Source organism: Passer montanus, unplaced genomic scaffold, assembly GCF_014805655.1.
Source record: "Passer montanus isolate IOZ18808 unplaced genomic scaffold, ASM1480565v1 scaffold21, whole genome shotgun sequence".
In the NCBI taxonomy this organism is placed as follows: domain Eukaryota; kingdom Metazoa; phylum Chordata; class Aves; order Passeriformes; family Passeridae; genus Passer; species Passer montanus.
In genome coordinates this window covers 6,317,249-6,603,756 of record NW_024366703.1, presented here as the reverse complement: position 1 = coordinate 6,603,756, position 286,508 = coordinate 6,317,249, and the positions used below count along the sequence as shown (strand labels likewise).

At 45.3% G+C, this 286,508-nt stretch overlaps 5 protein-coding genes across 21 annotated transcripts; 3 read left to right on the top strand and 2 right to left on the bottom strand.

Moving 5' to 3' along the window:
• The first annotated feature begins 49,069 nt into the window (after positions 1-49,069).
• BTRC (beta-transducin repeat containing E3 ubiquitin protein ligase) lies at positions 49,070-169,058 on the top strand. 13 transcript variants are annotated; one of them, XM_039708787.1, is made up of 17 exons: positions 49,070-49,215; positions 61,618-61,704; positions 65,660-65,728; positions 76,344-76,451; positions 97,486-97,563; positions 109,976-110,065; positions 140,569-140,800; positions 145,353-145,539; positions 149,187-149,283; positions 150,161-150,298; positions 150,775-150,893; positions 153,246-153,495; positions 154,174-154,292; positions 158,427-158,537; positions 159,141-159,219; positions 162,517-162,710; positions 163,724-169,058. In XM_039708787.1, exons 1-16 carry the CDS (start codon positions 49,168-49,170, stop codon positions 162,676-162,678), a joined length of 1,974 nt encoding a protein of 657 aa, XP_039564721.1. In that variant the 5' UTR covers positions 49,070-49,167; the 3' UTR covers positions 162,679-162,710; positions 163,724-169,058. The 13 variants fall into 13 exon arrangements, with proteins under 13 accessions (XP_039564721.1, XP_039564722.1, XP_039564725.1 ...); XM_039708788.1 differs by lacking the exon at positions 163,724-169,058 and adding an exon at positions 162,894-163,686; XM_039708791.1 differs by lacking the exon at positions 61,618-61,704.
• Positions 169,059-174,487: 5,429 nt separating this feature from the next.
• On the top strand, positions 174,488-183,549 carry LOC120502046 (solute carrier family 2, facilitated glucose transporter member 9-like). The gene is made up of 12 exons (XM_039709063.1): positions 174,488-174,965; positions 175,878-175,976; positions 176,403-176,563; positions 176,649-176,773; positions 177,221-177,366; positions 177,447-177,579; positions 177,924-178,111; positions 178,225-178,335; positions 179,500-179,601; positions 180,145-180,220; positions 181,723-181,850; positions 182,066-183,549. Exons 1-12 carry the CDS (start codon positions 174,501-174,503, stop codon positions 182,303-182,305), a joined length of 1,974 nt encoding a protein of 657 aa, XP_039564997.1. The 5' UTR covers positions 174,488-174,500; the 3' UTR covers positions 182,306-183,549.
• A 14,089-nt stretch (positions 183,550-197,638) lies between these two features.
• POLL (DNA polymerase lambda) lies at positions 197,639-209,182 on the bottom strand. Of its 3 annotated transcripts, none has more exons than XM_039709038.1 (9): positions 208,773-209,182; positions 207,710-207,853; positions 207,173-207,470; positions 206,407-206,572; positions 203,534-203,857; positions 202,853-203,026; positions 201,823-201,951; positions 199,725-199,893; positions 197,639-199,425 (listed from the first exon to the last, which is right to left on the bottom strand). In XM_039709038.1, exons 2-9 carry the CDS (start codon positions 207,822-207,824, stop codon positions 199,061-199,063), a joined length of 1,740 nt encoding a protein of 579 aa, XP_039564972.1. In that variant the 5' UTR covers positions 207,825-207,853; positions 208,773-209,182; the 3' UTR covers positions 197,639-199,060. The 3 variants fall into 3 exon arrangements, with proteins under 3 accessions (XP_039564972.1, XP_039564975.1, XP_039564973.1); XM_039709041.1 differs by having other exon boundaries at positions 207,173-207,467; XM_039709039.1 differs by having other exon boundaries at positions 208,990-209,182.
• A 4-nt stretch (positions 209,183-209,186) lies between these two features.
• DPCD (deleted in primary ciliary dyskinesia homolog (mouse)) lies at positions 209,187-216,288 on the top strand. Its single transcript, XM_039709042.1, has 6 exons — positions 209,187-209,302; positions 209,547-209,627; positions 210,232-210,356; positions 211,161-211,294; positions 214,868-214,970; positions 216,089-216,288. The coding sequence occupies exons 1-6, from the start codon at positions 209,239-209,241 to the stop codon at positions 216,191-216,193; spliced, it is 612 nt and encodes a 203-aa protein (XP_039564976.1). The 5' UTR covers positions 209,187-209,238; the 3' UTR covers positions 216,194-216,288.
• A 1,618-nt stretch (positions 216,289-217,906) lies between these two features.
• On the bottom strand, positions 217,907-280,942 carry FBXW4 (F-box and WD repeat domain containing 4). 3 transcript variants are annotated; one of them, XM_039709264.1, is made up of 10 exons: positions 279,203-280,942; positions 266,021-266,116; positions 263,107-263,292; positions 261,807-261,939; positions 259,411-259,505; positions 234,451-234,570; positions 231,740-231,805; positions 219,207-219,347; positions 218,914-219,055; positions 217,907-218,662 (listed from the first exon to the last, which is right to left on the bottom strand). In XM_039709264.1, exons 1-10 carry the CDS (start codon positions 279,451-279,453, stop codon positions 218,546-218,548), a joined length of 1,347 nt encoding a protein of 448 aa, XP_039565198.1. In that variant the 5' UTR covers positions 279,454-280,942; the 3' UTR covers positions 217,907-218,545. The 3 variants fall into 3 exon arrangements, with proteins under 3 accessions (XP_039565198.1, XP_039565199.1, XP_039565200.1); XM_039709265.1 differs by lacking the exon at positions 234,451-234,570 and having other exon boundaries at positions 279,203-280,930; XM_039709266.1 differs by lacking the exons at positions 231,740-231,805; positions 234,451-234,570 and having other exon boundaries at positions 279,203-280,929.
• Positions 280,943-286,508: the final 5,566 nt, after the last annotated feature.

Sequence of the window (286,508 nt, the reverse complement as noted above, 5' to 3'; positions counted from 1 at the left end):
GGCTTCTCTTTCTGACAGGTGCTGATGACTTGCAGCCCAGGTGGACAGGACTGAGAAGGGTAGAAGGACTGGATTGTGTGATGGAGCTGTGGGTTTCATTGATTTCTAAATAAAACTTTCATCAAGACACAGAGCCCCACTTCCCTTCCAATTTTATAAAGCTCTTGTCAATCTCTGACAGCGCTGCCAGGGCAGAAAAACACAGCTGCTGGCATCATTGTGAAGGTGTGTACACAAGCAGAGCAATGGGTGGGGAGTTGGATGTCTTCCCTTGTGGAGAGGAACCATAGCCCAAGCCCAGTACCCTGCAGTGTACCCACTTCCTGGCTTTCCCTCAGGGCCAAGTCACCCCACCACGCTGAGTGTGCTCTGCTTTCTCTGGGCCTGCTCTTGCCCAGAGGGGATTTGTGTTTGCAATTAACTTTGTGGTGACTGTGTGGGTTACAAATGGCACTTTACAAACTCACAGTGGAGGTGGCAAGGAAGAGTGTGATGTTCACCAAGGCTGGGGGTACATGGGCAGAGCTCTGTATTGGCCCAGTTATTCAATGAAGTCCCTGAGGTCTCCTTATGATGGTAGAATGTTACCATCCTCTCCCAGACTTACTTTCTGAAAGCTGACAGGACTGACTCTAGGGAGCCACCAGGACAACCTTTTACTGCAAACTGTGTCTTCAATGGAGTCTTCCCCATCACTGGGAGGTGGTAAACTCACTCCTCCAGGGCTAGTGGAGGACACACAATCTCCTTGCCCAGAAAATGCCATGTTCTGGAGCAGGAGGATGGAGAAATCAAGCCAAAAGCAATGATCCAAGTATTATTTGCCTCTTGCACAAAATTTTATGAAAACAGATGGAACATTTGCAGGTTTTTATTTAAAAAAAATCAAAGCCCAAAAATTTGAAAGCAATCTTGTATTTGCTATTAGTCTTTTCAAGCTTTGCTTTTCCCTCTTGGCAAAAAATAATTGACGACATTTTCCATCACCAAAAAAATTCCCCCATTGAGAATTAGGTATAAAGTCTTCTGTGTTGAGCAGAGATGAGAGGAAGGAGAAACACTTCACATTCTCTTGGCTTAGTCCAAGAGGGACTGGAGATTTGCTGAGAGTCTGTCTGTCTGTCCATCCAGCATCCAGAGGGAGCAGAGACTCTCCAGAGCACTCAAAGTTGTTCCTGTGCCTTGCTAAGGTGGCAAAGTTTTCCTTTGTGAGCATGAGGAGTATCAGCCATTTTCAACAGTGCCTGGGAGTCCAGAATGGGCAGCTTTTGCTGGCTGGCAGAGGGACCACTGGAGTTTTCAGGGAGGACCATCTGTGCTGGAGAGAGGGAGACATCATAGCGGGGGTGTATGGGGCAGTGGACCACAGGGTGTCCTGGGGACATCCCCAAGAGAACAACCAACACTGCAGTGGCCAGATTATCTTGTCCTTTACCTCTTTACCTGCAAGAGTCAAGAGACTGGAGCCAAATGCCTTCACTTTTATCCGTCAGCAGGGATGGAGGAGCCCATGGCCTCCCTCCTCCTTCTTCCACTGGCATTTGATTCAGACATACACTAAAAAAGGAGCTGTCGGTTAAAGCAAGAGCTGCTTTTCCAGCTCCCAGAGGATCCCCCTGGTGTGACCTGCAAGGTGTTGCAATCCCTCTCTGCCACTGGCCTGCCTGGTTTTTGTCACACATGCACACACCTTCCTCCCCCTTCAACAGTGCTTATCACAAGCGTTTTGGTAGAACTGCCCTTGTCATATAAATCTAAACATAATTCTCTCTTTCCTGTTAAGCTAAAGAAAATAAACGTGTAGGGCTGTTACTGGAAGCCAGGCTGTAGGACTGCCCTAAATTCTCTTCTTATTGAGTCTGGGCTGAAAATCACTCAATTCTGCTGAGGACACACATCTATGCTTGCACACACAGGGAGGGAAGGTGGGAGGGGGAGGGAGAGAAAGAGAGAGAGAGAGAGAAAGAGAGAGAGAGAGAGGACACGGTGTGTATAAATATCTCCAGCTCTCTAGATAGTCGGCAGATTTATTCCGCTGCCAAGCCTGCAGAAAATTGACTTGTTTCATGGAGGCAGGCTATTGACACATTACCGCAAGGAGGGTTAGGAGAGAAAGCGGTGCGGCTGGCGCCCCTCTATTATACGATAATGTAATCAGCATTGTGGGAAATGACTGTGGGTAAAATGGCATCGCTGACATTTATATTAGAGGATATTGATGGCAGGAACTGTGACCACATCTATCGTACCTCCCGTTTGCCAGGATTGACACAGACGGCTCTTGTTGGCTGGATTTCCTCTCTCTCTTTCTCTCTCTCTCCTTCCTCTTAGCTCCGTTGCTCGCTGCTGTCACTGCAGATAGATAATTGAAAAATGGATCTCACCTTTCCAGCAAACAGGAGTGGTTCAGGCAATTACTGCAGAGGTTATCTACTCAATCTCAAGGCCTCTTCTCAGAGAGAGATTCAGAGGAAATTGGATTTTACATGGATGTTTTATTCTACAAGGGCTTTAGTATAAACAGAGGCAAGGAGACACCAGCAGACTGTATGGGTGAGAATCACATGCAGAGGGGTAGAGTGAGGTTTTGACAGGGGGGCTTGGCTGTAGATGTGGTGGTAATACCATTTGGTGGCCCTCTGCAGAATTTCTGATCTCAATTTTTTTGGAGGTTGCTATTGGTTTTTCTTTTAATGTTTTGCAGAGGGTTTTTTTAAAGTGGGGGCTAAGAGAGGCTATGCCCACCTGCAGCCATTTGGCTACATTTTGCCCCTGGAATTTTAAAATTAAAGGGAGTTGTTGCCAAAGGAGAGAAAGGCAAAAAGAGATCCAAATGCTCTGAAGATGAGAGGGCAGAGGAGATCAAGATGTATTAAAACAGCTCTGGAAATTGTCTGGCTCTGAAAAGAGAGAAAATTCTCCCAGGCAGGGAATATTGCCCACAGGCCTATTCTCCATCAGCATCCCTGAACAGCATTACACCTTGAGGTGTGTGGTTATACGAGAGGCAAAAATATACCCATGGTCCTTTCGTACACACGGCAATGCCAGGCTTTGGGCTGAGCTTGGTGGCAATCCAGCCCTTCAAAGCAATTTGCAGCTGGTCCCCTTGTCCTCAGAAACTGCTGAGCCAGGGAGGCCAGAGAAGGGAGTTGAGGGTCTTGGTGACCTTGACAGTACAGTGAGCACACAGCAAGGCTGTGGGGCAACCCTCAGAAAGGCTCCTCATGTGTCTGATCAGGGACCGCTTTCCCAAGAACAGCAGCCTAAAGTAGGGTCTGCCAGGGACTTCTTGGAAGAAAGTCATTTCCCATTTAGGGAAATTCACCCATCTTTTCATGTTTTATGTTACCTTTTCATAGTAATATATAACACTAGGGTGTTTGCACATGTGGGTGCAAACTCATGCATGTGGGTAAGAGCAAAGGTCCTTGTACCATCCAATTGTTTTTAGTCCCAGCCAGTGCAGGATGTGTGGGAGCACAGCTTTGCACCAACAGCTCTTACACTGTTATCCCAGATGGAAGCAGCAGGGATGGTTCTGCAGGAGAAGAAATTCAGCCCAGCATTAGACAGTCTCATCAGCCCCTTGCTGTCCCCAGCAGAGATTCGTGCCATCCATGGGTGCTGCTGTGCAGCCCTGGGTCTCTGCACCCTGCCATGTGCTGCAGTCCTGCTGTCCGTCACCAGCTTTTTCGCACTCTCCTCTGTCTGTCCCCTGATGTCAGTGCTAGAGGTGCTCATCTCTCTGGCTGATCAAATCATTCCTGACGTGCACAGTGGCAGACCCTTCCTTGCTGAAAGTCTGTCTCCAGGGTCCCAGGTGAGGTCCTGCTCTCTCTTCCCCAGACAGCGAGAAGGCAGAGTGGGGGGAGGGCAGTGAGGAGGGGGCAGGATGGGCGCCCCCAGCCCTCACACCTCTTCTCTCCATGATGCTGGAAGCCAGAGGGCCCCCACAGCCTATTGCCTATTCTGGCAGTAACTGCGGAGCTGGAGATGAAGCCAAATGGCTTTGAATGAGCAACAAAATCCCCATTTTCAAGTGAAAGAAGAGATGAGCTGCTGGAACTCAAGCCTAAGGCAGTGATGGCTGTTATGTTCCTCAAGATCCCTGAGTCTGGGAGGGATGTTTTTTGGGAAGCTGAGCACAAGTGATGTGACTGATCCTAATGCAAAATCTCCCAGCATTAACTGGCAGGCTGGCATGGGGAGAAGCGGGCCAGGACAAGTAAGGCTTTGTGTTTGCCCTCATCCTGCATCAGTCCTGGGCTTCCAGTGGTGGCCATGAGAAAAGGTCTGGCCTCCTGAAACAGGACCCCAAAGCAGTCATCTAGGTTCTGTAGAAAGAGGTGGCCAAGCTCCCTGAAACTGGCTCACTAAAAAAAAAAAAAGATGCACCGGGACAAGCCTGTGGAGTTCAAATAATTTTCATCTTGATTTTTGCACGTCTTTTTTAAGTAAAGGAAATACTGAGTGATGTGACCCTAACCTGCATCTTTGGATGATGAAAGAATGATGAAAATCTGCTTTGTGAGCTGCAAATGATAGACCAAAAGAGGGTGAGAAGAGGAAGAAATTTTAAAAATCAGCAGCAAAAAATTTCAAATCACAGTGAAATAACACATCGGTTTCATTTTCCTCTGAATTTTTTCATTTAAAGAAAAAGGCAATGAAATGCTGCTGAAATGACATTTTTGACAAAGTGCCATTTTTCAGCATGACCTCTTGGACCCACTTACACCAGTGCTGCTAACTAGTTCTGCATTCATCAAAGCCTGCAGGAGCAGGGGGCAGAGCAGCGTGTGCTGATGAGCACAAGTGCCTTGGATTTTCAGCACGTGCCTTGGATTTTGTTCCACCAGCAACCTCCTGGTCTAAGTCCCAGAGCAGTTTTTGCTGGAGATGTTCAGGCTGGGCTATTGGTGTCTGTGACATCAAGGCCACAGAAGAAAAAGAGGTGGCTCAAAGACTCTTCTTGGTTATTAAGAACCTTCTCTTGTGGATGTGATTAACTCCTGGGGTTGCTGGTTCCTGACAGGCTTGTGCCCATACAGCTCTGGAAGGGAACATGGCTTGCAGAAGACAGTGAGCTTTCCATCTCCAAGGTGTTGGTCCCAGTGGGCAACCTCAGGTTAGCACATAAAGAAATGCAGAGTGCCAGAGTGAGGCTGTGCTGAGTCACACAGAGGAGACAGCAAGGCTTTTCCTGCTTTTCCTGCTTTCAAAATCAGGAGCACACAGTACCCAGGGCAGAATGAGGGACTGCACTACTGCTGAAGGTCTCAGTGATTGACCACTGTAGGTCCTGAACACCACAAAAAGTCCCCTAATACATCTAAAATCCTAGTGGCTGAGGTGGGTGTCCTGGTACTGTGTCTCCTCTATAACCCCTGTAATTGTCCTGAATATGGCATTTGCTTTCATTACTTTGCCTAGATTGCTGTGGACTGTTATTACCTACCCAGAAATAGCTGCTGTGTTCCACCTTGGAGGAGACTGCATGCCACAGGAGTGGTGAGAAGGTTTTGCTGCTAAATAAGCTTTCTAGAAGTGGGATGGATATCATGAGACTTAGCTTCCTTTAAAAGCTTAGAACTCCTTGGGTGGAGGAGCCCAACATTATTTTATTAGCATTACCACAATTGTTAGTGGTATTACTAATATCAATCTTATTATAGACATAATATCTGCTCAGGATGAGAAATTATGAAGCTGGACTAGCTGAGTGAAATGCTGTGTCTCAAGCCACATTTCCCTGGGCACATAGTGATTATTCACCAATGATCCCAGCCCCACCATAGGAGATGATATAAGCCCTGGAGATCTTGTAAAATGCAAGACACAAATATGTTGTTACTTTAGTTAATTTTCCTTGGTATTACCCTACCATGGTGAGATATGCACCTTGTATCAGTGTCCTGCCCGTCTCTCCAGTCCCAGAACAAAAAGAACAGTCTTCAAATTGCTCCCAGTTCTGATTTAGAATGTTTAAAAGGTCCTGTGCTTTGCTCAGCTGGTGTTTAACCTTTCCTATGTCCTTGCCCTGGCCATGCTGGCCTTTACTCCCAAAGAGCATCTTTTGAGCTTTGCTCTCCTCACTTCTCTTGGTATGCACCCGTGGGCAGGAGGAAGGTGGGAAGGATCCATGGCATTGATCAATAACTTTTTCCTGTCCAGCCAGGAACCCAACCCGCCCAACTTTATTGCTGCAACCAGATCCTGGCTCGAGGGATGTTACGGCAACCAGCCTGGGCCGTGGGGGCCAGAAGAACAAATACCTCCCTAACAGGCATGACTTCAGCCAGCACATGCCCCACTGCCCGGATAGCTCCTCTGACAGAGGAAGCCCCTGTGAGGATTTACAAGTCCCAACCACTTCCTGAAATCACCACTCCTGCTTGTTATCTCACCCTCCCATCACCTGCAGGGTCCGGATACTGTTTGAAGGGAAAGGAGAGCCCTGAGAAGGAAGAGGAGGAGGTGTGTGAGTCCTGCTGATCTGCCCATTAGGCTGGGGGGTGGCAATGGACCCCAACAATGAAATATCTGAGCACTCTGGCTCAGTCTTTTTATTACCTGCAATGGAAAATGAGTGCCAGCTGCAAATCAGGGATTTCAACAGCCTCTCTGAAGGCATGTCAAGCATTTTATGGCTGGAAATACATTTAGGGTTTATTATGGGCTGCCCACTGATCTTTCCTGCATGCATGGAGTGGCTGGACCCTGTTCCCACCCTGCCTTTGGATGGGAAGGGGTCCCCACAAATTGATCGGTTTTCGGATGGCAAATTGATTGGTTCCATTTGCTGCTTCTCTACTTTCTTTATCCTGAGCAAGGATTTAACCTCACATTGAGACAGGCTGGAAGCTGATTTGGAGGACAGCCTCAGCCTGCAGTGGGATGCAGCATATGTTGCAGACCTGTCAAATGTCACACAGAGCAGCACTTGCCCCATGGGTCCCTCCACAGAAGAAACAGGCTCTCCCCTTCCCAGCACTGTGCCCTCACTTCCTCAAACTTCAGCACTCAACATTTGTAAACTCCACACCTTCATGGAGGAGCACCCCAATCATCCAGTCCCATGCTGGGGTCTTGGAAAAGTGAGCCAACTAATGGGAACTGGACCACTTGGAAGTGGGAAACTGGCAAGATAGGATGTAGCAACACAGCTTTGCAAACTCTACAGGAGCTCTACAGGAGCCATGGCACAGCCTGAGCTGTTGGAGAAACCATCTCTTGGCTTCATTTCTAGACATGCTACAGACATGCCTTCATTGCACCGTGCACACCTCAACCATCCAAATCCCTCTGTTAGACCAAGTGCTTTATAGCTGCTTTCAATTTCTTATTGACTGGACTCTGCTCTTCTCGTTACACAAATATCACATTTTGAAACTTCCTCTACCAAAAACATGAACAGGAATTTCCCTATAGTGTCCTGGTTTTAAGAATTTGGATCTTGAAGGCCTGCAGAAAGTCATCACCACTGGTGATAAAACAGGAGAGGAGGGATAAAAAAGGGATGCATGTGGGGGAAGGACAAAGAACATGGGAAGGAAACAGGGAGGGACTCTGGAGTAAATCTGAGGAGCTGTGGGCAAGGTCAAGCTCTGCTATCTTGTCCCCTCTGAGAGAACAGGGTTGCAAGGTCTCCAGCAGAAGAACCACAGTCCAAAAGCAAGGTGGGAAACATGGGGCTGTAAATCAGCTCCTGCCCAGTGCTGTGACAGCTCTTTTGGCCTGAGCCATGGCTGACATCTTGCCCGAAGCCATGGCAACCATTCTGGCCTGTGCCACGGCTGTCACCTTGGCTAACCCATCCCAACTGGCCACTGAGTCTACAAACACACCCCCTTACCATTCCGTGTCTGAATTCACTGTAGGAATGGGGAGTCCTTCATTAAACTCACGGTGTCCATGGCCTTGTCAATAAGGAAGGGCCGCAGCAGCCCTTGGTGCCTTGGCTCTGGGTGCTGCTTTCTCAGCAGCCATTCTCTCTGGACATGAGGAGCAACACTGCGGGGTCCAGCCGGGGATCCCAGTGAGGATGCCCAGCCCCTTGTTTACTCCTGCTACCATCTGCTGGAAGGAATCAGCCTGTGCACTTGCCTGCCGCATGGAAACTGTTGGGAGCCATACCCGGAGAGAACAAGGACGAGAGCAGCACTGGGGTGAATCTGCTCATGGACACAACACGGATGAGGGTCCTGCTGGGGGGAATCTCTCTGCTCTCTGCCTTCCCACCCTGTGTTCAGAGGGACCAGAACACCCATGTATCTCTCCTAGGGCTGTTTAAAGACAGGAATTTTGGAGGCTTCCTTGACTCTGCTCCAGAGCCTGGCACAAGGCATTGGTTTGGTCTGAACCTCAGTTTCCCTGTTGCTGCTTAAAACACTAACCTTTCGTGTGGCTCAGCCCCCACCATTTGACTTACTGTGAGTGTAAACATTGTCCCTTCCTAGATAGGTGCCATCACTTTCACCATGTTCCCATCCCTGCTGCTTCCCACCATTCCCAAAACAATTCCCATTGAGCAGCGCTCCCCTGCCACAGAAACACAACCACGCCTTGAATGAGGCATGAGGGCTGCTCATCTGTGACCATCTGGGGAAAAAAAACAGTGCTGAAAGCCAAAATATCTGCTCAACACACTCTCCTGTGCAAGCTGGGCCTGGGACCAAAGAGAGTCAGTACCAGGCTGGAAGCTTCTGTATTTTTGTTATGGGTTGTTGAACAAACCACACAGTTTTACCCCACAGGGTATCATAAATAAGCAATGAAAAAGCAGAGAAGTGAAAAGGAAAAGTATTTGCCTGCAAAAATATGTTACTAAGCAAATGAGTCAGAAGGATGTGGACTGAACTGTGCAGGGCCTGCTATGTCTAAAAGCAAAGCTTTTATAAGGTAGGGAAAGTGATTTAAGAGTCTGCAGGTAAACATGGGCTGCCACGTATTGTTCTGGGGAAAAGTGGCAGAATAAATATGCAAATCCTTCTTATGTGACAGCCAGAATGGTGGAAATGATTATGAAATAGACCTGAAGAAGCCTGATTAATAATTTATCCTCAAATGGAAGTTGATTCTTGGCTGAACAGCAAGGATAATAAGGCTGAGGAATCAATAAGAGCATTTACAACTCTGTAAAATGCGTTTACAAGTACAAAAAGATGGGTTGCTTTGTGGCCATGCCTTGCATGAGCTAGGAGAGAGAGAAGGGAGAGCACACAACAGTGACTGTGCAGGCCACACAGACAAATCTGGAGAGGGAGCTGAGCATTGTCTCTGGATGTTACTGCTACCTGAATGATTCTCCACCATTAACACATGTCCTGACAGCCCATGGAGGACACATTAATTAAGCTCAGTCACTTAAGAAGGTTTGCATAATTAATGCAGTGTTGACAGAGCAGTTCAGTGGTATCTTCAGCCAGAATGTGACAGTCCTCAGGGATGCAGTGTGGAAGTGACTGCCCGGACACCATGCCCTTGGGTGGCCTGTGCACATCTGGCCTAGCTAATCCCCCTCTTCACCACACCTTATCACAGCACACATTGGTAGGCAACTCACCCTCTCAGAGAAACAAGTGATCATCAGCAGCCTCCTTTGATGTAAACTCTTAAAACTTTGTGCCTCAGATTTCTAAAAATATCCTTGTTGAGATCCACTGGGCAACTGGAGGTTCATTGCTTGCCCACCCCACCTTCCTTGGGCAGTTGAGGAATGGGTGCCTTAAGAGCAGCCCAGCTCTGTGATGTGACAAAACTGGAGGCATTTTTACATGGCCTGATTCAGAGCTGTGAGCAGGTACCTCTGCCTCGAGGCAGATGAGAAGGATGGGGTCTCTCAGCTTGGCTCGAGACTCTGTCACCCTGGAAGGGACATGAACCCATGACATGTAATTGTCACAAACATCTTCCAGTCTGTTGTCCATGGGCTCACAAAATGTCCCTGAAAAATGAGAAAGAAAAGCCAGTGGGGCTGCGAATGACCAAAATCCAAACTGCCCCTGGCAAGTTTTTCTTTGTGATGTCTTCTGTAATGAGAGCAGTGACATTTTGGGGTAGCAGAGGGAGGTGGGAAGGCAGCTCCCACTGGGGATGTGCCTGATACTGAGACCCTCCCCGCCTTGGGCAGAGAGTACAGATAATGGATTTGCACAGATTTCCTCTTAGTGCTGCTCCTCCCCGAGGGCCTTTGGCAGAGCGTCTCCAGCGCCCGGCTGGCACGGTCTGTCCCAGCCGAATGTTCCACAGCACAACACCAAGGGACAAATGTAGGGACCCTGACAGACAGCCTTGCAAGACAGCTCTCCCCAAACCCTCCCAACAGATGGGTGTCCAACCTGCTGGTAAATACTGCCAGTGAAAGAGGCTCCATCCCTTCCTGACAGCTTGTTCCAGGGTTTGTGTGTGCTCAGAGCTGGAGGAGTTTCCTAACGTCAGACCTAAATCATGCTTGCTGAAAATGGAGTCTTGCCCTCCTTATCTTGTCCCCATGCTGTATATGGAGAGCAATTCATCCTTATCCATGCATAAAAACCTTATATACAGAAATACATTTTACTTGCTGCCTTCTGGACCTTTTGTTTTCCAGACAAAACAAGCCCAGTTCCTTCAGTTTTCCTTCCAAGGTCAGATTTTCAGCATTTATCTTTGTTACTGGTGCCAAGGAGTGGCACGAAGCACTCTGATGTCCCACCTGCTGTGAGCAAAGAGGAATAATCAGCTCTAGGGTGGATCCTGGTCTTCCCCTCACAGGGCATCAGCAGGACCTCATGGAAATGGAGAAGAACTGCAAGGATGATCTGAGGATTGATACTACCAAGTGTGAGCTGAGACCCTTCAGCTGGTGAAAGACTAGAGGAAGGACAGCTGATAGAGATGAATGTTATTGAACAGGTAAATAAGGAATGACTGTCCACTGTTTCTTTCAATGTAAGAACCAAGGCTGTCAAGTGAAAGCAGCAGGAGAACAAATAGAAAGATAAACTGTGCTGTGTGCAGCTAACCTGAGAGACTCCTTGCCTTGGGATACATGGAGATTACCTGTTTAAGAAATTAAAAAAGGAACTAAAAAAAAAATTATTGGCTAGAAATCCACAACAGCTGCTATTAAACACAAAGCCACAATGTTTGACTGAGGAAGATCCCCACTGAAGACTGGGAAACTACTCTGAAGAAACCTCATAGCACATGGACCCCCTCCTTACACATTAGGTCTCCTCTCAGACCTAATGGTGCAGGATTGCATGGACCTTAGATTTGACCTGATCGGTTTTTTCCTGTTCTGGTTCACACCATGCCTTTGTAGAGCATCCCAGAACACTGGATATTCTAGTGAACAACAGGCTTTGCTAAAAAATGAGTTCAGCATCAGCTGTCAGAATGACACCTTGGCTGTCTCAGTCATCTAGAGTCTCTCAATAGCTAAAGAGAGGAGACCTGAGGAACATGAAGAAAGAGAGAAAAAAAAGGCATCAGTGAGTCTTGCAGAAACCCACATGAAAACAGATCAAACTATTTAGGTCCTGTTTAGGAGTTTGTCCTGTAGCATGAAACACTGTGATCCTGAGAACAGTGCCCAGCTAAAAGTGCCTGCTGGGACACTGAGGTGGGGGATGCTGACCTGCCTCGCAGCCTTGTGTAGCCACAGCTTCCTTTAAGTCTCTGCCCCTGGACTCCAGGCAGTTTACAGTAAGATCTCACACATCCCATCCCAGCCAGGTGTGAGATCAATTTACTGTCTGGAGCAAAGGTTAAGCGTCCTGAAGGGTGAGGCCCAATGCAGAGCAGTGTCTTGGCCCATCTAGGCTGAAGCTGTCGGCAGCCATGGCTTTTGTGTCTGTAATTTAAGCCTTAACAAACAGAAAGACCAAACTTTGTGAGAGAACTGTCATCTTATTTCACTTCTACCAAGTTTGGGACTGGAGTACTAAAGAGTACGGGATCTCTCTTGATATTAAAGTCCTTTTGGCACGGGTTGAAAGATAACTTTTGCAGGTAGAGGACATTCAAAGCTTTAGAGGCCCCTGGTTTGTAAATGGTTTACTTCTACAGCAGCTCCTTCCAGGGAACAATACAGACTAATCTATCACACAGCTCAGATGGTGTGAGCAGCAGCTGGTCAGGCCCAGAGAAGGGCAGCTGAGGAGAACATGAGTTTTTGCTCTGCCCTCACACCCAGCATGTGCCTGATGGTCTCTCTGTTTCCTTCCATAATAAAGATCATGGATGACTTTGTCCAGTGCTGAGACATGGCACAGGCTATCTCCTGGTCTTCCATCTACACATCTTTCCACCTCCAGGGTGCTCAAAAACATTGAAGATGGTATTTCCTGTGGGAGACACTGTGTAGCTGCTCTTAGAGAGGCTGATGGCATTAGTAGGAAGGAGAGGGCAATCACTTAGATTAATGAGGCCCCAACACATTGACTGAGAGGAAGGGTGGGCACATTCGTGGGTTTTCAACACTATATTTATTTTTATAATCCTCCTGTTTCCCACCTCCCCCTCCATGGTGTCTTGGAAGTCAAGACTGACACCTGCCAGGATATGAGAAGTCCAGACAAAATCAGAATGATCCTCTCCAAAGCTGGAGTGGAAGGGAACTTTTTTCAGCCCCCACAGAGATCAAAGAGCCAGCTGGGTCTGGGGTTGCAGGGCTGGGCAATTCCCAGGTGCAGGAGACTGGCAAGGTGTCAGTCATGTCCCCCTGCACATGCTCCTGCAGACGCTCAGCATATGACTGAGGGGCAGCTGGTGGCAGCTAAGCCTTGGCCCGCACACCCCCTTCCTTGAGAAGCATGACGGAAGGGATTAAGTGGCTTGTAAGGTGACACGGGGTTGATCAGCTCTCAGTGGCGTGGTGGGAGGGAAGATGCTGAAGTGGCTTTCCACCTCTGCTCCCAGTCTTCTCTCCAGTCTCTACCCAAGCCCAGAAGTCTGTTGTCCTGCTGGAGGAACAGCAGCTCCTGTTCCTGTCACCCACTTTCAGACCTTACCTCTATGCCCTTTTCTCTCTAGGGGTGAAGGATTTGTCCCTCCAATCTCTTCTTTATGTCCTAAGCAGTGACATTCCCAGGGGAGTGTCTCCAGGAGCTGGAGGGGCAGAGGATGAAAGAGAGCAAGTAGATGCTGTTCAAGCACAGATGTGACAACTAGATGGGATGGACTCTGCAAATCTCTCTCTCCTCCTTGTCCTTGCAGACCTGTGGCAAGGCTTCAGCGCTGCTCAGAAGATGAGGATGATTTGCAGCACAAAACTGCTCCTGCATTCATCCATGTGTCTGCTCCACCACAAGGACACAGGAGCCAGGCATATCCAACCAGCTCAGCTCCCACAGGCAGATAAACCAACACACACCCCAGCACAGGGAGCTTCCCAGGGGCTTGAGGATAGATGTTGCCCAGGCATTAGGGAGGGAAATCTCTGAATGTAGCCCTGTGCTGAAAGTGTGAGGTTCTCTTATTTTGATCACCTCTTACTCACCATTATGTCAGTTCTACCATGGTGATTTTTCCTGCAAAAGGCACACAGAAACATCGTGGGACCCTATCACCATCATCAGATACCAAAGAAAGAGTCTGCTGCATGAAGAGCTCTTTCTCCAAGCAGACGTGGCTCCAGCGTCTCCCTGCAATCCCCTTACTCTGCTCTCTCCTTCTTCCTGCCCTCAGGCAGCCCCTGGGCAGGCATTTCTGGATGACTCATGTGCTCCAAGCTGGACCAGCTCTTGTAATCCCCACTGCCACTGCCAGACAATAGGATGCCAGCACACGGGTCCTGCTGGCAGGGTCCTAGCAGCCACAGGGAGCAGGATCAGCAGCTCCTGTGGTATTCCTGTATTGCCAACGTGCTGTCAGCTTCGTTATTCCTCTGCAGCCTTCCCACCCTCCAGTGACACCCAGACTTTCTGTAACACAGATTCCTCTCATAGGGAGGCACCAGAGAGCAGGGAATAAATTTATAAAATTAGTTCACGTGGTCAGGGCTGAAGCTGAACAGATTTTTTCCATCTGATTAGTTCATATCCCTGCAGCACCTCTGGACCCCACTGAGGTCAGGCACTCTGCACTTAATCAGTGGATCTTCGGCAGAACTGCTGAGTTTCACAGGAAGAAGAAACACTTTTGATTGTCCAGTCTTCTCTGCTGTCTCAGGGGCAGTTACTGAGCTTTCCTTTCCTATGGCAGGTGATGTCAGATCAGGTGTTGGAGCACAGACCGAGGCACGAGGATACTGCTGGCATGAAGATTATCTCTCATGGTCCTACTGAGCTTTGTTTCCCTGCTGTATCCCTCCAGTCTCCTTCCTGGTCCATGTATGTCAGGCATGGCTGTGTCAGTAGTAGGGGTCAAAAAGCAGGGGAGATACTTGGTGCTGTGCACAAGTGATACCCAGACTGGCTGCAGGGCAGGAGACAAGGCTGTACACTTAATCCTCGAAGCATGACAGCGTGGCACTGCCCTGTAACAGGGATTCCCCTTCGTTGTGAGAGTGCTGGTGACAGCTCAATCCAAGGGAGGTGAAAAGGCTCATGACTGGCATCGGCTGTGGAAAAAAACCCATCCTTATGTGGCATCTCTTGTGGAAAACATTGCATCTCTAGAGTGGAAAAAATCCAGGCCAGTTCCTCTGGAGAACAAATCTCAGAGAGTACGGCTCTGTCTAAATATAAATCTCTCTCCGTGAAGGTCCCACAGCAGTCTCAACGCTGTCCTGAGGCGATGGAAGAGCCAGAGGCACAGGGTGCAATGCAGACCTGGCAACATTAGAGGGAGCTTTGGGAAGGGGTCTGGGAAGAGTAGGAAACAATAACTAGATGTAAATTACATTTTGTGAGTTCGTTTAAATAAGGGATCCAGTTTAATCCCATCGAGTGTTTGCTTAGTGTACAGCTGAAAATTAGCATCAACAATTTTATGCACACTAATAAATTCAAGCCATTACTCTCTCCATCTGCATCTTCATTCATATAGTTTAAGAATCAAAGTGATTTCCCTGTAAATTTCTAAGCCTCAGTAATTTACTCCAAAGAATGTAAATAGAAAGAGCCTGAAGGCCCAGAGACACAGTCTTACAAGCCCTCCCTCCCCTCCCTCCCCTTCTCACTTTTCTCAGGTGAAGATGATGGGAGATGTCCAGTTTGGTGAGCCAACACGGACATCACACTCTGGTCTCTGGCTGCCCACTGGGGTTACCCTGCATGTGGACACAGAACACATCAGCTGGGGAAAGGGAGCCCTGCAGATTGGGATGCTTGGTGTGGGTATAGCACCATGCTCCGAGGCGGCTGCGAGGAAATCAATCATCTTTTATTGTTCTTTGCTCCTCCGGTCGGGGTGGAACATTCCTCCTAAAGAGAAACTTGTTATCCTCCCCGGCAGCGTCCCTGCCGAATTCCTGGCATCAGCGGCTATAAATAACCCCCTGTAGATGAGAACAGCATGTGGGCAAGGCTCCCAGGGAGCGCAGGCAGCAGGATCCATCCTGCACACACACGGGGCCCTGCCACCAAACCCCCAGGAGAGCTTTCCAGCCGGCTGGGGAGGTTGTTCCCCCATTCTTAGCTTAAAAGCCAGGGCAAAAGAGGCAAAGGAGTGCAAGGAAACCAGCTGGCTGGGAATTCTCACTCTGCGTTTTAGGCTAGGCCGGTCCAGCTGGAACAAAGTTAGGATAAAATTCTATATTTTTTATGAGTTTTACAGTCTGAGGCCTTGAAATGTGGAACTAAGATTAAAAAGTCTTGCTGGTTTTTTGGGGGGTTTTTTTTGGTTTGTTTTTTTTTTTTTCCCCCTGAGAATCGCAGAAATATTCCATCCCCAAGTCAGAAGAACTCCCACCAACAGTCACAGTAGCCCCTTTCCCATCCCCTGAACTGTATGGTCAGAAACCTGGCTGAATATTTTTGTATGTGCCACTTTGAACCACTGGCTTTCAGCTTCCAACATTTCACCAAACTATTTTATGGTGCAAATGTAAAAGTTCCTTTTAGGCAGAAAACATCTATTTTTTCATTGTAAAGCCTGTCAACTGTTTAAAAAATGTTTCCACTTTTTTATTTTCTTTTATAAAATAGAAGACATATCTAAAGCAGCCCATTAAACAGTTTAGCTTCAGCAAATTAAAAGATAAAAATTAATAAGCCACTGTTCTACTTAGGCAAGGTGTTTATATTTTACAGCCAAGGAGCTGGTGGATTATACATGAGGTCTAGGACAGAACAAGGGCATATTTGGAGGAAACGAAGGGTGTTAGACTAAAGTGCAATGGATGCTGCACAAAGATATGGCAAGGAACAGCTTTGGAGGAGAAAATCCATGCTTCTAAATGAAAACCATTTGGCTACATAAGAACTGAAGCTCTGGGATTTGAGCTGACATTGAGGCTACCATTTTTAAATGCTTCTACTGCATCGAGCACAATAAAGAGCTGGACGAAGCTCTGCGAAGTGCAGAAGTTTGCAAAATCCAGAGGGGAGAAAGAATGCTGAGAGTTCCAGATGTTCAACACTTAATTAGAAATGTCCATCTTTTTCCCTCTCTCCTTTCACTGATCTCAAAATTATCTGCAAAGGAAGGTCCTCAAGGAGCACTCCTTTCAGATCAGATTAATTAATTTAATTTTAATGTCAAGGTTTAAAAGCATCATACTGCTAAAATGTTAAAACAAAAAAGCTGTGTCTAAACATAGTAGTTTTTGAAAATACAGAAATGAGGTCTTTAAACATTGACCAAACATTTCCTTTGTATTTTCTTTCAAATGAATAGCCTGGTAAAATTAGGCACCACTCTGTCCTTTTCCTTAAAGTTCAGGGGACCAAAGTGTCAGGAGGAAGAAGCCTTCTTTCAATAGGCATAGAAATTACATGTTTAAAAACATTATTTTATTACTCTTGTGAAGCTTTACTGACAAGTCTAAAAAATGATCTTATGAAGGTGGAAAACAATCTTATTTCTAAGGAAAAATAAACCATCACAGACAGATAGTTGTCCCAAATAATTAACCAAGAAGTCTTTCAGTAATGGAAAACACCAAAAAAACTTAACATTTGAGATGAACCACATTGATTGACTCATTTGACCTCAATCAGGGTGTTGCCTGGGTCTTTCAAAAAACCCAAGGGGAGAAGCAGGGAAAATATAAAAGTCAAGCACGACAAGAAGCCCCTCCATAAATCTAAGGGATCCTCCTCACACCTCTTGAGTGGAAAGAGTCCAGCTTACCCAGTTTTTTACCTATTTTCCTACTAATATTTCCCAGAAGTAAACAAGGCTTCAGACTGTCCCTACAGAAGACCTTGGAAGTGCCTGTCTTGTTTAGGGTGACTGCTGGACATCCATCTCTCTTCTGGAGGGGACAGGCAAGGAGGCACGGCACCTGTCCCCACTCCTGGCAAGGCGATGGCAGCAGGCCAGGCGCAGGGGCTGGGGGGGTATGAATCCAACCCAGATGTGCTCCCACCTGGCTGCAGAAGCAAAGCAGCTGCAGTGCTTCAGTGCAGGATGTCCTTATCACTCCTGGAAAGGGGAGGCTGAGAGAGCTCGGCTTGTTTAGCCCAGCATGACACCCGCTGAGAGGGGATCTGATTGCTGTCCATAAATACGTCAACAGGCCTAACAGCAGGGAAGAGCCACTGGAGCTAAAAGAGGACACTGGCACTGGAGCAAACAGGGCTAAAGCACAAGGAAAGAAAATGTAGGCTGGAAATTAGCAGCAGATTTGTAGCCAGCAAAGAGAGGCTGGAATAGGCATCCCACAGGGCCAGAGTGGGCCAAAGTCAATGTTTGTGTAAGACAGAGCCTGCTCAGTCCATGAAGGAGCTGCAGTACTGGATGTTCTCAAAGCATTATTCCCCAGCTCCAGCAATGTTTTATATGCAAGTCAGGTATGGCTGGTGAGAAGCACCTTTCTCTGGCTTGTCTGTCTCTCTCAGTGGAGATGATGGCACTGAAGTCCCCCTTTCTTAACCAGGTGTACCAGCTTCTCTACTGGGATCCATTCCATCTCCAAGCCCCAAAAGGCAGATATATGAATGTTTGGTTTTCCACACAGGGTACAACCCATCCAAACCACAACTTAAGCTGTGCCCACTCTCTCTGCTAGCAGGGCCACACTGAGGTCATTTAGCACAGTTAAACTTGGGTTGAGTGAGCCACAGCAACCTTATCCCTGCCTCCCTCCCTGCCTCTGCTGGAGAGGCCAGCCCTGGGTGGTCAGCATAACCCCCTGCTGAAGATGAATTTGCAGCTTCATGATTGGGAGTGTAGCAGTGAAGGCCATGTTCTCTTCTGCCCTTTCTGCTCCAAGAATAGCAGCATCTAGCAGAAGGGCAGGGCAGCCATCAAGGGAGAGCAAGGGATAACCCAGGTGCTGTAGGACAAGGTCAGATGTCATAACACTCACGCCCTGACTGGCCCCAGACCCAACACTGCCCCTTTGCAGCACAGCAGCTGAGTGGCTGTGTATTTGTTCCCAAAGTGCCACAGCCTAAACCCTGCCTGCAGATGTCCCTCTGTGCTGATGCAGCGGTGTCTAAATGCTTTTGGTGGCTCGGGATGGCTCTGGGCTGGATCCATGATGTGTTCAGCTGTCTCAGGTTTCGGAGGGCAGCAACATCTGTGAGAGCATGAGGGAATGGCTGCAAATTGATGTATCACACATGCCTCCCATTCGTGTTGGGAGCTCGAATGCACCATGCTGACAGAGCCTGATGTGTTCGGGCTGCAGCCAGCCAGCTGGAGCTCAGGGACAACAAACTGACAGGTTTCAGCCATCAGCTGGGCACAAGGAACCTGGATTTGGTCCAGTTTCTGTCCAGTCCCAGAGCAGGGATAACCGACAACTCTGCTGGAGGCCCTGTGACGTCAGGGGCTCAGGCGGTGTTTGGGTCTCAGGGGGATTTGAAGTGGGCAGTGCAAGCTCAGCAGGTTTGCACTGGGTGACCTACTTTGCCCCAGGCTAGATGTGAACTGTGTGACTGGCCATGGAGCTCCTCCAGTCCCTGCTATCTGCCTGGGCCAGACTTCCCTCTTCTCCTCTACACCCAGTGCAGCTCATGTTTTATGACAAATTGAATTTAGTTATGTGGTTCATTGATTCTGTGCCCTGGAATTCCCTCACCCCAAGTACCTCCTCTCTCCAGCATGTGCTGGGAATCTGCTCTGAAGCAAATCCCCTCTGATACTGGCTAATCCTTTTTGTCTCACTCCACACCACCATGACCTGAGCCGATACCGCTCTCTCCTCAGGGAAGCAGACCCTTCCCCAGTGACCTGCTTAACAGAAACTGCTGCAGCCTTTTGCAGTCAAATACATGCTCAGCCATTTGCTGTCGTCTCTTATCTGGGCAGTGACACTGATTTTGGCTGATGGCAGCTGGAACTGTAATTGGCATCCATAGCACTCCTTTCCAAACAACAAGTTCCCTGGCAGCAGCAAACCTCAGAAGCTGAGAGCAGTGCTTCCCCTGAGCTCAATGACTGCCATGAAGCTTAGATCCTTGTGCAAACATCTCTTGAAGTGAAAGCCACCCCTACACCTGCAGCAGCAGCATCACCTTCCCAGGCACCCTGCCTGATGACAAATAGCTGTTTCATGCAGGCACATGACTAAGAGAAGATGCCCAGTAGTTGTCTTTTCCCCAGCAAACATTGTGACAGTGGCTCTGAGGCAGGTACGGGAGGGACACAGCCCCAGTCCCTCTCCTGGTCTGCTCTCCTGACGACAGTGTTGTGTAAATGTTGAAATATGGCTCTTTTGTACTTCCAGTTATGAGAGGTGGGTATCCTGCTTCGATGTGTCTCTCTCATACACATTCATAACATTCAAATTTATAATGTAATCTTACTTGCCGTTCCATATTTATGAGAAGTTTTGATGGGTGTTTCTTTATGTGATAATATCAAGCAGAATGCTAACCCATTGCCTCAAACCACTGTAAAGTCGTTTTCTTACATAATTGACACCAGCATATTCTTTCATTATACAAGATTTAGCATGCATCTGCTCCACCATTGCACGGCAATAGATGACTTTTTCCAGAGTCTCCTATTATCAATTCAAATTAGCCCCATTTCCCGAAGCTACTGTATGGATTTTACAGTTGACAGTAAGGGAAAAACACAGGAGCATAATGACTCTATTAAATTATTCAGGCCTAGTTAAACCCAGTTCGGTCTGTACTGGAGAGCAAGGAAACAGGGAAGAGGGGGAAGACAGGCAAAAAAAGCCCTTAACTCCACGCAACTCATTGGTTATAAAATGCAGCCATCTTTACAATGAGTTATAGAGTGCATCACCTGCAAGAAGCCTGGAAGTCCTTAATCAAAGAGAAAAGTCTGTCATATGACAGAACATTCATTTTAGTTAGTGTAATTGGGTTCAGCAAGAGGCTAAGAAGAAAAGTTTGGTGAAGAGATGGACATTTTTCACCTTTTATCTTCCCCAAATTTTGGTCTTGTTTGCTTTTCTTTCCAAATTGTCTCATGGGGCTTCCTGCCCCATCCCAATCTTGCCCTTCTGTAAGAACAGGCAGCTGGACAAGGTGACATTGGGTTTGCCATCTGATTCCACCCTAACCAAACTCGCTGCCCTTTGTTCCCTTATCAGACAGACAGACGGGTAGACAAGGATGGACCTGTGACTTTGGAGAGGGAGATACTGCGAAGGAATGGACAGGAAAAGGGGTGACAACTGGCTGCTCATGAAGGGATTACTGGTAAGAGAAAAATGGGAGTAGGTGTTTTAACCAAACCACATTTAAAAATGGAGGACAGATATATCAGGCTACCTGAAACATGGAAAAATAAGGCTCAGAGACCAGTCAGATAGATGGTAAGTAGATGGTAGATGCCAAATTTCCAAATAGTTTTCTGGGGTCTCACACTAAAATGAATATATTGGATGTGATCAGCTGTAAATGTTAGACAAACAAGCCCTTTAAAATTCAGTGTGGCCAGTCAGCCACCTTCCCCTCTCTTGGCAGCCCAGTACCTGGTCTTCTCAGCCAGTTGCACCTCCAGGTTTGGCTTTGTGCTGCAGAAACTTTGAGCTCAGTGCAGACAAATGGAAAACAATGGCTTCAGGTGTAGTGATGTTCCTGCCACTATGCCTGGACTATCAACAAGCCCCAGTGTTTATCTATATTGTGTAGAGCCTGCACAGTGAGATGATAACAGTGTGTAGGTTGCCCAGCTATGCCTTATAACAAACAGCATTAAGCCTACAGCACTCTATTCCCAACCAGACCCTGCCACAGCATCAAGACTTTCATCTCTGTGAGCAAAGAAAACTTTGTTCTAACCCATGGTTGTGAAAGAATGCATGAGCAGTGGAGCAAAATCCTCCTGCTGCACACTTTTTTGCAGGAGGAGCAGGAATGAGTCAAGGATTGTTGGGGTTTGTTTTTAGGAGGGATGAAGACAGAAGTAGAAAAGCAGCAGGGAAAAAGACAAAGGCCAGAAGGAGCTTTCTGGGAGGCATTCTGCATCCCTGGACTGAGGTTGCAAAAGGCACAAATAACCTTCTCTCAGCTGCCCTCTCCTGCTTGGCCATATTTGCCCAGGTTGAAAGCAGTGAGTCCAGTACACTGGACTCACCAACCACTGGGCTTGGTCCAGCAGCTGTGCTCTGTCAGCCCCCCCAGTGCCTTGGTGATGGTTGAGGCACAGTGTATGGACTCCAGGCTTGCAGTGCCCTGAAATATCTGTTGTGGGTAGAAACAAGATGGGACCTGGCATCACCTTGAGAATCCTGGCCACCCCAAACTGTCCTCCATTAGCAGGAAGGAGCCTTTGGGATCAGGATGGAGAGCAGCACTAGCCCTTATGCCCAAGGTGGGTTCTGAGGAGCCCAGACTCGTCTCATTTGGAGTTTCCCCTCAAACTGAGTCTTTGTCCTCTTTTCTTCTTTCTGTTCAGGCTGTACTCAGGCTTTTCTCATTCTGCATTTTTCATCCATTGCTACTTGCTTCAGAAGCTGTTTCTTGCTGTCTCTACAACAGTGTGTCCCTGGGGTCTCACTGACTGCTGGGGGTTTCTTTCACTTTTGCTTCATAGCTGCAGGTGATAAAGCCCAAAGAGAACACACCCTGGGGAACTGTGCCCAGAAAATTGCTGGTTGAATTGGAGAGGATCATTTAGCAAAGCAGGGAATTGAGTGAACGGCTGAAATCACAGGATCTGAGGAGCAGCCAGTGGAGCCAGACTGAGGACCCATGCCCCAAATTCCTGCAGTCCTCACGCTTGGCAGACCCCAAAATGTTTTAGTGCCAATTCTGAGGATGCTGCCTGGTTTAACAGAGTGGCACAGTGTTTAGCCCAGCTGGCTGGGTGCATGGGTCCACAGGTCCTGCTCTCCAGCTGCTATTTAGTCTGTGGGTCTGCAGGGTCTGGCTACAGGGTGTGCAGGAGCCCAGCTTCAAATTCCCCTGCCCAGATCATGGCTGATCTTTCCAGAGAATTTGCGTCGAAGGGCAAAGTCTCTGCATAGTTTAGTAGCAGCTGTTTTGCCTGATTTATTGGCTGTTGCAAAGGCCTGTGTAAATGTAGCAAAGTGGTCTGTTATCGCAAGATATATCCAGTGCCCCCTGCCTTGCTGATGACTGACGCCCTGATCCAGCAGCTTATTTAACACCTGTTCAGTTCTAAGCACGTTGGCCCAACCCTTTGAAGTCCTCTGGGAGCAGAGGCAGAGCTCATGTGGTCATGGTTTGAGTGTGTGCTTCAGTATCTTCATGAGTTGGGATCCCACTGGGGCTCAGCTTTGAAAACAGCAAGGGGCAGGACATAAACCAATCTCTGTGAAGACTTTTGCCCACTAACAGGGTGCAGAGGGTTGGGTAGGATTAGGGTACACATGAACAGAGGCCCATCTCTTCGTGTCAGTGGGGACAGGGACCTGGCTGCTCTCCCAGACTGCAAACTCCCTCAAAATGGGGTATGAAAATCCACAAAGCATGGAGCAGAGAAGGTGAAGCATTCAGGTAAAACCCAAAATATCTTGCACAGGTGCTTGTCAACAGTTTTTGTTCCTAGTAAATGAAAGTGAAGCAAAACCAAGAGTTCCCACAGATTTTTCTCACCTCCCTTTTCTAGAGGGAATTTTCTGGATGTAGGGTTACTCTGAGAAAGTGCTTTTGGAACCCAAATAGCCTCAGACAAGAACAAAGCCTGCTTTGAGCCCTTTTTTTATGAAACATATGGAACTTTCTGGCTTGGCTGTGCCTGATATTTCTGTCTGCATAACATCTAAATCCAAGGAAGTTTTTTTGTGGGTATTAGGAAACTGCTTCATCCCTTCCCCAACCTGCTAATGAGAATATTACTTTAAAACCACAAAATACCTCACCATGGTAAATACTCCAGAGGAGATAGTGATGGGACAGAAACAACCTGCAATATTTTGTTTCATCAGTCCTGCATTCTTCATTTCAAAGGGGCATTTTCAATTTTAAAAACTGGTCAAAGCTTTAACACGGGCAGAAAAGGTTACAGGAGGTACAAGTTGTTAAAATGAGTTGGAGCCACAATGAGTCCTGGAGTCAGTGACAAAAAAAGCATGTTCTTGATGGGAAAATGAGAACAGGGTGACCCTGTCACCCATCTGGAAAGTGGACTACCCTTTTCCAGCAATGATGCCTGGTGTTATGACAGCTTTTAATTAAGCTCCCTGTTAATGATCTGGGAAGAGGCTGCTTCATTCCTGAAGCCTGTAGGTGGTAGTAAAGACAGAAACAGACAGTGAAATGACACCAAAATATTTAGCACCCGGTTTCATTCCCAGTGGGAGCTGGATGAAGCCCATGGGAACTGTGACCTGGGGTTTGAAATAGCAGATGAAGGTCAGCTTGGGAAAACACAGCTGATCTGCAAAGGGAAAAGTAACAGATGGGCCCCATCAGGTTCATTCCAGACCCAAACCTCAAATACCCACTTGTGGCTTGGTTTCTCACTGGGGGAGAGAATCCTGATCCATTTTCACCTGCTCCAGTTTTCATGTGAGTTGCCACCTCCTCCTTTATGAGATTAAAAGAAATCAGTTTGGCTTTCTTCCAAATGGAATGAGCAGAATGGTATGTTACTATCTTTTTTTTCCAGTCTACATTGGTACAGCTGGTACTGGAACACAGGCACAGCCATAAGTAGCCAGTAAAGATGAGATTGCTGTGGGAAAGGTGCTGATATGATTTGGGACTAAGGACATAGGGAAAGATCAGCCTAGAAAACCCCTTAGCAACTTTGCCTTTGGCCCAAGTAGAGTTCCAAGGGTCATTTCCTGGCCTGTGGCATGAAAGCCATTGGCATGATTGGAAGACATTCAGAAAAAGCTATGAAAACAAGCAGAGGTGTAAAGGCAAAGATTTACAAGCAACTTTTGAAGGAGCTAACTGCAAGAGCTTAACCTAATGATGACACAGTGAGGACACGATGATAGCTTGCAAATATCTGAGGGGTATTAGCACTAGGAGCCAGTCATGGGGGACTGAAAGGGTATAATTTAGAGGGACAGGCATCAGGGAAGGGAGGCAAAGAAGGAGCTTCAAGGCAGCTTCCAGAGAACCAGGAGCATTAAGAAATGGGATACACCTTTCAGGCAATGGTTGGGAGCAACCTGGCACCTATGAACAGCCTGAACAAGGAGCTGAAATGTGTGCAGGGGAGCACACCTGGCATGAGGGGCAAGAGGGGCAAGCTCATGGGCTTTTCACGTTGCTAGCCCATGTGATTATTGGTGTGACAGGCTGGTGCATTGCTGGGGAGTAACAAAGCACTGGGCACTAGAGGCAAGCATTTCTGGGAGTTCTGGGAGCCAGTGCCAGCTGGCCATGGCTGGAAGCCAGTTGAATCCATGCCTTAGTCACACTCACACATCAGCTGGGGTACACAGGCCAGGCCTTTGATGTCCAACCCTGTCCCCTTTGCTGGTGCCCTCCATGCCTTCTGCATCTCTCCCAAAGCTCCCCAGTGCCAGCTCTGCCACTGCTGCTCAGGCACCCTTTTCTCTCACTGCATCCTTGGGTCTCCCTGCACCCTTGGGCTCAGCCTGCATCCCTCCTTTCCTCCTTGTCCCTTCTCAGGGACCTTTGTACATCCTCCATATTATGGCATGCCTGACCCTTCCCACCTCTGTTATTTCAGCCCTCTGTCTTTCCAAGGCAAGGATTCCCAACCATCCTAAGTAGCACATCGAGGGAACTTTCAGGGTTTTTTTGGTACGGAATATCCACTGGCAGCAGGCTCTGGAGACCATGAGCACACTGAGCCACCTCCCCATGTGTCCCAGCAGTGTCACATACAAGGTCACCTCTGGAGATGGGGTTGCCATGTGGCACAGAGATGTGCCAGCCCTGTCAGCTGATGCAAACACTGCTCCTGCTCCAAGGGAGCAGCGCCAGCCACAGGGAAGGGAGGGGATGGAAGAACAGGGGAAGACTGATTGCAGGGCCTGACCTTACATTTGAACCTCCCAGAACCTCGGCCAAGGTTGCCCCCATGTGCATTCCCAATGAGCCCTGTCTCTCCCCTCTGCATCCCTTCCTGGCGGGATGAGGCCTCGGAGACAGGAGCCCCTCAATCACACCCACCTAAGGCTGGGCTGACAGGTCCTGCTTCTTGCAAAAACCCCTCAGCATGTCTGTGAGCAGAGAGACTCTTCCTCTGGAGCAGGAACCCTTGGAGATGGGGATAGGGTGGGCCATTCCCAGGGGAGCAGCGCTGCAAAGGGCGTGTCACAGAGGTGGCACGGGAGCCTGACGGATCACCCGGTGCCTCCGCTGCTGGACAATCAAAGAATTCCTCCAACTGGCTGGATTTGTCCAGAAGTGACATGCATCTGGGCTGGGGGTGGGGAGAGGGGGCTGGCAAGGGACTCTCCTTATGGTAACAGCTGGGACCAGGCCTAAATATGATTAATTAACATCATAAAAAAAAAAAGAAAGATCAAGACTGAAAGAGAGCAAGAGAAGGGGAAATGAAAACCCAAGTCACAGACAAAATTAAGATTTATGGACCCAGAAGGATGAGGAGACTGGGGATGGAGAAGAACAAGAAAGGAAGGAGAAAGAGTGCCAAGGTAGATTACAATTTAATGTTTCTTCATGCTCAAAAATTACAAGAAGGGGCTGAGTGCTGTTCCCTGGGATGGGGACTGCTGCAGCTTGGTTGGGCAGGAGTGGGGAGGTGGCGGGGGTGCAAGCTTGCAGTACTTTTTGAGGAGGGGAACGTGTCCTGAGCAAAATGCCACTGAAGGAATGTGCAGGCATGATTTACAGCCCACAGGACAGCCTGCCCAGCTGCATCATGCCAGTGCTTTTTTGGCGCACAGGGACTCAATGCCAAGGGATCCTGAATGATGTGGGACAAGGGGGGTGACTGACTCCATTCCCCCAGCTCTACCCACCCCACAAATGTCTCTTCAGAAAGGCAAGGGGGCGAGATCAAAGGGCCACAGCAAGGTGCCCACCACAACCCAAAGGTTTTGCTAGATGATGCCAGGTCTGAAATCGAGAGGGAACAGGAGGAGGGGCAGGTGACCCACTTTGGATGAAATAGGAACCATCTGGGACCTCTTCCCAAAACCGCTGACCAGTCCAGCATTGCTCTACCCCCGTCAACTCAGCTGTAATTTATGGAATGGAGGGTACATGATCCCAAACAGCCCTTTCACATCTCTGTTTAAGAGCTGTCTTGTACCAGCTAGAGTAGTGACATAGCATTGACATTTTCCTTCTGCCTTTCCAAGTTTGTGTGCAACTGCCAATGACTTCACTTTTTCTCCTTTTTTTTTTTCCTATCAATGAGTAAATACTCCAGAGGAGTATTGGCTGGAAGCAACCTATCCTCCCTCTCTTCCAAAATCAGCTTTCAAAGCCAGAATTTGTAAAATGTGCTTGGCTTTCCAAAAATTAGAGGAAATCTCTGGTTGTCATTTTTTTATTTTGCCTTGCTAAGACCCAAATCAGACTCAAGGATTTTGCAGAATTATAAACAAAACAATAACGAGAGGAGTTCTACTGAAGTGAAAAGTTTCTGTGAAGGGTTTGGTTTGCTTTAATAAACATTTAGTCCAAAAATATTTTGTCACCCAGCTCCATCAGCATTTGCTGCAGATGAGCATAGCTCATGACCAGGGTTATCCTTTGCCCTTCCCTGCTAAGACATCAGCATCACCAGTTCTGTTGTCTCTCATCTCACAAGGAAAATAAGGCTATGAGTCCACTGACTCCATCCAAGTAACACCTTTCTGCTTTTCCCAAAACTACTTGTAGAATGCAAAGCACCACCCTCCCAGATCTCTGCGTGCCCTCTGGCCAGCTGGCTCCTGCAGCAGGCAGCAGATGGGAGCTGGGGCGAGCCAAGGGGTGGAAATCTAGTAAAGAGGGAGATTGCTGCTGTCCTGTGCCCCTGAACTGTGTCCCTGGGTAACTCCAGCCATGCTGCTGACCAGTGAAGGAAAATTTCCTCCACAACACAGAGGTCTACAGACTTTTCTGATGCTTTGCAAATCACACGGTATTTAGGGGAGACAGGGACTAGCAACCTTTTTTGTTTCCCAAAGTTCTGCAATGTTCATTCCTGTTTCATAGAACCATGGAGTTGTTTGGGTTGGAAGAGACCTTAAACTTCATCTAGTCCCAACTCCTGTGCCAAGGGCAGGGATGCCATCAACTAGAGCAGGATGCTCAAAGCCTCATCCAATCTGTCCTTGAACAGAGAGACTCTGTGGGTGCAGAAGATCAGTGCAGAGGTCTTGGTGGCTGATCAGACTACACAGTGTCACAGGTAGGACAGGGGAAAAGACACACTCAGGAGTATCCAGTACCTGGCCCTGAGGGAACAATGCTCTTGTGGGAAGGATGTTAATCCTCTCTACTTCTCTGCAGTGCTTCATGTTGTGCAGAAAGGGATTGGCAAGCAAAGCACCAACAGAATGGCGTCAAATTGATGTCAGAAAGTGGGAATAAGGAAAAGTTGGGGGTGTTTGGTTTCACTACAGCAGATGGGGAAAGTAAATTAATATAAGGAATTTAAGAATTTAGACCGGAACCTTGACTGGACTTAGCACCCATCTGGGCTGTCCTTCATCCATCCATCCATCCATCCATCCAGGGACCTTCCATGAACCACCCATTCATCCGTTTATCTTCCTCTTCCTGCCTGCAGTAATTGTTGGCACAAGGCATTGCACAGAGGAAACCAGCTGCAGAGCACAATGTCAATTTTCGTGGTACTAATTCCCAAGGAATGATGCTCCATGGTCCTACAGGCTTCTGAGTTGCTCTCTACACATTAACCCTTTGTGTGTAGCAGAACAGCCACCTCAGCATTCCCAGGGCCTGCTCTGAGAACAGCATTGCACCCAATCTGCTCCCCATTATATCAGGATGCAAGGAGGCTGGTGGTGAGGCCAGCAGGACCTGGAGCAAGCAGAGAGGAGATGGAAGCAGAGAGGAAGGGTTTGGATGCTGGCTGATAGGAGATACCCACTGAGAAGTGAGGAAAGGAAAAGTAAGGGGTGTGTGCAGGAAAATAAGCAAGACACAGAGGAGCAAAGAGCCAGCAGCTGCAGTGCTGGGAGCAGATGGAATTGTGCTGGGCACGGGTGTCTTGAAGGGGTCCTCCAGGGAAAGACAGGCTTAGAGAGGTAATAAGAGAGACATGGTGCCCATGTCCCTGTCATGGGCAGTGCTAGCTCCACAGCCTGGCAGGCTGCTCTGTCCCAAGCTGCTCCTCAGCCTCACTAGCATTTTCCCAGCTGTGTCCTCTCTCCAAGGAAAGCCCTGATTTCAGCAGGAAAATGGCAAGAGAGCACACTCCAAAATGGGATGTTCATAGTAATCCACCCTTCACACCCCTGGACCTGCTGTGGTCAGCAGTGGTTGGCATGCTGAATGTGAGCCACACGTCACTCCCATGAGGAATGAGGCAGCATCCTGACCCTGCTGGTTATCCCATTCCTGTGGCACTGGGAGGCTGCCCTGATGCTGTGTCCACTTAGGAAAGGAAGGAGAGGAGCTGGGTAGGGTCTGTTGGCCAGGACCACGGCAGGGAGCAGTGAGAACACAGTGGGTCAGTCCTGTGCTCTGAGAGGATTTTTACTGCATTATTCAAGTGTGCCCCTGTGTTTCTGCAGGTTGGACTAGACTTGCAAGAAAGCTGAATTGTTATTTATTTGAGGCAAATGTGAAACATCTCCGTCCCTTTTCTCTGAGATCTATCCTCAGATGGCTCTTGATGCATCTTAAATCTGACCCAAAATGCTTCCCACTGATGAGCTTGGAAAAGGGACCAGGTGCTCTGAACTCATGATATGCTCTGCTTGGGCAAGGCACCAACAAAGGTTTTTCTAGTGTGTTGGATCAAGGCAGCTTTCTCTTCACTCCTCTCCCCTGCAGCACAAATCACATTGGGGTCAGTCTCACTGTTTCTGGTTAACAGGCTACATAAACCAGGGGAGTCCTCTGGAAACCAAGCCCCCGGGATCTAGGGAACACATACTGAGAGAAGCTAGAGGGTGGTCTGTGTGCTGGAGCCTGTGAAGCAAAGTTTCTCCTTTGGAAACATATATGGTGGTATATTCTTCTCTGGTCTCAGCATTGTCATGGTATTAAGGTACAAACTCCTTGTGTCACCCCCATGTTCTCTGCTGTTTGGTTCCCCTGGAAGCCCCTTTATTTTTGAGTGACAAGGCTGGAGAAGACACAGCAGTTGCTTTTGCTGTTCTGCACAGCTTTCTCCAGACCCTTACATTGTTCTTCACATTCACTACTTCCCTGTTCTCTCCAGCTTTTCTACAAAGGAAAGTCTTCCCAGTCTCCCTGTCAGAGACTCAGCCACACATACCTAGGCAGGAAAAGCTGCAGTTTTCCGAATCCTTGTAGGGAAAAGAAATGGCTTAATGCTTAAATACCCTCCCTGCCATGTCGACACCTTCCTCCCCCCGACCTGGTGCGTGTTGAGCGAGCAGCAGGGTACCCCAGGGAGCTCTGCTCCAGCTGCACGCTCATCAGCCATACGGGGAGCGCGCAGCAGTGCCTCGCCACTAACGCTCGCCGGGTTTAATCACACATCTGTGGGCTCAAACAGACTTAGCCAGCACGGGAAGGGATGCACCAGGTAGCAGCAGGTGACAGAGTTGCTGATTCTGGTTAAACTGTGAAAAACTGATAAGCTAGGGATAGGAAGGAGGCAGTGCCATGGGAAGCAGGGAGCTAGGGGGCATTCTGGCCTGGGCAGCTCAGGTGAAAACGCCTCTGTGTGTGTGTGCACCCATGTTCATGTGGGAATAGATGCTTGTACCACTTTGGTTACTGTAGGCTGTGCAGCCTAGGTCTGCCATGTTCCCACTACCTGGCTCACACATGGGTTGGCAGTGCCTGGGCATGTGGGTGATGTCTCCACACACAGAAAAAACCCCACCTAGGCTTGGGCTGAGGAGTTTGTGAAGCAGTCGGTGCTGGCTGCAATGATCCCACGTGGGTGTGTTGGGACAACAGTGTATTGCTGTGTGTGACAGAGCTCTGTGTGGGCGTTTGGCAGGAGGAGACCTTCAGTTTTGTGTAGGTGTTTGCTGTGGTCTGTGTCTGTAAGATGTCATTTTCTTTATTTGTCTGCATGCACTAGCAAAAAAAAAAAAAAAAAAAAAAAAAAAAAGAGCAGGGGTGCCATGTCTGAAATGTCTGAAGCAGTGGGAAATGATGAAATGAAGGTTCTGGAGTTTGGGCTCCTTCTTGTTGCATGCATGAGTATGTGCTTTTTCTCCCTAATGACACATGCATGTGTGCAGGGACTGTGGGTGTGTCCCACACATGTTCAACCAAATGCCTGCATGCAGGCGCCTGAGGAAGGAGCTAAGTAGGCTGTGGTCTCCAGCTGCTGGCCATGGTAGAGCCCGCGTGGCACAAAGGCAGCTCAGAGCAGCTCCTCTCTCCTTGTGTCCCTGGCACAGCCTCTCCTGCAGCTGAGGAGAGGGGGAGATGTCAGCCTGGTGCCAGAGCCAGGCACAGCTGGTACTGCCATGCCCAGGGATGAGGAGCTGGGCATGGGGACCTGATGCTGCTGCTCATGAGCAGCTATTTAGGCAGTTCCCACTAGCCATCAGCACAGGCAGCCGTGAGGTACCCCAGGCTGTATTTTACCCCAGGGATGTACCCCAGCTCCCTGTGTGCATGGCCTGACCTTCACTCTGCCTCTGCTGTCCCTGTCCCCTGTTCCACAGTGCCCTGAAGCCTCCTTTCCTTCTGCTTTCCAGCCCTCTGGCAGCCTTCATGCTCTCCTGCTCCTCCAGCCAGCTCCTTGCTGCCTGCTGCCCATCCCAGCTCGCTGTCCTTCGGTCCCAGCCTAGCCGTGTGTGATGCACGGGGTGTCCTGGCTGGCAGCCACACTGTATGGCTGCAGGAGGGGACAGCTGGGGTCACAGGCAGTCTCTGCTCTGCAGCATGGCACATTTTGGAGCTGCATTTGACTCCCTCAGTGGGAGGGAGGCGGGCGAGGTAATGGCTGCTCTTTCGGGAACACGAGCATCCATCTGCTGCGCTGAGGCCACGGGGGGTTTGGCACCCAGGAGCTGGCTCTGCCACCACGTGTCATGGATGGGCCAGGTCTGAGCTCTGCCTGGAATGGAAAACTTGTCCTTCCCTCTGACCTTGGTGCTGAGCAGTCCCTGTGGAGCAACTGCATCCCTCGGCCCCTCTGCCCTGCAGCAGCTCTCCACATAGGCCAGGCACAATCCAGACTTTTCCTGTCTTCTCCCAGGCTGGGGCATGCCCTGAACTGTGAGAGAAAATCTGGGGGACACTGCTCTGGTAGCTGCACCTTGTGCCATTTGCATCAGTGCCAAATGTGAGTGGAAGAGCATTTCATACACGAGGTGTGTTTGCAAAGACTGCATAGCAAACCAAAGGGTGAGGAGTCTGGAGAGGCACAGGAAATTCCCACCACAGTGCTGCAGGTCCTCATGGGGGGTTGAAAGGGAAAAGCAACAGCAAGAGGGGAGGCACACAGCTGAGCTGACTAAGAAGGATCTCCAGTGGGAGTAGAGCACATTTAGGCTTGCTATAACCCCCACTGAAAGAAAGAAGAGGATGTAGCATATTTCTCTGCTCTTCCCACTTCTCCCATATCTACCTCACTTCACCTCTGCAACACTCATTATATTTATTTTCCTCTTTTGTTGTTTAATAACTCACCCTCTGTTTCCCTCAAACTTTGATTTTTGCTATTCTCTCAAACTGTGCCCAAAACCACAAGGAAAATGCACCCCTTGGATGCCAACACATCTCTGCAGAGGCAGGAGCCTGCTGGAAGGTGTGTCCTTGGGAGGAGAACTCAGGGGCACTGGGGTGCCAGTACAACCTCAGTGTTACTGCTGACAGATGCACAGTTCATAGTCTGTCTTTTTAGTGTGTGTCCCTTTGGGATCTAAAACCTGGTGAGTGGAATTTGCCTTGCGCTGCAGTATCAGGGCGCTTGCTTGAGTTCCAGGCAGAGCAGTTACTTTCCACCCCTGGATCTCCTCTCTGTGACTGCCTGGGGGAAGCTGGTGATCATGACTTGTCCTCGTCCCACAGGAGGTTTCCCAAGTGCTGCTGTATGACAGATAGCAGCTCCTGGTCTGGAACTTGTTCTTGGACTTACAGGCTCTCCAGGATGCCAGGGGCAGGATGGGACCAGGATCTACAGCAGTCAGACATGAGCGACAGGGCTGGCAGAAGAGAAGTGAGATTGGAGGGTTTTGAGCATCGTCCTCTTCTTTGCATGGATTTATTCCGAAAAGACTCACCGACATCCCTACTACCTTCTGCTGCTTCACAGAGACCCAGCACCGTCCCAGCTGTAGAGCTGAAGCTGGAGTTTGAAGTGGGAAAGTCGAAGGTTGCTCCTTCACCCAGGAAGTCTTTGGGGGACGAGGGGGAAAGCTGGCTAATGGATGGGACATGCAGAGTCCACAGGATGTGACACTGACTCTTCATCTCGCAGAAACACCAGAGGCATCAATAATTCACATCCCCAAAGCCCTCGCAGTCCTGTGCAGCCTGCAAACAGCACCACGACATTTACATTGATCCCCTCCCCTCCCCTCGCTGCTCTGCACCCTCCATCACCCCGGATCCTCAGAACTGAAACCGCGGCTCAGTTTCCCCGGCATCACCAACAACCAGGGCTGTGAGAATCGCTCCCAGGCAAGGGCACCCGGGTGCTCACCCTGTGCCCCCAGCCCCGCTCGGCAGCGCCGGGAGCGCCCTGGGCAGCGCAGCCCATCCCTGCCCGCGGCCCCGCACGGCGGGAGCCCCACGCCTGCTCAGCAGCCCCGGCTGCTCCCAGCTTCTCCCTACTGAAGAATTATGTAGCATGAAGAAGCAGGCTCCACCATCTTGAACTGGCAGTGAACTTTGCTTTCTACATATAAATACAGATAGCAATCACACCCCAATCAGCACACAAGCTTCAGGGCATCATCACGGCAACTCTAACTTTCCCATTACGATAATGTGATTTTCACTCAGTCTATAATATCACCAGCCATGAATAAAACAACTGGCTTTTTCTCTCTTTCTCTCTCCCTTCCCTCTCTCCCCCCACCCTCCCTCTCCCTTTCTCTCTCCCCCTCTCTCGGATCACACTCTTTGCATACTAATGATGGCTGAATAAGGCTTCCAGGGTGCGATCTCTGATGGATAGGGAGGTCAGGCTCTGTGTGGATCCTCGGTGCTCTCCAGTCCTCACACACACGGCTTCATGTCTCTTTGACCTCCTGGGTATGTGGAACCGGACCGGACTGACAGACCTGGCTGGACAGACAGGCAGTCACTGCTTTCTTGTCCCATCTGCATCATGCCCCTAGAGTGGGGCAGGGACATGCTGCAGTTTGTGGGGCTGAGCAGAGGGAACGTCCCGGTCCCCGAAGCCTACCAGCCCCTGCCCGGCTCCCTGGAGCATCTCCATCTCAGCTCCAATGCTCTGGTGTGTGGGAAATGTGTCAAGCCGGGATTAATCCTGCCCCAGGGCACCCTCACCCCTGCTGCTCAGCCAAGCTGTTTGTCTAACCCCGTTCAGGTCTGCTGTCCCTGAGGATGTATGGAGGCTAGATCAGGGAAGCAATGCGACTGAAAGCAACCTTACCACCAAAAAAAAAAAAAAAAAAAAAAAAAAAAAAAAAGAAAAAAAAAAGTATTTCCCATAGGGATCAGGTACCTGATCCAACCCACTACACAGAGCAGAGCAGTTGCAGGGCATTGACTGGATTTTCCCACTGAGAGGCAACTTGCTGGATCCATCCTCCTCTGGTTCCCAACATGATTAACAGCTGCTGCAGAGAAACCCCCTTTGCAGGCTTCTCAGGAACAGCTCTGACAAGGAGTTCCTGCTCATTTCAGCAACTCCAAAAATTGCAGCCTGATGAGTTTAAACTGGCCAGAAAGGGTTCATGGCTGATTTTGGTGGTTTCTGGCAGACTGAGCATCACCGAGCATGTTCTGGTGCTCTGCATTCAGCCCCAGCAAACATCCCGTGCCTGCTCTGCATGCCTCTAGCTGAAACTGGCACCCAGCTGTCACAGGAATGGCATGGTAGGGAGCACTCCCATATGGAGAGACTCAAGATATGTCAGTTTGATTTTGTTTCCTATTCTCACTCCAGAAACTATTATGCCAAGCCACAGAAACCCAGGAACAATTTTGCACTTTCCAGACTGTACTGATCCGACATGCAAAGCCAAAGTTTAATTCCCTTGCATCCTTCCCACACTTGTTGTCTGCTTTCAAAGTTTTCAGAAGTCTCTTGTTTGGGAACACTGGTGGAGCACTGTGAGGTTTTCTAACCCCAGAGTCTATCTCAGAGACAAAAGCACTGTTCCTTTAACTCCTCTCCCCCCAGTGCTTTGTTTAGGATTATTATCTCATGTGGATAATTAATTCTCTTGAACATCAGCATCTGGCCCTGGGTGGGAGCTGTGCTGGAGAGAGCAGCAGAGCACAGGATTGGGTTATAAGGTGCTAGAACACCTGTTTGTGCCTTTTGTGATCTTCCTCAAGTCTGTAAAGCAGGAGAGGGAAGGAGATAGGGTCCCTACTCTGCCCCAGAAAGGTGCCTGTGGGTAAGCTGCATTGTGGAAAGGACTAGTTCTCCTTTTTGCAAGATAAAGGGATGTATTGAGTACTAATTACTCAAGTGGCTGTTGAAATGTCAGTGTTCCTCATGAGCAGTCCTTGCTGTGTCAGGAGAGTTGCAGGGTGAGTGTTGAGTTACTGGGGCCCTCCAAAGGCTGAAGCAGCAATAAAAGGCATTAGGAGCAGAAATGGGATAGGATGGCACCTAGACTTTGCAGTGGCTGAAATTGTGGATGTTAAGTGTGTGCTTGCAAGTTTTGCGTGGTGAAAGGGGAAAAACAGGCAGGAAAACACAAAGGAGCAGCAACAGCCTGCATGGGGCAGACTCAGATGCTGTTGACCTGCCAATTCCTCGGTGGGGTGTGGCTGACCTGGCAGGACAGTGCATGCAAAACCAGCCCTGCATGCCCTGAGCCTGACAGCACATGGCCAGGGGCTGCCATGATCATGGCACTGCTGTGCAGCACTGCCACTGCTCCTGACTGCTTTGCTGATAGCCACACTGGGAGATGGAAGACTCGGTCCCTGCAGCTTGTCTCTGAGATAGGATAAGCAGGGAAGGTGCACATTACAGACACTTGAATCCTAGTTAATATGTGCCATGGGGTAGCAGACAGGGCATCTCTCAAAATGAAAGACTGAGACAGGCTACCTGTTCTCTCCTGCCTGCAAGCACTCATGACTTGTAAGTGTCCTTATATAAATCAAGCTCCTTTCCCAGCTGATGGCTGTCCTTGCAGTATAAGTGGCTTTGGGGATGGCTCTGTCTCTGCCATCTCTCAGATGTGATATAGGCTGATTCAGAAACTGTAATGGGTCCTGCTGGAAGCAGCCTGGAAGGTGCCCTCTGCAGATGAAAAAGTGTGCTGGAGTGGTGTAGTGCAGAAACCTGTGCTGGCATCTATTGCATGTCCCTTCCCCACCCCCAGCAGCAGTCTGGGGTATGGGTTGCTTTGGAGTTACAGAGACAGGGAGGGATGAGTCCTCAGCTTTGCAGCTGCTTTTGCTTCTTCTCTAGCTGGAAAAGGCTTCCTTGCCTTCCCTGACATAAGGAGAAGAGCAGAGGCACTCCAAAAACGAGAAGGCACCTGTGCCAGCTGATCCCGGCACAGGGCTCACCCCACACAGCAGCTACGAGTCCCCTGGTGGGTGACAGAGCTGGCTGAAATGGATGGGGCTGTAATGGAGGTACCTGCCGGCAGGGCTACCTGGGAGACGCTCTTATCTGTCATCTGATTTATCCAGGTTAAAAGGCTGCAATCAGTCACCAAGGTAGATTCATTCCCCAGTAAATAGTGCCCGAGGGCTTCCAGGACCTATTTTACTGCTAAGCACTCTCTTTCCAATGCTTGAATACCTTTGCTCCCGATGGAGCTGTTGCTGGCTGATATATATATGATATGGGGAGTCCCGGTGACTTTTTTATTTTTGCTCTGTACAGCTCCTGGCCTTGTCTCGGCTGCGTCGGGCTGCACGATGAATTATCTGTCCGAGGTTTTCTCGCGTCTGGGGGCAAATCCAGCCGAGACTGCTCTCGGCTGCCGGGAGAGCTGTGTCTGTGAATCAGCCCTGCCTGAAGCCCGGCACAGCAAGACAGCAAGGGGGGAGCCTTGGAGGGGAGGGAAGTGATGCTCGGAGTGGGCTGGCCCAGGTTTTGGGCTGGGGGCTGGGAGGGACCAGCCTCTCCTGCCCTTGCTTCTGTCACTGGGGTGCTTGTGGCAGGGTGACAGAGCTGGCTGAGGGACAGTCATATGCTGTGGTGCCCAAACAGTTGCTTTCTCCAGTTTTCCTGCTGGATCTGCCTAGAGCCTGTCCCCTACCACAGGGGAGTCCTTTCCAGGTTTGGATACCTCCAGGGTCAGGGAGGTTTCTTGAGCTGTGCAGAGCAGCGACTGACATTACTCAGACAGTGGCACCTGGACCCCAGTGATCCCCAGAAAAAGGACACTCTCTGCCCCCGGGGTTCAACTGTCACCTCTCATGACATGTCACAAAGCCAGTCTGATTTCTTCTGAGCACTGAGGTCCTCTGCCCTGGCCCTGCTCTCTGGGGGCATGTTTGCATTAAACTTGGTGGTGGAGAAGAGGAAATCTCTATCAAGAAGGCTGTGGACACAACAGTAGATTATATCTTCATTTTAATTTTTTACTTCTTTTTTTCATCCTGGTTGAAGTCAACAACAGATCCACCAAACTGCTGGCAAGGGGCTGCCATCCCCATCCAAGCTCCAGGTGCTTCCTGCTCCCCATCCCAAAGGACAGAGGAAAGGCTGCATCCTGCCCCCTCCTTTGGGGAGAGCTCTTGTCTACTACACCTTGTTCTTTAGTACCTTCAAGTGCTTGTCCTGCAAATATTTGAGATTTGACTGCTTTTATTCCTTTTCCTGTCTTTGACAAACCTCTTATGTAGTTTATCAACCCAAATCGGTTGTTAACTTCCTCCTGCTCTTCCCATCCCCTCCCACTCCTCCTCCCACTAATTGGAGTGAAGGACTAATGGAGTATTACTGTGAGGGACTAGGCAAGCTTCCCAAAGTGCTTACCTAAGAGGAGAGCACTTTGACTAATAGATGAGCATTAAGGCTGTGCATCCTCTTGTCCTGAGAGTGGGAGGAGGGGTCCAAGAGTACTGAGCAGAGCTCCAGACACTGGTATTACTGGCTCTCTCCAGATATCCAGACTCTGCAGTTAGAGCATCTCTGCTCTCAGATTCACCCTTAGGGATAGTTTTCAGATCTAACTTGCCCTTTGGCAACACCCAGCCAGGTGGATTTGATTCCCAGTAAATGAAATATGGTCCTTTTCCAGTTACAGATATCAGTTTTCCTGCTTGGGCAAAAGAGGACTTTTCCCTCGTGCTGTTTTTGTACAACACCCAGCACAGAAGGGCTCCTTCAGTCCCCCAGGGGATGTTTTGAAGTGCCTGCACCAGTACTTTGAGTATGGGGTCACCCAAAGCTGCCCTGGGACAAGGCACTGGGATGGTCAGAAGGAGAGCAGGATGGGTCTGTCTGGAGGCACAGAGCATTTCAGGAGCTGCTGTAGATCTCGACCTTCCAGCCATGAATGTCATAAGAGATTTTTTTTTCTGCTAGTCATCTGGCTTTGAAGCCTCCTATGCATTTTCCAGGGGCCATATCCAGCACTGGAGGAGGCTTTGAAGTTGCAACTATGCAGAACCACAAAACCTGAACTTTGGAGATGCACTGGGATGATAGGTTGTGATGATCAATATCATCCTTGCTCCTGAAATTTGGTTTCTGAACCTATGCTAGGGTGTAGAACCAATTAGAGCAGCCTGATGAGCATCACCAACGTCATCTGCAACCTTCAAGTGTTTTGTAGCTCGATCCTCGGACACCTGGAGGGCATTGCACTGACATTTAAACATTGTAAATGGCAGCAGTGCTCAAAAGCACCAGGAGAAAGGTCAAGTGCTTCAGTAAGAGGTGGGCAGGTGTGGGCCTGCCATGGGCCTTCACAGGCAGAAGGAATTTCCAGAAGCTAGGTTTGGAGAACTGAAGCCATGATGTTTATGAAATGTGGGTGCTGAGGTTCAGCAGACTCCCAATGGCTGGGTGTGGAGACAGCATCAGGGGACAGCTTACAGCATGTTTCTGAGACCCCTTGTTTCACCAGGGAACGTGCAGCTTGCTAAGTGGGTACAGGATGTGCATGTGGCCAACCCTGCCTTTGTTTCGCTTGGGCTCTCCAGGTGTCCCAGATTTCTCTCTCCACTTCTTACTGGGAGCCACTCTTAGGGTGTCTGACCTCTCAGCAATCTCACCTAGGTAAGTGCTGGCCCTTTGGAAAGCTCCTGTGTGTTCCTGGCCTTGCACCCTGATTAGCAGTAGCACTATAACAGGAGAATGGAGTGATAAACAAGATGGAGTGATAAACACAGGATGGGTTCAACTTGTCCAGCCTCACTCCCTATGGTCAGCACCTGCTGAGTCACCCAGACTTATGACATTCTTTATCAGGGTGCTTCAGGAGGAAACTTGGCCAAACTGAGCCTGAGTGATAGGAAATGGCTCTGTGCATCTCATTCATCTCCTCTTGTGCTGGGCAAGGGCATGAAACTCACAAGTGCAGACACTGATATGAGGAGTGAGTTTGGCCCAGCTGCAGCACGGATTGCAGTTTGTGTCCCTGGCTCTCAGGCTCCAGGCTTCCCAGCACTGGTACCTGAACGGTGTGTGCTGGGGGAATGAGGAATCCATCACAGCAAAGGAGAGTGTTCTCAGGACAGCTGCCTATGTGATGAGGGGCAGGATAAAACACTCTCCTGATACAGGGAAGTGGGTTGTCATCATCCTGGCCGCACCCATGCCAGGGGATCCTTCAATCTATGTGAGCACTGGGGAGGAGGAATATCAGAGCTCCCCATGAGCTGGACACCACTCCCTCCCTGCCCCAGGGAAGGCACAATGAGCGGCCACAGAGCGGGGTCACTCGGCAGTGCTCCCATCAGGGAGGAATCCTTCCTGTGCCCCGGCAAACCCCTAGTGAAAGACAATCAGGCTCGCTGTCACCGAGCTAATTCCGATGGCATAAAAGCAGTAATGAAATTCACGGCAGGATTAGCCTCTCCATCCAATGGGCCGGCGCCACAGTGACATATCGTGCTTCTTGCCCGAATGTAACACACCATCTAATTTACGTCGTGTAGCGAGCGGGAATGAAATGTTCATAAAGAATTGCTGAATCTTGTCACCTTAACTGCGGCCCCGGGCTCTGAGGCATCTGTCAGGGAGAGGAGAGAGGAGAAGGAGGCTCCTGCCTCGCAAAGCTGCGACCAGGGCTTTGGGAAAGGGGAGATGGCTGCATTAATCTTCTGGGTCTGTGCAATGGAGATGTAGCACGTGGGGATGAGGACTCTAGGCTGGAGGAGGGGAGCTGTAGATCTTCCTTACATGTGCATGCTGTAGACTGGTGTTAGCAACAAGAAAGGGGCTTTTAGAGCTTCCCCACCCAGAGAACTGCATGCCTGGGATGCATGAAAATGGACCTGTGGTGGCATGGAAATAAGGGGCAGCATCCTTGGAGATATACATGCTCACAAGTTCCCAAATTCCATATCGGGTCCCATGTGCAGGTACACATTATTTAGCAACTACAGGTGTTCACCTCTCTGGGGAAGCACGTGCACAGCCTTTTTGCTGTGGCCTGGCAGCCCCGTTCCCCCTCCCCTCCCCAATGTTTATTTGCAGTTAATTTTCATGGATTCTAATGGCTGAGATCCTGCTAGGGGGGATTGTGCTTGCCTCTTCAGTCAGAAAGTTCACAGAAAAAAATAGCCCTTTCCTGTTGTGTTTGGAGTAATAGCGTCTTGGTGTCCAGAGGGGAGTTGGCAAGGAAACAGGGAAGTTTATTAAGAGTAAGAGATTGAATTCCACTGGGTTTAATTGGAAGTGCTTGAGCAAACAGCAGAGGGAATTGTCCAGTCCAGCTCTCTGGAAACAGCAGTACAAGCCCCAGGCTTCATGCCCATGGAGCTGACTAGTCCCAGGGCCACCTTACCCTTCTTACTGTTGGGGAAGCTGCAGGGTCTGGCTTGTTTACTTCCTTGGAGTCATCTGTGCACCTCAGCCTTGGCTTTCTATCCCATCAGCTGCTAGGCTCCTACATGGGATCTGGAAATGCATAAGATGCAGTAATGGATCTGTATTTTACTTTGGAAGCTGGTTGAGGGCACAAAGTGTTCAAGTGAGGCATAGGTCTCCTGCCCTTCCTGTCCTCTCCCAGTCCTCCCCCATGAAAATCTGGCTTTTCTCCCTTGATAGGGACAGCACAGCTCCAGGCTGGGGCTCAGCAGCAGCTGGCTGGGCTGCAGGTATTGGGTATGCAATTTGCAACTGTGATATATTTTGGAAAAGTAACCTAAACTTAAGATGCCTGCTCTGCTTTCCCATTTTAAAGCCGAAATGGAGAAAATCCACTTTTGGATCCTAATCCCCACACCATCCTTCAGGGCACAGAAAAGTCTCCAAGTCAGATTCCCATGGATGAAACCATCTGCCTGCCTTGGGCTGGTCTGAATGCTGCCTGCAGAATGAGCTGCAGCACCACCCTGTTTATCAGTGCCTCCCCTGCACTGATAATCACAGGTATGCAAAGCAGTATGGAAATGTGTCTTTGTGGTAGCAAAAGGAGCTGAGTGCCAAAAGTCTGATTCCCTCCTAGAAAAGCCTCTCCTTCAAGACCTTCTCCCACACCATGCTGAGTTGAAAGAGGGACCAAGTATTCTCCTTTCAGATGAAGGTAAATGGGGGTTCAGACATTTGTTTTGCCTTGAATTCAGCTGATCACTCTCCTGCAAAATTCAAAATTAAAGAACAATAAATAATTTATTACTTTATTTACTTTAATTCAATAAATTGCTTCCCCACAAATTAAGATATATTGCTTCAAATTAAATGTTTCATTAAATCTGAGATTAAACTTTTGGGGGCTGGGGAAAGTAAGACTTTTTAATTTGGCTGGAAACATGAAAACTGCTGTTTCCCATAGCTTTAATTGCAAACTCTAGAACCAAAGTGACACACACTTTACAAAGTGTGGTTGTGCTGGTATGGTCTCTGCTCCCACTCCTCTGGGAGACCAGTGGGTTTCTCTTTCTGACTCTCTCACACAGCTGCAGGCTTTCAGCTGCAAATCAAATGGAGCATCTCTCTGATCCCAACCAAACCTCACACAAATGTCCTCTAATTGAAGTACTTTGTGTCTTCTAGACTTTGCAGGGTCTTGTTTCTCCATAATCTTGTTTTATGGGTGAAATTGCCATAGTGGCTGGCTGTGCTCTAGCCACACTCTATGCTCTTTGTTTCAAATATATATAAGTTAAATATATATTTATAAGTTGATTATTATTGTTATTATTATTATTATTATTATTATTATTATTATTATTATTATTAATTTAATTTTCTTTTGGTTGATGTCCTGTGCTGGGACTCTTGAAGGTGGGATTTCAGCCATATGCTATTTCCCAGTCTCCAAATATGTTCACCTCTAATGAACACAAGATAAAACCTCACGTCTCTGTTTTCTACTGGTTTTATTCATGCAGAGCTCTTCTGCAGATTTTCACCAGTATGATGGCCTAGGCATAGGGATGAATGGGACAGGCAGACTTACAAATGTGGAAATCTACATAGGCTGAAATGAAGGAGTTTGCTAGTTTCCTGGGCAGCGATCCTCTGGTAGTGCACCTAGCATGACTGAGTCTGCTGCAGAGTGGGATCTCTGGGGCCTGCCTGGCTGCTGGATGTTAGTACCAGCTTTTGTAATTTATTAGGGACTGCTGGAGGGACTTCCAGCCAGTTCAGCACATGCCTCCATAGGAACTCATGCACCTCTGCACCAATGCAGTCACTGCAGAGCACCTCAGAGCTCTGTGACAAAGTCTGTGCTGCTCAATACAGGAACAACCTGCACAAACACATTTGCAGGAGCAAACAATGGCTAAAGGGCTTAAATTCTTTTCCCCCAGACTCTGCAGGCAGATGAAGTGTAGGTGCTGTGAAACAGTGTTGGAGGAATTCTCCCTTGATAGCATAACCCCTGGTTGGAAGGCTTCAAATGACAGAAGTGCTCAAAGCAGCTGCTTGTGACTCTTCGGTGCCCTCTTTGCCCATGGCTACAGGCTCATATCTCTGGGTTCTTCATGGTCATGGTATCTGCTGCAGGTTTGCAAAGCAGGTACCATGGTTGTCTTTCACAGGAAGGTTAGAGCAGCAAAAGGAGTGTCTGAGATATTGGGTGATGGAGGGAGAAGGCCTTGTGATGTCCACTTTGCTCTGAATGGGATCGGTAGGAACCAGGGCAGAGACAAGGCTGTGTGAGTCATTTCCTAGAGGGAAGCTTTCCTGTGAGGGCCTTTTTGATTTCAAGAGATGTGTCCCTCTTGGGAGTATTTTCAAGGCTGGGAAAATCTCCTTTTCTGAGCTCTCCTTCAGACACCAAATGACAAAGGAAAATGCCCCATGAGGAAAGGGGTGCTCATGAATGAGTGGGTTAACTCTGCAGGCAGGATTCCAAACTCCTCTGCTGAGCAGTGAATGATGCTGGAGAAGCAACCTCTAGGAAGTGCATGTCTGTCAGCTCCTGGAACCCAGGTCACCCTTGGGCTCTTTTGGTCCATGGCAGAGGGCAATTGCTTTTGGATCTATGCATTGTAATGTGTTTCTGTGATATGGAGAAAGGCACAGTCACTGCAGCAAGTGGGCTTTTGCCAGGAACACTCTCTTATGTACTTACTATGTAAGTCAAAAGTATTTACAGGAGATCTTGCTGCCTGTAACTTAAAGCTTTAGCGAAACAAATTGGAATTGCCTTCTGGAGGCCATTGTTATAAATTACAGCCCCAACATCTGTCCACAACTGCAATGTCTAGACAACCCGTCTCGGCTAGAAGAGCGAGCGTGGGGGGTGCTGTGATCACAGTGGGGAGGGGAAGCAAAGGGTTTATGCTGGGGCTTGTGCCAAGCACCCTGGCTCAGGCTGCCCCTCTGCTTTTGAGCATGATGCCTAAAGCAGGGTCCATCCCCGGCCAGGAGGGACTTCAGGGCCATTCAAGGCAGGAGGAGAAACATCTGCCTTCCCCCATTGCAGATTGATGCCAGCAACAAATTTGGCCCTTGGAAGTCTTGACGGCTGTTGCCTCATTTATTGCATGTTGAAGGATGTGAGAGGAGGCAATGCCTTCAGCCAGGCTTGTTCCTTGTTTCCTTGGCCCCTGTGCAGCACTTTCGATAAAGAGGCCAGGCCCGTCAGCTGAACGATTGTATTTTTTTACAGTTCCTAGCGAAAACCTTCTCATTTATATGTAAAGTAGCCATTAGTCATAGCTCTGTTCCCTCACACTGCCTGATGTACAATCACATTTTGCAGTGGATGAATCTTTCCACACAGCTGCTCTGCTATGAATAATCCGTTGCTGGGCCCATAAATCAGAAAAAAATCATGCACCTCCTTTGCCTGATCCTTACACAAAGTCATATATTTTACATGAGGACAAACTAAATATTCATGAGGCTTTAAAAGGCTGTTCTGACTACAAGGTACTTGTTGGGGTTGTTTTTGTTCTGTCGGGTCAGGTTTGGTGGTTTGGGTTTGTTTTTTGTCCTCGTAAGAAGAAATCTTTCTTTCTCCTTTGCCACCCTTCAGGCAGCAGCACTGAGCTCCCAGCAATGCTCCTCTGGACTCGTGTTTGCCGAAGGTCTGATGAATTTGTCATTGCTGCTGTGTCAAGGACAGGCTGATGGAAGGTGCTGCAAACACCAAAGGACACATTCTGGGGAGGTAGCAAGGCCTCAGAGAGTGAAGGAGCAGCTTTAAGGGTAAAGAGGCACTTCCAGATCTGTGCTGGGGGCACCTGGCTGGCTGGGAATTGGGGTGCATGTGTGCCTCAGCCTGGTGCTCCTCACTGTGGCCTCTGGCAAGACCATGGAGACTGGGAATGCTGCTGAACAGTTGGTGTGGTCCCTGTGCAAGAATGTTGTCACCCTGATTTATTTATTTTAATCCATATTTTAGACAAAGCACCTACAGAGTCTATGGAAAGGACTGGGACCAGGGCTTCAGCCATCTTCTGCTTCCCAGTGGCTAAGTGAGTCTGGTGGGGGAGCAGCACCATGCAGCCACCATGGTAGGACGGGAAACTGGGAAGTGAGCTCAGGTTTAATCAGCTCAGGATCCCTGTAAGGGTTTAAAACTTTCAGGATCTGCCCTGTCCAAGACACTCTGCCTTGGCCATCCAGAGCCAGTGATGATGATATTAGTGCAGGGAGGGCTCTCAACCCCCAGGAGAATCCGGAGATCCTGACAAGTGGGAAGACAAGAGGTTTTCCACCTTCTATTTGCTGAATTAGCAGCTCCCAATAACTGAGAGGGACCAATCTCATCCTTCTCTGCCCTCGTCCTTGCCCTTACTGTTGTTTTGCCATCTGTGTGATCACAAGAAAAAGCTAGTTCGACTTGCCAGCAAAGTGTTCAGTTAATATTTCCTGAGTACAAGTTTCCTGCCACTGTAGTCAACTAAACCTGCCCACTGTGCTAGCAAACAGGTTTTGGAGCCAGCTGAAGGTGAGAAGAAACACGTGGCTGTCAGAGACAGGAGAGAGGATGCAGCCTCCCCTTTTCAGCAGCACAAGGGATACAATCAGCTCAACCTGTAAATGTTAATCTGCAGCCTACACTACTGTGGCTTCTCTGCAGACAAGCCTTTCTCTTTGGTCATCCCCTCCATACGTGCAGCCTCGCACATCTTCTTACACCAGGTAATGAGTACTGTCCTGCTCAGAGAACATAATTCATACTGTGTGGTCTTGGACTCCCTCCCTTTGCTCTTGCATGACTGAGTGTCCCTTTGTCCTAAAAAAGACCCTTTGCCCACAGGCCACAGGGAGCCATTCTGCCCTCAGTTTCCCTAGGCCAGCACACACCAAGTGCCTCTAGCTGAGGTGCCAGAGCCCTGGGTGAGACATGCCACCATCAGGGATCAGCCAGGCTGGAGAGGCTGAGCCGAACCACTGGGATGTTTCTGGTTGCAGGGGTCCCTGTCACCTTCTCACAAGCTCCTGTGCTATCAGAGATTGCTGTGTGTTCAGCACTGTGAAACACAGCCCCAGCAGCAGCTGCTGCCACTGCTGCTGCCAAGTTCTTGCAGGACAAAGGGAGCAACAAAAGATTCTTCCACCAGTGAACTCCCTTCTTTTCACTTCCCTTCCTTTTTGCTCCAACTTGGAAAGAACGAAGCCAAGGCACTGCCAAAGTAGAGGAAAACAAGGCCAAGCCCACACAGATGGCGACTCCACAAATTTAATTTAAAATCATCCTTTATTATTCAAAATTTGAAAATTCAGGCAATAATGCCCAAAGGAACTGCACTGATTAAAGTTCCCTAATGTTTCATGGCCAAACCTTGCTGCTTCCACCACGGGTCACTGGGACAAGAAGTGAATCCCCTCTGGAGTGCAGAGAAAGGTGGGGCTATACCTGCTGTAGATCTCTTAACCACTTACTTACTGACCCAATCAGCTTCACTTGAAGCAAAGCACCAGCTGTTCCTTACCCAATTAATGACTGCCACAGCAAATTAACACGGCGTTACACCAGGCGTGGATGTGGTCCGCAGAGTCCGGAATGCACAGAGCAATATGCTATTGCAAAAATAATCACAGTAATATCTTTACTGTTAGGTAGCATCCTTCATCTGGAAGGATGGTGAGGCCCCTGAGCACTATATGGGCTCGTTTCAGTGCTCTCAGTGAGGGGGTGGAGGGCAGGGAGGGGGGGTATGGTTGCTGTTTCAAGGAAAAGTGAAGAGGAGCTGGTCAGGGCGGCTCTACTCTGGCAGAGATAGCACTGACTACACATGTCCAGGTCCTGCAATTCAAACAAATAATTGTTTGTTTGGTTGTAAATCTGAAATGTGCTTTCTCCCTGCCTTATGAACCACAGACCTCTCCAATTGCTCTCCTTGCCTGCTGTGTGATGTGACACCTTGATGGTGCCACAGCTTGGTGTGCTGACCATTCTCTGCTCTGGCCACAGAGGATCAGCAAGCTGGTGGGGGCAGAGCTGTCCCTTCAGCTGCAGGGAGCATCCCACAGTGGGAAGGGGTCACCAGGTCAGGCTGCAGATGCAGAGATCCAGCTGAGGTTCCCACAGCAAGGTGTTACTCCATGCTCAGCGCTGCTGGGCCAAGTGTTGTTTCTCTGAATCCTTCCTCAGTCACTCTGTGCTGTGGTTGAGGCTCCTGCCCTGTCCCTGTGCAGTGCTTCTGCATTGTGGGGTCCTGGCAGTGTGGCAGAATAACCAAGCCATGACCTTCTACCACCAAGTTTAAGTCCAGCACCTAAACACTCATTAGTTTTGGCTCCACAGAGTTCAGGGACATTAATCCCCTGTAAGTTACAGTCCAGACAGATCAATCAGCCTGGAGGGCTTTGGGGCACTGCTGTCTAATGCTGAAGCATTACACTTTCCAATTTTCCAACAATTAGGCCGGCATCAGATATTATTGACAAATAAACCATGCAATCAAAGCCCTGAGCTGCTACCAGGAGGATCCATTTACAACCCAAGCCAGCTGCAGGATGCCTGGAGGAAGAGACATGGGAGAGCCCTGCCTCAAGAACCAGCAGCCCCTGCTTGCCTTCAGTGCTGTTACAGGAGCCCTCCCTTTGTAATTATAGGATTCCCTCATTATAATTACTGTTATTTATATAATCGTGGTGAGTGTTTTCAGTGCTGTCAGCAGTCTGGAAAGTGCCCAGCCCCACTAGAGCCAAGCATTTCAGGCATTTCACTGCTAAGAGTCTGGGCTTAAAGCATGACGGCCAAGAGCATGGCTGGGTCAGCCCAAGAATGGCAGCCCCTCGTCCTGGTGACAGGGGAGCTCTGTTTGGGAGACTTCTGTGCCCTGGGATTGCAGAGGGAGAGCACCAGGTTCTCTCTTCCTCCTTCTGTTAGGCCACTGCTCTGGGAGCGTGGATCATGCCAGCATCACACCTGCAAAGGCTGGCATCCCCTGTCACCTCTGCTGGGACACTGCTGCCACTGGATCCTCAGGCACCACCGAGTCACACGGCCCCGGGAGGAATCCTGCAATGGGCACCTTCCCTGCATCCTCTGCTTTCCCTCTAATCATCCTGCCTGAAAATCTGGAGGAGATGGAGTGTTTGGAGAAGATGAGGGAAGGGACTGGGACTCAGGAGATACAGGTTTTGTACCTGCCTGAAGCTTCGCTTTGGTCCCTGTGTCAAACACGGGAATGAAAACAATGGGTTTGATCTGCATATGGGCAAGCAAGTGCTGATGTTCCTGGCTGGCTTCTTTGCATTTAAATAGGAACAAATTCAGAGTATCTCACTTAAAATGCAGAGCCAAATATATAAATGCAGCAAGGAAAAGAACCTGAGTGTTTTGCTAGATGACAAACTGGCTAGAAATCAGTGTTGTGTTTGCTATAGAGAAATAAGAACTTATCAGGGTCTTATAGTTGGTATTAAAACTACAGGAAGCAATTCCTCTCTGCTGCTCCATACCAGGCAGCTTCAGTTTTTGGGCACTGTGAAAAATGTAGAAAAACTGGAAAGAGATTAGACAAATTTAATACAGAAGAGGATTAGAAACAATGGTTGCCACATGAGCTGGTCTTGTAGAGTGTGCAACAGAGAAACAGAGGAGATATGCTAAATATTCCCCTGTCTATATTCAGCTGCCAGTCAAGGAATGCTGATCAATTCTTTTTTTCTCTTTGCTGCTTCGTACAGCAAAGAAAACTTGGTCCAGTTTTCAGGGAAAATTGATCTAGAAACATATTAGAAAAAGGGCACGGAAGCACCACGGGAGGCTTTTCACGCACAGGATGGCTTGGAGCAAGCACCTCAGGAATGATGTCAGCCTACTCGAGCCATTCCAGAGACGCAAATCGCCGTTTCACATCCCCTGCCGACCTCACGGTAACTCTTCCCCAGACATTTCTGGGGAAATGCACCCAGTGCAGGGGCTCAGTTTAGGTTCACCGGCAACAACCGACTGCAGCCCGGAGCAGAGCGCGGCCGAGCCCTCCTGAGGGCATTCCAGAGCGCGGGGCCGTCACGCAGGAGCCAGCCGCACCTTCCACCCCAGGGAAGCTCTGGAGCTGGAAACTGCCCACACGGCACCCGCAGGACGCGCCTCCTCCCCTCCCTCCTCTCTCTCCCTCGCCCGCCCGCAGCGGCCGCGTCCATCCTGCCCCGCACCTCACCCCGCACCCTTGATACTACAACCCCCGTCGGCCCCTGCACCGCACACAACGCATGCGCCAGCCGGCTCCCAGCGTACCCCCAACTCCGGACTCTGCCGGGATTTGTAGTTTTATCCGGCAGGTCGGACCTTTGCCAGGAACGCGGCCGGGGACTCCATTTCCCGTGGGCCTGCGGAGCGGCGCATGCGCCGTGCGGGCGGCGGGGCGCGGTGGGGGGGCGCGGGGCAGCGCAGGTTCCCGTCGGCGCTGGCTGCGGCCTGCACTGAGCGGGGGGGCGGCCCCGGCCCGGCGCCGCGGGACGATGGACCCGGCCGAGGCCGTCCTGCAGGAAAAGGCGCTCAAGTTCATGGTGAGGGGCCGCGGGGGCTGCCGCGGGCGGCGGGGAGGGGGGCAGCCCTGCCTGCGGAGGGCTGCGGCGGGGGCAGCGGGGAAGGGGAGCCGGGCCTGGGGCCGCGCCGGGCTGGCGGGCGGGGAGGGGGCGAGCGGGGCCCGGGGAGGGGCGGCCTGCCGCGGGCAGGGCTGTGAGCGGGGTCCCCGGGGCCGGGCAGGGCGAGGCGGCTGCAGGTGCCACCTGGGAGCGGGAGAAGTTGAACGGGAGGGAGGCAGGACATGGCACGGGGGCCCAGAGGCACCGGCAGGCTCCGCGCATGTAATTCTTGGTTTTTTGTTTTTTTTTTCTTTATTTGTGCACCTTAGACTATCCTGCTGTGCTGCTCGCCATCCCTCTGTAATTTTGTTTTTCCTCCCATTCTATGCGAGATCTCTAAATAGTGGCATTTGAGTGTTTCACTCGGTGCTGCAGCAGCATATCACTGATAGGGACCACGGACATTGTTTGGGCTTTGACTTGGCCTTTGGTACGGAAAGCAGTACATGCATCCAAGATGCTCTTCAAATCCGGCTAATTTCCATGGATTTGAGGCATTGTGCACTCAAACTGTAGCTTCATTCTCTTTTTCTTCATTTGTTGATATTTCTAAGCATTTTGGCCAGAAATGTAAAATTTAGAAATGAAAACAAAGTCTTGCCAACTAAATTGAATGTAAATTTCAGGTGCCCCAGACTGTTCTTTCCCTAAGGATGTAATTTAAATGACTGGCAACACTTGCTAAAAGTTTGTTTTGGGTTAGTGCTTCTAGTGGCACAGAATTAAACTTGAGTTCATCAGGAGGAAGCAATTCTATTAAATTTTCAGAACATATGCCCAAAATGAAATTGAGGAAACACTACCTGCAAATTTTAATTTCTGTTGGAGCTTTGATACACTTGTTTGGCTTTTGGATTTTAATCTGGAAGAACTTGTTTTTCTCCCGAGACTTTTTGATCTCTTTGCTGGTAGTCTCCAAGTTTGGCACATTTATAGAGTCTCAGCGAGGTGAAGTGGAAGAATGCTGTGGACACCTAAATCAGCAAGATAGCAATTAGCAATAATGAATGGCCATCTTTGGTGTGGGGTTGGCCAAAGGAGTGTCCCAGATCCTGCTGCACTTGTGTTTGGCCAAGCTTGGTAATTACAGCCTGCCTCTAGATAGTGAGTTTCACATCCCAAAAAGTTTCTGCTGAAACATTCTTGCCTGCTGCCAGGCAGCATTGTGAGCATGCTGTGCTGACTTCTCATGCATTACTGTTTTCACCCCCTGTGCTGAGATTCTCCTTCAAGGGCTTGGTCCAGGTGGTTTGGGATCATCTGTAAGATTGGGCCTGGAGGCTGAGGGAAGGAATCCCTGCTCATCCTGCAGCTGGCAGGATGATGATGGACTCCAACAATAGCTGGTAGAGGTGAACAACAACAGATATTGATGGACTCCAGCAGCAGAGCTCCCTGACTCTGGGGAGAGGCCCGTGAGAGGAAGCTGCTCTTCTGGGATATGCATCTGTTAAGAGCACCAGACAAAGGGAAGAATTATCAGCCCAGGCTGCACTGAGAGCTAAAAGCTAGCCCCTGTTCTTTCATGTTTTATTCAAGTGCCTCTTCTATGCAAAATGCTTGTAAACATGCAGTGAAAGTTGTGGCTTCCCTCTGTCCACTCTGAACTTTTTAGGGTTTTTTCCTTACAGGTTGAGAGTAGAGTAAGCAAAGGTTTTGTTAAGCACATGCCAGGCTTTTGCTTTAGTGTGCATCAGTCCAGAACGTGGCTTTTCCTTTAATTCTGCTGATGAAGTGAGGTGTTTGTCACACTTGGTGGGGTCTTCTGCTGCTCCTGGAAGGGTGGCATAGATGGATACATCAGGATACCAGAGGAAAGTTGCAAGCATCATCTTGGCCCTCCCTGGAGGTGTCTTTTCTGGGCCTTGCAGCACTCAGGGAGTGCTCAGGCACTGCAGTGGTGGCACTGGTACAGTTATCCTCACAGAGGTAGCAGTTCAGCTCGTGCATCCTCCCAGCTAATGCTGAATCATTCCAAGTGGATTGCCGTGTCCATCAGAGTGTGTGATGTGCTTCATTTGCATTTTCTTATTAGGTGGTTCAGAGTTTGGCTAGAGGTGGGCTTTGCTATTAATTATTGATTTTCCTGAGAGCTTTCCAAGGAGCATTGTAGGTAAACATTCAAATACATTTTGGAGGCATGAGGCCTATTATCAAAGGCAGGAGAGAGAATTTTGGTTTTGATACATGTTTGGGGTAGGTTTCATTTCATATTGAAAAGCAGCCCTCTAGGTGGTAGTTTGTTTATGCTTCTCTAGAAAATAATACCTTTTTTCCACTTAAAAATGTCGGGACTTAATTTTTGACATTGACTTTGAGCAGCCCTTTTGAATCACAAGGTACCAGGCAAGATGGACCTGGTGATTTGATTTTCATTTTATTGTCCAACTCGAACAGAAAAATATCATGGGAAAGCTTCATCCAGTGCTAATATTATGAATGAAATTATTTTGCTTTAAAGCATCTGTATTTGATGCTTTGAAAGACAAACAGTACTCTGTTGTTTTTCTGTTTGCTCATGTTTGTGCAACTTTTTGATGGGAGTAGAAGGCAGCTGCCTCCTCACTGGCTGGTGTTGGCTGGATTACTTGCCAATGAAGCAGTATTGCATTTAACTGATATCTGCTTCAGTTTCCTGGTTATCTGTGCTCAGGTACAATATCTATAATCTAATGCTTTAAGGTTTAAGTAATTTATTTCATTCCATTTGCTTACTCGGTTTATCTCTGTGTCTTAATAAGACCTAATTTATTCCAGATATTAAATTGCTGTGTATTAACACTGCACAATACTAAGCAACTGCTCACAAGGGAGGGCTGTTTTTGCTGGTGAATGAGTGTCTTGTATCATGTGTTCTGCACATCATCTTTCAAAAGTTTTGTTGGTGTGTTTGGTTTGGTGTTTTTTTTTTTTTTTGAATGAAAGATGGTTCATAGATTTAAAGATGATCTTTAAAATGAAATAGTCCAGTGTTCTGCAGCTGCAGCAAGGATTTTACCAGAGTGGAACCTGTCTTAGTTCACTTCAGCCTGTTTTCTTTGGTGTACAGTTCTGCTGATGAAAGTACACCCTTTGTAAAGTACAATGTGTAAGAAACTGATGCACAAGCTAAATAAAGAGGGGAACGTGCCCATTAACCTAAAAAAATACACACAAAAGTCCCACCCAAAACCCCTGCCATAGAGAGCTCTGCCTTTATGCATTCAGGAATGTGGCATTTCCATAGTCATTTACAAAAGAACAAGAAATCGAGGTGCTCAATAAGTAACTTTCAAGTTTGAATAAGTGTGTGAAACAGTAGCTACAGTATTGAAAGTATGAGTGTGATAGGCTCAACTGAGACTTTGATTAAATGTCATATAAAGTAAACTACATAAGCCTGCATAGAATAGTAGATATTTTTTCAAAGTAGCTTCAAATGGTTCTGTTAAGTATACGAATGTTCTGATGATTATCTTTTTAATTAAAATGAGAAATCTTTGTTTAAAGTGGCATTCTTTTTTACGGCCTGTTACAGTCTCTGTAACAATCATTTCTTAAGTCTGAACGTTTTTAATTCCAGGAATCCATTTATATAAAACTATGTTTAGACTTAATTAAGGAACGATTCTTACAAAGCTTGTAAATAGCCAGGAAAAAAGGGACAGAAAATAAAACTGACATTCACACTTAACAGAATGATTGTTACAAGGTATGTAATATGCTATAAAAATACAATAAAGCCCTTTTTACAAGAGTTCATATTTTTTGTTCCTCATTTTGAAAGGTATTTAAGAAAAATATCAAAGCTCTATGAAGCAACATCTGTTTTCTTGAATGGACTAGTGACAACTTCAGTTGTGTTTAATTAGCAGTGCTTGGAACAGTACCTGACCAATTTGGGGTCCCATGTAGGACAATTTGAAAGGCAAAAGCTCAATACTTAAAAGAGTTTCACTTTCTCAGTTTTTATTAATTAATTAATTTGCAATAATTCACCAAATTTCCTGGCTTAGGAAATAGGAAGAAGTCAGTCTGAGTGTTCTTTGTGGATTTTTTCTGTTTCACCCCAAAAATACCATTTTCCTTTTGGTTTTGAAGGGTCAGATTCTAGGAGCTGCTGATGGGCTTTCCAGTTTCAGAGGAGATCCAGAGCTTTCTGGTTGTGTTTTAAGATTCATCTGTGGGTTGTTTTTTGTTTATTTGGGTTTTTGTTTGGTTTTTTTGGTTGTTTTTTTTTTTGGTAGTTGGGTTTTTTTGGTTGTGAGTTGTTTTATTTTTTAATGAGGGAAAACTCTGAAGTTCATTGGTTTTGATGTTTGCATGTTTGTAGGACCTCCCACATAACTGGCAGGTAATATAGCAGAGAATAGTCAGTGTAATGGAAGGCTGAAAGGTAATAAAGTTAGAATTGTTTTTCCTGCTGTGTGCATGTGTATATATGGAACAGATGGACAAAGGCTTATACTTTAAAAGAGGCTCTGCTTGCACTGAATCTATGTCATTCATGGTGCCAATAGGACCAGAATTTTTAAGACCTGTTATTTGTTAGCTATTTAAAAAAAAATCTTTTGAGAACCTTGCAGTCTTCCCAGTAACATATTTGTGTCAGGGACATTGTGGCAGAGAACCCTGGGTATCCAAAGCAAGGAAGTCATGAAACAGTGAGAATAATTCTGTAAGCTGGGATAGCAGAGCGTTGCCTCCTAAATGTGGGGCTGCAAATCCTCCTTGAATATTACACATGCACTTACCAGTTTTTCCAATGGTACTGACATAGCATCCTGGTTTTTTTGGATGTTTGTTGGCACTAGTATATTGTATGGAAAACATTGATTAATTTTCTTCTACCCCAAACTTCATGCTGTAGATTTTTCTGCACTTGATGCAGGCCTTTGGTACTTCAGTAACTTCACCCTCACTTCTCTGGTAATGTTTCATTTCAGCCACTTTGCTCCATTAAATGTATGCAATTAGAAAAGCAAATGGCAAATTTGCTATCGCATCACTGAAGTATTTAGTTTCATAGACTTAAAAAGCCAAATTTGTTGCACCATGCTCTCCTCACTGTAATATGTACTATAAACATCAGAGAGAATAGGCTGACCTTAATATTTGCTTCTCAGACTAAATCGCCGCCTTGCAGCAGTTATTTCCCACTGAATAAAAAGTTTAATTTCACGCCCTGATTAGTGCTAGTATGTGCAGGTGGATATTTATTTTATGCAGCTAAACTAATCTGCCTTGGCAAATTATTTGCCAGTCAGCAGAGCTATAATTCCTCTTGAGTATTTGGTACTAAATTATCGTTCTCATTAGTGAGATAAAGCAGACTGTTCTAACCATGAAGTTTGGTTAGGCAAAGGGCTTCCTAAATAGTCTTTGGAAGATACAAGATGTGTGGTGGCCTCAACATTCTCAGTATCCTAAAATGGTTTGTGATATAGAAAAAGATAATGAGGATTTTAGAGGAAAAAAAAAAAATTATTCCATAGTTGTGTATCATATTTAGAGGTAAGGTGGGAGTGTTCAGGGATCACCTCTTTAAGAGGTGCCTAATGAAGAAAAAAATCAAATGGTCATCTTTGGTTGGCTATAGAAATACTCCAAGCTCTGATGTCTGGGCCATAAATGATATTAAATATAAAGTTATGTTGTTTTCTTCTCAATTTTCAGTCCCAGCAGCTACTGAGGTAGCAGAAATAATGACTTGAGACAAAAAGTTAAATGGTTGAGGAAGCTTCCTGGTCTGGTCTCATTTAAAATTCACTTCACACTCTAAAATAATTTTAAGTGGGGATCAGAAAGTATTTCCTGACATACCAATGTTGAGTGGATGTGTTTGTCAAGTAAATGTCTTCATCCATTATTTTGTTTTCCATGGATTTTACTGTGCTGGTAGTTTGTATTATAAAACTTGTTAATGAAAGATACTTATTTTCTGTTACAAGAAAAGTAATTTATACCTGGAAGTTAGGAATTTTCACTAAGTATTATGTGAAGGGATCCACTAACTTCTTCTCATCTGTATGGGTTGTCATATATTCTTGTCATATTCATTTTCTCAGTCATCAACAGTATTTAGGGTCACATTGGGGTCACAGTTAAGACCAGCAAGCTGAGCGAGCTGAGCACCTCGATTTTTTGTATAAAAATGTCCATGCTAAATTCATCAATGCAGAGGGAATGGGCTGTTTTCTCACTTCCTTGTCTGCTTGTATTGCATCATCTTCAGCTCCATGCATTTGTGTAATATTTAACTGTCCTCAGTGGCAAGCTTGACTGGTATTTCCAGTACTGAGTGTTTTCTTCAGTCTTCCTCATTTCTTCCTACAATTCAGGAGATGCTCAGCAAGGCATATTCTTTATACATTTTAAGTGATTTTGCACAGAAGGGCTGAATCCACTGTGTGTTCAGCTGTGGAAGCTGAAAATTAATTGTAGCATAGCAGCGTCCAGTGGCTGCAGCTAAAGAGTAAGTGCTCAAAATACAATTAATAAGCAATCAAACATGAAGCTGTTTCCCTGACAGGATACTGATTAGTGCTGTGAAAAACTTCTTGATACCACAGAAATGGTTGAAAATAAACATCCTGGGAGTTGCATTAAATATTTCCTGCTTATTAAACAACAGAGCTTTCTAATGCCAGTTTTTCTGAGGGGCTGGGGAACTCTGGTGTTGGACAAATGCTACCCCTGCTTGCAGAAAGAGAAAGCTGAAGCTCAGAAATTTGCCGGGGGTCATGGGCTGGAGGAATTTGTGTGGGGTGATATGGTACACTGATAATAGAAGGCAGAATACAAAGAAAACAGTTCTTCTAATAGCCACCCTTGTGCTTCTGACCATGTTTTGGTTAATTTTACAATTGGCTAGCCACCTGTTAAGATAACCCATTTTATCATTAAACAAAATTAATTTTAAAAATGGCTTGAAACTGTCTGATTTTAATGGGATCTGAATATTCTTAGTTTTAATCTGCCTCATGAGGCTTGTCTTTCTTCTGGGAAGTACATTGTTACATCATTAAAATATCATCCCCTACTGAGAGAGAAATCGGTCCCATTCACTAAATGGCAATGCTGAAACAATGACAAGTATTTCTAAAAACTGCATTAAAATTCATTTTTTTCTCTTCCATGTGCAAGTTCCGTGGTCCCATTAAGCAATGGGTGCTAAGCCTATTTGCTGCTGTGCATGCACAGCCAGATTTGTTAGCTGGGGTGGCAGAAGGGTTCAGAAGCAGACATGATGACTTATAGTTTTAAATTATTTCACTTTTCCACAATGATTTTGCTTGGAAACAAATTGATCATAATTTTGTTCACTCTAGCTACTTCTAGTCCTCCTCTGTACTAAAAATTGAGAATCATCTGATTTAATTTTCCTCCCCCCACTGCTAAAACAGGGTGTTGTGCAGTCATTTTGATGAGAGCAACGGAAAGGAGAGAATGAGGAAGAATGGGAAAGCTCAGCAAGGGGTCTTCCTGGTCTTCTTGAGGGAAGGACAGAAGTGTTTCCAGTCTGTGGGCAGGAGCCACACAGCCTCTTGGCAGAATCCATTGGAGTAACCAGTTTGGACTAGAAGCAGCAGAAAGGCCTAATGCTGGTTTAATTTGCTTCATCCCATGGTGAGAAGGGAAAGGTTGCAGGGGCATACTGCAAAGGAATGAAGAAGTTCTTAAGTGCAGTTGTATGTTAGCAGAATAATAATAAGTGTGTTCTTTTAACAGTGGTCTAGATGGACCTGTCTTCTTCAGAAGCACCTGGAGATGGTAGGGAGAGAATTTGGATGACAGCAGCCAATGCAGAACTCTGGTGTGAATTTTGTCAGCTGGCTTTGTGCCCTGGATGGGATTTTTCCATTTGTAGGAATACTTGCTCATGATATTTCCATCTTAGAACATAGTTATTCTTACAGAATTGTAAGAATTTTTCCCAAATATAGTGGGATGGATGAAACACTGTAGAGAAAGGTGATGGCAGTCTTTGCTTGGATACTAATCAGGGCTGAACTGTATGCTGGCTAGAAAAGAGTCTGAACGTTTCCATGCTTGCCCATACAGCAACCAGAACAGTCTCTAGTTGTTTCAGAGAAAAATGGTCTACCATGAAAGTCTGTCATACAATGTAGTCAGTCTCCCTCTCCACACACATCATCTGTAATTTATTGTGAGAGCAGTACAGAATGGAGCAGTGTTTATGTGGGAGTTGCTTTTAGTTTATGGATAGTTGGCCCTGAATTCTGTCTATTAGGAAGATGTTGGCGATTCTCCAGGGGGGTTGTTCATTGGGACTGCTCAATGCCCTTCCTTCTTTTTTGCCAAAACTGTCAGCGTGATTGAGAAATGCAGCCAGCTATCATTCATCTCCTGCAAATTAGAACAATGAGAAGGGGGTGTAGTCTCAAGAAATGATGGATTGATCTTGTTTTAGAAGATGAGTCTTAGAGGCATCTCAACAGAAAGAAATCCAAATAATGTTAACAGCCTCTTCAAACGTGACAGAAGATGTTCCCTGTTGCTAATATTTTCAAAAGGAGAAAAATCTGCATTCCTATTATTTTTGTAACTTTTTCCTTTTTATTTTTCCTTCTCTTGACAATGACTCCAATGAAGTGTATTGCTCTAGAACTTTGTTACAGCTGTTGTTATAACAAACCCTAAAAGTTTTTTTACTGACAAGAAAATATTCCTGTAATGTCCTGACCTTAACATAAGCATTTAAGTAGACACAATGAAGGGCCCATCAGTGAGAAGGCATGTGTTGGTGTTGGACTGGAATAGGTCTTGTGGAGCATGGGTTCAAGTCTGATATTGGCAACCAAAGTACTCTCTAAAGCTTTCACAAACTACTGAAAGCAGTTGCTAAGTGGAATTCTCTTTGCCATGCCATTGTAGAGCTATTCCAAATTTGGCTACTTTGAAAGTCAGAATCCTAGTTCTTATTTTCCTGCTGAACTCCATTCATGGCTAATTCATTCTCATTAGTTCATATGCCAGTGTCCTTGAGCTTAAACAGCTCTCCTTGTTCCCGTGTTCATCTGCAGATACTTGTGGAGAGCAATCATATTCTGAGCTGGATCTGGTCAGGCTAAACTGGCATTCTTTGATTTATTTTTCCTTCTGTTGTAAGGCATTTCCTGGAACTTTGATCATCTCAGTAGACCTTTTTAAACAGCTGCAAAATTTGATTAGTCTCCCTGAAACACGAATGACCGCAGCTATACAGAACATTCCAGGAAATATTTTATGGATTCCTTGCACTAAAGCAGTGATCCTAATTCCTCTCTTCTGAGCACTTTTTACTTTATATAATATCCTGTAGTAGTATTTGCCATTTCTGTGGCCACATCTTATGGGGGAGCCATTGTTATCTAATGAGTAACATATCCCAGGGCCTATTTCCCTCTTCTCAGTTACCGAGTTCCTAATTTATAATGGAAATAATGTAACTTTTTGATTTATATGCATCATGTGTCAGTTCTGTTACCAAATCTTCAAGATGCTTTGTCCTATATATATATGATGTCTCTTTAATTTCATTAGCACATTGGTAATTCTTGAGTATTTTAGCCATTAGTGAGACTATTTAACATTAATTTCAAGAATAATAATAGATTTCAACAAGGATCATTCTCTGTACAGCTTAATGTTTCCTTTTTCAAAATTGCCTGTGATGGTCTACAGTTTCTAGTTTCTTAGCCTCCTTATAACTCTTGTATTAATCCTAATCCTCTTCATTTTAACCAGTAACTTCCTACATGTCATCTATCAAATGCTTAACTACTTCTAATTTGTCTGGACTTCAGTGATCTTCTTAAAGAAGAAGATTGGGTTAGTCTAGCACTAATTCTCATTTGTTCTAAATTGGGAGTAGATTTACTTAGCTTCCCATGGTGGCTGTTTCATTTTGGTGATAGTTATGAGTACTCAGTCTCAGTAGATGTCCTTTCTTGGGAGACTGGATATACTGTTTGTCTGTGCTTTGGCTTTTTCTTTTTTGGCCAGCCATTTCTGCGACACTTTAGATTCACTCTGGTTAGAATTACAGATGGTTGTTCTGTGTGAGGATGCTACCAGGGGCTGCCCATTAGGTGTCTTCAGCTGCTGCTGCTGCCCCTGGTTCATTCTGGCATTGTTGTCCTGCAAGACAGCAGGTGATGCTTTGGTGTTTCTTGGTTGAAGGAGGACTTTGGTCTAGTTAAGCAAAGGGACATTTGCATCCTGTGCCAGGAATTGAGAACTGTCATAGAGCTGAACTTGGCACAGGGTATTTACATAAGGAAAAGAAATTTAATGTATTTTGGTAAGATTTTGAGGTAATTAGTTACAGATTTCAAGTTATTGGTGATGGGTGAAAAGGTCCTGCATTGTAATTGTAGCAGAGTGCTTTGTAAGGGAAATGTATTTGGACAGAATGGCCATTCCTGCAAAGAGGAAGTGTTTTGGTTACTTTATTGAACAGGAAAATGTTTGGCTAGTGCTGGAGCCTGCTCAGAAGACGAGCTTAGCTAAGCAGAAAATGTGGTGGAGTGCTGAACTGTGCTTTTCAAAGTGTCTTGTTCTCTTAGAAAAAAAATGGTATTGGCTTTACAAATTTGTCTGCTTAATATGTGAATTGCAGATTTCCTTCCTGTATAGTTGGTACAGACCTGTAACCCATCTCTCCTGCACCCTTTTTTGTCTGTTACCTAAAATTCAGCAGGAGATGAGGAAGGTGAAAGTTAATACTGTAGGTTCTTGGGCTGATTATGGAGATTGTAGTTTTCCAAACTGAATTTGGTTTACCTTGGCTGTATTTTTTTATTTAAAGTACAGGACTTTCTATTCCTCCTGCTCTGAATTTCAGTGAAAAATCAGAATCCAGGTCAGCTCCTCTGACTTTTCTAGGGACTTACAAAAAAGAGACAGAATACTTGGAAGGCAGCAGCTTCATTTTGTTGATCTCTAGACTAGCTTCCAGCTGCTGTTTTATATATGAATTCTTGTGCTATAAATGTCACTGTTCTTGTTGGATACTTACCTGGCACAAATTCAGGAGGTAGCATGAGAAATTGTCTTCACCACAGATCTTGCAGGCTGGATATAGCACTTGATTTTCATACTTAAAGTGTCAAATGGTTGTGAAACCAAGCATGGGCACAAAGAGAATCTCCACACTGCTAGAGTAAGCATGTTTGTGGATCTTGCTGTTACTTTGTTCAGAGATTAATGGAGCGCTGTCTTGGGTCTCCATTTGGTTTTCAATACTGTACCTTAGTATTCTTGTGAGCCCTAAAGAAGGTATCCAGGTGTTTCATGTTACAGAAGTAGTTTACCTGGTTGCTGCTGCTCTTGAAGGGTATAAAAAAGCCTTGCATCTATTTATCTGTCAAGTTGTATAAATAGACACTCTCCAGTGGGAGTTGGTTTTGAGCAGATTTCAGTCGAGGACCTCAGGCAGATTCATTAAAGAGCTGGAGTAGCCATGTTCACCACGTGTGCTGAGCTCATTAAGTTCACAGGCAGTCAGAACCTACTGTTCAAGAGTGCTGTGTCCTTCTGAAGGAGCTTGTATCAAACTGTGAGACCTGACAGTCAGCTGACTCAGTGTTTGTTCATTCTTTCTACAGAATCTCACAAAGGACGCACTTAAATATTGGCAACTTAAGCTTTTAGGATCAGACAGCTCATGGGTTTTTTTCCTAATAACAATTAAAGATTTTGAAATCGTGTGTTTGGTTTTGTTGACATCCACTGATGTAACTGTGCCTTATGTTGAGTATTGCTTTGGGCAGTAGAGTCAGGGATCTGTTTGGGCCATGAAGTTGTATATTCAGTAATAGAATTCAGTTTATTGCTGTAATGGATGCAAACTCATTACAAGTTCTAAGCCACAGGGGATACTTTCCTTTGCTGTGGAAGTCATCTCAACTGGACAATCTTCAGTGCAACTGGCCATGCCCTTCCATGTCAGTGACTGACAGATCTAATTCTGCTTTTGTAGCCGACAGCCTCTTAGTTAATGGAGTCATGAATATTGTTACTCAGAGGCAACCTTCAGAGTATTAAAATGCATTATTCTTGTTCTTCACTTGATATTTATCAATCAAGGTGTTATATCTAATGAATTCAATGCGATTGTCAAATAAATACTCTGTGTAGATCATGACTTAAAAGAAATGGTAATATAAGTAGCTTCATTATTGCTTTGCAGTGATGGAGAGAGATGGGTGTAGTTTGCTTGTTTAAATCCTGTGTGATGGAAATCCAGAGTGAATGTCTTCTCTGAGGGAACAGCAAGCATTATGGGTGATATGATCAGATTAATAAGATCCTTAGTATATATATATATATTTCATGCAGGTCTCAACTTCCTCCCCTCCCCTCATTTCTTCTTACATGGAAGCAGATGAAATGCAGAAGCAGCAGTACTGCCTTGGAAGTACCATAGTAGGTTTCCTTTTATAATTATCATTCTTGACATATTTATCCTTTCTTATGGAAGTGAAGATGCAGATATTTAAGAACCCTTCTTGCACAGAAAAGCCCAATTTCCGCTCAGTACTTAATTAGCACTTGTTTATGACACAGCATCTGATTTGATTTTCGAAACAAATTGCACAGTAAAGAGGCTGATATTTAAACTGTATAGTAACCACAGCTCCAGCTGTGACTCAAATCTTGTAAGCCTTCAGGGGTTGTGTTTAGGCTTAGAAAATAGGAACTCAGGCCTGTAATTAAATGTCCTCTGAAAATCAGCCTTGGTAGAGAGTGGAGAGGGTACTACTGAATTTTAAATTACTGACTTGTTCTCAAGAATCATTCTGTTGTTCTGGGCCTTGCTAGGGACTGCAGAAATCAAATGGATTAAAAATGGAAGAATAGATTACTAAAGGAAAAACCTCAGGGGTTGCAGACAAAGAGATGAGCACAGTAAGCTATTTTGGCTCCTCAGTTTATAGACAGATGCAATATATATAATTTTAATATATGGCTAACGTATAGAAAACAAGTTCTGTGGACACCAGAAAGACTAGAGAGAGAGTTAAGATTTCATACACAGTGAAATTGCATTTCAGAACTGTGAGTAAGGTGCTGATGGTTGTGGAATAAGCCATCTGGGATAATGGAAGGCTCATTTTTAAAGCAAGGCCTCAATAATAAACATGAATGTCTTGGAAAAGGAAGTAGATTAGGTTATATTACAAATTAGTCACTCACCTAAATCAAAATGTGAAATATTCACAAAATAGCATGATATAAATTGGCAGTTAGAGCGCTTTCAGAGTTACTTTTTGAGGAAAGCAATCACTGTTGATGCTATTGAAAAAGAGAGCAAAATTCCCCTAGCAGCCTGACTTTAGTCAAGGAAAATGCTGGAGCAGATGCTAAGAGAAAATACTGTGCTTATGAATGGTATTGAACCATGAGCATAAACGATGTGTGCTCATGAAAATACAAAAATGAGTAGGTCTTGCTGGGCAATTAATTGTACTGCTGGTGGAATTGCTTTGAATGGATCATAATCATGGAAGATTTTAATGTTGATTTATAAATTAATACAGCTTCCAAACAAGACCTTTTTCTGGATCCCACATATTTTTAAGGCTGGGGGAAACGGAGACAATTTTGTTATTTTTTAAAATTGACACTCCTGTCTGTTGTCATTGGGATACTGCAATTCAGAATATTTTAACCAGATGTATTACTTTAATTGCCTCTCTCTGCTGAAGAATGCATTCCTAGGGGTCATTTACAGTGTGTTTTGAAAAACCACAGAAATTCAGAATTTAGGAGATTGGCTAAACTTTTAAAACCAGTCATCAATCTGAGAAATTGTAATTAAATTATGCTTTTCTGTTGTGCTTATTTTGATGTAAATGGGGGCTCACTTGTGCAAATATCCCACTTTAATGGCATGAGCAGCAGTATGTGGGTGATGACATACATACCCTGTAAATACTGGTAAAATTTGCTTCTCTTCTGTGTAGTCTCTCATTTCTTCTTAAATAAGAGCAGGTTTATTAAATGCAGAGGAGACATACCTCTGACAAATACAGTATTGAGGATGAGTGATGAGTCTTAGTTTCTCCTATTTTTATGTTTCACTTGTCAGCATTGAAAAATAAATTGAGTTTACAGTAGCTGCTAACCCGCCAAAAGTCCTGATTGCTTTTATTACAATACTCAAGCAACTTTACTTTTGGGTCACAAAAATTGTGTCGGTAAGAGCTGTCCAAATAGAAATACACTGTTATCTTTACTACTGTAAATGCTTCTGCTGAAGAGGAATCCTGTTGCTGGCAACAGATCTGTTACTACACTTACATATTTGCAGGACCAGGGTCTTCAAATTAAATGGTTCAAGTCAGTGTCTTTAAGTCAATTATTCAGACTGCTCTGGACTGATGGGCTAGCAAATGTTAAGCGGTCTGCTGGTCTGAAGTGCTTGACTGTTATCTTTTAATTTGTAGGTTAGGTGACAGAACCACAAACAAATGAAGTAATTTTTCACAATTCATTGTGAATGCAATTTGATTCTAACACGACAGCAATTTGTTGTGTGAACTTGGGCACATCTGTGATTGGTATTCAGGTCTCCCTACTTGTGACACTGATTTCAAATGATTGTTGTTTCTGCTTATGAGGACTTTTATTTTTTTTTTTCCTGGATAGATACATATTGGGCTGTGTTACTTTGAAAAAAAAAACCAAAACTGAAGCACTTGAGCCAGAAGTAAAATATTTATTTCTGTAGTGTTCTTGCTAGATATGCAGGACTTCATATAGTTTCTTCCATTTCCAAAACACATAGAAATGTCAAGAGCCCCTCTCAGCAAACCTGTGAGGTGGGTTAAATGAGTGTTGTCCCCATTTTACAGTTGTAGAGAGACTAACCACCCATGATGTTAGTGCTGAAGGAAGGCTTAGGTCTTGAAGGATGCAGCTTCTAGCTGTGTGAGAAGTCTCCTAAAACATACTTTGTTAATGTGTTAAGCTTTGCAGGTCCAAACACAGCCGGTGAATGCAGTAACCAGACATACTTGACTTCAATTTATCAGCACAACAATGGTTATTAAAATTCATGTTCAACTGAGATCATTGGCTAGGATACCAGGACATAATCTTACCACTACTTTGAAAGATTTAGGAGGATTTAAATTCAAACCGGAGAGGAGCAAAAATAACAAGTGATTAAAGTATACTGTAAAGTCCTGAGTGCGTACTTCTCTTTAGAGGCAAGATTTTAGTCTGTTCTAGTTCTTATTTTATTTTAAAATTCCAAGGCTGTCCACCATAGGTGTGAAGGTTTGTCATTCAGCCATAACACTTTTTCCTCCAACAAATTGTATTTATTGGTGTTACAAGTACCAAAGTGGATGCAGTTTGTATAAATGAAATATTGTGTTGACTCAAGGACAAGTGAGAGTAAGCTTATCTTCAGCAGAGTAATTCTGTAGATGAGTAAGCTTTTTCCAGCCTTCCAGGAGGAGTGAGTGGTAGGGGCACACATCTGATTTGGAGGGGAAGTACTGTGAGTTAAGAAAGGGATTGTGAAGTAGTTTCAAGGAGTAAGAAAAATCTCTGAACTAGGTGTTTACTGGTATTCTGTCCGGTCCTGTTGCTTAGATGTGATTTTAATTTCTAAGCATGCCCTTTTTTGGAGGGGAGGGGGAGCGCTTGAATCCGCTTGAATGAGGGAGTATCTTTGAACTAGAAATAAATGTCATGCCAGACAGTGATCTGGGATTGTTGCATACTTTTTCCTAGCTGTAAGTTATGCTATATATGTTTTGTGCTTCTAGAGCAATTTGGTGTCTTGCCTTTTCTTCAATCCAGTAAGTAAATGGGGGGAGATCATATTTGTCTGTCGATTTGAGGCATAATTTAAGGCTGTGTGTAAGTATAATAACCTGTTACCCTGGTATTAAGGCTGCACCTCTTCAGGAATTTTCTGTCATCTCTTCATGTTGTCCAGTGTCTGGTCTGATCATGTTGGGGATGGTAACTGTGAAAATACTCATAGCTTGACTACTGCTGTTTTGACACCATTTGCTTTTTATGTAGAGTCAAAAATATTAATTACCATTAGTCTTTGCTGTTGCACCCACCACAGAGGCTGTGCTTATCCAAGTGCATTTTTGTGGAAATTAAAAAAAAAAAACCAACCTATATATACTGAACTGAAATGTAAAATGGTGGAAAACATAAAAATGGTGGCTTTATTAAAAAAGTTTTCTTGAAGCAGCTGATATCAGAGCAGTAAACAAGAACTAATCTGGGGACTAAACCTTCATATGCCGCTTAAAAAATCTGCATTGTTTAAAGTGCTCCAGAATTTAGACTTAGGTTAGCTAGGTCCCAGTGTAAAAGGAGGTCTCTCTTTATGTCTATTCTCTCCTAGCCCCGAATACACATGCCAAAAGATGGATTTCAGCTTATATCTTCTGGATACCAAGCATGGCTAAAGCAGGTTGGACTGTATTATTGTTATTCATCTCATGTGAGGGACCGTGTTAGACACCTGTGCTTGTCTCATTAGTGAAGTACATAAATGAGGGTGTAATGAAGTTACAGTGCCATGTTAGCTGATACCCCTCATAGCCATCACTGTTTTGTGTTTATGCATGCTGTGTTTGTATAACATTTTCTCACCAGTCTGATGAATGTGCACTTCCTGTAAATAAAAGTTCAAAATGCAGTCACCTGGAAGCGAAGAGGGTCAGAGTCTGAAAACAGATCTACAACAACAGCTTGAATTACAGAATTAAAATGGGCCTTCAAACACAAAGCTTTGTGGTGGTGATGCTGGTAATAATGGGGAGGGCATTGGGTTAAAACTCAGGAGAATTGCATCTAGCATCTAATTCAGATCTGCCTGGGTGAATCAAGTATGGACACTTACTCACATCACATAACAATTGTGCAGTTTGACACAGTCTGACACTGTGGGGAGTCCCCACTCGGAAGTGGCCTAGTGCTATATTACTCTGGCTATTATTAAAGGCCAGGCTTTAGATGTCTCAGCAGTCTGCCTCTAGCAACTGCTGTCAGCTTTTCACTTTTGTGAGTGAAAAATCCCCCTTCAGAAAAAACAGCTTAATTTACAAATGGCCTGTACAGATCTCTTCTCTGATCAACATATATGATGAATCCTGTGTCCTTGAGAATACATGGCTTAAAGTTGCTGTTTCTGTAGAAAGCCAGAATGTGTTGTTATGGCAACAAAAACTGGAAATATGAAAACAGCACAGATAAGCTGCATCCTGTTGTCATGGCAACTGCAGTTGTGAAATGACAAAACGTGGTGGTGAAGGGATCTTCAAGGTGGTACTGTGAGCCCAACATAAACAAAGAGCCAAGTCACTTGAGCAGAGTGTGAGAATGAAAAGCTGCATCAGAAAATCCCCTTCAAATGTGAGAGTTTCACTGAAGGTGCTAACAGGATGGTTTTGATGGTCTCCAGTCTTGTTCAGTATCTTAGAAGCAGTAGGTAGTAACTTGCTTGTGCAGACTACTTACTGCTGTCAACTTACTGACTTCTGTGAAACTGAGCAGAGCTTGATCACCTATTAGAAGATGGGTATCAAATCTTATATTTGCAAGCCATTTCTTTGAATGAGTGATGTGCTGCAGGGGTGAAGTGTGCTTTGGAGCTTCTTTCCAAGAGACCGCTTCTCTCTCTCTCCTCAAGTCCACTCCAGTGAAGGTCAGTTGGGACACTGAAGCTTATGTTTTCTTGATTTAAACTTTGCTGAGCCGGAGGCAAGGTGTCTCAGAGGAATCTCAACTCTGCAATTATTGTCTCACAGAGCTCAAGTTTGTTGACCTACGGGGCATGGCATCAGTTTCTGTTTCTTATGTGGGTTGGGAGAACAATAGGAAGAGGATTGTGTGGCTGTTCTGTTTTCCTTTTACTTCTGAGGCAAACAGAGCAGCCTTCTATTACCATTGCCGTGATGCAGGGGGATATAAGCTTTTTGGACTCTGAAAAGTACCAAGGGGGTAAAAAACCTAAAATGCACAGTAAAATTTCCAAGGAGGCTTTACACTAGGCAGACTCAAATAATAGAAGAACTTGCACTTTTTGAAAGATATATTTTTTGTAAGCATGCTTTCCCTTTGATTTTTAGTTTATTGATATTAGTTCTAATGTCTATCTTAATCTTCATACTCCTTGATCCAAGGAAAAGTTAAAAACCTGTGCTTGTCATCAGCAGATACTGTTGTGGAAATAGCTTTGCTATGCCAATTTTGTGCTGTGATTTCACCACAGGAAGTGTAACGGTAAGGCAGTTGATTTAAAGGCTGGGAAGAGCTTTCATGAGAAGCAGAGAGGTTAAATTTTTTTAAGGTGAGTTTGGTTTGGTATAGGATATCTATCAAAGGTACTACCTGTAGGATTCCTTACAACTATATCTTGAAAAGAAAGCCACTTTTGATATATGTAAAAGCATAATCTAAATATGCATCCAGATGGAATGGGGGCTGTGCATCAGATTTATTCTCCTGTTGTCTGTATTTTTTACAGGGTCCTAACTTAATGATTTTTTTTTTTCCTCAGCATGGCTGAGTATTGATCTGTTGCCTGACTTACACAGGATGTGAGAAGTATCCCAGTAACACATTGTATTAACGTGGACTAAAAGCAGTTTATATTACAGATGAGGTGGAGGAAGATGGAGTTCTGCAAGACTGGACACATACTATAAATATCCATAAAACTGACAATTTTATCTAAAACCAGTGCTGGCTGCATTTGCATATTTTCAGCCTTCTTAAACTGGAGATAATAGTTGAACACTACCTGAGTATGGGTTGCCCACACTGAAGTCATTACCCTCTGCCCTTTAATGGCAGGTTTTATATTTAATGTTGCTGTGCTGTAATGCAGAGTTGTATTGTGTTCTTATGTGGGCTAGAGGAAATACAATACCAATGGCCAGAAATACATGTTGCTTTTAAGACTGGCATTATAAGTAACCTGCATTGTTCTCTTTACTATAGCTCTTTCCTGTTTAGATGTTTGTCTTTTTGTAGAAAATACAGTTGGTTTATTCAGCCTTGATCTTTGTTGAAGCTTTTGACTTGCTAGCAGTCTGTAACATCCCATCACCTAGATGCTGCCCCTTTGGAGACAAGTCACAATTGACTTCTGAAGGGAGAAAGGGAGGGAATGTTTGTGTATAAATACAGACAATAGACATGACATTTTAATTCCTATTTTATATGGACACTTGGTATAATTTAAGCCAAACTATGAAACCGGGCAAGTTAAGCTAATTAGGTAAAACACTTACAAAACCTTATTTTGATTACATAAATGGGGAAGTAAAAGTATCATTTTTAGGTGGCTTCTGAAACATGGAAATTCAGAGTTAAAGCTAATGCCTCCCTTTTTCATAGCATTGTGAGCAAGTATGCATCACGTAGGATATGTAATGTAATGCACTCATCTGAGCCTTTCTGCCTCCCACTGTCTTTTTGTAGTAGAATTTTTAAAGCCAAGTTATAAACCTGTAAATGTGTTTTATGCTGGAAATTCTTGGTGATACCTTAACTAGACTGGTACCAGCAAAGGCCAGCATAATCAAAACAAGGCACTTCAGATATTAATGGTCTGCACTTCAGTCAAGTCAGCTGGAAAAGAGAGTGTAAAAACCAGGACTGTGGTGAAACCAAGATTCTTCTGCTAGAATTGCACTTTGCTGAGAGAAAAATGAAATTATTCTGGATATATTTTGGTTTTGTAATTTTGTCATTTAGCATCCTTTCCTTAACTTCTAAAACATCTATTTTCAGTGGATCCATATGCTTTTTAACATTCAGATAGTAACTCCTTGGGTGGAAAGTTGAAATAAGATTTCTTTCTGCAGTTCATTTATTAATACTTGGCACTCATATAGTACATTATGTCCTCAAAGTGCTATGCAGGCATATCAGTTATCCTTGAAACACTTTTGTGTGGTAGGTGCATAACAATAACTCTGAGAGATTTTATGGAATTAAATAAAGCTAGAGATGAGAGAAAAATCTAATGAAACTTCCGTTTCATATCTCCACCAATGTAGGTTTTTTCTCTGCAGTTTGTGTCATGAAAATAGAGAGAAATTCTATAAATGTTCCAAGATGAAGAGGTTTCAACACATTCCTTAGTGTGCTGTGTTACTCGGGCCAAACTCATGAGGAATTGTTTGTGATCAGGCTTTAGACACAATTAATGAATCATTGAGTTTGGAAGATATTTCTAATATAATCAGACATAATGGAGCTTAGTAGCAACTGTGTTTTCTTGCTTACCAAAGAGCCAAGTGCACTTGGTCTTGTAAAATCTCCATTTTGAGCCTTCACATAGTTTCATGCTTTAGACCTTGGTGAGATTGCTCTTTGTAAGTTTGGTGTTGTTTAAAGAATCACGCACGAGTCTCTTTTACTCCTTAAAGAAGGGTATGGCACCTAAATCTTAAAGCACTGCAGCTGCACTGGTTTAGATTTATCAGTTTCATGCACTGAAGAGCTATAAGGATGAAAACATTAGTACTGTCGAGTTCAGGTGTGATCCATACAAGTTCCCTCAAGCCCTTGGCAAATGAGGATCTTGTACACCTTATAGATGGAAGTTGGCCCCTTGCTGGGACATGTCATTTCTGTGGACTTGAAATCACAGAGGTTGAACTCCAGTAACCACTCTTGGGGAAAACATTTCTTCACAAACATTTACCTAAAAGCTGTGATTTGATCCTCCCAGATCCCACTCAGGTAAGTTATTATTCGGATAACCTGAATACGTAAATCCTTTTTCATGTGTCTTATCTTTGATATTTAAAAGCAGCTAGTGAACTGGAATATCTTGTAAAAAGTTACTGTTAGCTAGGGAGTTACCAGAAGATTAGAGAAGAGTTTGCATAATACGTATGTTAAGGAAAATTTACTGAGCAATTACACGCAAAGTGGGTGGCTGAAGGAAAAAGAAGTTTACAGCAGTTGGAGTTCTGTGTGCACAGCAAAGCTGGCAGGATGTGGTAACACCCTGAGGGTGAAGGGGAGAACTGCACTGAAGTCAGTGATCTGTACCAGGGTAAGAAGTCCAGTATTACCTACATTTGGAATCTAGGAAGAGTGTTGTAATTGAATCTAGTAGCATGTTTCAGCCTCTGATTTGTGAGACCTAATTGTTTGGAAATCAGACCCTGGTTGTGCCAGAAAAATACGCTCAGCTTTCCCAAAGCGAAATGTTGGTTTGCTTGATTTGCAGATAGTGAAAAATGGTCCAAGGGTCTTTAATGAGGTAGCTGAGCTTTGTTATAGCAAAGCAGAGCACAAACCACTTTGAATCATACCCATACATGCTCGTGGAAATGTGACCAAGGTGTCTGAACAAAGTAGAAGGTGAGGAATTGTGCAAAGCACTGGTTGTTACAGCAACTGCGTCTTGGCCCTTCACGATTCGGGTGCAGTATGTGCAGTTAGAACTGTTGGTGGGCTGGCTGAGCCCTGAGAGATCCTTCTCATGGTCACACTCCAAGCATTACTACAGCTGCCTCTTTATTTTTGTAAATTAATTTCCTTACTGTGGAAAGACTTTCAAGAAAAACTGCCAGTGACAAAGTCAGAATTACCTAGTTACAAGTGTGGAAAACTGGTCTGGGATGCAAGGAGGTACACATTTTAACTGTATGGCTTTTCACTTTTGTTTTTTTTGTCTTAATTAAGACTTACAGCTTTTAATGTTTTTCTTATTTTCAAATGAAAACAGGCAAAAAACTTTCTCCAAAAGTTATGAAAGTATTAATTTGCTCTGAGACATGCTGGTCTCTTTGGTAAGTTCATAATTGGGCAGAATTTTTTTTAAATGCATATTCTTGTCTCTCAGGTATATAACTACTTCATAACTGGTAAATCTGTATTCATATGTTAGGGTTTTTAAAGGCATATTATTTACACAATTCACTTGAATGGCTTCTCTGAAAGCTGTGTGGCTCTCTCATGTAATTATGTATTTAGAATGCCTTGCATCCATTTTTGGGATGGGGGAAAAGAAAAAAAAAAACAAGCCCCACAAAATCAACTGAAATAAATAATGAAAGAATATTCTCATTCTGTTTTGACAGCTCTTTAGAAGTTCTGTTATATACTATTTTTTTCAGATAAGAAGAGCTACCAAAGGTAAAAAATGAAATATATATGGCAGGTTTTTTAATTGCAAAATTATAGAGGATGCACTGGGAGTATTTTTTTAATACTTATATATATTTAATCAGAAAATACCTCTCAGAACAGTAGAGGGAAAAATAAGAGATACCTTTTCATTTTTATGTGTATGTGAGATGTTAAAAGAATGAAAAGTGGACCAGGAAAAGGATCCAACATAATTTTTTAGCCAGAAGTAAATTTCTGGAATTGTTGTTAAGTTTCATGAGACCAACATTTGTAATGTAAATAGCAGCTGCCTTATCTGATATGTTTCATGCAATGTGTTGCATTCTGTGGTGACAAGAATAGTGCAGACCGAACACAATGTGAAAGTGATGTATGTTATATTTTTGGCATTGGCTTAGTTAAGTATGTGGCCAAAAAAAGTATAAGAGGAACTGAGTGAGATTGAAAGGTATTGAGGTTTGTTCTCCCATTTTTTGTGGTGTATGATAAAAATAATTCTGAATATTAGGAATCCCAGTAGGATCTGAGCATGTGTTTGATAAAGGATTAAAATTCCTTAGGCACGCTTCCTGAGAATTAAGTTTTATAGAGCATGCAGGAAACAGTAGTGTGAAAGAGACTTTCAGGGAGAATTGTTCTTGCCAGCCATCCCATTTTGCTTTCTGAAGTGGTGATCTGTCTCCTCATATCAGGCTCACATCTGGTTTACATACTTCTAATACCCTTCAGAGCATCCTGTGTGTTTTATCTGCTCCACTTTGGCTGGTAGAATTTCAATGGCCTCTTTTCCCCTCATGTCTTGGTTTTTGTAAGAGTTAGAAATTGTTACTGGTTTATCTTTACGGTTCACCTGTATAAGATGCTGAATTTTGTACTAGAAGGGAAACAATTCTGAACTAGGGAAAGTCTGCAATAGATGTGGTTAGCATCTGAAATTAATCTTATGTACAGCACACCAAACACCAGCCCTTGGGGAGAAAATTTGGTTTCCTCTTTGGCTTTGTCACTAACTTGTGAAGATGTACAAATGTATGTTAGGCTGCCTGTAAATCAAAGGTGTTTTAAATGCACAGGTTATCACAAAGTTCAGTACAGGGTGCATACAGGGTTAGTAGGTAATGCCTCACTGTTTTAAAATGTGCCACAGTTTGAGACAGTAATTCTGTACTACTATTAATTCTGTCTAATTAATTTCTCTGAAGTTTCTGTGAAGAAAATATCCTTCAACTATTGTTTGATTTTCTTTTGGTCATTCTTGTTTTACAGTGAGCTCAGCATAGGCAGTTTATGCTTTCATACCTGTGCACTGTAGTAGTTCAAGAACTTTATTTTTCCCTGTGTAGAGCCACTTAGTTTTACAGGACAAGGTGATATATTTCTGACCTGTAACACAATTTACTAAAACTGTGTTAGTTACCCCTAGTATATTGTATTTGCTGAAGGACTAGAAGAGAACAAATTTGATAAGAAAAACCCAGTCTGAAATGGTAATGTATAATCTTGTAATGCAGTAGCAAATAAAGTAAATAACCAATTTTTAGCACTGGCAAAAATTTAGCCATTGAGTGTGTATTGAAATTTGTCTTTAGGACATCAGATAATTGGAAGAGAGGGTAGACTATTAGAGGCAGAACATCTGATGTAGTCAAAAAATGTTCTTGCAATATAATTACAAGAATAATTGAATAGGTTAAAATACATCTTCCCTTCAGCTAATGGTTACTGTCCACTCAGCTCAGGCAGAGGCTGTCAATGCTTCTAGCCTGTTTTAATTCAAAGTAAGGCAAACCCATTTTAATCACCAGTGGAGCAGCTGGAACCAGCCTCTGTCACAAGGAGGATGCTGTTTCAAACTGTGCTCCCTGTGTTTATTTAGTGGGAAAATACATTTCAGAGTTCAGGGAGTGGGATTTTAAAATCAATTGGAAAAAGAAATTGGGTTTTTCATCAAATAATTCCCTATTTTATGCCACTCAATGTGTATTAAAGATGCTTAGCTTTTCTAAATAAAAAGCTTTGCGTCTCTGGGTCTGAAAGTTGTGCAGACGTACGAGGTATGAATGCAGTTGGGAGTTAGGAAAGCAAAGAGATTGCTGCATCCTGGCCCAGTACTTAGCAAGCAGTACCAGCATTCCCATTTGGCTCTAGTCCAAGCACTGTGCTTCTGTATCCTTGTTTTGATGAATCGATGTAGATTGACTTGAGTTCAGGAGAGGATTTTTTCAGTCAGCTTTCAAGTCATGAACATTGAGGCCAGTCCCTTGTTTGTGGAGCTGACAGTACAAAAGTGAGTGTTTGACACGTGGCTTGCTCAGTGCATGGGGATAGAGGCTGTTGAGATTCTTCAGAGATCAGGCTCTAAATGAAGTTGTTCTGGTGGGTCACTCATCTGATTTACACACAAGCTGTTTCCATTGAAGCACCTGGGGCCTTTTGTTCAGGCTTGTGAGTAAGCCTCTTTCAGTCACCAACAGTAATTTAGCGTCTCTGTTTCCTTCAGTAGGTAAAAGGCAAGAATGGGAATGACATTTCCTTCCACACTGTGCAGCTTCACGCTTATATTTTTAAGATAGTAACAAACTGTACCACTAGATTTTGTTATATACTGAAACAAATTCAGAAGTCATCTAAGGTATTGGTAGTTTTTTATGTCCTAACTCCGGAACAATACTAAGTGGCAGGAGTGCATGGGTGAGGAATGATATCCTCTGTTGGACAGAGAGCTCTGCAGAATAGCCCTTCAGTGTTTTCCTTTGTTATTGTGGCAATTTTAGAGGAAGATATTTCATTGCCCTGTAAGTTCCCTGGCACAATAGAGTGCCCTGCCTGCAGATTGTAATGACTGACTTGAGCTGTAATCTCACGTAAACCTTGAGTCAACTTAAGCTTGCCTTTCCACTGACAGAGTGCTCCTCATTTTTCCTGCCTCTGTACCTTTCCATGCTTCAGTCAGTACAAATATTTAAAGTAACTTCTTTTTTTATATTGTCAGTCAGTTTTAATGGCAACCAGTTCTTTGAGTTCATTGTCACAGTACGAAAACTTGAGGCAGCCCAAGGGATGGGAAAGCTTGAGAATATGGAATAAATGGTAGCTGCAAGTCTTGGATAACTCTGTATGAAAAAAAAATCATCCCATATTTATTTTGTATTATGTTATGAATCCTGGGATGGATAATGATAAGCTGCTGATCCTCACCTAGTGAATTTGCTCTGCATCATCAGAGCCGCCATGTAGTGAATCTCCTGTTACTGTGACGTTCTTGGAGAATAATAAGCAACTTTGATTTAAATAAATAAAATTGGTGAAATGCTTAACCATGGATGTCCACTTAATGTATTTTTTTTTAAAAAAAAAGTTATTGTCGCAACAGCTCTCAGTAGCTGTAGTGATACATATTACATTGCAAAGAAAAGATTGCTGGCATTTGGAAGGTTTTTATATGTGGGAGTGTTTGGGAGATTAGAATGGTGGACAAGGAAGTATGGCTCACTTTTGTAGCTTGTTACAATACTATGGCTGTAATTTTTTTGGCTTCAGGAGGGGCATTACATACAAGTAGCAAGTTCATGTGATATGTAGTACTATGATGTACTCAAATTCTTGAGTTTCAATATCTTTGTAAAGGGAAGAGTTGTTTGGGTTTTTTTTAATGAAAATGAAGTGAGGAATGTATTTTAAGGTATCATAAATTTCTGTTGAGCATGTTTCTATAGGTTATATTCCCCAGAAGTCTTTAAATACTATTTCTGGAACAGCAGTGTAAATTGCAACAAAGTACAGGGAAGAATGTGGTGACAGACAAGGTTAATCTCTGTGTCTGTCTGCACAGGACCAGATTATGGATGTTGGTGATCACCTTTCTCGTCATTCAGAGATGGGTTATGTTGCTCTTACATACTCATTTAGTGCAAGATTGCGCAAGGTTTTCTAGCCCTCTCAAGAGCAGGAAGAAACGGAGGCTCAGAAGGCAGCTGTCATTTCATACCCATTCCAGCTGCCCTTTCTACTCAAATTTCTCCCATCCCCTCCCCCTCTATTTAAAAAAAAAAAAAAAAAAAGCAGGGACAGGATTGCAAAAAAGAAGAGTATGAGGATTTAAAATCTCTAGCAGCTAATCTATCACATCCTTCAGTTTTCATGGCTATCTGCCAATTTAAAATGCATTTGTTTTTTCCTGCCTTGCCAGTAATTAGACAAATGCAGTAGTGCTTATTTCATCAAAAACTCTGTGTCTGGTAAAAGCAATTGCAGTCATAATGCATCCCTAAATTTAATAGTAGTGGTGTAAAATGAATAAGCAGCTCTCTATTTCAAGGGGTAGTGGCTTTAACTATCAAAATGGCTAGTATTTTCCTTGATTGGCTGCTTTGGCTCCTTTTTTGTATTTCTGTTTGTAGGAACTGAATCAATTTATTATAAAAATTATATTTTATTTAACAAATAAGGCAAGCAGAAACATGCAACTCTTATAAAGTGTCACAAACTTCCTGTTCACCTTGGATCATAGGTTTTGCCTTTTATCCCATTTACAGACAAAACACAAACCTTTTCTTTCCCTGCAAGTATTACACTTAAAATTGTCATTTACTTTTCTGCTTTCCTTGCAATATTACTTGCTTGTGTTCTGCCTGGAGCATTGCTGTGGATGGAGAAGAGGTCTGATTAATTGGAAAGAAACTTTCTATTACTGGGAAAACTCAACACACTGTTGTGCAATATTAATCAAAATTTACTTTCTTGATCCATAGTGCCTTTTTTTTTTTGCTACTATGCCATCTGTAAAGCTTCTCTCAAGGAAAAGATGCAGTTAGTGCTCTCTTAAAGGGCAGTTGTGTTGATGCCATTTGGCTAAGCCTTAAAAGTTCCTGTAATCTGTGCCATCCTGTCTCATACAGCCCCATCTCATAGTTGTCCTTTCTCTGCAGTGCTCTATGCCCAGATCTCTGTGGCTGGGCTGCTCCAGCCTGGCGGACAGCATGCCCTCGCTGCGATGCCTGTATAACCCAGGGACTGGCGCACTCCCAGCTTTCCAGGTACTTTCTGTCTCTCCCCGCTCCTTTTCTCTCCATCTGTGTGCGTGTGCATCTCCTTTACTTGCCTGCTTGACCTCTGTTTATTCTGGTTCATACTCTATGCCTCTCTTCTGTCATTCTGATCTCTGGTATTTTAACCCATCTTCTGCAGATTCAGGGCAGCTGAGACATTTCCATTTACCTTGATATAATTATTTTATCTAAGTTGGCTTGATACCATCATCTTTTTCATTGGTTTTAAATTGTGCCAAAAAGATACCACTTAATTATATCTGGCAAACAGCATCCATCACACCGTCTCCAATCTGGCTATTCTGGCTATTTGCTGTTCCCCTCCTATCTAAATTTTCTGTGTGCCACTTAAAGGACTGAGAGGGTGAGTTCATTGCCATGATGATAATTGATGCCAGAAATTCTTTACCTCAGCTTTGTTAATAGGAGTCTGGACATTTTGACTACAGAAAATTATTGTCCAAGTAAGCTGTCAGTCAAAAGGCAAATAAAGGAAACCTTTTTTTTCCCTTTGATCTCTGAATTTGTTAGATTCAGGCTTTTCTCTGTCATGAGTCAGTTTTTTGCCAAATCAGTTTGTTCAGACCCTTTGGGTGACCAGTGAATTTTTAAAAATGCAGACATTCTCCCATGGGTAGAGAGTAAGACAGGCGCTGGGTGAGCATCCAGAAACCTAGACAAGGCTCTCCTGATCATTGCAGGCATTTTTGATGACATGTGGACATAACAGCAGAGACTGTGCTCCAGAGATGTTATATTCACATTGGAAACTCCGAGGTGTTTTATAAACTGCAGTGACTGAGGGACTTAAGGAGTATCTCTGCAGAGAACATGTTTATTTGAGCTTATTGTAGCATGAACATTTACTTTGAGGTTTATGCTGCTAGATTATGCTTCTGCTGGCCTAACCTGTGGCAGAGAGTTTTATTTACCAGCATCGTTCAAAACCAGACAGAAGGAATAGGCCAGAATTCTTCTGAAATTTTCACTTGTTTTGGGGTAAGTTAATTATGCGACTCTAAAGGAAAGCATGCTAAGATTATTTTAAGTTTTACTTCTTGCTCCCAGAGTTAGGACAGTGCTGTGGAAATAATCCTCTTGGTCCCAGAGGAGGCTTAAGTGTCTTGCATCGTTTTGGTGCAATTCTTTTTGCTGACACAGCAGTAGCACTGATGGACTCTGGAAGGTGTCCTGCCAGGCCTCCTTTGCTGAACCAAGCATTTAGTGGAGCTTTCTGTGGGGGAGGGGGAAACACGACTTTTTGTTAGTCTAAGAGGACTCTAGAGACAACAGACAGAGTTTAAACTCCTAATCCTGATTTGCATAATTTGACTGAATCATATGGGCTTAATTTCTGAGTTTTTGGCTGTTGAATGTATCTCAAATCTCCTTAAGCTTAGCAGTATAAGGAAAGTAATTTATAGACTCAAATTAAGACTTGTTCCTTTCTACTTGAATTATTTTTGATTACTTAAAATAGGCATATATTAAAAAGGGAAAGAGAAATTAATTTATTGCAGCTTAAGAAGGTGTCCTTACTAATGGTAGATATGAACAATCACTGTTCTGCTAATGCAGTGCATTGATATTTAGGGTCAAATGAGTCAGCTGCACAACCAATTGTTCTGTTGGGATACTGGTAGGACTGACATTCGCATTTCTGCAGATTTTGAGAGACATTTCTATGTATATTTAGTGAGTATGGGAATTGGGGAGGTATGTCCTACTTGCCATCTGAAATGGTAAACTGGTACTCTTCACTGAACTCTGACTGCTCTGTTGAGGAACACATTTACTGCCAGTTGAGGGAGAAACCACATTGCCAGCAACAGCTTCTGCAGCACTGAGTCATCCACATTTCAGTCCATTTTTTCAATGGGCTCTGATTGATCCTCATTAACTTGCATGGTTTGAAGAAAACTCCCCTCTGAGGCATGGCTTCTGCATTTTCCAGTGCAGAATGGAGTGGTTTGGAACCTGCTTGAAGCAGTGATGTTGCAGTATTTCATCATTCTTTAATGCTTTTTTTTTTTTTGTATCAAATCTTCAGGAAAGCATTAAAGACTTTCTTGTAGCCCAGTGAATTTTCTCATATTAAGTTACTTTCTTTATTCCGTAGCAAGCTTGAAGTAACTGGAGAAGCATATCAATGTTCTTTGCTTGTGGCAAAAGAGAAGATGCCATCTGGAAGGCTACTTAGTCACTGCTGAATTTGTCTAGTTATTTACATGCCTGCCTTCAGATGCTGAGACAGATATGTGGAAAGATGCTCTTTTTGAATAGCTCAGTTAAAGTCTTGCTGACTCCTCATGGGAAGCATTGGCAGGTAGTTGATTTAGAGATTATTCTGTTAATATGTCAAGTAAATTCATTTTTCTTCTTTGTGTTTTTATTATTGGAGACAGGTGGAAACAGGATCTTCTGGTTCCTCAGCCCTGTTTTTAGGCAATCATCCTGCAGTGGGAAAGGCTTTCAGACTAAACCCATGAGTAGGGGAATAAGGAGCTAGAAACAGTTTTTTAAAAATCTTTTATCTCAAAGATCTTTTATCTCTTATTTTTGCAACTGATAGCCTACTGTGTAACAATTCCATAGCAGTTGTGATAGAAGATGGCAGCAAATTGGAACATGAACTCCTGTAAGGCACCGGAAGTGGTCAAGTCAAAGAGGGTATTTTAACAGGAGAAAAAGGCCAGCTATTCCATTTTCAGTGTCTCAGATGCCAGATTTTACGGTACTGTTAATCTGCAAAGCAACTGAAAATTAGGTTGCATGTAGATTATCCTAATAATAAAAAATAAATTATGCAGAATATACTCTTTTTTCCTAGAAATTTATGCTTTGGAAGTTTCCAGATGTGCCAACAGGTGTCTGTCTTCATTACATTTTCCATGTGAAGATAATTACTTTCCCTGTTAAAATATTTTTCCATGCATGCTCACAAGGCTATATTTATGTTGCTTTTCATAATTGAAGCTCTTTGAAAATTCAAATTTACAATTACACCTATTAAGTATGCCAAGGGAATGATTGTATTAATCCTTCCAGGTTTGCAGAAGACCGACATATTTTCTTGAATTAATTTCTGTAGGCTGTTGTTTAAATGAGGAGGCTTGAAGAGGAATTTGAAACTCTTGCCAAAGACATTATGTATCACCATAATCTCAGAGAGCAGTCCTCCTCTTCCTTTTTACCTAATTCACAGCCAACACAAATACCAGCTCCTGTTTAGATTGTAAACTTCCTGGGACAAGAGTCAGGCTTTTACTAGCTTTGTCTGGAGCTGAGGCACGGGTGGAAAAGAAGAGAGTTGTCTTCTCAGCTTTATTTTGCCAAATCTGAAACTTTTATTTCTGTAACAGGCTCTAGTAATCGAAGAGGGGGATTAACTTTTATGGTGGTAGTAGCAGCATCTTGTTGAATACACAAGTGTCTCTCTGTAGAATGTCAGAAATCTGCATTTTGTTTCACCTGAAGATCTTGGCCATGAAGAACTACACCTCAGGGTTTGTCAGGTGAAGGGGACGAGCTTCTGCTTGGTTTTGCAGAAGTGAGCATGTGTGTGAGACTTCCTCGGTCTGGTCTGACATCTCTGTCCTGGGGAGGAAGGTGTGAGTGTACTGTGCTAGGCAAATTGAAGCAAAAGAGTTTGAGGCTGTGCAATATGGATGTGACCTCTGTGGACTGAAATTATTTTTGCAGAAAGGCAAAAATGCAAAAGATGTTAAAGGTATGCAGTGATTGAAGTTTCTTGTCCCTGTGAGACAGGCATGAACTTATTCTTCAAATTATTTTTACATTATTTTTTCCTAATGTTTATATTTTTTGTGTTACAAAGCAGAATATTTGTCAAAGAAGCATTGTCAGTGTATTTGTAGAAACAGTTGTGTCTCTAAATTTCCTTCAGCCTGTTCATGCACTTTTGTGTTAGAAGTTGACGTTTTATTGCTGGAAATACAGTGTAAATGTGAGCAGTAGTACATCATTTCTGGTTATACAGGAGGTTAGAGCTAGAGTCTTGGGGTGGGCAAACTGCATGCTCAGAAATGTGTTTGTGAGAAATACATTTGAAGGAAATTGTTTGGCTTTGGAGTCAGTGTTTGCTGGTGTGCCTAGTTCTGTCTCTAATTGGGAAAGATATGGGGTGTCCAGTCATAGCCTCCATCAGCATGGAGACAGTAAGGCTGCTTTGTATTCACCCCTCTCGCTCTGCCAGTGGCTGTGTGAAGCCTGCCCGGGGGCTGTTTACAGTGCACCTCTGAAGCAGAATCCTAATTTTGGTGACTAATAGCCAGAGCATGTGGCTGCAGCACCCCCCTGGCTGGCAGCAGGCTCTGCCCTGCTTGTGAATGTAGTTAGGTGGCCCCCAACTGTTTACAAGACAGCAGAGGTGAGATCTTTGATTGACAAGTCAGAAATGCATTAGATCATTCCTCTGCCAGTCTCTGGTTCATGCTGTTAAAAATGTCAGCCTCTCCAAGTTTGAATGGCAGCCCGAGGGCCTCAGAAGCTTTTTGTTTTCTGAGATGGAAACACAAATTGGATGTGTGCCTGAGCGCTTCATCCTGGGCTGTAATTTCATCTTTTAGCTAAGAACCACAAGGTACATGAGCAAAGCACCCTGTAAACAATAATACTGGGGAAAAAAATAAACAAGGTCGTGTTTCTGGTACGTTGATCCACTGGTGTCCTGACCTCTATCACGTTGAACATCTCCACTCTGATTGCTGTTCCCTTTGGCATTACAATGAGAGGAGATAGACTGACACAGGAGGCAAAGATTTAAAGTTGCAGTGCTGTTGCACATTCCTTGTATTGGCTATGAAATATTGAACTGCCACAATGTGACACCTGGTTTTTTCAGCAAAGTTTCTTGTTGGAGGTGTTCAGCAGCAGTCTTTTCTGTTTTTTCTCTTTTACCACCTGGCAGGAGCAATTATAAAGGCATGAGAGATGATAAAAAAAGGAGCAGAAATGAAGCCAAATTGCATTTTTGTGTTTGACTCCAGCCCCATTTGTAGCTCAGACTTTTGGGAGCTTCACTGTAGGAAGACCATGATGGTTAGCCTGGCTCTAGATTTCTTTAAATAAAGTGCCCAGTGACTACAGAAGAGCTTTCTTAAACATATTCAGGATTTATCCCTCTTTATATCTGGTGATGTAGTCTGGCTGGTGGTGTAACCTGTGCAGAGGCTGGGTGATGCTGGGGAGCCCAGCAAGCTCAGGGAGTTGCCCAGGGTGTGCTGCAAGATCTTAGCTCTGGGGTAGTAGCAACAGCAAGAGATATTTTCCTCCTTTCAGATGGCAGAGAAATGAAGGGGACTAGTAAGAAATCTTTCTTTGTGGATCAGTGGGATGGGTTTAGTTGTTTTTTGTAGCACATCACTAATTTCTAATTACATTGAGTAATTACATTTAGTAACAGAAATTGTCATTTGTTCTGCACTCATATTGATCCTCAGAAGTTCCAGGTGCTTTTATTAGCTCTTTCATCTGAGTATCAAGAAGTGTGACAGTGTCTCTCACTGAGAAATACCACCTCAGTGTGTCCAGCACAATGATTAATTTAAACTGCATCGTAGCTCCAAGGCCTCCCCCTCCTTCAGCCTCGGTGGTGATGGTCTGGTTACTACTAATGCGCTTTTCCCGCTGAGGTGAGGGCAGGGTTTCTAGCACACCAGCACCAGTTTGACTGTTGGGTTTAAAAATGAAACCAAACTCATGCGAGTTTTCCTTCCTCCCTCGTTAGGAGTCAGGAAGGTGTGTAAAGCCGTAGTGACAAACGGCATATGCAGCGCCGCGTTGGAGGCATACAGGTATCTCTAAAGCTAGCTCCGGTTCCTCAGGATTGCGAACATCTGCTTGGAGGTATTGTGAAGCCGCACAATGCACTAATTGAATTACTCTTTTCTGGAGTTGCAGGCTGCGCTAATTGAATTAGAAGGCGGCGGCGCGGGCGCGGCGCGGGGCGGGCCCGGGCCATGGCGCGGGCTGTGCTGCGCTCCCCCGGCCGCGCCCGGAACTGCAGCCGCGGGCTCGCTGCTCCAGCAGCATTTCAGCCGCTTTCCGTGCTGCTCCAAAGCCCGCATCTTTGTCCCTTCCTGCGGAGAAAGGAGGCTCTGAGGGTACCCGCTCCGAGCCCCCCGCACCACTCATAGATGGTCCAGTGCGCTTAGATCCAGCCTTGTCCCTGTAAGTCGCCCCATTATCACTTTGGATTTGATGGCTCCACGGACTTCAGAGGGAGCCGGTGGCACAAGATCAAGCTGTACCTATTTGTGTGCATCTGGCAAAGAGATAACACCAATAATTTCAAATTAAAAATGCAAATACGGAATTTTACAACAAATTTGGAGAAGTCATAAAATACTTTCTTACTCGCATCAAAATTTAAGCAATGTTAGAATTCAGTCACTCTTAGGAAATGTGCAGGGATAGTTCTGAATAATTCTGTCTAAGGAGAAGAAAATGAAATATTTCTTCTTTGAAATAAGGTGAACACATGCAAAATTTCAGGGAATCAACCCAAACACTGTCAGTAGAAATGCACTTGCTAAATCTTAAAATTCATAGCTTGAAGAAGTACTTGGCTACACTGTGTCAGGTAGATTTCTTCTTATTTCCTCTGCTTTCTGTTGGCTATTACTTACGTAGCGTGTAAAAATACTCAGATATTCTCTTTCCTGTATTCTTTCCTCTATGGATAACCAGATGACTCACTTTTCCATAAAATCTCAGCTATTTTCACTCAGTTTTATATGTGTTTGGTAGGTCATTCCCATAAACATAAACCATATCAGAGACAAGATGGTATTTGTTTTGCTTTAATGGTTTCTTACGTTTTGTTAGATTTGAAATAAAAATAATTTGCTAGAATACTCTGCAAACTAAGTAAAATTAAACTCTCCTTGTGAAAATACACAACCAGTACTCTGTGATATGCATGATTCTTTTTTATGTTGTTTATGTACTTGCCCTGTGTCTGGTGATGTTAAACAGGGCTTCTAATTACCATTAAGAATTGGCAAAATTGCTGCTAAAGTTATTTAACAACCAGCTGCCCCCCAAAATGCAGGTTTTTTGTTAAATAGATTAAACAGGTTTTTGTTGCTTTTTGAGGAGAATTCCCAAAGAAGCTTATACTTCGCAAATTCTGGTTTTCAGATTTTATTTATGTTTATAGTTGTTTCTCTCTAGCATTTTATTTATATATTTCTGTATTTAAATATATGTGTATGTGTGTGTATAAGTATAAAAAAATATCAGGTTGTCAGTCTTCTTGGCTCCCTTTCTAAGTAGTCAGGTAGACTGCTTCTAGTAGCCATTGTGAATGAAATATCCAAGTAACTCATTGATCATACCCAAATATTTATTTAGGGCTCATGTCTAATTCTTAAGTGACTACCAATATAATTTTGTACCATTGTGGAATTTTCTAAATTGTCTGTATATAGCAAGATCAACCATCTTTTTGCCTACCTTCTACAAAAAATCCTTGTGATTTATTCTCTCAAAATATAACCATATATCCAGTGAACAAAGGAAGCAACTCTTCATTCAGCCAATAAAGCTGCATGCACTTCTACTCTTTCAGGAATATACCTTGCTCTTCTATCACATCTTCAGAGTAATAAACTGTGCAGCAACCCTTTGATGTAGGTAATAACATTTGACCTTGCATCACTTTCCCTAGTGCAAATGAAGACAAACTGAACATGTTGATGTTGTGGCGGTTGTTCATTAAAAAAACCCAAACACACACAAAATTGGTGTGTAGGATAACACACATATCCAGTTCCTTCTTTTGGTAAAAGTGAGAAGTGAAGATGGTCGTGGTGAGATTGTCACCTTTAAAATAATGTGAGAGAGAATTGGGTGCTGCCTTAAGAGGCTGTAAATGGGAAAGAATCTATTCCATCCAGTGTATAAAGTGCTTTTAAAATCAATCTATTTCTAGAAACTAAATTGTCCTGGGACCAGCTCTTGATATAAAAATTCATAGAAACCTGTTTTTCCGAGTGTGGTAACTTCTTGCCATAGTGCTGTAGTGTTAGAATTCACATTGGCCAGGTTGTTCTGTAAATTAAACAGTGACAGCTTCCCTCGGGGGAACAGCCAATGTATTTATGATGATGTGCTGATTACACAAAATACACTGCAAGCAGAAAACAGCTGCAGAGAACAAACCTCTTAAAAGAATACAATTACAAATAGCACCCTCAGTATTTCTAGTGGTGAAAGCAAAATACAGCATGCTAATGCAGGCTTCTAGTTTGCTTCCAAAGAAGAAAAGAGATCCACAAAGAGGAGGCTGAAGTATGGTTGGATGCACACACAATGCCAGTGTGGAGCGGCACAAAATCCCCTCCTGAAGGTGAAGGGCAAGAACACACCTCAGGCCTGCTTTTTAGCTGTCCTTGTTGCTTAAAATTCCTGTGACTGCAACTCCAACAGCACTGGCTGGTGAGGTGGTGGGGCTCTCTGGCTTGTTTGTGTTTTCACTGCTGTGGTTCATACCCTGTGTGCTGGTTAAGAGCTGAGATGTGATTAGATGATTAATTGATGCTACCAGTATGACCATTATGAAGCAGATCATGAGAGATACTGTAGGGGGAAAAAAAGGCCCTGGTTTAAAGCTGAGCTTTCTTTTGCTACTAATTATTGCTTTGAGGGAACTTTTGGAAATAAATTCTTTGTTGTTTACAGTAGCCTGTAGTGTTTGGTTTTTAAAAGGTTCCTGTTTTGTGTATGTAGGGCAAGGTCTTGTACAGTCCAGTTTAGGATAAGATGAAATTTGAAACATAATATTACTGAAAGATGGTGGAGATGGGACTATGATTATAAACTCAGGACACAAACAGACACATGAGGAGAAAAAGGTCTTCAGCTGGAAACGAAAAAAAAGGAGAAGTAACTGGAATTGCTTTGTGTAGTGTGTCTGTGTGCAAGAGCGTTGAGAGAAGGACCACTGTGGTGGGATTTTCTGTGAGGGCTTGTTGAAAACGAGGAGTACATGGCAGTGGCAGCTCCCACAACTGCTGATATCTCACTTCGGAGGGTTGCAAAAGCAAAAAACCTCCACAACTCCACAGCACATTCTTTTTTTGTCTGAGTTATCAGTCACACTTAAATTGTTAAAATGTAACATTCTACTTTTGGCTTTGCCATGTATGTATGTGGGACAGTGAAAATAGAGAGAATGCCCTTTCCATCCACTTTTTCAGTCACTGAGAGATAAGTATGATGCCTTTTAAAAGTCTGGAGTTACTGGTGTTTGGTGTCTTTGTTATGTTCTGGGACTGTATCAATAAAACATATTTCAGGCAAAAAAATTACCTGTTTAAAATGAAGAAATGTCCTTTCAACATGCAGATGTGATTTTAGAGCAGATGAGCTAAAAGGATTGCTACTCTAATTTGGAAGGACTTAATTCGCTAGCTTTGAAGAAGTACCAGGTTTTCCAGCTATGGATTGCTGGCTTGTACTAATAGACTGTTATTCATCTGTCTGTATTTTCTTTAAATCGTTTTTGAGCCTCTGTGTGTTGTCCTGCTCTGCTTACATGTATCCCATGTGGCAAGAGGGAGTTTTGTATAATCACCCTGCTTTAATCAATAGAATAATTGATAAACCAGATAAGATTTAAACTGATTACCTCCCCGAGTAGAACTCCCCGAGGGCCTTGGACTCTCTTAATTTTGACATGTATGTTGTGTACCCCGTGGATGAAGTGCAGTTTGAATTATCTGTTTTTATTTGCTTAATGATGGGGAGGGTGTTAAAGTCAAATGTTTAATTAACCCAGCAATGGGCTGCGCTGTCACTTACACACACATCCAGCTGATTGAGATATCTCACCGAGAATACTGAATAGGAATGATAATGTGGCACTGAGACGGAAGATTGCTTTTTCAATCCATTTGCTGGGTCACTGCTTTGAATGTCTTACTGGATGAAAGGCATTCAGCCTGGAAAAAAAAAATCAGCATTTAAGTACATTTTGTTTTTCTGGCCCCTTTCCACCAAGAAGTTAAATAAAACAGATATGCTGTAGGTTTAATAAGCCATTCATGTTGTAGCAAAAAAGCTGCAACTACGGGATCTCGAGTAGGCAGTGGTCTAGAGCTGTATCATTTCCTATAGGAACAAAGTGTTTGCCAGCCCCAAGGTATCTGAAGGTGAGAACCTATGTACGTCTTTATCTTTCTTTCTTTGGTTGCTTGGCTACTCACCCTGTTCAATGGTCTCCAAAGCATGTCCAACTCTTTTTTTCTTACCCAGCGCAATGAAATTTAAAATAATACTTTGTAACTCCTTTTCTAGTTAAAGAAAATGGTGTTGTAGAGTTGGAATTATTTTATAGTGGTAGAATCTAGTAGTGAGCTGTTAAATTAAAATGTTGCAGGAGGGGCTGTTGTGTTGCCACACTTAAATTTGCTCTAGCCAAGTCAGGAGAACCCAGGGGTTTATTTCTTGGGTAGCAGCTGTTCAAAGGCTGCAGTGATTGCTGGCCAAACATTATAATGTGCAGTGCCTAATCTGTAACTTTTGATTCTTTTATTAGAAAGTTTTGGGTTTTTTTGCTTAATGTGATTGAACAATCACACCTTTCTTTCATGTCTGCAGTGAGGTTTTTCAACAGCACTGTATGGACGTAAACACACTCTGTATTGGAAGCTAACTAAATTTGCCTCATAGTCCAGTGGTGTGATTGATGCTTCTTGTAATAAATATAGCTTTGGAAGCTGGAAAAAGCACTGAAGCCTGACTGTATGGACTAATTACTACTGTGAGGCACATTGGGGAGGTGGAGCTGTGTCATCCAAGCTGCTCCATGGTGACTCCATAGGTACTTTGATCCTGCTCCAGGTTGAGAACCAGGTAGTTTTGGCTGCAGGGTCACCTGGCTCACAGTGTCTAAGAGAAAGCTGAGTACCTCCACATTTGGTGGTGTAGACAGTGTGCTGTGAATTCCCATCAGTCTGACACTGCAGTGAGATCACTGAATAGCCATTTCTTAACAAGTGAGCTGCTTTAGGGGAGAAACTGTGCCTAAAAAGTTAACAAGTTTTGTTCCCCTATGCTGTCATTTTTACTTTGGACAGACAACTCGTGGTTCATACCTTTGTTTTATGTCTCGTTTTCGCCTTTCCTGCAATAAAAAATAGAAAGGAAAAAACAACACATAAAGCATATAACAGTACAGTGAGATGAAGATGGGGTGGTTGATTTAGGTGTTTGAGAGTGAGAATGACACACGCTCTGAGGAGGGGATATAATGACAACTGGAGGTATTTTGTCTGTTTGACAGGAAAGCTCAGAATGAGAGGTTTTGAAAAAGGAAATTATAATAATAAGTGTAGGTGATGACCAGGAATGAGAGGGGAAGGGGTTTTATAGTCAGTCCAGTGAGATGGCATTGGTTCTTCAAGAGAAATAGTTTTAAAAGTTATAAAATAGTGCTTGAGGAAGGATGATGCCTATATAACTTAGATCAAAGTTACAAGGTGCTCATATAGCTTGAGTTACAAGATATCAATATAACCTGATATATCTATATAACCTGATATCAATATAACCTAAATCTTGACTTTTTATATATCTGTATAACCTGCTACCTATATAATCTGAATCATATATTTTTATACCCATATAACCTGAATTATAACTTTTATACCTATATAACCTGATATAACTTTTGATACAATGTAATGGCTAGCATATGGTTAACTAGTTGCTTAATGCTGAATAGACAAAAAAGAAGATAAATACTTGCTGGGTGGATAGCTTTAGACAGGTAAGTGTAGTACTAATGAAAAATTGGCAAGTGCAAAGCCAGTTAGCTACAAAACAAAGAATTTAGGCCAGTTAGGACCAGACAGACCAGAAACACTGTAACTGTGCTTGCTCCAAAGACAAAGTTGAAAAGTTCAGATGTGAAGAAGACTTTGGAAGCCTTCATCAAAGGCCCCCGACCTCCCCGAGCTGGGGCGGCGCAAGCACAGTGCAGAACTGTCTAATAACCATGAGCTCGTAGGATGTAAGTTAGTTCTGGCACCTGTGTGATGGTGTTCTAGTGACACAGTGACACGAAGCAATAGTTACTGTGTAAGTACAGCACAGCAGTGCACAAAGGTGGGTGAGTTAGGTGGAGAAATCCCCCTCACCATCAACTGCAATAAACAAATACCTGCTCTGTAGACACGGGGCTGTGGGGGTTCACTTCCAGCCTATCTTTTGGGCATCAAGGACATGAAATCTGCAGCAAAACTAGACACTTTTACAACCAATTTCTGAGAGCAATTGCAGCTCCTATGCAGATGAAGCTGTAATAAATATTGTACAAAGAAAGTTAAGCTGTATCTAGAGAATTTTAATAAATAAAAAGTTTTTTAAAACTCTCCCTGGATCCGTTGGCTCTTGCTAACTCTTGTTAGTACTAGAAATACGTTTTTGACATGTATTTTGAATGTTGGCTTATATTCCAAGCCTGTAAAAGCTGGCTTTGTGCTGTCCCCCCCCCTCCACCCTACATGTAGGGGAAAGAAATCAAGAAAACATCTTATTCTAGCATAAAAAATCACTGATAAAAGCCTACAATTCATAAGCATGGGAGGGAAGAGTGCTGTGAATTGTGAATAAGAGTGTATAATTTCAAACTTTAGTACTTTTACACTCTGGGATGAGTGTTGAAAATGAATTTTTGTGGAAGGAATGTAGCAAAATGAAAGCAACAAAGAAGTGAGAGCCAGGCCTGGATTGATTCAGTTCTTTTCTGAAAGTCTTCTGTTGCATGCAAAATCCTTCTTCCTGAAGTATGTGTGGCACAATTCAGCAGTCTGGCAGAAAAATTTAACCCCAGCTGAAACTGTTATAAAGGAATTTTAACATGAATTTAAAAGATGGGAGAAATTACTGATGTTGCCCTGAAGAATACAAAGGGAAGAATATTGTTTTGTTCAATGTGAGGAGCTGATGTACAAGGGTAAATCAGTAGGAAGAGGCAAACCAAGGCACAGAGATAAGATTCAGAACAAGTCCTGACACCAGTCTTACATAGGTGATCTGCTTGAATATTTGAAAGTATACCCATATTATGTGTATTGTAAGGTTAATTGGATGTTTTCAGCCATGCTTTTTTGGGAATGTGTGCTTTCTGTTCCTTAAAAACATATAGATGGCTCTAAACTACATAAAATTTTGGAGTACAAGATGTACGCTATAAAATCATGCATAGAAAGTGCTAGCTATAAAAACATGTGTATACCTGTGAAGGTGCTGATCAATTTGTGCTATTTAGGAAAGAAAATTCCAAAACAGACCTGGCTGTGAAGAAATGCAAATAATAAAATTCAGCTAGAGGTCCTTGAGGCTTCTTTAAGCTCTAACCTTGTTATGAGGAATGGGGAAGTCAAACTGCCTAATGCAGATGTCTGTGAGTTACAAAAACAACCAGATGTCCTGATTAGCAGAAGCAAATGTTCTTCCCTTAATCCACGTGAAATTATATTCAAAGGCTCTCCGGATGTAATGTGTGTGTAAATAAGGGACCAACAAACATTGGAATAGAAAGAGCCATTGGCCAAGTAGCTTGCAAAGCTTGAAAGATTGAATATTAAAAACAAATTTGCCACTGCTGACTCTCTTAAATTCACAGAACAGAACTGTTAAGCAGGGCTGCTTCCTGGGAAACATGGAAAGCCTGTTCTCATTAGCTGTTCTCTCTTTCTCTCTCTGTCTCTCGCTCCCTCTCTCGCTTGAAAAAATATGGATGAAATGAAACTAGCTTTTTAAAATTCCCCTAAACGACTTGTTCCTAGCATCTGTATTTCAGGGGGTGGTGGTGGTGATTTTTTGTTAGCTGCAACTAGATTTTTGCTGTTTGAAATGCACCTGTTCATCAGATCTTTGATATTTGTGCTGGGTTTTGGTATTTTAATGTTAAACTGAATTTAGTGTTCTAGTGATACGGATTTCCCACACCATTAAATTACCCTTTATAGCCAACAAGTAATTACTAAGTTAAAGAATATCCTAAGAAGCTTTTCTGTATGCTATGACATTCTGTTATCAAGTCTCATTGCTTCGAAAATTTATACTTTTCCAATTATTGATTTGAATGAAAAATTAAGAAAACCATGAAGGATCCATTCTACTGATGTAAAAACCAGAATCTTGTCCTGGTTGTCGAAACTTTAGTTATCATCATCAATGTTAACATGGAGGCAGACCAAATTAGGACTCGTATGAACATGCATATATGTGTCTGGTCAGAGGTGTAGTGTTGTACTTCCCATTTTCACTGCTGTCAGAGCTTCAGTTTTAAGAATTTGCGTTATAGTAGGTACCTAAGCTGCTTGGGCATGAATTTCAACTTGCAGATGTTCCAGGTGGGGGTGAAGTCTTCATCACAGGGCATTTATAAGTGTGTTGGAGAAGAAAAAAGCTCCATGCTTCTGTGCAGCTAACAAGATAATAGAGATAATAAACAGAATAGACGTGTGCGTGCCAGTCTGTAGAGCAGACGCTGAACTGGAAGGCCTTTTTAGTTTGTTAGCTTTTTTTTTCCATTGTCAGTCAGTGCAAGGCAGGCTGCAGATTCTCTGCCCTCCTGTCATTCTAATGCTCAGCCAAAACCCCTTGCAAAAGTACCATTTAACTTTAAACTTGTAAGAGCTGGGAAACTTGTCTGTGCCTTCATTCCAGGCTGAAGTCACCCCCTTGTGCCTACACGTTGCAATTTATGGTGTTCTCTAAAAGGATCTAATCTCAGTGAATGTTCAGAGCAGCAAATGCCGAGGAGGAATGGGGTCTGATACTTATCTCTGCATTTTCATTGCTCTGGATCTCCCTGTGTGTTATAGCTGTCATTTTTGTTTTATCTACTGAGCAGCAGAGAATTGCCTTCAAACTTGCAGCTTTCATACTTGTTCTTCTCAAAGAGCATTGCAATCCTGAGGACTGGTTTTATATATTGTAGTGACTAGCCAAATAAGTGTGAATTTGAATGTTTTGGACCTCATGATAGGAGAAAAAAGGGAAGCTATCCTTACATGTTTTTAGTGTATCTTAGACACTTTTTTTTTTAACAGTAATACTGCTTCAGGCTGACACTGGCTATGCCAGGATTCATCCTAGCACTGTTTGAAATGGCTGAGATATTTATAAACTGACAGACAGCATTTATAAAATGAGGATGCTGACAGTCCCTTAACGATAACAATGGACTTGGACTCATCTATCACTTACAGAGGTTATTGGAAAGGGAACATAAGGCTTCTATGTGCCTCTGGTCTTAAACTGGCACTTATTTCCACACATAGCTCTCTCTTTTCAGTCCTCTCTGGCTGACATCAGCATTAGGCAATTACAGCTAATTTCTCCATACCTTTACTTGATGATGCTTTGTCCTGTTTCCTGCAAGACAACTAACTTTGCAGCATCTTGGAGCAACACCCTCATTCTCCCAATTTCCCCTCTCCTAAACGAGAGGAACATCCTGACTTCTGGCAGGCTGCTGGCTTGAATTGGGAGAGGAGAACACTGTTCTCTGATTGACAGACTTAACCCAGGGCTGGGCAGGGGTTAAACAGGCCTTCTGCCTCCTTTTACTTTCATGCAGCACCAGTCTGCAGACAGAATGCTGATGTACCTCTTTATTCAGTGGCTCCTCTTGACTGAGAGAGTACCCTTCTGTCCTTGGTGAGAAGGACCAAGTGCAGCACAGGGACACTTCCAGGAACATGAAAAAGGATGTCAGTTATTTTCAATTTCTGATAAAATGCTGTGTTCATTCAATGCACTTAGGAGCTTGAGGGTCAGGTCATATCAACAGTTTGCACTGGAAAAGGAAAAATGCACTATTTCACTGGTGTGTGCTAAAGCATCTATTTTAACGTGGCAGCAGAAATACTGAGACAGCTATGTCTGGCATCCAGTTTGCCCTTGGAACATTTACTCTACTCTAACTGTTTGCACACTGTGTTCCCACTGCATTATTTGCTTAGAGACCTAAAATACCCAAGTAGATTTCCTACATGCAGTTGGATGTGCTGATACCACTAAAAGCACACTCTGCACACCCAGGCTTCTGTTCGAACTGATGTATACGCACGCAATGGCTGGAGCGAGACTTGATTGGCTTGAGGGGGTCTATTTATCAGGGAACTCGATTAAAATACAGACTGCACATGACATCAAATTTGTAATCATTTTTCCACAGCAAGCAAGCAAGCATTTTCTGTATTGGATGCAGGTGTTTAAAGCAATAGTGTGTTTTAAGGGCCAGTGCAGCACAAATTCTGGCCTTTGGGATAAAGACAAGTGTTTTGCCTGCATAAACAATATATTATTTTTTTTCCCCTCCCCGAGGTCCACACACACCTAGTTTCCCTCAAGCTCATCATCTCTGTCAGGTTAATCAATAGGCACCGTATGGCAGAGGGTCAGTAATCAGTGTCATCGTGCCTTTAAATCGTGTTGAAAATTTGCTTAAAGCCTGGGCCAATTAACATCGAGATGATGAATGGATGGGTAGATGGGAAGAGCCTGGCGCTCAGGGGCTTTGTGAGAAGGAGATGCTCAGCTGTTGAGCAGCAGACACCAGCGAATAAAATCAGCCATTCATGTGAGCTCAGTCCACCCACTCTTAATGATAATGTCAATCTAGCAAAATATATACACATTGGAGTTGTCATGAGTTCATAAATCAAAGGAGTTTGTCAAAGGCATTCAGATTAACGAGGCAGCAGCAATAACAAGTCAAATTTGCATAGAGAATTGCCTGAATCTCAGTAAATTATGATCCTGTTTTTCATTTGATTATTTGCTAATGTCTCAAGAGGGAGAATGATTATATTAGCATGCAAAATCTACTCCAGAAGTAGAAATCCGAGGTATAGCAGACCAGCACACGATGACAATTAATCAGTTTCTGCATACTAGCATAAACACGCAAGGCCCAGAAATGAACTCCTTTTTTATTATTATTTCTCCTTGCTACTGATCCAAATGGTTCAGCTTGACAGAGACTTTATATTGCTTTAACAGTGTTCTGAATTGTGCCTGCAGGCAAGACATAGTTATGCAGCTATAACCAACCTATCCATCTGCCAACCAGATTGGAATTCTCCTATCCAAGGCTTCCATTAACCCCCACTGACAGCTCCAAACAGGATTAAGAATTTGAAAGCATAAAAAATAGTTGTGCTCTTCACATAGACACACACTTCTCCCCCACCCCCACCTCCACACACTTGGAAAAAAGGCTGTGTCTGTACTCTTTTATAATTAGTGCAGGGCAGAACAGCATCAAAGAAAGCCTCCCCCAGTTGGCAGGGGTTTGATTTCCACCATGAGTGAGGCGGTACTAAAGGTAGCTCTGCCCAATTGGTAGTCCCTGGGAGTGCATTTCTCCATGTATTATATCTCATTCCCAGCAGTGTTTTGCTGGGCTGTGTACACAAAATACTGCATGTCATCTCTTGTCAAATGCTTCAGTCTGGGGATTTCGTATGCATTGTAGCATGTTGTGTTTAGTGGTGGAGGAGGCTTCATGGGGAGAGTTAAATAGTAATAATTTTGTAGTGGTCTTTAAGACAACCTGCCATGGAGTTATATTCTGTTAATTACAGGCTGAAGTTTTAAATGCAAATCAGATTTAAAAGGATCTCATTACAGGCAGTAGCCATTTTAGGAAAAATGAGCTATGGAAGGCAGAGCCCCTTTGCAGGAATCTTCTGTTAGAGACAAATTTTCAAGGTTACAAGAGCTATGAGCTTGGGTTTCCTGACTTCTTTTCTCAGTACTTCCCCTGTCATTGTTTGACCTTGGGAAAAAAAAATAAATAAAAAAAAAATTATCTGTCTGTGGAAAGAGGGGGTGCTTTGGAGACTTCAGCATCTAATCTTGCCTGTATTTGTTCAAAAGAAGAGACCCTTGCATGCAAGCACAAACGCTTTTAGCTAGTCCAGCTTTAGTCAAGAAGGCTGCCTGTGGGAAGTAAAAATTTTCCCTGGTGGAAGGGAGTTTGTATTGCTTTTCAGCTTTTCTCCCTAGCAGATTCCATCGTTCCCCTGCTATGTATGAAGTACAGTTGCTGCAGATCTTTAATATTCCCAGTGAGTACACCCAACTTACCGTCTGGATACCAAATGCTTCTTTCCAGGTCCGTGCCCGGGACGTGCATTTCAGTAACCACGAGAGGGTGCTCACAGCGGTTCCTCCCTTTGTCTGCCTCTCCTGTGGCCGAGAGCATCGCTGGAGTCCTGCTGAGACAAACCTTATTCTGACCTCGCACATGTTTATCCCTCCTCCCACCTTGTTCAGCAAGGAGAAATATATAGATGTACCGTTTCAGTCGATTACGTTATGCTCTTCCCTTGGCCATGGCTAAGTGTTGCCCTGTCAAGTGAAATTCACTTCCATGCAGCTACAGTTAGTCCTGAAATACGCGGGGTCCTGTACCTGCACCTGGATTGATAGGTTTCCTTTTCCTGAGAAATGAGCGGGAGTTATAAACATCTGTGCTTTTTCTTAAGTGTAATGCTTTCCAGTCATTCTGTCTTCACCAAGCGTAACTTACTTGCCGACAAAAGTGCATGAGCAGCGCTCCTCTTTAATAGTCTGCTATCGGAGCTGCTGTGTTGGTGCTGTAGAATGGTGAGACGCCAAGCTGTGAACCACCATATGCACTTGGCAGTCTTTGTCTGGTCTTTGTTCAGCCAACCTCTTAGCCTTGCCACCTATAAAGATAATGAATGCAAAATGGTCCTCTGCTTGCTCTTAAAATCAGATGCTCAGCTTAAAGAAAAAGTAGATAACTTGATGCTTTGCAGTGACTAGAAATTTCAAAATAGGGGCTAACAGTTCACTGGCAGTTCCTGCTTTTTGATGTTTGTGTGAGGGAGGATCCTTAGTGGCTTTGAAAGGCGAGAAGAATGCAAGATTTCGCTGTCAAACAGAGATTATTTGGAAAGGGGAATCATTCTGACACCTACTGTAGGGAAGGGGGTGGGTGTTGAAAAGGAATCCAGAAGTACTAAACAACCCCTTTACCTTACAGCTGCTACAAAATGCATTTCCTTTAGTAACTCACCCCAGGTTCCTACAGTTTTCACTCTTGACCTTTTTTTTTCCCCCAAAGCACAAAAATTAAAATCCTGACTTGAATGAAGCACTTACTAAACTAGATTTCATGAGCAGAAAAGAGCAGCTTTAATGTCTGACCTTCCTTTTTGTATATATGCGATTCTAGCTTGTATGTTTTTATGATCACAATTCTTTCAAAGCAGGATTTAATGTAATAACTTGGTCCTGACTGTGACCTCATACAAAAACTTTTAAAAGCTGCCCTCTTACAGTGATTTATCAGGCCTGTTTAGGATTGATTTCCATTATAAAATCCTGGTTACAGCATTCCAAATGTCATGGTGCCTTATAGGTTCTATATCTTGTTTAAAAAAAAAAAAGAATTCAAAATCACTAGTTGGTCTGCAAGCCTTGATTTACTCCTGACCAGTTTATGACATCCCAAGTGGGGTTTTACTATTGTGCTCCTCTCCCTCCACCCATTCAGTGCCATTTCTCAGCAGCTTCTGTCCCTGCCCTGTGTCCTGGCTGTCCCTTTGCTCCCGTTGCCCAGAGCTCACGCAGCACTGCAGTGGGCACACGCTCCCTGCAGCTGCCACGCTGCTGCTGGCCCTGCGCTGCCACTGCTCGCCCAGCCTCGCTCCTGCTCTGCCAACAGATGCCACTTGTGTCTCCTGAGGTGTTAGGCTGGAAGCTGTCTCTGTGAGAAGCCAGGCAGAGCCATGCTCAGTGAAGGACAGGTTATTTGGGGGACAGGTACAGAATGCAAACTTCTGCTGTAATAGATGCAGTGCTGAGCTTGTCTGCAAGCAACTGGAAAGCCACCCTTTTCCTGGCAGAGCTCTCCCTAGGCAGTTTTTCTGTATCTCTTTAAAACCTGTTTAGTTGCTCACTACTGAATGTGTGGGAATGTGGCCTAAGGCTATGAATACTGTGGTGATCAAACTTATTTTAAATGTGTGTGTGGGATTCCCCCAAAGCTGGCTGTCATTTCTCCCCAGTGCAGTAGCTGAACCTGTGCAAAGGAACACTGTCTTCCTGAGTAGCTGACTTTGGCAGTGAGGTCAGGATTCTGCCCACTGTATCCAGCAGTTTTTAACCAAACATTTGCAAGAGACTATTCATGTCCTGATACAACAATAGTTTGTCTTTAAACCAAGTAATATTTGCTTTTAATCATGACAGTAGCATGACAAATTTTCCTGGTTGTATTTTTAACTCATGCTGGAAAAGCCCTTGCAATGCTTGTCTACATCCTCTTGTCTGACTGATCTTTTTTTTGGAGGTGGCAATTTACATTTTGGAGAATCAGTCTTTCTAGAAATGGTATATGTATGTGGAGTCAGGCAGCAGGAGAGAAAAACACAGCTGTATTATCATACACTACCTACACAATATTTGGGGGTGTTTTTGTAAGGATTCCTTGACAACCTCTTTTACAATAATTTAGCTCCACCATAATTTCTCTCTGATTTTAGGCAGCCAGGCAGACTTAGTGCAATTAGTAATTCTTGGGCAGATTAAAAACATAGGGACACAGAGAACAACAGTTATACCCCTTAACAGCCTCTTGTTTTCAACAGGTTCCACTTTTCTAAATGGTTATTCTGGGGTGTTCAGGAGCACCAGTGTTGCCATGCTGATTCAACCACCATTTCAGCTTTTGGAAGTGGCTGTTACTGGTAGTTTCAGAATAAATCCCTAAAGCACGGGCTTCTACAATAGATAGCTGCACAGTGTTCAATTGTTGTGTTGAGGAGGAAAAATTCTTTCTCTGTCATAACAAGCTGTTTGGCATAAAAGTACAAGTTAGGCTCCAGTATGTGTATATGTAAAATGCTACAGCCTGTGTAGGAAAAATATTCTGTTTCTTTTCTCCTCGCAGAGTAATATTAGGGATAAGAACTGAATTAAAGCTTACTTTCTTTCACAGAATTCCTCTGAGAGAGAAGACTGTAATAATGATGAGCCCCCTAGGAAGATCATTCCTGAGAAGAATTCACTTAGACAGGTATGTGATCAGTCTCTTTAAAAATGTGATAAAACTTTCTAGCCATTTGAATCCTTAAACGCTTCTGGAAGCTGAAGTCTGGCTTGTGCCCATGGAAATCTTTTATTTTCTTCTTTGAAGTGTGAGCGAGTCACACTGTACCCAGGAAAATCAGACACAGAGATTTAGCTTTCAGGGGAGTTTGATGGCTCTGAAGAAATATATGCTTCAGTATAGTTCAGTCAACTGTGACTTTAGTTTTACCTTTCTCCAGTTGATGTTCATCAAGGCCTCTTCAGCCTTTTCTTCTGTAATTGTTCCTGTCTTGTTTGTACTATATTTTGCCTCCCTTCAGATCAAGACTCTCAAAATGTTTACTACAATTAAACTTCTTATTGCCCTTGAAGGTAAATTTTCTTGGAAATGGTATCCAGTTTAATAACTTGAAAAATTACCTGTTCTTGTTTCTTTTACATTCATATAAATTACTAATGGGTGAAAAGGAGAAAGGATGGTTTACTAAAATAATATTTCTTTGTCCTTTATATATAGTAAAGCAAATTCCTTACCAATTCAAAATAATTCCTTTTTTTAATCCCCGTGGCCAACAAAGGGAGGCTGGCATGTGCTTTCTGGGAAATTTAAGTTGAGTTCAGTGATTTCTGATCCATTTTCACTTTGGTCTTTCTCCCCACTGCAACCTTCAGGCAGCAGAAGCAAAATTATGTCCATGCCTTAGCTGCCTGAGGTTGCTGCCTGGTGTATCAGAGTGAAACCATTGGTGAATGTGACTTAAGTGAATACCCCAGGCCATACATTGCAACAGCTGAGGAATTGTTGCATTTCCTTCTGCATCTCAGCCACAGGAGCAGCAGCCTCAGGCAGAGGAATAAGATGGCACAATCCTGCCCCACCAGCTATTTCCAGGAGAAGTTGTGGGTCAGATCCATAGTAAAGGAAGATGTATCTTTTTGATACAGTGCACTTGTGCTCAGAGTTGTTTGGTTTGTGTGATTGTTTTGTGGGGGTTTTTGTGTTTTAATAGGAGTGTTTGATTTTGTGGGAGGAGGTGTCATGTGAAGGACTGCATACATGTGACTAAGACAGGTCCATCTAGCAGATGTAGTCCATATAAGTCTTTTAGACATGAGGCAATATGCTGGCATAATGGCTGAGGTCCCATTTATAGCTGAGAAGGATTACCTTGCAGAATTGATTAAATATGTTAGATGAAACTTAAACTGTTTCTGGCATTCAACAACAAACAAGAGCTGGAGGAAGAAGGCAAACCTACTAGGTCCCTATTGTGTATCCCCAGGATAGGAAACAAGGCCCCCAGAAAATCAGGAGGGTTTCCCCCCAGAAAATCAGGGGGATTTTATCTTAGAATTATGTTATCCATGGCAAGCCATCAGGTTCAGCAAGAAGAGGTATATGACTCTTCATCAAAAGAAGATTCATAGTAAGAAATATTAATTAAAAAGGATCATGAGTTCTTCTCATTGCACTGAATCCTTCCTTGTAATTATTGACTGAGGAAACAGATATTTGCAAACTGTATTATACGATGAGGAAGGTACAGTTTCTTGAATTGGGTTGCCATTTTGTTATATTTCAATCTACAGAAGTATTCTTAGTGTCACAGGAAAGCTGTCTTTTCCCTCAGGCCCACAATTCATCATAATCAAGTAGATACCAGGAATACAACTACACAACCACTTGTAGTGTCCCAAGATTTCAGATTGGAAAGAATTCAATGGACATTGTTTACACTGAAGATGGTTAGCTGTGTTGCACAATATTGTTGAGACATTGTCAGTCTCCATCTTTGTGTCCAGTCATTACAGTGAGAGATGCAGGACAAAATTCTTGGGTCTTCTATTGCTATCTGGGGCCTTTGTGTTGAGGACAGTCTTTGTAAATAAATTCAAGATGTAGTCTTAGTCTTAAAGCAAGCACCCTCTTGTCTAGATCATAGGAGGTGGTTGTCCATGATTTTTTACCTGTTACAGAGAGAATTCTGGTTCTTTATATAGACAGAAATAAAGCTGTCTGAGCATTTTGAAAGCTCAGATTGTTCCTTCTCTCTATTAGCAATAGACAGAAGCAGTGGGGAGTTTTCTGGGGCTCTCATTCCAGAAGTTAGACACATTTAGCCATCTGCCTAAATACAAACAGTCAATGAGTAATGCTTACTGTAAAGATCTGGATCTCCTATAGGAAGGTATGCAGAGTGACTCCTTTGTCTTACATATATCCATGCTTTGTAGAGCCAAAATAATGTGACCTGCAAATGCTGTAAAAGCAATAATACACAAAAAATGCCTTCCATTTACTCTAAAGATGCTAACTTGGTAAATATTGTGTGAACACTTTTGTATTTTTTGTTCCTCCCCTAAGACTCCCGTAATATTTCATTATTGGGGAACATGGACCTACATGCACAGAGAAATCGAGTGCATGGGGGTAGAAGAGAAGTCTGTTTATTTCAATGATCTTCCCAGTGATCTTCCCCCATATCCTCATATTTAGTACTTTTTGATTAGTCTTAGAAAATTAATGAGATGCATCAGACCACTTTAGGGTAAGTACTATGTCTTGGCATGTTCAGCTGCTAACAAGTTCAAGTAAAGGTGCGGTTCCTTTTCTTGCCTTGTTTGCAGTGCTGTTATTGAGCCTTAGCTATAAGGTTTTCTCAGGTGGGTTTGTGGTCAGACATACCAGAAGGTGGAGGTGTAATGCTTACTTACACATCTGAAGTTGTGTGCAGGAGCTGAAGACACCCATTGCTCAGTGCTGTGGAACTCTTTAGTATGAGAAATATCATTTTGCTGGTCTATGGAGAAGGGTGTCTTCAGAAGTCTCAACAAGTGGGGCTGTATCCTTGAATTGCTGGAAGTGGAGGGCACGGTTACTGTTGGGTGCATGTGAGGGTAGCAAGGGAGAAAAGACGTGGAGATTAGCGCTGGGAAACACAAGAAGGCAATGAACTTGACACTGCTGGAACAGTGAAAAGATCTAAGCTATGACAGACTTTGGAATATGGATGCAGACGTTCAGTTTTCGTTGAGTGCTTGATCTGACAAAATTAAATTTTGAAGGGATAAACTGAAAATCATAGTATGAAAACAGACCGGAAAAAAACAATGACAAGTGGCAAAAGTTTTTGGCAACTTTATTTAAGCTAACAAACGAATTTTCACACTGCAAAGTTATAAATTAATTTTAATAGGCTGATCCAGATGGTCCATTTGGAAAATGGATAGCTTGATCTGTTGAAAATTAAACTAAATTTATCTCTATCATACTTCAAACTGAAGTAAGCGTGAGAAGAGTGCCCATTAAGTCCAGCTCATACAGATGGACCGGCAGGTCACACATGGGACTAATCTGATTCATTTTAAAAATAAATGCATGAGTTATTGAATCAGGTTCCTGTTTCAAGCCCTGCATGTGAGCGTGTGTGTGTGCTGCCCTTTCAAAGGGACTCGCAAATGCTTCAGTGCATTTTTAACCTGTGTGTTTCCATTTTAATTCAACTTCCTTGCCAAAAAACATAATTAGTTTTCAGTGCCTATCATTTAGTGTTAGACCCAAACACTAGATTGATTAGGTCAGCCATTTGTTATTTTAAGGGCTATGTCTCCATCCTTCATTTATGAAGAACATGAGCTCAATAGTCTTGGGGAGAGAGCCGGCCTTTAGAAACTGGGAAGGGGAAACTCTCTGGGGGCCCCTCCAGCCTTTTAGCTTCTGGGTGTTTTTAACAGAGCCATGAATGCAGATTTGTAAATTTATTGCAGTGCCATCTGTTTTTTTTGCAGGAACCGTATTATTGTTGGCTCGTATCTGTCTATTGTGGTGGTCACTCCCCGGGAGCTTGCCCTCATAGTCCTGAGGAAAGTGATGAATAGTGGGGGTCAACACGAATAGGTCACAGGGCAGCTGTCCAGGGCTGCCCTGAACTTGATTACCCTACTGGTTTTTAAAGAAGACGGGCACAATGCTGGTTGTTTAAAACCCTCCCTCCCTTCTCTTCACTGCAGCAATAATGAAGTGCCTTTTGCTGCTGTGGTTCATCTGTGGGCGAAGGTGCCTTGTGGGGAAAAGCTGGCAGCAGCAAGGCTGCCACAGTGTACCTCCTGCAAACCTCACATTGGACTCTGCTGTCTTTCTGCAAGCTTCCAGATGGAAGTCCGGGGGAAAAAATCCCTGTCTGTTACCCCATTCAGACAAGCCCCTTAGCATTTTCAAGAATTCTCCCTCTTATGGTTTTGGCATAGAATATTACTTCAATTCACTCTTACAGACTTGAGATAATTTTCTAAAATTACACATAGCACCTAAAACATGCTCTGGGCACTATTTCAAAGTTAAAATAGGCACAGTCTGATCTTAAGAGTTTAAAGCCAGTACTCAAGAAAACTGTGAGAAGCAGAAAGTGGCCGAAGAAGGTAGAGCAAAGGAAAAACAATAAGTAGCAATTGTTAGTGGTTTACTTTCAGTTGGCAGCCTCATCCCACTGCTTAGGGCTCCTCTCCATGTGTATTTCTCCGCTGCAAAAGTGTTTCTACCACACAAGATTGAAGCCCTCTTCTTGAATGATGAGGAAAGTTGCATGGTGTGGAGGAAGAGAGGGTCCTTCATCTCCCTCCATCTCTTTGGGGAAGACACTGCACTTCAGATTTGCCTTCTGTTGGAGAGCTGTCTGAGGCAGGGCAGTCCTAGTCTATAAAGTTATCCTGGTTACCTCATCTTTTACACAACACTTGGTAATAAGGAGTTGCTCATTGAAAAGCCCCCTGAAATTGCTGGAGGTACGCCCTTACCCTTACTTGTAAGATTGTTCTTTCTTTTTAAGTTTTTATTTTCCTCATTATTCTCAAACAACAAGAAAAAAAAATAATTTCTACTCCTTTGTGACACTTGGTGCATGTTAAAAAGCTAGCCAAAGCGGGTGTGCTGGAGTCTAAGTTACAATGGGAATGCTGCCTTGTGGCGGAAAGGCCACTGGGCTCTTTCAGCATTAGTGCTAATAGGAATCTGTCACCCCGCCGCATTGCTGCATTCCTCTGTAATTGAGTAAATTGCAAGTGTTGTCTGCTCCCCCCTGCCCTTTGTGTCCATGTCCACTTACCATCCGAAGAACGTGGGCAGTGATAAATAAAGCGCTGAACAGGGCTCCCAGCTCTTTGAAAGCAGCATGTTGCCAACCCCCTAGTTATATTTCTTTAAGTGTTTATGTTTTTCTGTATTCTTTCTCTTGTGTGGCTGGAACCCTGGGGATCCGAAGCCATGAGAGAGGCCAAGAAGCTAACAAAAGTAGCTGTCCCCTTGTTAGCTTGTTCCTTTCTTCTTTAAAAAACAAGATGAAAACCATCTGGCTCAGGGCATTACATTTTCCTCCCCCATGCACCTCTATAGATTAAGAGTTTCACCTGCAGTGAGGGTTTACATTGATTAGGGAGGGAGCAGTAATTCAAGCCTCCATCCACTTCAGTGGTACTTTGCAGTCTTTAAAGGTGCTGACCCATTGAGTTAAACTGTCAAGGGAGGATAAAAAAGGATCTTCATCCCAGGAGGTAACAGCTGCCAGGTTTTCAACACCTTGCACGCTGCTGGAAAAATGTCACAAATTGTCAATGGAAAGAAAAATCACTTGGCTGCCATCTTCCCTTAATGATACGCCTTATAAAATGAAAGATTTAAGGGTTTAAAAATCAGCAAGTCGCTGTTAGGGGGAAAAAAAAATCCTGGGGCGTTTTGAACAATGGGCCCAACAAGATGTATCTTGAAAGACTGCGAATAATGTGTCCAAGTTAGAACAGCCGGGTCTGATTGGGATGACCATGGTTATATCTGCACAGTGGGACAAGAGGGAAGTGAAAGCAGCAGCACAGAAGTCTAACATTACCATGCCTGTATTAAAAAAAAAAAATAGGAAAAGTAGTCTGATTCATAAGCCAGTGAACTGCAAGAAGACATACTGTATTTCTGCTCTTCTGAGGACAATTTGTTTTCAAGCAGCTACCAGATGGCTAAATACCACATTTTCTTTTTCTTTTTTTCCCCCTTCTTTTCTTTAACAAGAGATCTAGTTTGCCTTGCTCTTTGTTTTTGTTTGTTGTAATGCTTTTACGTAGCTGAACAACCCTGTGGTGTTGGGCATTGTGGCACACTCCTTTTTGTGTTTCTCCCCCTTGTGCATTGATGGATGAGTTTAAAAAAATCTTCAGCTTTAATGTAATTTCAGGTAACAAGCACATTGGACTAAAGCTTTTTGTTTGCATTGTCTTGAGGTTTTATGTTTTAGGGGCCTTTTTTTCCTATGTTTGTTCTAGGTAAGTCATTTTAATTGTACTGGGTAATTAGAAGGTACACACAGCCAAGGGAGCTTTGTTATGGTAATTGCTCAAGAAAACCCACTCCCCAACTGCCATTGCCGTGTGTTAAGACACGTCTTCCCTCTAGTGGCAATATTAAGGACTCTGGCTTTCAGAGTCAGCAAGGTGTAATTGCAATATGACAAACTGTGCTTTAGGGAAAATCCTGTAAATGATCTAGTTTTTTGGTGGCTAGTCTTTATTTTGTCTTGTGACTTTCTGCGGAGAGTATCCTTCCCAAGGCTGGGCTAGGGATAACAAAAATTTCGTGTTAAGAAAATAGTCGAGGCGGATCCTGGGTAATGTCTTACAGCTTGACTTAATTCTAGTGTTCTTTTTAATTACCTGTTTATAAAAACGTTTTTAAATTTGTTAAGATTACTTAATTCTTTCAGAAGAAGCACCTCATTTGAAATAAATAAATAAATTGCATTTATTTTAAATAGTCCATGTGAAAGACCTTTAAAAGGTAATTAATACAGGTCTCCTAAGACTCCAAATAAGATGAAAGCGATCTTTCCAAATCTGCTGGAGTGATTTGTTTATATAACTTCCCACTTCTGCTGAATTCTTCAGAGTCTAATAACTTTTTTTCTAACCGTTTGGCAATTTGTGCTTAGCTACAAAAGCCCTTGTTCAAAAAGAACAGTTTAATAATCTTTTCCCTGAAAATTACTTGAAGGGAGGGTATGGGTTTTGTCTTTTTGCTGCGTTTTTATTAGTGTTATCTTTCTCTGATAAATCATGTAATTACTAACTATTGGGGGGGAAATCTTATTGAACTCCTGGGTTGCAGCTTCTATTAAAAAGTGGAGCTTTGTTCAGGGACTGGGGATTCTTGGAATGAATGGCCAAAGAAATGGATTTCAGATGGTAGAAAAGCTGCACATACATGGAGTTCTGCCTGGGGTTCAAGGCTTCAGGCTGGTGCTCAGTGTTCATCCAAAGCTGCACAGACAAGAGTAGAAATGTTTATGTGTTTGTGTCAAAGAGCAGGATCGTACTTTCTTTAAAAAGAAAAATGTAACCAAAGACACTTACGGAATGAGATCAGATACAGCTCTATCTTTAGTGAACCATAGTCTAGTGCCTCTGTGGCATTTTAAGCCTTTGGCTGAGAGTGAATACAGCTTTGTGGTTCCCCTGCTTCTGACATGATTTGGTGCTCCCATATATTTGTAGGTTTCTTTTTTTCTTTCATTAGAGCTTGTTTGGCTATAGGGCTGCTTAACACTCTTCTCAAACGGCTTTTGCAAGGTTAAAGGAATGCAGCTTGGTAACAAGTTTGTGTCATTTTAAATATATACCTTCTAGTAAATAAGGAGGAGTCTTGCAATCAATCCCTTTTAGTGTGTTATATGTTTCACCTGACAACTAAACCCTCTATTGATTAACCATTACTTTGTTAGATAATCTTGTGTCATTGAAGCCACTGTAAAAATTAAACTCTTTAAAATGTTTTACCCTAGCAGCAGTGTGAAAATTGAAAACTTGTTCAGAATTACAGCCAGCTTCCACAAAGAGGGTAGTTTTCAACAAACTGGTTTATGTTTGCATGCTTTATATGCAATATAAAAACATATTAAAGCACTCCAACGCAAAGCTATCTGCCTGTAGCGTTGAACCAGGCTACCATTTCAGAATACTTTTCCTTGATGAAGAAACCTCTTATTTTGATGAAAGGTGAGGAGAAACTTGAACAGTTTTGGTGCAGATTAGATGAGATATGTAAAAGGGTCAAGCTTTAAAGGCGAACTTGAGAAATATCCTTTTCTAAGGCTTAGTTTTGGGTTTGATTTTCCTGCTTTTCTTCCAGGTGAGTCAGTGTTCCCATGGGCGTTGGAACAAATGTAAGGAGGTACTCTTATGTTGCGGTGTAGCATTAGACACCATCAAATGTTTCACCAAACATAAAGGGCTCTGCATTATTACTTGATGATATGACATTAATTCTGCTTTCAGAATTCACTAGTCTATTCACTGGACCTATTCACAATAACTATTAGTGTATAAACAATACAGATGAAACCAAATCTCCGTGTCCAGCAGCCATTTTGTGTCTCTCAGTAGCCAGTAACTGCTGCCTGCAAAAAGCATTTGGGGACTACCAAAAAGCATTTGGAGACTACTGTACAGTACTGCATTGACAGTATATTCTCCAAGCTTCTTACAACCTGTCCTCATGAGCCTGATGCAGCTTCTTTGTAACATTGGCAGTACATTTCTGTTGAGACCTATCAAGTAGAGTGACATTACAACTTTTTCCTCTGGACTTTTAAGGCTGAACTAGGTTTTCTGTGTTTTGCTTTCAACCCTTTAAAACATGTTGTAGAAATGCGTGTGAATCTTCTTTGCCCTCTTTATTCATCCCACAAAGCTAATAAGGCATTCCTCTGTGAGAATTTGAAAATAAGAACTTTGTAACTTTGAAAAGACAGTAATGTATGTCAAACTGAAGAGTACTTTGTTTTATTCTCAAATATGTATCCTGATGTATTGAATCCACAATATATACTCTTCTTAGTGTTCTCTTTTTCCCTTCTACTGAGAAACTAAGAGCTAGAGCGGCTAAAGGACTAAATGGTCATCTGGTAATTTGGCACATACATAGTCCTTATGTAGTAAAATTACTGTGTAGAAGTTGGCTCTTACAGTAAAAGCATGTTCTTCTCTCCTTCTGTGGTTGAAAAGGTTGGGAAGAGGAGTTCCTTGGCATGTTTTCATGCTGAGGAAGGTGGCATGAAAGAGGTATTGATAGCATGGGAATGCCCAGGTCAGTTAGATCCAGAGTCAGCTCATCCACTGCCAACTCCAGCACTGTCAGTGGAAAGTGCTGTTGAATGGGAGCAAGGAAGTCTGGCCTCTTTTGGTGCTCCATTGCCCTCCTGTCCCTGCAGCATCTACTGCTGTTGCACCGGGGATGTCTGGAAGGTATCTGTGTCAAGTGTCTGTGGAGCTGCTATCCATGAGGTTGTTTAGTCTCTTTTTCCACTTCTGATGGTGTTTCTCTGCACAATGTCCTGGGGCAGGAAGCACCCAAAGTTCACTGTCAACTGTGTGAAGAAGTATTTTATTTTATCTTCTTTAAATTTATGCTGTACTAGTTCTGTCAAATGTCAGTAGTCCTGCTATTGTGAGATTTGATGAACAAGTTGTGCTGGAAGTTCAGTTGGTGCTGTTCTCACTGAGATGTAATGTGTGGGTGAAAGTAATCAAAATTAAGCAATACACTAGAATAATTATTTGTATTTGCATTCTGACATGCATGTAACTTTTGAATAGTGCAAAGTGAGCTTATTTCATTCTCAGAAATTGCTGACATCTCTAGGTTTAGCATTTAGTATTTCACATTTTGTGTTTGGATTGTCTGCTTTTTCCCATTTGTAAATGTGGAGAAAGCCTGTTGTAAGCCTAGCTTTTAAAAAGCTGGCATGCGACCAAGGTTTGTGCATACCTGTCTTGGGAGGAAAAAGACTGACAAGATTTGAGTTCATGGTTCAGTTCACAGAGCCACAGGCTTCCTTGTTGCTTTCAGTAAATGTTTATGTGGCTGAGCTTTTGATCTGCAAAGTGGAGTTAGTAGTAGATTTCCTCAATCAGGGTTCCTCATAAAACTTACAGGATGTAGCCAACAAGTTGTGCAGCAATACTGCATATGGGATTCTAGGAATTAAATTGCAAATGAAAAAAATCACAGATTTACAATAAATGGGTTAAATTACACAAATCTGAAAACTGAACAAAGAATCTTACCAACTCTTCATGGTTTTTCGCCTTCACAATCTGGTTGAATTTAACTGATGCCATGCCTGTAAAATGAAGTTTGCATGGTATTGTCTGAACGTCAGTGCAAAGCAGATGGTATCAACTTTCTGTCTATCAGTTGGGATGCTATATCTAAGCCCCAGTTTATTGTAGTTGATACCATTCTGATCTTTCTTCTGTGGAGAAAGTTTTATGCATACCAGGGTGATGGTTTTATGATGTTGGCAAATATTTGCAAGAGGCAATCAGACTTCTGTTTGCTTGTGGCCTAATCCAGTTTGAATCTGAACCTCTCCTGCTGAAAGATGCACTTTGTTCATCTGCACAGCACCTTGAAAGAATTCGTGTGTTTGAATTTTTCAGTTTCTCCTTCTGGGTTTAGAGACACAAATTGCTTGCTGGCTGCTAGTCAAAGCAGATATCAATGTTGTGACATGTAAGGAGAACTGCTGGAGCCAGAATATTCTGCATTCCTGTCTGTCACTGGTTGTTTTCTGGTTAGAGAGCTCACTGAGAAATAAAACATGAGCACTAAAGTAATGGAGAAAATATGGCTTCTCTGCTCTCTTTTGTTTCTATTTCATGGTGAACTTGAAAAGGGCTCTGTAAGCAGGTAAGCTGGAAAGGACTGTGATTTCCTTAATTTCTCCAAGAAAGTTTGTACTCTGTTGATCCAGTACAGATCCGCCGAAGCCAGCATACTGATTTCTCATGGTGTGCAGTAAGGAATGTTTCATGAGGATCATAAGAACTTAGGGAAATGTTATAAACTAATTGTGAGCACTCAGTTCCCATCAGTTGGTGCTTACCTGACCGGGGGCTGTTGGGAACACTGGCTTTGTGGACACACCTCCTATCCCTCAACATAAACCCCTTTTAATCTCTCTGCGTTCTTGCCTCTGACATCCTTTGCCATGTGCTCCTTCCCCAGTTTTTGTGTTGCTGCTGACAGCATTTTGCACAGTCAGGCCTCTGGCACAGGGGCAAGAGAGGGAGATTGTTTTTTGGTTCTTGGCACTGAGGGAATGTGGCTCTGGTGATGGAGCTTTGGGACAGAGGGAGAAGTTTCAGAGGCCTTATCATGCCAGTGTTGTCCACAGTTTTGGTAACCTATAGCAGGTTTGGGGTTGAAGTCATTTCAAATCAAGCAAATGGAAATCGTAGCAAGCCCTAAAAAACCAAAAAACATCTCCAGAGATTTCCAGTGAGTATTACAGGGAGTTGACTCACAGGCAGCTCACTACAAATCTTTGTATGTCTTCTGGCACTCTTAAAATATCATGAATGCTTTATTTAGTTTTCTTGAAAATGCCTTTGTAACAAGTTTAATTTCATTCTTTTTCAGCATCTTTCTTGGGGTTTCCCCACACAACTTTTTGAGGTGGCAACATCTTCTCTGTGGTCCACTTTCTGCTCTTGAAACGAATCAAGTTGGTGCTTGCTTTTGAGCTGCCACTTTTGCATGGGAGCATTGTTCTGTAAATGGTGGCTGGTGTATTAATCCCATACTGAAGCTCTTAGATGCAGAGGTGCTGGGGGTGAGGACAAGAACCTCAGTTAGAAGCTCCTGAGTTCTTCAGGCATACTTGTTTAAACAGCCAAGTCAACCAAATTATAATTTTAAGCCCACTTTGTAAGTATTGTTCATACACTTCTCTCAAAAGGGAGAGAGACTACGAGTGATGTGTTCTGCAAAGATTGAAGCGTGCAGCCCCAACTGAGGGTCACTTGGGCAAGACAGCATTAAAGAAAAAAGACATTCTGCTTTAAAAAAATCTAAAAGCTTTACGTAACTGATAAGATTAAGTACAACAATGAAATGTCATCTGCATTTGCTCCCTTGTGATTATAAACTTCCTTGTGTCCCATGTATTTTACATTTTATATTCTGATAAAGCCAGATTCTGATGTTTATTCACATTTGATGTACTCTCATAACTAGTGTGTAGAAATCACCTTGCTTTAATTGTTCCATTATGCAGCATTTTTGAAAGAATGAAAACTGAGATGAGATTTTTTTTTTTCCCTTTTCAAAGGAACAGAAAAGAAAAATCTTTGTCTTTGTATTTCTGTACTGTAAAATTGTACATTGCTTTTCAGAGGACATGCATGCCCTGAACATAGACTTTTGCTATAAACTAGTTTATTTTGGTTTGAAACATTTATATCTTAGAAAAAGGAAATGTTGTAGAGTAGTGGAGTTAATGTAAGTTCCTGTGCCAAAAATGTGGTGCCTGAAAGAAAATTGTGTTCTTGTATTCATAACCATTTTAATCTTTCTGCAGACCTACAACAGCTGTGCCAGACTGTGCTTAAACCAGGAAACAGTATGTCTAGGAAGCACTGCTATGAAGACTGAAAATTGTGTGGCCAAAGTAAGTAAGAGAACAGCTTTGGTTTTGAGGGATTTTTAACAAATTGTTCACTGTTAGTCAACGAAAAGTTCTTTTTAAATATTACAGTTAGGAAAAAATATTTAAACAAAGAGTAAGTATTTGGGTAGGCTTTTCTGTCCTTCACTATAGGATCCTGTTTTGCTGTTTTTCTCTGCTGGAAATTATTACTTGAGTCCTGAGCTATGTGGGATTGAAAGGCTCATTCTGCCACACAAGTAATAGGCTTTTCTAGTGGGATGACCTGTGCTGGCCATGTAATTAGCTCTGGCAATTTCAAATGACAAATGTCCAGATACATATTAGAAATATTGCATGAGAGCTCTGTGTATCATGGTTGCCTTTCTTAGCTACCAGAAGGGATGTGCAAAAAGACTTTCCAATTAAAAGACATGAACACTGTACTTAAAGGAAAGGGACAAGGGAGATATTACAGTCAGAATGGTAAGAAAATGTATTAGTCTGTCACAGAAAAGTAATTTCTTGACAATTAAGGTAGATGTGATTGGAAAAGGTGAACCATCTTTTGCCACCCTCTTTTCTTAGAATTCAGCATGACTAGAGTAAAACAATGTACAGCTTGGTCTGTTTGTGAATGGAGGACATTTGAACCATGATGATGTGTGGAAAGGCTGTGTGAAGGATGCATTTAGTCTTGTGTAAGCTTTGTATTTCCACTGAAAGGAAGTTTAGAATGGGCATGCTGGACAGATCAGTGCATGCAGCCATCTGTTACTGAAACCAGCTGGCATTTTGTTGCTCCTCTGTCACCACAAACCTGACCACTCAAAAGCCTGTTTTCTCTTTCAGTTATTATTCCTAGATCTTCTTGAAGTCCATTTCTTTCATACTTTGATTGGTTGTTAAAGGTGCCTTGTCCCTTCAGGGGCCACTTTTGTACTGACCTTTAAGATAATTTCCCAGCTAAATCTTTGCTGGGGTTTTGCTGGTGAAATTTGGATGTCCCATTACTTTTGACTCTTGTCAGGGAATTGGCTACCATAGAAGTTTGCAATGGTGCTTGCAGGTGGCTTAGCACTCATAAACTGTGCTTGACATGCCAGTTACCTTTCACAGGAGAAGCACTTCTGAGAGAAGGTGCCAGTTGTGGTACAAAATCCTGGTACAAAGTTTGATACTAACACTTTCATTCTTAACATGACTGGTCTTGCCCACTGCTTCCTAAGGTACTTCATGATACAGACTAGGTGAAACTCTTTAAGAGGAGCGACTCTGGCTGAGCTGTCTCATCATAAAGCATTGTTCCAGTGCCACAAAGCAGCTCACAGCAAGCTCATGGAATAAACCCATTCAAGCCCATCTGCTCTACAGTGTCCTGTTTGACCTGAGTGCCTCAGTAAGGAGCAAGGGTGTGCAGGAAGTGCTGCTAATTTGGGTGCTGCCTCTTTTAAATAAAATCACATACTTTAAGAACTTCATGTCCTAATAAGCTCTCCAAAAGTTATGTTTTCAGCAGGTTTGTGGTGAGAGGTGTGAGTAGGGCTCAAGGCAGGAACAGCAAGACTTGTTTCATACTATTGAGGATGAATTTGAGACATCATCCTGGAGATAAAGAAGTGTATGTTTTTGAAGTATCATGTCTCCATATGCTGTAGGGCAGTATATGTGTATATATACTCTTGGACAGTCTGCCATCATATGTGTGTGGAAAACCTTATATAAACCTACATATAGGTATGCATACATACATACATATATATATCTATATGTATATATATATTTCTCTAAAAAACCATAAGGACTTTTCTGGGGGTATAATTCCTCTATTCCTCTAGTACTAGCTTGCCTGGCTCTTGTACTTCTTTCCTTTGCCTTCCTATCTACAAATCAAATGAAGCTGGTTCTAAGAAAGCTTGTCTTTGAAATTCCAGAAGTTTCAAAGGATTTATAAATCCAACTATCTAAATGCAGATGGTTCAGTGATGGCATTGGCAAATGGCACAACTGTTAAATGTTCCCTAAGTGAAGGGCTTAAATGGGATTTAAGGAGTCCAGAGGCCTTCTCCTACCACCTGCACACAGCAAGTTTTATCCTCCATGATTGATGTATTTTATAGCCTTGGACTTCAGAATGTTTTGTGAGGGAGGTGAATACTGGAAGGTGCTGCAGTTTTCATTATCTGCAGCACTTTTCCAAATGTAGGGGGTTCAATTTGTTTTTTAAACTTGCAGTGAAACACAGAAGGGGTTACTTTGGAAATCATTACTTATTTTTTCTGATTCTGCAGTGCAGTATCAGCCCTGACTGGGATCTGCCATCTGCATTATCAGCTGCTTGTCAGATGTGTCAGTCAGTCTGCAAGAGACAATGGTTTTTCTGAAAACTAAATTTCTGATTCTGCACCTACTTGCAGAAAAGATAATTGTGCTCTGTTAAGACTGTATTAATGGCATTTGCTGATTCTGTGCATTGACATTTCTAAAAGTTTGTTCTAAGAATGAAATGCGTTATCCTTGAGGCCACACATATCAACATTGAGGTATCTTCTCTCAGACTAGAGCACTGCCTGTTTTTTAAACTCTCTTGTGAACAAGTGCTTCTGTTCAGGACATCCAGTTTAAACTAACAACCTAACAACTGGCATTCTTCCTAAAATAGCAGGGGGGAAAAACATATACACATATTCAGGTGTGGAAAGCAGCATAGGGCCACAATATTTTGATCATTCAAGGAAGTTTGTGTTTGTTAGGAAACCGTCTGTCTGGTTTTGTGTACAGTGTCATGCTGACTCTGCAACCAGGTGCTCAGTGCCTTTTGCAAACCAATGAATTAACTGGTTTTATTCAGACATTTTTAAGCTAGGATATAATATTCTGATGAATCTTTGTGTCTCGTTCTTAGCCCTTCTTTTCTGATATTTGTCCTCTGAAACTCCATTGGCAGGACTTGGACATGTTTGTGTAAAAGCAAACAAGCATTAGAAATTGTTTCAAGTGTGTGCATGTTTTGACTGAATAGGTGGGATCTTAAATTAAAAATTATACATTGTGATGCACAGATTTCACATGTTTGATCTGTAGCATCATTTCTCTTGCATGTGCCAGAGTTTTTATGTTATTTTTGTCATCTTTTTGCCCATTGCCTTTGAGTGATCAGCAAATATGATATATATTCAAGCTAACATCTTTTAAAAGGAAATGCAGTCTCTAACTGTGTTTCTACATGTGTGTGTACACACACAGGCATATATATATATATAAATGCCTTCTTTTTTTTTCTTTAGATACTAAAAAATTTCTGCAAGAGGGTTTCTTTTAATGATACCAGTACGTGTGCAACCACAGGTGGACAACTTCCTTCAGGAATTGGTGCTAGGTGCTTAAATAAGGTAGAAATGTAGCATGAACCTGGGCTCCAAGGACAGGGTGTTTGATTTTAATGAGGCTTATTGAAATCTGGCCAAATGAGCATCTGTTCCTATTGTTTGTTCCATATTTTGTAAGCCAGTATCTTCAGGCAGATAATGGTGTTGGTGTGTACTTCATCTTCAATTAGAGAGGGACATAGTTAAAAGTCCCCTGGCATCTGGTATGTCACTAGGATTCTTCTGATGCTCCTGGGTGTGCAAACAAGTTTCTCTTCTGTTCTGTGCCCAGGACATCTTTCTGTGGTGACCTTCACACTTTCTGTTTGATGTGTGGTGCAGGATGCTCTGGTGTGTCTCCAGTCTCCTTGGCTGAGTATTTCCTTGCATGGATTATATACAGTCCTGTTTTCAAACAGAAGTCTTGCCTTTTCATACCTTTATGTGGTGTGTTAGGTCTGAGTTCTGCTGTTTGCTTCAAGTTTGTTAGGTTTTGCATTACCATGGATCCTAGCGATACCCTTTTGATTCCGAGTGCTCTTTCCTTTCCCAACAGGAGATTGGTGTATAGCTGATCTCAGAGTTCTGCAGTCAATACCCATTTCCTCCATTTACTAGATAGATCTTACTGTTTGTTAACTCCTGCAGTTGGTTCCAGTTCATCTGTATCTCCTGTACAAAGGAGCATTCTCAGTTTCATTTTGCACTTTGAATTCTTTCCTCCTTGCGCCAGAGACAGGCACCCTGTGGTGTCCCTGTGAGACAGCACTGATGGAGACACTTTCAAAATGGCATGCAGCATCCCCAGGTTTCTGCTTAGTTCTGGACTCAGCAGCAACAGCTGGGAAACGTTCTCTGCCTCTACCTTGATCTAAGTAAAATTGGAAGAAGAAAAATATAGTCACACATACCACCCTTGAAAAATGAGACTTCTGTTTCAGACCACTGCTTGCTACTCACATAACTGGTCCTACCAGTAATAACTGGTCTTGCTTTTTAAGGTCCTGGCAAACTAAGGGACTGCTCAGGTTTTTTTTAAGCATTTTCTGTCTTTCAGGGAATCTTTGCTGTTCATCATACTTCCAAAGGTGGGACAGAGCTCTGTTGTGCTTAATTCTGGAAACACAGAACAGGCCTTGGCACTTCCAGCACCTATGTGAAAATTCCTTTCAAAGATGCGTCTTATTATTTAGCTGTAGCTACACATTTACACTCAAGGGTGATTCAGCTAAAGCAGGTAGTGGTCGAAGTAGCTGGTAATTGAAATCTTCTTTCCTTTGTCAGTTCTTTCTGCATCGCTACTTTTGAATTTTTAGAACAAACATAGTCTGCACAATAATAACATTAAGTCTGGAATTTTTATATGAATTTAAAGGAGCAGCCACAAGCACTCTTTAATAAAGAAGCATTTAGGGTTCCAGGCTGGATGTTCCAGTTGGCAGTAGGACAAATTGATCTGAAGATGTCCCTCTTGTACTCTCAAGTCCCTTTATGTCACAGATTGATGGCTCTTTTTTTCCAGAGTGTGTGTCTGCATTTACTTTGCATGAATAGCACTACCAACTCAGAGTTCTGCTGTGATATACCACTGAGTCAGTACATCTTCAGATAATGCATCGTTTTCTAGTGCTTTTGAAGCCTTTCCAGTCCCTGAGATTGAAATTAGAGCACTTTAATCATGAACAAATATTATTTGACTAGCAACATTCAGTTTCCAGATATTTGTTCTACTCTTTTAATAAGAAAGTATGTTAGCTTCTGTGTAATGATGCAGAGGGACTGTCAGTGGACATGCTTCCAGCCCCAAATCCCTCAATAAAGCATCCTCTGCTGTGTCTTGGCTATACCTGTCTCTGGGAGGGACAGCAGTGTCTGAGGTTGTTGCAAACTGGATAAACACTACCTCAGCCACTGGCTGATGGAGATGTAAGCATGTCATTTTACCCTTCGGTTGGAGGTATTCCCTCTGTAATGAGAATTGTGTGAGTGGCAGGCATTGCAGGGACATTGCTGGGAGTGCTTAACGTGCAAAGGTGTTTTGAAAGAGAATTCTCAGACAGCAAAAGTAGAAAATTGCATGGAGTTTTATCTAAAAGCTTTGCCCTAATGATGATCTTCCTGTCACAAATATGACTACTTTCATCTTCCTTGCTAGTTCATCTTCTTTTAGGTCAAGACAATCTTTATGCTTTAGCTTCATCTTGGTCTAATAACCTTTTTGCAAATGATGGAGAAAGAAATGTGATATTCCTGCTCCCCCCACTCCACCCCACCATACACATTCTCCAGATTTTGATAGACTTGTTTTATTTATTTCCAAAATTATATCCGCAGGAAACAAGCTGTTTAAATTCAGATTATGCTGAAGCAAAATGGTCCTGGTATGAGAAGCAACGTGCTGTTTTATGAGCGCAGAGTCCCTTTTCTCATAACTGATTGATAGTAAATATTTTCCTGAAGAATTATTGCCAACCATGAACAGTACAACTGTTTCACTTTTTTTTTCTGTGCTACTTGCTGTACCAGCCATTGTCTGTAATTAAGATCTACAATTCACAATGCAGACGTTTGCACTTCCTCTGGGTCTGAGCTATTTATAAGGCATTTCAGCTGTTCAGAGTTTCTTTTGAGTGTTAAACTATGTGTAAACAGGCTTCTTTAGTCTTCAGTTACGAAAACATTGTGGAGTGGTTGTCATTTCTGCTTCTCTTACCACCCAAAATGACTTCGCATGTCAATGAAACCACAAATTAAAAAAGAATTACACTTGGGATTCTTTTAAATGCAACGGAGACTTTGAAGAAATAGCAATATAAAAGCTAACACATACATTGCTTTGTAGCTGAGGGTCTCTTAAGCATATTATGGAGATCAGTTCTCCAGGCTCTGCAGGAAGGGTGGTCAGGCAGGGGATAGGCAAAATCTTCATATGAAGAATCATTTTCCAAGTTTGGTCAACTCATTGGAGATGTTTCTACTTTTTGGACCCCATGGTTTGGAATCTTGATAAAGCAAATTGCATTACATTTCAGATTGAGTTCAGTAAATACTGGAAGGTCCCCCCACAGATGTTAGAAACTCCATCTCATGTTTGAGTGGTTTCAAGGAAGAATTTTCTTGTGGTGATGACAGTCAAGCTGGAGCAGGTTACTTGTGAAGGCTCTGCAGCCTCCATCCTTGGAGGTTTACAAGACCAGGCTAAATGAAGCCATGAGCTACCGGATCTGACCTCATAAAGCACCCTGCTTTGGGCAGGAGGCTGAGCTGGAGAACTCCAGGGGTCTCTTCTAAATGAAATCATCCTGGAATCCTCTCAGTGTACAAACAGAGAACATGTAATATAAGTCTTTTAAAATTCAGAACTTGACCTGGCATCCTTAGACAAAATTCCTCGGTGACTATATTATGTGTAGTATCACATGTTGTAGTTCCTTGCCGTGTGTTTGCTGGTTTGGTGATGGGTACTCTGCATAAAGAATTACAGCCTTGAGGTCTTCATTCCAGATCCATCACATCAAGCTTGTAAGGATAAGCGTTACAACCAAACTAGACCTGCATTTACGAAGTGCTTTAGGTTCCTTCATGCTGGAAATGTGAAACCGTTCAGAATCCAAGTCATCGGTGGCTTTGGTGATAAATGGTGGCAGACATGAAGGGAAGCATTGCTTTTTAAGTAGTCATCTGTATTGACTGGTACAGAATACATGACGCTACATGTATTTTTAGTATTTTTCAAATACAAGAATTTAAAAAGTTGTTTGAAAATATGTCCAATTCTCATGCAAAAGCTTGTGGTACAGAATGCTGTAATAACAGTTTCCTAGTGTAGCCCACTGCAGGGAAGCCACTGATGTGGCCAAGTATCACATTTCAGAAGGCAGAGTGGGTTCTGAGTTCAGTCTAGCAAGAGAGCACCCAAAAATGAGGCTGCTTTTATTGCTTGAGGGGGATTAAGGTGGGGTGGGCTCCAACGTCTTTGCTGTTGGGAGCGGGCAGGGGAGGGAGGTGGCGAGGAGCGGGTTCATGGCGAGGCGCGCACTGCAGCACTGCCCACTGGTGCATGCCGGATCACCCGCACGCAGAGATCACATGGCTCCTCCAAAAGTCAAACGATCAATTCGCCTCGTTTTGGCTCTGTACTTAATGCACAAACAGTGCGATCTGCAGGGCTGTAATTGCATTGTTAGGGCCAAGGAACAAGCCTGTGCCTTTTCAGCAGACAGCTGGCAGGGAAAGAGGCATGTTGTTAGGAAAGAGAGAGGCAAGGCAAATAAAATTACTGCTAACGCTCAGAGATCGGCAGGAGTCCTACTTGCCTAATCTTACCGGTGGGAGCAAGCGGCTGTTGTAATCCAATTATAGCAGCATAAGCAATTTGTTAGACACTCCGCATAATGTAACAATTTCCCAATAAACTCTGACTTGTAATAACGTCGGCAAGAGCCCACATAAATCTGCTCGAATGGTGGGGGCTGAGTGTTCGGCTGGGGGCTTGTAATTTGTGCCATCAGCACGTTTTGTGGAGTGTGGTGTGGTGCAGTCTTTCAGTGCAGGAATTTTAAGAGGAAAAGCATGGCACGCCCCTCCAAGAGAACACCATTAGCAAGGGTCAAAAGAGATGCCAAACAAAGCTAGGAGGTGGCTTTTCTAGGAGGGAGGAAAAATCAAACCCCAAACACAAGGCTCTAGCTGATGAGGATTTAAAAATATTAAAAAGCAGTAATGGAAATTGTAGCATTTTAAATTACATCAGGGGGAGGAGGGGGAACTAGAATTACATCTGGTTTGGAGGTGGGGGAGGAGAATACCCTTCTTCATATTTAAGCCATTTAAATATTAAAAAAGAAGCTCAATTCTTGAAAGGGATGCTCTGTGCTTACAAGACAGAGAAACCACAGATCCTGTCCCAAGCAATTCATAATCGACAAAGGAAAAAATTAAACCTTTTCTACTATCCAGTTACTCTCCCGTTGTCTTTCTTGCAGCTCCTAGCTGGCTTCATGCATATTGGCACAGCATCTTGATGATGCATCTGAGAGATAAAACGTAGGTCTAGAACCATTCACTTTGAGCGTACCCCAGTGAATTTAACTTTTTTGGCACAATGATGAATGTCCCCTCTGGTTCATGCAGATCTACACAAAGAACTAATCTAATTTAGATATTATTTAAAAGTAAAATCAGTCTGCTGTGCTCTGCCTGTCACTCTTGGAGTACATTGCCAGTTAGAGCATTGTAGACACCAGTTAAGGGTTTATGTTTAGCAAGATTTAAGGTATCATATTTCTGTTAATCCCATTATTTAGCATTTCCCTTCACTAAGATGCAGATAAGCAGCAGGCAAAATAATGTAGGACCCTTTATATACAACATAGAGACAGTCAGAGGTCCAGAATATTCAGCATTTTTTAAACATTGCTGTGGTGTAAAAATTCCTGACTTCATACTGTTAACAATACTTTATTCATTTCTTAGCTCTGGGATCCTGTGAGGCTTTAGTGTGGAGTGACATTTCTGAACGTGTTCCCAAATTGTGGCAGCATAATGCCTTTGCATAGGGTAAAAAGTAGCTCCCAGCCATACAAAAGAGTTTCTCTTATTTGGACCTTCTGCTCTCAGACCCTGTGTTTTGATGCTGGGCTGTGCAGGTTCTTTTGCTTAGCCAAAAAAAATCCAACAGAAAACCAAACCAAATACTACATCACTGACCTTGTACCTACAGCTGATACAATCATGCCTGTACCATGTCTGCATTTATGGTAGTACCATAAATGATTATGGGATGTATTTACATCTTAACCTGCCATACTGGTCCTGAGATGATTTTTATTTAAACTGTAGAAGAGTAGCTGAGACGTGCACGGAGGCTGCCGTGCAGATAATGCTCCATATTTTGCCCTTCTTTATGTGGAAGTCAAGCTTCCATTGTTCTTAATCTTTGTTGTCTGCCAGCGTTTCAAAATTACAGGCTGAGACAACGAGCATTTCCAAAAGTATCCTAATAAATATTTTCTTGCTCCGTAAGTGCACCTTAAAAAGTGTGTTTAAAGAGGACAGGTATTATCTTAGTTTACCAAAGCTGAATCAATAAACTGCAGTGCTTCTAATAAAGCCACTCAGTGTCTGGGTTTAACTAATGGCTGATTTTCACGGCTTTGACAGTGAGCTGTGTGCGTTATTTTCTCCTGATATTGTAAAAATAATGAGAGCAAATTAGAACAATCAGTTTACCCCGATAGCTGCTGATTGGAGGTGATGGGCAATATGGCAGCGGGTAATCCATCTTCGGGCTCCTGTCACATTAACTTCAGCAGTGTGGAAAAGATCAGGCGGAGCGAGTGGGAATCCTGCCCAATCAGAAAGCTGAAATTAATGAGAAGAGCATTGTTCTGTGATCAACCTTTTAATTAGCAAGAGTGGAGATGGAGGGAGTGATGAAGCTGGCAGCACAGCTGCACAATGTTGGGCATGTTTTCGGCGAGGGGGAGGAAAAACATGGGTTTTAAATTACCCCTTCTGTGCTCCCTGTACACCAGCAGTGTGTCTTCATTCTAACCCCCTTAAAAGATCTTAATAAACAGCCACATCCAGGTTAATATTGCAAACGTGGCTGTTACTAATGAGTAGTTTCGAAGTAGGTCGTTTCAGGGGTCATTTAGGAAAATGTTGATCACTGTTTACAAAAAAGAGAGAGAGAGAGAGAGAGACAGGGTTTGGTGTTAAAGTTTCACTGCATCAAGGAAAGAAGAGGAGGGAGATGGATAAAATTAGAGTAAGGGACTGCCTGTTTTAATACTCCTCTCCTTATTTAGTATATGTTTGAAATAAGATTCCTCAGCATATATTTGAAACAAGACTCCTCAGTTAAAAATACTGTGTGCCATGTGGCTTTCAGCAACAAAAAAAGAGGAGACATCAAATACTGGGTTGGTTTCCTAATGCTCCTTTTTGTTGTTTTTTTTCCAATGTGTTTTTTTGCCACAGTATTTTTTGTTTATTCACTTAACAACAAGAAATTATAATTAAAAATATTTGACTGCTGTAATTGCTAAAATTGACTTGATTTTTTTCCTGGTGGTTTTAGAAAATCAGTTTTCTCAAGTGCATTCTAAAAACAGATCCCGGGGTTAATGGCTGTCAGTTCTGAATACCAGTCTTAGGAAAATCTTTATTTTTGTAAAGGGAGAAAAATATTGGGGGGGGTGGGGGGGAGGGGAGGTGATATTACAGAGCAAATTCTGGAAAGGAAAATAAGAAATGTTAGAAAATAATATTTATGTTTGCAGTTACTTCTGATTACCAGTTCCTGTTTTTCCTTCCTTGCTCTCTGTATTGTTGTGTTCAGGCAATTCTTTTCTCCTTCCCCGTAATACCCGCAGAAGTTGTAGTGGTAGAACAGTGAGGCTCCATCACACTGTGCATGCTTTCCTTTCATTTTTCCAGTCGAACACAGACTCTCTTTACTTTTCGGTATTCCACTTTCTGATGCTGAAAAGCAAATAAACTCTCATCAGTTTGCAAGAGGAGGCAGAAGTCAGCACCCAGCAAGCCGTACAGGCTGCTCGTGTGAGTTGGGAGCTCCCAGCCCCGGCAGCTCCGTGCTGCCTGCTCTGGGAAGGCAGCAGCGAGCTGGGGAGCAGAGCTGCTGTGGCTGAGGTTGGCTCCTTGGGCTTCAGTGCCAGGCACATCTCACCATCTTTGCTTACTGTAGTATTTGGAACATTCCGAGTTTTGTAAGAGCTATGTAATCTTTTCTTCTCACCCCTCTTTATGAAATGAGGGCTTTGTGTGAGTTTGGTGGTGTCCACATAGCTTTTATAAGCTGAAAGACACTGCATCTCCACACAGAAGTTAACCTGGTAAAACATAGACTTTTTGTACTATCTAACCAGTTGTATTTCTAATATAATAATGAGTGGGGCTTGCAGTTCTGCTTGTAAAGGTTATCTTAATATTTTCATTTGTAAGAAACCGTTCCAATTTTCTATAACTTCTTCACTATTTAACCCTTCAAAGTAACATTTTATTTCAGCCTCCCACTCCCTGCAGCCTAAGGCAGAAAAAAAATTTGGTGTGTGGGATGAACTGTATTCACTTAACAAACAGCTGTTCAATATTTTATTTTATTCGTATTGCTTGTTCTGTGCCCCAGGCTGTATTTATTGCATGCCTTTCAAGTCCTGGTCAGAATATGGAAATAGGGACTGCCTCCTGGGGGTTTCCCCTACACTTTCAGTGCTTCACAAACCGTAATTAATCCTTCCAGTGTTTCTTGGGGTGAGTGTTGGACTCACAGCATCCCTTTTTTGCAGAGAAGTTCAAAAGTTATTTCAACAACTGAATTTTAGGGAGGAAATAGCTTATTTATAGTAAGCAATGAGGTCTCACAGGAGGAATATTAGATTAGGAATTATAACACCAGTTTTTGTGATATTTTTTGTCTTTGCCATATTCTGCTTTTCTGTCTCAGTTCTTTCATCTGTAGAAGGATAATGCTGCTTAACATTTCCTCATTAGACTTTTGGGAATCTGGAAATGTGGTATCAGCTGAAGCATGTTTTGTATTTAAACACAATTTTTGTTTATATACACCTAATGTTGATTTGGGCTCTGTTGTTGTGGCATCTTCTCTCTCCCCAGGACTGTGTACATTTTTAAAGGGCTATGTTAGACATGCAGCTTGGGAAAGATGCACTTACCAATGGTTGCATTCAAATGGCAGTCAAATATGATCCTTGTGGGAGGCAAGAGGAAAGTCAAAGAGAAACTGGACAGTTACTGAACCAAACGTTCTTCTTGTGGCATAAAACACCAAAAGCTCTCAACGCCTTTTGTGCTCCTTTAGTAAAACTCAAGACCCAGTAAATTATTTCACAGCTGCTTAAATCAGTTTGTCAGCTTCCAAAGAGATTCCCCTGTGGACAGAAACCAAGTGGTAAATTCTTGCCCCAGCGTAATCATACTGCAGGAGAATAACTGGAAAGATGCAATGTGTTGCAGAATCCACCTTAAGTATGGAGCTTACCACCGTGACTCTGTAATGGGATGTCCCAACATGGGGTATAATATCATAAATACTCTAAATATGCCATTTGTGAGCTAATAGGCAGCCTTGGGATTGTTAATGTTTATATATATGTTAAAATGAACGTAGAGCTAATATTAATTCTTTTTTACCTAGTAAAATAATTCATTCTAGCTCTTCGCTGAGTTTTGCAAGTGTGTGTTTTTATCAGTGTTGAATTTCTTGGTTGGGTCTATATTTTACTTAATCCAATTATAATTTCTTTCTTTGCTCTCTGAGGGCTAGCAAACTGTCTACTAGCTGTTGACAGAATATCAGCAACATTTTTTAAAATTCCTCTTTGATTTAAAATGTCCTATAAAAACTGTGTTGCAATTTTCAGACTCAATTTAGCCTGACTTTTTGTATGTTGAATAACAGCAAATTTCATATATCAAAAGGTTTTGTATGTTTTTTGTAGCTATATTAGTAATACTCTTCTTTATACTCTTTTACATATAGTAATACTCTTTAAGTATTACTAAGAAATAAAAAAATCCTTCTTTTTTAATGCAGTAGTATTTATTATAGGTGAAACACTTCAAAATTTGAGATTTAAAATTTTCACTTGATTTAACTGTCCCTTCTCATATAAGCAGTATGTGTTAATGTGTGATACATAGTAATTTTGTTTCTTGGGTAGTGAAACATAGTATCTGTTATATAAAGTGTAAGTATGTTAAACTCATTTTTTAATAACTTTAAAACACAACATTTATTTTAAGAGAAATAACTTTGTAAGTTTACTTATTAAGGCTTTTTTGTTAGCTAAACAGTTACATATAAACTGTTCCAGAATGTAATTTGTCTTTAAAGAGATTATAAAACCTTTGCTGTACTAATGGAATTAATGCATATTTTAGAGTACAAGTTCCTGAAATATATCTTGTAGTTCTCCTGAAGGTGGGTAAGAGAAATGTGAATTTATGCATTGCATAGATAAGTTATCAGTTGGGAAATGGGAGCAGCACTGTTGAGTCTGCAGTCTCGTATCCTACAGTAATGCTTAATAGACTAAAGCAGTTCTCATAGGACAACCTGATGTCTTACCCTCAGTTTATTTCCAAATATGTAATTACCTTTATTTCTGGGCACTTATTACCATATTAGCTTCTTTGCATCAAGTACTGATGGGTAGAATCCCTTCTAATATGAAAAATCAGATCAACACACTTGAAATCCTGTCCTCATTTTCTTCCAGGGTGTCCTGATACTGCACTAAAGAACTTTTCATCTCATGTAGGACCTCAGGTGACTCAACATAAATAGTTTGTGTGGAGGTCAGACACTTGCCTCTATCTCCTTTCTCTCAAAGTAACTCACTATCAACTGGCGGGACAGGTTTTGATGGTTGTAAGAATTGATTTGGAGTCATACTGGGATCCAGCTGGCACCTGAGTCTGAGTTTTTGCTCTTTGCAATCTCAGGAGTTTCCAGATAGCCACTGCAGTCTATACCCACATAACTGATCAGTTAAAGGTACAAGACAGCAACAATATTGAAATAAACCCTATAACTTTTCTTCTAATTGTGGAAACAATAGACAGTTGTCCTGGAGAAAACGGAGTTCATAGTTGCAGCGTCTTGCTGCCCAGCAGATCTTGGCCTGATCTTCCCAGTGAGACTTGAAGGCAGCTCCTCCAGCAAAAGTGCCTCCATGTCAGGGACTCTAAGGTCACTTGCATTGCTCACATCTGGATCTTCATCTGACATCCAGACATCACGTGAATGAAGAACTCAAAGGTTTGTCCCATATCCTGTGAGGGTTTACCTGGAGGCAGTGAAGGTATGAAAAGAGATATTCCCTGTTCCCATGTAATCCATTATTGTAAATGTATCAGACACCATGGGGGGTATCCTCTGAAACCAGTGACAAGCACAGTGAATATGGCCTCAAGGCAATCTGACATTACCTGGGAGTTTCCTGGACTCAAGATAGATGGATAAAACCTCACCAGAATAAGTACTGTTCCTGTGTGCCATGTGCAACTCAGCAGTTCAGCACATGGTGGAAAGGTGTCGGTTGTACATTTCATAAATCTCAGATAGGCTCAAGCTCACTGGGCACATGCCAGACTGAAAATTGACAGCTCTTCCAGTCATTCATGAGAGAGGAATGAAGCCCCATCTTTGTGTATTACCAAAGTGGAGTGCACAGTCCCATCAATGTTCCCTACTCATTCAAAGCCAGTTTGCTTAGCTGGCAATCAGCAGGTTTGCATCTGTGCTTTTTCAGGTGTGCTCTGAGCTGTAAAGTGATGAATGTCTCTTGCAGAACAAGACATTACCAGCCTTGTTACACCAGAAGGGCTGGAAGGAGGATCCAGGGAACTGCAGGCACATCAGTCTGACCTCGGTGCTGGGGAAGGCCATGGAACACATCATCTTCAGTGCCATCACGAGGCACATATGGGACAAACAGGTGACCAGGCCCAGTCAGCGTGGGCTTATGAAGGGCAAGTCCTGCTTGTCCAACCTGATCTGTGGTAAGGGAAACGCTGTCAATGTGTCTACCTAGGCTTCAGTAAAGCCTTTGATGTCATGTCCTGCAGCATTTTTCTGGAGAAACTGGCCAAGCCCAAAGAGTGGTGGTGAATGGAGTCAAATGCAGCTGGTCACCAGTTATCAGTAGTGCTCCCCAGGGCTCAGTACTGGGGCCAGTTCTGTGTAGTATCTTTATTAACAATATGGACAAGGGGATTGAGTGTACCCTCAGGAAATGGACAAACAACGCTTAATTGGGTGGAGTATTGAAGGTAGGAGGCTCTGCAGAGGGATCTCCACTGGCTGGGTCAATGTACCAAGGCAAACTATGAGATTCAAGAGAGTGGAGTGCCAGGTCCTGCACTTGGATCACAACAGCCCCAGAAAGAGTTGCAGGCTGGGCCAACATGGCTGAAAACTGCCCAGCAGAAAAGGACCTGTGGGTACTGGTCAACAGCAGCTGATCATGAGCCAGCAGTGGCCCAGGTGGCCAAAAAGGCCAATGGTATCCTGGCTTGTGTCAGAAGTAGTGTGGCTGGCAGGACCGGGACTGTGATCATGCCCCTGTACTCAGAGCTGGTGAGGCTGCACCTCAAACCCCATGTTCAGTTTTGGACCCCTTACTACAAGAAAAATACTGAGGTGCTGGAGTGAGTCCAGAGAAGGGCAACAGAGCTGGAGAAGGGTCTGGAGCACAAGTCCTGTGAGGAGTGGCTGAGGGAGCTGAGGCTGTTTAGCCTGGAGAAAAGGAGGTTCAGGGGCACCTTATTGTTCTCTAGGACTTCCTCAGAAGAGGGTGTAAAAAAGTGAGAGTCAGCCTCCTCTCCTAGGTAACAAACAGCAGGACAAGAGGAAATGGCCCCAAGTTGTGCAAGGAAGGTTTAGATTGGCTATTATAAAAACATTTTTCACTGAAAGTTTTATGGAGCATTGGGACAAGCTGCCCAGGGAAGCTGAGTCACAGACCTGGAGGTATTCAAAAGGCTTGTATATGTGGCATTTAGTTTAGTGATGGACTTAGCAATGTTAACAGATAGACTTGATGATCTTGGAGGGATTTTCCAACCTCGATGACTCTATGATTCCACCTTCTGGGACCTTGCAGGTCACTGGTTCCAGTCTCTTATCTTGTAGACACTACTTTGTCCCTTCAGTGAACTTACAAAGTTTTGTCTTACAGTTAGTTAAGGTCTGGTCTGCAGTCTTTTTTTTCCACTGGTTCCATCAGAAGATTTTTACAGAACCCAATTGTTCTCCTGACTGGAAATCCCCAGCTAGAGTTTCCAAGCTAGTTTATTCATGGAGAGATTGTACCACTGGTTCTTTGTTTATTCCTTTTGTTTTACTAGTTCTTGTTCCATTTTTGATGTTTATCCATGTATAGTTTTAGAGAGCTGTCATACCTGCTTTGTTTTATTAGGACAAATTGAATGGTCCTTAGGACATTCTATGATTTAAGAAATGGAAGAAAAAAGCTGTTTGAGCATTTGTGGTTGAGGACTTAGTTTTCTAGGAAGTATTTATTTGTGTTTACTTTTCTGATCACTCTCTCTGAGGCAAAAGTTGTCAAATTATTGCCCTGAACTGTATTTCAGGTATTGACAGTCTTACATACATGTAAAGATTTAATCCTTCTGGCTGATGCAGTGACACAGCCTGCATCCTTCTGAAAGGGAGAGCTTGGACTAGTAACTCACTGCATCCTTCAGCTTGTTATTGTCAGGTATCATGGTCCCTTGATTTTCCTGGAATATTGTTCTGCCCTGTGCAGTACTCAGCAAATACTACTGCTTGACTGGAATACAGAATCATCAGTAGTCACTGCCACTAATTGGCAGATTTTAAAATTTATAGTTTTCTCGGAGGGAACTTGTAATGGGAAATAACTCATGTTGTGCAGTAAAAGCAACTGTTCCATATTTTCCTTCATGTATATTTAACACAATCTGTAATTTACAAAAATAGATTTGAATTAGTCTGCCTGTGGAAGCTCATACCTAAGATGACTTCAGCAAGGCAGGCAGTCCCTTGTTGCTTGTAACCGATGGCTTAGTTGAGGCTGCAGCTTGAAGGGAGACAGCAGTAGTCACTGTATACATTGCTGAACCTTACTGCTGAGAAAAATTAAAAATGAGCAGCAGAGTAGTTGTGCTCCCAGTCCCGAAAATAGTATTCTAAGTGGCTGCATTTTTTTTTAATTTTACCATAATAATGAATCTTGACAGGCAAGTAGTCCTTACCTGCTCAGCTCATGTGACTAGGCTGTTTGTCTGTGCCCAGCAGGCAAAGTCGCCTTCATGATGCCCTGAATTTGTGAACTACAATAGATCTATCCTAATGTGTGTGCACAGGTTCAGATTCAACTGTCTTCTCGTAACATTAAAGTCTGAAAAACTCCTGTTGCTTCTCAACACACAACGAAACCTTTGTAATAGTGACAACAAACTGAGAATTCAGTTAAAACAAGACTAAAATATTTCAGCATTTTTTTCTGACCTCACTTTAAACAACTGCTTTTGTTTAGACTAACATTCATTTAGAAGAAAATAAAAGTGAAAACCACTTAACAACTATACTACAAAAAATTAGATGGTTAATTAACTAAGACTTGTAATTTCTCAGCAAAGAAAGCTCCCTCTCTGACAAGTAAACCTTCCTTATAGGTCTTTGATTGTAGGTAATAAAAATGTTCTTAATTAATGCCAATTATGTGCATTTGTTGTTTTCTTTCAAGTCACTGTATTTTACAAAATTATGTGAACTACAGAGCTGAACAAGGTTGTTCTCCTGCCATGTTGATTTAGATCTGCCAGCCCTATTCTGGATCATAATTTGTAATCCCAAATAGTTCTGAGGTGGCTTGTAATGGGACTATTTCAAGGTTGGATTTAGAAGACTGCAGATGATTAGACTTCACAGGCAGTTAATTAATTGTAAAACCTGAATTTTGAAACTGGTTAAGGTTATAAGTGAAGATCTGTTTGGAATTCAAGAATTTGTGGAGAGTAGCAGCTGAAGTTCCTAGAGAACACAAGCGTCATAAAAAAATCAATAGTTTTTGAAATATTTTTAATAGTTGGATGGATGTAATTGAAAGTCAGTATTGGATGTCTGAACAGAAGAATACTGCTTGCTCTCAACTTGTAAAGCCAAAGGGCAGGTATATCTGCAGAACTCTTGAAGAACCTGATCTTTAGTGGCTGCAAAAAATTATTGTGAACCCTAGAGTTGGAAAGTCTTATTAAAAATAATTCTCTATACAGCATCTTTTTAAAAGAGTTGCACATTTTGCTTATGATAAATTAAATACTTCAACGTCCGACAATTGTAACTATCCAAAAGCCTGTTAAGTGTATGTGAACTTTGATAGTGAGGTTAGAAATAGAGAGTCACTTAGGTTGGAAAAGACTTCAGGAGGTCCAATCTTCTGCTCACAGCAAAATAGTCAGCATTGAATTCATTATTCCCAAGTAAGCTCCACTGCCAGGTACCTGCTTCTCCTGGCTTTTGCATCTACAGAACACCTGCCTACAATCTGAGGTCTCAGACTGCACCGAGAAATGAAGCCAGCACATGCTTTCCTTAAAAAAGCTACATTTTGCCCTAGCTGTTGCCTGCCTCTATCTCCTAAGATAGCACCAAGGACCACATCAAGTTATGTAGTCTTGAAGTAACAAAAACACAAAACCAGCTGCAAACTGTTTCCCTGAAAGGACAGGAGATATATTGCTGTGAATTTACAGAAGTAACCACAGATCTCAAAAGTTTCAGTACTTGCTCCTGTGTGTGGGGGGAACTGCTGCTGCTGCCTTCCTGCTGGGTGGTCAGCACCACCTTTTACCTGTTACATTCAGACCTACTCCACAGCTCTGTGGAGGTGGGGGCAGAACAGGTGGATTGTGATGTCAGCCCAAGAGACACCCAGCTGAAGGTCACCAGCCCAACCAACAGATTTGCAACTGCAGAGATCTTGCTTTTCACTTAAGATGTCCTTTCACTGCTGCGGGACAGGTCAGATGTCACACTATAATCCTTTCCTGCCACATGCGAGAGGTGTGGAGAGAGAGACGTTGTTGCCAGTGCTTTTCTCCAAGTCCTCTTAAGGGGATAAAAGGAATGGCCTTGGATGCCATCTGTACTGCAGAAGAAAGGTCTGTGTGTCAGGATTTGGGTGCAGCAGCAGGACTGTGTACAGAGTTCGGGCCCAAAATGGCAAGGACAGCTGACAGATGGGACTGAGGGACATGGGCAGGCGATGTTGGGAAGTTTTGGTCAGGTGCTTCTGTCATCTACTCGGGTCTAGTTACTTCTAGTCTTTCTTATTGGACTTGTCAGAGACATAAAAACGTAGCTGTGGATAGCCTAGCACATCCTACTGTATTTCCTCATCTCTGTCACATACAAATATTAAAATCACAAACTTCTAAACCCAGGCGATGTTCTGAAGTCCCCCGGTGGTTACACGTCAGAATTGCTGTGATGACTAAAGAAACTTACCTAAAGCATATCTTCCCTAGGGCACTTACCTTCAGGATGTGAGTTGTTGCCATGTCTGTACTGATTTTGGAGTGCTAGATGGGTGTTTCAGTTTGAGAAAACTCAACTTGAAATTTTTTCATAACGCTCACCTTTTGGTTCTGCTTTGGAAGGCTGTGGATACAATTAGTACTGCTGCATTTTTTCTAACTGGTGAAGTGAGCCCATGCCTTTGCTAACCAGTCTGTTTTGTTCAGCTTTTATGTGACAGATTTGTTTGCTGACACTTGAGAGGAAGTTTACACTTGTATGGTGTGCTGTCGCTTTGTGACATTGCCCCAACCAGCACCTTTGGTGCTGAGGCTTCATTCCCAGCATTAAGCAGTGCTTTGTCTTTGTGTGAAGTGTGTTTGGACACATCTGGTTAACTGATAGACTTGTGAAGTGGAGTGACTTGCCTATGGCAGCACAGGAAGGGAGTGGGAGAGTTAGGAATAAAACTCAAAAGACTTGGCTCCCATTTCCCTTTCTCATTTTTACGTTTGTTCTGCCAGCTTTCAGTTTATCAAGAATTAATAAGTAATAACCTATGATTGAAAAGGCCTGACACTCTTTCTGTCGTGAGATGTTTCTCTGTCTTCAGCATTGTGCAGAGCTCAGAATTGTTGCACCTTTTTAGCTTTACTTAAGAGGCATTACTGAATATTTAATGTGAAATAGAAACACTTTATTCACAACTGCAGTCAGCTGCATTGGGATGTTCATCAGCCAAAAGGGGGCGAGGTGGCAAGATTTTTTATGCCATGAAAATTGAAAATTTTCAACAACTTTTTCATTTACTTTCTGCTACATCTCACATTGTACACACAGCTGACATGATAATCCTTCAGCTTGTCCTAAATTACATTTTAAAATAGAGATCAGTTAATTACAGCAATCTGAATACTTTTAATCAGTTATAAAGGGAATTTCTAATGACACTTGTTTCTCTTGAATTTCAGATAAACTGGTGGATGTGTTCTTAATTATGCACGTGACAAAAAAAAAATAAATCAAGTAAAAATTACAAACAACACTACCCAAGACTGCTTTGAATGAGATCAGATAGTCACAGCTTAGCATCTATGGCTCTTCTGTGTGGAGGGTGCTAGAGGGAGCTCTAACCCCTCGATCGAGGAACAGGCTGTCAGTGGTGCATCTCAGAGTTTGGGCTGTGGTAGGAAACGTTGACTTTTTTGACATTTTAATTTTATTTTGTAGCAGGAAGTTGCATATGGTTTTTCCAGTCATGAGCCCAAATTGCTCTTCCTAAATGAGAACATGCAAATAGTATGTTTGTGAGTGTACTATTATTAGATTTAATACAGCTATTGTGAGCTACCTGAAAATACAGAAAACAAGTGAGAGGTATCACTGAGATGTTTAGCAAATAGTGAGTGCTAAAGTCTAATAGTCTCTTCCTTTCACAAAGGAGAAAAATTCTCACCATAGAAGACCTAATGGTATTTAAAAGAGAATACATTTTAAACTGTTGGAAGTAGAAGCTACTTTACTCAGCAGGTAATAGGTTCTTAGATGCTTAGCCAATTATTATAGTAGAAGTTATAGAAAATGGTGGTGGTTGTTAGATAAATTTAGAAATGGGATGCACCAGTGCAAGAGGATAAGAGAGATTTCTTACATCAGATACTCCATCGGTATCTGATATGAGAAATCTGGTAACATTGTTGATAAGACAGGAAAGTAACTCTCAGAATGGAATGAAAAAGAGAAAACTTGGGTTTTGTTTGTAGAAAGGGAAATATAGGTGAACCAATGCTATTTTCATTGTTTATTAACAAACTCATTAAAAGGAATAGCAGAATCATGGCTTTGAGTGGAGGAACATTATGTGGAAAATACAGTATGTGGAATAGGGCCAAGTGAATCTGTTTTGCCACAATTTACTGGGGGATTTATATTGTTTATATGCTACATTCAAACGCGGCCACTTTGGTTGAGTCTTCTATAGGGAGAAGAGTAATGGGAAGCTCCCTCTCTCCTTTAGTTTGAGGTATTTTTCTGAAAGATTATTGGCAGCTAAACTGAGCCAAGGAGGGATCCCTAGTGGAACAGTCTGTGACTTGGGCTTCTGAGTTATGCAATTTGAGTGTCAGCTGATAGGGATAAAGTCTGCTCAGCTGTGCAGCTGCATGTGCCTTTCTGAAGCTCTGTTCTGGTTAGACCTGGTCACTTGCTGTAGCAGAGGGTACTGGTTTCTGCCTTTCTTCTGTCATGTGCTTTCACATATCAGCAGCACTTGGCCCAATCCAACTTAATGCAATTTCTGAAGATACAGAATTCATTGTCCTTAGCATGGATTCTTGGAGTCTGTTCCTCAGGTCATAAATCTTTTGCCAGGTACTAATAAAAGAATGGACCAACATAATCTTAAGATATAAAGTCAAAGAAAACTTCAAGGTAGGATGGACCTCTGGAGGTCCAGCTGCCTGTTCAGAAGAGGATTACTTCACAATCAGTTCATTTTGCTTTGTCCACTCATAGTTTTAATGTCCAGGACTTTGCTTGCTACAGCCTGTTGCTGTTGCTCCTCTTTCTGTCATTACGCACTTCTGAAAAGATTCTGTCTCTCTTTCCTCTGAACCTCCCTTTAGGTAGTGGAAGGCTGGTGGATAACCCCCAGTCTTCTCTGGGCAAAACACATCCATCTTCCTTAGCAATCCAGGGCGTCCTCCATGGGAATCACCCTAGTTTGCCAGGAAGGTAACGTTTGACTGGAAGTTTAGCAGAACAGCTGATCTCAAAAAGACAATGCTCATTAGTGAGAGAGGGTTATTGCATGACCCTGTAGAGGTTATAATAGGAGGCTACAAGGCAAAATCTCAAGATTTTGGCTGCAGACCACTGACCAACTTTAACTTAGCCCTGTATAAGAATCTTTAATGGATGTAAGCTATTACAGCTGCCTCTGTGGTAGCTGCTAACAGCAGTAGAATTGGTATCAGCCAGTGTGAGTTGCTGAGATGTCCTCTTCTTGATCTGGCTGTACTGGTGGAAAAGAATACCATGCAGCCTTTGCCTGGCTGCTGCAAGTTGCTGCCCTCCAGGATCTGTCAGCAAAACTGCAAACCTGCTCTCAGTTAAGATGAGGTGTTTTAGTGTAGACATTTTAAATAGCAGGTCTCTGCTAACAAGCTTATTTTGACTGAAATAGGTTAGGGAGTGCTCATGTAGCCAACTCCTCCAGCAGATCCAAGGAGTACATTTGCAATGGGAACAGAGCACATACATGAATCTTGTGCTTCTTCAGAATGCTGCTGGGATTTTGTTTCTTATATCTCTCCAGTATGCCTGGAAATATGTATACTCCTGTAGCTGGGAAATATTATATGATACCTAGTGTGTATATTCTTGACTTCCAGTTCTGAATCTCACATTGCCTTGGCCAAGTAGTTTGGTGTGCGTATGCCCTCTTTGTTGTTGGTAACAAAATGCATCTCAAAGGAAAAGCTCATGGAAAATACTACTGAGTAAGCAGTCTTGGAGGGCTTGTGTTTCTTGGTGCTAAAAGCTTTACATAGGCAGAACCAAGTGGTTTGAAAATCTCAGTAGTGTTTTGGGAGCAGATAACAGGTTTTTACGATTATTCTCTCTCTCTTTGTGTTGTTCACAGTGGTATCAGTCTTCACTGTTACTTCGGCCTTGTTTTGAATCACTTGAGTCCATCTACCTGTTCCTGACTGCCTTTCTCTCAATGTTAAGGGAGCACGTGAAGTAAGAAGGAAATCAACAGTAACACCCATAAAGAGTGACTTCACTCATGCAGGAGATCATGCTTGGGTGTTTTAAAAACAGAAGCAACTGTTCCAGAAGGCTGTGAAACTGCTGCTTAGAGCATTGTTTACTTATGTCTCTCCCTGACATAAATGAGCACTTTGCTGCTGCTGGCCATTACCTGATGACTTTAGTAGACTGATTCTCCAAGTCATAATGTGAATATTCCTTCCCTCCATTAGCAGTAATAACATGTAATGGTCCCAGCAATTCAAGTGTGGTTCTGGTGGCCATGCCAAGGAAGAAAGCATTTCCTTTGGTGGTTTCCCCTGGAAGAGATTTGTTGTTACTGGAGTGTCTGCTTTGAAATTAGTGTATGATCACCTTACAGCTAGTAAAAGGTGTGCTCTGAAATCTATTCCTTTAAGAGTGATAGTGCCTGCCCTCCCCCCCATATGTCTAGATAGGCATTTGGTCAGGGATCATAGTTTGGGAAAGTAACATATGCCAGTGCTGTGCTGATGCAAGCAGATTTCTCATCAGTACTTGTTATTTGCAAAGACAACTTGGAGATGAGGAGGAGGAGAGGGACTCCCAATTCACATCCATTGCTGGCATCAGAGAAATTTTATTTTGGAGGTTTTTGTCAACACTTAAAATCTAGGTGGGAGACCTATATCGAAGGAAAGTTTACAGTAAGAGCTATGAGATTCCAGACAATTAAACTTTATTAGCCTGTCTGAAACATTAAGTATTAGCTTAAAAGAATAGTTTTTTAATCTCCTCCCTGTTGCTGTTTACTGTGTAGCAGTGTGGGAGGGGAGCATCTTGTCCAGCAAGGTATTATTGCTGCTCTTTGTATAGCCTGTGTGCAAGTGCCCATGGCTCAGTCCTGTCTCCCCAGTCCCAAGAGAGACTCCCCACGTTACTTCTCTGGTGCCTGCAGCTTTTCCTGGCCTTGAACAAAAGCAGCCTTTTCCCTCTCTCCTGTATCTGAGGTAATATCCTTAGCCAGGTGCCCTCCAGGCTGACACCATATCATAGGTACTTAGATGGTACCTCTGAAAACTATTGCCCTCCCAGGATTTCAGAAAGTGCAGCAGGTTGGGCTGCTGTGTCCAGCGTAATTCCAGTGATCTTTCATCTAGATGTAGCCTTTCTTACAAAGCTTTTCTGCAGTGTGATTAGAAACCAGATGTGGACAAGCAGCCTAAAGCTCCAGAGAAGCAAAATTGCTAATTCCTAGGGTGCTGTTAATTTCAGTATGTGTGTTTTGAATTTTCTCTTGAAAGTAAACTGTAGAGATGCTGTGGTTTCTTTCATGGTGCTTTCTTTTTGACTCTCAGATGTGATTGATGATCATCTACTTCTGGGTTATGTTCGTTTTTCAGAATGTTTCAGTGAGCTTTGCAGCGTGGAAAGTAATTCACTACTGAGCGAGTAAGTCCATATATGAGCTAAACCCATGGTTAACCTCACAGAGGCTGTTATGTGAGATGGAGGCAGGCAGAAATGGGTAGATTCTAAACTGAGCTTTTAAAATAAAAGTAAATGGAGTGAGTTGTTTAATGACCTAGCATTGTAGCCTTGCTGTCAACTCAAACACTGGAAAAGCAGGTTCATCCTGCAAAGGAGAAAAATGAGGAGCTGGCTGCCCTACTCATGTCTCTCAGGTGCTATGGCTCATGAGATCGTGTTTTTTACGGTGAGACAACCCCCTCACCACCCCCCAATTCTCAAAGCAAAGGAGTTCTTTTACAGGGAGCTGCCAGTGAGGAGCTGCAAAGGAGCTTCTTTCCTCTCTGCTTCGCCTTGGCAGTCTGGGAATCAGATCTGTAGCATTTGGTAATTGCAAGCCCAAAAAAGAAGAAGCCGGTCATAGAAACTGAGCCTGTATTCTCTTAATTATGGTGTGACTGCCTTTAGGCCATGCAAAAAACACCCTTTGAACTGCATTCTCAAATAACTATCTCTGCCTTTGGCATGGAGGGCTGGCATACCTCGGCTTGGTTGCACCATTTTTGTTACATTGCTCTGGTTATATTGTTGTGGCATTCAGTGCTACTTCATCAAGGGCTATGGTGAGCAATTCCATGCCCACACAAGTAACTTTGGGAAAGTCAGCTGGGCTGACGTTCTCTGGCTAAGAGCACCTTTTCAGGCATCAAACCAAATCATCCCATGGCCATGCTGGTGCTTTTTAATCCCTCTGCTTTTCCCACATGCTTCTAACTTGATCCTGAGCTTTTGCTGCTGGTGAAAATAGTTTCATGTTTGGATTCACAGTTGTGGGCATTTTAATGTGGTCAATCTTGAAGAATATTCAGGATATAGATTCAAGCATGGCTTTGCTTCCGTTGTGAAGTTCCTATCTTTCCCCACCTTCCTTGGCCCCTGGACATACACCTCCGTGGTTCCTTTCTTTGTCATTCCATTGCTTGGGTTTTTTCCCCCAGTGTCTTTTATCTTGTGAGTAAAGTTTGAACAGTACGCAGAAAGTTAACTGCCTGGAGTCTTTTAAATATAAGTAACACGCACCCAGTAATAAGCTGTCGGTTGTTTTTTTGCTGCCTGCAAAGAAACATAAACACAGCGCTCATTTCTGGCAGGTTTTTACTGTCAGAGTTTCTCCTATTATATTTATCTTACAATTTGCCAGGGGGTGAAGTTATTAAGTTTTAGCAGCAGCCATCGATCAAGTTCACAAGTTAACACGATAAAGGCTCTGTGCCGCTCCGATCCGGGAAAATGATGATCCTCACTCGGTAATTAACTAAATGAGAAAGTTAAATCTTACTTGAGAGCTGGGAGAGATGAAAGAGAGGTGTTTGTCAGTTTCTCAGTGGAAATTAGAAGCAGTTTTCTGCAATTCCCTAAGCTGCTGCTCTGTCATATTTTACATAAGCACTGGGAAAACGTCTTGTAATTAGTGCTGTCATGGAGGATTTTTTTTGCTGAAGGATGTTGGAATAATTCATTAGATTATCAAGAAAGGCTTGTGTCCTGAAATGATTAGCACAGTGAAATTTAAACCATTAACGATAACAAGTTTAGAGCTTGCTGCAGTGCAGAGGCACCCGGGGTATGTCTGTGCCTATTTCAATCATTTCTTATAATTAAACATTATGTCCTCTTTTTTCCTCCCCTTTACTAAGACCCATCCAAAATTCCTGTTAAGGTGGCTCTGTCTAGATCAGTGACTTAACCACAACGGGCAGTACAAGCAATTGGAGGTGAAACGCTGCAGTTGCAGAAAAGCAGTAAAGGACATTTGTGTCAGAGCCTGCCTCTAGTCCCAGTGAGTCCAGGAAGGAGGGAAGAAACCCAGTATGACCTGTTGGTACTGGACAGTGGAAGAGAAGACCTTTCCTTTAATCTAGGGAGAAACTGAAATTTGCAGTGGTTGTCTAAGCTCTCAGTATTTTCAGAATTTCAGCATGAAGATGTCTTGAAGGTTCAGAAGGTCCCAAATCTTGCTGGGATCATTTAAGCCATTCTTAATATTCTAGGAGACAGTTTCTTCTTGACTTGAAGAGATGTCTTCTTGCATTGAGAAACACAAAACCTGAATTCATCTACCTAGTGAAAGGTGTCTGAACAAAGTCCTCTGCAATGGCCGGAGGATGTAATTTTTTTAAAAAGTGCATAAAAGTTGTAACCACTCATATTGGTGGGTGAACACTATTGCTGTACTACAGTCAGAGAAGATGCTTGGTTTTGGTATTTTCTGTGCTTTAGGAGGCTCCTTGGTCCCCTGTACTGAACAAAACCAAAAGTAACCTTGCTTGTCATATATGGGTTACAGCTGTGATTTACCATAGCTGGTTTGTTTTTTATGCAAAGAAGCAGATCGATCCAGTCTTTATTTATCTGTGTTGAAATATTGCACCTTCCTACAATTGCAAGCCATTATTTAGATTAAAGTCCTTTCATATATTAGTCCTCTTCTACTTCACTGGGCATACAAATGTGCTTTGTGTTAAATGTAGCCATTTGGAGAAATGGTCTTGTAATTACGGGCTGCACTGGAGCATAGTACGTGGATCCCTGAGCTAGTACCAACCTGAGGCACTCAGTCCCCTGGGCCTCCTGGCACAGCTTATGAGCTCAGCTCAGCATTGTCAGAGGACACCTCTGCCATTCCTGCAGGTGAGCCATGGTGCCCAGAGCCACCTGGGGCACCTCTCAGCCCTCACATACAGGCCTTTGTGAAAAGGGAGCTGGTAAAGCTTCATCTGTTCCAACTTAGTAGTTTGCTCTGTTATACCCAAATTTCCTCACAGATGATGAACTACCAGTGCTCATTCTTCTTTGCCATTTTTGGAAATGAAGCTTATAGAAAATGTGATTGTATACAGTGCATTTGGATGGATATTTACACTAGCAGTGTGGATGGCAAGTGGAACAGGCTTTTCTTTTTCAGGTGAGGCCTGATTATTGTATGAAGAGAGGGAAGTGGCTGTAGATGATTCAGTAATACAGATGCTTGATGGTGTTTTCTTGGTGGGTTTTTTTTGTTTGTTTGTTTTTGTGGAGTTTTTTTGGGGTTTTTTGGTATTTTGGTTGTTTTTTTTTGGGAGCAGGCCTTTTCACTGAACTGCCAGTGGATTTTCAGGAATCTTGAAATTAAAATTCTGGAACATTTGTTCTAAACTGCAGTTTGAGTGATTTGAGAGCCCTGTTGGTTTACCTGTCTCTGCTCTGCAGAACTGGTGTGTTCAGGGCATGTCCTGTCATCTTGGTCCCCTGCTGACACAAACCATAGACATGCTGGGCACACCTCTGGGCTTATGTTCACTCCTTTTGGTGCAAAACCAGAGCAGGCAAGGGTGCAGACCAGGTCTCAAGCTGACATTGTAAGAATGCAGCTGAAGTATGAACCTAAAAAATATGGTGTTCTCATGTCCACTAATTTGGACATAAACACTGTAACATGCTTTTCTTAGCAGAACCACTTGATAAATCTAGAGTTTCACTTCCAGAGCTGTTAAAAGTGCTCTGGTCAATGGATTCTTTAATTTACTCATTATTCCTGTCCAAGAAGCCTGTGTTCAGGCAGAATGAATTGTTTTGTCCCATCTAAGCCATCTATTTGTACACACATAAGCCATGACTTGTATTTGCAGGTGTTGCAACTTTTGTTTGATACCACAAACCAGTGTTTTAGAAGTAATTGGGGAGGTGAAGGCTGCTGGGAGAAGGGTGTTCAGAAGGCAAGGAAAGGCCAGAACGTGGTGCCACCCTGTGAAGGGACCTGCACCTTCATTGGCTTTGCACATCAGCTGTGTGCTCCATTCAGGCTCAGCATGTTAGGCAGACTTCAGAGTCCTTCAAATTAAAAGACACTTGGATAAGTTTTTAAAAAATGCTTTGTAGAGACAACCTGTTTTTGTAAGATGCACAGCAAACAAAAGAAGAAATTAAATGCGATGAAAATTGTAGGTTATAACACCTCCCCACTGTCTTAATCCAGCATTTTTACTAGGATGCCTGTATTGCAGGCAGTTCAACTGCAGCAAAAATTACCAGAATCCCTTAACACAGATGTGCAGTCCACTCCACTGGTAATCATCTTTTGCCAGGCCCTTAACTACTGTGGACTTTGCTAGAAAAAGTCCAGTCTTTCACACAGAGGACTTGGTGCCCACAGTCTCTTTATTTCTCTTGGCCCAAGAGAGAGTTTTTCTTTCCTGCTGCCCAGTACTGGCTCTTTGACTTGTTTGCAGTCAGTGCTGTCCATGTGAGGATTGAATGAAATCGTAACTTGCTGTCCTTGCCTTGCATGATCTTTCTGGACACAGCCACAGCTGCACGTTTGCAGGGAGGAGTGGGGGTAAACCTGAAAGCACTGAGCTGCAGAATGGAGCACTGATGGTGTGATCACCCTGTTCTGTGTTCTCAAAGAAGCTTAAGTCAAACTATAATCCAGAAATAGAAAAAAGCTGCTTGTTAAAAATCACAGCTCTTTATGTCTTTTTCTACCAAAAGAAGATCCAGCTCTCTAGAAATGTTGAAAAGAGTATTTAGGTGCATTATCTCTAAGAAAATGAAATGTATATGGTGATCAGTTAAATAGCTTTTCAACTTAAAAGATTTTGGTATTCCAAAATCAGGATTCCTGTTGGGATTGGGAGGTATTGGAGTTCAGGAGTTATTTATTCCCAAGAAATGAGAAACTTCTGCATTCCAAATCTACTACTGCTAGCTAAATTTTGTGGTCTCTAAATAGCCTGTTGTTTTGGCACTTGCTGAAAAGAGGCTTTTTTGTTGTTTTTCCTTTTCCTGTAAAATCAGTTAATCGTTGCATTTCTTTAAGTTCTAGATACCTTTGCAGAGAGATTTAGGGATTCATTTTTCCCCCTTAATTTAATAAGGGCCCCTGGCAAGGTCGATGCTTGGAATTATCATAGGACAAAAATAAGGCATGCCTACCTCAGTGTTTTATGTGTTCTTATATCTGTAAGTTATTTTTAATTATTTTATAATAATGAAAAACCTCTGCATGTATTTTGACAATAAAAATGATGTAATAATATTGACTGTTATTATAATGCTGTCTGGTGTTAAACTGTTGCAGTGAAAGAGAGAAAATCACATGTTTACAGCAGCAAATAGAAACTCTTTGACCAGCATAAGAAAATATAATTTCCCAGCAAATGGTTAATCTTACTTTGACAAAGGATACCCTTGCAATGCAAAATGCACACTTTTCTTCCAGTTAAATCATTTAGAAAGCAGAATTTATATCTTACTCTCAAGTAGTAAATTGAAATGTCAGTGGTTTGTTTTGTCCCTGAAACTCTTCTTTGAGCTGACTCCTCCTGACAAGATATTAACAGTGCTCAGAAAGTTGAAAATATTTTATTCTGTGAAAGAAGTATTTACCAAATGTCAGAGTGTATTTTAGCTGGCTTTGCTCTCGAGGTGTAATTCAATTTTTTTTAATCTATTTCATGCATTCCCTATGAATTTTAGCAGCAATCTATTCTTCAGAAGAAAAAAAAAACAAAAACAGAGTACAAATGCAATTTGCTGTAGGTGCTTCAAAGTAACTGGTATATGTACATTAGGAATCCAAATGCATTTTACTGTCTACATGTTAAATAAAGTCGTGTTTATGTTAAAGTGTTGCTGAAGGTTTCCCATCTGACCAGAGTCATTGTGTGCAGCTCTGGCACGAGCCAGTGCATTGTCCTGCAGGCTCGGGCTGACAGCACCAGCCGGGATATGTGGTCTGACAGCTTTCATGTGTCAGAGTGCTTTCTGCCTTCTGTTGTCTGCCCCCTGAAAGAAATTGTACAACTGCTTGTGTTTCTTCTCATGTGTGTTATTTGGGTTGTTCCTTTCCTTCCTGTTTACAGACAAAACTTGCCAATGGCACTTCCAGTATGATTGTGCCCAAGCAAAGAAAGCTGTCTGCAAGCTATGAGAAGGAGAAGGAGCTCTGCGTCAAGTACTTTGAGCAGTGGTCCGAGTCTGACCAGGTGGAGTTTGTGGAGCACCTCATCTCCCAGATGTGTCACTACCAGCACGGACACATAAACTCATACCTCAAACCCATGTTACAGCGGGACTTCATCACTGCACTGCCAGGTATTGCTGCAGGCAGAGGGAGCTTGATCTCTGTCTTTCAAAAGACTGTTCTGTTCTGCCCTACCCTGCTGGAGAGGTCTCTTGTAGGGTCAGTTTGTAAAACAGATAATAGCAATGAATGAAAAGCTCTATACCAGTATGAAATGCCGTAATATTTTAATTTGTGTTCCCTTGTGTGCCAAGGCATGATCTAACACCATCATGGTTTGTCTAGGAGTAAATGATAGCTAATCTATGTGTTGCATGGGTAGTTATCCCAAGCCACAGGGCAGGTAGTTGTGCTCTTAATGCTCACAACGATGCATGAATAACAAAATTTTTTAAAATTAAAACTACTACTCTTTCTGGTTGCTCAGCTGAGGTTTTCCCTTTTCTTATTTAGATATTTGTCTCTCTTTCCTACTGAAATAACTTCCTGAAGCCATTGGTTTGATTATGTGGTTATTGCTAATAGAAAACAGAGAGAATAAGAGCAAAAGTTGGAAGTGTTCTGGTTTTTACACCTTTGTTGTGCTTTCCATTGAAAATATTATCCCAGCTATTCTCAGATGTGGCATTGGGCAGATCTCACAGAATGCACACACAAAGTAGTGTACATGCAGTTTTATATCCCCCCTGTCATATAGATTGGAAAACTAAGGTGGTGAGAGATCAGATATATACAGCAATAGAGTGTCAGAACCAAACATAAATTCCTGGCTCTTTAGCTCGTATTTTTTCAGACCAGTAGGTCATACCTCTGTAGATAGATAAATAGATAAATACTTAGTAGATCAGCATTCCCATGCCATAGGTCCTTAGTTTGAGAGGGACGCGAGCAAGAAGTGGTACAGGTGTTGTCTCTGAACAGCCAGTTGAAGAGAGGTGTTTCTTGCCAAAAGTTTATTCTGTGGATACCTTTATAGAAGTGCTGAACTTTTGACAATTTGATCAATCTAGTCGCTTGATCATTCTTCAGAAGGGAGTTCTCAACATGAAGTATAAATTCTAGCCTTAAAAGATGGAAAAAAGCATGTTTAACTGTGAATTGTATAAAGCATAAAGGCACTGCAGGAGTATTGCTAGGAAGTTAAATAGGTACACTCATTGGATTTTAAGCTCATTGTGCCCAGTAATCAAATGGCTGTTGTAGCATTAAAAAAAAATCTTAGTTATGCTAAGTACCTGCTTTATGTTAGTTTTTAGTAGTCCAGTGGCAATAATCTTCTTGTATTTAGAGCAGCATTATAACTTGTGGAGCTGCTCTGTTTCAGACAAATAGGAAGTGTTTGGAAACTGCATTGTTTTCCCCGCTTCTGAAGTGGAAGGATACATGTAGGTGCTTACACAATTTTTCCAGGTCTTTTTCCATGGAACCCCATGAAAGCACCCCATGAAATCAACACATCTCACTGCACTTAATTTTTTCCTACAAGGCTTTTTCTGAGAATTTTGGGCAGGTGCTATAAATACTTGTAGAGACATTCCAAATTTCCTAGCCATACCATATTTGTTAGTGGTCTATTCCCAGTTGCCCAGGAAGCAGCTGATTTTACTCTATCAGAATGCAGAATAAATAGGAATCAAGCAGCTAATATGTGAGTATTTTAATAGTTGGGGGAAATGTGTTTGTAAATAATGTATGTGCATCAATTTGCATATTTACAAAGTGCAAATGTCTTAATGAATATCACTCTGAGGGAGAAAATTAATGGCAAGGAATTACACTGATGCAGACTCTGCAGTCTGTGCAGGATGTCCTGAGTATAAGCAGGTTCTAGTGAAGGGAATGGGAAGGGAGGAAAGTAAGAAACTGTCTAGGAAAAAGTGATGAACCCAAAATTCTAAATTAAGTCGTATAATGAAAAAAACAAACCTAAACTCTGTAAGTATTTTTTAGCTTTCTGAAATTCTCAAGCGTTCAGTACTCTGGTTTCATTTTTACTGCTTCATTCTCTCTCCTGCTCTCCCCCTTGAGTGAATAAAACAATAAAGCTACTTCAAAATCATGAGGCATCTTATCTCTGTCCTCCTAGCACAGTCCCAAGGAATGACCAGAATTAAAGGTAATTTTAGATCATGGGCGTGTGTTACTAATATACAGTAAAGTTGGCTCAGATTATTTTCCCAGTGCTTTGAACAGAGTTAAGGTTTTTTGAAAAATACAGCTTAACTGTGTACTTAACAAAGTTTGTTCAGTTTCTGAAAAAATAAGGTTTCTGCTTAGCATTTTCAAGCTGTTTAACATTTTTTATGAGGAAAGTAATTTTGATAAGGATTTCATGTGTGAAATAGCTGAAACATTCTTGTTGGTTCAGAGGGTTGAAGGGCTAATCGTGTTTCACATCCATTTAGCAAAATCTTCTGTGAGCTGTTTTCCCTTTTTAAGGAAGCAGTGCTTTGTTAGATACATGCCTCAGTGAGTTGTGCTAAGTTCCTAAGAAATAAAATAATAAAATTGAGTTTGCAGCCAGGCCAGAATAGCTCTGCCCATCCACTTAAATGTGAGCAGGAGAGGCCAAAACATTAGTATTCTTCTGCTGCAAAGGGTCTTTGCTGGCAAAGGATGACTTAAGGACATGGCAGTAGTTACAGCACCTTATTGCAGCCAAGATCTAAAGTGCAAGTCCTGATAAAATAGAAAGGGCACATGGATGAAGATTACTGTGCCCAGGTGTTGCAGTGTAGCCCTGCTTCCTAAAACCACCAGTTGTTCCCCATATATGAAATTAATTCCTCCAGTGGTGCTGCTGACTTAAAGCCACCTGTAAGGATTCTATGGAGGCAGGCATTTGTAAGTGTCCTGGTGGGTGTGTAAATGTCTGTGAGCCCTCTGGAAGCAGCACAGACTGGGAAATCTGCCCTTTCCACACAAAGCTTCAGGAACAGGGCAACAGGATGTCCATGTCTACCCTGCCAATTGTGGAATTCCTGCAAATTCCTGTTAACATTCACTAGACTGTTGTCTCCCTCTTTCCACAATATGCTGTGGAGTCAATCTAAATTTACAAACTTTTTTTTTTTTAAATAGTGGTTGTACATGTCTTTTCAGATTAAATATATAATAAAGGCTCATGATGCTTTTATTTTGCAGGTTGACATTTAATTTGGCATCTCTAAAGATAAGAAATGTCAGATCTCTTTCTCTACTCTCTCCTTATTCCTGGTATCATTCACATGTTTTTTCTACATAAAGATTGAAGCATGAAATGCTGAGCAGAATGTCTGACCCAAAGTGTATTCTAAGTTTAGTATATTTGAAAGCAGCAGGAGGAGGCATGCTGAATTGTCTCATTTTCATGCAGTGGGAGATACTTTGGAAATTTTTTCATTAAGGAAAAAAAGGTTGGGCCATTTTTGTGTCATGAACTCTAATCAAAGTCAGCTGGTTGCACCCAGTTTGGGTTTGCAAAAGTCCAGACATGTGACTTTTTAAATGTACTTACTGCCTTTTCTTACCCTCTCACAAGCAGGGCCTGGTCTTTGAGGCTGTTGTTTTAAAAAGCAAGAAAACATGTATTTAACTTTGTCCCAAGTGTGAACCAGAGGGAAGACGCATGTAATACCAATCTGCCATGCTTCATTTTTGGTTGGACTGAACATTATGCCCGAGGGATGATGTGGTCTAAACTTTCACAAGGCATAGGAAATTTAACCTGTGAAGTGAGATAATCTCTTGGTGGTATGTCTCATTTGTGAATTAAACAGCCTTCTAGAGAAGCTGTATTTGCACAGCTTTTCATTTAAAAGGCATCTTGTTTTCCTGAAGTCTTGATTGTGATTAAATTTGAGCTGGTAAGGGCACTTTTTTACTGACCACATATATCCAGTTAAGAAACATAGCATAACCTTCCCTACGTAGACATTACATTGAGCTGCTTGGTGCTAACCAGGCAATTGCTTTACATGTCATTCCAGTCATGCTGAAGTAAAGCCAGTCCTGGTATCCACACTGGGAAATATTTGCAAATTATATTATTTTGGTGCATATTTTTCCTTCACCCACTAAAATAAATGAAACCAGCAAACCTGCTTCACTTTCTCCTTACACAGCCTCTCCTTCCCTCCTGACGTCCCTGTGCATCTGCATATCCTTCCCTCCCCCCTGTCTAAAGGTACCACTACCCTTCAAGGCACACATTGGGAATATATATTTTTTTCTTCATTACATTTAAAAGCTCCTGCTTTAGCAAAAACAGCTTTTGAGCCGTTGCAACATGAGAACAGCTGTAGCAGTGAGATGAGAAATGGTCCTAATATAGAGAGATTTTGGGGGCTGCGTTGCTGAGTTGGAAATGCCATCCACAGAATATCCCCCTAGTGCTAAAACCCATCGAAGTAGATTGGAATGACTTCTTGGATTCTTTATTATTTTTAATGACTTGTTGTGCTATATCCAAAGGAAGTTGGATAACGCTGCTCACTCCTGAACTTAGCCTCAAATGCTCTTCTGTGCATTTTGTCCAGTTCCACATGCAGGAGAGGAGATGGAAGGAGAGTGTATCTTTGTACTAGCAGGGGGAGTTGTCTGTCCAGCAAATAATGTTTTTCTGTTGTTGTTGTTCTCCCCCAGCTCGGGGATTGGATCACATTGCTGAGAACATTCTGTCGTACCTGGATGCCAAATCTTTGTGTGCTGCTGAGCTGGTGTGCAAGGAGTGGTACCGGGTGACGTCGGATGGGATGCTGTGGAAGAAGCTCATTGAGAGAATGGTCAGGACAGACTCCCTGTGGAGGGGTTTGTCAGAGAGGAGAGGATGGTAAGGAAACTGATTCTTCACCTCTTGTGGCCCCATTCAGGACAGTAGGGGTTGTGCATTTCAAGCCATATTTGAAGAGGGTTATTCAGCACTGGAACGTCATGTTGGTTCCAAACCTTTTTGCTTACAGCAAAAATCAGCCATTGGGGAGTTAGCTGCCACATTTGGCTATGTGGCAACATGGGGGATTTTTTTCCTCAACTTCCTCTTCTGATCATGCTCTTAGCCCACTGTGACAAGTGAGATATACAGACTGAGATTTTTACACCCAGCTGTCTTTCAGTTCAAATTAAGAAGCTGTGTGTGCCTCAGGGGAACCCTAAACTGGTCAGCAGTTCAGAGCAGAAGAGCTTTTTCAGGAGTGGCAGTGGGGGAGCATGTGCTATGAATTAGTTCATTCCTGATAGGTCTGTTTGTTTTCCTCAGCAGATTTTCACTATTAGATATCTGTTTAATTTTCAAACTGGAAGCTGAGGGTAGGTACCATGGAGAATAGGGGACTTTAGAAATGCAGATAGATTAGTTAATAATCATCTGGAATAGCCTTACTACAATGTAGGTCTCACTCAAGTTTGAAGCTGCTCTGCTAACATTTCATTAGAACTTTCTCTCTCAGGGGTACACCCTTTAATACATAATTTTCTTTTCCAAGGGTGTCCCTAGGATGTTGGCAGAAGGGAAACTGGGTATGAATATTTCATAAACAAGATAAAAGTGACAGCTCAGGCATTTTGGTTGCTATTAAAAAGAAAAAGATACAGAGTTGCAAACAAAGACTCCTGGTTTATAGTTAATTTTGTTATACTGTTTGTTTCAGGAAGTAAAGGCAAGTAAATCAGGATTATGAGACATTCTTTAAAAATAAATACTACTTTGATCTGCTTCCAATAGTGCAGTGTTTCTAAAGAGTATAAAATAAACACAAGCATGACAGTGGTAACTTCTGCATTTCTTTTAGTGCCTTATTTTCTCCAGGCCTTCCATTTTTTCTCCCTGCTGTTGAGGTCACAGTAGGCCCTAAGAGGATCTTGAGAGGTCATTTAGTTCTTTTCATTTCCCATAGGAGGAGACAGGTTTTTCTTAAGTCATCCCAAATCTTTGTCTTAACTTGTTCTTAAAATCCTCTCCTGATGGAGATTCCCCAGGATCTCCAATGTGTGGGAAAGGAATTTGATGGTTTCACTTTTTTACTCTTTCTAACTTCAGTGTTTGAGAAGTTTTCCTGATATCTAGGCTGACCTCCTAGCTACAGTTTGACTTGTTACATTAAACCTGCACAGATAAACAGGACAGTTTCTCATTTTCCTTTTTGCAGCAATCTTTCCCATGTTAGAAACTGAGCATGTTTCCTATGTTTTGGCTGCACTAGCCAACCATAATGATGTGTTGTCTTGTCCTCTTGCTATTTTCCATTTTCTCTGTTTAGACCCTTCCCAATTACTCTACTCCATTCTTGGAGTATGGTGTAATCAGCTGAGTGTCTTCTGCTGAGGCGTCACTGGGGTTTGCTCCCTCCACACTTTAGAAATAACATTAGTACCAAATACTGGTCAAATAGACACATGACAATTCTAAAAGAGAGGTGCAAAATTTTGCTTCTCATTTCAAGGACAGTCCCCCTGTTACTGCACGTCTTCAGGTTTGTGCTATAAGCCGGAGGTGACTTTGACACAAGATAAGTTTGTGCCCAAGTCTTTCAGATTGCCCTCTGGTTCTCTCTGTGATGAACAGATAGAGCTGTGTGGTTAGGAGATGCAGACAGGAAATACCCAGTGCAATTGCATCTCTGCCATATAGAACTTCATAGCTTGTAATCAGTGCTAGCTCTGTGCATGGCACAAGGAGATTACTAACTGGACAGTTCAGAATGATGGACAACTGGTGTTATTTGGTCACAGCTCCTCAATTTGCACATGAGCTGCCTGATTTCAGCATTTGCAGCTCATGATTTACAACAGAACCCCCCCACACACCATTCTGCAGCATGGCAGCCTTCACTGGCAGATTGTCAGGAAGCTGTAAGGGTTACACAGATTTAGGGAATATAAAACAGAACTCCAAAATCTGGGCATGCTTGTGTCCATCTGATTGAATTGGCTGGTCATCAAAACCTGCAAACAATAGTTCCTTTTACCCCAGAGCCACAGCACAACAACTACTGGGATGCCATGGAAATTCCAAGCAATCCTTCAGCTGAACAGTAAACAACTGACTATGCATGCAGCAGGGCTCAACTTACAGGTAGTAACCAGACTTTGTGTTACATTAGCTAGTAAAGTTAGGAAGAATAAAAAGGCTTTTAGGCACATAGGCTTGTACACAGGTTTTTCTAGACCTGCCCTAAGTCTTCCAGGATGTCTCAGACGTGCATCCTAAAAGAGGTTTTCGTCTTCCTTGGCCAGTAATACTAATTTTCATTAATGTACTTTCAGGCATACAGGGATCAAAGTAAATAGGCATCTGTCTGGTTAGTGTCTTGTCTGTATCCATGTGTGCCATCTTCATGTGTTTGTTCCCATATGCATGTCTGCTGGTCATTATATTTGAGGAAACAGGTAATTCCTCTGTCCAAATGTGAAAGCACCTTTCTCTCGAGCTGTACTTAGAATTCTTGATTTATAGAAGTATCAAAAGTTATTTTCCTGAGCATTTGTCATTTTGCTTGTCCAGTCCTGTAGTTTGGTATTGCCTTACAACCCCAAGATTTTGGTTCATTGTTGTGATTTCTCTAGTTCAAGTGTATCAGGGTGGTTAATGTACAGTCTCTGAAATTAGTTTTGAGGTGTACTGCATGGAAAGGATGGGAAGGAAATGCACAAGGAAGTATTGAACAATTAATTATGCTGTAATGGAGCAAGGGAGGGAGAAGTGGAGAGCTGGCCCAGTGTAAACTCTGTGCCTCTGATGCCAGGATTACACTCGGAGGCATTTGTGCCTCTCTCCATTTTGTGAGGCATGTTGCCAGGCAGAGCAGCAGTTAGTACGCCCATGGTGGGGTTTACTAGCTTCCACACCGTGTTTGGTGGCTTCTTAACTTCAGGATGAGGAATTAAAGTTTTTTACACAGCAGGCAGTGATTGCCGTTTACGGCTTTTTTTGGTAACAAAACTCTAGCTTGGGATATGAGTATTCCAAATCAGTGTTGAGATGAGGGAGGCACCACAGATGAGGTGTTGCTTACCAGCACACAGTAGTAGCAGTAAAATGTCCGTGTACCCAAACTGATACTGTTCCTGTTAATGCAGATAAAAGCTAGCCTTGAATGTGTAGAGAATTTGAGAGTTCCTTGGCTTCTTTCATTTGCTTTGCATGCTTTATTTTAAAGGTGACCTCTGATAATGTATGTGGGTATTGCAAGCATGAACCATTGTCAGCCCTTACTGAGCTGAATGGGCCCATGTCCATAATAGAGAATTTATTTCCCTTCCCTGAGTTACTAGACACAGATTTTTCTCAGGTATTTCAGTGTTAAAATGCAACACTGACATGTTGCAGGGCAAACAAACAAGGAGCCATCCCATCTTAGTAAATTAGTTTGACTATGAATCTGTCAGCAGTTGTTATCCATTTGTAAAATGCCAGGAGGACCTTTCTCCAAAATGCTGAAAGATGATTTGTGTTCAATGGAAATGTTCTTTGTATTCCAGGGGGCAATATCTATTTAAAAATAAACCTCCTGATGGAACTGCGCCACCCAACTCCTTCTACAGAGCACTTTACCCCAAAATTATACAGGACATAGAGGTAAGAAGCAGCTGCCAAATACAGCGGTGTTTCACTGTTGGTTTTTTAGTTTTGTTTTTTTCAAATGTTCCCGATTTATTCATGGTGCTGCAATTCTGGGGATATTCTGTTGCAGTGTAATATTTCATTAAATCTGACATGTCTGTGTTTGTCTGGAGTTTGGAGATCTGGGATAGTTATAAAAGATCCTGCTGCTCCTTTAGACAGAGGATGAGTTGGATTGCTCAGGGAGCTGTTTGCAGGTGGAGTCTCCACACTTTGCACATCAGATACCACAGCAGCACTGCAACATCTTGGTTTTCTCTGTTCCATGGTACTTTGCTCCTCCTGGTGCAATGAGACCTCATAGGCTGTTACAGGAAGATGTCAAGAACTGAGGCAGAGAGAAAGTGCATTTCTAAAGTCTGCAGTCCTAAGACTCAGGGAAAGAGGAAGCAGCTGAGCATGTTTGCCTTGCATTTAGTGTGAGCAAAATGGAATGTTCTGGTTGTTTCCTAACGGCAGAAGCAGTGCTCGGGCACTGTTGTGACAACTTTGTAAATGCATTTGGAGCTCAACTGAGACTTTCTCTTCAGTTATTTAGCTGTTGAGTCACAAGGGGCTAAAGGTTGGAGATAGAAAAAGGCTTTTAGGTTACTTCTTCCTCACCATTCCCAACAGCACAGACCAGTTTAGCCACAATATGTTTTCCAAGCATTGGTCTGTTTAATTGGTTCGTGTATTCTAGAAAGCAGTTATGTCACTGTATGGACCCGATTGCAGGAAAAAGCGTAAAGAAAAGTGTCTGCTGCCTTCTCAACCAAACAAAAAAAAGGGGAGATAGTTCTGTGGGGTTTTTTTTTCCCTGCATCTCATTTGTCTCCTGTCTCTCCTCAAGACAATAGAGTCGAACTGGCGGTGTGGAAGGCACAGTTTACAGAGGATCCACTGCCGAAGTGAGACAAGCAAAGGGGTTTATTGTTTACAGTATGATGATCAGAAGATAGTAAGCGGCCTACGAGACAATACTATTAAGGTGAGAATGCTCCATCATGGCAATACTAATGGCTTGAAGTGCCTGTGCCATAAATAATAGTGTCCTAATTTCAGTGACACCTACCCAGTCTCTTGTTAGTAACCTAGCCTTCTCCTTCCCCTTCCCCCACCTCCCACCTGCACAGCAGCTACTCTTTTATCTGGCTAGAGAGACCCTGTTTTCAGACAGACAGGCTTCGCCAGCAGAGTTTGTGTCCCGCAGTAATTACAGGCTATGTAATTACTGGGCCCTGTATCTTAGTGAGAAGGGTAAAACCAATATTCGTAGTAAAGCCAGTAATATCGAAGATGTCAATGTATTGCACCAAAGAGCCTGCAGAAGGCTCTGCAGATGCCACTAAAGATGTTCCAAGTGCACTATGGAAGATGTGCTGCAATAAAAAACAGTCTAGTCAAACCAGTAAGTGCTGAAAGATGAAAACCTTACTGAACTATTTTGAATGTTTGCTGTCTTAGATCTGGGATAAGAATACATTGGAATGCAAGCGAATTCTCACTGGACACACGGGTTCTGTCCTGTGCCTCCAGTATGATGAACGGGTGATCATTACTGGATCTTCAGACTCAACAGTCAGGTGTGTGTCTGTGATTTGGACCTTTCTGTTTGCCTCTTAAGATTTTAGCTTTGCAAGCTGCTGAAATGATATCTTCTTAAATGTGTGCTGTTCAAGCAGTTCCATGAAGTAGTTCAGCATACTTGTTCAGCATTGTGCTGTCCTTATCAGATGTCCATGCAATTCGCTGTCAGGGAGAAATGAGAATCTAAGCCAAGGCCAGCCAAGGTCAGGATGACTTAGGAAGGCCATCTGGCATTTCACCAAGGTTTTGCATGTTTTGACACTCCCTGGGAATGTTACAATTCTCTTGGAGAATAACTTTTTAAGAGTTGAGGTTTTCAAAGCAAGTTTGAAGGTTTAGTCATCCATTGTCATTTAATTTTAACAAAATATGTATGACTAGATACCCTATGACTTTAAACTAAATTTCAGCATGATGTTTCTTTCTTTTCATTCAATATTTCCTTCTTCATTCAATCTTTCATTCTTGCTTTCCTTCAAGTCTCCAGTAAAAGGCTGGACGCCTCAATGTAGCACAAATGCATGCTGTGCATTTGTGAAGTCCACTAGTCATATTAGGGGATACCAGAGAGTGTAAGACCTGTAGTGTAAATAGAGGCACATATGAGTTAATGAATTGCAATATGAACTTGGATTTGAAGGGGCAGGTCTGACTTCTCCATGTTGTTATGTACTCCCTCCTTGTCAGAGTACAAGCAATGCTCGTGTAGTGAAGTTACAAAAAAGCTGCATTGGTGGCCTTTTCTGGAGCTATTAGCCTGCATTCCTATAGCTGCAAGCTCCTCTGTGCTCATGTAAACTACTGTTGTTAAGCTAATAGTATTGTTAAGCTAATTAAATTGAATTCCTGGCACTTGATACATGCAGTCTTGCAGTTGTGCTAGATTTTGGGGTCCTGTCATTCATTGGAATCCAGAATTTCAGCAACACTGCCTGCGTAGAGGTGATGTGGGAACTGCACTGGGCTAAATAGATAGCAAAAGGAGAGGCTGATTTCTGTAACAAGCACTGTCATTTTCTGTATCAGGCCAGGCAGGCCAAATTGCACACTGGCTACTTGCCCAGGAATGCTTTGTCTCCCACTGTATCTATAAATGTTTGTGCAGACCCCAGAGGCACATAGGATGCATCACTTTTATCCTTGGGTCTCCTCAGGAAGAGAGGCTTCATCCAATAGACAGTACAGATGGGCTCGTAATGCTTCTGAGATCTCAGGGATGCACTTGTCCAAAGAAGTCAGTGGGTCTCCAGCTCCTGTTCGGTTTGGCAACCCTGTCTGCAAACTGTTTGTATGTTAATGGCTCAGGTCTTTAGTTTTTTCTCCTTTGCATTTTCTAATTGGAATGTGGTTTTCTTTCTCATTTAGGGTTTATAAGTTGATGCACTTCAGTTTCCATAAGTTAGAAAATAAGACATTAGAAGTCTTTCTCACATCTTGTCTTTTTTTACTGCTTGCCTTATTTGGCAGCAGGAAGTTTTAAATTCTGCGAGGTCTGATGTGCCTGATCATACAGCCATTTTCTGCTTTCATATGGTGTATCTGGGATACAGGTGTGATAGTGCCAAGAGAAATCTCTTTATAGAGGGCAAAAGAAGTTTGACAGCAAAATAGCCCAAAATAAATATTTTTAAGGCTTAAAATTTTCATTTCAAGTACTAAAAGTTCTGTATGAAGCTTTTGTCTAACTTGCATCTTAAATTATCTTTCGGTTGAAACAGTTGGTTCCAATAACATTAAATTGACATAAATGCTGTGTCTTAATTTGGGTGTTCAGCACATTCCTGGAATGTAGCTGTATACCAGATGCACCGCAGGGTAAATGCAAATCATGATGCAACTTGTGGCAATTACTTGTATTTGTTTGAAAAGAGTTGTCTTGTCTTCTGCTTTTGTATAAATTACCACTTGAGCTTATAGTCCTGTGAGAGAGGTCAAAAATGAAGCCTGTCAGGGAACTTATTTCTCCACATTGGCTGGAAATGAAGTGTATAATAGGCTGGCACAACTAGGAAACACCAATCTTTAAGGCCATCAGTCTTCTACCTTTGCTCAGCATTAAATTCCCTTAATTAAAGAATGCTTTTTTCCTGGGTGCATTATTTTTACGGTGTTAACGGCATTGCAGGGTTTTTGGCTGTTGGACTGTCTCAATGTACACATAATCAACAGGTTTATCTAATACATTTTTTAATGAACTATTTAATAGATGTAGATATAACTTGTGGTGTTTGCTTCTGTAATGTCGTTTGAGAGTCAATTACCTCTCCCTGTCCCTCTCTCGCTCTGCAGCGAATTCACAGTGCAGGTTGTTAACTCTCTTCTCTCTGGTTTGAAATGTGAACCCGCAGAGTGTGGGACGTGAATGCAGGCGAGATGCTGAACACACTGATCCACCACTGCGAGGCCGTGCTGCACCTCCGCTTCAACAACGGCATGATGGTGACGTGCTCCAAGGACCGCTCCATCGCCGTGTGGGACATGGCCTCCCCCACGGACATCACGCTCAGGAGGGTGCTCGTGGGGCACCGAGCTGCCGTCAACGTAGTGGACTTCGATGACAAGTACATTGTGTCGGCATCAGGTGACAGAACTATAAAGGTGAGGTGTTTCAGAGGCTTTGTGTTTGCTGCTCTGGGGTATTTATTAACAAAGAACAGTGACCAGACAGGGAAGATGGCCCCTAGCAGGATCTTCCTTTAGAAGCAGTGTCCTTCCTTCTGCTCATTTATACTCATCCCTCCTCAGTTGAGCTGGCACAGTTCATTTACAGAACCTATGGCAAATCAGTTCCTGGTACAGATGCAGTTAAAAAAGGATATTGTTTTCTCTGTTCTTTTTCAACTTGACCACTTTCATAACCTGTTCAGTCATTTAAACAGTTTTTACAGGGCAGCATGGGGATAAAAGTGAAGGTGAGTTGATAGGAGATACTTAAGGAGGCACTTAAGTAAGTGTTACTGCTATGATTCCAGTCTGCAGCATTAAACCTCAGGAGAATCTATATTGTGTAAACAAAATCATAGCCCAAGAATGCTAAACATGGAAGCTAATTTGATACTGTGTGGCAAAAATCTTCTGTGTACAGTGACCCAACCTGCTACCGGTTGCAGACTATAATCACAGGTCATCAAGAGGGGTAATTTTCCCAGTCTTAATGGTAGCATCTTCATTAAGACCATTCTGGATGCATCTGTTTATCATGCAGACACCATCTTTTGCTAGTCTCTTCATAATAATTTTATCTCTGTGTGGTTCCCTCCCCCCTTCCTGTCACAGGTATGGAACACTAGTACCTGCGAATTTGTGCGCACCTTAAACGGCCACAAACGAGGCATTGCATGTCTGCAGTACAGAGACAGGCTAGTAGTGAGCGGCTCTTCAGATAACACCATCAGGTGAGAGACAAACTCCCCCTCGCAGGGTTCTGAGCAAGCACGCTGTCTCTGGTGCCCTGGGACGTGCTGAGGTTAGGCAGCTGAAGTGCTCTGTACCCTTGTCAAATTTGAAATATGCTTTCTTTAGTATAGAACATTGGGAACTACTGGAAAGAGATATTAGAAGCCTGTTTTACTGTGTTGTCTTTCATCCTCTACATCTCAAGAGTCCCATACTAATCAACAAGTTGCATTTGCTCTGACAGTTCTGGTGTATGAAAAAGCTGGCAAGTACCACTTTCTAAGATGTCCTCTTGTGATATTTTAATTGGACGATGTGTCTAGTTAAAGGGGTCAGATTTGCAGTAAGAGGCATTTAATCCTCTGCAGAAATCCTCCTGGGCTCTCGCCAAACTCTTCTTGTGGTACTTGGCACCTGGTTAAGTTTGGAACAGCTGGTTTAGAGGATGAAGTTCAGTTTGCTGCCTTTTGCACTTCTCCAGCTGCCCTGGTTGCAGTCTGAGATTTAACTCTTTCTGGTATCACAAGCCAGAATTTCTCCCTACATCCTGCAGCTGCTGGTAGAGGGATGCCCCACTAATTTCAGGATGTATGGAACAAGTTTGAGTATTAGTTATCATGATATAGAAAAATGGCTCTGTCATGGAAATGGGAGTAACAGCAATCTCCCTTTCCCTTTTTCATTTTTTAAAGTAATTGTCTGCCTTTTGATGAGACTTGAAAGCTAGACAGTGTAAGCAGGAGCCCTTCACTTCACATGTCAGTAATAATATTTCCTCAGTGAGAATGATCCGTGCTATTGTTTGCCTGTGGACGTGGTTTGCAACATGCTGCCTCTCCCTGCTCTGCATTCTGTAGAAAAACAGTGGTCCTTTGGTTGACATCACCAGGTCACTGTTCCAGATTTTAGTACAGGGCTGTCTGAGAGCATGACCAGGAGAGCTAAAACTTCCATCTCTTAATCAAGAGAAGAGGTATTGCAGGCATTGTGTGAGAGCAGCACCACTGCTGAGAACTGCACTTCAAATAGAAAAAATAAGCCTCTGCAGTTGTACTATGAAACTTGACCACAGAAGTAGAGCAAGAAATAGTTAAATACTACAGCAGCTAGGGAAGGATCTAAAATATGCAATGCTAATAAAAATAAATGTCAAGATAGTGATAATGCTAAACAGGAATACAGTTACTTTTATGCTTGCATTGGACAAAATCCCTACTTAATGGATAAATTGTGCTAGAATTTCAGGAATGTCAACAGTGAATCTTAATGGAAGTCAAGTTTAGCAGCAGTGTGAGCAAGGCAGAAGACTTACCCAATGCTAAAAAGAGAATTTTCTCCCCGCCATTAGCAGAGGGCACAAGTCAGTAGAAGGATGATTAAGAAAATTATTCCTAAGTCATCTTTGTGGATGGTTTGGTGCTTTGTAGGTTTGATTTTAGTCCACTGTCAGATGTTGTGTGCTGGACTTCAGTACAGGCTGATACAGAAATTAAAAATCCATTATTCCTCAGTTGCAAGGAAGGTTTTTTCCAGAAGATGAATTTGTGATTTCTAGTTTTGCAACTGCAGACGTTGAGGACATGTGAAGTAGCTGAGACATAGAAGAATTATTTAGGCTGGAAATTTCACCTGCTACATAGACATCACTATCGTGCTAATTTCCATCTAGCAGAAACTGGTCCATCAAGTTTAATCCAATCACTTCAGTATCTTAGCTTCTAGAGCCTAAGTTCCTAATTGCTACAGACAAGAAAATAAAAATATGTAGGAAAAGAAAAAAAAAGGATCCAGAGAATTTAGGGCAAGAAAATAAAATTAGACAATACCATCTTGGGTTTTTACTGAGTGATTGGTCTTCATGTGTCTATTTCTAGGGTGTGCACACATAAGGATCTGATAACTAATCTGTTTAGACAGTAGCATTCTCTCTAAGAGGGGGGGATCCAGGCTCACCTACCTTCTGTACATCTCCCCACTCAGCTTTCAAGTGAATTAAAGGCTGAGATAATTGCAGAATTCCCTCTATTTCCAGAAGTTCTCCCAAAGTTATAGGAAAAAGCAGTGGTTGTGTTTTGAATGTGTTCACAATTGTAGTGATTTTTTTTTTTGTTAGTTCTCAAGCCTTAAGTTTAGTTCTTTTACTGTTTATTTCTTTGAATATTTAAAGAAGTAGAAGTTAGAGAAACTTATCAAATCTGAGAAGGACCCTTGGCACCAACTTTGCTAAGGGAGCCTACTCTCAATAGCAGTTATGCCCCCGGTACATGAAAGCTCATTTGCCATGTGACAAGGGACATGATCACCTCTTGTAATCCATTCAGGTAAAACCTCAGACTGGGACCTGAAAATACTGGCCTGAGTTAGTGTGATGCAGCCTCCCAGAGCTGCTGGCAATTTCATGATCAATGGCAAGGAATGGAAACACATGGCACAAAAGTTCCTGGCACAAAATTGCTCTTCAAACCTTTCTGCACCAGTTAATGTCTGGCATTGTCCATCCTGTTTGCAGTCCTTGAGAGACATCATTCTCTCTAGCAGCCAGAGTGCCTTTGTCTTGGAGTTGTTTGCTCTGACCTTGACTGGTTTGCTGTACTCATGTGAAAACTTTCGGGCCCTACACAGATTCCTGAAAGATCAACTTCACAGATTGAAGAAGCACTTTGAGCTCCTTGTTGGCTTCAAACATGTGCACAGACATATCCTTTCTCAGTTCTACAATGACAAAAGTGTTCTGTTCATTCCTCTGTTGTCCAAAGTGAGAGCAACTTGTTGTGGCAAGACAGCTGCAATCATTATCCACCAGCCTTGGGCACACATCAACCAGATCTGGATTATTCCCTGGGGAACCTCAGGAATAAAATACATGGGGATGGTTTATCTCTTTCTTTGTCTCCCAAGCAAAAGTGACCTGACCTCTCAGCAGCTGTTCTGCTTCAAGATGTGTCACCCAGAGAAATTCCACAAACCCCATATTTCTCACTACAGTGAAGTTCATGCCAGTCAGAGCACTTACTGAATGAGCATTTGAGAGCATTTGTGACTGCTTTGTTTCTGCTGTGTGTCAGGGAGTCAGAGCAGATACTGCTATTACAGGACTGCTGTATGAGCAGAGCACGTCTCAGCCAGAGATGGAATATCTCTAGACAAATACATGTCAAAGAATTTCAGTTCTTGTAAGCAAATAATCTTTTTTTATTCATGGTAATTGGGAGTCACGTCAAAGAGCTGGCAAAAGTATGGAAAACAAATAGACTTACTTCATAACTGTTTGAAGCATTTAACTGGTTTTTGAGGTAGTGTGCAAGTGTAAAAAATATGTATTTTAATTTATTCTCCATGCTGAAAATCCATCACAAAAGCTGAAACTGGGATAGTTACAGTTGAGAGAATAATGTGTTGCTGGGCCTCTTACTGTATATTGGTTTGGGTGGCAGAACTTTTAAAAAATACTGTATTATTAGAAACAGTTCACATAGAGCCACAGGAGTTATTTGAGAGCAAGAAAAAATGCATTTAAAATAATAAACACAGAGCATCCATTTTAGCTTATGCATAAGGTGCCTGTATTACAGATTAAACATACCTTCAGGGGGAGAAATGACAAAAGAAAAGGTATAGAGGTGTACCTCTCACCACTATATTGATAACTTAATTTGTCTGATGGAAGTCTCCAAATCAGAAATTGGCATGTAGGGGAGCAGAGAGGGGCACATGCCCCATGAAGGTGATCATATCAATTGAAACAAGGTGCCAAGGGGATTAGTAAGTCTCCCTCTCTTAATATCTTAAAACCAAGGCACAACACTTTTACAAACTATGAACCTCAGTAAAACAAAGTGAGGCTCACTGTGAAGATAACTGGGAGATATCCTGTGTTACTAGAGCTGTAGATACTAGACACAACTGGTTTGTGACTCATCTGCCGTGTGTTACTGTAACATCATAGGGTCATGTGGCAAATCATGTATGCATTTAACTGTGGGAAAAGGAGTGATGAGTCGTTTGTTTCTTCTCTGTTGTTCCATAATAATCTTTATTTCCAAGTTTCCATTAACTACAAGCAAAGACCAAATGTTTCACTGCAACGCTAAGGTATTAAAAAGTTCTTCATGCTTCTTTGTACTCTCTTGCAGGCTGTGGGATATAGAGTGTGGGGCATGTTTACGAGTGCTGGAAGGCCATGAAGAGTTGGTGAGATGCATACGCTTTGATAACAAGAGGATAGTCAGTGGGGCATATGATGGGTGAGGTTACCAGTGCACTCAATGCTTTGCATCTTCCTGTCTGTCTCAGTGTCTCCCATTCCACTTTGTGCATCTTCTGTATAAATATCAGACTCTCTGTCTGTCATACTAAGAGGACCTTCTCATGGCCAATAAATGAGAACCATGCTGTAGAGCATAGCTTTCATTCTTCTTTTGAAATAAGTCCATGTGATTTGATGTGTGTGGTCCAGTTCTTATGCTTGGTAAGAATATCTGACTGACTCAACTTGAAACTTCTTTCAGCTTAGCCACTTTTAAGAGCAATCTTTCCCATCTGTGGTTGTCTGCAGGACCATTTGCCATTACAGACTAGTTGTCTGCATTCCCATGTGTTTCTGTTAGTTATTACCACCTGCTTTTTATATGTTTTACTTTATTGACAGCATATTTTTACCTCCCATTAAGTTCTATAAGCTTTACAAAGGGGAAATGCAAGAACCAGTTCTCAAGAGCAGAAGGATTGCTGTAATTTTCCTTAAACTGATGTATTAGCTAAGTTGTACTAACAGTTATTTTCTTCTGTGAGTACTTGCTCTTTTCTCTTTAACAGAGCCATGGTGTTTGTTTATTTTTCACCACTAGGAAAATTAAAGTATGGGATCTTGTGGCTGCTTTGGATCCCCGTGCTCCAGCAGGGACCCTCTGCTTGCGAACCCTTGTGGTAAGAGCTTTAGATAGAGGTGTAGAAGAAAGTGTGCTTGTTCAGAGCTATCTTGAGCTGTGAAAACTCAAATCAGTTTAGCCCCAGTCTGCAGGATCTTGAAATCATTTCTAGGGGTCTGGCTTTTTGCGTGTCCAACTTCTTCTAATTTTATAAGCTATTAATTGCAACTATTAAAATTAGAATCTCTGAGCTTTTCACTCCACTCTGGACTTCTCAACAGTTTTATTCTGTGATTTGAAGTTAATAACTGAATCAATTCTTTAACTCATCCTTGAAATCCATATGCTAGTGGGTTTACATTAATCTGTGTGTACCTGATGATGTAGTAGTAAGTTCTCTGAGTTGTTGACATGAAATTTCTTTAAAATAGTACATTCCAAATTTGAGGAACAGGAACCAAAACACACTTGGGATTGCTTTCAGCTGTGTTTTGGGTGCTTAAAGAAAAAGTAGGACAGAAACAGGCAGTGAAATTGCCTTATGGTTAAACAGCAACTACTCTTTTCATGCTGTCCACTGGTTTCTAGTGAAGGTCAATGATGGTGTGGTTAAAATGTCATTATGTGAGTGTTAACAACATTTACAATCATGTTTAAAAATGTCTCTGCTTAGTCTTAGAATAATGTGGGAAAGTTGTGAGAAAAATGCCAGGACAGCGAAGGCCTTAGAGTGGTTCTAATAAGTGTTCCTCCACCACATTCAACCCAAGAAAATGGCACTCTTGCTGGGGATAAAGCAAGATTTCAACCAGTACCAAAATCTCATTGAAAAATAAGTACTATATGTTTTTATTTCTTAGGTTGAAAGTGTTTGGGCAGTGTTTCAGTAGGTATATGTTAGAACTTTTCCTGCTGTGGCTCCTGACTGTAGTCTGTGCTCTAAAACAGGATTGTACCAAGTCTGTCTGATTCTCTAAAAGTGTGGTTACTTCTCACCAGCTGAGTTGGCTGGCTGATCTTCTGCACACTCATCAACCAACTGAACTGCTCCTGTTGTAGTTTTCAGTGAAGTACTTTATGTCACATTTGGTGCAGGCTGTGAGGTTACTGGGACTCAGCTGACAGGCAGTAAGATCATTAAGTCATGCTATCCTTTTCCAATCATGAATTTGGACCATCAGCTACAGGATCAGAGTCCATGAGAGCTTTGGATGCCTGCAGGTGCTATGTTCAAAACCTTCTTGTTAGCCAAATAGAAGTGAAAATAGTTTCATGGCTGAAATCCAGAAAAGCCCTTTGTCATTGGTCACCCAGTTCCAAGCTGTGGAACAACTCTGCCCATGAGCTCATATCCTTGAGAGTCTAAGACTTAAGACTTGATATTGGTAGTGTTTCTGCTCCAGCCTGAGACAAATGTGTGCCTAGTAACCTGTAGACTTAATTTAACTGGTGTGATTTCCTCTGAATTTTCCAGCAGTGGACAGCCAAAGTGCCCCAGCTAATTATATTATAAATCAGAAGCGGTGGGATAGAAACACTGTAGGAATCTCAACACATGGATACTCATAAATCCCTGTTTGATAGCAATGGAGGGGGCCAAAAGCAGGGTGGGGAGCAGAGGAAGCTGTAGTGGTGCTTTTAGGACTTTTATGACAACAGGGTGTCCTTATACCCGCTTACCCATGCTTTGGTGTTTTTTTCCTCTTCCCTCGTCCTCCAAAATTAAACCTGGCTGCACAATGAACATCATGAGTCTCCTGCTGCTTGTGTTCAATTTTCAAACAGTAGGAGGAAAGTGCACAGATAACAAATGTTCACTGCATGCCAGGTCCCTTCCAGTTTTGTCTTCCCTTAGCTGGAACAGTGGCCACATGAATTTGACAGAAGCTTTCCATGAACAGAATAAGCTCACAGTTCAGCTTTCCTTATGACATAAACAGTCCAGGTAGGGCAGCCTTATTTAGACCACAGTGACTGGGATCAAAAAGAGAGTTTTGAAAAGAACTTTTAAAAGTACCTCTATCTCTATCTATCTCTCTCTGTCTCTCCCCCCACCTCCCCCCACCATCTCTGTGAATAATCCATCAGTGGATCTGACTGTTGTAATGATACTTTTTGTAAGAACTTCTTTACTCCTATAACACAAAATCTGGAAAAACACTTTCCTTAAGAATAGGTGGGAAGACAGAAACTCATAAGGTGTTTATAAGACAAACTCAAGTTACAGTTAGAAGATCAAAAAGGTTCCACTGATTAGAAATCCTAAAAAAAAAAATTATTTTAGAATCTGGCTTACATTTGCATTTATTTTTAGATAATTTTGATTTAAAGATTCAGAAATTCACTTTAAAGCAGCTGTTGTTCTTTGTAAACTGAGCTGTATTTTTGTAGTCTTGTGCTATAAAACAAAGACTTCCCCTTTAGTAACTAGCAATTCTCTTTTGCCTAAATGTTTGAGAAACCTGTAGTTTTAGTATTAAAGTATTTTGAGACATGTTTTTTTCCTGACCCTCAGAAGCCCCTTATAATGTGTGAGCACTAAAGAGAAATGTGTGTTCATGGAAGAGACAGGGCTCACCATCACTGCACAGTTTCTATTCCCTGGTGACCAAGGAGGAGACCACTGCTCTTGGAGTGTCATGAGCACCAAGAGAAAATAGGCAACACACAAGTGAAAGCAGAGTGGCTTTGCTTTGTGAAATCCAGGATCTTGCCATTGCCTCCTGTTAATTATAGTCTGAACTCTTGCCAATTGTCATGCCATTTCCACTCAGCCTCAGAGCAGAATGCAAACTGCCTATAAAGAATGCCCTTTCTAGATCATATTTTTAGAACTGCTTAGGAGGAATTTCTGCTGTGTCACTGGACTTTACAACAGGCTCCTTAGTGTCCTCCAGTGTTATGCTGTTCCCTCTTCAGGAGTGGCAGTGATGCCAAGTCTTGAATGCAAAGTTCTTATCTCTTACCCTGTAACCTGCTGTACCTGGGAATGTTGTAATTCCAGGAAGGAGTTTTGTGATGAAATAAGGAAGACAGTGCACCAGTCAGCCTTTCCAGATGGAATTATGTGGGGAGAGAGTTTGGATTGTTCTGCACAGTGTATGTCTAATATTGGGATTTAAGGAGTAGTGGGACAACTGTAATGTAAACTTCCTGCAAGTCAAGTCCTCAGATACAGCAAACCCTTTTCCTTGAGAGAGGGTTTAATTTATGCTCTGTGGTGGTGATGCACAGTGTGGGTTTACTGACAAATTAATATTACACTAAAATCAAGCCCAAGTTCATCTTCCCTACTCCATCCCAGGTGCCAGCTAGTTTGCAAAGTAACATGCTCTGTCTCCCACTGGCATTTCAGGAGCATTCTGGAAGAGTCTTTCGACTTCAGTTTGATGAGTTCCAGATCGTCAGCAGCTCACATGATGACACCATCCTCATCTGGGATTTTCTGAATGACCCAGCTGCCCAGGCAGAATCCACTCGTTCCCCGTCCAGAACATACACCTACATCTCCAGATAAATAACACTACACTGTACCTCACACTCGCACAGGTAAAAAAAAACCCTTTAAAAATAAAGTGAGGCTCAAAGGTGACACTGGATGTAGTGTGAGCCTGCTGTTTGAATAACTGGCGGGATTTAGCAGTGTTTGTCATCTTGGTTATACAGTAATTACAGTGTCCTGTAAAAGGGCAGGAATTGCTCTGGTACCTTAGAATAGGGACTTTATTTTAGGATTTGTGACATGTGGTGCCTATGACTCCCCCTGAAGAACTCCTCCTCCTCTGTCCATCATCATCAATAATTAAATCAGTTGTACTGCTGTCCAGAAGGAAGAAGGGTTTCTGCAGAGCGAGTAGAGCAGCTGCTGCCTAACAAGAGGATGCAGATGGCCTGACCCTGGGCAGTTGTCACCAGGCAGGAGAGTTTTGCCAAGAACCTCCCTCTGAAGTGATGACCATTCTCCTCACTGTGCAGCAAGCTGATTCAAGATTACAGTTTGGCTAGGGGAGGAGACACTGAGGCACAAGCACAAGCCCAGGCAAATTAAATCGAGATGCATCAATGTGCAAAATAATTTATGGATAGGGCCTAGCCCTTGTTTTTTCTCGCATAGCATGGCTGTTAAATTATTCATATCAGAGCCTCGTTAGTTTGCTCATCACCTTCTGTCTTGGCCAGCACAGTGTGGGGAGTACAAAATGTTTCATATGTTTGGGTCAGCTGTAGAGTGAATTTGATGCATATGAGTGAAGTGGCATAACATGATTGCCTGTGTGGGTGGGTACATGCAAAATTACTGTTAATGGCAGTAAACATAAGAGAGAAGAACGGCAGAAGAACTGACAGGCTTGTGCAAAGGGGTGTCCACAGTGACATTTTCCTATGAAAGTGCTCTGTCATGGAGCACTTCCTGTATCCTGTTTGGTAACTGTACAGTGATGCTCTGGACCTGTCAGATCTTGATTTTCGCAAACAGTTTGATCAATCAGATGTTATTTTAAATCATTAAAAGGCTTAATATGAATGGGGTTTGTTTGGTTTGTTCTGTTTTTTGTTCCCAGGACTCATTTAAGCTGCAGTATTTACATGCCAGGACAAAAGAACTATCCACGTAACCAATACTTGCTGAAGAGAGAGGCTCTCAGACTTGTTTCTGGAACAAAGTTGGCATGCGGTTGATCTCAGACAGGGTCTACTCAGCGCGGCTGACTGCTAAAGTGCTGCTATATCAGAAGATGACTTTTATCTTTCATGAACAGTTAACATTTTTAAACCTTCCCATCCCTTTCTTCCCTCATTCCCCTCTTCATGTTCACTCTTCCCTTTACCCCATTTGATTCCCCTCCAATCCCAGTCACCAGTGTCCTATGAATATATTTAAGATGTCGCCAGATGTGTTGCTTTGCTGTTAAGCAGAAGACTTACAGCCACAGTGCATCCTGCTGAGAGTCACTTCAGGGTGGGTGGGTGGGTGGGTGGGTGGGGAGGCTGCTACTCTCAGGCTGAAATCAATATCCATTGCTAGGCCTTTGAAAAAGCATTCAGCTCTGAAGAGCAGCAGAAACACTTATAACAGGCAGACCATCATCCCCCCAACCCCAGCTTCCCTGTGGCTTTTGGCTGTTCTGACTGCAGACTTATTTTTTGTGGAGAGAGGACCCTTGAAATTTGACTATTATGAGCCAAATCCATCTCTTTCCTCTCCTGCCTGCTATGCTAACCCTTTGGAAGCCGGATGTGTATTGTAGACTTCCCTTAACATCAGCTTTGCTGGGGAATGCTAGTCAATGAAAAGTTAAACTCTCTCCTGCCAAAGTCCCGAGCATGATGGACTGGGGCTGAGATCCTGTCCACCCCCACCCCAGGTGAACTGTTGGCCCAGGACAGTATTTCACTAGCAAAGGGATTGTCTGTACCATCTTCCTACTGCTGTTCTCCCTGAAGACAGTATGTTGCTGATGACTTATGAATCATTCTGTTAATTGGAGAAAGTTTGAGGCTGGGGTGAGAAAGAAAGCTGGACATTGCTCCCATCTTTCCATTCCTTCTCCCTCAGAGAGGCTGTAGATGGCTACTGGAAGAGGGAGCTGTTAAAAATTTCATGGAGCTCTCAAAAGCCATCCTAGAATGAACACACTACACAAACATCCTGGCCATGACTTTGCCTCGCTTGAATGAGTAAATGCTCACCCTGGAGATGGTGGTTGAGTAAAATGAATCAGCCATGAGGACAATCATTGCATTTAGCAATGACTCCAGGCCATTTCTGCACCATTTCTGGGACTGGCTTCGCTAGAAGGCATTGAGGAGTTTTTGGTCTGCTTCTGTAACCATGTACTGCATTGCAGTTTAGGGACACTGGCTGATTAGTCCTTTTGCTGATAGCTGAGATGGGTCTTTGCTTTCTGGCTGAGACTTCTGCAAATTGTCATTGTTTAGAAGACAAAAATAGCCCTGAAGAGTAGGTACGTGAGAAACAATTCTGCATGTCTCTGAACTAGACAGAGGTCTGGGGGTAAACAGCTCTCTTCACAGAGCTGGAACAAATTGCAGCTGGCCTGCATTTAGATTAGAAATGACTCTGTAAATCAGTCCCTGGCCATTCCAGGTTTAGGCCCAGATCTTCTGCTGTAGGTCTGGAAAAATCTCCACTGCTTTAGTGGGGAGTTGCTCTAATCCCACAGTAGGAAATCAAGGTCCTTTGTCTCTGGGCTGGAGGGCTGCCTGCTAACTGGCTTTGTTAACACCCTCTGAACTTGGCAGGTGGGATTTTCTTATAAGCTTTTCTCATCAACTTCACTTTGCTGGGGAAGCTGCTGCATTGTTTCTAATTGCTTGAGATGCGCTTTTTCCACCAGTGAAATCTAGCAAGGAGCTGGTCCAAGAGTCCCCAGAGAGCAGTCCAGAGGGCTTCAGTAATTTGGGTGATACCTAGGACAGAGAAGAAGGCAGTGGAGTTAGGGAGGAGGGCAGAGCTGGTGTAGTATCTAGTGCATTTCCTGAAGCATGTGGGCAGCAGTGTCAAGCATCTCAGAGCATGTGATGACACTCCTCTTTTCTGTTTGAACTATTACTGTAAAAGAGTCAAACAGGTTAACAACTCTGTTCAGGTAACAGTGACAGTGACTTACCTCTGCAGAGTCATAAATACATTCTGAGTCACAATGTTTATCCACAACTAATTTTAAGTCAAGGAAGGCTGTTTTTGCTTTCAGGCAGCTCTACATATCATGAATACTGCAGTCCCAAAGCCAAAGTGGCAAGGGAGTAGAGAGAATCAAAGTTCACATCCCAAACTTCGTTGAATTCTGAGTCTTAATACTATTTTAAGAATCCCTCTAAGTACAGGTATTACAAGGTCTGCAGCATGGCTGCATATCAGCAGGGGTTTAGATAACCTTGGGTGAAGATTTATTAATTATTTTCCTCGGTTTTGTCATCCTCTGTCTTTTCCATTTCTGTTACTGTAGAAAACAAAGATCTGTTACTCCAGCAGCTGAAGGCTGCAGAACTTCCTGATATTTCAATTACATCTCTGTGGCCAACACCTTCAAGAATGTGTTGTATTTTTGCTGGTTGAGAGAATTTGGGAGAGCTGGCAGACTGACTGGCCAAACACAAGAGACACCACCACTGCAAATTGTCCTTGGTTATCATAGCCCTGCTGCTCTGTGCTGCTATTCTGTTGGGTCTTCAAGTGGTACCATACTTTGTACTCTGCTGTATAGAGCTCTTTAAGGTACATCTAGCAAGCAACTGCTGGAATCCATTTATGGCACGTGGTAAAAAAGATGTGTCACCCTCAGGAAGGGACTGTGTGTAGGTACTTCAGACAGGACTGCAGAAGGGTGAAGATTCCTGCCCCACTCCCAGAGTTGTACAAATTTTCTGATGGCTAAGAAGGAAACTGAAGTTAACTGATCTAACTTGAACTTGAAACTGCCACAGCCTGACATTTGGTGGTGTTTATTGTGCACCCAGGGAGGAGCAATCTGGTAAGTAGATCTCCCAATGTCAGAAGTGGCTTTTTCAAACTCCCTTCCCTTCGGATATGTGTGCATGTGTGTGTGAGTGTTCAAGAGTGCATGTGAGAGAGAGGTTTCAGCATGAACAGGATGGATAATTCCTCAACCAGATTGGAGTAATTGCAGAGTTTATAAAGAAAAGAACTAGAACATGCCTGCTGAAAGGAGACAGAAAAAGGCTGGAAGTGTCTGTGGGCTTTAAGTGTTGCACATTGCTTTGAAATGAAATACCTCTGCTGCTTAGAGATCATCACTTCTCCCTCAAGTAGGAAGTTCATGCTAGCCTTCCACCTGGGATTATGGGATGGAAAGTACTGGAGATGTGGGACAATCTGTTGTGGCCACACCATCTCCTGCGTGTGACTCCTTTGCAATAGGGCACAGTTTTGCTGCAAATATTTCTCGTCCTCAGAGGAACACAGCTTGCTTTCAAATATGCAAATAGAAAATGGCATGAAGGAGATGGCAGTGAGATAACTTCTACAGATGTCTCCTCTGGAGCAGCTCCCTCTGCTCCCTGTTAACATTCAAGGACAGACACATCCACTGTTGGAACAGAAGGATTCAGGTGACAAGTTGAGAAGTCTGTGATCATCAGAAACGTTGAAATGCTTTACACTTGTTTCTAAACTGGAAGCTGACTTGGACCACCATGCTCTACCTACCCACCTCCTGCTCCAAAGGATCCTTTTTTCTTTTTCTTAATTTTTTTTTGAACACTGAAAAAGCTGGAGAGTATCATGCACATTTCTCCACTCCCAGGTATGTGTATCTGCCCCTTCCACATGTCCCTTCCTCAGTCTGAGCAGAACTCCAGGCTTGGTTCTGAGTTTTCTGGCATCCCACCTCCAATGGGAAGCACCTCTCTGGACTGGGCTCTTGCCTAAGTTAGCTTTCTTTAACATGATTTTATATCTGCCTTTTGTGGCTTATTATTCCTTAATTCACTGGGAAAGGGCAATATTTGCATTTAATAAATCACAAATACTAGCAGCTCTCCTTTGCTAGAGAAAGGAACAAGAAGGAATGTGCAGCCTTCCTACTGCAGGCTTGCTCTTAACTGTGGGAGGAAAAGGAGGAGATGACCTGAGAGGTTGAAAACTAGGCATATGGAGGGATGGAGATGGATCTCTACAGAAGTGGGGATGGTGCTGAAAATAGATCTTTTAGCTTATGTAGTTGGCTGTGAAAAATTGAGGTTTTCCATGGTCAGAAGTCATCAGGACGTGATCAAGTAAGGCCTCCAACTGTTAACCTTGCCAGCTGATGCCCCTTTTAGGATGCAGTGGAGACATAAGGAGAAAAGGATGGTCTAAACTATGCTTGGCAAGAGGAGAATGAGCTTTGCCAGGGTCTCCAAGTGGCATGCATGATGCATTTGATATGCTGAGCTTTGCCCTACTGTTCCCCCCAAAATGATAAGCAGTAGCTTCCCAGAAGGAGGGGGGGAAACAGCAACTGACCCAGCTGTCCTCAAAGGAGTTCTCCATGTGAAATTTGTTTGTCCTGCTGGAAAATACCGACTGGATTGATTGGCATGAGGGGGTTACAGTCTTTCTGGCCCCACTTTTAATTCAGGGATGGGAGCAGCAGGTCCCTTGGGTGTGTTCCTTCTCCAAAATCCCAGTAATGGGTTGAGAGGAATGGCTACCTGCTGAGACTGAGCATTTGGCTTCCCCTCCATTCCCCCCTTGCCCCATTTTTTTAAAGATGAGGTGTAGCCAAACTACTGGGCAAAATTCCCAAAGCAAATCCCATGGGGGAGCCTTGGCACACTGCCAGAATAGAACGTTCTTTGACTGGTGAGAAAACTCTTCCTGTGTCTTTGTGCTTATTCCCAAAGATCACTGGGCTTCCACATATCTTATCCAGCAGATAAACCATGGGAGTTGGCAACACTGGTTGATCCTTAGGGATGTTAAGATAAAACTCTCAAACTCAGAAGGATTTTGATGTACATGGATGTGGAGCAAGCCCTTTAGATACTATAGACAGCTCCTAAATAAATCCCTTTTTTAATAGCCTATCACTCTAAGAGATACCTTGATTTCTGCTCAAGCAGGAGCCAAGTGCAGCTGCGGCCAGAAAATCAGCATGAAATACAAGTCTTCATCACAGAGCAGCTGTGCTCATACCTGCACAATGAATAGTTTTTTGCCTTCACAGGAAAAGTGTTTTAACCTCCTGGCACTGGAACTCTGGTTTACCTCTAAGCAAAACTCCACGTACAGGAGGCAGGTCAGTGGGCTGTTTGCAGTGGCTTTTACAAGGAGCTACCTATGAAAATTTTTGGGCAATTCAGTGTAAAACTCTGGAGCTGCTTTTGAGTGTAAAACTTTGCTTTGGCTATTGTGTCTTTATCATGTGAGGCCCTGCAGGACTTAGCCTAGCCCCAATTTTAGCATGGCAGAACAATAGTGTGGACCTCAGCAAAGTGTATTGTCCTGTTCCTTCCCATCATTTTCCATCAGTGCATTTAGGAGAGCTGCATGCCTGCCAGGCCAGCCTGTGCTGCATCACTCCAGCCTGCTCAGGCTGGGGGGGCTGTGGAAGTGGGAGAGGTGAGAAAGAACATGGTTTCTCCAGAGTTTTCTGTTTGTTACTCTGCTATATTTGTTATCTGGATTCTTAAGTAATGAGTGCTTTGAATTTTGTGATTATGTTACGGTGATGTGTAGTTAATGTACTAATGTTCACTTGAGCTAGGATCATGGTAACAGTGTGGTTTGTTTTTTTTTTTTTTTTTAACTGTTCAGAAAATAACTTAAATACAAAGATTAAGCTGTGAATCTCTCCTGTTTTCCTTTTGGGGGGAAAGATGCTATCAAAATACCAGTCCTGTATCTTCCTTGAGCCCATGTGTGTGAATCACTCTTCTGCTACACATGTACTGTGCACAACATCTGCAGTGTGAACCCCTGACAGTGCTGGGGATGAAAGGTGGACAGCTTTGCCCTGAGCTGAGGTGGATGCAGGACACAGGACACAGAGTCTGCAGTAGCCAGATCCACCTCAGAGCTGCTGCTCATTGACAAATGCAGCATAAAAGACTGCCCTGGCAGTCAGGAAAAAAAACACTTATTCCTAAAACCACAGCATACTTTTTAATTAACACTCTCTCCATTCACAGTTAATGGCCTCTGGCTGGGGCAGATGAGTTTGCCCTGTGAGCCAGAGAGTGACTGATAGAGAAAAGTTGGAGCCATCCTGCCCATTAAAAAAGTGTGGGGGCAAAACCTGTAAAGACTTTGTGTTTTTCTGGGTACTGTTGCAAGATCCTGGTAGGAGAAGCACATATTTGTTTTATAAGCTAATCAGAATCCTGCTGTTCAATAATGAGTGAGTAATTGACATATCACAGCACCGCCACGCAGTTCCATGGCTGGGGATGCTTCCACGCTCGCCCACATCAGAAGGCAAGCACCTCACCCTCAGAATACCTTCCTCTTAAAAGTGCTCCTTGGATAGCAGCCTTGGATCTTTCCATTTTACTTAACAGCCCCTTTTAAAACAAAGGCCACTGCAGTTTTAAGATCCTGACTCCAGGGGTGGTCAGAAAACAAACAAACCCCTGCACTCCCGACATCTCTCTCCCTGCTGGCTCCATTCTTGGGAACCAGCGGGGGACTGCAGATTGTGAAGGCTCCTGCTTTTCTGAAGTGCTGGGAGCAGGATTCTTGTCACTTCTAATCTCCATCTCTCTTTGTGACAGGGTTCCCAGCAGCCCTGTTCTTTATTTGGCAGGGTGTTGGTGTTCATATGTATGTGTGTGTATGCGCACATATATAATAAATATTGTATATCCATATTTATATGTAATATGCAATATATATATATTTACACTGCTTTAACCTTTTCTGTTCCCTCTCTGCTATTTCCTCACATCCAGTAATAGATTTGGAAGAGGAGTTGCAGTGACAGGCTACATCCATTGTTTTGGACTGGTAACAGAATGCAGCTTGATTTCAATGACCTGTGAGTGCCAGCACACACAAACAAGACCCCTTCCATGCCCACAGTCCCAGTTGTCTGTGTACCCAAACAAGACACATACTGCCCACTCCCATGAGAAACAGGTTCTCCTTGGGGGTTATTTCTAGATCTTCCTTAGATAGTCCTTCCCACCCTTCTCCTTGATGGTTAAAGATGAGAATTGGGGTCTTTATTCCAGAATTCTGGGACTAGGATAGTGCTGTCCTGCAGGGCATGAACTAGAAAAACTCTCCCAGGAAATCTGGTTTGGAATCCAAAAACTCAAATACTAAAGAGAGTCTTTGAGAAAGAAAAGCAATCTCAATTGTAAATTTCCACTGGAAAAGAAGGAACAGCTTATCTTAAATAGATTCAGTGGTTAATTACCCTTTCTGTTTAAAAATGTGTGCCTTATTTCCACTTCAAATGAAGAAGGAAAGTAATGTTTGCCATAGCCTCAAATTAACAGTGTTTGATCAACCTACAGCTTTAAAATGAAATCTTCTCTTGTTTGGTGGTTTTTTATTGTTGTCTTATATACATGCTTTCAAGAGTATAGTAAGGTACTTTTTGGAAAGGGGGAATTGCCCAGTTTAGATTAGCTAGGCTAGAAAGAATGTAATTCTTACAATAACTGTTCAGGATGAGTTTAGCAATTGGTGGTTTGAAGAGGATGATGAGCTCTCTGGAGAGGAGGCAGCGTGGCCAAGGAAACAAAAGGCCCTGAGCAGACAGACATGCAGGAATGCTGCCGTGGATTTCTCTGGGTGAGCTGTCTGTCTGTCCTGGGAGCAAGGGCTGTGCCTGGCTCCAGCAGCATCCTGGCCCCTTTTGTTCCAAGGCAGTGTGTGGCACAGCTTCCTGTGCAATGGCACACGTCAGTGCCCAGGATGTAGAAATGATCCAGTGTTTTGAATCTTAAGATGGGAATAGTAAGGTGGAATAAGAATAATTTTTTAAAAAAGGAAAACTAAGCTACTGCATGCACTGCAGTGAGCTGCAGCCATTAGAGATCTCAGCCTGACCCCCTTGCCAGCTGATCTATGCCCAGCAGTGCAGGTCTGTGAGCACCAGCCATTTTGCTTTACCCTAAAAGAGCTCAGACACATTCATTATATCCCCAAGAGAGATACTCCATGTTTCACATCCATGTTACCTTCCCATCCTGAGCTTTCTCTCCAGAATTATTTGCTGATGTGCACCTGGCTGGTAGGAGCAGCTCGAAGTCTCCAAACCAGCAGAGAGGTTGCTTAGCTGGGAGGCTGATCAGCTGGGGACCACTGATGTTGGATAAGGAATATGACCAGGGACAGCTGGGCTGGAAAGGTCCCACTGTCCAGGTAAATACCTGCCTGCAGGTGGAGAACAGTCAGGTGGGCTTTCCAGTGCAGCAAGGCAGAGACAGCAGCCTGAGCACTGCTTTCACTGGGGACAGCACTGGCTTCCTTGTGGAGGCCACTGTGGTTTGAAGAAACTCAAGCCCTGGCTAACATCACACAGTGGTGTATCCAAAACTCCCTGCCATGCCCTGAGCACCCTGCTGGCATTTACCAAGGCAGATCAAGGAAGGGGCAGTGAGGGGGAGGCTGCCAGACCATGTCTGTTCCTGCAGGGTCAGCTCCCAAAGGGCAGCCCTGGCAAACTGCTCTGACCTTGGGAGTGGTGCCCTGTCTGAGCAGCTCTGCCTGCCCAGCCCGTGCTGCCCAGCACAGGGAAAGGGGTCAGAGGCTGCTCAGCAATGCATCTTCTTGCCTCTGCATGAGCTGCTTATTGCTTCCTTCTGGAATTTATCTGGTTTGGACTAGATGGTGCTGGGCAAACCCTGAGAACCAGCACTGGGACCGCATCCTTTCCAAGGATTTCTGTCTCATCTTGAATAAGGGGACAGACGTCCCAGTGGGGAGCTGTCAGCTCAGGGGAAGCCCTCAGGTGTCCCAGCTGCTTCTCCATCCTCCTGGCCTCAGCAAATGCCATGACTCTGCAGGATGTGTGCTGGGACCAGCTACACCTGCTGCTCTGCCTCTCCCGGTTCTCGTGGGTTTCTTTGTGTGCCTCAGGCACTGAGTCAGTGCCTTGAGGAAAGGAGATGTATGAGCATCCCATGGCATGGAGTGCTGGGACAGGACAGGGACAGCCCCAGTGCTGTGCCGAGGCAGGAGTGGGACAGGAGCTCTGGGAGTGACGATGGGTGGGGATCAGGGTGGTTTATGGGCTCACAGCCACTTACCCAGCTACAGGGAATATTTTAGCCAGGGATACCTTGCATGGAGGCAGGGGAGGAATGCCTGTAAAATGTGGAGACAAGCTCCCTTGCAGCTCAGAGCAGTGGCTGTTTCTCACCAGCCCTTGTCTATCGTGTGCCACTATCACTGGGTCAGGTCACAGGAGTGTCTCCAATTAACCCAGCCCTCTGGTGAGCCTTAATTGCCACTCCAGGTTCATCTTCTCCCCCCTCTTGCCTTTCTTGAGTTTCTCACCTCTACATCTGCTGCTAAGCCTTTGCTCCCAGCCTCTGCTGGGAACCAGTGACCATAACCCATATTTACTCCCTCAGTCAAGGCAGCAGCCATCCCCTGGCTTGGAGCTGTGTCCTGAAGCTGTCCCTGCTTGGTGCCCAGCATCGGGCTGTGTGGCAGGAGCAGGGGCTGTGGCTGCAGGGATGAACATGGGGCTTGGGGACGGGCATGGGCTTCAGTGCAGAGGAGCTGGGAAGCTCCAGGGGGGTTTTTTGGTAGGTACTTGCTGGGAGAGTAGCAGGGTGGGGGACAGATGGCTGCTGCTGTTTCCTCTTTCCAGTGCTCTTTCCAGAGACCACTGGACACATTTAACCCTCCATGTGCTGCTTCCAGAGATGAGCAGGTGATGCTCAGAGATGAGTACCTGAATGACCAGAGTTGGAGCATGGCTGCAGGACTCAGCATGGCCTGGCTCCTCATCCTGTCCCAGGTTTGCTGCTTTGCTTGGGGTGAGTCCTGGGCATATTTAGGGCTGCCCTGCAGCACTGCAGGTGCTCTGGGCATGGCTGGGACCCACAGGCTGCATGTTCTCTTGCTGAGGCATCTCACCCTGGTTAGGTCCAATAAAATGGATCTTCATCCTGCTGCTCTGGGAGTGAACCAGGACCATCCCAGAAGGACTGTGACTCCTGCAGGTCGCCCCCACTGTGGCCCTGTCATCAAGGTCTCTGCAGCCACCCAGCAACACCTGCACAAAGGTAAAGGTAATGCCCTGATCCAGATGTGAAGAAGTTGAGTCTGGGCAGGACACAGGAACTCTTGAGCAGGGGCCTGGGAAAACGGAACACTGGCAGGCTGGGGGAGAGGGCCCGGTGCTTTCAGGAAGAGCTGGAGGCTCATGTGCAGAGGGAGACCAGAGCTGGAACACCCTCCGTGGGGAATGTGGTGCCTGGACTCCGGCACAGCCCGGCTGGGGCTGGCCTGGGTGCCCACGGGGCTCTCCCAGCTCTGCCCCGCTCTCCTGGCCCCGCGGCACCGCCTGAGTGGGGCCAGCCTGTCGGGACCTGTCCCTTTTAAGCCCTCGGAGCTGTTGCCAGCCGTGGCTTAGTGGGGTCCCCATCCTTCCAACTGGCTGTTCGGCAAATTAAGAGCTTGCTATTAGGCTGCTAATTAAAGGCACTTCATTAGCAGCAGGGGAGGCAGCTCCTGGCCGCAGCAAAATTGGATTCCTCTGAGCTGCCATGAGCCGATTCTCTCCTCTCTGGGGCTGGGGGCTGTGTCCCTCCGTGTCCGGGAAAGGCAGCTGCCTCCAGCCATGGCCGTGGGCTGCCAGCCTCTTCCCGAGCGCGGGGGATGGGCACATCCACCCTCCGGGGCCGGAGGGGATGGGGGTGTTGGGGGATGCGGGGCCGGAGGGGATGGGGGTGTTGGGGGACGCGGGGCTGCCCCTCGCCGCCAGCCTCGGCGATGGTGCCGTGGTGTTGCCCCACTTACGGTTCCCGGGGTCACTCCCCTTGAGAGGGGACGTGCGAGAGCTCTCATGGTGGCAGAGCATCACCTCAGGGCTCCGCTGCCCCGGGCTGGGCCGGGACCCCGTCCGGCGGGGCTGCCCCTGCCCCCGGCGAGGGGAGAGGCTCCCGGACTCCTCCTCCGGCCGCCCCGGCTGCCCTGCCCTGCCTTCCCTCACCTCCTCCTTCTTCTATCTAAAAATGGGAGAGACCAGCCGGGCCGCCGGGCCGGGGCTGCCTTCCTCCCCCTCTCCTCCTCCTCCTCCGTCCCCGCGCTCCGCCCGCAGCCTCTCGCCGCCGCTCGGGACAGGGACCCCGCGGCCCGGCGGGGACATCACCGGGGTGAGCTCCCTGCGGCCCGGGAGGGCTGCCCCATCCCCGCTTCCCGTCCGCCCTACGGCGTCCCTGTCCCCCTCTAGCCCCTGGCCTGACACCCCTCGGCCTGACATCCCCCTCCCTTATTTTCCCGGCTTGGGATTCCTGGTGGGATTAGGGGGGATTTGCTGTGCGTGAGCCGGGAGCTGCCGGGTGCTACGGATCCGGCTACCGTGCGGAGGGTCGGGCTCGGTGCCGGGAGCGGGGCTGCTCCTGGGGACCCTGGCTCGTCCCGCCCTGGGAGCCCCGTCCCTCCGGGGACATTCACCCTCGGGACATTCATTGCAGCAGCCGGGGCTGTCCCTGCAGCTGGGGGTGCTCGGAATGCTCCTGAGCCCCCCGATCCTGGGCTGGGCTGGGTCAGAGCTGCAGGGTGGCTGCTCCCACCGGCTCCCCGCACTGGGGACCCCAGCAGGAGCGGGAGGGAAAGGTGTTGCAGGGGGTGAGGACTCAGGAGGTGGGTCCATGTGGTGTTTGGGGTGCGCTGGGACCTTCCATGGGAGCATTTCAGTGGTGTTGGGCTGCTCACAGCAGCACCACCCAGCTGCTCCACTGAGGTATGGGGATGGGTGTCCCTCCTTTTCCTGCCTGCCCCTTTCCATCTGCTGCCCCTTCCAGCTGGGGGCAGGGGTGCCCAGGTTACCCAGGCTGGGTCACCACCACAGTAAAATCCTCACAGCACAGCCACAAGACCAGCCACGAGGAAGCTGGATCAGCTGGGCTGGGCACTGGTGTGAAGCAATGTCAACACAGGATTCCATTGCACTGGGGTCTTTGCTCTGGGCCAGGATCATCCCTACGGAAAAGGGGCAGTTCTGGACACCTTGGCTCCTGGCTCTGCTGGCCAGGGCTGTGCTGATCCTTCCTCCTCTTTCCCAGCGTCTCACCTTCCCCCTGCTGTCTGTCACCCTTCTGGTATCCTTTGGCTCCTCCATGCTCTATGGCTACAACCTCGCTGTGGTGAACTCACCGGCAGAGGTAAGGGATGGGCAACCTCTCTGGGAGCAGGGAAAACAGCTCTGCATCCACCCTTGGAGGGGCAGGGACAGCTGCCCAGCAGCCCCACATCAGAGCACTGGCATTTTCCTTGAGCAGTCACCCAGAGAGGAATGGCATTGGAAGGACATCACAGTCCATGTTCATGTACACCAAACTGGTTCTCCTGGGAAAGCAGGGCCTGGAAAGCTGGCCACAACCTCCCTGCTCCAGCTTGGGTGCTCTCTTTGGTATCTCTAAGTCATCCTTAGGCCTCTCAGGTGCTGAGACTTGCTGAGCAACCAGATCAGCACATCCCAGTCATAAGATGTTCTGCCATCCTTTAATGCTGTTAAACCCATGGTATTGTCCTATAGATCCTGTCTTCCCCTTTGTGCCAGCACATCTGTGTGTGTCTCTGCCCTGCAGCACATAAAGGCTTTCTACAACGCCACGTGGTCCCAGCGGTACGGGCACGGGCTGGGCCCTGCCCCCCTGACCCTCCTGTATGCCCTGACTGTCTCCATCTTCGCCCTGGGCGGGCTGCTGGGCTCCCTGCTGGTGGGGGTGCTGGTGGAGCGCTACGGCAGGTAAGGGTGCCACACCACGGGCCATGGTGGCTCAGAGGTGGTGGCTTGGGGCTGGAGGAGCTGCCCTGCTGCCTGTGCCTGCCAGGAATGGTGCTCTGAGCCGCAGCGCTCTCCTCGTCCTCCTGGCCGGCGGCTTCATGGGCTTCAGCCGGGAGCTGGGGTGCCCCGAGATGGTGATCATCGGCCGCTCCATCACGGGCATCCACTCAGGTGGGTGCTGCCTGGGCTGTGCACAGCCCCTTCCTCACGGCTCAGCCCCCTATTCCTGGGGGCTTTTTGTAGGTTTTGTATGCCGCAGCGCTCTCCTCGTCCTCCTGGCCGGCGGCTTCATGGGCTTCAGCCGGGAGCTGGGGTGCCCCGAGATGGTGATCATCGGCCGCTCCATCACGGGCATCCACTCAGGTGGGTGCTGCCTGGGCTGTGCACAGCCCCTTCCTCACGGCTCAGTCCCCTACAGCCATTCCTGGGGGGTTTTGTAGGTTTTGTACTCCCCACAGGCTCTGTGGAGGGGTTCTCTGGTACAGCCAGGGCCACCTCCAATGCCATGGAGTCCCCACTGTGTTTGATGCTGGATATGGGAGGAGATGGACCTGGGGTCTGGCTAGGTACCCTTCTCCCCAGTGCCTCTGCCATCCCAGTGCCTCCTGTGCCCCCCAGGTATCTGTCTCAGTGTGGTGCCCCTCTACCTGGGAGAAATCGCTCCCAAGAACCTGCGGGGATTCCTGGGCCTTGTGCCCAGCATCTTCATCTGCCTGGGGGTTTTCTCTGCCCAGGTCCTGGGCCTGCCAGAACTGCTGGGCAAGGTGAGCACAATACCCCAGCCCACACATGCTGGACACTGCTCTGTGCCCCCCATGACAGATCCCATTTCAACTCCTCCCAGGACAGGTTCTGGCCCCTTTTCCTGTCCGTGGTGGTTGTTCCTGCCTCCCTCCAGCTCCTGCTGCTGCACTGCTTCCCTGAGAGCCCTCGGTACCTGCTGATAGAGAGAAATGACATCTGTGGGGCCACCAAAGGTGAGGGGGTGTCCCTGGGGAGACTGGTTCTGGAAGGTGCTGGGTGCTTCTCCAAGGTCTTCCAAGACCAAGGTGCTTCCTCATGACATTCTTGCATGCCCATGCCTGACAGCCCAACACAGTCCTGATGGTTCAGGGTTTCTGTACCACCCGGTTGTGCCACAGCATTTCCATGGTGCCCAGCACTGTGGTGTGAGGCTTTTCCCCATTTCCTATGGATGCAGAGCCCCATATGGGGCTGCTGGGGAGGCTGGGCCAGGATAGAGCCAAGCCCTACCTGGTGCCATACCTGTGAGCACCCACCCCATGCTGGGGACACGTGTCCATGGCCCCCTCTCCCCCAGCACTGCGCCGGTTCCTGGGGAGCCCCGACATCCAGGATGTGATCGAGGAGATGAAGGAGGAGCAGCGGTCGCTCTCCTCCGTGGAGATGGCGTCGGTCTGGCAGCTGCTGCGGGAGCGCTCGGTGCGCTGGCAGACGCTCTCGGTGCTGGTGGTGAACGCTGGCATGCAGCTCTCGGGGATTGATGCCGTAAGCCCCAGTGCTCCTGCCCCGGGACACAGACTGAGCTGAGCCCTGGCAGCTCGTGTCCTTGAGTGCCCGTGGCTCCATCCCCCAGCTCACGCTGCGTCCCCTCCTCGCAGATCTGGTTTTACACCAACACCATCTTTGAGAACGCCGGGATCCCCGTGTCCCAGATCCCCTACACCACCATGGGCACCGGCGCCATTGAGGTCGTTGCCGGGCTGATCGGGGTGAGTGAGGGACAGACAGACGGACACAGCCCCTCCGTGCCACAGCCCTCTTGCCAGCACCATCAAATGGGGGGACAGAGTGGACCCCCAAATATCGTCTGTGCCACAGCACAGCCCCTTTTCTGGGGGGCAAAGGATTTGGCATGGAAATGGGGATGGGAGATGGGATGAGACAGGCTCAGTTTAGGAATCACATATTTTGAGATAATTTTAGGGTCGCAGGGAGGTTGGGTAGAGATGGCAGGCAAAGAGAAGGTTGGATGGAGATGATAGAGGGGACCAGAAGTTTCTTCTGGCTCTCGCTTTCATTGTCCCTCCGTTAGCAGAGTCACATGTCCCCATTTCCCCCGCCCCCAGCCAAGCACTGGGCTGGCCCCAGGCTAGCAGCCCTGGCCCCCCCAGCCAGCCCTCATTTAGCTGGAGAGTTAGCACTGGGCCAGGCAGATTTATGGCCCTTGTCCCATCTGCAAGTGTCACCCAGGGCCAGCCCAAGCCACCCGGCACTAAATCCACTCCCTGACAATTACAGAGATGGATGGGGGTGGCTGCTCCCAGAAAAGAGGGAATGAGTGGGGGGCTGCTCCCCGCTTTCATAGCCCAATCCAGAGCAGAGTGAGGTCCCCTGCCTCTCTGAAGGGTACCCCCTACACCCCTCCCCTTTCTGTGGGGGCATCCCAGCCCCCCCAGCAGTCGCCCAGCATAGAGCCAGATTGCTTGGGAGCAGCCCCACAAATGGCCCCTGATGGACATGCTGAGATTGGTTATAAAATTACAGGCATTTGTTCTGCTGTCAATACCCTGCCTGCTCCCACTGCCGCTGTGCTGCCTGCCCACACCCTGCTGTGCCCACTGCCCCACAAACACCCCCCTCCCAGCATCTCCGCCTGGCACCGATGCCAGTGTGGCTTGTGGGTCACCCCAGCCAGCCCCAACCCTGCACCCTTACCCCTGCTCTGTGGGACCCATCTCCTGCCCCATGCCTGCTCACCCCTGGCACTTTCCATGCCCCAGCCCCAACCCTGGAACTCTGAGCTGGGGTTGCCCCCAGACCCCAGATGCCACCAGGAGCATCCTCCCACCTACAGCTGGATCTGGGGTTCAGGGGTGCTCCCATCCACCCTGGAGCTCCCCAGCACCCTGCCAGTCTCTGCTCTCTCTTGGCAGTGCTTCACCATCGAGAGGGTGGGCCGGCGGCCCCTCATCATCACCGGCTTCTGTGCCATGGGTGTCTGCTCAGCTGGCATCACCATCTCCCTGCTGCTGCAGGTAGGGCCTGGCCACTGCCACCCCCATTATCTGGGCCTCAGTGGTGGAGGGATGGGTAGGATCCTGGGGGTAGGAGCATGAGTGGAAATGAGAGGGGAGCTGGCTGTTCCAAGCCATGTTTTCCCTTCAAAGTTAAAGAGAAGGTAAATTTAGCACTAAAAACAACAACAAAAAAAGAAAATACAAATCCATATGAGAAAAATCCTGCTGCTTCTGGTAGGTTTTTTCCAGAAATAGTTTTTCCCAGGGAAGCAGCTGTGAAATGCCAGGGCAGGTGAAGGGTCCTTCTCCTGCTGTCTGCTTCCAGAGGATGCTCCCGTGGCTCTGGGGTTCCTGCAACATCACGAGCTGCTGAGTTGGCTGAGGCTGACCCTCAGCAGCTTTACCCCAAAGCACCCATTGCTTGTCTGCATCTCACCAATGTGTCCTGTGTGGCCGCTGTCCCCAAGAGGCACCAAGCCGAGGGCAGGCCTGCAGGCGTGTCCCAGGGGTGCTGGCTCAGGGCCAGCCCCTGCAGCCTCCCCAGCCCATGTCCCCTCGCAGGCCGCCCTGCCCTGGATGCGCTACGTCAGCGTTGCCTGCGTGGTCGGCATCATCGCTGGCTTCTGCATGGGACCAGGTGGGTCTGGGGCTGCCCCACTGGGAGCACTGGGCTGGGAACGGGGGCTCTGGGACCCCAGTGGGGTTTGCAGGCAGGTGGCAGGACGTGAGCCTTGGCCCCATCCCCATGGTCCAGCCCCGGTTCATGGTGCTGTACCTCCAGTGAAACCCCACCACAAACCCCTCCAGCCCCACACATCCCCAGGGCACACTCCAGCTCCTCCTGCTGGGCCACGCTCCAGGAGGAAGCAGAGTGAATCCCTGGCAGCCTTGCCCAGACCCCTGTGGAGGTGTCACCCCTCCTATCACAGTGCAGCTGGTGAGAACCATCCTGCCCCTAATGGAGTGCAGGCTCCAACAGCCAGGAGTGAAACCTGGACTGGTTTACCCAGTTGATGTATTAGCAGAGCTCTTAACAGATCTATAATTCATCCTCAGCCCAGACTTTATTCACTGTAATTACATCTTTAATTAGGATTTTAATGGCTCATTGTTCACAAACAATGATGAATAGGAGTTTTAAAACAAAAAAAATATATATCTCTGTTCTGGGCGAGCTGTGAGTAAGAGTCCGTCAGGGGCCCCACTCCTCCCTCACTTCTTACACTTGGTTTTTGGTTCATCTTTTCCCTGCATTTGTAAAGAGGTCCAGCCAGCCCTGTTTCAGGCAGCTGGGACCCCAGGCATGTCACCATATCAAAAACAATCCTTTGCCAGATTCCTGTCTCTCTTGGAAGGTACTCTGGACCTCGGATCCTGCCCCCAACACAGGGACAGTCCTGGGACCCAGGACTTCTGGCTCAGTGACTTGGCTGGAGAGGCTAAGTCCTTCTAGGAGAAATAGCCACACCCTGTGTCCAGTTTTCGGACCACTTACAAGTTGGCTTGGGAAACCACTTCCATACATTCTGGGTTTTTTCACTATACATGGGAAAAGCAGGTTGGAAAATGGCATTTCTGTGTCCTGAGGGAGATTCTGATGCTCAGAGAAGTGGTTGCTTCTTTTGTCCCTGAATCAGCCACAGTGGCAACAGAAGCTGACTGACAGAAGGAAGCTTTCTAAACTGTTTTGATCAAAGGAGTCTGGAAAGGGCATTATGGAGGGTGCCAGAAAGATGTTTCTCTATGCCTGTGATCTCTATGAGATTTAATATACCAGCATTTAGGAACATTTTTGGAAAACGAGGACCCACATGAAATGTTCCATCTTTATTTTGGCTCAGTCTGAAACTTTCCAGTCAAAAACTGGGGAACTGGCCTGAGCACCCAGCAATGTGCCAGTGTGGTATGTCAGGGGGACACCAACCCCTCCAGATATATCCCAAGGAGACCAAGGGCAGGACACTGCTCCACCACACTCCCTGTCTCCTCCGGCTCTCCCAGCACCACCAGTTTGAACCATGAGTCTTGCTGGGCTCCAGCCCTTTGGCCACAGGACTGAGGTGGGCAGAACCTGTTGACCCCAGGGGTACCTGAGTTACCCTGTCCTCCCTAGCCTTGCTGTGTCCCCTCCCTCTGCAGCTGGTGTCCCCTTCCTGATGACAGCCGAGCTCTTCACGCAGTCACACCGCCCGGCTGCCTACATTGTGGGGGGCTCCCTCAACTGGCTCTGCAACTTCACCGTCGGCTTCATCTTCCCCTTCCTGCAGGTACAGTTCAGAGGGGCCCCGGGAGATGGAGGGAACGGACACAGCCCTGCTGCTCTCCCAGGATGGGGAGCCAAGGCAGGGATGCCTGTGCTCTTGGCTCAGCTCAGTGCTGGACAGAGCCAGCCCAGGGCAGGGTGATGGCAGGGGACACTGCCTCGTGCCATGCCCAGTTTGGGAGTGCCTGGCTCTCTGCCTCATCCTGCTCTTGTCCCCAGATGTCAGCTGGTGCCTTTTGCTACCTGGTTTTCTGTGGTGTCTGCCTGCTGGTGGCCCTGTATGTCTACCTTGTCATCCCCGAGACCAAGAACAAAACCTTCATGGAGATCAGCCACGTCTTCGCCACGCGCCGCTCCGTCCTCTCTGTGCCAGCCCCCCTCATTGGCATGATGAAGCTCGATGGCTACGGGGCTTTGGAGAGCAGCTCCCTGGAGGGCTCAGGCTCCAGCCTGCCCTGATCTCAGTGGGCTGGGAGGATGGGGATGGGGAAGGATGTGGGGACCAATTGGTTCCAACCTGGTCATCTCTGGGTCTCTCCATGGCACAGTCTGGGCCCTGGGTGAGCCCCATTGATGCACCAAGGTTGCACTGACTGCTGGGCCTGGTCCCCATGATGGAAGAGGTGCTCCCACAGAGACAAGGGGACCCCCTGGAGCAGGGGATTCTCATTGCTCCTGGGTGTGGGGCCTTGACAGGAGCTTCTGGCATGATCTGTTTAATAAAGGGCATTGCCACCAGAGCCATTGTTTAGCAAGTTTAGCCTGGAATGGCAGCAAGCAGGAGTGTGCTGGAATGGGCGGGTGCTTCTCCAGCACCAGGGAAGAGCAGAATGGGAAGAGGGGCTGCAACTGGCTGGAAAGGTCAAAGTCACCCCACATTTTCTAGGAAGGGTGGTCAGGATGGCTCTTGCATCTCACCCCAAGCTGGTCATGTAAAGGTGGAGGCTGCTGCAGAAGGGACATGGAGCAGCTCTGAGCTGGGGGTGACTGTGCAGCCACTGTGCCCTCCACAGGCTGCTGGAAACCCTTGGTGCCTGGCCACTGAGTGCTCCCATGGGAACTCTGCTCACTCCCAAACTCCCTGGAGGACAAAGGGATCCAGGATATACCCTGATCCCCTTACTGCACCCCATGAATTGCTGTGACCCCAAGGTGCTCTCCAAGCACAACTGCTCCCATGTCTCTGCCCTGAATCCTGGGGGCTGTGTTTGCAGGGAGAGGCTGTCCTGTGTCCCGGGACTCCCCCAGCAGCTCCCAGAAATACCATGGTAGACCATGGGGTTCCCAGACCTGCCGGGAGCTGTCATCTGCAGGAAAACAACAACATTTTGTGCTGGTGAGAGGTAAGCCCAGGATGGGGGGAGGGCTGTGTGGCCAAAACATTCATGCCAGCACAAACATCATTTTTTGCAAATAATTTAGCCTTTTATTTTTCCAGTTTCCCTCTCCATGACTGGTCCACAGCCTGGTGTTTGGTGTTTGTGGTCACCTAGTGAGGAGCCCTTCCCACATCCCTTGGCAAAGCCTCAGGGCCCCTCTGGGTGTGTGCGGGTGCTGGCCCCATAGGGACAGGGACTGGGCCGTAGTGGGTCCCCAGTGCCTGCTCCTGTCCTTTCCATCCTCAGGCAGCAGCCTGGGGCTCTGGTGCACGCTGAGGCGTTTAAGGACATCAGGCAGAGCAGGGTCAGGCTCCGCAGCCCGGCGCTCCCCACTCCGCCTCCTCCCGACTCCGCTCTCGGCGCAGAGCAGAGCGGTAAATATGTGCAGCATTACATATGTATAATGGAGTGTAAATAACCCCAAAAAGTGCATTGTAAATAGACTCCAAGTTTATCCTTTATTAATGAGGCACTGAGTGCCCTGCTGTTTTAGAGCAGCGAGACTTTGATAATATCAAAACCTAAATTACACTTGTGTCTCTCATTCCCAGCAAACGACAGCATCATTTCAGGCCTCTTTGCCACTTGTATTTATTTATTCTGGTATTTATCTATCTCTCCCACCCAGCATGTGGGGCAGCTTGGAGGATGCCCCCTGCCCTCCATGTGTGAGGCAATGGCCCCCCTGGGACTGGCCCCCCATTCCTGGGGTCCTGGCATAGCCAAGGAGTTGGAATGTTGCCTTACGGCCAAGGACTGCTCTAAGTGGCCATTGAGATGGGTCAGACCTGGGAAATGTGGGGTCAGGACCCATTTCTGTCGGGGTTTTGGATGCCACCAGAGCCAGAAGTGCCCTCTTTCCAAGGACTGAGAGTCACTGGAAATATTCTATGGTGTCCTTTGGATGCATTTGTTCCTCTTTTCCATCAGGGCCTGGGGGTGAGGAACCCCCATGCTCATGGAACTCTGGTAATTCCTCAGTTTTTTCTGAGGCTATTGGGGCAAGATTTTTTTTTTTTGGGGGGTGGGTTGTAGTTCAAACTGCCCCATGCCACAGACCTGGTACTCCTGCAAAAGAGGGATTTGGGCTTCCTCTCTGCTTGTCTTGCCAGGGAGGCCTTCCCAGCTGCTCCACTGTAGGCTTCTCAGGAAGGATATGGCTGGGTGAGCTCTGAGCTGCTTTTCCACGTCCAAAGCTGCTTCCCCATGTTGAAATCCAGCTCCCTGGATTGAGGCTTTCAAAAGCACTGGCTGTGTCTGGTGAGGATAAGGCTGTATTCTCTAGTAGTGTCCAAGGAGACCTTGAGAAGCTGGAGAAGGTGCAAAGAAGAGTCTGAGAAATTACTTGGGCAGCTGGAAATGCTGCTGAACCTCTTAAGGTTTGCAGAAATGAAGATGAAGGTGGCTCTCTCCAAATGCACAAGTGCCTTCTCCTGGTGTGCCCAGTGCTAAAGGCTGGGTGGGTTGAAGGCTGAGGTATTCACATGGAGGGCTGGGGCTCAGCCCAGAGCAATGTGAAATGGGAGAGAAGACCCTGGGTGGAACTCTCCAGCTGCTTTGAATGGTGGTCCTCAAGGAAATGGTCATGGCCCATCACTGGATATCTGCACATCGTCCATGGAAGCTCTCTAGGCTTGAGCTCACCTGGCTCAAGGTGAATGGTCACATCCCAACTGGAAAGCTGATGAAGGCTTGCTGGACACACCCTGGTGTCCCTGTGCAACCTCTGGGGATTGGTGAGGCCACAAGTGGCCACAGAGCATGGTGAGACAAGCCAGGGAGCACTCATACCCTGCCAGTGCCCTCAGTCCCATGGCTCCAGCAGAGATGGGCTTCAGGAGGATGGATCCTGGGCAGCCACCAAGCCTTTGGGGAACCCTTTTGCACTGGTTTCACCAGGTGTTCTACCAGCACTGTCCCTGTCACCACAGTGGGAATGCCTTCACCCCCACAAATCTCACCTGGCTGCAGAGCTCCATCAGGAACCAGTTTTGACTGAAGGGAGTTCCTGTGTGCTCCACCTCCTCTAATATTCCATGTGGAAAAAGCAGTGCTGGGGCAGCACAGTGTTGCCCCGGAGGGGCTGGTGCAGAATTGGTCCCTGCCTCTTGTCTCACTGAGATTGTCCATGCTCCCAGCTCAGCAGCCCCGGGAGAAGGGGGCTGGGCACAGGGAGCATTGCCTGGGGTCAGCTCGGTTTGGAAACAGACCCTGTGTTTGCAGCCTGGGCCCTGGGTGTATTTGAGGGATTCAGGGACTGATTCAGTGACTTGGAGGTGGACAAGAGGCTTGACATGGCCCTGCAACCCATGCCTGCAGCCCAGGAAGCCAATCGTGTCCTGGGCTGCATCACAGGAGGTCTGACCAACAGGTCAAGGGATTCTGTCCCTCTAGTCCCCTCCAGTGATTCCCAGCTGGAATACTGTGTCCACCTCTGGGGGCCTCAGCACAGGAAGGACATAGGCCTGCTGGAACAAGTCCAGAGGAGGCCATGAAGGTGCTCAGAGTGCTGGAGCACCTCTCCTATGAAGACAGGCTGAGATGGCTGAGGTTGTTTAGCCGGGAGAAGAGAAGGCTCTGGGGAGGTTTCACTGGATAAAGGGCTGCAAGAACTGGGAAGGGACTTGGTACAAGGGCATGCCATGATAGGGCAAGGGAGAATTGTTTGAACCGACAAAAAGCAGGTTTGGATCAGATTAGGGAGAAATTCTTGACTGTGAGAGTGGTGAGGCACTGGAACATGCTGCCCAGAGAAGTAGTGGATGCCCCATTCCTGGAAGTTTTCAAGGGCAAGTTGGCCAAGTGGCTGCCCTGGACCCATGGGCACTGCTCACAGTAATAACTGGCAGGATACAAGTCACCCACAGGGAAAAGATTGCATGCCCAAAATTAGGACAGCCCCTCCCCAAAAGGTGAAAATTCCTCTCCTGTTTTGACATACCAGAGGAATCTTTCAGCACCATCCCAGGTCATCTTCTGCCTGGGAAGGGTAATTTTTTTAAGGAATGGGTCCTCTTGGAACCTTCTTTTGTTTTTTCCTTTGCCTGGTGGTGTCAGGAGTTTCCCAGGGAGCGGAACAGGGACACAGAGGCAGTGTAGGTGTGCCCATTCCAGGTGTCACAGCCCCATGGACACTTTTGTGCCATGATAAACCTGGCTCCCTCATGGCTGAAAGTTGTCCCTCCCCAGGCTGAGACCACAGCTATCACCTCCTTAAAGTGCAGAGCCAGGTCCAGCCTGCAGTTCTCATGGACTGATCAACAGTCTTTCTGCAGGTAAAATGGGTGGGGTTTTTTCTGTGTTCTGTGTAACAGGCACTCAGCTGAAACCCAGCACTTCAGAGGGGTGGAGAACAGTGATTCGTATCTTTTAAAAGCCTAAAATATTTCCCTGGCATCAACAATACCTACCCAATTTCAGAAAAAAAAAAATATATTTAATGAAAAATATTTACAGTTGGGTGGGGGAAAGTGTTTCTCACCCTATGAGAAATATAATAATTCTGCATGGAAGCCTGCAGGCCCGTGGCTGGTGCTCTGCAGGTCTCTGCAGCAGTTGTGGGGTGCCAGGACTCGTCCGGGCCGGGTGGCCGGAGCGAGGGTGCCCGGCGGAGGTGCACACCAGCAGATGGCACTCCCAGAATTTATTGCTACAGCAAGCTGCCTCTCGGAGAGCAGTCATGTAGGAGATGTCCTATTATATGGGCAGTTGACTTTAATAGTCATTGTGTGCTTAAAGCACAGCAAAACAACAGTGGGAAAAAAAAAATCCCCACTCCACTTGGATGGCCCTTTTCCCCCCAGCCCTGCTAGTCTATTTGTACAGTAAATTAAAAATATGAATCACTTCTCTCTACTGCCTCCCCAAACACTCATCCTGTCAGGCTCTGTGTTGTCTTCATTTGTATTACCTTAATTTAATGTTAATTATGTTCTTCATTTACAAAGAACAAGCATTTACACTCCCTGTCTGGGGATTTTCCACACTCGCGGTCTCCACAGACGGGGAGGAAGGGGAGCGGCGGGGGCGGCGGTGCCGGGAGGAGCTGTTCCAGGGCCGGGGGAGCGGGGGGAGCAGGGCTGTCCCCCCCGAGCGGCCCGGTAACCAGGAGCGCTATTGCCTTTCGATTTATGAAACCCTATCGCTGCCTGTGCTTAAATCCCCCTAATAAATCCTTTTTAAAAGGTCCTCGGCCAATGCAGGGCAGTGATTTATGGCGGGGAGCGGAGTGGAGGGAGGTCTGGTGGCAGGGTTTGCTGCCGGGGGTGTTGGGATGGCACAGGGTTGGCAGCCTGACCACTGCTGGGCAGTCCTAAGAAAAAAATCCTGCAGACTTTCCTTTTCCCTGATGTCTGCAGACTTGTTGGATGTTGCTGGTGATGGGTTGACCTGTTTGATGTGTATGATCCATGGTGTGGATGAGGACTGCAAACCCTGCTCCATGCCTCAGTTTCCCCACCAGCACCTGGAGAAAACCACCCCCTCCCAGCTCCACCTATGCCCAGTGCTCAGCAGTGGGCCAAAGGCTGGGGTGCACGCACAGAAATTCCTTATGGGCTGTGTGTGCAGCAGTGTGTGCTCGTGTGCACGCATGAAAAGGACCCAGGTCTCTAAAAACACCCCACACTCATCCCAAACCTGACTTTGCACACACAGAACCTGTGACTGGAACGAGGAAGGACAGAAGAGCCGAAAAAGAAGAAAAACAATTAAAGAAAGAGTCATGAGCTTTCCTGGGCTATGGGACATGTTCCTCTTCACAGGCTGCACTTGGCCATCCTCGGGATGGGGGACATGGGGTGAAGGCTCTGTGCAGCCACATTTTCAAACTGTGAGCCCCTGTCTGCACTCAGCAGGGTTTCAGCACTGCCCAACCTGCCTGAGCCCTGCCATGGCCTGTTCTTCTAGCCCTGTGTCCAGCCGCAGGTCAGGAACATCAAGGGATATTCCCAGGGAACCTGAGGATGGAATCTGAGCAGAGTAAGCAGCATCTTTGGTCTCATTTTGTGTAAGAGCTCCTGGAGTCATATTTTGCAGTGCAAATTGGTATTGTACTAGTACATCATGGGAGCTGGGTGGATTGGACTGAGATGCACATCCCCAAATCTTCAAAAACCCCAAAAAAGAGAATTAAAGGGGAAAAAAAAGAAAAAAAAGAAAAAAAACCAAAAAACAAAACAAAACACCAAAAAAACCCCACCAAACAAACAAACAAACAAACACCACAAAAAACCACTCCACCAAAAAACCAACCAAACAAACAAACAAAAACCACAAAAAACCACCCACCAAGCCTTTCTGTTCTGTGTGACACAGGAACCCCAGAAAAGTCCAGAAAACAAACTCCCACTGACAGGAAAACCCAAGATACCACACACCCGCTCCTCCCAGTCACCACCACCCATTTCCATGGCAACAGCCACACATTGTGGGGTGAGGACCTGAGCCCCCTTGTCACTAAATGGCCTCAGGACCAGGGCAGGTCTCCTCACTGGTTGCTTGGGGGGGACATCTCAGGTTTGACCCTCTAGACTTCTGCCACGAGCGCATCTTGCAGCTGCAGAGCTCATCCCAAACCCCTGTTTGGGGGGCTGCAGCCCCACAGCCCATCCCACACCCCACTCCTGCTCTTGGCCAGCTATGGGGCAACCCCACGGCAGGGTTTCCTTCCCCCTACCTCATCCTTCTGCCATGTGGATTTGAGGCCACTCACTCGATGACAGAAGTGGCTCAAGCATTCCCGGTGGGACGAACACGCCCCCGCTCCAGGGGGATGACAATCCCCGCCATCCACCACCGGCCATGCCTGCGCCCTCCCCACGTGCTCCCATGTGCTCTCCCTTATTAACAATGACCTTTCCACCGTGCTCACCGCTGATTCCCCAGTCCCAAATATCTTTTAAATGGGTTTCAGGAGCTGATGTGAGCTCCGTTAAAAGGCCACCGTGCCGCACCCGCCCCGCCGCAGTGTCCCCTGTCCCACGCAGTGCCACCCACGCACAGGCTCACACTCTCACACGCTCACACTAACATTTTAATTAATGAAAACCCCTTTTTTTTTTTTTTTCCCCCTCCCCTCATAAGCGCTTTAATGTGTGTTCGCAGCCCGGCTGATCCCCACAGCCATGGAAATATTAGGTTGACGGATGTGGTCTGTCGCCAGCGCTCCCTCAACGGGTCTGCCTGTCAGCTCGCCGATGATGACATTAACACGGGAAGAAAGTGATGACAAATGCCCGTTATCAGGGAACGAGGCCTGTGACAAATCGCACGGCGCCTCGCGAGCAGCCCCATTACGCTGTAATAAAAAAAGATGGATGGCTCAGCGCACCGGGGCCCCGCGCTAATGCGATTTCGCCTGGTCTCTCCGGGTTCTAATTAAGGCAGAAAACGGAGAATGAACAGGAGTCCCTGGTGCCCGGCTCCCACCTAGTCCCCCCCTCAAACGCCCCTCGGTGATGGGCACTCGCCCTCAGGGACGGTGTCCCCCAGCTGCCCTGGTGCCCCACAGCTGGGGAGCAGGCTTGGTGGGATGGACGTGGACAAAGTGCAGACCTCTGGGGGTGTGCAGGACGGGTGGGGGCTGGGGCACCCCTCTGCCTCTGCCTGCCCAGCTTTCCTCTGCCAGGTGGGCTCAAGGTTCCCCCATCCGGGGCAAAGGGAGGAGGGGACACGGCCACCGTCAAATGCGTCACTCGGAGACAAATGTCACCTCCACCATCTGCTGCAGCATGTGAGGTGGCGGGGGGAGCACAGCAGAGAGGGGACGGGTGGGACAGTGCCACCCTGGGAAGAGGCTCAGCCGCCGTGGAGCAGGGACACCAGTACTGATCACAGAGGGGGTGGCCATTGGTGGGGCTGAACAGGGTCCGTGGGATGCTCATGGGAAGCAGTGACTTGCTTTGGGACAGGATGGGAGAAGGCAGCTGTGTGGGGTCAGTCCCTCCAGGAGTTCTGTGTGTCCACACCCACTGAGCACACCGATGGCTGTGCCCTTGGTGACAAGGACACGACCACAGATGCCACTGAGGCGGGAGCACCTGCTGGGGGAAAGGAGGAGTCAGCCCCTGCCAGGGGTGCACAGTGGGGATAAACACCCCACAACACGGATGGGGTGCCCAGACTGTGCAGGCAGGCACTTTCCCCACTGCCCCCACACCTCCCCACTGCCAGCCAGCTGCCTGCACACTCCTCACGCCCTCCCAGCTCCCCAGCAAGGAGGTAGGACTGGTCCCCCTCTCCACCTCTGCCCACATCCCCAGCCTCCTTGGGTGTTTTCACCTGGAGAAAGAGATGTGCAAGTGACAACTCATTCCCTGACCTCTCCCCGGAGATCTGAAGAGCACTCACAGCTGTGAGTCAGCCTTGTGGGGTGTCTCAGCGGGCTGTGGAGACACCCAACAGCTCCTCCAGTCCAGCTCCTGAGAGAGGAGCAGTGGCACTGCCACCAGGGCCCTTCTGTGCAGCTGGACCTATCCCTGACTGCACCTTGCAGATGTGCTGAGGAGCCACACCAATGCAGTTTTCCCATCTTTTCTACACACAGGGAAGGTCTGGGCACCCCCAGCCCTCACCAGACCTGATGAAGGTGGTGCCAAGGGGATGCAGCCCCCCCACACCCTACACCCCACAGGATAGCACAGAGCAGCATCTCCTGCAGGTCCTGACCAGGAGCTCCAGCACGTATTTACCTCATGCCAGGCAGTCTGCAGGCTCAGGGTGTCCCTTTATTTGGCTTTGTGCCATACAGCTTAATAATTCCCGGCAGAAGAGAGCAAGGTAAGGGGAGCAAGTGGCACAGGGACCTGTCAGGGAATGTCACTGTCCTTGGGTGATGGAGAAGGAGGCTTGGACAAAGGCTACTCCCTTCCTGGGAACCACATTGTGCTGCTCTGAACATGCTTTTGAAAGTACTTTTCCCTTTAGTGGAGAGCTAGGTTTGTTCAGGAAAGATCCCTGAATGATTCCTGTCATGTCCTGGGGGATTTATTGGTCATTTCAGGAAGTTTTTTAAGGCTTACACTTATTACAGCTCCCCGTGCTCCTTTCACCTGCCCAGGCCTTCAAAGGGGCTTTGACAAACTTGAAATATTGCTGGAGCAAAACTGATCTCAAATGGCAGCCACTGTCAGTGGGAGCATCCCAGCTCTGTTGGAAAAGCTGCTAAGCTGCTGAGTCTGAAGCCAGACTCACCTATCTGTGTTCATCAACTTTTGTACCCCAGATCTAATTTTAGACCTATTCAGAATGAGAGCTGAGCAAAGACTTCCAATAGCTGCTTCTGGATGAAACAGCCTCTGGTGCTGCCTAGCAGCCTAGACTAAACCTGCTCTCCTGGATCCTGCAGCAAAAGTAAGTGCAGAGGCCATGGAAATCATTTTGAACAAATCACCTTTGCTGAGAGCCAGCTGGGAATGCACCAAGTTCCTGTTTTTGCAGCAGGTTCAACCAGGGGACTTGCTTCCCCAGCTGGGATGAGCTTTGGAGGCTGCACCTGGACTTGTCAGGGGCCAGTGCTCAAGGGTGATGCTTAAGCATTGGCCTCAAGCTGCTGCTGACTGAACCCAGCTTGGCCCTAAGAAGGACCCTAAAAAAGATAAATCACCCCTGTAACATTGCAAGAGCAACCCACAGTGGGGTCATGTGGAGGACTTGACAAACCTGTTGGGGAGAGGTTGCTTAGAAGGATGGGAGCTCTCTCTGCAGAGTCAGTAATATCCTTGGCTGAGAGATGTTGACAAACCTGTTGGGGAGAGGTTGCTTAGAAGGATGGGAGCTCTCTCTGCAGCCTTGCAAAGTCAGTAATATCCTTGGCTGAGAAATAGGAGCAGAAATGTGTGCTACCAGGTGGAAAGCACAAGTGGCAGTCTGGACACCAGCACACCCTTCAGTTTGTGACCAGCAGCAGGACTGGCAGGACTGTGACAGATCCACTGCACCTGTGGGAAGGCCAGGCAGTGCCAGGAGAGGCTCACAGAGCCCTGCCTGCCCAGCCAGGGGCTTGGCAGCCTGCACACCCAGCCCTTGGCTGTACTGTTCACAAAAATGAGCCCATACCAGCACAGGCAGGCAGATACAGCTTATCCCTGGGAAAGTCCTGATGCCCTACTCAGACATGTTTTGCTGTTCTCGCCCTTCCCAAGCAGAGAGCAAAGGCAGGGTGTCAGCAAAAATGTTCTCCCTTACTGCTGGACAGAGGGGAGCTCAGTGTTTGGCCAGGAGTGGCATTGGGTGTCTTTTATTGCACCCCCAAGGGCTCCCCTCAACCACCTAGGCTGGCAGGTCGGGCTGGCATCATCCCAGGAAGTGGAGCAGCTGCCTGGTGGGTACATGAATATCCAGGTTCACAGCCATGTTCAGGCCTCACCTCAGCAGTTAGTGCAGGCAGGGATTGGGATGGCAGCTGATGTAGCTGTCCCCAGAGCTCAGCTCTCACAGCCTGGCTGGATGCTGGGCTGGTCATCCCCTCCAGCTGGGAAACAACCAGGGCTTAGTGACAAAACACCCAGGGAGTATGCTGAGCTGGGCTGAGTGACACAGGGACCATGCACACGGGGGCTCTGGGACCTGGAGGTAAACCTGTCACAAGAGAACAGGGGGATGTACCCCCACAGGAGATTTCTGCACCCTAAGGATCATGGATCAAGCAGAAGGTGAGAGCAACAGACCAAAGGGGGCACTTCAGGCCACCAACTGTGGCACTGCCCTCTGCTGTACCTGTATCAGGTCCTCCTGCTCCCTCACCCTCAGTCCTGGGCAGGGGCTGGGCTCAGACACCTGGTGCCCTCCCTGGCTCTGCTGTTCATGTTCATGAAACCATCAGTCTATGTGTGCTTCAGTTTCCCCCAACAAGGAGCCCCTTCTCCAGGCTTTACACCACTGACCAGAACATCCTGTGGTTAAAACAGAAGGAGAGGATGGTCAGAAAGAGAGCTCAGGAGCAGGGGATAGGGTGGAGGGGGTATACTGGGAGCTACACCTGCTTCACCCCGCTGTTCACTGCTCTGGGCAGCTGTGCTGTTGGAGCTGGGATCCTCAGCACGCCCTGTTCTGCATCCCCCCTGCCTGACCCATGCCAGCCACTTCACTTCAGCTGTAGCTCCGCTGACCTGCCATTAGTCATAGTGCCTGAGCCCAAGCAGGAGGTCAGTCAGGCTGGCCCAGACATAAATCAGCTCCCTACGGGCAGGGAGGCTTGGGGACCGCAGTGACAAGAGCCCACCACGTGCTGTAGGACCCTACCACCCTGGCCCTGGGATGCTTCCCAGGGATGGAGGCCTTGCCCCCCTCACACCCAGCCAGGCTCCCCGGGGACCCCACTGTCCCACCAGCAGGTCCTCAGGGTGAAGAGAAGCAGGGGACAAGGGGCTGTGCCAGAGAGAGGCTACATGGCTCCCCAGAACGAAACAGCGGGGCCAAGACCCTAAAAGCCCAGACAGGGGATCGAGGGCCAGCTCGGGAAGTGTCCACCACAGAGCTGGGCACCACAGGGGTGATGTGTCCGAGAGGTGACACACGGAGCTGAGGGGACAGTCCGAGGGCTGGGGCACCTCCCGCTGCCCCGCGAGGGGAGGATCTGGGTGAAGAGGGGTTTCTCTCCCGCCATGGGGCTCCCTGCCCAGCCCAGCCCTGCCCATCCCATCCCGGTCCGGCCCGGCCCGGCCTCCTCGTGCCTGCCCGTGCTGCCATCCCCGGTGCTGCGGCTCCCTCTGCTGCCGGCGAGCAGGGCGGCTGATGGAGCCGCCGCAGCGCCTCAGCCGCCCTGGGTGCCCGCCAGGCGTTCGGCCAGCACAGGGCACCGGCAGCTCCCACAGGCCCCGCTCCGCTCACCTGGAGAAGGGGTGCGGGCAGAGGATGGAGCCTGCGGGAGACGTGGGACACGCAGCCCCAGGCAGCCCCGGCGCAGTGGGCATTGCCAGAGCCTGCCGGTGGCTGCACGCCCTGGAGAGCCCATGGAGGGACGGACTGTGGCAAGATCTCAGGCTCAGTGCTCGACAGACTCCACGCCGAGACTGCGGCTCCAAAGTGCAGGCATTTGCAAACAGGTCCTTTCAGCTTAGGTGATCTCTTTTCTCTGGGTAGACATGTGTGTTCATGCCATGCACACTGCAAGTGTCAGGAGCTGCTCAGCAGCCAGTCTGTTTCTTTTTAAAACCTGACATAAGCAGGTAAATTATCCCCAAGTAACACATTTACCACGGGAGGAAAAATGTCGGTGCTGCTGCTGCCACCAAAGCAGGAGCTCCTGGCTCCCATTCCCCACGGTGACGGGGAGCCTGAGTTATGGCCCTGTTGGAGAGACAGCAGGGTTGTAAATGCCTCTGTTTGTGCTGTTTTCCAGCCCAACCAGAGCCCATTGATCACCGGGACAGGAGTGAAACCAGCAAAGAGAAGCAGGAGCTGGGATGGTAGAGACACACAGCCAGAGCCATGCCAGGAGCTGGACACCTGTAGGGATGCTTGGATCTGCCCTCTGTGTTCTGCCTCTGTGGGATCCCTGGTCTGAGGACACACACTGCTTCTTTCTGCCCTTGAGACAAGCTCATTTGCTTGGCCAGCAACTGCAAAAGGATTTAAGTCAGGAGTCCACAGCACTACGGAGGAAGGTCCCTATGCCAGCGTGGTGAAAGCACAGAGCCTTATGGCACACATATTTGGTGTGAAAAAAGGCTGCTTTGGGGGTGAGGACTGACCCTTTACCTGGCCACAACTCACAGCCACTACATGGATGCTCAGGAACTGGGATGTCATTTGCACCTAGAGAAAAAGAGACCCTGCCCAAAGGAAAACCAGCCTCCGGAAATGCAAGGAGGGAAACTGAGGCACAGAGTGCCCATGTGACATGCAGAGACATCCTGGGTTTCAGCCAGGGCCTCAGCATGGGGGAATCCTTTTACAACCTCAAACATTTGCTGTAGCACACCCAGTGCTGAGATTTACCCTGAGCAACTACAAACTGCTCTGAGTGAACTGCCCCCAGGCAGGCAAAGGAGGAGCCCTGTGCCCAGCATCTGACCTGCACCTGAGCAGACTGGGGACCCACAAGAGCCCAGCCCTGCAGCACCTTCCCCGCAGTGAGTGAACCATGGCACAGGCAGGCATGTTGGAGACAGCCCCCAAAACACAAGTTAGGGATGGCCAAGGGGCTGTGCAGAATCAGGACATTCTGCTCAGGAGATCCTACAAGGCAGTCTGTTTCCTATAGCCCAGGCAGGGAAACTGAGGCAGGGAGGGCTGCTGGGACTCGGGGAGCAAGGGAAGGTGGCAGTGGGCCTTTCCCAGCTGCACCATCACTGCTGAGCCATAGGGAAAGTCATTTGTCTACCAAGCATGAAGCCCCTGTGCAGACCACTGCCATGGGATTGGGGTCACAGTCCCCTCACCAGATGGAGGGGATGATTCTGAGAGCACTGATTCCTGGCTTTGCCCCTGCAGACCACAAGGCACTACCATGGCATCCTCTACAGAACATGTGCCAGCATCCTGCCATGTATCCATACCCTGTTCGCATCAGGGCAGCTCTGCCATCACCCAGCTGGATCTTACTCCAGACAGAGGAAACTGCTGCAAACAGGGACTGCAATACAAACCAGCACACCGGGACCTGACACATGCCCTGCTGCATTCCTTGCTCCTGCTGCCCAGTGGCTGCCCAGGCAGGGCTCACTCTGCACCCACTGGCCCTGAGGGTGCCCTGCAGGGTGCTCTGCCCTCCAGGCTTGCTCAGCTGCACCCCAGCAGCCCTTCCCTCACGCTCCGCACCGACGTCAGCCCGGCCATCAATAGCGCTTGGTTAATTAATTTGATAGGAACAGCAGGGACCACACTTTGCATTTAGTGAACTTCTGAGAACTTCCAACCTCATCTTCATAATTGGCCTCATAAATTCGAGGAAAGAGAGAAATCAGCAAAGCCAGAGAAGCGCGGGAGGCAGGAGAGGCCCTGCACGCGGGAGGGCGGGCGAGTGCGTGAGAAGTGACTCTATTTGGTGTCCTTATTTAATTTTATTGCACAGATCCATCTTCGCCCGCCCCCTCCCTGCCTAGCCCTCTCTCTCCCGCTCTCCCTGCTGAGTTCACCTAATCATGATAAATTCATATTCATTTCCCTGCCTGCTCCGACGGGGGGAGCAGCAGCTCCCCTACATTCGCCCAGCCATGCTGCCATTAGCAAATATTTACTCATGAACACAAAGTGCCAGAGTTGGAGGCCAAACTACCCTCTCTGCACCCCTTTCCACCAGCCCCCTCCCATCCCTGCACCAGGATGAGCAGGACAGCTGAGGATGGGTGTCCTTCCCACAGGGTAGGGAGCAGGGTGGGAAGGGCTGCCTAACACCCAGAGCTTTTTACTTTTTCCAGAGCTTTTCTTCCTTTTCCATGAGGGAGGCAAGAGAGATGCTTTTTAAGGGGACAGGAATGGCCTGAGACCCCAGTCTAGACTCACCTTCAGGGTGCAGGGATGGCAGAGTGCGAGCAAGGGGCTCTGCAGCAGAACCCGAGGGCCTGTCCCAGCTCCACGACTTTCCACTCGTTCTCTAAGTGCTGCTTCATTTTGTTTTATTTTTAATTTTCAGGATGATCAGACTCACAGCCAGGGAGAGCGGGAGGGGGTGTGCTGGGGAGGGGGGAATAGCTGAAGCCCCTTCCTGGGAAGCAGAAACTGGGCAAGACCTCGTTAGAGATGCCTAAAACCACGTTTGCTCTCCCTGCCTGCACTGATCCTGGGGACTCAGCACCCACCTCTTCCCAGACACCCCAGCACCCCCATGCCTTGTACCTTCTTGCCAAGTGGGGCATGCTGTGGCTTGGAAGAGGCAGGAGGTGGGCTGTGAGAAGGGGGTGGTGAGGCCCTGCTGCAAGGCAGGGATTAGAGCTATAGAGAGGAGCATGTGTGGGGCAGCTCTGTCCCCTCTGCCCACGGAGAGTTGACTCACAGTGCCACGGCCCAGCTTCTCATGTTTCTCCCTCTGAACCAGGATGAGGGAGAAGCAACATCCAGAAAGGTCACCCTCCAGCTGCTCTGGACAAGCTCCTTGTGCTCCTTCATCTCCTGCCCTTTTCAACCCCCAGAGCTACACCCAGGAGAAATGGTCCTTATCCATCCATGGCCCACCTGGCTACAGTTAGCCACATGAGGGCCCTCTGCCCCCTCCAAAGGCCCAGAGCTCAAGAATTCTGAGTCAGTGAACAGCCAATCCCAGCTCAGCCACATGGCCAGGACAGAGGATGGTATGGGAGGAAGGTGGCCAGTAGCTCCCTGCCCTGAGAGCCAGAAGTGCTGGTCCAACAGTGATGATCTCCACTGTGTGTTCTCCACCTCCACTGAAACCAGGGAAATGAACCAGCACAGGAGGAGCTCCTGGTAAGCCACAGTCTCAACAGTCACAGTGCAGAGTGCAAAAAGGCAGATATCAAGGGAAAAGATAGAAGGGATTTATTTATTACACTTCAAATTTCAAAGCACCAAGACATGCCAAAAGACATTCACTTCCCTCAGGTGTCCAGCAGAAAGGCTGGGTTGACAAATGCCACTGCTGGGTGTGGGCCACCCCAGCAAAGCCCCAGCCCTGCTGGTGCCCAGCAGCCACAGGAACTGTGCAAAACTACCTGGTTTGTGCCTGCCCTAGCAGCAAACGTGCAGCTTTGTCACCCTAAGTGATAGGGCCAGATCCCCCACAAGGGAGCAAGAGCCCTGGGGTCCTGGCACAGAAATGCCCGCCAGGGCACCTCTGCCAGCAGCAACCACTGCAATATCTGTAGCAGCCAGAGCACTCAATGTCTCTGGGAAATTCATCTCCACAATATAAAATAGTCAGCATTTCCTGAGAAATAAAATTCACTCCCATGGAACTGGTAGGACTTGCCACATGCACATGTATACACAAACACACACTTTCCGTGATCAAAGACCAGATGACTCCATGGCTTCCACACAAAAAAAAGGGAAAAGGTTTTGCTTTGCCCCAGTTAGAACTTGACTATCTCCTTGTGTTTCTCTCTGTTTCCATGCTTCCTACAGACAGACACACAGTGCTGCTGGGTTACATTCAGTGCCATTACGTTCAAATCCCTCCTGAGCACAGTTCCCCAAGCTGCGAGCTCTGCTCCTCTCCTGGACCAAGAAATGAGGTCTTGGGCCACACCAGGGCTCTGAGTAAATCTGGAGGATCCTCAGAACATGAGGCTGGGAGCAAGCAGGTACAGCACCTCAGGTCCCTATGTCTCTTTCAAGTCTTAGCTGGCACCAGGGAAAGCTGGTGGCAGGCACAGCAGCCTGGCCCTGTGCAAGAGGATCCATCAAAGGACACATCATCTCAGACAGAAGGACACAGCAGCAGCACAGGTTTACCCCTTGAGACTCCTGCAGTAGCAGCTGCCAGCAGTAGTGAGGAGGAAAGCCTGTCACAGAACCAAGCTAGACCTCTGCTGCCTTCATTCACAGCTCAGAACAGAAATTTCACAGTGTCAGTGCTCAGATACAGAGGAAGATGCATCCCACTTCCCCTGTTCCCAAGCACTGTAAGGGGCTGGATCACAAGGTTCTGCAACCCAGTATTCCAAAGCTGGGGAGAGCAGGGCCAGGGCAGCTGATGGGCAGTGAGCCCTTTTGGCAGCCACACCAAGAGAGCACTTCCAGTGTGGTTCCAGCCCACAGCCTCTGCTGAGGAAGCCACAGAGCTCTGCCCAGCAGCCACGCCTCATGCTTACAAGGAGCCCTAGCTTGCTGGGATATGTTCCTCAGCCTGCAGGCACCACAGAGCCTTTCCACCACTGGGGAAATCAGATCCTTCAAAACAGCAGCACAGCAGCAAGCCCAGGGTGAGAACCGGGCGTCACCAGTCGCGTTCGGAGGGCTCCCGGTAAGGCAGCCCCAGCTGAAGGAAGACGTCTCTCTCGGTGGGGGTGGGCAGGGCATGGCCAGCTGCCACCTTGGCACCCCCAGGGCCTCGCACCACGGCCGAGCTGAGCGCGTGCTCCGACAGGCTCATGCCCTTGGTCTTGGCCAGGGCGCGCATGGAGCGGTTGAAGTGAGCCGAGCCCGTGAAGTAGAGCAGGGCGCAGGCGAACTCGCGGTACGGCACCACGATGATGTCGAGCCGGCGGTGCCGCCGCGCCGGCCCGGGCAGGCGGCACACGCCCAGGTACTTCTGCTGGTCACCGTTGTCCTCCTGGCTCACCAGGTCATCTGTAAGGAAGCCTGGGAAGAGAGAATGGGCCAAGAGGAGCTCAGTGGTAGATGGACACCTCCATGCTGAACTCCCCACTGCCCAGAGAGTAGCAGAAGTGTCCCATAATGAGCTGTGGGACCCCAGGGATAACATGCAGAGCTGCAGCAATATTCCCCCCTTAAAGCTGCAGCTGAGCCGGGTCCAGGGGCAGTAATTTTAAGGACTAACAAAATGTCCCATCCTAGGGAGTAGTGATCACCTATCCTTCAATGAATGCCATTGCCTCCTTGCCTTGGCCATTCCAAGAGCAGCTTCCCCACCCTCTTACCGCTCCTGCGGAGGCTGCTGAGCAGCTTGCTGAACACCCCACGGTGAGACTGCCCATCCGGGTGAGTGACCAGCACATCCACATCTCCACAGGTGGCCTTCCCCCGACGGTAGGAGCCACAGGCAACACACACAAGGCCAGGCTTCAGGGCCAGGGCAGCTTGTCTGACCTTTGAGAAAGAGGGATGAGGAGTCAGACCATGCCCTTTTCATCAAGGCAGCAAAAGATCTCATGCCAGCCTTCAGGCCTGTCCTGCATCTCCAGATGCAGGCATGGCACACTGCCCCACCAAGAAGGCTGGCCTGCTGTCAGGGGAGGAGTGAGCCAGAGTGGCCTCCACCCAGTCCTGCACAATGCCACGCCATACAGTGACCGACCATCAGCTCTTGGGAGCACTGGATTGGGACAAGCAGGAATATGAAGGGGCAAAGTACTGCACAAGCTTTCAGAGCCTTCAGTTTCTGAGACAGCATGAGATAAGAGGTTTTTCAGCTGTCCAACAACCGCAAGGCTCACCAGTTCTGCCCACAAAGCAAATCAGTTCAACAGGTGATGGTCACAGGCCTTGTTTCAAAACCAGGGATGGGTTGTGAAGTCTCCCCAGCAGGATCCAACACAGAAAAAATCTGTGTGTACCCCTTGAAGTTCACAACTGCAAGGAGCTCTGCCTCTGCAGGAGAGCTGAGTTTCCTGACCCAGAAAAAGCACAACTGTCCCAGCAGTTTAGACCAATGGGATGCCAACATGCTGCTGCCAGCAATCAAACACATAATAAGAACTTCCCCTATTACAGTCTTCTCCAAGCTGGACCCCAGCTCCTGTTTTGTGCAGACAGTGCTAACTCTGATGGCTTCATTCATTACATGTTTAAGAAAGGCTCCCAAGTCCCTGACAGGCCTAAAGTATTATTGGCCTGATTGTGCCAATCACCCTGCTGGCAGCAAATAATGAAGGGCTCAGCAATTCCTAGTGATGGGGCCATCACAGAGGCTGGGGTTCAGCAAGGCAGTGTCCGTGCCCACAGCCCCTTGTCACTCTTGGGGATCATCCTTCATTAGCAAGGGATAAACCCATTAACCTTTGCCCCAAAGGTGCTCCAAGAAGCCACAAGCCTTTCTCATGCGGAGCAAGCTCTCCTCTGGTGTTTTTGCCCCCCTTCTGGCTTTAAATGAAGATTTCTAGAAAACTCCCAGCCCCACCCGAGAGCCTAAAAGCTCCTCAGATCTCACTGTGACAGGCAGCACAGACAGTGACTAATCCCTCATTCTCTCTCCAGGGCCTGGATCAGAGGTGTGTGTGCGTGTGTATGGAGGGAAGCACAGTAATCCCATCAAGATAACAATAGACCCACTCCCAAGAGCCAGCTCCTCAGCCCAGCCTGCCTGGGAAAGGGACCACTCACCACCAAGATGGCTAATCCGGCACACAGGACTGACACCCCAGCAGGAGCCTGGCAGGAAGGTATTCTTCATGGCCAGGCCCTGTGGCCGAGTGACAGGGTCACACTGGCTGCTGCTTCCATGGTGACTGGACAGCACAGGGGTAGCAATGACAGTGTGTCCCCCAGGCTCTCTGCTCACATTAGGGTACACTGGCTTAGCACCCCATAGACATGGAGTGCTACAGCATCCTACAGCAAGCAGCACTCGTTTGCAGCCTGGATCCCCTTTGCTTCCACCAAGGGAATCCACCCTCTCTTCTCTACCTGACAACTAGATCATGAGGTGCTCACAGCTTCCTTTGAAGCAGCAGCACCAGGGACACCTCAGCTGAAAGCAGACATGATGAGAGGCAAGAAAGCAGAGCTGGGAACCTGCTTATCCCACCATGCCACATGCAGCCTTCTTCTAAGCAGTGTGTAGGACTAACCCCAGTGAAGTATCTTCCTCCCTGCCAGACACTCAGACTGAACTTTCTTACAGGGCAAGGTAGGTGCCTTGTGTGCCCATGCCCAGAAAGGGTCCCCCAAGCACTGACTCCACTAAGAGGAGGGGCTGAAGAGATTAGCTATAACACGAGGGTTACTTTTACAGCATGTACCTTCCTGTCATGTCCCAGCAGGTACTGCACTCTGAGGGCCTGTGGCCAAGCTACTCACAGTCTGCTCTATTTCTGCAGCTTCCTCCCGAGGCATGCGCTCCAGGAAATCCGTGTAGTGCTTCAGCCCCACAGCCTGCTGGCTGGTCAGAGTGGCCTTGGTGCGGATGTCATCCAGCGTCCGGAAACCCTAGAGCAGACCACGTGCTGATATTCAGACATCTACCAAGACTGTTCTTCCTTTCCATGAAGACTTGGGAAGACTTTATTTAGCCTGTCTCATGCTCAGGCCAAGTCACAGCTTCTGAGATCACATGTAAAGAACACTTTAGGGCCTAGTTCCTAAAAGAAGGGATTTAGGCAATCGCACTATCCACCCAATCTCCACCCTTCCTCTGACAGAAGGCTCTTAAGGCATGGTGTCCCTACACCCCGAAGGAAAACACGTAATGCAGGTAAAGGAACAACACCCACAACATCGCAATGAGAGAAAGCTGAGAGCATGAACACAAACGCGTTTTTAAGTCAAGAATCCAGTCACAGACCAAACAATACAGGAAACCAGGCTTCATTAGCTCATGCTCAGGAGACAAACTGCTTTTAAAGAAGGAACCCACCCAGTGGCCTGGGCTGCTCCTGTTGGCACAATTATTCCAACCTCATTCTTGTAATTACTTTTAGACAAAATGGATGGCTACTCTGACAGCTACAGGCCAACAGTCAGCAATTGTATCAGGAGCTCTCAAGGCCAAGATGAACTGATTCAAGCCTGGCTCTCAGCAACATCATTGTCATGACTCATGTGACATGAGCTCCAAAAAGTGATGCTAGAGCAGAGGCAGCATGTCTCCCATTCCTCTTCTCCACATATTTGTCCTTTACCTGTCCCAGCACAATTAAAGTCTCAGCAGGGTGCTGAGACACAATGGGACCCAACCTCATAGTTCCTCCCCAAAAAAAACCAGATTTAAATCTTACCTGTAGATATCGGCAATTAAAAACTATTTGTGAAAATAATTCTACACTCAGCAGCAGTCTTCAAACCATAACCCAAGAGCCTCTTGGTTACCTGCTGGTACCTCTGGACTTACCTGCTGGTACCACATCTGAGCTGTCTTGACCCCTGCTCCCCAGATGTTGGAAAATAACTCCAGCACAGGCACGCTCTCACTGATGTGATCCAGCTTGCGCAGGTGCCCACTCTCCAAGATCTCCAGGATCTTCTCTGCCATGCGCTTCCCAATCCCAGGGATTTTACAGGCTTCCTAGAAAGAAACCAGAGCTGCTACTGGAAAAGCAAAGATCACAGACAAGCTGGAGAGCTGCTACTGACTCAGAGCTTAGTCCTTTGATGGGTAAAGGGTACGTGGCAGGACTAGTCCTCCCTGATGATCTCCTCTCTAGCCCAGGCTTACCTTGGCTGATCAATTCAAGTGGAAAAGGACAAGCCTGCAGAATGGGACTGAAACATGAACTCACTGAACTGCTGAACTGTCACAGCCCCGAAGATTCATATCCAGTTAGTTTTACATGTTATTACTATTGGTGGCCAGTTGCTGTTGATGAAGAGCAAGGTGAAAATGTCCCTGCATTGTGTCTAAGGAAGGCACTTATCTTGAGAGTGTCCAGGTCTGGCCCTAGAAGGCTCAGAATTCATTTTTCTACTGTTCTGCAAACACTGTGTGTGGTCAGTAAATCTCAACTTGCACTTGCTATACAACTTCCATCAAAGGTCCATCTCCCTGCTCCACCCCCCTGGGGAGGTGTTTTACCTGGTAGGAGGTGACTGGTTTGTGGTAACTCTTGAGTGCATTGATTGCTTTGGAATAGCCCAGAGCTCTCCACTTGTCCCCCTGGACAGAGTAAGCCTTTGCCAGCACTTCCAGCTTCTCTGTGATGCATTGGTTGTGATTTTCCTTCTTGGTGTTGGAAGACTGGGCACAAACCCACTTGCTGGGAGGCTGGGCCACTGTGTCAGAGCTATCACTGATCTCCTCTGATGATTTCTCAGGGTAGTGGCCAGAAATCAATGCTTCCAGGTCTCCCTGGGTGACACCAGCATCTTCTCCTTCACTGTCTTCATCATCAGAATATTTCTTTAGGGCAAAATCAGAAAGCAGCTGTGTGAGAATAAGTACATGCCTCATACATGCCCTTGGCACCAGCTACTTCTAAGATTAGGAAGCCAGAGCACTAACCACCCTCCCTCCTGGGCATGCCACGCTCCAACTGCCACCTCTAGAAGTGGCTGGTTATATGCACACCACAATTCCTCACGCCTCAAGCTACACTCACACATCTCACACAGGAGACTATACTGCTGTCTACCTGGGATTCAAACACACAGTCCCCTCCTACAGCCAAGCTCCTAACTGAGGTAAGACACTGACTAAGTGAGCAATTGCTGCCAGCAGCAAGGTATGACAATGCCAAAATCCCTGGCTGGCAGAGATGCTGACTCCCTACTCCCACTGGGAAACCTTTAAGTCATCTGGTGGCAGCATAGACACATCTCTCACATTCAGACTCAGCAACTTCTATCCCATGATGCAGATGGCAGCAGATAGGCACTGAACTTTGTTTTCAGTTTACAGACACAAAATCTTAACAAGAGTAGTAAATTTAAACCCCCTCATTTTCCCCATGGCTATCTGCAAGAGAAAAGGGGAGGAAGGAATGACACAAAGGACTCCACATTCCTCAGTGACAGAAGAAAGAACCACTGTATGCATTTGCTGATACCCTCAGCATTAAGATGCCTCTGTGTAGACTTAAGAAACAATGAGCCTCAGCTTCAGGTAATGAACAAAAGGGGATAGAAGTGGAAGCCACACAGAGACTTTGGAGACTGCTTTGCTCACTGGGGTCCCCATCTCCCCTGATGTATAAACACAGGACTCTATGAAGATCCAAGAGCTTCCGTGTTGTGGAAGTAACTCTGAGTGATGCAGGGCTGTTTGGGATCAGTCTAGTAATTACATGCAGCATGTCATGTTCTGAGTTTCAGCAGAGTGTGAGCCTAAGTAAGAACCACATCCTCACAACCTCTGGTTCTGCTGGCTGAGGAGGTAGGAGGTCTAGAGACACATAGATGGGATGTGTTTGCAGTCTTGTTTTATAACTCTGAAAGCTGGGTAAGACTGAAAATTTGACAGATTTAATCAGTTTAATTTGTCTTGAAATGCAACTCCCTTGAGATGCTGCTCTCTCTAAGGGCAGCAAAGCCTCAGAAGGCTCAGATAAGTCAGTAAGCCCCTTAAAAGCATATAAAGGGGCATGTTATCCATTCACAACACAGAGAACTGTGCAGCTGGAGCTGGAAGCAATTCCCATCCTCTTGGCCAGCAGTGTCACAGAGGTGAAACAGCCCTTAAACCCCTGACTCTCTACACTTCATCAGCAAAGCTGATGGACCCTTTATAACCAATATGCAAAACCAACTAGGAGCAACAGACTACTTGAGAGGGAGACAGGCACCCTGGGGTGACAGCTCTGGGTTACCAGAGAGTAACTGGCACTGCTTACGAGGCTGCCTGGCAGAGAACTACTGCATCTGCATGCCAGTCAAAAAGTGGTTGCTGGTCTGACTCTAACAGGATTTTCTCACAGGAGCTAACATCCAAAGGCAGAACTCCCACATCAGTCTCTATTTAGTATGAAACACTGACACCCATCATCTCCTAGACAAAAAACATCCACCCAAGCTAGAAAAGACTGAAAAAGCTACTTAAAAAAATAAAAAAACCCTACTGCTTAAAAGCTAAACTAAGTTTCTAAACTAAGTTTCAGCTTTATTGCTGCAGCTGGGTGTCGAGCATCCCACTCCTCCCCAGGTCACATAGATCTAAGCCTGGGACAAGGGATTTTACTGAAATGTCTACAAATGTGGCTTTTGTGCCCTTAGTGAACTGGCAGGTAGAGAGTAATTGCAGACCTTGGGCAACAAAATTTTGGACTGTGTTGCAAAACAGATGCCAGTAATACAAGGCAGCTGCTGGGAATGTTTGAGGTAACTTTGCTACAGACAGATTTGAATGACACGAATGCTCAAGACGAATTCAGCAAATTTGAGCAAAAATACAGAGAAAGGAAGGAAAGCTAACAGCAGGCCAGAGATGCTGACTCACAGCAGAAGCCACTAATAACTCAACACAGATATTTTAAGAACACCTCCAAGATCCTTCTAGTAGCAACCTGATCCACTGTACCAACATGTTTCTGAACAGGGTGTTTGCCAAAGAGTGGAGAACTGATCCACATGCCTCAGGCAGGAACATGGGATGAAATATCACAGACAGCTTCCTGAAAAGAAGATATTCTCAGACAGAGAATATTCCTCAAAAGGACATAAGTGAGTATCACCATAGTGAGCCTTGTCCTGATTAGAGCACCAGGACTGCTTCAGCTGGAAAGGTTCTGATGGGAACAGCAATTTAGGGGAGCTGTTTCTATTTGTAACACCTAAAAAGGACAAAGAGAAGCAGTAACCATGTCCACAGCCTGCGTCTGGCTCACTGCAACACCCAAACACCTTCCCTTCACTGAGAAAATCTCACATGGTGTCCCTGCAGGGATGCTCTTAGCCAGGAAAAGCAGCAAGCAGGATCTGCTCACAAGGAGATGGACCTGTGCAGGAAAGCCTCACCCCAGCCAGTTGCTGCTGTCCAAGGGTGCCCAAGCCTTGCTGTGAGGAATCCTTCACCTGTGATTCAGTGCTCAGTTTCACTGCTCCCTCCTCTGCTGGGAGCTGGATTTTTTCTCTGTCCAGGATCTGTTGCTGTTCTTTCTGCAATTCCTCCTCCTCCAGGTACCTGCCATGGATTGGATATCTCAGTACAGGAGAAGCAGGACTTCTCAATCCCCAGAAGTTTGACCAAGAAATCCTTCTGCATGTTTTGGGATGGACCAAACAACCCATATGAATTGTACTCTCTCAGATAATGGATTAATTACTCTGGTTTTAGCTCAACTCCCCAGTTAACATTTACCTTGCTGACCTGCAACTTCCACTCCTACCTACCTCGCTCTTAGACTCTCTTTCAAAAACATTGCCAAAACATCCTGATCCTAATCTGTGCCTGCTGCTCCATTTTTAATTTCCTCTTGTGCCTAGTTTCCAATTTCTCTCTACCTTTCATCTGCAATAAGTAAGAAACAGTATTTAATCCTCAGTATTTTCAAGAGACACCTTGTTATCACTGATGGATCAGGAAGAGGTGCCTTTAGCACCTGTAGCAAGTGACAGGACTTCTGGCAGAACTTCTGGGCCCTATTATATGTTTTGCTACCACACAGAACTTTGAGTCTGAGCTGCAAGGAGCTGCAGTCCATGATGTTGAGCAGAGGTCAAACTGCAGGGCTGCTCAGTTTAGGCCAGAGGAAATGCAGGGAGGAAGGGCACAGTGCCATACCTGCGCGGGATGGAGACACCATAGCCAGCAGTACTCAGCAGCTTCTGGTCTCTAAGGCAAGCACTGAGCCAGGCTGCCTTCACCAGCCGCAGCCCGGGGGGCAGCCTGCTTAACCCGAGGAGCCGAAAGGCGCGCTCGCAGTCCATGTCCTCGGCCACGATGGCGTGTGTCACCTCCGAGCAGAGCTGGCCGTGAACCACGCCCCCGTGCTGGGCAATCTGCCTGCGGAAGAGCTCGGCCCGGGCCCGCCCCAGGCCGGCTTGCAGCACGTAGGCGACGACTGGCTTCAGCCACTCTGCTGAGGAAAGCACGGGGACACGGTGACAGAAGTGCCACAGCACAGCGGGGTACAGCTCTCACACGGGACTTGATGGCAGCAGCCCTAGCAGGCAGTCTCTGGGGACACACCGAACCAAGCTGGCCATGAGCACTACAGAGAACAACCGAGGGCCAGAAAAAGCACCTGGGGAGCAGCACTTGCAGCTAGCACGCTGGGTGTAAGCATTATAACCTGCACCACACGGACACAGGACTTACCCTCGGGTATCTCTGCTCCTTGCTCTTTCAGGATCTTTGGAGGGATGCTTTTCTCCGAGTCATCCCTCACCTTCTTCCTCTTGGGAAAGGCTTTGACAATCCCCCGTGGCTCCATAGGCCCGGTGGGAAAGTTAGCAGCAATTGCTACACACAAAAAAGAAAGAGCAAGGTTGCTTAGATCTTACCTAACCACAACTCAAGATTCACCCATGCTGCTCACTGTCTTTGTTGTTCTGAAGTTTTTTGTTGTTGCCTTCCAAAAATGCTCAGCCTGAGGGAAGCAACCAGAACCAAGAATTGCAGTCCACAAGGTCAGAAAAACCAAAGTCAGAAAGTCACTTAAGTTAACCCTGAATGCCTTAGAAACTTCAGCAGCTGAGCTCTTACAATGGAAAGCATTCAACTACTTTAACAGTTTAGAGCCCCCATCTGCTCAGCCTAAAGAAGCAACTTTATTTCCCAGGTACTTCTCAAGCACATTCCCAAGAGGGAAACACTTCCCCTGCCAGGGCTGAAATCCAGTCACCTACTAGACAAAACACTGATTGGCACCAGGTGTTTCACACGAGAGGAAAACTCCAACTTGGCTTCATCTGGAAACAGCAAATTTGACCAAAGATTAACTAGCCAAGTTCAATGTGGGTACAACCATAGCTTTACCATGACAGGCCTTGCAAATGCAAACTTTGCAGCTTGTACTAGCAGGCCACAAGAAGCTCAGTTTTTTGTAGCCCAGACAAGCCCCAGATCACTGTATATCCCAACAGCCCCCTCCACGTGGCTGCAGCACTGAGCGAACACCAGCCTGGTTCCCCCTCTGTGCACCACTCTGTGTTTCTCTTAGAGTTCTCACACACAGTCCACCACAAACCTATCCTATCAAACCTGGAAAAGCTGAAAATGGTCCCATCGGGCCATGGCTTCCTGCTATGGTCACCTTCTCATCTGAGCACTAAACATAATCCTCTGAAAACCAACCCAGAGCTCCACTCAAGCCCTCACCTCTGTGAGGAAGAGTTCAACTCCATGGGAACAGAAATCCTGCCACACTTGTAAAACTCACCTTCGCTGAAACGTTTCAGTTTTCAGGACGCTTTGACAAAAAAAAAAAAAAAAAGAAAAAAAGCCCTCTGGACACAGTAATCCTTTCTATTAGGTAAAGAAAAAACCCACCCCAAGAGCCCGCCAAGGTTCCGGGTGCCCAAGCGCGCTGCAGGGCTGCGAAGTGTGTTTCTGCACGCTGTGCTTTAACTCCCACAACCCACGGGCACCAAACCTGCCTCCTCAGGCCGCGAAGCTTTCAAGGCCGCCAGCTCGGGGCTGGCAGCACCCACAGCCTCGGTGGCAAGAAGGATCCCCCGGCCCTCGCGGCTGTGCCCGGGGAGCCGAGGGGGGCGGCCGGGAGGGGAAGGCCCCAAAGGAGCGGGGCCGGGCCGGGCCGGGCCGGGCCGCGCTCAGCTCGCCGGGCCGGAAGCGCTTCCGGCGGCGGGCGGAAGTTTCCGCGTTGCCGCGGCGACGGCGCGGCCGCCATGGCGGTGCCGAGCTGGCTGGAGCGGCTGCGGGCGGCCGGCAAGACGGCGCTGGTGCAGGACGGTAACCGCGGGGCCAGGGTCGGGATAGCCCGCGCCTGCCCCCGCCGCGGAGTGAGGGTGGTCCTGCGGCGGGCGGGCGCGGAGGGGAGCGCTCCTGGGCACAGCCCCCTCCCCGGGCAGGGCCCCCGGGAAGGACACAAGGACATCAACGCGGGCAGGGGGACGGGGTCACGGACAGGGGGACAGAGCCCTACACGCAGGGGTAGCTGTGTCCCCTTTCCTCTCACCATCCGCCTTGCCTCTAGGGAAGCGGAAGATCCACTACTTGTTCGAGGATGGCAAGGAGATGGCCGAAGAGTATGACATGAAGACTGGCCAGTTAATCAGTAAGTGGTGCTCTGCAGGGCAGTGGGTCTGTGCCCTCGGGCTGGGGTGTTGAGAGGGACCACCTGGTCAGGAACAAATCATCCCTGCCTACTCTGGGAGGCGGGCATTTTGTAGGGACAGAAGTAGGATGCAGCTTGCAGCCAGGGTTCTCTGACTTTCGTATCACAGCAGACCTTGCTTTAGCCCAGGATCTCCCCCAGACATCCCATCTGTCACAGCAGACTTGGATGGACCACATGGGATTGCCATCACAGTTGCCAGGCACCAAGTCTGTACCACATGAAGGGCTGAAATACGCTTTTTGGTGGCTTCTGCTACCGCAAACAAAGTGTTGTTTATGGCTCGTGTCCAAAACCACATCAGCTGCAGCACAGCACCTGTCGCAACCCCACCATGGCTTCAGCACCAAATAGCAAAAAAGAGGCATTCAGCACAGAATTTCTGACCTAGGAATAGGCCAGCTAGCAGATCAAATCACACCGAAGTCGAAATGACTGGAATTACATATATTCATATCATCTCAGTGTGCTGGGAGCTTTGGCAGTCAGTTGCTGGAGTTCTTAGAGAGCAGAAGAATGAAAACCCTTCTTCTCTCTTCCCCAGGTAGAAAATGGCGAGAGAAGAACACCCTTGGGGGCACTGGCAAGTGGCAGGTGGAAGTGGGAGAGCCGACCTCGCCACTCCTGGGAGCACTGGAGTCAGAGCTTATAACAGAGAGCAGCTCCAATGTATGCAAGGGTCTGCAGGCACCACTGCACCTAAAACTACCTTGTCGTGTGCTTACAGCAGTAGCTGGTAGAGCGCAGGTCACCAAGAGACAGCCTTAATGCACCCAGCACTCTGCTACAAGTCACCCCAAAACTGCAGGGCTGAGTGGAAAGAAGCCACAGCTTAGGTTTTTTAGGAGTCTTCAAGAGATTTGTAGTTTCCTTAAACAAAGAAACTGTATTTCTGTGTGGCCAACTACTACACTGTCTTGAAAGAGTGGGGTGAGAGGAAGGCCAGTGCCAGGACAAGTCAGGGGACAGAAAACAAAGGTGGTAGCAATGAAAGGCACAGGCAGTGCATAGCAGGCTGCTCCAATAGGGCACAGCTTGTTTCATCTTCACACCCCTCTAGCTGAGGGTGCAGCTGTTTTAGTCTCTCATCATCTTTTCAGAAGCTGTGCTTCTGAAACACAAGCACAGCTCTGCACCACAAATTGGGGCAGAGCCAGGACTGAATCCAGCAGGTTCCTAGAGCAGGCAGAGCTCACTATTTGGTTGTCTGTGAGGAAGAGGCCCCTGTAACCCTGCACTGCAAGGCTTCCTCACTGAACACTCTCAGCCTCCTGCAAGCAGTGCCCTGGGCAAAGGCAGAGCAGCCTTAGCTGTAGGAGAGTGGTGCTCAGGCAGCTTCTTGAGTTACTCCCTAATGCTCCAGTGAAAGAACAGCTGTTCCCATGTGGAGTCTCACAAGGTAGTACGGGAAGGAGACAGGGAGGAGAGGAGACAGCTGGAGGGGCCTTGCTTAAAGGTACTTATTTGCTGTAGCCCATCTTCATGAGGAAGGATACCCTGAGCAGCTTCCAGTGGCGGATCCGGAACCTTCCCTACCCCAAGGAGGTCTACAGCGTGTCCGTGGAGGAGGAGCAGCGCTGCTGCGTCGTGCGCACCACCAACAAGAAGTCAGTAAGGACAGCACTGCCGCTGCTGCAGTCCCTTGGGGTGGGCTGCCACGGGGGCTGTCCCCTCTTCTGTCCCTAGTGTGCAAGGGATGAGGGCCTCACCTTGCAGCACATCTCCTGCTGCCCAGTTTCCACTCCCAACTGCCTCAGACACATTTATAAGCTCTGCACTGGACATTGCAAACTCATCTTGGCTCCTCTAGGGTGGTGCTTGCACTGTTCTTACTGTCAGATGTCACTTCCTTAGAAAAATTAAGTAAGAGCCTTGCAGACTTCTTGAAGCTAGAACATTCCATTTTCTCCCTCTGATTTAGTCACTGCATCTCAGAATGCTGCAGGATTCAACATGGACAGCAAAGTCACAGGCACCCAAACACATCCCCCTGCATAGTCACAATGCCATTGACATGATCTGGAGGTAGCGAGCAAAAAAGACAGACTGAACCTGGGAAGGAAGCACCACAGTGTTCTGCCAAGTGAGATTTGAGATGGGAGGAAGAAAATGGAAAATCCCGTTAAAGCCACATCTTGCAGTGTGTCAATACATGGCATCTCACATGGAATGAAACACACACTGTGTCCCAAAGCATGTACAACCTCAGAGAAGCCAAGATGAGCTGCAGTATTGGGAAGTGAGTGCACGGAACGAGCCTTGGGAGCACAGGGGAAGGTGATGGAAGTGGCTGTAGGTGGTGCTGTCGGCACAGAACTGCGGCCCCTCTGCTGCCGAGGGCTCCGCGCCGCGGCACCCGCGAGTCTCCCGGTAAAGGGCTGCTGGAGCTCTGCACACCAGCACACCTGGGGACTCAAAACCAGAAAGCTGGGGAGAGGGAAGCTAACCCATAGAAACAACAAAAAAATACAGCTCTAATACAGAAAGATGTTGGCCTAAATGCACACAGAGGAATTCACAGAACAGTGGTGCTCTAGTAGGGAGACCATGTAGGAAAAGATGAATGAGATTCCCATCAGCCACACATGGATATCCATGGAGCTAGGACAGGAGTGGAGTACTTGATCCTAAATCCAACCACATTCTGTCACAGACAGGCTTATCTACTCCCAGTCCTACTGATAGTGGTGTGTATGTGGGGAGTTCCTTGCCTGTGTATGTGGGAATTTCCTGTGTAGGTGCCATAAGGTTACAATGCAGCACTGAGGCTTTACCTACACCCTACCTGACTTCTGGCTTTTTTGTACCTCTCTTGGGAGGGTCTTCCATGACACTTATTCTGACACTTGTTCTCTCACAGACCAGTGCCAGAGGACCCAACAGCCACTCATGGCCTGTGTCTGACAGTTAAGGACTTTCAGAATTAAAGCTGAAAGCCAGCTCACTGAGGACAAGAATGACGTTGCTGTCAGTAGGGAGCAGGGACAGACACCAGCACTAGCACACTTAGTACAGGCTCCAGGATATCTTAGATCATTTCTCCTGGGTCTCGGCCAGGGCAAGGCACCACTCAGCAACTAATTCCAAGATAGCAACAACAGCCTGGAATCCACAGAGAGCGTGCACATCACTACGGGAGAGAAAGGAAGCCTCGGAGCCTCTCCAACCCTTGGAAGTCAGCCATGCTGCTTCTGAGCAACAGAGCTGTGCTGACCGCCAGCCAGAGGCACAAGTAACAGGATGGGCTGCCAAGTCACTACTGAATAGCTCAGCTCTAAATTCTCAGCATACCAGTAGCAGTTTTCCCTGCGGGCTAACAAAAAGTGGGTTTCCAGTAGGAAAATAATAGAGGTGATTTGACATACATACTGTGGATCTCGGGCCAGGACTCGGGCTCAGAGTGTAATACTGCCCCTTGGCCATGGGGTGAGAGGAGAGGGCAGAGAATCAGCCTGCACCGGCTGGGATAACCACCCATCAGCTACCTCCCCAGCCCAGACAGGAGCTCTTCACTTCCAACAGTCACTCTGTTCCCTCTGGCCACGGCAAGGGCTGCTCAAGTGGGATTTGCTTAAAACCTCTTGCTGTAAAATAAATCCATTAAACTGAACTCTAAAAACAAACCTAGAAAGCCACCTCCCCAAACGCCAAACGTGATTCAATTATTGTAGTGAGAGGCAGTGGTAATGTTAGGAGGAGGAGGGGTTGGCAAGGCAGATCTGGTTTCCTTTGATCTTGTCACAGATTTTAGTTTGAGGCCAGCCAAAGCCATTCTTCTCCCCTTCTCCTTAGTCCTGGGGCAGCAGAATGCTGCTGTTTCATTGATGACTCCCAAGGCCCTTTGAAACAGTGGGTTTTTTTCTGTGTACTGCTTTTTTTTTGTCTAATCGGTAAGAAGTTAACACTTCCTTAACATGTCTTTGTGTTCATCTAATCTCTGCTGTTTAACCTTTGACATCTCCCTTATTATCCATGTCTGCCACCTTTTCCAAATACCGACAGCAGTGACAACACAGAACGGTTTGAGCCCTGCGGTAACAAGCCGTGTACATTCCTCCCACTGCACCGGGAAAGCCATTTGCCCTTTGTAGCTGTTTTCACCGTGACTTGGAAAATAAACTGCAGTTTGGGCAGAGGTAGCTAGAGAGGCCAAGCCTCACACACAGCCAGCTCAATTGAGAACCACCCCTCATGGCAGCAGCCACTGCCTAGTCCCACTCTGCTCCAGGCACCTCAGTACCAGCTACAGGCCAATTCCTTGGAGAGGACTGCCCACAAGAGTGTTGGAAGAGACTAAGAATCCAGCCGTGTCTCTGGGTGGGCACAAGACCACAAGCCAGTGTATTTGGTGCAGCCCCAGAGAGAAGCAGTAGATGCAGGGCAAGCAATGCACAGGCAAACACAGACACAGGTCTGCAGGGTTCTGGCTCCAAAGTCTTAGGAAATCTCTTAGCTGGCAAAAACCTCTCTGTCCTCTGCTTGGATGTGAGAGGTTATTGGAAGACTGGGATAGGAACCAGGGAAGGAGCTAGGAGAGGTGTAAATGCAGAGGAGCAGCACAGCCACCATCTGAGAGGTGCTGCATGGAGATGCTGCAGAGCAGAGGCTCGGGGTTTGTGGGCAGTTACACCTGGAGATCTGTGCCCGGGGTGTGCATGAGCACCACCATGCCACAAAGCAAGAAGCTACCTAGGAAGTACAGCAAGAAGTTAAAAAGAGGGGTTTAGGAAGGATTGCAACAAAGAATGATGTATCACAGAGGAAAGTCATGCCACAAGAGCTTTGACAGCTATTTTGACAAAAGCTTAAGAAAGCTGTTTACTTAGAGGAATGAGAGACCATGAGCAGGGAAAAAGACAACGAACACCTTGGTAGGGCTGAGTAGTCTAACCATAGCTGGCATTAATGCAGGCAAGCTGGAGGGACCAAGCCTGCTGTCATACACCAAAGCTCTTCAGGACTTTGCCAGCTCTGGTTTCCAGTTTGGAGGTTTGTTTCTAGTGCTCCTGCTAATCTGGGGGCACCAGCAGGCACACAACATGGCACAAGGGCCTCCTGCCAGCCCTGAGAGGTCTGTTGTCCTCATGTACACTTTGTAGACCACCAGGCTGTGTCTCAGCACTCCTAGGGACAGAATAGAAACCCCACCTTCTTATTTCTGTCTCCTTTCTCATTTGTAGGTACTATAAAAAGTTCTCTATTCCTGATCTGGACCGATACCATCTCCCCTTGGATGCAGCTGCCCTGAGCTTCAGCCATGCCAACAACACCCTGATCATCACGGTGAGGTTTTAACCATGCAGATCAGCAGTCTGCCCTTCTCTTTATGTCCACAAAGAAGCTAAAGTTTTTACACATGGGGAAATGAGGCAGAGCTGAGGGTCACCCATGCAGCTCCTTCTCTGTCACAGAGTCAGTGGGAGTTTCAGATTACACTGGGCATGCTGACACTAGCCAGGAGATCCCAGGTGGCAGGAGAGGCCCTCCTTGCTGCTCAAGGTGACATGCAGGTGGAAGAGAGTCTGTCGTGCCCTGTTTTCCATGTATTCCCTCCCTCAGGCCTGAGCAAGCCTCCACTCTCAGTGACACTTGTTTCTTTTGTCTCAGAGCATAAAAGCCCAAAGATCTGCTGCACTTTGAGGTCTCGGAGTCTTAGAATAATAAAAAAATAATCACCTGCTGCTTTGTGTCAGAGAGGGAACTCTTCCACACACGTGGAAGCAAGAGACACACACTTCTTGTTGCAAGGAGCAGACAGATGCTTTTGAGCAACAGGTGTTTGCCTTATTCAGTGCAGAAGTCAGCTACACAGAGGGCACACCCTCCGTGAGAAACCTGGCAGCAAACCTGGGCTGCACGTGCAGAGGAAATGGGCCAAGAGGAGCACCTTGAGTCCTCCTGAGCTTCTGTTTGCTACTGACCAAACCTTGCAAAAAGCACCTGCATCCACCGCTAAGCTGCAGCTGGGTGAGAGGCCTCTGAAAGGAAGATAGAGGAACTGCAACTCTTACTTCTCTCTGCATTAAAAAAAAACCCACACATATATCTATATATATATATACAGATATATATATATATAACCACTTGTGAGCATACGATCAGTGAGCACAGCAAGGATCTGCTTGCCAGGATATTCCAGAGGGGTTGATGGGGGCCAAGATTCCACACCTAACTGGAAAGTTTTACTTGCACCGTAAAAGACACTCCAGAACTTGCCAAATGTCTTTAGCTTGATAGCACCACCTCTCTAGACAGGCTTCAGAGGCTGCTGGTAATGGCAAGGCCTCCCTTGGCAGGAGGGCCCTTGCTGGGCTGGCAGCAACAGGTTGCAGTTGGTCTGCTTGGAGCAGAGGCTGAACAGGAGTTCAGGAGTGCTAAGGGCATTTCTCTCTGTCCTACAGTACCAGAAGCCGAAGGAGATCCTGGCTGCAGAAGAGCAGCTGCAGAAGGAGCTGAAGAAGATAAAGGCAGCTAACAGTGGGGATGGAGACTGTAAGACCCAGTAGGCAGTGGCTGCTAAGAGGTTGAGGTGAGGGGCAGCTCTCTGGCACAGCTTCATGGTGTTTATTTTGCCTTATCTAATAAAAATGTTGTTGTTGTTGTTAATAGAGCCATTTAGAGGAATTTTTGTAAGCCTAGGAAGATGACAGGGCAGTTGACCTGGCCTGCTGATTTATGCAGACATTTCATAGAACAATAGAATGATTTGTGTTGGAAAGGACCTTAAAGATCATCTAGTTCTAACCTCCCTGTCATGGGCAGGGACACCTTCCACTAGACCAGACTGCTCAAAGCCCGATCCAACCTGGCCTTGAACATTTCCAGGGTTGGAATGATCCTTCTATGAATTGTGGGAAGCTGCAGTATGCAAAGGAAGCACACCACATCTACAACCAGCAGCCCTGTCCCCATCCAACATGACACCTCGGGAATTCCCCATCTGCCACCATTGCTGAAGGCAGTAATGTTTGGAAAACAAGAACTCCCCCCTCACACCCATGACTTGCCTGGGATGTACTTGGAAGCAGCTCCTTCCTGTGCAGTTATGCAGCTCCTCCGTGCAGTCAGGATGCTCTGGTGACTTTGCTATCTCGGCAAACAGCATCAGTGTTTAGACCTGAGTGGGCACAGCCAATGAAACAGGGTAAAGAGGAAGACATGCAGCTGCTTCCTTACTGCCAGCCATCCACCACGTGACAGGGCTGTGCAGAGGGCAGGAACCAACGTGCAGCTGCCTCCATTTGCGTGGCATGGAAGGGAAGCAGTGGCTGGGCCACTGGCCAGCTAAGGAGCAGCAGCTGCCCACCCTTCTTTTGTGAAGGCACAAACATGGACCACTGCAAACCTCACTGCACAGGGACAGCCCCAACAGTGCTGCTTTACCAGCTCCTCCAACAGCCATCCTCTTGCTTAGATTTCTGAATGTTGTTCCATCCTAGTTCATCCTTGAACACTTACTACTACACAAGCAAACCCTACCTCCAAAGTGAGCTGCTCATGGGCTCCTAACATAGCTCCCCTGATGAGGCTGCTTTCAAACCGTGACAATTCTTTAGACTCTGGGGCTCCAGCAAACATATTCCTCCAATTCTTGTGCATCACAAGGGAAGAGCAGCCTCCTGACAGTGGAAATTAATATACTAAGTTCTAACAAAGCACCATGCTAAGTGGCTCACCCCAGGAGTGCTCTCAGTTTGTGTTAAAAACCTCTCCTCTGCCTACCCAGGACACCCAAACTCAACCAAGAAGGGTTCCCACACTTCCTTCCCCAAGGAGGGCCAGACCCCAGACACCACTCACAGCACATTATCCACATCCAATCACACAGCACCGAGCATGCTGAAAGGTATGGTTGTTCAGAGACCCACGTCAGGTTCAGAAGGATGACACAAAAAGGAGCAGAGCCCACTTGAATGTGTCTACAGGATCCCAGTAAATCACATCCAGGTGCTCATAGTAGTCTGGTTTGCTGCTTCATTAAGCAGGCACCAAATGAGTCACAGATGCTACTTTTTGAAATCTTGTTTGAAAAAATGACAGGAGATCCAAGCTCCCAGGAACCTTCAATGCAGCAGTGTCACAGGGTCTAGCCAGGGAGAGAGATCTATAAGACATGGAGACAGCATATGAAAATAGGTCCAACCTCCCCCACCCAGGCCTCTGCAATCAGCAGGTAACATCATAACTCCTTCAGAACTTGAAACAAAACATACAATCTCTTTTGTTTCCTTTCAGATTTATTTAGCAAAACACGACTATTTCAGCCCTGCCAAGTGCATAGCTTGACCTGATGGCCAACTTGGGGAGGCACACTGAAAGCAGGGCTGGCTCTGCCTTTTAGCTCAATTGTTGCTCTTGGCTGTGAAGGACAACACAAGCAGCTGTCAGAACAGCAAGTTAAGGAGAAAGGAGGGCCTCACTCCAGGCACCTTTCCCTTCTACCAAATCAGTTCACCCCACACACAGCCTAGTCTTGTTTCACGTGCTTAGAGCTTGGCTGATCTCAAACTGACCAGCACACAGCTGCTGGGGCAACCTGGCTCAACTTGCCCCTCAAATGATGTATCCACAGGAAAAAAAGGAAGGAAAAAGAAAAAAAGTAACACAGTTAATAAAACAATTCCCGACTTGCACAAAATAAAAAGAGTAAAGGACAATTGGCCTATTATTTTCATGAACAGGCAGGTAAGGTGGAGAAAGTTTGGCCCTTTGTGCACTCTTCATTATAGCTTTCTGGCAGGCAAAAAAGTCCCTTCAGAAGCCTTGTGGGCCTTTTCTCACCTCTCCTGCCCTGCAATTCCCTGAGCCAAGTGTCAGCTCTGCTGAGTTGGGGTCACCAGAAGCAGCTGTGGTGCCCTTCACGAGGCCGTGAAGTCCAGGACGTGCAGGGCTGACGCCAGGGCAGCGTACAGGTGGGTGGTACTGAAACGGAGGCAGTACACTGGGCTGCTGGTGGGTGAAGACAGGTGAAAGCTCTGCAAAAAACAGGAAATCAACCTTTCAGAAACAAGGTCAGCCCAAAGATGCTGGGTGGTGTTACAGATCCAAAGGCTGAGATGTCTGAGAAAGCAGATTTTCCCTGCATATAGGGTAGGTTTGCCATGGTGGACTAGCCCCAAAGAGAGCCCAGCAGCCCCTCTTTCTTCTGCCCACAAGGCATGCACACTGGGTTGCCAGAGAACAGCTGAGAAGCTCTGCTGCTGCTCAGTCTCCCACTGGTGCTCACCTGCAGGCACCGAGTCTGCCGCTTATCCCAGAGGCGTACCACACCGTAGTAGGAAGAGCCGCTGGCAATCATATGGTTCTTGTCACTCCTTATGCAGTACAGGGCACTGTCATGGGGCTCTTCCCACTCCTGGACGCACTTCCTGCAAGGGCAAACCAGAGCAGGGCTGAGCCTCCACTCCTCCATCCACTTAGCCTGAAGGAGCTGAGTCAGTGAGAGCTGAGTTCCCAGACGCCGCACAAGGACCCTCCAGGAGCCTTGCGTGGCCCCAGATGCCAGCAGGGCAGGCTCACCTGGTGCTGGTCCGTATGTCCCAGTAGCGGATGTAGGTGTCATACCCACAAGAAAGGAGAAGGGAGGGGGTTTCATAGAACACATCCAGGACTCCAGCTCCACGGTGGAAGTCGGTCCCTAAACAGGTCACCAGCTCACCACTGCAATGAAACACGTGAGGGGAAGAGTCATTCAGAGCAAAAAGCCCTTCCAGTTCAGCTGGCCAGAGCACAGATGGTGTCACAGAAATCTTCCAGATCTCATTTCTGTGATACAACAGAATACAAAACCCCACACAGTTTTCCTCTCCCACCCCCAGCTTCTGCTATTGGTTGGGCCACTAACCATGAAGGGTCATGAAGGGTGACCAGCAGGAGTCCCAGCTGGAAGAGGAAGAGCCAAGGTACAGGTGCAGCTGACCCCCAGCAGAATGCGATCCCATTCCCTGGGAGAAATGACCAGTATTCTGAATTATATGGTTCCACTTCCACAGGAGACAACTCCCAGCTTAGTCAGACTCCAAATATTCTGCAAGAGCTATTTACATGTTCAATCCCATCCCATACTCTGTCCTTCAAAATACTGTCCACTGGGATATTTCCCTAGATCTTTGACACACAGCACAGACCCACAGGCAAATCAGACCTTCTCACCCAATCTGCCATGGCTGCTGTCCTCAACGCCCTCCAGTTATACCACATTCTACAAACACCATATCTGGGGCTGAACATCAAAAGCAACCACCCCAATGATCAGTCATCTGGAAATGACCTTCCAAAGGCTAGACTTTTCTCCTTTTTTTTGACCCTTTCCTCCTTTTTAATTCCTTGTCTGCAGTGAAAGAGCAAAACCAAGATCTCCATGAAGCTCTATGCTGAGTGCTTTGTGGTGGTATCACTCTGTTGCTTGTTCATATGCAGAACCAGCAGCTCACCTGGTGGATGGTGTCTGGTGAGGTCCCAGCCTGCCAGACCTCAAGAAGAAGCTTGAGCCACTTCCCTGGCTAACACGGAATGTCATCAGGTGCATGGCACAGCCTGTCCCGGTGTCATTCCACCTGCTGCAGCAGTCAGTGATATTCAGACATGACAGACTCTTGGGAATGGAGTGGGCAATCTGCCCAGCTTCTTGAAATGGCCACCTATTGCAAACCCTCCTTTTTTTCCTTCTCCTTTTCCTCACACCCTCTACATCAAAAATGCTGGACACAACAAAACTTGAAGCACCTGCTTTTCAAACTCTGCTGCATGGCCACCCCTCACTAACAGCCTCCTGGTTCTCAGGACAATGAAGCAGTCCTGAAAGCCAACAGCAAGGATCCCGCAGTGGGGTCACTCTCAGCATCTCTCTCCATTATTTTGTTACATTCTGCTCCTTGATCCAGCATCACACAGTTCTGAGGCACATCGCCAAATGCCTTAATTCTGTCTGTAATCTGGGCTAAAGCCCTCGTCGGGGGATAAAGACCACACAAAAGGAGAAATAGAGTCCTGGGAGATGTTAAAACAAGTAAACACCTTTGTGTCAGGAGAGAGAAATCGCTGATAAAGCAGATTAGCGCCTCGAGCCCTGGTGTCCCCAGATCAGAAGGCGAGCCCTGGCCGATCTTTGCAGCCAGCACGCTTCTATGATCACAGAGCTGGCGGCATGCTGGGGCCAGCCTGTTTCCCCACAGTCACTCTCCAAAGAGCAGATTATGTAGAATAACAATTTCTTTGTGGCTGTGTAATTCCCTCCGTGACCGTGGCTGTGGGCAGCTACACTGGACCTTGATGCCAGGGCCCTAGCAACCATTTAGAGAGGCCAACCAGCCCTAGCAATGGCCCCCCCATGCAAACCTCTCGGACAAGCTTTAACATCAAGTGCATGAATTAATCCCCCCCAACACGAATCCAGGGGTGCTGGCTTATTGGACTTTGTGTTTCTCCAGGCAAGGAATCGAGGGGATTCCAGGCTTCAGCCCTTTGCAACCTTCTCACAACACATTAACCCTTGGAAGGTTACTTGTAAACCAACCCAGCAGCAATTCTGCACCTGTCTGTGGGTTGACAGATTGAAGCACTCGAGGTTTGAGCACTGTGAGGAAGGGCAGTGGGGTTTGGTTGGCACAGATGGGTCATCAGATCCACTGTGGAGTGAGACATGGATGGATGTGAGTGCTCTGGCACTCTCCCACCCTTTCCAAGCACATAGATCCCCTCCATCTGCCATTCTGCAAAGCCAGCAGGACAAATGGACATGCACACAGCCCTTATCAAGGAATCTGCAAAAACTTCTTCATCCTACAAGATGTGTGGCCCAGAGCTGTAAGACATACAACAGAGGTATGAGGAGGAGTCAGCTGCTCTCCCAGACAAGAATCCTTGGACTACCTGTGAGATGCATAAGACATCAGACTGCCCAACTGACAGAACCTTCTGCCAGTTGCTCAGGCAGGAGCAAGGAGTTACCCCCAAGAGGTGAGCTACCCCAGCAAGCTCTAGGCAGCACCAGCAGCTTGGACCCTGAGCACCACCCAGGTGCTTCACACCTCACTGCAGTGGTACCCAAGCACTTCAACAGAGTCACATCAGTTTTTCTCCCTCTGCTTACATTTCCATCCCAGGCAACAAAAATGAAAGAAAAGGCAACCAAAAAAGGAAGCAAAAAGAAAAGGATTGGCTTTTCTCTGTAGGCATAAAATGAGCACAGATATTTGCAACTTACAGCAGCAAAGTAAACCTTCCTTGCTGGTTTGTTAATCAATTCAGTTCTTCTGGCCCAAGAACAGGTCAGCCAAAGCAGCTCTCAGGTGGGATCTGCAGCCCTTGGAAAGAGGAGCAGTTCTTTGGCAATTTACAGAAGCAATGTGGTAGTTGCTACAGTGAAGCACTTAACCATCTGGCACCAGGGGAAAATTTACTGTGTTCTACACTGGGGACACAAACAAAACACCAATGTGTTCTGGCATGGGCACACTTTAGGTGAAAAAGATGCAGAACACGATTCGTATTTCCCCTTTATTCAGCAGATTAAGGTGTCTCTGGACAGCTATCACCATGCCAGCCTAGCTCTATGAGCCTGCAGCACACACAGCCATGCTGAGCCCATGCTGGGAAGGGAATTCTGCCACCACAACTCTTCCACTCTTGGGATCACAAGTTAGTGCCCACAAATTATCCACTCTTGGTTATCCCAAATAATCCCTTCCCTTGAACCTCACACCTGAACAGCTTCCCCCTTTCTTGGGAGCAAAACCCATAGCTAATCCTTAATAACCCATAAAGGACCAAGATAAGGTCATGAACAGGCAACAAAACAGCAGCAGCTATACCAGCACATCACCAATGGTTTGTAACTACTTAGAGGGACAAAAGATACCTTCTCCATGAGGGACAGAAAGAGATGGCATAGCTATTTTGGACCTTTTTCACCAGCATCAGCCAAACACAGCAGGAAACAGCCGCCTTCTTCAATCTGTGGTCCCTTTTTCATCTAAACACCTTTCAAATCCCAGGTAGGCTGATCCTCAGTACTTCAGAGGGTCTGTCCTTGTTACGGGCTGTGAAGGTTAGTCAAGAAGTGTCTGTGAAGACTAAGTGAGCCCAAACATAGAAGGGCCACACTATCTCCCCACCCTGCCATGGCCCTCCAGCAGTAGAAAGCAGCTGTTTTGCTCCCAGGTCTTCTTCAGGCAAGCCAGGTTACCTGTGCAGATGGTTGGAGCTTTGCTTGTCTTTGTACTGAACAGCCTGGGCCAGATAGTGCCCGTGTCCAGTCCCAGTGCTGGGTGGCAGCAACAGAAACAACTCTGCACCAGTGGAGCTCTGTGAGGCAGAATCACAAATGTGACAGTGCAAGTCTTCTGGAAAGACCATTCTAGAGCAAGAGCTCTCAATTTCAGCACTTTAACCACAAACCACCGAGGCCAATGTGGTACCTACAAACACACAAGTAAGCCTCGAGTGGTGAGGAATCTCATAATAGTCCTAATTTTTCATACTTCCTGTTAAGCATCTAGACAGACTGAATAATACTGGCACTAATCCAGTAGCTGCCCACAAGGAACAGAGGCAGAGCAAATCCAGCAACCTATATTTCATCCCTAGTACAGGAAAGCTGTGCTGGCACTAGGCTCTGGACTCCTTGGTGATAGAACAAGATGTTTAAACCAGGTCGATGTGCCTGGTAAATGTATCCAACTGATGAGCCCAGCCATGAAAGGCATTTTGTTCAGGCACTATAGAGAACCCTTTGATTCATCTCAATCAGTTTCCAAGTTCTTCAAGACTTTTAAAAATTACTTTTAAAGTCAGATATTTATTCAGGATTTCCACATTTCACTCCTTCCTTTCCATGCTAGAAATCTAGCCATGAGCATAGCTCTCCTGATACCTCCAGAAGACAGGCAGCCCGGAAGCAAAGTCAAGAAACAGTCTTGTTTCTTTAAGTTCTTGTTCTTTTTTAAAAACAGCTTCAAGTTCTATTCCTTCTCAATCACTAATATGAAGACAAAATACGACCAGTCATGGCAGAGCCCAGATGGTTACTTTCCAGATAACCCATGGGATATTGCTTCACCAAGTTAAAGTTATATACAGCCTTTCAAGCCACTGCAACTATTTGTGTGGCCATAAGAGCTCAGGATCTCCCTGATATCTTTATGACAGTCAGAGTCCAAAAGAAGTCTGCACTTACCTCCCTGGAACTTGCCCATTTGCTGAGTATCTTGCCCAGCTGTCTCCAGTACACAAGAAACCACGCTCCAAAAGCTGGAATGAAACAACATTTTTCTCCCTACCCTCAATTTCTGGTGACCCCAATTCACTAGAATTGATATTATAAAAATATGTGAACTCTAGAAAACTGCTGAATTTTGAACATCTGTTGAAAACAGAGATGTGCAAAACTGAGGACAATTCACTTGCTCTGGAATCCTCATCTGTGAACTGTGATCATCCATCAAAGAGGAGAATCTGCACATAAGCAGATGACTGTTCAGAAACCAAAGAGAGCTGTAAACCAGTATTTCAGCCCCAATAACTATTTGAAACAAGACAGGTGGGAAGCATATACTTTTAAAAAAAGGTATAAAGAGCCCTATTCCGTTCCAAACACTGGGATATTTGATCTGAGTATCAAACAACGAGAAAGGAAAACAAATCCATTTAAAAATAATTATCCCAAGTGTAGCATTTGCACAATTTCTGTCACCCAATGAGGAAAGTGCACCAAAACCAAAGATAAGAGCTGAGCTGCTGTGTCTTCTAGATGCTTTGCAATAGCAGCTAAGCACTGAGGGGATGCAGCAACTTATGCTAAGAAGGGAATGGCTTGATGAAAAAATATCTGTATTGTACACAGGGAGAAATGCAGATCCTTAGCAAAGTTAGTCTTCTATCCTACCCCAAAGTTGCCCCTGCATTTAGACCAGGCTACTAATTCCTGCAGGGAGGTGTGGGATTGGATTGGGGAATTTTGAGGGAGCACCTCCAAGTGAGATGGATCAGAGATGCTGCTTCAAGTGACTTTCAGGGCAAATGCCTCTCTCTGATTCCTCAGAGCAGCTGAAGGGACTCGAGGCAGTAGGGGGGAAAGACACCAACGACGGTCTGAGATTGTGTTGAGAGGAGAGACAGAAAAGGGAGTTTTGCCTTCTTTTCTTCTGCTTTCTCTGAATTGGCCCACACACATTTTAAATGGTCCAATAAAAAGATACAATTTCTTTACCTTTCCAGCTCTGGGACCCTGTGAGTTTTTGTTGTTCGGGTTCCCGTAAGGTTAAGTTCAGAGGATAAACTGACACACTGGGCTATGGGAAAAAGCCAGTTTCTTCAAATAAAGCCACAACGGTGCAAAAGAGACCCTGCTGGGGCTTTTATTTGGGAAAACAAACAGAAATGGCACCAAGCCCTTCTGCTTTACGAACCAATTTAACTATAAAACCAATGTTCTCCCTCTCGGGGGTGAGGAGGGGAGAGAGACAGGACATGACAATAGTCCAAAACCTTGAGGGGAAAAAAAAAAAAAGACAGGACAAAAAAGGTTGTCTATCCCCTTTTCTTTCTTGTCCATGGCTCCTTTTCTTAGCACACGTGTGTTCTTGTAAAAACGATTAGATTGCAATTTGTATAACATGGTGACCCCCAAATTCAGACATTTAACCCCTTTTCTCTGCAAAGAATGTCAAGAATGTCTTCTCTGTCTTTCTTTCCAACGGGAGGAGTAGGGGGGAATTCTCAAACTGTGATTTCTTGGAGGAAGAGAAAAAGGGGGAGGCGAGGAAAAGAAGCAGGGAATTCTCAAAGCCTCTCGCCTTTCGCCCCACTTGTGTGGGAACAGGCGGCTGTATTGCTCCCTTTCTGGACAGAGCTCTGCAGGTCTCCTTTAGTGGGGAGACAAAAAAATGGAGAGTCCCAATCAAAACAAAGCCATCTGTTTAAATGAGCTACCACTAGCCAGTGACAGAGGGGGTTCCTCATTCACTCCTTCCCATTCTTCTCTCTTGCCTCTGTTGATTCTCTCTCAACCCAGGGAAAAATAAAGATTACTTTTGCTTTGGCTCAGAGGGATGAAACTGATTGATGTGCTTGGAGTGTCCAGCCCCCACCCATGCTCTCTGATTGTTCAGGGCCTTGTAAAGTTGTCATAAATATGCCTGAACAAGAGTTCAAAGGCTGCAGCATGCCCTGAACATGCACACATCCAAAAGGCAGGAGCTGGCCCTTTCTAGTGAGATAGGGCCAAGACTGCCATGGAGAAGAAAGGATTTAGGATAAACACCTATATGTTCCTCCTCTTACAATGATTTTACATTTAGGTTAAGATGGACCAGAGCCCTCTTAACAAAAAGAAGGGAGAAGCTTATGTGAGAGAGTTCAGAAACATAGTGTCACAAAACCAAAGCCCAAGCAGAAATCAGTAAAGAACAACAAGGCCTCAGTTTAGAGAAAATATGCATACCATGGGAATACATTGCACAGACAAGACTGAAGCTATCCATTATAGACAGGAGACAGAGTTCTGAACCCAATAAAGTCTTCTAAAAGGGACAGTCATCCAAGAAACTATCACTTAAGAGGCTCCATGGATGAGCAAGCTTTCTCCAGAATGGGCTCAAGCCAGCCATAGGCCTGGTGTCCTGCTTCCAACAACACTCAAGATCTCAAGGTCTGGATTGGTCATTGTGATTTAAAACTGTGTTCAGCCACGACAGAGATGCTGAGAAAGAAATGCAAGTCTGAAAGGAATAGGGAGTCTCTTTCCCACAAAACCTAGAGGAGTTTTCTTGGCAAAAAAAGATGCCTGGTATATGAATCTATAGAAAAGCAGGGCTGGAAAGGGTATTCCACATCTACTGCATTTATTCTGCTGCTCCCCAAACCCAGTGAAACTGGTATCAATGACAGGTAACATTTGCTTGTCTTTACTGTTATCAGACATATACACCCACTTCTCTGTGGGTGGAAGAGGGCAAAGAGGGACAGATAAATCCAGTTTAAATGCTGGGGTGAAACAGACACCCCACACTTCTTGGAGTTAGTCACCTTTCCTTTTGATCTACCAACTCCAGTTCTGAATATATTTGCTTCCTTCACCCAACAGCTCCTTTGGTGATTGAATTAGAGGGTCTCAAACTTGCATAAGCCTTGGAGTTCAAAGCTGGGGAGAGAATGCTCTTCTACAGAAATTACTTTAGAACACAACACTAAGAAGACTTGAGCCTAAGAAAACTTGAGTTTCTACATTAAAAACTTTTATTGAAAACATTCAGCAAGACTTATAACCAAGAACTAGACCTGCAGAATTTCATTTCACTCATCTACTTCCACACAGTTAAAAAATGGAGCACAACAGAAAACAAAGTCTAGAAGGACTGGATTTAAACAGGAAATCATCAGTAGTGATCAGCTGACTAGAGTCTTCAGTGCTATACGCTTCAACTCTCAAATTACACTTGCTGTTTAAGACCAGTACAGGGAGCACAAATTTTAACTCTATGGGCTATGAAGAGCCATCAAAATGGATGCAGATCAACATAAGCCAAAAGCTGAAAAGACAGCAACTCATTCTTGCCCCCTCCATGGACCAGATGTAACCTAGCAATGGACCCAAGGAAACACACACTAGAAATACAGCAGCAGCACATTAGCAAACTTCAGCCAGCTGCTTAAAGATGGTAACACTCATGCTGGCTCTTGGAAAGAAAGAGCACAGTGCAATAACACTACAGGCAGAACAGATTACTAACCTGCTCAGCAGCTGCCTGGCTACCTGAGACTCCTTCCCAACCCTCTGCTGAGGGCACCATCCATACACCTGAATCACCCTTCTCCTCCACTCCCAAATCACTCCCATGAATCCTCTACCTCCCACTTTCCCAAAAGCTGCAGACATCAAAGGCACCTGCCTTGAACACCTGAAGAGCAGGGGGTCTGATGGTCAAGAAATGCAACTCTGTATCTTCCCCTTCCATGCACTCTATTTTTTTTCTCCATCTCTTTGAAAAAGGTGGCAGAGATAAATGGAGAACAAAGAAGCAAGAAATAGCCACAGCTCTGGCCCACACCCTGCCTATTACTTAAGGGGGAAGGAACTCTTCCGAAAGAGAAGGAAAAAAATGTGCTCCGACACAATGGCTCAAAAGGCCAGGCAGCAAACCGGGCCACTTTGTACTGCTAACAAGGGAAACCTAATTACAGGAAGAGGGCAAAGAGGGACAGATAAAAGGGATACAAAATTTCAACATCTGTTGCCATAAAGGGATAAGAAGTGGGGAAACGCAAAGTGTCAGTTTGGTGTCAGTGACGGCATAAAGCTACTTTCAAAGGGCTCAGGAGCAGGGGAAAAACCGAACAAGAAATTAGAGGGTTCTTAAAAAAAAAAAAAAACACCAGAAAACAAACAAACAAAATCCCCACTCTGCCAAAAATACCTTCAAAAGGGGGGAGGAGTTGGATAAAGACTGGCTATTTAAAAGGCAGAGGATCTGGGTGGCTTGCAGGGCACAGTTAACTTTGGTTCAGTTTTCAGAGCTCTTGTGCCCTGCAGCATGTCATGTCATGTCACAGGAATAACACTGTAGGATTTGTGCATTCAAAGTGTTTGTAGCATCAAGACTACCATGTAAGATAGATCACTAGTCCATTTCAAATGCCAGGCTTTGCAGAATAGCTCCAAGAGTTGCTGCAAAGAGACCTCTGGTTTATTCTATCTTATGGAGATGCATCCTTGAGACAGGGGCATTTGTCTTTTAACAACATGCAAGACCACCCCAATAACATGGGAAGCAACAGTCCTCCGCAGGCAAATGACAAATGCTGGCCTTGGAGCTGTCAGTGGTGCATGACCCTCATCTTCCAAGGAGTTTAAACTCCCAAAGGCAATAGAAAGAAGAAAAAAGAGGAGGACGATTGAATAAGGTTTCCTTTTCTCTTGCTTGCCATTAAGTGGCTGTTCTGTTGAGCCACACACTCACACTGGCAAACAAGACAGGACGGTCTGAATAGAGAAAGGCAGAAGTGAGCAGAGGAACCTGACCTGCAAGAGGGGCAGCTGCCATCATATCCTTCACTAAAGGAAGGACAAGGGTACTTGGAAGAGGACAAGGAGTCTGCAAGCCCTGATACTTGACGCAAGGACACAGGTTAGTATCGTGTGGCCCATATTGATCACTGCTCCCCTTGCAGGCCTCTAATCACTGAACTTACAGCTGCTTCTACATACACACACCTTGATCCAGAGTGGGAATAAGTGCACAGCAACTTCCCCACATCTAAAAGCAATCAGATGGCGCAAGGTAGCATGTGAGGGGTGAGAGATGTCCTCCACAAGTGCAGCTAGCCAGCTTCAAAAGCATATGAAAAAAATCTAAATCCTCCTTCATTACACGAGACAGGGCCAGGTGTAGCAGCAGCTGGAATTTCAGCCATCAGAGACAGTGTTTTGGCATTATGCAGTCATTCCCCTGCTTTAGACTCCCTTGACAATTGCTTGTTGCTGCCTGTTGTGGCTTTGATCCAACGCCATCATCTCAGCAGAGTCAGAAATGAAAGACAGTTGTGGGAGCGGGATGCAGCAAGAGGCGTTTCCTTTCCCCACTAAAAATTTCCTCTACACCAAAACCAGTCAAGCCCTTTTCAAAGCACAGGACATATTTACAGGTGAAGATATTATCCCCTTCCTCTTGGAGGGATGAGAATGGCTGCCCCAGGGTCAGGGAACAGCGAAGGTCATAAATACAAAACATACCATGACCAACAGCGACAAGCATCAGCCGAGGACTTATCTGGCCTGGAACTAAGATGATCAGTACACAAAAGGTTATTTAAGCTTTAAATCCTTTTGTAGCACGTTACAGATCTCAGCTGTTGGGTAAAAAGACCACCTACCCCAATGGAAGAGAATGGCACAGAAACTGTTGTACTGTTACTTACTCACCCCCCCGATGCAAAGAAAACTTCCCTTACTGAACTAGCTGATCCTGGTCAGCACTAAAGACCTCAGGGCTGCTAAGGATTCTGTGGTTTTCAAGAACATAACTTATACATCATTCTACCCTTCCCAATTTTGTTTTTTGACAGAAGTTACCTGGATTCTGGTTTCAGACATCCCTGCCACGTTCAGCCTCTGCAGGGCAGCCTCTGGGCCCTTTTGTGGCCACAAGAAAAAGGTAAGCAGCAAACTCAGAGGTCCTGGCTCTGACTACCAGATGTTATCAGGACACACTGAGCACAGGAGGAGTTTTTAAGTCTTGGGTGGCTCTAAGATTTTAAGTTTCCATGCCACACTCTCACTCCTGGAGTCTGACCAGGGAGACAATATTCAAAAGCTTCAAAGCTACAGACACCATTCCCTACAAGATCACTTCTGGCAATCAGTGGAACCTTTGAAGATGGATCCAAAGCTCTGCTGGGAAGATGAACAGTTTATGGAGAGTCAAGACCTGGAAGGACAGCTCTGTACTCCCTTTCTATGAATAATGACACCAAGCTTTACATGCTAGAGTCCCAGCCATGCTTCCTACTCAGCCTCCTACCCTGCACATGCTCACAAGTCTACCAGCTCACACACAGGTCCCTGCAGAGGAAAAGACCCAGTGGCATGGTGCATTCCAGCTGTGACAGGTGAAGAGGGAAGAATAAGTTTGACACTCTAGCCATTTCAACAGAGGCCCAGTGGCCTAGGTTGCCTTGGCTTTTTTATTTGCCTGTCACTCAGGCTTTTACGTTATTGAAAGATCAAACTCCGCTGTGCTTGTTCATTACCTTAATCCTATTTTCTACACAGCTTTATTATCTCTTCAGGCTTCCTTGGGAAAGGCTGTCAGAAAGGCTGGGGCAGGGGGGAGAGGGTTGACCATCTCCTCACCCCTGTCAGATGCCTCTATTCAAGAACAGCCAGAAGACTTGATGGGCAGGGGTATCACAGCATAGCCTGCATCCTTCTGGGGTACTCCAAAGGCACCACTGGATGGATCACTAAGAAACATGCACCATAACTAATGCACTGGTGCTCTTTCCTGCTCCAGCTTGTCCTTTGTAGGATGCACTGTTGCAAAGTATTTTTGTTACTTCAGAGAAAAAAAAAGTGTTGGTTTGAATTTGTATTTGATACAGTTGACTTAAACAATTTACACTATTTAAACTATAGATTAGAAGGCAACTGGTCTCAGACCTACCCTGTGTCCACACCAATCTTCCTCTACCCTCTTTCCCTAAATACAGCTCTACTGATATCCCTCAGGCCCCTTCTGCCATTGCTTACCTCAATCCTGACAGGACTCCTTTGGATAATCTGGGCCATGCCACTCCTACCCAGAGCATCCCAGTCCTGCAAGGCAGAGCTGCCATTCCAATAATCCTGTGAAATATTTGCTGTCTGTCCATCACTACACTAAGACCCTCAGGCTGAGAGTTTCAAATTTGTCAGCAGCTGAGTCTCACATCAAGATTTGAGAACAACGTTTCCCCAGTGGCTAAGGTCAGCACCTTCACTGAACAGGAACTACCCAAAGACTCCAAATCAGAGGCCACAGCAATTAACCTCCTCAGTGCTTATTAGGACAAAGAGAAGACAACGTGCCTAAGTCACTTCCATAGATAACCTGTTGCCACACATCACCTCTCTGAGCTACTGGAATTGCCAGCCAGGAAAAGGTGACTTCAGAGCCTGTGTTTGCCTCTGGCTTCCCAGCACCACAGAGAAGTGGGTGAATGGGAGGATAAGGATCACCTTCCTCACCTCCTCTGGCTGAGGCATCAACAGAGACAAATGAAAAGGAGGGTGTAATGGGTATATTTTGACTGTATACAGGTAATGGGAAGAAACCAGGATGGCTGTGCCATCAACTGGAAAAGCTGAGAAGAAAAGCCAAGTTACTGAACCAGAACCACCCCCCACATATGACTTTCCACACCAGTTTGCTTTGTCCCCCACTCCTCAACATCTCATCTTCTATCATCCCTTGCCTATACTGACAAAAGGAATGATACCCTTTTGCAGCATTTCCAATCTTGTATTGTTATTCACTTTTCTTGTCAAGTCCCTCCCTGTAACCTGGAAGCTCACTCACCTCTCAAGGTCCCAGATTCTCAGAGGTGAGATGTGTCCACAGCAGGCTGTCCCTGTCACAAATGAGCTGTTTAAAAAAACAAAGAAACAAACAAAAAACACTTACTAATCCTCATGTTCTGAAGAAAGTGCATGAGCAAGACAGAGAAAACAGGTTACAAGACACACTTTGAATTCTTGTTCAAGATGATGTCAGCATGTCCCACCACATTTCACAAGGGACAGGCAGCAGCAAAAGGAGAGCTGCCACAGGACTCTCACTAGCTGAGTTTCCCAGATGCAGCAGGTCACAACTGCAGAGAACCGGCAGGATATAAAGATGTATTTGTAAATACAAAAGGAAAACCTAAACAGGAACAGCTGTAAACAACATTTTCAAATGACTCAGTACAGTACTTAGCATGTTTCATACACAGTCAGTGCTGTAAGCTGCAGAAAGACCCCATGGAAAATTTACTCTTATTTCCTACTTCATGTCTCACTTCTGCTTGTTGGCAACTTCTGAGTACAATCATGAACTGGCTGCAGCATCACAGGCCTAAAGAACCACAGAATAGAGGTCTCTGGTCCAGCCTGCTCAGAGCAGGGCCAATTTCAAAGCTGGATCAGGTTGCCCTCCCCAGTGCTCAGGCACTCTCTGTTAGAGGCAGCACAGCTCTCCTGCAGCAATATTTGGCTCCGTTTATACCCTCCAGCAGGGCCCATTCCAAAGTCCTCTTGGCAGTGCTATGTCCCCGCTGCACATGCTGGCTCCAGAGGTCACCTGACACCCACTGACCTCATACTAGTTCATAAGACAGAACAAATCCTTAAAATCAAGCACGAGGAACATGGGTGCTGTGCTCTCCAAACCACACTGCTTGTTTCGTGCCAGCTTCCCATTCTCAGTCCAAATAAGAGGAAGCAGCTCATACAAGGATTTCTAAGTAAGTTACAAATTACCTCTCACAAAGCCATATTTATTGCAGCTACTGAGAATAAAATGCCAAAACTCTGTTTAAGTCAATGCAACAAGGATAGAATGAACACAGGAAATGGAGCCTGCTTTAAATAAAAGCCATCTCTACGCTTTGCCTAAAGAACTTTTGCAGTATGACACAGGACTGGCAGCTGAAAGATGAAGGCAAAATAAGAAAACAATGTCATGTCTATAAAAATAGCAGTTAGAGCAGTTTTAAAACATTTCTTTGATCCTCTACAGCATTCTTTCTTTGGAAGTCAGGGTGTCTGCAAGCCTCTACTGCACCAGGAATGGATTCTTGCAGCACCCTTGACTTCTGTGAGAAGCACTGCTGCTGCTGCAAGAAGGCACTCAGCAGCCAAGTGGTGAACACAGGTTCAACTCAATCAAAGCCAGAGAAGGACCAGATGGAAGCAGGACTGGAACTCAGGACTCCTTCTACTCCTATCTCTGTGGTTTAGCTCAGCAACTGGCTTCTCCAAACCGTACAGCCAAAGCAGCACTGAAAAAAACACTCTGCAAAAGAGGCAAGCAGATAACATCAAACCATTTCAAACCATCAAACCACATCATGGAGGTGTCCACAAATTCTGTGACTCTTAGCTGCCCTTTAGGCTAGAAAAGGCCTGCAGAACTAGAGCTATTTCAAAGTGTCTCCTACATGCAACATTCCAGGTTCATTGGCAGTGCACATGCAATCAGCCAAAGCACCTGTAGCACTGGGCAGTCCCTGCAGGTGCTGCAGGGTGCTGACATTTCTCTTCTGCATGTAAGTCCTTGACCAGAGCCTGAGAGTGTATGGAAAATAATCCAATTCCTGTTGCTGTACAGCAGCCACCACGATCAATTAAGAAAGTGTGCAGCATTTAATCTTTGGAAACATGATTTCTGCTCAATGCTTGCCTTCTCTCCACCATAGTCCAGGACAGGAGGGAACATTTCTCTTTTGCTGATGTCACCCACCTCAGAGGAAAACAAGCAAAAGACACCCACTTTGACAGCTTGTCGCTCAAGCCCCATGTCTGGAAAGCAACACTTTGGTCAGGAGGTCCCTCTGCTACAAAGTTAGGTGTTGGGTTTTGTCCCCCCTCCCCAGACATAATCCATTAATAACTACTAAAGTCAATTACTGTGGTTAGAAACACAATAGCAGTCAGGGAGTCAGTCAAGCAGGCAATTGGGTGCTTAAGATTTTTCTTTTGGGGGACAAACTGACTCTGTCCCAGCAGAGAACACTCTCATGTGGGAGACAGATCCCTTTGTGCAGAAGGTATGCACAAGGCTTTGATGGTTGCCACAGGTCTAAATTACCATGGAGGCACACCAACAGGGAGAAAAAGGTGGGAGGAACAGCTAGGTCTAATCCTCCCTCATGCTGTCAGTTCTGGACTTCAGCTTTCCCTCCTTGGTCCTTACCCCTCACCCCTCAGAGAAAAAAAAAAGAAAAAAGAGAGAAAAAAGCATTAGATAAAGAGATTTTTCTCCAGCATGGAATACAGGCCTCAGGGCCACAAACAAGTCTCTTCTGGGTAAAGCTGACTCCATTCAGTCAACAGGAATTTTGTCTCATACTTCAGTGGGATCAGGTTTGCAGGCCTTATCTTTAACAGGCTGAGCCCATTAGCAAGCAAAGATAAGACTTCTCCCACAAGAGCAGGCCACCTTCACTGCAGCATTAGAATGCAGCATTCACAAAACAACATGCACAAGAAGGGGTGCCAATGAGAAATTCTTGAAGCCTGAGAACTGACCTTAAAGTCTGGATTCCAGGGCATGATACAGGGCCCCTCACCTTGAGTCTGATCTGCAGGCACACACCTTGAAGCCTCAGGTGTCTCATAACTGGGAGCCTCTCAGAGGTGACAGTTTTACTTCAGGCAAAAGAGCAATGCAAGTCAGCTTTCATATGTCTAAAACAACATGCAGATTGGAGGAAAGCATATCAAGTTTGGCTCCAAAACTTATGAAACTTCGTTTAGTGTGGAAGATCAGGCTGAAGACTTCTATCAGGCTTGTTTCTTTCAGTCTATCTTCAACAAGGCTCTTAGAGAGCACAGAGCACACATAAGAAAACCCTCCAACTTAGAGAGCGCAGCTTTTTCACAACTGTTGTTGCCAGCTGCCCAAGAAAAACAGTTCGATCTGAGTTACCAGCTTAGGGAGTGTCATTCATTTTTCCCACACTGCTTTCTAAGCCAGAGGAGAGACTAGATTGGGAAGAGGGGAGTACAGAATACCCTAAATAATGCAGGCATGACTCATCTACCCAAAGTATATGATGCACACTGACTCTGATCAGATGCATCTACATCCACCACAAAAACTGCTACGGCCAGTCTCCAGGTGGTCTTGGAGATGTAAAGCCCCTTCCCTACTAAGCTTCCTTCTGTCCTTTGAAAGCTGCTGACTACCATCACTACAAGCTCCCCCTAAAAGGCCCTTCTAAAGGGGAAAAAAGCACCATTGTAGGACTTCCATAACAGGGCATGTTGTCTTCACAGTGATCCCCTAGGAACTAAAACCAAATCAAAAACCAAACCAGGAAGGCAAGAATTTTGCACAGCATTAAGACACACATACTTCATAAACAGCATATTTTTGTTGTCCAACACAAGGAATCTTCCAACTCATCTGATACTTTGATGTCCTCTTTCTTATCGGAGACTCCCTTCTGACAGAGATGAGAGGAATAAACAAGAGGGGGGGAAAAAAACAACAAAAAAACTAAGATCCTGCTTCTCCAGAAGCCGACCTCTATGTTGCAGAAGAGACATTTCATTAGACATCATCCCCCCACAACAGAAGCTGGGCCAGGAAATGAAAGAGAACACACATCCTGGCAGTGCTGCTGGAAGAAACACGAGAACTCTCCATCTGAATTGGGGCTGTTGAAGATCCCATGGCATTTCTGGCAACAGCAGTAGTGCTCTGGCTACACTCCAGCTGCAACAATCCCATGGCTAGTCCCAAGGTGCCAACTACAATTTGACTCATGTAGCATCCCTCTTTACCCCATCCTGGACAGACCATTGCCAGATGTGAACAAACCAGAGGGAGGGAGGTAGATGCCCATCAGTCCTTTTGGAAAGATGTTGTTTATCCTGAGGCTTGGAAACAGTATCAGCTCCAGAAATACAAGTCACATTGAACACCACATACTTTCCCCACTATCAACCCAGCCTCCAGAGTAGGTCTTGCCTGAGCTGGAAATCCTGCAATGCAAAGTCATTGAAGGAACCTGGATAAAACAGGTCCTTTCCCACCTCTTCTCAATACACCTCCCCTGTGCCCCAGGCCTGTGCCCTTCTCTGTACTGTAAACAGATTGCTTCTCTAGTTCTATTCTCCTCTTCAGGGATTTCAAGTCCAGAATCTGCTTGACATGTGCAAGTGCCCATTCCTTCCTCCTGGTGCTCTCCCCCGGCCCCTGGAATTGGACATCGTTGTTCCATTTTGGAAACTATTATATATGGAGACTCATTGGACTGGGAAACAAAGAAGTTATTACTTGACAGAGTTCTGCAGCTGGGAATGTGGAAGGTGGGGGGAGAGAAGGGGGAGAACCAGGGGAGACAGGATGGGGGGGTTGGTAGCAATGTTATGAAAGCGATCAACAGAAAGGAGAGCTCAAAGATGGGAAACATCTATTTTAAAAAGTCTCAAGTGAGATGGGAAAAGAAGGAGAAGAGAAAGCAAGTCCAAAAGGGAGACAGGAGAAGAGAGAGAGCAGTTGGTGCCGACGGTGCCGCGGGTTAAACACACGGGTCTGTGGGTTTGTGTAGCCTTTGATTCAGCACTGACACGCTTTGGCAAGGGAGGCCACCGGAGCTGTCAAATCCTTCACCAACGTGCCCATCAATTGTATTCAGCTCTCCCCGACCCGCACTGGCATTTTAATTACTGTTGGGTAAACTAATTTGTACAAATGAAGGCAACTCTGCCTAATAGAATATGCAAGCTCTCTGACCTCTGACAGGCGATGACACAAGATACAAAGGAGGCAGAGGAAGGCTTTTTATCAGAGCCTTATTACTCTCTATTACTCCAATTAGTTAAGCTCCAGTGCTCCTAATTGGGGGAAAAAATTGCAATTAAATCAATTTTTGATGGGCTGAAAGTGGGTTACCGAACCGCCCTGCCTGTGAAACACTGATATTATAGCAGCAAAGGTCAAAGTCTTTGTCGGCACCTGTGGGGCCCCCACCTCCCCTCTCCAAGCCCCTCCGTGCCCCCCCAACACACACACGCAGCTCGCTAAGGCGAATCATTAGAACATGTCATGTCTTATCGCGGCCGCCACCATCCCGCCAGCCTCATCAGTTGACATCATTATGGAAGGTAACTCCTCCAGCATGAATACAGTGCTAAGGTCACATAAACTTGATGGAGCCCCTGCTGAAGAGCAGATGCAACAGTAACAACATTGTGAAGGGGAGACGAGGGGGTCAGAAACCCAGCACAGGGAGTTTTGCCACCTCCAGCTTGAGACTTCTCCAACAGACCAGATACACACAAAGGGAGAGAGACAGAGAGTGCAAGGGAGCAAGTGCTCCTTCCCCAGAGGCATTTAATTTGCAAGGAGGAAAAAAAAAAAAAAAACGGCACAGCATCAGTTTAGCATCTTCTTTATGAGCAAGCAGGCACCAAAAATATGCAAGAAATGCCACCTGCCTTAGATGCAGGCAATGCTGGACAAACCCAGGACTGGGTGGTCATGTCGGGCTGGTGTTGCCCCCTCACTGTCCTAGACCAGTTCCTTTAGCTGTATTTTGTACTTCTCACAGGATGATCAGAGAACTGAACCAAGCACCTTCAGTATCTCAGAAGTCAAGACAGCTGGGTTATATGTTAACATTCTATAACCACAAATTCAGTAAAAATCAGCAGGTAAGACAGTGCACCTAAAGCTCACCTGAGCAAGCAGAAGAATCCCACTGCAGCACAGCCTCACCTTTTGCTGAATAACCTTGCCAAAAAGACACAGCAGCTGAAAGCAAATAGCCAGGCTTGCTCCAGACTGGAAAGTTCTGGCAGGTTTGCTGCTGCTACTTTGAACTCACGTGCATGCTTCAGCATCCCCCAAGGCACCAGTTAACTCAGAGTTAAATTGTGCTCCTGATATACCTCATAAATGTCACACAAAGAAGGTACAGAACAGCTCTGCCATACCCCACCATGGACTCAGCACACAGAGAAAGCAAAATGCATAGAGAAGACCACGAACCCTGCAATGCTGACAACCACTACTGCTCCACGAGGAAATCCTGTGCTCTTGCAAGGAGCACCAGTGACACATGCATGAACAGATGGACTAATAACTCATTCATATGCCACCTCAAGTGGACCACTAAAAAGTGGTCCCCAAAAGGACAGCATTTACATTTTGTACTGAAGGGCACTGTAGAGAGGCTGGATTGAAACATAAAATCACATTTGAGGCAGAACTCCAGCTCATGAGAAAGAAGAAATGCTCATGTTGCTGCCTCCCAAGTCATATACTTCATGCCTCATGACAGAGGGAACATCAGCTTCACCTCTCCAGCCTTCTTCCTTGGCCTCTAACTTCATGTCTTCCTCCAGACTTCAGAGACACTCAGGCTGAAGAGCAGAAAAAGCTTTTCATACCCCCAAAAGCCAAATTCCTGGCATGGCAGACTGATCACCCCTATTCTACCAAGCTGCTTAGCAGGTGTCCAACCTAGACACCTCCATCCTGCCTTCACTTCTCTGCAGTTTCACCCCATACTCTGTGCCCAAGTTACCTGCAACCTTGATCACTGTCCCTTCAGCAGCCCTGCAGCAGGTAAGTTCTGTGAAAACAAGCCACCAGACACAGAGCACAGTCCTCATTTCTGGAGAAAAACTGAGCTCAATGACATCAAGACAAAGATTCCAGACAAGACAAACACATGCACACTCCTCCACACTACAGCATTGAATGGGAAAATACCCTTGATTAGAAACTAGTGATTCAAGCCACAAAACAGTCCTGATCTTCCTAGGCCTGTTCACATCTAAGTATCAATGCTTTCCCCAACACTCCACATGACACACGATTTTAGGAAAAAGCAAATGTTCAAAAGAGGACCACATTCAGATTAGCTCTATAAAAGTTGATTGAGGATCCTGAGTATTCCTGTACAAGAGGAATATTGGAACTGTGCTTTTCATAGTGCTCCTGTCATTTTTCAGAACTTCAAACAGAATTGCTTTTGTAGCTATACAAGTATTTGAAATCAACCTGCTCCTTTATTGAAGGAAAAGTCTTAAAAACCTGTTTTTAACAGTGTAAAATACATATTTACATGCTATGTCCAACAATCTTCATCTTTCCTCACTCCCCAAACCTCCGGGCTTGCCAGGCATGGAGTAGTTGTTCATGCAGAGGTCTTTGTACAGGAACTCCTTATCTCTCTCGAGACCAAATTTAAAATCCAAATGATGCTCAAGTTATTACTGTTATTACAGAAAAAAAGAGACTCCTTAACCATAACAGAAATTTAATCCAGAACATAATTCAGGCATTGATCTCAATAACTTGTACCAATAATCAAGGTCTGTGCCAAAACTGATTTGTCTGTGCATGTCTACCAGGCCTTTCTGTGAGCAGAGCTCTCTGCAGGCAACCACTGGGGTTACATCTTAAAAGCTGAAAAATAAAGAAACATGACTCAACTGAGTAATCACTTCTGAGTTTAAAATCTGGGCCGTGCAAGAGATACAGCTCTCTATTCCTACCACAGACAGCTTTCTGGGAAGAAAAAGAAGGGGAGAAAAAAGAAGTAAAAGGATGAAATCTAGGGACTTTCAGGTCAGTTTGAGGCTAGGTGATTAAACACCACTACAGCACAGTTATATCAGCTTATCAGTAACCAGAACAAAATCTCAAAGAACATATTTAATGCTCAGAAGCTTTAACATTAGAAATTCAAAGAAAGTGGCTACTAAGGTTACATTTGTGCTTTGAGGAGTTAAAGGTTTATTTGGGTGTTTTTTTTCTTTTTCAAGTGCAGGTGAAATAACCACAGCTGGTGTCTCAACTTCCTTACTCACACAAAGCACCCTCCCTTCCAACATCATTACAGAAGTCTCAGCCATCTGTAGCAACTTCATCCTGTGCTGTACTCCCCAGAGCAGCCTTTCAAACACCAATGGGCAACACTCCTGAGAGGTACCCACCAGACAACATGCTCTACCTCCAGCTGCTGCACAAGCCATCTGCAGTACAGTACATGGGAGTGGCAAGATAACTTTATAAAATCTCCGTCTTGAAAAAATTCCCTGGGTTTTCTGAATGAATTGAAAGGAAGGAACAGGTGAAGCTGCTGACTGAAAAGCAGAAAAACATGACCTCTGGATGAGATACATGCACAGTATTAGACACTGGAACGATTTGTACCTGCAGACTATCATGCACCTTGGGCAGATCTCTAAGGGCCTGGCATTCCCTTCTCACCAACCTGCACACCCACCTCCAGCCTTCACACCCATCACGTTTCCCCTCCCTGCTCTGGTCTGTACCGTTATCCTTCCCCCTCGCCCCCATGGGGAAGACACCCTGAGCTCAATCTTCCCCAGATCCAGCAGCCCCCTTGAGCTTGGGGCTCTGGGCCCACACACAGCCTTACAAGAAGCTCTGAACTCCAGCCCTCACTTCCTCAAAGCCTGCCCAGGTGTAAAGCTCCAGCGATTCCTTTTTCTTTGCCATTTTCCCTCCCTCCTCCCTCTCCTCCTAGCCCCACCAACATTTTCAGGCCACACAGTGAGCAAGGAGGTTGGAGTACATGAGGACCATTGCAGCAGTCGTGCTGTTTCAGCCCCCCCTCCCAACTCAAGACAATTTCTAAGAGCCATTTCTTATCCTCCCCTCCGTGAAATGATTTCTGTTAATTGCCTGGTGGGAATCAGTTATAGGTGGGGGAGACTCTCCCCGCACACACACCCTGGCCCCTAATTGGCTTATTGAAGTTTTAACGGGGCTTTCACCTGGAGAAGCTGGTAATTATTCCCTTCATTCCCCTCTTGCTTGTACCTGTAGCTTCACACTTGGGGCCTGCCTGGCTCCACGGGGGGGACTTTGTTCCCTCTAACTACAGGCCCCACACAAATGGGCCCAGCAGCAGGAAAACACGGCAAAGTGGTAATTTTCAGCCCCGCGTAATTAGCCAAGGTTCTTTCAGCCCAAACTGCTGAATGGGAGAGGGCTGCTGGGGAGGGTGTGCCATGTGGGAATGGAGGAACGGGGGCTGCTCTCAACAGGCGGACAAAGACCTCTCGGGGCTCCAATCTGGGCCGAGCAAGAGGAGGGGGTGGGAGCGGGACAGTTTGCCTGGCATGGCTGGGGCACAGCCAGCGGTGGGACACACACTGAGGGAGTCAGCCCATGGCATCCTTCCCCCAGCCTGTGGAACAGGGCAGTGCAGGATGCCAAAAAAGCCATAAAGGAGAAAAGAGATCCAGTGATGCACAATAGAAGCATGTGAAGGGGTGCGATGCATGACAGATTCTTGAAGGCCTGGTGTAGCCCATGCTCCCAGGACAGGATTTCTACTCTAGTACCTTCACACTGAGATTTAGAAAGGCAATAGACACAGGGAGAATAAGTTGGACATTGCAGATCCCAAATAGGATAGCAAGAACTGTGAGGACAGAGTGAGAACTCTTATTGCTGAGAAAAATCATGAAAAAGTAAGTCAACTCCTCCAGCATCTGCTCCAAAAGTCAGGCAACAACTATAACCAGGAGGACAGCAAAAAAGGCTCCAAGTTCTCTTTTTGCTGAGGCATCTCCCATTAGCAAACCAAAACTGTTTTTCATAGTAGGACCTCACTTGTTCTGTCTCCCTTTCTGCTACTTTGGTTTTGCAAAACTACCAGGAAACCTGCTGCATGTGGGTACAAAAAACTTGGCCACCAGTGTATCGCTCCTGTATTAAATCAGACTGATGTCAGATACCCCACAAGCCAGAAACTGGCATCCTGTGTGTGACATGCTGCCCCTGCTGATTCTCAGGACTTGTCAGAATCTATGCTTTTTTTGAATTATCACATTGCCTTCAGGACAGAAATGCTTGTCCTGACTTGTCAGGTCTTGTAGACAAGTTAAAGCTGCTGCTCAGCTGGATTAATGATCACAGCTTCAGTGCAATGGGGTCTGGGGGATTTTTTGTTTGATGTTAAAGTTTTAAAAAACTCACCTTGTGTCTCTTATGATTGCAATATCCTAGTAGAAAGCAAGAATTGTCAATCTAAAAGCTTGGTCCTGATTGTGCAATGAAGGCACAAAGATCCAGCAGGGAAGTGAAAAGATGCCACTATTACCAAAGGACAGGTACACCAGAGTGCTGAGCAAGCCCTAGGAGATGATGCAATTACAACAATCCTGATGACAAGGAAAGGAGATCCTCAGGGACGCCAATTGCAGGAAGGGAGCAGGCAGGCAGCACAACCCCCAGGGCACAGACTTTTAATTTCTGAGCTACCTAAAATACAACGGTGACACAATGCTGCAGCAGGTTGCAAACTAGAGAAGCAAATTGCCTCATTCAACCCCATGATTCTGGTTTCTTTTCAGGCCATATCTATTTCTATCACATTTTATGAAAGACTCTTCCAGAAAGGATCATTTTTCAATTTCAATCCTATTTATTTCAGCCTCACCCAAGATGCCTTAAGTACTTGTCACAGATAAACGAGTTCAGCCAGATACTGTGTGCCTTTGACCCATCAATTCTCAAGACTTTTCCTTAGAAGCAACTTTTGACACCTCTGGACAAAGTACGCTTGCTGTGAAATCCATGCCAGCATCTGAGAAGCAGACACCAAGAATGAACAAAAGCAGGCCCTTGTTGACCAGGCCAATTTCAAGCCTGTGCAGAGAAACAGAGTAAACATTCCCTGCACCAGTGGGAAGAGATATGTAATGTCATCTCTGCTCACACTTTATCACAAACTTTATGTGGTCCAGGGCTTTTTCTTCTTATAACCTCTTCTTATAGCCTTCTTACACCCTACAAGAGGACATATGGAATTGATATAAGTAAATATTCCAGCTGTCACTGCTTTGGACAAAAGTCTAAATATTTGCTCATGTATAGAAAATGCTTAAAGAATCATGATGCAAAAGAAGAAAATCTCTTCTATTTATAAAATATCACCTTTTTATTTTTTAAGGTTCGGGACTGCCAAGACCAATCCCAGTATTTTTTCAGATGTGACTGGTAAAGTTTTCAGTTAACAAGTATTGTTTTAAAAATGCATGTATATATATAGAATGACATTTTATATAAACTTTTCCATTAGAATCTATGACAGAAAATTACTTTTCAATAAGCAGCAATCCATGCATGCCAGTGAGGTCAGGGGGAAGGGAGAATCCTTTCAGGTCTGCCAGAACAACTAAAAATCAAGAATGTTTCAGTTTAAAAGTAGAGGTGGAAGGAATCTCTTTTACTGGTGCCACAAGCCACAATTATTTTTGTCTTTTCCCTTTTCCATACAGACACACATATAATAAATTCAAACTCTAATATTTAGGAGAATTTTTTAAAAAGTGATCAGGATGTTGAGGAAGAAGTGGAGTCAAACATTTACTTTCCTTATCTTAGCACACAGGCCAGCAGTTCTTTCTCAATACCATGCAGAGGTAGGAGCTGTATTTGTTCATGCTTTTAGGGGAAAGAACTCAAATCCCAAAAACAGAGTGCTTGATCTTCCTCCTCTGCCTTGTGATATTCAAACAAATTACAAATTAAGTCTAAATGAGTTCTTCATCAGGGGACAGGGAAATAATGCTCAGAGGGTTTTAAGAAGTCAAAGACCAGAAAAGGTGAAAGGGGAAAGGCATGTATATGGAGCACATGCTACACACAGAGAGGGCCAGGACACTGAGGCATGGAGACACAGGTGCTCTGTGGAGGAGGGAAGCAAAGCCTCATCTGCGTTTAACTCAGCCATGAAATGACTCCTAGAGCTTTCCTGTGCTGATCATTCCAGTCCTGACATGGACACGCTTGCAAACAACCTTAATCCACTTGCCCTTAAAGCTCTGGGCAGCTTCCACCTCACAATATGATTTGCTTCAGGGTTTTCATACTACGTGTTTGGAGCATGTCAACTCTTCAGCCCTAAGCAACCAAGATCCTGAATAAAACCCCTCCTCCCCATCTGCAGGTTCAGGGCATGCTTGGTTGTGAGCAAGCACCAGAGTGAAAAATCAAACCTGGCAGTCAGGCCAGAAAGCCCCAGCCCTGCATGCAGAGAATGACATACAAGGTTTCATTAACAACTAATACACACCTAAGGCATAAAGACGTTTCATGACCACCTCCGACACAGATCCCAAATCACCCAAAAACTCCCTGGAAAAATTTTGCAGAAGCCAGAGTTCAAACCATGCTGACATCAAGAAGGCACAGTTTCACAGCACAGATTATCACCTTCAGTATCTGTAATCAGGCTGAGCTGCAAGGCAGGCTAAGAATTATTAAATTACACTGATAACTGAGATAAGCCAGATGAAGATAGGAAAGTGATCACACAAAATAGATGACATAGAGATAGGGAAACAATAAGACAAGAAGGTGAGTAGTAATTTATTACAATGCTTTATGTCAGTATATTGGGGAAAAATTACACATAAAAATGGTATTAGAGGGAAAGGTTTGCATTGGAAAGGACTGAGAAAAAGACTTCAGGCACACATCTCAAATCTGCAATGGAACAGAGGATTACCTAACATACATTGTCCTTTCATGACAAAAAAAAATCTGATAAAGGGATATTAAGTACCACACTGACTCCTGCCACTCAGTAAGCTGCTGTCCAGGTGAAGCAGGACAACCTGCTGGCAGTCAGCCCTCCAACACTTCAAGGAACAAAGTCTGGAAGCTTTGAATGCATAGGCAGCTTTGTGGGTAGGAGTGTGAAACCACAGTTTCCTCCTTTCCTTTCCACTGCTTGCCCTATTTCCATGTGCTCTGAGAATTTAAGAAGTCACATCCAAAAACACAGCTATTAAAAGAACAACTTCTATTTGTTAAGTCAAACACCCACACAAAGAAATGCCAAAACCAAGCTCACTCACACGTCCTACACTGAAATGAGCACATTACTCAAACATCAGTATTTGATTCTGCAGCCAGTTACAAGTGTCCCAGTTGAAACTGACACTAATCTTTTATCATGTGAATGCACAAGAATCAATTACATGGCCATCAATTCATGCTGGGCTGCATCTCTGTGGACTCCAATCAGAGGCTGCACTGGGAGGAAGTGATGAGCTTACCACAGCTCAAGGATGCCTGAACTGCACTCCATAAAAACTCCACTCCAAACAACTGGCCAGCAAGTACCTGCAAGTTGTGGCTTGCTACTGCTTCACACAAGGCCATTGATACTAGAGTTGTGGTAGCTTGGGAAAAATATTAAAATTTTAAACAATGAAAGGTATCCAGAGAGAGAAATCATTCACTGTATAACCACATAAGACAATCAGGCAAAAGGTTTAAAAATGGAACAACACATTTCTTCCTCCTTCAGTCAAGACACAATACTGATTTTGAAAGGAGCCTGTGAAGCCCAGAACATTAACAGGTTCAGAAAGAAGAGATGAGCTGCTCACAGAGCTATCTTCTGCAAATAAGAAAGAAACATGGATCCAGATGAAAAGTCTAGCCAGGGAAGCCCTAACCTCTCCTAATTGGAAGCTGGGAAGGAATAGGCAGGAAAGGATCTTTTGCTCTTGTTTCTTACCTTCTCCATAGACATTTACTTCTAACCACTGCTGAACACCAAATGCTGGGGTAGAAGTATGCTGGACTGACCCACTATGGCTGGAAGAAGAAGAGAAATGCCCACTTTTGTCCAGCCATGGCCCATCAAGGTCACCTTTTTCACCTCCAGTGGTACTGGCAGATGCTGTTCAGGAAGAACATGTGAGCTTGGCAACCTTCTTTGGTCATTCACTTTGCATCCACAGTTTCTGTGTTAAGGATTTTAAAGAGTGCATCCCCACCTAGCTCCTCATTATGAACTTGTTATCCATGAGTTTACAGAATCACTTTCAAAACTGCTGGCATCATTCACCTTCCACAACCTTCTGCTCTGAGACCATCCAAAAACAGATGTCAGAGAAACATTACTACTTTTCTAATATCTGGAGCAGGCTCCCTTGCTTCTCCACTGTCAAAGAGGAGAAAATCCAGGGGTAATATACAGAAAATGAAAACATGCTTTAGGCCAAGACAGAATATCAGATACAAGAGAGAAACCCTTCAATCAGACGGTCCTGCTCCATCCCCATCCCTCATTAAACCAGCCTGAACAGCCAAAGCAGGTCACTGAACAAAGCACAGGTGTAAAGCTCAACACAGCTGCACCAGAAGGAAGAGACCAAACACAGCAATAGTAGCAATTGCTGCTACTGATGAATTCACTTCTTTCAGAAATAGGGAAGAGGTACACAGATTTATTTTTCCCCTGAAAAAACCTAAGCTGTTGGGTTCCAGCTTGCAAGACTCTTCAGCCCCCACACTAATAAATCTTTGGGACTATAAATCACCTTGGTACAGGTCTCTCTTCACAAAGGAAATGGGCTCTCTCTTGTCATTAGCTGCCTGTGTCTACCAACCATAGCAGGGCCTCATTCAAGTCCTCTTTGATGGACGGTTAGACTTAAAGGAATATGTACTTCAATCTCAGAGGGGAAAGAACAAGAATTTACTAATTAGACAGGGCAATGCACATTAAAAGCCAGCTTTAATACCTGGTTGCAAATTAGCCCTGCACCTGCTAAGTGTGAGGAAGCCTACAAAGCAGTAAGAGTACATCCCACATGTAGGGATGGTGAATGGAGCATCATGAACCCACAACACCTCTAAAGAGCAAGAAATTGGTTGCAGCAGTTGTGTTCCATGCAGTTAGGAGGGAAGGTAGAGAGGACCTGGCAAATCCTAGATAATGAACCACAGAACACAATACAGGCAACACTGCACAGAAAGAACAGACTTTCCACTCTGCCTTCCAGTCTATAACAGTTTCACACTGCTCTGAAAAGAAACCAGAGGCAAAGGAGCCAAGAAGAGAGTCAGAGCCACACAATTCCATCCACGTTGCCAGTGTCCGATTTAACTCAAGCAGAGATTCATGATGCCAGCAAGCCAAGGAAACTGAAGCTTAGCTACAGGCAAGAGGCACTCTGGCATGCTCCATCTGAAAGTGTATTAGCATTCAAGCCAGATGCACACATAAAGGAGAAATTCCTGCTCTTCAGAGGAACAGGTTTTCCTTCAAGGATGACTATCTTGTGTTACTCATTTGCTCCTCTCCAAATTTCAGCCTCTCTGGTCCTGTTCCCCTCTTGCCTTATTTTAAACAGTCTGCCAAGCATCTTCTGTGAGGACTGAAGTGACAAGGAGAATGCTGCAATGGGAGACATCATCATCCTGATATGTGCCAGACCTAATATAGGAGAAGCCCATCTCTGAGCCATGCTTTCCTTTTTATCAGTATTTTCTCTAAGCCTGAAGATATTCTTGTGGGCAGTGCTATGCTCTGTCAAAATGCCAAAATTCAGCAGTAAGTGATAAGTCAGAGATTTACATTTATGACTTCTGTAAATTCATACCGTCTGCAACTTCATCCCAAGCACATGGATGACAGAGCCTGCCCAGGATGAAGGCAGTGCTGCTGCAAACATCTCCCCCTCTGCCAGGAAACACCTTCTCTGTAGACAGAGCCCTTCCTTCAGCAGCTTCCTAAAATCCATATTGATACACTCATGTATTCTCTCTCTTGAGCTGGAACGGAAAAGTTTGTAACTGTAGATTGGAAGAGCAACATACATTACATACCACACACCTGAAGAAAGTATGCTTTTCTCTTCTTCTTCCTCTCCCTTCTCCTCTTCCTTCCAGCCTTTCCTGAGAGCACTGACTGATAAATAATCTAGTCATCTATGCTTTGGAAAAAAGAAACTGTCCCACTCTACTTCTAAGCAGGAAATGCAATGCAAAACCTTGTCCCTTGAATTCTTTCTGAGTTACTCCTTGCCCCCATTCACACATAGAGATGTACATATAAAGCACATCCACGTCTGCCTGCTCCTCAAGCTGGCACAAGCTATTTGGATCACAAAGCTGTGCACAAGCCCCAAAGCAGCCACCAGACATTCTGTGCTGGAAGTTGGCCATTGTCTTCCCAGGGATATAAGCAAATTTCTGTTGGATACAACAGCTCTAGTTATAGGTAGAATCAGGCAAACACACATTAAACAAGTGTTTTGTGCAGCATGGGCTTGATATGCAGTATAAAACGGGTCTGAATTGACTCCATTGATCATAATCAAAAACATACCCCTTTGCTACAAACAAACTAGTTCATTTTGGGTAGTCTAGAAATTTGATTCAGCAATCAAAACTTGAATCAGAAAGTCATCATCACCTGCAGCCTCCTGTATACTTTTTAGTTTCCTTCAGGAAAACTAGGACTAGCAACTGCCTTCATGTGTACACAATCATAACTTTCTTGTCTTAATAAATAAAGAACTGGTGCTTTACTATATTCTTTCTCCTGCAGCAGTCTGAAACGTTCACTCTGATAAATTCAGTACTTTTGCAGTTCTCTCCAAATATATTTCTTTTTACTTCTAGAAAAACCAAGGGCAGGGGGGAATCCTCCAAAGAGGCCCAGTGCTTCCCTCCTTGTAATGAAACCCTGTAATGGAATGCCCTGCACTCCAATTAGGAAGAAATGCTAATTTTCTCCAGTTGAGCACCCCCTCTAGATGTATCTAATTTGTTTCACTGCTTTCATCTCTCCCCTCCATCACATTTTCATTTAAAGGTTATGATCTGTTTGTGCCCTCCATGCCGCGCCCTGACAAGACACCCCTATGAGAGGTTGCAGGGGCCATGTCGCCCTTGCTAACCCCCTTCCCAAACAAAAACCAAAGCTTTTTTCCCTCCACTGCCTCTTTAAGAAATGCAGAAAGATGAAGGGGAGGAGCAGGGAATTGGGAAGACAATAATTAAAAATAAGAAGTAAGCCCTCTTGCAAGTTAGGTTGTTGGTTGTTTCCAACAAAAGGTTAGAGACCTTTGCACCATGACCAACACCAGTACGACCAGTGGAGGCCAGCCAGGAGCAACAGCATTACAGAGCTTTGCTATTTCTGCAGATCCATTTTAGGAAATGCTGCCATGCAAAATACTCTTTTGCAAAAGGCTTTGAGATGCTAAATTGTTTACCTCCTTGTAGGTCTTGGGGAATACATTTTCTCTCATCTGTCACAGGGAGAGTCTGGTCAGAAAGGACATGAAGAGGTGGCTCAGCTGAGGAGAAATTCTCAATAAAGCATTCCCACTCCTCTCTAAATGGCTTATGCCTCGTTCTGGGAGTCTGCATTCTGAAAATTCCTTAGGAGAGCAGAGACTTCAGATGGGTAGCAACGGGTCTTGGAATAGCTCTGCGTGGCATCCACAAACTTCTGCTGCCCTGGCTGCAGCTGGACAGACACACAAATCCTCAGGGCAGAACCCATCTGGACAGGTCATCCACCCAGAAGAGCTGGCACTACATAGGGAAAAGGCATCCAGATGTCCTTGCTGGTGCCACACCACTTCCCACAGAAATTTCAAAGGGCTTTCAAAGTCACCAGAAGACTATTACTGAAAAAAAATATTAAAAAATGCAGCCACCATGCTACCTCCAAGCAAAGCCTCTTTGAAGCCTGCCCCAGTATTCTCAAATAAAACAGTATTCCTGAAGCTGAACCCACAGTCCTCCCTACATACAAACCCTGCTCCTAAGCCAAGCTATTCATTACTTGTGTTCAGTCTCTCCCCCCCTTCACTTCAATTTTCTACATCAGTTCTTGTCTGTTAGAAAGGAAATCACAGATCTATACTCTCTAGACACAAGATTCACCACACACCTGTTGTCAACATCCTGTAAGTTGAAAGTGACCAAAGAACCTCTTTGGAGGAAAGCAACTAAGTGGGCCCTGATTGAAAAGAAGTGGAAACTGCTGGGTTCCACTGGTGGCACTGCCTGGAACAACCACCCTCTTGGAAAAAGTAGAACAGCTGGACATGCTGCCCAGACTGAGCATTGAGTAGCCTGGTCTTGACAGAAAGATAAAGATGGAAAAGTACTGCAAGAGTGTTTTCTGTTATTAATAGGCACTTTGCTAATACTGCTCGAGATAGTCAGCTCCCTCTCAGTCATTTCCTGCTGCAGCCACTGAATCCCATTGGTCACAGCACTATATGGTCCATTACAAGCTATTTCCTCTCTACGTTTGCAATGCCTCCAAAACCTTTTGCAGAAAGTCCTGATGATCTCCCTTCCTGCCTCCCTCTGCAGACAATTCCCTCATAATTTGACTTTCTGAGACCACAAATGGGGAGCGGGTAAGAGGCACACAAAGATTTACTCTTCATGGATAGCAGCCTTGCCCCTTCCTCCCCTTCCAGGCCCCCTCTCTATCTGGTCCATGCAAACAAACCCTGAGTGGGAAAGAACGTTTGGAAGAGGCCTGTGTCTGGGCCAGCCGCCTTTCATCCAGAAGATGCCTCTTCCCGCTGGAAAATACAAGCATTGTGTGAAAACATTTTAATATATTCATGCACATTCCTATAGCTCGCAGGAGCGAGTGGGTCTCAGCACCCTCCCCTCCCTGCCTTCCAAATGATTTTCATAGGCAACGATGCACTGGGAATACCACTTGTTTTCTCGAATGCCCGCGAGTATGTAAATTGTGGGAATATGCAGGCCAAGGGCTGTGGTTTTATTGTGCTGCAGAAAAGATTTTACTAATTACTTGCCTAAACTCCAAAGCAGTACGCCTGCTTTTTTACAAAGCGGGAGAGTGGGGAAGGTGGGGGTGGTGGGAAGAGGAGGAGGGGGACTAAAGAGAAAAAAAATAGCAAGGGGAAGAGAGTGAAGGGAAAGAGGGAGAAGGAAAGGGAGCACAAGGGATGCATTTCAAAGTTTCTCCAGCAATTGGATGGGGGGGAGCTGGGCCCAATGTGAAATCATAGAGGTCAAAGGTGGGTCTCCCTCCCTTGTGAGAAAGTGGTGAATCAGGACGGTTTATCAAACGATCATTTTCTTTTGAAACTGGGAGGCAGAGGCTGGGACAATTCTGCAGATGTGCTTGATGAGTTCGGGACAAAAATGGGCTGCCTCCTCCCCCGCTCCCCCCTTTAAAGTCTCCCATCAGGGGTTGCTTCTCCCTCCACTGCTTCCAGGACCCTCCCCTCCCTTCTTCAGTGGTCAGCTGAGACCCCCACCCACTGACCGCCTTTGTATTCCTGGCCTTTGGACACAGTGACAGGGCCCTTTATGAGACCCCAATCAAGACCCCCATGTCACAGGTACCTAGTAGAGATACCAGACCCTTTTCAAATGAGGAACAACAAGGAAAATATGCTGGCCCATTGTCCCAGCACGGCACCAAGGGAGATGAAAGGGCCAGGCTGCTCCCTCTCCGCAGCCTGCCTGCCAATCAACCCCAGTTATTAAGGTCACGATGTGGAAATTCTTCTGACCTACACCTAATCAAAGATGCACCAAGGACTTTTGAGACAACATGGGGGAAAGTGGGAGAGCAAGCATTCCCCTGTCCTCTCCACCCATAAATACAGTGGGGCTTCCACAGAGAATTAGTAGGAGTTGCCCCAGCTAGTGCTGCAGCACACTTGCCCCAAGTACCACTAGAGCAGCCAAGCAGAGCTCTGTGCTGGCATGCAGCCTCAGGAGAGCTTAAATTAAAAGCATTTCTCACTGAAAAGTTACAGAGTGAGCAACACTGGAAGTGGCTCAGAAGCCATGATTGAGGGCACTATAACACAAATACTAAATATCCTCTTTCCTATTGCTGATATCTTCGGTTTGAGTGGGATGTGGGTTTCACCAAACATGGTCAGCACCATCCAACAGAGAGTCCTGAAGAAGAAAAACTCAGTGGATGTGAATCTCTGAGTCTCCAAAAGCACCTGAAAGAGTGGATAGATGCCAGTAGGGCAGAGCAGACATTCTGACTGCCCCCTTGCATGATACAGGATGAAGATACCAAGATGATGATGATGATGGCAGTGGTTTTTAGGATTACACAGAAATATCTCATAGAGAGGAGGTAGGAGCCATGTGCACTGCCAGAACAATGGGATGGAAACAAAACAATCTGAGCATGGGTCAGACGGCATCAGAGAAGTATATCCCACCAGACAACTCCAGAGCATCAGAACACGGACAAGATCAACTTCCTCTGAAAGGTTGTTCTGCATCACTCACTGAGTCATCACCATACACCCAGAACAGTCAGACATAATACTTCAACCTGACAAGTGACACAAGAAATGACAGACTATAGTCTGTGACAGTTCACACAAAAAGGAAAGAAAAAAATCCAAACTCCATAACAGGAACATTATTCAGCATATATAGGATACTTCTGCGAGTGCATGACTTTGAATTAGGTCCTCCAGAAGAGCCACATAGTATAAGTCATAGCCACCACTGGCACACTTATGATCAGTCTTGAAAAAATAGAAAATTTTGGTACTCTTCTTTATGCACCATATCTACTGTCATTCAGGGAATATCCTTCCTGATTCCATGCCAGCTTGCTGCTCTCACCCTGTTGGCATTCTTCAAAGCCCACCTGGATGAAGGTCTTAGTGAAAGGACAACAAATTTGGGGTGGTATTATGGTGAAGTCATAGGAAGTGGCACAGTCACAGCAACCAAGCTGCAAGTTTTTTTAATGCTAAACACTGCTCACGTGTTGGCTCATCTTCCTCTGTCTTGTAGCTAAAAGATACCAGTGCAGTGCTACTCAAGCCCCTCATTCCTGCCAGAGAGCCTGCAGAAGGTAACAGCCTACCACTGGTGACCAGCTGGGTAAGAGATGAGAAGTGGAAGACTTCAAAAGAGCTCTGGGACAAATACTGATGTCTTTACACAAATCCTACTACACTGCTTCTCCACTGCAAGTCACTGACATTCCTAAAATTATCCCTTTGTTCCTTGGCTTTTACACAATTGTTGAAGCAAGTGGAAAACAGCTTTTTTTTCTTGATGTTGAACCAATTGCTCTTAGACCAAAAACTGCTTAGCCATGGCAAAGCATGGTCTAGTTTAGGTCGTTGTAAGCCAAGAACCAAACCGACACCTCAGACACTGGAGGCTGCAGTGCTCAGAGCAGACATTACTTAAACCGTGCAACACAAAAGACAGATACTGCCTTTACTTCAGGGCAATATCCTCCACTATCACCCTCCTTTCAAATGCCAATGGCAGGCTGAGGGTCAGTCTCCTGCTGTCCTCAGAGTGAATCAACACTCCTTTAGAAGGGCCAGGCTGCTATCTTAGGACACTACAGCTTCACTTCCCACCTCAGGGCATGAGCTTGCATCCTCTGAGTGACAGGTTCAGCCTCATCTGGGAGGAGTAACAGTGGAAGCTGAGCCTGGTTAGAGGCATCTGCACCTGGGGCTCTCACCGTGCAAGAAATGTCCATCCCTCTGTGTCCCTTCCCGCCCCCAAAAGCAGTCATTTGAAAGGCGGGGAGGGAACAGACACCACTCTAATTGTAGGAGTGAAACCTGGCATCCTCCTGCTCATCTACCTTTGCACTCCATTTCTGTCTCTCTTTGAACCTCTGGTACAGCTTGTCAGGTCGCTGCCCTCCTGAGAGATCAGAAAAAAAAATAAAACAGTGATTACTATTGTACACTGATATGCAAGCTGGAGAAAGAGAGAGAGAAAAGGAGAGAACAGCCTCCATGTGTCAGACTATGAAAGGGCTTCGACTAAAGCCACCTGAAAAACAAACCCTTAATTTAAATGTTAATGAAAGTGCTGAAGAGACATCAGAGGCTTTCATTTCTCTACAAGGAACAGAATCACCAGGTCTAGAATTTATGGCCCCCTTCACCTCCCCTCTCTTCTTCTCTGCTCCATCAGCCACAGAAGTAAGGAAAGGAAAAAAAACCCTAATTTTAACATTAACTCCACACTTCCACCCTAGGATGCAATTGCTAAATTATCTGTTGGCAGGACACTGATCAAAGGTGGAAAAACAAAGGCACACTGCACAACTGAGCAAAGGTAAACAGCAGCCAAGGTCTGGTGAAGTTACCTTCTCCCCCTGCGAACTTAAAAAGCAAAAAGAAAACAATCACAAACTGGAAATGGAAACCTCAAACCATAAGGTTACCAGGCCCCTCGACTAAGTTTCTTCTGTCACATCGATTAAACAGTCATGGATTCTCCTGTGCAAACCATGCAGCACAAGAAAGATGCTTCCTCCAAGCTTTCTGAGACAGACTTTCCCCTCAAGCAAGGGGGAAAATGATAAAAAACTGCAGGGAGAGGAAAAAAAAATTCAATATGCAACACAGCTCAACACAATTAGAAACAGATGTCTGCGTTCCAACTCAGTCAGCTACTGCCTCCCAAAACCTGCTCACCTGCCCGCAACCACTAGTGAGCCAATTCACACAGTCACAGAAAATATATAAATTAGAGTATTGGCCAAAAGTGACAAAAAGGGAGGAAGTCATCAATCACGTGAGCTTTAGAGGGCAAAAGAAAGAAATTCAAGTGAAGAAAGGTAAGCTGCAGTTTTACAGAAATATTTGCATATTTGTTTGTTTCTAGAGGAGAGGGAAAATGGGCATGCGTGTTCATGTGTACACCCATGTGAAGAAGACAAAATAGAGCTATTATCACACAGTTAAAGAAGGTAAAACAAAGTCTTCTTCCTCCCAACATCAAGGGAACAGTCAGGGCAAATGGATAAGACACAGGTGTCATTTTAGCTCCAGAGGGGAGAACCTGATACTCATTTCCTGCTCCTCAGCTTTAGGGTGAAAGAGCACCAAGTCAGTTATGGCTGTTGCATATACCTACAAACCCACATCCAGATCGCCCTCTGAGGTCAGTAAAAGATGGCAGTTAATGCCACCACTAACTCTGCACGTCCACTCTGGGATCTCACAGTTGAGCAGGTTCTTCCTGCCCTGCTTAAGAAACAGCTGCAGGTCAGAGTCCCCTCTCAATTATTCAAACCGGCCAGGCTCTGTGAAGATCCCCAAGGACAGCAGAGCTATTGCTGCCGGCTGTTTTGCTGGCAATGCACAAACCCCAACAAAACTCAGTTACTTCTCCCAGGTCCTAGTAGACTCACAGAGGTTAACTGCACAAAGCAAGGTCAAAGCAGAGCACACTACAGCCAACAGCTCATCTTGATATGCAGTAGGGGAAACCTGCTGATGAAATCGGAGTAAGAAATGAGGGCAGGGCAGCATTATCCAACATTTTAACTTCTACCCATTGGGGCTTCAATTGCACAGTTAAAACCACTGCAAAGTTACTCTGATTCAAGTGAGTTGTTTTGCTGTAAGACAACCTGCAAGATCAGATTGTTACAGTTTCACAAGAAGTTTCTAGATAACTATTAAAAATAAGCCCTCAAAATTAATCATTTTGATCGCTCCCAATGGAAGAGAGGCCCATTTAGTAAAGTAACCTTTCTCTTCCTTCCTTTCCCCAATGAGTTTGGGGCACGTTTTACAATTTGCCTGAGGTTGTCCATAGAAGCAGAGATATCCTCAGATATTACCTCCTCATATAATAATCCATGGGAGAGGCAATTAGGTTAAAATCAGCATGTTCAAATAGAGGAGTTGGATCTCAACTACCACACTGCATAAACAGGAGAGCCAGCCTGGCTTTTTAAATGTAGCTGTTCATGTAAGTACATATTTTCCTTTAAATTATGCATCCAATGCACACAGCTAGTCTTCAGTACAAACTTTCCTTCTCTCTCCAGTTAACCTGCACTTCACCAAGGCAATATCCAAAAGGAGAAGTCATCTATTGCAGCAGACTAATGACAAAGTCAGAAAAGAAGAGACTGTCTCTTGGACTTACACACACACACATAGCCTGTTTCTGTCACAGTAGGGCACTTTATGATTGCCCCGAAGTATACCAAGGGTTTCCTAGCTCTCTACCCACAGCTGAAACCTGGCATCCTGCTGCTCATCTACAGTCGCACATTGGAAACCATTCGTGTGCCTCCATCTTCTCTTTGCTTCCTTTAAAATCTGACACACTTTGAGTACAGCATCTCATGATAAATATTTAAAAATCAAAATAGCAAACGCCAGTGGCCAGACCTGGCAGGAGAAGTCAGCTTAGATCTGAGTACTTTTTTAAATTCAACACAAAAAAAAAATATCTAGATCCAAGATTAATAATGAACTTAACATGGAAGTGCACTTTTTTCTTTCCCCCCCAGTTTACATTGTACACTGCTCCCATCTCTTCCCTGGCTACTGCCACCTCAGGGAACCACAAAGCATGAAGGTTCCACTGCTCTACCAGAAACTCCTGCACATTTGAATTGGTCCACTGCACTTAGGTTTGCCCTGGTCCCAGAGCACACATAAGTCACTGCAGTAAGCACCAGTAAATGAAAGTTTAACATCTGCGTGATGCAGAGTTCAAAAGGCAAATGAACTCGTAGGGGGAAGAGGATTAATAGCAGCTAAGAAATGTAATTTAGGGTATGCAGCAGAGTAAGTACAGCATTTTACCAATCCATGGAGAAGGACAGCTTCAGAGATCAATTATACCAGTGGATGAAAGAAGCTGAGGTAGTCTTATTTTAAGTATCCTACTTTAAGAACTCTCTCAGAGTCTTCTCTAGTCACTTATGAGACATGCAATGTGTAACCTGCTATACAAAGCACACCTGCATAACTCTGCAGACTTGCTGAAAACCCAGAATGAACACAATGCCCTCCCATCCCCATTACCGTGCAGTGTACTGTTAGGGATCCCCAAAGCAATGAGGCTCCAACAACACACATGGATGTCAAGACACTTCCATGGCTGAAAGACTTAAGTAAAGGACTAAGCACAGTTTTCCCCTGCACAATATGAAGAGATGATCCAATATTCTTGGTACCCTTTTAACACCTCTTCCCCTACTTAACCTCCCTTATAGGAATCATTCTGTTTGCAGACCCAGAAACATCCAGAATAGCACCACTACACTAAGAACAAGGAAGCCTCCTCCCCCAGCTCCACGTATCTACAGGATGATCTCTGTAGTGACACAGGAAAAATATGGACAAATCAAAGCAGAATACCTAAGGGAAAATGCCTGAAACCAGAGGAGCTGTGCTCTAAGAGCACAAGTCTCTAATGTTCAGCCTGAGTGTACTGGTACTGTCCTCTAGAGTAGCAGTCCAGCAGTGCAGGACTACAGCAGGCACAGCAGAAAACCCAGCTGTGGGTCAGGAGCATATGGGATACTCTGTAAGAAGCTTCACACAGAGGAAGATATCACTGAAAAGACAAAAAGTTTCAGCCCATTAACAGCTGAAGTTCAGTAAGAATACCACCCTAACCACTCTAGAGAGTCTAAATCCTGGCAAACTTCCAGGTCAGGAAACTACTGCTTCTCCAAAGCAACTTTGAATGGCTAGAGTTGGAGGAGCCTTCCTTGCTCCTAACCCACTGCACACAACTGCTTTGAGCTCTGTGTGTCCATAGTAGAGACAGCTGCCATTTCTTAGCAGCAGTGGGCCAAAATACTTAGGTGGCTGGAGCCTGATTCTCCAGCAGTTATATACCAGTAGAACTACCTGTCCTTATGGAGGAGATCTCAGTTTACATCAGCACAATTGAGAAGGGAGAATCAGAAGGTCATGTTAAATGTTTTGGAGGAAGTGGAGGTTATAGGCCATGTTCAGCCTCACTGGGGAACAAATGTATCCAAGCTCTGTCTAGAAGGATGGGCACTGCAGGGGAGGAAAAGCTTTAGACATAAGTGCATAGGGAATGCACATGGGTGAAATATGGGCTCCTGCAAATAAAACAGAAACCACAGAGCTCCCCAAAGCAGACTTTGCTGGACACCAGATATTAGCTTTTTGATACTCACCCTCATTAGACAGCAAGTAATAAAACCTATTAGTGAAAAATTCATCTCCCCTGCCCCTTGCCCTGGCCAACCCCCACCACATGCCCTCCTGCTCTGATCCTCTCTCTCTTCTAGGATGGCTGCGATTTGTTCTGAGAAGCGACAGGTTTATAGGTTAGCCGACACCTTCTCTCTGTGGAATTTTAATTAACTTCTCCCATCGTCAATATGTTAAGGAGCAGGGTTCCCATTATACGAGGTCAGCAGCGTGTTTCAGGCCCTGCTATATCAGCCGTCAAATTGAAGAATTAATGACGTGGCTAATTGGCTCTAATTCTCCACACCCCCCTCCCTAAAATATGGAGGGGTAAGGGGAGGGTGCAGTAGGTTGGGCTAGTGGGAGAGGCTGGTACAGTCCAGAATCTCATAAAAAATGAGAGCACACAATTTAAGCCCACTTGTTCATGGGTTAGCTGTTCCACCACCTCCAATTTATCACCCTGCAGGGAGGAAAGGGGGGTGGGGAGACTGAGAGTAAATATTGTGACAGAGAGTGTGCACAAGCATGCACACCATGGAGAGGAACACCGTCCTGACAAGAGGCCATGGCAGTAGGTCATCACTTAGGAGGAGGAAGCAGAATGCCACTGGCCTCTAACTAGCCACGGTGCCTGAGCCACAGCCTGCCAGAAAAGGGACCCTTGCAGCACAGAAGACAGCAAAGGGCTTCTATCTCACATCTTGCAGTGGCACTAATGCACACGGCTAGTCTTCAAAAACACTAATTGTCTCAAACACTCAGAGCAAAGAAACAAGACAACAGCAAAATCACAGCAAGCCTGGAGTGTCATTTCCGTGATAAAGCCATTAGCTCAGTACCACTAAGTTTCTGCTGCCTGCAAAACAAGTTTGGAAATCTAACAAGGATAGCAGTTGTGGACAGTATTTTGATTTTGCAAGCCTAAAATTCAGCAGTTGCAGACATCATATGAGCAGCAACAGCAGCTCTTCTTCCCCTCTTCCCTGAGGTATGCTGAGGAAGAACCTCTCTTGCATGCAGGAGAGTTTAACAGAGAATCAAAGAGACAGACCACTGCTGGTTGGTGTAAGATTTTAATGCTGAGTTTCTCAGATTTTCACTTCCTCAATAACAGGAGCACTTCAAAGAACACCCTGGAAGACACTGGTGTATGCATTGCCCTTGCCTCCCATGCCAAACCTGTAATTGTAGCATTATGCCTGCACTAGAAGCACAGAACTACAGGCAACAGAGGCTGGAAAACCACATCCCTGAACTCCACTTCATCTTTGCCAGTTCAACATGTTCAAAAAACCCTGAGTTCTAACCACTGCATGCAGCTCTCAAGCAGGGACCTTTTTGCTCAGCATCTCTTCTGCCAGAGAGTAAGAATACAAGTTGGCATCTTTTCAGCACAGAAAATCTCAAGAGGATCCAGCTGACTGTTTCTAATTAGCAAGTCAGCATTCCTTCCTGAAGAAAGAATGAGCAGGTCCCACCTGAGGCACTAAGAGGAACCCAGGGCCACCTTCATGGCCTGTTTATAAGGGGATTACTCTGCTGGTATAGGAAATAAGGACCACATGCTCTTCTCTGAGCTCCTGCTGCAGGCACAAGCACCTGATCAGCCTTCACACAAACCAAGTCCCTGAACATTGGTGCCTCACAAAGATTTGTGGACACACAGCCTATCCAAGTCCTTTACTTCTTTCTGACGAAAATTGGGAATAAAGAGATAAAGAGATCTGTTACCTTAATAATGGGCTGATGGCAATGGACCACACTCGATCCTCTGTCTGCACTGTATGTAGGCACTGACCAACTCTGCCCGCCGACAGGGACCAAACCTAAAGAGAGAGATGCATGTTATGCCACATCACCCAAAATTGCAGAATGCAGGGTGCTTGCTGCTAATGTTGTGTTGGAAGAGCTGCCCAAACTGCCATGCTCACCTTCCCACAGATGCTCTCCCTGAATTCAAATTACTTATTTTGGGGGAGCAGAGCCTTCAATTGCTGGCGGAAACAAGCACTTTAAGTAAGCTTATAAGTATGACCTTCCACCCCATGGGTAACAGAGAGCACCCCCATCACCACTTGCTCTCTAAGGGCAGCATTCAACACAAACTCCTCATCTTCTGTAGTTAAATAAAAGACAATTAGGATTTGTTCAAATCTGTTCTCTTGAACAGTGTGGGAAGACTTAATAGCATCCCAGAATATTTTCCATTAATATTAACTATAAAGTTAATCATTCACCAGCCTGTAAAATAATCTTCTTTTAGAAGACCCCACTTTAGACCAAGTTTTTCTAAGTGTACCCCAGGCTGCTTTCAAACTTGGCTGCTCTTGCTCACTGACAGTATGAGAGAATTCCTTCCCTCCTCCAACAGTGCAAACACGCACATCTCCTTCTACCAGTTCACCCCTTTGTTTCTGGGTCCTAATAAAGGCCCCAAAATTCTTGCTGGGGCCTCTGCTAGTGGCCCCTCATTTTCTCCACCTTGCCATCATTCTTGGCCCACAGGACTCAAGCCCCCCAGTTGTCTGTAACCAACCCCCAGTGTTTTGCTTCAAGACTTCAAAGCGTGGAGTGCCCTATTTGTTTGTTTGTTGATAATGCCCAGGATTGCAGGCTATTCTTGTCAGCGGGGAATTTAGCACCTAGTGTCAGCAAAAGCAGCAGAAAAGCTTAACTCCTTTAAGGCATCCCTATCTCCTACAGGTTAAAAATATTGCTCAGAGCACACTATCTGCTGCCTATCACACAGGAATGTACATTAACAGCTCTTCAGGGCTTAGTCCTAATCAACACTCAGCAGAGCCCTCAATAGCTTAGACACTTAGAGCCCCTTTAAAAGGTTGGTAGGGATTCCCTTCCACTCTCCAAGAGCCTCATTCACGCAAACAAGACAGCGAAAGAGATGATAAAAAATAAGAGGTGAACATCCCCAGAGTATATGCTGTAGGGAGCACTGTGTGGGCAAGATCTCACACTAGCCCTAAGAAAAACAGCTTGAAATTCCCCTCTGGGCTTCAGGAATTTGTTCTCAAGGTCGGGGATGTCTCCTCCAGCTGTCAGAGAAGTAGCAAGAAGGCACTCTCCCAGCAAAGAGGATCCACAGACCAGAGAGGAGCAGCACTGCTGAAGTGTGAGACAAAGCAGCATCAAGGTCTTGCTCCCAGGAGGCAAACAGCAATCCCAAAATTGCCTTTTGCATTGGAACATTGCTTGCTTTACTTGGAAGTGATTTTACTCAGGAGTACATCTGTACAGAGGGACCAACAAAAATAAATCGGGTCATGCTGCTTCACACACTTCCTATAAAACCTTGAAAGGTTTTATACTACAGGTACTGCATCATGCTAGCAGGATAAGGGTGAAACATCTGTGTAGAGCTTCCTAAACTGATCAAACAAAGCTGATTACAGCTCAGATGAACAAGTCTCCAGGTCCACACAGGAACAAAGCATTGCCAACCAGATCCAGAAGGACAAAAATCAACAAGGTGCTGCCCCAAAAAGAAATAGCCAAAAATTATGTGACAGGACCCAGTGATGCCAGCTGGAAGAGATAAACAGGAGCTAACAATACTCATAGTCTAACTTCATTCCTGGTTTGCAAACCAAGAACCATTTTTTAAAAAAACAAAAAACCAAACAAGAAAAAAATCCCCACACAAATAAATAAACAACAAAATTAGTAAATAACCATAGATTTGGAAAAGACATCCTATCCTTTACAGAGATTGAATATATAACAGAGAGTATGTTAAACCACATTGCAATGTTAAATCACACAACAAGGGTGGGTTTGAGATCCATACAGCAAATTTCACACTAACTGGCATGCTTCTCCACTACAGTGTAGATGGATGTACAGGAAAAGAAGCAAAACATCAGCTGCTGCCTTCTGCACTTCCAAGTTTAAGCCAGCAGCTGATGCTGTAAATTACTGCCAAATCTCTTTCTAACAAGCCTGGCAGAGCAAGCATCTTTTCAGAGACATGAGCCAAGACAGTCAGCATTCCTCCTGCAAGGAGTACAGGGCTCACAACAGTTCTGCTGACACTTGAATATTCACGGCACAAGACCTCTGAAGTCACCTCTACAGCAGCACCTGCAGCTGCTGAAACACTCCCTGCTCACCTTGGCTGTCCGGTCCCGGGAGCCGCTGACAATGAGGCCGCCTTGGAAGTCCACACAGTTCACCTCCTGCTCATGTGCAGAGAACTTGACGCTGTAGGAGCCGTGGAGCTTGTAAAGGACAATACTTCCATCTCTGAAAAACAAATCCACAGGCAGGGAATTTGGACTTCTTGGACATGCACCTTCCACTAATGCTTTGGAGTGCTACAAAAAGACCAGGACTGATCTCTGACAGGGGCTGAAATTCATGGAGCATTATGAACCCTCCACTCTTCACACATCACCTGTTCTCTTGCAATTCCACATCTGGCCAGTTAAAGCCTGATCTGATGCACGTGAAAATTTTCCTGGCTATCTTTTCACCCTTCACTTTGTGTTAAGCTGCAGAAACTATAGCAAAGTAGCCATTCCTCCTCCTACTACTTTGAGCTTGCCAGAATCCCGTCTGTATGCTGAATGGCTGGAGTAAGGGAACAAGTGAGAGGACATTGTCACCCATGTCCAAGCCTCAGCTTTTCATTCATTTCAGAGCAGCCATGCAGGGTGCTGTGCTTTGAATTCACTATCCAGACATTTAGACCTTTTTCAAGCAGCACAGTTACTGGAATTTTAAATGCAAGCCTCCATTTTCTCCTGAATTTCGGTCTACAGTTCATAGGGGAAAGTCCCACAATACCCAGGGCAGACAGCTTACCTCTCCCAATTCTGTGCTTAACTGTTGTGCATATTTTTATCGTTTTAGCTATTAATGAAAGTCCTGTCACTTGCTGTAACTGTAAAAGTCCAGTCAAATGCAAAATGAATTGGAGAAGTGTGTGTGTGCTGGAAGGCTTGGCAGTTTTTCCCCTCTCCACAATTATATCAGTGTGTCTAATAAACACACACTTGTCTCTAGAAAACTTTCTGCTCTACTGCAGTCCCAGCTAACCAGCAGTACTGATTATCAGAACAGTCGAGCTACCCTGGCTCTAACAGGGAAAGAAATGAAATTTGCACAGCAGTCAGGCTTGCCTGATCAGTCATTCCTGATTCAACAATCCTGTGGACATCACCACAAGTTTACAGAGCAAAGGACACTTTTTAAGGTCAACAGTATGAGACTCAGCTCCTTCACTGCTGCAGGAGAAGCTTTTTCAAGCCAGAACCAAAATTATAAGAGAGGAAGCAGCAGCAGCTGACCACAGCCAAGCATGAGGACACTGTGTACCAAAACTGGCTCCTCTGCTCTGGGCTGGAGTTACACAGAATCTTTCCGACTTCACTGGTAAAACCCTCGGGCTCCTTCATTCACCCAACTTACCCCCCTCCACTGACAATGTGGGAGTTGACAAGAACAAAGCGACACACGTCCTCCTGGTGGCCAGAGAAGATGGCTTGGGGGTGACGCTGCAAACCTGTCCCCTCTGCACAGAGCTGGTATGCCTGGATGTTCTCCGCTTGAGACAGGTAGAGATATTCACCATCCAGCTCCATCCAGGGCATCAAACTGCAAACAGACAGCACGTTGGGAGCATGCAGGAGTGGGGAGAAGAAAACAAAACAAAACAACCTCACACAGAAAAAGAAAAAAAAATCCATACACAAACATATCAACAAAAACAAATGCCTGCTCAAGAAAAGTGAAGTTGGAGCAGCAGGTGACATGAAAAAGCAGGGCTAATATAGCAGCACAGCTACAAGTGAAGCTTCTCTAGCAACATAAAAAGCAGATTACATTGCTGGCATTTTTCTAACCCAGAGTGAGGAAAAGGAAGCATGGAATCTCTGAAAGAGAGGATGGCCAAAAGTCTAGTGAACATAGATAGGGAAATACTTTAGGGCCCCTGAACCTGCACATGAGCTCTGTACTTTTTAAGAAACTAGACTCTGGTGTTGGTGAGCTATGCTGAGCATTTCTAAGAGAGCATTCAATATGAGGCTGTTGGTGCAGTCACTCTTGATCCTGAACACTATTTGCTGGTGCCCAGCAGAGACCACAAAGCTGCCACTGTTTCACACATCTCTAAGCAGGGGAGCATGCCACCAAAATACCACAGATCTTCCTACAGACAGAAAGTCACCTGCCTCCTGCACTCTGAGGATACCCAAGAACTTTATGCTCATCATACAGAGGACATACTTTTCTACATTCACACCTCTTTCTCTGCTGAGCCATAAGCTGTAGAGCAAGCTCTTGATTTCTCTTGCCCATCTTTTAGAAGAGCCCATATGCCCTTTCTGCCCATTGCTTTATGTGGGACAGTGGCAGGTTCATATGGAACAGACAGGTTCCAGGCCATGGGCAGGGGAGCCAAAAAAACTATTCCAAAGTATTCTGAAGATTGATATTACATATGGAAAACATGCTTTACTTTCTGGGAGATCAAGAAGAGGACACGACACTCATGCAACATCTGAATCAAGTCTACCATCTCGAGAAGTTTATTTATTCTTGAAACAAAACCAAAATATAGAAGAAAATAGGCTACAATACACACTTACGCAGTGAGAGCTTTTCTCAAGATTTTGCTTTTGTGTAGCCAACAGAGAATCAGCAAATAAGATTTCTGGATATAGTGAGGCCAGATACAAAGACACATGGGACTCGTGTCCTACGGGGCATGGATGTGTGAAATTGTCTCTGCTCTGCACTCATTGCCAAGTGCACCAATGTCCATGGAAACACCGAGCAAATCCAGAGCCCTTCTACAGAGTAGCCTTTCAGTTTTCAAACTGTTCAGGAACAAATGGCTTTGAAAGCAGTGGGGCTTCTCATAAAAACCTGTCTACCTCTTTTTTTTTAGATCATTTATCCTCAGAGGTCATGATTTTCTGAGTCATCAGAGTTATTATACACAGCCATACCTTGTAACATCACAGTGAACAACTAGATACAAGCAAGAGGACAAGATTGCTCATTAGACAGAAGGTTCCAGCTTGCCTGTATTCATCTCCAGTAACAGGCCTTTAATCACATGGACAAAGCAGTTGAGTTTATAATATTCATCTGGGACTTGATCATATACATGGAAAAAGTAAGAGGCATCTTTAGAGCAGGAGCTTTGGGTTTAGGCAGGCTTTGATTTCCCCTTCCTTCCTCCACTCCTACGCAGTACTCTAAAAGCAAGTGAATATCCAGCTTACCTAGACTACAGCCAGTTTCTGCAGCTCTCCTTTTGCAGAAGTTTAGCTTTTTACCTTTTTCTATGGCTTTTTCATAAGGAGAAGTAAAAACTCTGAAGCTGAATAAATGAAAATTAGGAGATGCCATTTGGATGGTGGCCTCATTAAATCAGTCCTTGCCTTTTCACTTGGGAAGCTGGTTTAGTAATGATCTCTAATATCCAAGAGCCTGTCTTCACAGATGGTTGCAAGCACTTCAAAGGCAGGTATACAACCTGCACCAAAACCCACTCTGCTCATTACAGCTGTTCCCAGGACTCTAGGCAAGAAGTGGCACATTATCCACCACTTCAATCTATACAGCACAAAAAGGCATGAAAGCTCAGTAGAACGTCCCTGTTCTTCAGCAGCTAACAAACCACGGTCTTTCTCATTTTTCCTTCAGTCTGATAATGTGAAAGCTGAAAATTTCGATGTGCAGCTCAGACAAGAGACCTATCTTATGCTTTGCTTTGAAAGCCAAGTAGACTGTTGCAAACGAGTTTAACAACAAGCTCCCATCATTAATGTCAAATATACTTTTTTTTTATTTAAGTGAAGGAGAGAAGCATGAGAATGAAGGAGCAGAAGGCAGATGAATGGCAATTAGCATTTTAGATTTGTACATCCAAATCAGGATCCAGGATAAACCACGGGAGACAAATGAAGCATTTTGAGGGAACACCTAAGTCCACATCTGGGATCAGTGGGGGCTCATTGTGAGAGCAGAACAAAAGATGGCTCATGGTGCACAGCAGTAGACATGAATGCAACAGTTTGTCATAAAGGTTGCTAAATATGACTAAAACTGTACAGATCAGAACAAAGAAAACTTCAAATGGCTAAGAAAGAAATTCCTGACATTCAGCATGAATCCCTAGGGCAAGGCAGCAGCTCTGGTTCCCCACATCCAGCTAGCCAGGAACAGCCAAAATAAGCCAGCAGCAATCACTTGTAAGATCCCATGGAGCACAAGGAGCAGGAAACATCTCATTTCAGGGCACAGGCACAAACCCAAGGCCCCACAGCAGCTGTCACATAACAAAGAAGAAGAAAAGGAAGAATCCACTTGCTTGCATTTCCATTTCAGGACTGTCTCCCTCCGGCAGCGTCCGTGCCTCCAGTTCTGAGATACCTTCACCCTTTCCTTCACTGGAATGCCAGCAGCTCTGCAGACAGAGGAGGAGAGATGAGATTAGCAACCAGGACTGATGCCTTCGGGACAACAAACGCATTCAAAATGACCACAGGTAAGCTCTCACCCTGGTTCCACAATGATGAACTGACACACACTGATGATGCAGTGCCACACTACAGTGAGGACATTCGTGAGAGGTGACAAGAAAGGAACACTGACCAGAGTGGTGGATTACCAGCAAAGAAAGCCATCTCTGATGATCACAAACCTGAAATATGATCAAGACTTGACCAAGTATACTGAATGCAGCACAGGTTCAAACAAAATGTAATCCAAACAAGATGACACAGAAAGAAACCACCAGAAGAACCAGAGATACAGGACATCACCCTTTTAATAGAGACTGACAAGAGCTATTTAAGATAAGGACAACACCACACAAGAACAGATGGAGGAAACACTAGTCAGGAGAACACTGAAACAAGAAGCCAGAGAGTGTCTATCCAGAAGGAATAGTAAAGAAACTGTTCCAGAGTCTCACCTGTCTGACAATCCCATAACCAGATACAATAATCAGAAATCAAGATGTGTTCAAACTAAAGATAAAATACATTCATGTGTATAAACAATCCAATGCACATACACCCAAAGGAAAACTATCTTTTGCAGCAGCTCACCAAAGGATAGAGAATTCCAGCATATCACTGGAATCTTTACAGTCAGACAAAGCTACTAAAAGAGAGATTATTGCTGGGCTACAAATCAAAGTTATTGGAATGAGCTGAGACAAACCAAGGTCAATACTCTTCAAGATGTGACAAAAAGTAGGTACCACAGAGACCTGGGACCAAGGTCTCCTTAGAGTCTACATGAATATACCCAGTTCAAGCAGCTGTTCAACATCTGTTTTGTTTTCATGATCCAGAGCTGATTAAAGACACGGGGAAAGGCAACTTTAGATCCCATCTTTGTCATATCATAAATTTAATTATTCAATATCCTTACTGGAGCTGCTTAGATAAAAAGATCAGAAAACTACAAACAAGAAGAAACTCTAGAAAGTATCCTTTGTAATTAGGGGTTACACTTACTAGACTACAAGTGTTTATCCCACATTCATACATTTCTCAAAGCCAATACCAATACCCACATTCATAGAGAGAAGGGAAGATCCTTGAGAAATGGGAACTGGTGCCTCATCAGAATCAGTTACTTCCTCCCATCCCTACAGTCCCTCCAATCCACTTCCCAAAAGTAGCATTTTTGGGTACTCTGTCATTTTTAAAACAAAGATTAGCTCCCTGTAAATAAACATCTCCTGTGTTAATGGGTGTAAGAATCTCTAACCTGGCCCTGGGGTCTGGCCAGACTCTTATTTTCCCAGCCTTCCTTCCATAGCCTCAGGCTCCTTTTTTTCTGCTCACCCTTCCCTCCTCTTTCCTATGCTTTCCGGCACTTAGTCACCATTATAATTTGACTGCATTCCTGGGCATGTGACCCATTTTAAACAAAAACAGAAACCACACACAGAAAAGCTTTTCATCCTCTGGAAAGCTTTGCAACTTTACATTTATGATCAGTAGAGCCACACCAATTAAAACTGAATTTAGAAAGCTACTGGCTCTTTATTTTTCATAGCCATTTAAAAACAAACAAACAAAACCAAAACAGAGTTAGACTAGGCTGCAAGAAGAGGAATTCCTTTTTTAAAGGGAGCACTTGCGAGAGCTCATGAGGCCAGATAGTGTCTGAGATGAGGAATGCACAGTACCAAAAAGTCAGGTCAGATCCACTCTCATCATTGCTTATTACTCTCCCAGACAGAGTTCAGGCTCTCCGCCTACATGCAATTCCATTCATTACTCCAAAACACTTCTGCTCCCTACTCTCAACCCTCTGTTAAGTTCTCCCCACATACAGATTTTAAGTCACCAGCTTGCACAGTGATGGAAAACACACTCGTGCCATATCCCCCTTCCAGCACATGCTGGCCCAACCAGACATTCTGAGCTCAATGCATAAAGCCTACTAAAACTAGATGTAATTTCCAAGGCTCTGAAAAAGGTGACTCCAAGATCAAAAAAGCAGCCTCCATCTTACCCTGCCGGTCCCTTTTCTAGCAGCCTTGACCCTCCTACTGCTGAAAATGGAAGTTCTGAAGAGTAACATGTTGGCTCAGCCCAGAGACCCAGTTCATTATTGCAGTTACTTCTGAAACAGACACTTCACTCATTCCACATATCAACAGTTCCTGTATGGAGAGGACGAGGGTTGGGTTGGGGAGACTATGTGGGAGGTCTGATGGGATTTGGGAGGGAGGGTGGTGATGGTGTTGCTTTGGGGTTTTTTTTGTTTTACTCTTAATAAATATGTTATTCATCCAGCCTTCCTCCTCCATATAGCAACTTTGGATCCAGCTAATTTAAACATGTCTTAAAAGTATCCTCCTTTTATATCATTTAAAATAGATGTAAGAAATGGGACAGACCATATGGAGAAAGATGATGTAGAAATCGGATTGATACATCCCTCCCCTTTGCCAATTATGGGGCAGCAAATGCTGAAGTGGTCAGAGACATTTGATCCCTCGCACCAGAAGTTAAATCAAGCCCAGTTATGGAATCAACTGCTGAGATACAATTTGATCACTTGATTTGCTTCCTCAACAGCATTCCTCCAGAGCAATTCCCAGAATGCATCAAAAAATGTGAAGAGTATCACTGCAATGCCTGAGAACAATTCTCAAATCTCAGAAAGTTAAAAATGTTATCACAATATAAACTTAACAATTTGATTAAAAATTCCTTTTCTCTCCTACAAGAGCCTACTTTGTTTCAGTCATGATCAACACACTTTCTACACTTGCAAACTGTTAAGAATTTTTCCACAATTCCCGAGGCAATCAACAGACATCAGACATCTGCACTGAGTGGTTGACTTAACCAGGTACCTCTTACTTCAGCAACTGTGTTGAACATCCAGAAATTCAGGAGACTAAACTACCACATGAAGTCAAATGCTATATAAAATGCTATGGAGGGAACACTATCTACTGGCCAATTGACACCTCAATCTTTCTTAGTATAAAAACCAGAAAAATATTAAGCCACATGCTTAAAATGCAGCACATGCTTAAGTACTCTGTGGAATCAAGGTCTTGGCATTCATGTTCCCAGAGAAGCCACCCAACAGTGAACTTCAAGACTGCTGAAGGCTGACTCACTGGGGAAAGACTGCTATTTTAGACCTACACAGGCCTGCATCAGAAAGCAACTGGGGTACAGTCCAGCATCCTAGAAGGATGACAGGAAACACAGAATGAAGGAATGAGTGAAGACTGATTGATTATGAGAACACAATGAAATTCAAGCAAAATGTTCTTAAAGCCATTTACAGTGCATCATCTTAGACCTCTGCTAGGGCATCACAATTATCAATATTTGATAAAGTTACTTTAGTCAGGACATAAAAGGCTTTGTTATTATCTAACTAGCACCAAAAAGCACTCTATCAGGATCCCAAATCATAGTGCAATACATGACCTGAGCCAATGCATGTTTCCAATTGCATGCACTCCTGATGGAGGCTCCCTTTTCAAAGACTTGGTTATACTAAGAAAGAGAAGGTGAACATTTCTTACAGCCTGAGAGGGAGCTCCAAGAGAAAAATCATCCCAAGCAAGCCATTATAAAGGATTTTTCATTTCCCCCTTCCTACCTCTCCCCACCCTACAAAAAAAAAAAGCTAAAAGTATTTTGCTCAAATTATGAATTTCCTCTCTTTCTTGGCAGAGTTACCAAAAGAAATGTAATATTCCTTCTGGAGCCCACTTCCCAGCTGCTGAAGTAAAAGACTGGAACTGTCCCCACACAGCACCACTGACCCAGGTGACCTCAGGTACCAAGGCAGCTGCTGGCCCAGGCCCCAAAATAAAACAATGAAAGAATCACTCAGCCAGAGCACATCACCTCCTAAAGCTTCACCTCCAATAGATCTTGCCTTCAATGATCCCCTCCCCATCCAAAGTCCTTTTTTACCAGAAATTATATTTCTGCAAAAGCTTCTGTGCTGCACTGCATCCCAGAGAGATTTCTGCTGGCTGTCTACAATTTCAGCATGTGCCAAAACAGTGGTGCCTGCAACAACACAGGCCGTGTTACAGAACACAACACCATCATGTCATGCCGTCTATTTTCCCAGCTGCATGGGGCACCTTAACCCACCAAAGTCCCTCATGTTTTGCTACATTTTAAGTACTGAAGAGCTCATCTGGAATTGCAAGTCTGCAGAGACTGAATTTCTTCTGTGGACAAAATCTGCTGTCTGCATAAAAGCTGTCATCAGCCTGCCTGAGGCTTGACTGGAAGGGTCATGGAGAGAACAAACAGGTCACAGTGGCTAAGCCCCACTATCAACCTTGGCCCTGTGGCAAGGCTGGCTAACACAATGACCAACTGCACTTATTTGTGTAGTCAGGACACACCTGTCGAGCGCCAGGGTCTCAGTGCAGCTACAAGTCATGGGCCACCAACAGCCAGCCAAGAGGGAAAAGTTATTTATGTCAGGAGCCCCTGTTACTGTCCTCAACAAGTCGGCTGGCTTTCTAAATGTCTCTTCCAGGACCAAAATTCCAACTGAATTCCTTTAGCACATGACCCTTATTTAGCTTACTGCCATGTTCAGCCTGTCCTCTGTGCTCCCCTCTCCCTATGGGACGTGGGTTCAAATAACTCTGAGATGGAAAAGAGCTCTGCTGACTGTTCCTCACTGTTCCTTGCTTCCTCTGGTGTGTCTGTGCCACCTCAGATGCTACCAAGCTGTCAACTGCTCCACCAAACAGCTCTTGTGAACAAGTCACCTCATGAAGAAAGCAGAGGCTGTCATGATGCCCAAAGGTACAAATAAATTTCTGTGCACACAGCAAGGACACAAACTTTCACAAAGGCTTCCCAAAAAACCACCACTACCAAGACTGAGCCAGGTCACTCTGCCACCAGAGGCACTCTCCCTTACAAGGGACTGCAATGGGATATGGGCTAGAAACTTCTGTCAGGATTTGGACTCCCTCAGGGAGTTTCATAGTCTTTTAGGAGACAAAATATGGGCTTCTTCAAAAAATGCACTGCCCTGGAAAGATTATGAGAAAACCTGAAGCTTCTGAAGAAGTATGATGTGTACTCTGATTTGAAAGAGTAGATTGTCAGGTAAGTACTTGGATAGAATGAAATAACCCATACCTAGCCCAATAGGGTAACAACAACAAGCAAAACAAAACACATATTTTAAGCCCTGAACTACATAAAATTCTTCTCTCTTTGAATCAGTGAAGATCTTAAGGAAAGGATAGGCAGGTCTCAAAGAACTCTTACAAACAATTTCACATATCCAGAAAAAGCAGCAGTTTCAATGTTGCGGAGCTGTCCTGGCAGATCTGTCCTGCTCAGCACTAACAGTTTAAGGCAGAGTAAGAATAAATGTAACAGCAGTTTATAAAAAACACCAACTTTTCCAGCACAAAGCAAGAGCTGCATTCAGTGCATCATCTTAGACCTCTGCTAGGGCATCACAATTATCAATATTTGATAAAGTTACTTTAGTCAGGACATAAAAGGCTTTGTTATTATCTAACTAGCACCAAAAAGCACTCTATCAGGATCCCAAATCATAGTGCAATACATGACCTGAGCCAATGCATGTTTCCAATTGCATGCACTCCTGATGGAGGCTCCCTTTTCAAAGACTTGGTTATACTAAGAAAGAGAAGGTGAACATTTCTTACAGCCTGAGAGGGAGCTCCAAGAGAAAAATCATCCCAAGCAAGCCATTATAAAGGATTTTTCATTTCCCCCTTCCTACCTCTCCCCACCCTACAAAAAAAAAAAGCTAAAAGTATTTTGCTCAAATTATGAATTTCCTCTCTTTCTTGGCAGAGTTACCAAAAGAAATGTAATATTCCTTCTGGAGCCCACTTCCCAGCTGCTGAAGTAAAAGACTGGAACTGTCCCCACACAGCACCACTGACCCAGGTGACCTCAGGTACCAAGGCAGCTGCTGGCCCAGGCCCCAAAATAAAACAATGAAAGAATCACTCAGCCAGAGCACATCACCTCCTAAAGCTTCACCTCCAATAGATCTTGCCTTCAATGATCCCCTCCCCATCCAAAGTCCTTTTTTACCAGAAATTATATTTCTGCAAAAGCTTCTGTGCTGTACTGCATCCCAGGGAGATTTCTGCTGGCTGTCTACAATTTCAGCATGTGCCAAAACAGTGGTGCCTGCAACAACACAGGCCGTGTTACAGAACACAACACCATCATGTCATGCCGTCTATTTTCCCAGCTGCATGGGGCACCTTAACCCACCAAAGTCCCTCATGTTTTGCTACATTTTAAGTACTGAAGAGCTCATCTGGAATTGCAAGTCTGCAGAGACTGAATTTCTTCTGTGGACAAAATCTGCTGTCTGCATAAAAGCTGTCACCAGCCTGCCTGAGGCTTGACTGGAAGGGTCATGGAGAGAACAAACAGGTCACAGTGGCTAAGCCCCACTATCAACCTTGGCCCTGTGGCAAGGCTGGCTAACACAATGACCAACTGCACTTATTTGTGTAGTCAGGACACACCTGTCGAGCGCCAGGGTCTCAGTGCAGCTACAAGTCATGGGCCACCAACAGCCAGCCAAGAGGGAAAAGTTATTTATGTCAGGAGCCCCTGTTACTGTCCTCAACAAGTCGGCTGGCTTTCTAAATGTCTCTTCCAGGACCAAAATTCCAACTGAATTCCTTTAGCACATGACCCTTATTTAGCTTACTGCCATGTTCAGCCTGTCCTCTGTGCTCCCCTCTCCCTGTGGGACGTGGGTTCAAATAACTGAGATGGAAAAGTGCTCTGTTGACTGTTCCTTGCTTCCTCTGGTGTGTCTGTGCCACCTCAGATGCTACCAAGCTGTCAACTGCTCCACCAAACAGCTCTTGTGAACAAGTCACCTCATGAAGAAAGCAGAGGCTGTCATGATGCCCAAAGGTACAAATAAATTTCTGTGCACACAGCAAGGACACAAACTTTCACAAAGGCTTCCCAAAAAACCACCACTACCAAGACTGAGCCAGGTCACTCTGCCACCAGAGGCACTCTCCCTTACAAGGGACTGCAATGGGATATGGGCTAGAAACTTCTGTCAGGATTTGGACTCCCTCAGGGAGTTTCATAGTCTTTTAGGAGACAAAATATGGGCTTCTTCAAAAAATGCACTGCCCTGGAAAGATTATGAGAAAACCTGAAGCTTCTGAAGAAGTATGATGTGTACTCTGATTTGAAAGAGTAGATTGTCAGGTAAGTACTTGGATAGAATGAAATAACCCATACCTAGCCCAATAGGGTAACAACAACAAGCAAAACAAAACACATATTTTAAGCCCTGAACTACATAAAATTCTTCTCTCTTTGAATCAGTGAAGATCTTAAGGAAAGGATAGGCAGGTCTCGAAGAACTCTTACAAACAATTTCACATATCCAGAAAAAGCAGCAGTTTCAATGTTGTGGAGCTGTCCTGGCAGATCTGTCCTGCTCAGCACTAACAGTTTAAGGCAGAGTAAGAATAAATGTAACAGCAGTTTATAAAAAACACCAACTTTTCCAGCACAAAGCAAGAGCTGCATTCCCTCATCCAGGCTTTTTCTGTTACTGCAATATCCTCCCCAGAGTATTCCCTTCTGCATCATCTGCACCAGTTCATTGCCTTCTTCATTTCTGTCTTAAAGTAATGAAACTTTGTTTTTAAAACAAGTTTTAAAAGATGAAGGAATATGAAGCAGCTTTACAAGCACTCACACTCCCTCCCCCTCCAGTGGTGAAGGCTGAGGTCTCCTATGATTGCTGCAGTTTGCATTTGGATTTGACTTGCACAGATTGGCCATTTCCTGCTCCTGTAGGTGTATACATTTTTCCAAGATCTGGAGAAAACCCAGCTTTTATTAACTCACCAAAATGCTTATACAAGCTCTTAAATACTCATAGATGATAAATCTGTCCATTAATGAATCTGCTTCTCTGAACTGGAGAATATACCATGATCCTAGTGGGCAAGGCAGAACAAGAGACAGGGGAAGAGAAAACATGCAGTGGAACACTTCTATATTTTGACATCTATTAATACATTACAAAGAACAAATTGTCAAGCTATTTAGGTTCCCACTTTTAACCTGCCCTCTAAAATTCCTTTGTAACAAAGAGGAAATAAGTTTAGCCCAGCTGCAACTTTATTCCTTTCTTCCATGCCTTAAATAAAGAATCACCTTACAATGAGCTCTTTGCCTCTCCGATTTCTCCAGTCCAAGGTGGTCCAGCAAGCAGGCCCTGGATAAAGGCTTAAAGCACCCTCTGCTATTCCTGGCTCTGACACTGACCTGCTGCAGAGAGGGCAGCTTGGTTGACATCTCCCTGACTCTCCTTCCCCTCCAGCCCCTGTTTACCCTGGCTATTTAGGCAGCAAGCTCATCAGGACAGAGACTGCTCTTGCTGGGCCTGTACAACAGCTGGCAAAACAGACACAGACTACAGGACACAACTGTAATATCACTACATCACCAAAACCCCCAAAGGCTTTGTGTTATTACTCAGCTACAGTTTAGCTGCAGAAAGTGTTGTTAAGTCTTAACTTTTCTGTGATATGCTGCCACGCATTTTTGAAACAAAAAATTCTCCTTTCACCTTAGATCGTGAAGACATGGCTCAACTTTTACTTCAGCTGCTCCTATGACTAAGTAAAGCAAAAATCTTAGCATAAGGACTCTCTTTTTACCATCCTCCTGACAAGGTCTTGTAGCAGTACAGATCTATCTATAAAATTAGCTTGTTTATACAGAAAAAGTGAAAACCTGATCTGGAGAGACTCACAGTTCAGATGCCAAGAAGCACATCCATGTAAAGCCACTCTGTACTTCCATAACAGTGACACAATATTCTATTGAACATTTAGTTACTGCTGATTCAATGATGAAACAGCACATTTTTAACACTGAGAATGTGCTTTAAGAACTCTTCCAGGTCAGCCCCTACCATCCTAACACAGGGACTCAGGTGAATGTGAACCTTAGTGATTCTCTCCCCTCTGCCAAAGGGATGAAGTGTACAGATACATCCCTCAAAGCAAACTTCTTTCTTCTCCTACAAGTGCACAATTGAATTAAGCGCCTTAAACACTTAACTTGGCTTACATCTGTGACTCCCATTTGGCTGAATCTACCAGAAAGTGAAAACATTAGAGACTGTCAATGTTGTGAATATGCCTTTCAGCATAACAGCCAGTGTCTGGGCTTAAGTCCACACCTTCCTTTGACTTCATTAGCAACTTAATTTAATATTGTTTAAGAACAAGCACATGCCCAGAGATAACCACAGCCAGCACTTTTTAAAAGTATGTAGCCAGAATGACCATTTTTTAAATTAATTTTTTTTAAAATATATTACTATTTTTCTTCTCCATGCTGCTAACAGCTAGAAGTTTGCAACCAGTTTCTTATCAATCTTACCACTTCCCTATTTTGGCAGAAAGAAGTTTAATAAGCAAGCTGACTGTTCAAACAGTTTTTTTCACATAGGAGATAAAGCTTGTTTCTTCTGATCCTTGTTGTGACAATTATCTGAAGATATACCCAAAAGAAAAAGCATTTTAAAGAAAGAGTGTAATTTCCCAGTTAATCACCTTTTTAAAAATGGGAAAGTGGGGGCAGGAGTTAAGTTTCACAGCTATCTCCTTTAGGCTCAAATTTATTGCTATTTACAAAGCATTAACAGATGGCTTATCAAAAGCCACTTAACAGCAGAAATGATCAAACTATTCTGAGATGGATTTTTGTCTTAAACTGTAAATACTCCCTAGACTAGTTTTTAACTTATGCCAGCCTCCCAGGGACCATCAGTTTAAGATCTAATGTGAGAACCATGCATGTTATTTCATTAAGTATATTAACCATAAACGGTTCCAGCCTTTGCTTTCTCAACTGCAAACAGTATTGCACAAAAACCTCTCAAAAGTAAAAACTAGTGTTCACCTGCAACATTAGCCAGAACATGCAACAGAAGCTTCAGCTCCTGAATGAGTCAAAGCCAAGTCTGACAAACTCAAGAGTTATTCCATATTGCTAAGAGAGCACAGTTATCAAGGTCCAGCTATCCAACATCTTCATCACCATTCTATTTTCACAGTAATATTTTAGCTTAAATACCTACTCAGCTCAAATTTTACCTTCAACAAGCAATCTACCAGGTCCCTACTTAAAATTGCTATTAAGAAGGATGGTGTGCGCAGAAACTTGCCTAAACTCCCTCCCCAGCTTGTACTGATTACTCAAATAAAATACAGCATCTCTCTGCAAATCTTACTCACTCAACTGCAAGAGATTGCTCTTGGAGACACAAGGAGCAAGTGCTACAGAAGAGACATGGCTAGTTAAAACCCTTCAGCTGCCACAGAGACTATTAAACTCTTCTTCAGCTAAGTACAAATTGTACAGCTGTATAACTCAACACATGCAGCCATACTGGTTCTTCTGCAGATGTTCAGATATCCAGAAATCCTGGTTCTGCAATATGCCCTTGCCTTGTATCTGTTGCCAAACTCTACCCTACTGGAGTAAAACTCCTGCAGCTGCCCCAGGTGCTGGATCTCCACCCAGAGATCCAAAACAAGTGTTTGTTTTTCAGGTATTCTCCATAGGATTTGATACACTATTTCAAGGAACTGGAGACTGAGCTTTCTATGAAGTTAAAAGTAATTAAAGGAATCATCCTCTAGATATATCTCAAGGCTTCTTCACAACCACTTGCAATGTAACTTAGTGTGTTACCTATGATTGAACTCCCCAGGACCAAGGAAATGCTGACCAATGCTAAAAGCAGCCCTCAGTAGTGGAGTTGTTTGAGGAAAACTTGAAAATAGGACACAGCACAAAAGTACATCCTAGAATTACTAAAAAAAAACCTCTGTTCACAGCAAATCTAACAGCACTGAAATCCCTGTGAGTTCATGATACTCAAGCAGCCTTCCCTTCTCTGAAACCCTCTGACCTAGCAAATCTCTTCTGTAGCTGTTTATAGACCTGCATTCCTCTGCAGGGGGAAGTGGTGGTCCTTACACACACTGCACCTGCTCTCCTGTACACCTGATCCCTCCTGCAACTGAAGGAGCAGAGTATCACCTTATTCTTAATGAAAAATACAGAACTTCATTTCCTCAGGAGACAAAATCATATATCACAGTAGACAAGAGTCCAAAGCACAGCCATTCCACAGTGCTTATTCCCCCTGACTTGCATGGGAACTTTGCTTAACTTCCAACCTGTGAACACTGAGTGGGTTGAAGTGCTGGCCTGAAAACCCAACACAAGGATTTTCAGCACCAGCAAAGTTCTGCTCCTGCCAGCAGAAGCCATAATTGTTTCTCTAAAGTCTATGCATTGATGAGACAGCAAGATCAGACAGCAAAACAAGGGTCAAAACTCGCCATCCTTTCTTTTGAGTCATGTCAGCAGAGTGTTTACGGAAACAATACTGAGTCACTGAATGACAAACAAGATCCATGCTGGCAGCTAAAGAGAAGCCATAGGAAGGGATTCGTAGATCCCAACAACACAAACTTCTCTTGAGATCCTTAAATGAGGAAGGAAGGCTCACTTTGTGAAGTTGCCTCCAAGTGGCATTTGGCACACAGCCAAATTTGAGAGAGGAAAGGCAAACTCTGGATCATCACTAAGCAGGGCCCAAGGCCCAAAGGTACTTCATCTAAGAAAATGTTGGTGTCATACACACTGCAAAGCCTAGAGGGCTTGACCCTATTCCTAACCTGTGCTCTGCTGTTGAACTGGGGAAAAAAACTCAAATAATTCCTACTCACAAAACTTTAAAACCCAGAAGCTATGAAAAGTCCAAGTGTCACTTTCTCTGTGCCAGCCATCACCATTCATACCAGCAAGCTGCTCTGAGAGAACCTAAGATATGTGTTCCTGGGGGCCCACAAAAGCTCTTTCACCTAAGAATGTGCTGAGCCCACTCTCCAGCCTTTTCCCAGGATGCTGTCCCAGGCCTTGCTCCCTTGCAGCTTCTTCTCTGAGGTGCTTTTAAGACCATGGCAGAGATCACTGCTCAGAAGTGGGGAGGGCATGTGGGCATACAGGATCCATGCCAGCTGCACACAGCTCCATCTCCTTGTGCTCCAACCTCCCCTAGCCTGAAGCCCCCAAGCCTCAGTGTTTGGAGGGGTCTGGGGACTGAGAAGATCACAAAATCACAGAGTTATTAGGGTTGGAAAAGAGCCCTATATATATAATCTAGCCAAGGCAGGGTGACCTAGAGCAGGTTACACAGCCATGAGTCCAGGTGGGATTTGAATGTCTCCAGAGGCAGACTCCATGCCCTCCCTCGGCAGCCCATTCCAGTGCTTTGCCACGCTCAGCATAACGTTCTTCCTCATACAGAGGTGAAACTTCGTTTGTTTTAGATTATGGGTGTCGCTATTCATCCTGTTGCTGGCACTTGCCTTTGAGATACTTAAATGCATTGATGAGATCCTTCTCAGTAATCTCTAGACTGAACAGGCCTGGCTCCCACAGGGGAGAGTTCCAGACCTCTTATCATTGTTCCTGGCCTCCGCTGGACCCTCACCCGTAGCTCCCTGTCGTTCTTGTATCGAGGAGGCCAGAACTGGACACAGCTCTCCAGACGTGGAGAAGGCCTCACGCTCCAGCACTCCCGCTGGGCCTGCCATTGAGACACCCCGCACAACCCCCGCCATCCCCGCCGCTCCCTCGTGGGGACAAGAGGCGCCTCCCCCACCACTCCGGGCAGCGCCGGGGCTGGGCCCCGCCACCCGGCGTGCGCCCTCGGCCGCTCCCTGCCAGGGAGGCCCTTCCGCGCCCTCGCCGCCCCTCCTGGCGCAGGGAAAGGGCGGCGCAACCGCTCTCGGGGAATGGCCCCGCGTCCCCCGCCCCTCGCGGCCCAGCGGCGGCCACGCCAGGCGCGCAGCGCGGCCCTGGCAACCGGCTGGGCCGCGGCATCCCCGGCCTTTCCGGGCCGCCGCCGCCGCCGCCCCCCGCCCTTCCGCCGGGAAGGCCGCGCTTACAGATCGGTGCCGAGCTGGGTGAAGCCGGAGTTGAGGCAGCCGCGGGCTATGCGCCTCCAGAGGACATCGCGGCTGCTGAGGAAGCGCAGGCGGCGGCAGACCTGGGCCAGGCGGCCCAAGGCCTGCGCGTCCAGGTAGGAGCAGATGAGGAGCAGCAGCTCCTCGGGTAAGGCCCAGAGCGGGGACGGGGGGGAGGCGGCCCGGGATCCCCCCTCCGCCTGGGGGGACCGGGGGCTGCCCTTCCTCCCCATGGAGCAGCAGCTCCCGCCCCTCCTCCCCGGGAGCCGGAGCTGCTGCTGCCCGGGGGAGGCCAAGCCATGGACGGGGCAGCCGCTCCCCAGTCACATGGGGCAGAAGCCGCTGCCTGTCACTGCCCCCTCCAGGGGAGGAGGCGGCTGCCGGGACCGGAGGGGGCACGGGCCGCCGAGCCCCCCCTCGTTAGCCGATTAATTCATTAACGGGAGCCGCTTGCCCTCCCCCGCACCCCCTCGCCACGCCACGACCGGCTCACGGGTCTGTGTCTTCCGCTCTGGGCTTAGCAACGTCACCTGATCCGAGTATTCCTTAATAACGTGAACAATTCATGGTGGAGATGGTGATCCCAGGTAACCAGAACATCTGCCTCGCCACCTGGAGCAACACCAGCTAGGTACTGCAGTCCTGCAAAGGAAGGTGAACGGCAAGGTGATTTAATGCTCGTTAATTATCCTTGATCAGGGTCAGAAGCGCCTGTCACCCACAGAGTGACAGCAGGGGTCATCTGGTGCTGCACAGCAGTTTTCAACACTCCCAGATCCCCATGACACATAAAAGAAAGGATCTTCTCCACATAAGAGCAGGCCTTGCTACAATGGATTTAGGGCTGGCTTTTCACCTGCACCCTTCCTTGCAGACCATTCCCACCCCCTCCAGAGCTCTACAGAGTGGTTGGGGTCTGAAGAGTGCCCACAGTTCACACGTGTGTGTACACATACACAAGCACACCACCTCGAAAGAACAGTTCATAATAACTGAGTCATTGTTGCCATCCACAGGAGCCTGGAGTACTGACAACGCAGGATTCTGGTCCAAAATGGCAAAGTAGCTCTCCACAGACAATGGAGCAGGAAAATATGAGTCTAGTGTTGTGTTATTCTTTCTTACAGTACTTTCAACTCTACAGAAGCCTGAAATGCTGGGGAAATTTCTTCCTCAGAATAAAAAAAAAAAAAAAAAAGATAAATTATAAGAAGTTCATCATCTGCCTAGAATGCTTTGAACAGGTATCACTTAGCCACCACAATCAACATCTCATGTTGCAGGGTGGAGTAGGATAATAAATTTTAGCATATAATGAGGTTACCATAGTATACAGGCCACTTGACAGTACTTGCATCCTATTCCAGAAAGTCATCTTGTCTGTCTAATCTGAAGCTCCCAAATACTGCTATGAATAAATCAACAGGTCTAGAAGCCTCGTGTTTTAGAATTCAAAACTGCTGGATAAGGAGCTCTCTGGTCCATTTACACTGAGTTTTAATATACCCTGGAAGTCAAGGAAGTTTCAGAAGCAGATTTTTTTATCACCATTTTCAAGGAGTGATGTCTGAAGTAATTAAAAATTTCTCAACCTGAGTTTGAGCTCAGGTGAAATTAACAGCACATCTAGTACAGGACTTAAGTAGCCAGCTGAAAGGGAGGTAATACAACAAATTTTCCTTAAGATTATGGAAACTTTGTGTGAATGCAATTTTATGTCAATTTCATATCTTTCTGATAACACAAAACTTGTTCTTTTTGTAACAGACCACAATACTTTCTGAAACATTAAAATTATTGATTAAAATAAAAGCTTTAAAAGCTGAGTGACTTCTCTGTCTGAAATTGTTATTGTAAAGACATACCTATTATCAAGTTGGTCTTTCTCTAGTAGGATCCCACAGAGACTGCTTGTGCACCCCACACTATTTAAGATATTTACTAACAACCTGAAAAAAAATCTGAAATCCTTCTTAGCAAAACTTTGTAGGAGGCACAAAGCATGGAGCAAGAGGCAAAGGATGCTTATGGCTGCATAGCCCTAAGTTAAGTTAAGGCATAATCACATCATATGTATTTCAATCAAGCCAAATGTAAAGTCTCACATCTAGGAACAAAGAATGTAGGTCACACTGAAAGGATGTAACTCTATCCTGCAAAGCTGCAATTCCTTAAAGACTTCATTAAGATGAATAATCAGCTGAACGTGAGCTCCTTCTGCTGTGCTGTGACCAAAGGGCTAGTGCTGTCCTGGGAACAAACAGGAGCTCAGAGTTCTTTTACCTCTGGTTTTGACTCTGTTGTGACTCTTTTGGAAATAATTTGTCCAGACAACACTTCAAGAAGGATGTTTAGAGGGGTTTCAAAGAAGAGTAGTAAAGAATGATTACAGGACTGTCAAACATGTTTTGTAGTAAGACCCAAAGAGCTCAATCTATTTTAGCTTTCTAAAGAGAAGGTTAAGGTGTGAGGTGATCATACCTTATGAGCACTGAAACAGGAAGAAAAATCTGGATCTTCCATTTAACAGACAAAGAGATAAGATCTCTTGACAGAAGGTGATGGGAAACGAAGTCATGAATGAAGTGTGCTTTTGTAGTCAATAAAATCAACTGTTGAAACAGCTTACCAAGATTTATGGTAGATTCACCATTAATGGATTCATAAAAAACAATACCAGTTGGGTTTGGTTTTGAGCTTTTATCCTTTGAGAGAGAGAGAGAGTGAGTGAGAAGCTTGACAACAACTGCTAAAACTTCACCAGGAATTGACCTGGGTAGTCCTAACTCAGGATATCAGACCAAGACAGCCCAAGGCGTCTCTTCTAGTCTTAGGCTCTCTTACTCTACAGAGGCAACATGTGCATTGTGCATCTCCTGCACTGTGTGGCACCCAAATTCCAGTGGACAGTCTCCAGCCTCTGGCTGTGCTGCTTTACCAAGGAAAACTACTTGGTGCAGACCAGAAGGAGCCTGGGTGCAAAGTACATGGGCAGTATGACGTCCTGGGATGCCAGGCCCAAGGTATGGACAAGTGCAAGTGAAGAAGGGGGGCCTTGGTGCCTTCCAGTCTGTAACCCAAGGTATAAACAACTGTGAAAGATTTGGTTAAGATGGAAGGTGTTTACACCCAGTAATCTTGGAGAAGGTCAACTACGCTCCAACAAGGGGACACAGAGCAGTATGAAGAAAAAAATTACAATACGTTCCTCTTAAACATGGCATTGTTTTAAAGTATGGACCATAGTCTTACAACATAGTAACAATAGTTATTTTTTGCCCAAAATGTAGGTGCCATCCGTTACTTTCTCTGGGTTCTTTTTTCAGAGAAATACACCAGCAACTGCTTACCCTTACACACACTTTCTCAGGCATGGTTTTGGGTTCTGCCTGTTGCAGAGCTGTCACAAAGCTGTGCATTGCAGACTGAGAACCCCATAGCCTTACTCTGCATTAATGCCAAAGTAAGTGCTTATGTAAGTGTCTGCAGGAGCAAGAACTGAGGAAGGTTCTGAACCATTCCTAAAACTGTATGTGTAGCATGATTATTTTGCACTGCATTGTTCACACTCTAATAAAGGACTTGAAGCAGGTGCTCTGTGCAGTGTAAGCATAATAATGTATCATTCCCAAATCTTACAAAGATCCCAGTCCTTTTCATGGCTCATGACCAGTCTGAACCTCTAGAAGAGGGGGTAGGGTTCTGTGCTGAAGTAGCAGACCATTCCAGTATCACAGCTTGTAAACTAAGAATCAGGGGGCTTATGTCTGCACAGCCTTAACAGCATAAGTCAATGAAATCCAGCTTGGAGAAACACCATTTGAATACCTGCCTGTCAATTTTTTTTTTCTGTCTTCAAGGGGTTTTATTATTTGCAGTGCCCTCAAATACACCTTTCCACCTAAAGACACATTCATGTGGACAGCTCTTTGTTTTGTTTTTCCTTCCAACCAATGCTTTTGTGTATTTCTGAAACTTAAGACACCTCTTCTGCTACTACAGTACTTATCTGTAACACCATCGCTTTGAGGGATTAAAGCAGGTTACTTGTTACACACTTAGATCAAGAGTTATCTGAGTAGAAAGTCTATCCCGTTAGGGTTGGCGGAATCTGTTTTTGATCTTGAGTTGTTTTGATTTTCTCTAAGAGCAAGTAACATGTTATTTTAACTTCTGAATAAGGTGTGCTACCTGACTGTGTCTCTTCTGTTTGGCAGAAAGGATTAGAAACCTCCACAGAACTTGCACTCTATTAAAGCAGAGTGCTCACCATTGAGAGCCAAGGAGCTGAATTGTTTTCAGATTATATGTGTGTGTGTGTCTTTCCCACATCAAAGACTTTGATGGAAGCTGTTCACGCTATTGTCAGGAATGCAGGGATTGGCACAAAGGTGATTAGCAAAATTGCTTTTCTGTAGGAGAAGCACAAAAATTATCAAAGGATTAAAGAGGATAAAATTAAAAGGTTATGCTGAATTTGGGGGCAAATTTTCTGCTTTTAAATTTTCTCCCAAATTATACATATTGATTTGGTTTTACCTATAAAATATTTGCCAGAAGAAACCACGATTAGAAGCTGTTTAATACAGGTTCTGTTAAAGGGAGATGAAAAAATCTTCCCTTAAAAATATTCTGAACAGACCCTATTCCAAAACCCATCCACAAGAAGCTTTTGATGAATACTATGGGCACACAGCTAGCAGCCGTCCTTAAAATGTTCTTAACAGCCACAGGACTGAGACCTTTAGTCATGATTATGCTGAAAATTATGATAACAAACAATTCCATAAAGCAGTTTGTCATCAGTGATGCTGTTTGTTTACTTTTCTCACTACACTCTGCTGACAAAGATACTAAACTGAGGGGATCACTTTCATTATCCACTTGCTAGGCACATGCAATGCTTTTGTATTTTGATCAAGCAGCTGAGCTGCTTGAATGGTTTGGGAAAAAAGGCAATAAAAAGGGATTCTCGAATATTTTAGTGTATCAAAATGAACAGAGCCTTCCAGAATCTTTCTTGCTTGGCAAAACTGCAGTGCAATAAAAAAAATATATCACCTCCCATAGCCAGCAGAAGTGTCTCATCTTACTGGTTCAGACTCTGCTTATAGTGCATTTTATTTTGAAGAGTCCTCTGTTATTTGCTAAGTACAAGCCATATACCTATTTCTTGTCTTTGCATTTTGAGTTTTGTTTGTTTGTTTTACTAATCTGTTCTTCCCAGGAAGTCACCCGGAATATTTTATTTGTTTTAAACCTCATTTATCAAAGTATTATCTAAAGCATCAGTTCAGAAAATGTTCATTTTAACTGTTTTCCCAACAATGACCTTCTTCCTCCCCCCCAGGCCACATCAAGTTGTCATTCACCAGACAGCTGTGGAATTTGGAATCATTCCTTTTAAACACTTTACAATTCCAAATGGTAGATTTCTAATGGCACAATATGATTGCCACAAAGATCTTTAAATTTCCCAATCCTCCAGGCTTCAAAGGCTGGACCGTCCTTGATCTCCTGAAGGAATGCTTTTGAATCTTGTTCTTTTATAGGGGCTACCTATGAAGATATTTTAGGGGCTTTTTCCTTTTTGTACTTAAAACTTGAGGAACTAAACATTCAAATACCGCTGGCATTTTTGGGAGTGAGATCAAGACATACAAAGTTGTTTCTAGGGATTCTCAGCTCAGTTTTTATTAATTCCACAAGTAGTTCCAAAACTTTTTGGAGTATTTATAAAGCAATATAAATATTTTTGTGTAGCAGTGACTGTGACGCTGTTTTATCCTGCATTTTCCTTCTACCTACATGGCTACATTGTGCAGTTCCTCACCTGCCTTGAGCAAGTCTGACAGTGCCCTGACTCATCCTGTGTCCATGGGTACAGAGGGGTTCATTGCTCTTGGAGGATTCACTGCTGTCATATCACTTACAAGGTAATAGTTTGTTTAAGAAAGGTGAGCAAACCTAATCCTACAAATGGTTTTGGGTCTGCCTTGACCAGGCAAGCAAGACGGAGCCTAATTACCTGCAGCAACTACAAATAAGCAAAATTATTAGAGTCCTAGGCTTACTTCTCTCTTTTTCTACAGTCAGAGGAAACATTTCACTATTTGTCCTTTCTTTCACAATAGGATTTCTCAATCTGGAAGCTGACATTTTTTATTTCTTGCTGGCTAATTCTATTTCTTACTACTGAAACACAAAATTCATTAATTTGAAGTTAAGAGACTTACAGTGCAGCAACAGGAATCTGGCTGGTGCTAGAAACAGCCTTTCTTTCTATTCAGTTCAGCTTATGCCAACCCATAAGGCAGGTTTTATCCTCTCTCCTCTTAAAAATGAAGCACACATATAAATAAAACAAACAAGGACAGTATCCCACTGTCCGCACACAGTAGGTCCTAGTGCTGCAGCAGAGCACCTTGTGCACAGTCCTACCACACAAATTCATGATAGATTTGTGGTCTTCAGCTAGTACCCACCTTGGGGAAAGCACTGTCCTTTCTGTGCCCCTACAGTACCTCACACGACATGACCTCTGCTGTGACTGAGCCTCTCAAGTATTGTTAGAAGGAGCAATTAATGCTTTGTCAGTGCAGTAAGTGTATGTTTAGATACCCCGTGTTGGTAGTGCATGTGATTTTTAAATAGTCTGCAGCCTAACCTCAGGTTTTGTGACGACAATAACAAACTGCAGGAACCACTGATTACTAACCCAGTTTATGGGTCAGGGAACAGGCCTTAGATCCTCATTTACACAGTTTTGTATGATCACATAAGGCCCCACTCTCCAAGACTATTTTTATTTGTTTGTTTAGATCAGTTTAAAAAAAAAATCCCAGGTCCCAAAATAGAGAATGTTTTCCTTTGGAACTGGAAGCAAACACACTTGATGGCTTTAACATCTGTTGGACAATGCGTGGTTGGGTGGTGGGCACCTCACACAGTTTTGTGACAAACACATGTGCATACAGCGTGTCAGATTATAAATCCAAGAATAAAGAGTCATTAAAACCTCCCTTCTCTAGCCCACCTGCCATGAAAATAGGCTTTTCACTCTATCTATTTAAACTGAAAATTGAGTATTCGGAAGAAAAATGCCGACATTCCAGGGATTCAAGTCAAAATCTCCCCCTCCAGTAAAGGAGGTCTGTCAATTGAACATAGATTGATCCATTGTCTGTCTCCCATCAGGACCCACAAGCCACCCCATGCACATATGCTTCTATTCTGGCTTGAAACAGACCTCACAGTCCCAGGCCATCACAGCAACATTTACATCTGC

Excerpts from the sequence above, each read along its gene's own strand:
- BTRC (XM_039708787.1), top strand. The coding sequence starts at position 49,168 with ATGGACCCGGCCGAGGCCGTCCTGCAGGAAAAGGCGCTCAAGTTCATG. Across the intron at positions 65,729-76,343 it reads ACCAAGCATGGCTAAAGCAG|TGCTCTATGCCCAGATCTCT; the intron begins GTTGGACTGTAT and ends CTTTCTCTGCAG. Across the intron at positions 159,220-162,516 it reads TCTGCTTGCGAACCCTTGTG|GAGCATTCTGGAAGAGTCTT; the intron begins GTAAGAGCTTTA and ends CTGGCATTTCAG.
- LOC120502046 (XM_039709063.1), top strand. The coding sequence starts at position 174,501 with ATGGGGGTGTTGGGGGATGCGGGGCCGGAGGGGATGGGGGTGTTGGGG. Across the intron at positions 176,774-177,220 it reads CATCACGGGCATCCACTCAG|GTATCTGTCTCAGTGTGGTG; the intron begins GTGGGTGCTGCC and ends TGTGCCCCCCAG. Across the intron at positions 181,851-182,065 it reads TCATCTTCCCCTTCCTGCAG|ATGTCAGCTGGTGCCTTTTG; the intron begins GTACAGTTCAGA and ends TCTTGTCCCCAG.
- POLL (XM_039709038.1), bottom strand. The coding sequence starts at position 207,824 with ATGGAGCCACGGGGGATTGTCAAAGCCTTTCCCAAGAGGAAGAAGGTG. Across the intron at positions 206,573-207,172 it reads GGTGTCTCCATCCCGCGCAG|GTACCTGGAGGAGGAGGAAT; the intron begins GTATGGCACTGT and ends AATCCATGGCAG. Across the intron at positions 199,426-199,724 it reads CAGCAGCCTCCGCAGGAGCG|GCTTCCTTACAGATGACCTG; the intron begins GTAAGAGGGTGG and ends CTCTCTTCCCAG.
- DPCD (XM_039709042.1), top strand. The coding sequence starts at position 209,239 with ATGGCGGTGCCGAGCTGGCTGGAGCGGCTGCGGGCGGCCGGCAAGACG. Across the intron at positions 210,357-211,160 it reads TAACAGAGAGCAGCTCCAAT|CCCATCTTCATGAGGAAGGA; the intron begins GTATGCAAGGGT and ends TATTTGCTGTAG. Across the intron at positions 214,971-216,088 it reads ACAACACCCTGATCATCACG|TACCAGAAGCCGAAGGAGAT; the intron begins GTGAGGTTTTAA and ends TCTGTCCTACAG.
- FBXW4 (XM_039709264.1), bottom strand. The coding sequence starts at position 279,453 with ATGGGGAGGAAGGGCAGCCCCCGGTCCCCCCAGGCGGAGGGGGGATCC. Across the intron at positions 219,056-219,206 it reads GACATACGGACCAGCACCAG|GAAGTGCGTCCAGGAGTGGG; the intron begins GTGAGCCTGCCC and ends TTGCCCTTGCAG. Across the intron at positions 218,663-218,913 it reads GGCAGACTCGGTGCCTGCAG|AGCTTTCACCTGTCTTCACC; the intron begins GTGAGCACCAGT and ends TGTTTTTTGCAG.